We start from the raw sequence: 288,358 nt of genomic DNA, 5'->3' as shown, positions 1-288,358 counted from the left end.
GCCTTTACATTAGGCAATGAGTGCCCAGGAGCCTACTCACAAATTCCTGCAATTTTAATCATCTGCTACAATTTTATTACAGTGTCTCCTTCTTCTTGGTATACCCCGCACTCCCATCACACCAGAGATACGGCACAGGAGTCCACTGTTTGCATATGCAGTCACTAATGTTTACTAGCTTGTTTTCTCCTGCATTATCCTGAGCGGTAATGCACATTTGGAAAACTCCCTGCAACTACATGCATAGGTGGGTGTATGACATCCCACACTCGTAACGCCATTAGCAGACATCTTGGATTGGACTAGTCTAACCTGCCAGTTTATTCAGTTTACCACATTGTCCCAACAGACCATGTGACCATTTACACTAGTGGTACAAGGTTTTCTGTATTTCGATACCATTTTGAGTTGTTCGTCCAAATTTGCTCACAGATTCTATGCACAAAAAGGTAATATAAGGGATTTTGCAATACCTTGGGGTGATACTGAATCACCGAGTTTCTTCCTTCATTTCCAGCCAGGTGCAGCTCAAAGGTATTGGAATATTTTATACATATTGGTGCTTTTAATCATGGCATCCAGTCAGCTAGTTCAAATTACACCTTTCGTAAAACACGCTGGCAAACCGCCGATAAAATGGAAATCCTGGATATGCATTTTTTAAAATTATTGAGTTACCATTGATGCCAAAGATTTTGAGTAAAACGCATTGTTGTTCAGTCATCTTTTTTTGGGGGGGAGGGAAATTTAACAGCATCATCAAGTTAATCTCTAAATACATAATCCATATTGCCAATTCATACAAATTATTCCTAAAACAACATAATTAATAGATTGCAGTAAAAAAATCACACCACTAATAATTCATGATAATGTGACTTCATTCCTAAAATGTCCCAATATATCTCAATGGTCATGCTATAACAACTAAGCTAATGGATTGTTAACATAATATATACAGCAATATTTATCTCATAGCTTCTTTACTCTGATCATTGTGTCATCTGCCAACTTGACCAAATTTTGTTGAAACGCTTGATGGCACCTACTCTCTTTGTATATAGTAACTGATGATACACTTTATCCATTTTATTACACCATCGATTCATAGGGGCTCATTAGTATGTCGGGCGGATTGCCACTGCCCGCATGGCGGTGGCGATCTGCCCGACATAATCCCCCCGCCTCCCATTTCCCCCACCATATCAGTAAGGCGTGGGGTACTGCGGCGGACGGGAAGACCGTCCGTCGCTTTTTCGCCCGGTCAACGAGTCGACCGGGCGGAAAAGGGTTTAAAATGGTGGCGATGTCTGGTAGACACCACCATCCATATTAGTATGCAGGCGGGGAGCAGCCTTTCCATGGTTGCTACAAAGGCATGCAGGAATCACATTTGGGGGCCAGTTGCGGGCCCCCAGGAAGTTGGGGAGGTGCACATGGGGGTACCTATGATACCCCCCTGCATTTGCATGCACAATGCGGCAGGCACCACGCGGTGCCTGCCACATTGTGCATGCAAATGCACAACATGCATTTTTGGCATTGCGGCGGGTGATGCTGAAAGCACCGCCCACCACAATGTAAAAAATGCAGGATGCGCCCGCCAGTGTGGCGGGCGCATCCTAATCACCACCACGGGACCGCCGCACATATGGAGGGCGGTCCCTCTTTACGTCGGGATGGCGGGCGGACAAAGTCCGCTCGCCATCCTAATGATGCCCATAGTTGGTACTTTAGTAGACTTCCAATTTGCCAAAACTAATGATTTAGCTGCCAAAGATGCAATAAAACAAATCTGATTCAATTCGGTGGTCAGATTAAAGACAGCGGATGGGACACTAAACAGGGCTTCAATCAGATCCAGTGTAATCGCTCTTCCCACCCATCTACTTATTCTGAAAAAGATGCCTGTCCAAAACTCAGATAATTTAGAGCAAGTAAAAATTGTATGCCCCCAGTCGGCGGGCTGAGATCTACATCTAAAGCAAGAGGGATCGGCAGTATGGTAAATTTTTAAAACTTTTGCAGGGGTGTAGTAGAGCATCCATTTACAACAGAAGCTCATCCGCTTAAAATTGGCAGCTCAAATGCCTTTTTTAGTAAAACAATTGTAATAATATCAAAATACCTTTGTAATACTTAAACCAAAACTCTGACAGTGGAACCCTCAAACACTACAGGACCTGAGCTGCTATCCCTCTAATATTTTGACCCCTCTATTCTTCTTGGGGTTTGTGTGCACACTGAAAAGCACCCACCGTCACAATGCAAATCCTCATGGGATCATAATAATGTAAAACAAAAGCACAGGTGCACCACACATTAATTGCAAGGTGTGAAAGTACAGAAGTATAATCTGTATACAATACAAATCTTCTTCAAAATTTATTTTTATTCCAATTTTCTTTTTAAAACGTAGTCATATGCATTAAATTTTCACCCGGTTTTTCGCCCGGTTCAGTCACATAAGTATCATATCACAATCCTCAAAAAAAGTATGCTGCAAATCCAAGCCTTGTCAGTTCCACTGCAAAATATATGTGCGGGTTTCCAACACGCCAAAAGTCACGCCGTGATGTTTGGCGTGTCAGAAACCCGCTGATAGCCTGATACTGACTATCTACTACAGCTCCTGCACATATATTTTGCAGTGGAACTGACAAGGCTTGGATTTGCAGCATACGTTTTTTTTGTTTGAGGCTGGTGATATGATACTTATGTGATTGAACCAGGCGATCGGTAGCAGGTTCGAAGATCTTAACCGACATGTACGCCTTGCATTTGGGATCTTATCCATATTATTGACATCTCACCTGACCCTGTAGACTGACTTTTAACTAATCTCAGTATTGATCGAATTGGGTATAATTTCCCTCATATATCTCTGGCACAACTCTTGCGTAACCAATGCTGTACCTTCAATTATTATATTGGACAGCCTTGCCTTTTATATCTTCTTAACATCTATAATCTTGAGGAACGTTGCTTACACTTCTGATATGAACCCTGAAGAAGTCCTCTAGTAGTAGGACGAAACGCATCGGCTGTGGCTGTATCACTGTGAAAATGTAATGCATATGACTACGTTTTAAAAAGAAAATTGGAATAAAATGAAAGTTTGAATTAGATTTGTATTGTATACAGATTATACTTCTGTACTTTTACAACTTGCAATTAATGTGTGGTGCACCTGTGCTTTTGTTTTACCTTTGTAATACTGCAACCTGTAATATTGCTTACGCTTTTGATGTGCTTTAATATTACTTCGTATTCTAAATGTTGATGGAGAAGTCTGTACCAACTACCGACTCCCCTAAGCCGAGCAACAAAAAAGTCTTGCCCAATTTTCTCTACCATAGAGTTTGGTTCTACCATGTTACCTGAACAATTTAATTTGGGTATCTCTAAAGAAAAGTAATGGGCTTAGTGATCTGTGTTCACGAGTAAGTTCTTGCCAAGAGATAAAGCCCTTATTATGAAAAAAATCACCTAGTGTTCGAAAGCCAATATTTGCCCAGTGTGTTAGTATGGAATGCCCTAAATTCAGATCTAAAACAACGCAAGCCCCGAGTTTCATCTGAGGGTGATAATATGGGATCTGGTATGCTTGCCAAATACAGATGGTATGATCTACTACAATTTGAGGCGCCTCGGTAGTCTTGGAATTGTAAAAAAAAGCCAGAGCTATTTTTGCTGTTTTTATCATAATATTTAAATAATAATTATCTCCAACAGCTATGTTTTTTAAGACTGACATCAGCTAAATTATAAGCGTAACGTGATAGTAAGTTCATAGGGAGGGAAGGGCTAACCCTCCCTCCTCCTAAGGTAATGAAAGTGTTAGCAGCTTAACCCTGGGGCGTTTTAAGTTCCATATGAAAGACTAGATTTTGCCTTCTAGAGCTCCAAAAAAAGCCTTTGCTAACTTAATTGGGACATTTGAAAAGGCAAATAGATTCATTTTTATGAGTGATATGAGGGCAATAATTGTAAAAGTAAGTTTGTTCAAGCAATTAAGCAATGCTCGAGCTTTAATTAATAACTGAACATAATTTAGCACATATAAATCATTATAATTTATTGTAACCTTAATCCCGAGATAATTAATTGGTCGTGCAACTAAAATAGACGATTGCATAACAAGTGGCAGTATCTTTGGGGAGCTATTAAAAATTAGAGCTTCAGATTTTGTTTGATTAATTTTATAGCCCCCTTTGGCCGTGAACTCAGAAATCTTATTAAAGGCACATTGAACATTATCTTTATCTGCCTTTAAAGATAAAGCCATATCGTCTGCATATAGCTTAAGTTTGGATGCCTCGTTCATTGGTGGCTTGATAGATTGATCAGAACGAAGAGCACATGCCAAAGGTTCGAGAAATAGTGCAAACAATATGGGAGACATTGGGCAAACCTGTCGAGTAGGACTAATATTTATATCTCCTGCTAAAATATTATGAATCATTATAGTAGCCTTAGCCCCGGAGTATAATGTTCGTAACATTGATAGGAAGCTAGCCGGAAAAGCAAGTTTACGGAGTATTGCAAAAAGAACACCCCACCCCACTAAATCAAAGACTTTCTCAGCATCTAACATAATGGCAGTGGCTTTAATTTTGTTTTTGAAAAATAATCTATAACTTGTATTAAAAAGTTGGTGTTTGAGGCTATCTATCTCCCTGGAAGAAAGCCATTCTGATCATGATGAACAATAGTTAGTGCTGCAGCTGAGACCATTTTGGCCATGATTTTGGCATATAGTTTATAATCGGTGTTAAGGAGTCTAATGGGGCGGTACAAGTTCGGATCGAGTTCCGGATTACCCTTTTTTTTTAAACTGACTACGATTGATCCTAAAAAGGAACTGGGAACAGTACCTCCTTGCAAAATATGGCTAAATAGACAAACCAAAAAAGGTACTAATTGTGGAGAAAATGTTTTATAAAATTTGTCCAGCAAACCGTCTTTACCGCAAGTCTTGCCATTAGGAAGAGAATTCATAGTTTGTTGTCCTTCCAATAAAGTAATAGAGGCTTTGATTAAGTCCGCCTGGGCTTCTGTTAGAGTTGGGACCTCTATGTCATTCAATGACTCTTGTGAGCTTTCTATTCCCCCAGTATAGATTTTACTGTAACGTTGATAAAAAGTCTGAGCTACTTCTAAAGGGATAGTTTTAATATTCTGCATGGAATCTTGTTTTCTTTTAATAAAATTGGAATTATGTCTAGATTTTGCACAAATTCACTTTCTTCATATCTTTGCTGAAGGTATGCCGCATGATTCAAAGTTTCCCTCGCAAAAAAGAATTCCTGCAGGTTCTGCTTTACTTCTTTCATTATTTCATTGTTTTTTCAGACCGAAAGGAAGAGTATGTCATTAAGGACTTATCTACTGATGTACTCAAAGTTTCCTGTTACATTTTCTCCTTCTGTCTAATGGCGGCAGCAAATACATTCGCAAGTCCCCTAAAAAATGCTTTCATGGCTTCCCAAACCACAAAGTCTGATGTGGAATCAATATTATATTTTGTAAATTCCTCCAGATTATATTTCACCCGTTCAACCCAGCAATCTTCTAATAATAATGCCTTATTGAAGCTCCATCTGACACAAAGGGACCAGGATGGATCCAATGGAACAAATCAATCAACCAACGCATGATCTGAAAATACGTTATTCACATGGCTTGCCCCCTCACACACTAACCTAAATGATGTAAAAAAATAAGCTACGCGAGATGCGGAACCGTGGCATTTCGAATAACGTGTATATTCTCGTGAGGCATCATTCTGAGTCCGCCAGGGATCTATGAGAACGAAATCCTGAACTAACATTTTTAAAGCGCTTATAGATTTAAGTTTGTTTTGTAGCTTATTCTGACGATTTGTATTGACTGCAAAATTTTGGATTAAATTGAATTCACCACCTATTATAATATGGTCTGATTAATTTTATAAGAGTGAATGTCATTCCTGTAGTGCTGCCGGAGAATCTTCAATAGTGCCATAGTAACTTATCAAATTATAAATGTCTCTTTTAATTAGCAATTTAACAAAAATCCAACTGGCAAGTGGATCTCTAACTACTTTCAGAACATCTGCTTGAACTGACTGCATTATCCATATACACCACTGTTAGACCTGTCAGCCCTAGGGTTGTCTCCCCCTGTATTTTTGACCGTGCCTCATTTTTTCCACCCTCATTTTTGTGTTGGACTTAGGTCTCCGGGCGCCTTTTCATTGCCAATCAGTGTTAAGGTGCAGGTGCTTCCTTCCCCTAAGATGGCTGCCACAGGCCCCTGCTACTGCGGAGTGGCCTTTCTAGTAGCACCCTAGCTGCCAGGAGCTGGCTGGAACCCCACAACAATATTGCGACACCAGCCCGCCTTTTTTGTCCTATAGTTAGAATGGGGAAGCTCCTGGAATGTGCTGGAACCTTCTAGAAGGAAGGTGGGGTTTTACTTTTGCCGCCTTAGAGAGTGGTCACCTGACCTAGGGCTACTTAACAGAGGGAGGGAACTTTTTCTAGGCAGTTCGAGTAACACAGACCTGGGGAACCCACGCAGGAGTTTTAGGCGGTAGGGCCTAGTCAGGGACTTATGCCTCTGAAAGTGACAGGGCTTAGGTGCTGCCTTTTAAGTGAGTGAGGGATCCTGTACTAGCCCACTGATCTAGCCCAGCGGTAGGGGAACCCTGGGGCCATCTGCCAAACTTGACTAGGAGGGAACTAGTCACCAACTCAACCCCCCCAAGGAACAGAACCCCTAAGGGCGCCAGAGCCATCTGCGCCATTAAGACTGCTGCAACCTATTGCTGAAGCTTACAGCTGAAACCTATTGCTGAAGCTTACTGCTGAAACCTATTGCTGAAGCTTACTGCTGAAACCTATTGCTGAAGCTTACTGCTGAAAGCTACTGCTGAAACTGAATGCTGAAACTTAAAGCTGAGAATTACTGCTGGACTGCTGGGGGATCGACCAGGTACTAGCGATGAGACCCCTAGGCTCCCCGACCTTGCCTGGGATCCCCTGAGTCAGTCCTATACCGGGCGCTGGGTGCTGAGCCCACTGTCATCCCCCCTTAATTTCTACCCCCCCCCTGTTGCGGGGACCGGAGGTGCACTCACCGCTGCGGCCCAGGGCCAAGAAGCCTGCCTCCGTCATCACCGGGGCCCGCGGAGAAGCCCGGGGCCCCACCGCTGCCGTCGCAGTTTGCCGCCTGCAGCCGGAGTCCGGGAAAGGCCTTGGGAGGCCGTGAAGCCGCCCTCCACCCTCACGTGACGGGGGCGGACTGCGCGACGCCGCCCCCGCCGCTCAGCAACTCGTCCCCCTGGGCCGCGCCCCCGCAGGCCACACTGCCATTGGCGGCTGCGGGCGCAGGCCCCTGAATCAAGGATGGAATTCCCCGGAGCAGCGTCGTTCACGCGGAGCTCCCCGGCCACGTCTGGCCCGACCGGGAGCCCCGCGCCCTCGGCCATCGACCCGGACATCACCGGGAGCGCTGGAGGGCCTGCCATATCGAGGGACTAAGAAACCAGGTAACCCCCCTGGGGAGGTGGGCGGACGGCCGTGCAGAGGCCTTGGACGTGCCCTTCCCCCCGGGGGAGGCCCGCGTGAGAGTCGAGTGAGCCCCCATTGATGCCGATGAGGCGCGAAACGCTGGCTCGTGTCCCTTACCCCTGCAGGGCCCACTAACTTACCAATTGGCCGATGAGGCGTGAAACACTGGCCCAGAACCCTTGCCCCAGCACCTCTCGCCCTCTGAAGGGCTCCCGGAAAGTACTTTGGGCCCTCTGGAGTAGCTAGTCGCTAGGCTGAAGCGCCAGTCCTGAAGCGCTCGTGATATACGGAAACACCACTCTGCGGGAGGGCCTATTTGAGGCGCTACGCTCCCTGAAAGCCCCGTTGAATGTGCCAATGTCGCTAGGCCATGTTTTAACGCGCTAGAAATTGGCTATGTGCAGCGCTATGGTCCTAGGTCTGATTTAAAGCATTATTCAGTTGCTATGTGCAGCGTTATGTTCCTAGGCCTGAGTTAAAGCGCTATTCAATTGCTATGTGCAGCGCTATGTTCCTATGCCTGATTTTAAACGCTGTTTAGTTGCTACGCGCAGCGCTATGTTTAACCACTGTGTTTGACGCTCCCCAGGATCACCAGGTGTCGCGTCTTGGTCCCATACCAGGGTTAATGTATTCAGGTATTGCCAGTTGAAACATAATGAAATGCTTTTGAACCTGACGTTTAATGTATTCAGGTATTGCCAGTTGAAACATAATGAAATGCTTTTGAACCTGACGTTTAATGTATTCAGGTATTGCCAGTTGAAACATAATGAAATGCTTTTGAACCTGACGTTTAATGTATTCAGGTACTGCCCAATGAGTCATAATGAACTGCTTTTGAATCTAACGTGATTTAGATAAACCTGATTAATTTTCATTGAACCTACTGTGTGGTGTCAGTTATTGAGTGCGCTTCCTGCTTCAGGGGATGTGTGTGTTGTATTGTCGCTTTACACTTAAGCCTTCGGGTGCCTACCTGCTCGAGTCACGTTACCCCCTTAGGGCCTGGTGACCCCCGGTCCTACATTGTTGGTGAGCGGTGGGATAAGGACCTGTGACCATACAGCACCCTCCAGTGAAGCAGAGGGCGCCGCAATTAGATGCCTATTGTGTTTAAGCTCTGCAACTGTTTTTTACTGCATTGATTGAATTCCACTGTCCAGACTAGGGTGTAGAATCCTAGTTAGCCTGACACTGTCACCCGTATCCTAGTATTTTTTCTCCTTGATATCTAGGTCCCCACCTGTCACGATGGAGTTCCGGTTAGCCGACCTTGAGGGGTATACTGTAAGGCAGCTGAGAGAATTCGGGCAGGGGATGGGGGTGCCTGGGGTGCGGAGGGCCAAAGGACCGGAACTCCGTACCGCCTTAAGGGCATGGGTAGAGGCCCACCCAGAGGGGAGAGGGGATGAGGGACAGGAGGCGCAGGATGCACCTCAGGAGGAGAGCGCGCAGGAGGAGCTAGACCTGCTCAATGTGGATGTGTCTGAAAATGTGCCACCAGGGAGACGTTCTGGGGCCAGCAGTAGGACAGGGTCTAGGAGGAGCGCGTCTCCAGAGGAGTATGAGGACAGGAGGGAAGAGAGACAGTTGAAGTGGGAGCTAGCCAAATTAGAGCAAGAAAGAGAAAACAAGAGATGGGCAATGGAAGAAAAGAAGCTGGCGCACGAGCTTCAGCTGAAAGAGTTGGAGCTGCGCGCTCTCCAGTTGAATGCGTCCAATAAGGACAATGGTGGCAGCGTACCAAAAGATCCCCAAGAGTCAAAATTTTATTTGCCCAAAGAAGTAATTGCCAGTTACACGGTGGGGGATGATATTGCCAAGTGGCTGGAGGCATACGAGGTGGCCTTGACAGCCCATGGGGTACCTGAAAGTAACTGGGGGGGTGGCCTGTATCGCTACATACCTCCCAATGTCAGGGACACCCTTTTGTATTTAGCCAAGGTGGATCAGGTCAGGTATGCCCCCATGAAAGAGGCCTTACTAAAGAAATTTGGTCTCAACCCCGAGAGGTATCGGCAGAAGTTCCGTGGCAGCCATAAGCTGTCCACACAGAATTGGGTGGATTTTTTTGACTATGCCCGTAAGGCACTAGATGGTTGGGTGCGTGGCAGCGAGGTGCAGGACTACCAAGGGTTGTACAATCTTTTTTTAAGGGAGCACCTCTTGGATAAGTGCTTTCCGGAGCTGCGCCAACATCTGGTGGACCGCAAGTTAACGGATCCCCGTGAGCTTGCGGAAGAGGCGGATATTTGGGTGAGCACCCGCGTGTCTCACAAGGGCCCCGGGGGAGATGGCTCGAAAGGCGGACAGGGATTCCCCCAGAAGAAAGAGGGGGGAGATAAAAAGGTGGAGTTCTCGAGAGGCCCACAAAATAAGCAGTAGGGGAGAGGAGTAGGAACCCCACCTCCGTCCAATTCCCCAAAGCCCACTTACCCTGACAGGAGTCAGCAGCCAAGGATTGTGAGGTGCTACGAATGTGGGTAGATTGGACACTATAAAGGCGATCCTAAGTGTCGCAAGAGACCCCCAGCTCCATCGGGCGGGAAGAGCCCCGGGGTGACTAGTGTAGCGCTTGGGGTGGAGCTGCCCCTAGATAGGGAAGGGGAGTGGACAGGCCTGACCCTGGTTTCACTCGGGGATAGAGAGATGGTCCCCGTACTGTCCCTGCCACCGAACACTGCTAAATACCAGCAGAGGGTGAGAGTTAACGGGGAGGAGGTGGAGGCTCTGAGGGACACAGGTGCCAGCATGACCACCGTAGTGAGGCGGCTGGTGTCCCCAGACCATGTAGTCCCCGAGGAGATCCATCCGGCCGTATTGGCTGACGGCAGTGTGAGTCACTATCCAGTGGCTCGAGTTCCATTTGAGTGGGGAGGAGTCAAAGGCCTACTGAGAGTTGCGGTGAGCCCTGCCTTGCCTGTGGGGTGCTTGTTAGGGAACGACCTGGAGCACACCAAATGGAAGGATGTAGAATTTCGAGCTCATACCGAGATGCTGGGATTACCAGGGTGGACTTGCGTAGTCACGCGGTCCATGGCTGCCCGGCATGGACCTGGGATAATGGCCCAACCCAACGCTGAGTGTGGAGAGGAGAAGGTGGTAGAGGACATACCCCGTGAGATGGATGGGGAGGCCGCAGAGGTGCCCCCGGAGTCCACGGAGGCGGATGCCATTCCCGTGGGGGTGTGGAAATTTAGTTTGTAACTGAACATTATCTGCGCCATCTTGTCTCTCCCCAAGCGCCACACGGGGAAAACGCACGGCAGCCATTTTTGGCATCCTGGTCTCTCTCCCTGCTCATTGCCGATCTCCAACACGTCCCTCTGGCGCTGCGAACATCCCCCGCGCGCCGTCCACCCCCGCTCTCTCATACACGGGCCATAAACCCTCTCCTTCTGCGCGACCCTGCCATGGAACCACATCCCACGCCTGACCGACACCCCATACATGGTCATACATCTCTTTGGTAACCCCCTTCCTCTTCGCCCGATTGTCCGGGCCGATCCCAGGCCATCACCTAGCCCTGCGGATGCAGTTTATTGCCCCTACAGTAAGGGAAACACCCCACATCAAAGGGATTACAGTAGATCAAGGCCCCCCACCCCCTGAGACCCGACCAGTCGCACACACCCCCGGGAATTGGCGGAATGTCCAGCTGTGTGATAGCCATCTCCTACTGTGGGTGGGGTGGGGACTTCCACTGTAGATATGTGTGGGAACGAGCTTGAAGTGGGGATTCTGAGGATGTTCTTTCATATATCAAAGCGATCTCAAGAATGTGCCATGTATGATAAACCTGCAATAAAGTCATAAACCTGTGTATAAGAGGCCAGGCCTCAGAGATGCAATTAGAGCACCTCGTGACGATACCTTGCTGTCTGACCTTATGTGTTCTCCTCCGGAGATAATAAACCTTGGTTTCCTGCCTTCCAGTCTCCGGCGCCTGCCTCTTTTGTTGGTTAAAATCATCGAATGGTATAAGAGGCGATTACCGCCGGGCAATCCTTGATAGGTTATCGACTGCAACTGCCCCTACCTTTTATCAATTGGCGTCCCAAGCGTGGGGCCCATCAGCGACACGTGGATCCAGTGAGAGAGGTCCCAACGACAGAGTGAACGACTGCAGCGATCGGGAGAGCTCCTGCCTGATAGACCCTCGTCTGGCAGCCGATCACCCGAACTTCACTGGTTCCGAACAGACCTCTCTCGAGTGATCTACGGTCCTGACTGGGAACCATCAGGAGTGCCGCGGCAAATACGGAGAGTAGAGGACGATCGGGCGCTGGAGGCGGAAGACGAGAAACTGTCCATGCGGTCCGGGTAAGGTCGTGTAACACGACAAATTGCGAAACGATTGATTGATTGATTGAAAATACTAGTATTGCTTATTTGATTGTTCTTTTTGAGATATTCGCGGTCTACAAACGGGGAAGAGTAGAAACACTCTCTCCCCCTTTGCAGATAGTGAAGGGTAGGTAACGCAGACTTTTGTCCCCATTGTAACCCGTCGTGCCTATTTTTATCTCCCCACTGATTGATTGTCCGAACATTGATTGTTTTGAAGAATAGTGCTCTTTGAGATATTCTCTGTTTGCAAATAACGTAGAATAGAAATATTCTGTCTAGTCTTTGCAAATAGTGAAGGGTAGGTAACGCAGACTTTTGTCACCATTGTAACCCGTCGTGCCTATTTTTATCTCCCCATTGATTGATTGATTGTCCGAACACTAGTTGTTCGATATTGGTTCTTTGGAGGTATTCTCTGCTTGCAAATAACGTGGAATAGAGATATTCTGTCTAGTCTTTGCAAGCAGTGAAAAGATAGGTAGTGCAGACTTTTGTCCCCGTTGGTACCCGTAATGCCTATCTTCTCCCCACTGATTGGTAGTTGGTTCTGCCCGGACCGCTTGTTAGAGGTGAACCATCCGGCTCCACTGGAGGGCACCCCTAATAAGGACATGTTCACTAAATATGGATTAGTCGCTGTAGCTTACAGCAAGCTAGGGCATAAAAATCGCTATAAAGAAACAAAAATAATCTAGTGAGACCAGTAGACCGCTGACGGGATTCTTTTTGACCCTACAAACACAAGAAACGCTAGGAAATAGCCCTTTACGAGGAATATGAAACTAGGAGGAGGAGCCAAGCCCACGGTCGAGGTAGCCACGAGGTAGCTCGGCTCCGCCGCTCTCACTGCCTAAAACATGTCTGCCTTACTGCCCACCCCGCCTAGTAAACGCGACAAAATCCTGCACCAACGGAAGCCTGCTGGTACCCACCATCGACGTCACCGAACTGGGCTAGATCGCGCACAATTGGGCTATGTTATTTTCCGGTTGCGCAGTAACATCCTCGTGCTCGTTGCCAGATTGCAAACATATACAACATTCCAACAAAGTAGTATAATTATAACATTTTAATGACTTATAGGTATAACAACACGCCAACAGGGTAAACACATTAAAACACGTTTTTAAACAACTATTTGCATGACAGTCCTCGCCCCTCCTTCTTCGAAATAGCAACATTGGCCTGTTTTGGGGCGGTCCTTTTAGTTGGCTTTGGGCTATAAAAGACCTGCAAAAATCCATCGGCCTGTGAGGCGGCATCAGTGGCGGACGATTGTGCGAATAGGCCGGAGGCTACACGCAGCGCCGAGGCCCTGGCAGCGCCAAGGTGGAGTCCACCACGTTGTACTGGTCTTCCCATTCTCTGCTTCGACCGGCAGCGAAGGGTGCCCTGGCAGGGGGGAAGCGACGCGGACGGGCCTCCCCGCCTCCCCAGGTGGAGGCTCGCCAGCAGAGAAGGCACCCCTGCCGTTTCACTCGCCGGCCAGCTGAGTTGCACCCTGCTGTTTCACTCGCCGGCCAGCTGAGTTGCACCCAGCCGTTTCGCTCGCCGTCCAGATGAGTAGGCGCCCCTGCACTCACCGACCAGCTGCAGCAGGACAGCCATTCACGTCTTGCCTGCCGGGCAACCACTCAGGCGCGGGTCCACTAAGATTGCCATTAGCGTTTGACTGGAGAAGTGGGCCCCCCCCCCGCAGCCGAGTGATCGGGGGACCCACCCCGGTGGCTGTAACGAAGAGCTGCTGCTGCTTCTGGACTCTGGCGGTCGGTTCTCCAGATTCAGGCCTGGCCCACCGAAAGACGGCTTTGGACTCGGAAGCTTGTCTGCTCGGGCGTTGACCCCACCCTTGAAAAAACGCCCTCTCAGCTTTGCAGATTCTGCGGGAGTCATTGACATTCGACTCCCGTGGACTTCCGGTGGGGGCAACCGCCGCTATTTGCTTGATTATTCCACATTAACTTGTCTTTGCCCTGGGCGGCAGCCATCTTGCCTCCGTTTGGTGCCGTAAAAGAAAGACTGATTCAAGGCGTCGGTGGAAGAACCCGCCTGCTGTCCCGCCCCAAGGACGGACCACGGCATCGCTACAAGACCGCGGTGACGCCATGCTGACGCAAGCTGACGCTAACGAAAGTTCTCGAACCACCGAAAGGGATTCTGGTCCGGCAGCTAGTTAGTGGGAAGACTTAGACTGTGCACTGGACCCACCCGACCTCGCCCCAAAATGGCGCCAATGTAGGAGGGGCCTGCAACTCCTTATGGCGTCCCGGTTACTTGACATTTATGTTAAAAAAGATATGTATGCGATGTTTCCACACATGATGGTCGGAGGGACGGGGAGGGTACTGATTTTATGCTAAAGTAGTGTTGCTCATGATACTCGACGCCTCTCACACCGTGGCCGGCCTGTAGCGGTTGTAGGCCCGTATTTGTATATTGACATTGTTTTAAATAAAGGGCTTCTTAAAGGAATTACGGAATCAGCGTCATGACAAATCATCTAGGTTGGTAGAGGTTTTTTAATGACTGTTACTAACAGGCAGTAGAAGGCAGATAATGTAGACCCTTTTTCTTTTTACCTGAATCTTCGGATCAATGAAATTTGTACCCATCATGCCCTTTTTCAGAATTGTTAGAAAACGGTTGACTATAGCTTAAGGTATCTGCCGAATGCAAGTTACGGTACCTTGCCCTATAATATGCGACCGATTAAGAAACAAATGAACGACAAGGGAACCCAAATTTAGGAGACGAATAAAATGGAGCGTCTTGTATAGTCGAAGGGAAGGATATAGTAGGTCTGTGGTATTATCCGCCCCTGCAACCACCCTGGTACGTGGTAAGTAGAACTTTTTCGTGTCTACGCGCGCTAACGTACTTTGAATGCTGCATACACCCCCCCCCTCTTTTCTCCTCTGTAGGTCACATCGGAGTTCCGACTAAAAAAAAAGGAGTGAACATGGACCGCACCGTGCTCAATATAGGGAAAAACATAGGCAAACGTTGTGGGATGGTGCGCGAAGTGCAGACCACCACTGGGAACGTGAAAAACTGTATGGTATGACTGTGCGTATGTGCCATGATTATACGGTATGAATGTGTATGCTTGGGTCGCTGGAAGAGAACGTCATCGCATGCCTGAAGTGCTTGTCTATCGATCAAAGGGAGGGGAGTGAAAAGTCCGACACCCCCCCAAAATGAATTACGGAAAATACTGAAAAAACGCAGCGTGCATAGGAAAGAGGACAGGAAAGGAGAGGTCCCCATACTCAACGTAGCTCTGTGTCCTCGTCTTAAGTTTCTACGCTCGATGTATGTACTGTCACGCCCTATCCGGTATTTGTGTGTACGTGATCGCCGAATTTATGTCTTTTCACCGCTTGTGTTTTCTTACATAGAACTGACCCGTGCTACTCCATGTTGTGTGTGCACCAAGTGGCCTATTATCGTACACACGCCTCTCTCTCTCTCGTTTTATGTCGTACGTATACCAAATAGCCTACTTGATGCGCATGTCTCTCTCTCTCTCTCTCTCTCTCTCTCTCTCTCTCTCTCACGCTCTCTCTCTCCCTCTCTCTCTCTCTCTCTCTCTCTCTCTCTCTCTCTCTCTCTCTCTCTCTCTCTCTCTCCCTCCCCCGCTGAAGGCTCTCTTGCCCCCCCCCCTTTTTTTTTTTCTTCTTTTTGAATAAATTAACGACACTATACCTCCTCAGAATATGTATATTGGCCTTAAACACGACAGTGTTCGAAGAAATTGACAGAAGCAAAACGACCGCATTCTACCACGATACTACCTCTCCTTTCTGTAAAATGTTGACCTTAACTGGCTGAGAAAGAAAGGACAGGTAAGACGACTGATGTCCCCCAATCTGGCCCTCACCTCGGGGACTATATGTCAGTGGTTTATCGTTTTTAGAAGCTTTACCGACACCCCCTTCCCCGCTCAGAATCGCCCCGCCCACTTGCTCAGAACTAGAATATCTAAGCACCCCGTCCTCCCAGAATAGCTCCAGTTCTGTACTAGCCGTCCCAGGGTATTTAGAACAGTACAGCTGATGACTTTATTTTCTAAAGACACGTCGTCTAATCTAATGAGGGTTACCTATTGTCCTTAGCTTGTGTCCCTCCCCGAAATAGACATTGTGAACCCATGACAGTAGCACCTCGCACTTTTCATAAACTTAGCAGTCGTCGGAGAAAAATGTGAATTAACAGAGCTTGTGTTAGAAGAACTAGTTTCTACCGGAGAAGCCGGTTCGAACTTTGATAGACCAAAAAGTTGACAGATGTCAGGCCTCCTGCCACGATTATAAGGTACAGGAATCGACACCTAGCAGGCCAGACGAGGGAAATTTGCAGGAACACCCACAGAAACCTGTACCGCAGCAATGATTAATAAATTAGTAACGTACACTGACACAAGAGTGAATAGACATCAAATCATACAGCGACCGATAAAAGCATTTTCCCGACTACTCTGTGGTTGGGAGAGAGAATGAAGTGTGTAAATGTCTTCCCTACCAGCTCTCTAAGATTTTGTTTCTCTTGTGCTCATTCAAAGATAACATGCGGTCATCGGAAGAGAGGGGTTGGACGTGACGCACAACCTGGCTGCGGATCATGGAACATCTATGGTATTGACCAAGGGGGAGCCACGGAGCAAAGGGATGCGGGACGAGGCACCATTCTCAGCATGGAAAGCGATAGAAAGAAGGGCTATCCCGAAGCCCCCTGCTCGCTGATCAACTCGTGCCTGAAGTCCCAGCCCGCCGAGCCCGATTGATGGGCCCAGTGCTAAAAGGCTCTGCTCTCCTTGGTTCGCTTTTTGATCCGATCCCACTCCACCCCCTCTCCCCTCGGCCTCCCAAAGCACCCCTATTTTCTTTTTGACTTGACAAGAGAAGAATGAGAAGCGGGTACCCCGTCTCAAGGTACCTATGATAAGACCAGTCAAGGGACCAGACAGAACAGGACTGTGATCCAAGAGCAAAGAATGGTCACACCCTGCAACGCGAAAAATATGGATTTGAGCTGGACCTTAGCTCCACCGCCGGTGCTCAACAGTGCCAACAAAAGAAGAAGAACAATAAGAGCTTACCAGTGATGGCTCGTTATAATAAGACACTGGAAAGAAGAACTCCCTTCCCTGACTGTAACTCATGTTAAGTTGAATTCCTCTCCCAACCGCTTTCGTATTGACTATCTTCCAATCGAGTTTTCATGATATTGCATCAGTCGCTTCCAACTGTACACTGATAGTTAAGAAACTCTAACTTTGTATAATGACACTTGTATAACACCAGCCGTGCACATGACTATGCTGACTATTTTTGATCCACACGAAGTCTAGGCCTTAAGTAATGTGCAAAATATTCCTTGTTTTGCCAGAATTTTTTTTTTACTTTCCAGGTGTCATGTTTGTGCTCAAGCAAGCTTCCCTCCTCCTATCTCCGGGTCTGACATGTGACGCAGCTGATGTAATTTTGTATGCACTGCCTCCTCGCCTATCCCATCAACTACATGTAATTATGTACAAATGTGTCAGATTATTCCTGTCCGCCCTAAAACTCTGAACTTTGAAGCAGAACATCTGGAAGCTCTATACGAGATAAAAGTTTGTGGTATTATGGGGATAGATCCGAACTAAACAAGCTGGCGAGATATGTTAAAAGGGAGGACTGTGGAAATTTAGTTTGTAACTGAACATTATCTGCGCCATCTTGTCTCTCCCCAAGCGCCACACGGGGAAAACGCACTGCAGCCATTTTTGGCATCCTGGTCTCTCTCCCTGCTCATTGCCGATCTCCAACGCGTCCCTCTGACGCTGCGAACATCCCCCGCGCGCCGGCCACCCCCGCTCTCTCATACACGGGCCATAAACCCTCTCCTTCTGCGCGACCCTGCCATGGAACCACATCCCACGCCTGACCGACACCCCATACATGGTCATACATCTCTTTGGTAACCCCCTTCCTCTTCGCCCGATTGTCCGGGCCGATCCCAGGCCATCACCTAGCCCTGCGGATGCAGTTTATTGCCCCTACTGTAAGGGAAACACCCCACATCAAAGGGATTACAGTAGATCAAGGCCCTCCACCCCCTGAGACCCGACCAGTCGCACACACCCCCGGGAATTGGCGGAATGTCCAGCTGTGTGATAGCCATCTCCTACTGTGGGTGGGGTGGGGACTTCCACTGTAGATATGTGTGGGAACGAGCTTGAAGTGGGGATTCTGAGGATGTTCTTTCATATATCAAAGCGATCTCAAGAATGTGCCATGTATGATAAACCTGCAATAAATAAACCATCGCACTGGCTAACGTTTAAACAATATCACCATGAATCAATTAGAGATACATTTTTTTTGTAATTATATCACCATGCGATTAGAAGAATGGATTGTCAAAAACGTTTTTGTATTATACACAAAACATTTGTATTTTAGATGTTCCCTGAGGAAGGCGTTAAGCCGAAATGCATTGGAACACCAAACAAGATGATGCTTTGATATTGCATTTTGGGAAATGTAGTATGTTGAATAACTATTAAGACGATTGTGAAAATAAAGAACAATCTGGAAAAAAAAGCGAATGAGTGAACAACACACTTTGTTTACAACCAAGTAAAGCCAAGACGGCTACAAACCAGTGCCCAGGGAGACACCCCACAGAGGTGGGGCTGCTACGTTTTTTGATATTTTCGACACTCCTAGCAGGGAGTGATACCCAGGAGCACGGCACACACTAGGATCCAGCAAACAACAACGCAGTGCACAAGTGACTTTAATGTGCTTCTATTCAACTCTCCTGCTTCCACATTTGTAGCACGCACATAAAATTCAAGATGTCATTTGAAGAAATCACAAACTTGACAGAATCCAGGGCAGAGACTTTTGCCTTTGCGGATGAAGAAATTTCCAGAATATACGCATTAATACAAGAAGAAACCTCGGAACACACCACTAATCGCAGTAGAGAACAAAACATAAGGCAATTATTATACCTAACAAAAAAGGAAATCAATCAACGACTTCATGCTAGCACGATGATAAAATATCATAAGGCGCAAAGAATCCCAAGGGGTCTGAGGATATCTCTAAAACCCTCATTATACAAGAACGCGCAAAAATTCACAGAGAGGTGGTACGCCATCTTAAACAAGTGTTCTTTGGACTTAATCTTATTGATTATAGAAGAGCTTTCGAACATATTGGAAGAATTAAACCACGAAATAACATCAATAAAAACAGAGTTAAACAACTCCATGTCAGCGGAAGAACTCACAAAAACTCTTGAAGATATCAACAACCAACTTCGCAAACACACGCAAGAAGTCAATGACAGAAAGATCCGAAAATATCGACTACAAGATGGGGGAAGTCTACACATGGGCTGAAATTTATGCGAGAAGGCGGCAAAACAGACCGTACACCATACAGACTGACACGTCATCCTCAGAAAGTGAAACCACGGCAACACAAAGACGAAAACAGACACCTCTTACTGTACCAGAAGTGCCAGCTTCCACCTCCCAAGAAACGCCTTTTTTAGAATCAGGCCGCGAAGAACAGGACGACCCAGGCGGGGAAAAAGAAAAAAACAAATCAAAGGGGAAAGACTTACCCCAAACAAGAACTGTTACAGCCAAGAGGGACAAGAACAAGAAGGGGACTCAATAGAGAATTTAGTGATAAATATATCTGATTATCACTTTAATGATGTTGAACTTAAAACCCTACAAAAAGGCACATCTTTCGTACCAACAACACAATCAAACCTCTTGGAATTCCATGTCAGCCTTTACAAATTCATGAGGAAAATACGCTTACGACACTTCTTTGAGAACATAGTTATGGAACAAGCCACAACAACAGAAGACCCTCTAAGAGGACTGAGACCATCTAGTACATATGTAGCCCCCACAAGTCATAAAACTATAGATCTATTTGAACAATTGGTCAAGCAAGACCTAAGTAAAATTAATTTTCAGAAAAAAACGAAATACCGGAATCTTAACACCAAGGAATTTGCTATTTTAAAGTCAATATCCAACAACACTTCGATTACATGTCAGAAGGTGGACAAAGGAGGAGCCCTTGTGATCCTTAACACTACCTACTACCTGCAACAGGCAGAATTACATCTAAAGGATGAGAACACTTACATGGAATTGCCAACAAACCCCACAAAGGAATTCAAAGCGACACTAGAACACATTGTACAAAGAGCAGCAGATGGAGGCATTATCAACGAAAAAGTGAAAAAATATTTACTTCAAAAACATCCCAGGAGTCCCAAGTTTTATATGGTACCAAAAATCCACAAAGACCCTATTCATCCACCATGCCGACCCATAGTTTCGACACGAGGAAGCATACACGAACCGGTGGGTAAATTTTTGGACACCTACTTACAACCTTGCGTACTAAAAATGAGATCATTTCTCAAGGATACCACAGATTTTCTCAATAAACTCAACCACATAAACATCACAGAAGAAGAAACCATATTGCTTTGTACCATAGATGTAAAAGCCCTATATACATCAATCTCACATCAAGCAGGAATAGAGGCGGTCGAAAAAGCATTACTACACACTGAATATGAAGAAGGCATGAAGGTATTCCTTATGGAACTCCTAGAATTCACCCTCCTACACTCCTACTTCGAATGGCAAAACACATGGTATCTACAGAAGACTGGCACTTCGATGGGCAACTGTGCCGCGCCCACATATGCTAATATTTTCATGAATACCTTTGAGGAAGAATACATCTTAAACACCCACTCCTGGAGTGATCAAATCATGCTATATTTAAGATTCATTGATGACATTTTTCTAATTTGGAAAGGCACACGGAAACAACTAGAGGACCAAATCAATTCCCTCAACCTCATTGATGACAGATTACAGTTTACCCATGAGATCAATGAACATACCATCAACTTTTTAGACGTAAAAATAACCAAAACCCTGAGTGGTTTTGAAACAAACCTTTTCAGAAAAACCACGGACAGGAATAACACCTTGAGATACAACAGCTTCCATCCTCAACCGCTCACACTTCACTTACCATACTCTCAACTTTTGAGGGTCAAAAGAATCGTCTCAAACCCCGTCAAGCACACAGAACAACAAGAAGAAATGCTTCAAAGATTCAGAACAAGAGGATACCCAGAACATATACTCCAACAAGCTAAGAACCGAGCAAACAATTCCACCAGACCACAACTACTGTCGTCACAGTCTAAAACCAAGACAGAAAGAATCACATACGTCAGCAAATACTCCACCATGAGCCTACAACTCAAAAGATCTATAAGAAAACATTGGCCGCTACTACAACTTGAGCAAGATTTTAAGAACATCTTCATTCAGGAACCAATATTTGCCTATACCCGGGGCAAGAACATTGGTGAACTCATCAAACACCCCACAGAAAAAATTCAAACCGAATATAAAGGCACTATCCCGTGCCTGAACTGTAGTAACTGCAACAATATCATCAAGGGCACTTACATCACGCATCCAATGAAAGGCCACAAAATTAAACTTCAAGTAACGGCTACATGTGATACATCTAATGTAATCTATCTGCTGAAATGTCCATGTGGGAAAGCCTATGTTGGCCAAACAGAGAGAAAACTAAAGGTGCGGATGAATGAACATAAAAGCAACATCAGAACCAAACAAATGACATCCACAGTAGCCCAACACTTCATAGAGGCTCAACACCACAACAGTCAACTAAAAGCTTGCATCCTAGAGGTAGTGGAAAAACGAGAAGGAAAAGACAACCACAATGTGTTGCTACAAAGAGAAAACTTTTGGATATACCACTTAAGCACTCTACAGCCTCATGGGATGAACGACAGGGTGGAATTTTCTTGTTACCTTTAAACCACGTACAGCAGTACAGCAGTTAGCCACTATGTAACTATTTACCATATTGATACATATCCACGGCGATTGTGGATATTATATCGGACTGCTTGCAGAAAGTCGTTATATCACCTCCATTAATGTATTTGTGTCATATTTTATGTTACACTGGTATCACCTACATATGGTTATTACATACACCACCGCACACTCAATGTTCTCCTTTTTTGGTTAATCCTTTTTTGGTTAATCTGTTTCAATGAAATTTATTTAGCATAAGAAAGGGTTTCGATACTTCCAGCCCATTTCTATGTTTAGCTCATTTACGCATCCACGTCATCCACGTGATTACCCACATAATGGGGAACTTGGAAACACCATTACACAGAAGATAGATTCCCGCGTAGAGAAACGCGTCAGTCATCAGCAACGGTAAGATTACGGATAGGCCAGCAACCGCTTTTAAGGGGGCACCATGGATCTTTATTTAAGCACGATGCCTACGATAACATTCACTAATATCCCGTCACCGCGTTAGCGATCATGAACACATTGTTCACACTCCCCCTTTAGAACCATACCGCGTAGAGCATTCATGCACTTTGAATAACGATATATTGTGTCAGCATCACAGTCACACTTCATTAACCGATAAACCATCGCACTGGCCAACGTTTAAACAATATCACCATGAATCAATTAGAGATACATTTTTTTTGTAATTATATCACCATGCGATTAGAAGAATGGATTGTCAAAAACGTTTTTGTATTATACACAAAACATTTGTATTTTAGATGGTCCCTGAGGAAGGCGTTAAGCCGAAATGCATTGGAACACCGAACAAGATGATGCTTTGATATTGCATTTTGGGAAATGTAGTATGTTGAATAACTATTAAGACGATTGTGAAAATAAAGAACAATCTGGAAAAAAAAGCGAATGAGCGAACGACACACTTTGTTTACAACCAAGTAAAGCCAAGACGGCTACAAACCAGTGCCCAGGGAGACACCCCACAGAGGTGGGGCTGCTACGTTTTTTGATATTTTCGACACTCCTAGCAGGGAGTAATACCCAGGAGCACGGCACACACTAGGATCCAGTAAACAACAACGCAGTGCACAAGTGACTTTAATGTGAAACCTGCAATAAAGTCATAAACCTGTGTATAAGAGGCCAGGCCTCAGAGATGCAGTTAGAGCACCTCGTGACGATACCTTGCTGTCTGACCTGATGTGGTCTCCTCCGGAGATAATGAACCTTGGTTTCCTGCCTTCCAGTCTCCGGCGCCTGCCTCTTTTGTTGGTTAAAATCATCGAATGGTATAAGAGGCGATTACCGCCGGGCAATCCTTGATAGGTTATCGACTGCAACTGCCCCTACCTTTTAACAGGGGACTTGTCGACCCTTGCCGACTGGCATGTGGAAGGAGGGCCTACCCGGGAGGAATTTTGTCAGGCGCAAAGGGCGTGCCCCACGCTTGAAGGCATGCGGCGACAGGCCGAAGCCCAAGTGGCCAGTCAGGAGACGGGCGGATATCATGTGTATTGGGAGGATGGCCACCTGTACAGTGAGCCTAAGGTGCCGGTGCATGGATCTTCGAGGGCCTTAGTGGTCCCCCAATGCTACCGGGCCTTCCTGCTGGAGTTAGCGCACAAGATACCCTTAGCCGGACACTTGGGTCAGGACAAAACCTTTGCGCGGTTGGTCCCACATTTTTATTGGCCCAGGATGAGTGTTGCCTCAGACACGTTTTGTAAGACCTGTAAGTCTTGCCAGGCAAGTGGCAAGACTGGGACTAAATTGAAGGTCCCTTTGGAACCGCTCCCGGTGGTCGGGACCCCTTTTGAGCGGGTCAGAATAGACATTGTTGGGCCGTTGGACCCTCTGACCTCTGCGGGACACCGGTTCATTCTGGTATTGGTGGACGACGCCACTCGGTACCCAGAGGCTATTCCTCTGAGGACCATCACTGCACCGGTGGTGGCGCGGGCCCTGTTGGGGATTTTTACCCGAGTGGGATTCCCCAAGGTCGTGGTGTCAGACAGGGGCACTAATTTTATGTCGGCCTATATGCAGGCCATGTGGCAGGAGTGTGGAGTGACCTACCGGTTCTCCACTCCTTACCACCCCCAGACTAACGGGCTCGTAGAGCGCTTCAACAAAACCTTGAAAGGAATGATCCGGAGCCTGCCAGAGGGCTTGAGGCGTAAATGGGACGTCCTCCTCCCTTGCCTGCTGTTCTCCTACCGGGAGGTACCACAGAAGGGCGTCGGGTTCAGCCCGTTCGAGTTGCTCTATGGCCATCCCGTTAGGGGCCCCTCAGCCTAGTGAAAGAGGGGTGGGAGAAGACTTCGCAGAAGCTTCCCCGTGATATTGTCAGCTACATGCTGGCATTCCGCAGCCAGATGGCCAAGCTGTGGAAGGCGGCCTCAGAGAATCTAGAGGCTAGCCAGGCCGTCATGAAGGAGTGGTATGACCACAACGCTCGGACGGTAGAGTTGGACGCTGGACAGAAGGTGTGGGTCATGGAACCTGGGGAGCTTTGTGCCCTCCAGGACCTGTGGACTGGTCCGTAGGAAATTGTGGAGCGACGAGGCCAGACCACATACGTAGTTGACTTAAAGACCCCCCGACAGCCCCATAGGGTGCTCCAAGTCAACCGCCTGAAGCCGCACCATGAGCGATCGGAGCTTGCTCTCCTTATGGTGACGGATGGGAGCAAAGAGGGATAGAGTGAAGCTCTTCCTGAACTTCTAGCGGCCCAGGAGAAGGATGGTTCAGTGAGGGCGTAATCCTTTCCCCATCCTTGACCCCAGAGCAACAGAGGGACTGCCGCCAGGTGCTGGGGCAGTACGCCTCGTTGTTCTCCCTCACGCCTGGAATCACTCATCTGTGTACCCATGATGTGGACACAGTGGACAGCCCACCGGTGAAGAACAAGTCTTACCGGCTATCTGACCGAGTGAAAGACAGCATCCAGAGTGAGGTGGCGAAGATGCTGGAGCTGGGGGTGATCGAACCTTCCAGCAGCCCGTGGGCTAGTCCGGTGGTGTTGGTGCCGAATGCGGCCCCACCGGGCACCACACCAGAACTTCGGTTCTGTGTGGACTACGGGGGTTGAACTCTGTCACGAAGACAGATGCTCACCCCATCCCACGAGCGGACGAGCTGGTGGACCGGCTGGGAGCAGCCCGGTACCTCAGCACCATTGATTTAACATCCGGATATTGGCAAATTGCCATGGCCGATGGAGCCAGGGAGAAGACAGCGTTCTCCACCCCCGAGGGCCACTTCCAATTCCGAGTGACGCCTTTTGGGCTCAAAAATGCTCCGGCCACTTTCCAGCGGTTAGTGAATCAGGTACTATCTGGCCTGGAGTCCTTCTCAGCGGCATACCTGGACGACATATCTGTCTTCAGCAGCACCTGGGAGGACCATCTTCAGCACCTCCAGGAGGTATTGCAGGCTCTGCAACGCGCTGGTCTAACCATTAAGGCCAGCAAGTGCCAGATTGGACAGGGATCTGTCGTGTACCTGGGACACCTGGTGGGCGGGGGTAAGGTGCAACCCCTCCAGGCCAAAATAGAGACCATCTTGGCCTGGGAGCCCCCCAAGACCCAAACGGAGGTCCGAGCTTTCCTCGGCCTCACTGGGTATTACCGCCGGTTTGTCAAGGGATATGGTAGCATCGTAACCCCCTTGACAGAATTGACATCCAAGAAACAACCACGCAAGGTCATATGGACAGCTGCTTGCCAGGAGGCATTTGAAACGCTGAAACATGCGATGTGTACCGCTCCAGTACTCGCAACCCCAGATTTCAGTAAAGAGTTCATTGTACAGACGGACGCCTCAGAGCACGGCATAGGTGCGGTGCTCTCGCAACTCAACACCGAAGGCCAAGATCAACCTGTGGCCTTCATCTCCAGAAGACTCCTCCCTCGAGAACAGCGATGGAGCACCATCGAGCGGGAAGCCTTCGCGGTGGTCTGGGCTCTGAAGAAGTTGAGGCCATACCTCTTTGGATCTCACTTCCTGATTCAGACGGACCACCGCCCCCTTCGCTGGCTCATGCAGATGAGAGGCGAAAACCCCAAGATGTTGAGGTGGTCCATTTCCCTACAGGGGATGGACTTTCGGGTGGAACATCGGCCCGGAGTTGACCACGCCAATGCTGACGGTCTCTCCAGGTTTTTCCGCCTTAGCGATGAGAAGTCCCTAGAGGTTGGGTAGCTCTCCCCTCTTTCGGCTGGGGGGGACGCGTGTTAGACCTGTCAGCCCTAGGGTGGTCTCCCCTGTATTTTTGACCGTGCCTCATTTTTTCCACCCTCATTTTTGTGTTGGACTTAGGTCTCCGGGCGCCTTTTCATTGCCAATCAGTGTTAAGGTGCAGGTGCTCCCTTCCCCTAAGATGGCTGCCACAGGCCCCTGCTACTGCGGAGTGGCCTTTATAGTAGCACCCTAGCTGCCAGGAGCTGGCTGGAACCCCACAACAATTTTGCGACACCAGCCCGCCTTTTTTGTCCTATAGTTAGAATGGGGAAGCTCCTGGAATGTGCTGGAACCTTCTAGAAGGGAGGTGGGGTTTTACTTTTGCCGCCTTAGGGAGTGGTCACCTGACCTAGGGCTACTTAACAGAGGGAGGGAACTTTTTCTAGGCAGTTGGAGTAACGCAGATCTGGGGAACTCACGCAGGAGTTTTAGGCGGTAGGGCCTAGTCAGGGACTTATGCCTCTGAAAGTGACAGGGCTTAGGTGCTGCCTTTTAAGTGAGTGAGGGATCCTGTACTAGCCCACTGATCTAGCCCAGTGGTAGGGGAACCCCGGGGCCATTTGCCAAGCTTGACTAGGAGGAAACTAGTCACCAACTCAACCCCCCCAAGGAACAGAACCCCTAAGGGCGCCAGAGGCATCTGCGCCATTAAGACTGCTGAGACCTATTGCTGAAGCTTACTGCTGAAACCTATTGCTGAAGCTTACTGCTGAAACCTATTGCTGAAGCTTACTGCTGAAACCTATTGCTGAAGCTTACTGCTGAAAGCTACTGCTGAAACTGAATGCTGAAACTGAATGCTGAAACTTAAAGCTGAGAATTACTGCTGGACTGCTGGGGGATCGACCAGGTACTAGCGCTGAGACCCCTTCGCTCCCCGACCTTGCCTGGGATCCCCCGAGTCAGTCCTATACCGGGCGCTGGGCGCTGAGCCCACTGTCATCCCCCCTTAATTTCTACCCCCCCCCCTGTTGCGGGGACTGGAGGTGCACTCACCGCTGCGGCCCAGGGCCAAGAAGCCTGCCTCCGTCGTCACCGGGGCCCGCGGAGAAGCCCGGGGCCCGTCGCTGCCGTCGCAGTCTGCCGCCTGCAGCCGGAGTCCGGGAAAGGCCTTGGGAGGCCGTGAAGCCGCCCTCCACCCTCACGTGACGGGGGCGGACTGCGCGACGCCGCCCCCGCCGCTCAGCAACTCGTCCCCCTGGGCCGCGCCCCCGCAGGCCGCACTGCCATTGGCGGCTGCGGGCGCGGGCCCCTGAATCAAGGAAGGAATTCCCCGGAGCAGCGTCGTTCACGTGGAGCTCCCCGGCCACGTCGGGCCCGACCGGGAGCCCCACGCCCTCGGCCATCGACCCGGACATCGCCGGGAGCGCCGGAGGGCCTGCCACACCGAGGGACTAAGAAACCAGGTAACCCCCCTGGGGAGGCGGGGGGACGGCCGTGCAGAGGCCTTGGACGTGCCCTTCCCCCCGGGGAAGGCCCGCGTGAGAGTCGAGTGGGCCCCCACTGATGCCGATGAGGCGCGAAACGCTGGCTCGTGTCCCTTACCCCTGCAGGGCCCACTAACTTACCAATTGGCCGATGAGGCGTGAAACACTGGCCCAGAACGCTTGCCCCAGCACCTCTCGCCCTCTGAAGGGCTCCCGGAAAGTACTTTGGGCCCTCTGGAGTAGCTAGTCGCTAGGCTGAAGCGCCAGTCCTAAAGCGCTCGTGATATACGGAAACACCACTCTGCGGGAGGGCCTATTTGAGGCGCTACGCTCCCTGAAAGCCCCGTTGAATGTGCCAATGTCGCTAGGCCATGTTTTAACCCGCTAGAAATTGGCAATGTGCAGCGCTATGGTCCTAGGTCTGATTTAAAGCATTATTCAGTTGCTATGTGCAGCGTTATGTTCCTAGGCCTGAGTTAAAGCGCTATTCAATTGCTATGTGCAGCGCTATGTTCCTATGCCTGATTTTAAACGCTGTTTAGTTGCTACGCGCAGTGCTATGTTTAACCACTGTGTTTGACGCTCCCAGGATCACCAGGTGTCCCGTCTTGGTCCCATACCAGGGTTAATGTATTCAGGTATTGCCAGTTGAAACATAATGAAATGCTTTTGAACCTGACGTTTAATGTATTCAGGTATTGCCAGTTGAAACATAATGAAATGCTTTTGAACCTGACGTTTAATGTATTCAGGTATTGCCAGTTGAAACATAATGAAATGCTTTTGAACCTGACGTTTAATGTATTCAGGTACTGCCCAATGAGTCATAATGAACTGCTTTTGAATCTAACGTGATTTAGATAAACCTGATTAATTTTCATTGAACCTACTGTGTGGTGTCAGTTATTGCGTGCGCTTCCTGCTTCAGGGGATGTGTGTGTTGTATGGTCGCTTTACACTTAAGCCTTCGGGTGCCTACCTGCTCGAGTCACGTTACCCCCTTAGGGCCTGGTGACCCCCGGTCCTACAACCCCCCTGACTGCTGTCTGTGCTGAAGCTAAAAATGCATGTGGAATCAGTGAGGGAAGCTGAGGTTGTATACCTTGGTTTTTTTTACGTGTCTCCTGCAGCATTATGATATCTGAATGTAGCGATTTAAACCAGGCTAACATTCCCTGAATTTTGTATCTATTATTTAATACAGTCACATTACATGAAATAATTTTCAACCTACGGCGTAACATTACATTTCCTATATCTCATCGATTGTTGTTTTTTTTCATTTTTACCTTCCTGCCTAAGACCACACCCTTGTGCCCTCCAACCCTCCCTCCACACTCCTAAACTACAGTCCCTGGAGCCTAACCCGCCACAAGCTTCTTCCTATCCCACCCCTACCTCCCAATCCCGGTGTCCTCCTCCCATCCTTTACCCTAACGTGGCACCTTGACATGGTACCTATCAGCGATCGGAAACACAACAAAAGGTGTTCAGTTATCTTGGTCAGAAGGGCCATCAGATTTTCGATGACCTACTTGAAGTGAACGTCCTGCCTGGCCAGTCTGGTGACTAGGAAAAGTATTGTGAGGCTGTTGTGAGGCTTAAAAACAGATTTGCTGAGGAGGCTAGAGTACTTTTAAAATGCTTTAATTTCTTCAAGGGGATCCAGATGACAGTGCAGAGGAATTTATTTCAGCTCCAAGGGCCAGATGTGCAAAGCATTTTACGGGTCTTTAATGGGCCATTGGGCTGTTTGCGACCGGTAAAATGCATTTTGCCATGCACAAAAGGCAAAATGCAACCCAGTAAATGGTTGCCTAATCGCATTTTGCTTTTGCGATTCGGTGTTAGGAAGGGCCGTGTTTAGGGCTTTCCTTCCTAATACCGAATAGCACCGGTATGTGGGAATGTTTTGTGACCAAGAATGCGGTTGCAAAACATTCACGGTCACCACTCATTCGCAACTGAAATGGGGTCCCCAAGAGACCCCTTCCTCTTTGTAAATGTATGTGAAATTTTTTTTTAAGAGCATGCAGTGGGCCCACGGACCACTGCCTACTCTTAAAACATGAAAAGAAAACTTTTCATTTTTATTTTTGTAATGCATCCCGTTTTACTTTAAGGAAAACTGGCTGCATTACAAAAAATATATATTGCTTTATATAAAAAGCAATCACAGACATGGTGGTCTGCTGACCCCAGTAGACCACTATCACTGTGATAGTATCCATTCCCACTGGATTGCAAAATGCGACCTGCCGCATGAATATTGATGAGGCAGGTCCACTTGAGACCCATTCAGAATCGCAAACATTGTTGTACACAGCTGTTTGCGATTTCCTAATTGCAAATTGCTACAATTTGCAGTTAGGAAATCGCAAACAGATTCTACATACATCTAGCCCTAAGGCTCTTAGCTTCTACATGCAATTTTGGAGCGTCATTTGACACTTACATCTAAGCTGAAGAGACCCATTCTTGTCTGAGGTCATAAATATTGCCAAGGGCAGTGAACGTTCCATTGTCTCCAGTTGACTTATGTCCCAGGAACATAACATTGCTGATTGAGTTCCTATAACGAAACCCAACAGAGTTAGGAAAAGCGAGTCTAAACTTATGGATCCCGCGCAGGTTGTGAAAATACCCAAGGGCTTTTCTTTAGTCTCTGGGAAGGATTGTGTAGGAGAGTGGCATCGACTGCATAGCTGCTCCCAACTTTTTGCTGATGTTTTAACTGTTTTATGACTCTAGCCAGGCTGTGGCCCTGCTATCCAGGACCCCAGCCTATCTGCTTCCTCTCTTAAACGATGCGAGTGCCCTAGGTACAACTCAATTGGATACTGAGGATACCCTGGCAGTCCCTTATAGATGGTACCCTAGGTACCCAGGGCATGGGTCCCTCAGTAGGCCTACCAGGGCTGCAGCACTTATTGTGCCACCCTGAGACAGCCATACAAACTGACACCACCAGACCACTACTGTAGTCTGGGTAAGGTGGTGCTAGCACCCCTTACAGGGATATAGGTACCCTATATCCCACACCATTACAACACATATACTCTCATAGGTCACCCCTATAGCAGGCCTTGCTAATCCTACAATTAAGAGTAATGGGGTAACCCAGTGACCCTCAGAACCTGGGTGTGTACATAAAGCAAAAATATTGGTTCTGTTGGGAGTACGCTTAATTTGAATGACATTAAATGTTTTTAAATAGCTATTGAAATTTATGCTTAGTCTCTTCCATACACACACACATAGAAACAATTTTTCGAAAAAACTGAGAGATAAATTTCCTTTTTAAACTATATTTGAATCCACATGTAGATTATTGCTGTACAGGACTGACCAAAAAACATATAAATCACAACATATATAGTGACCAACAATGCATAATGACAGACATTACATCAAACTGAATACACACAAATTTAAACAAATACGTGTTTTAAATGAAGTTGATCCAAAGTAAATTGCATATAACACCACAACATATATCTTCTATTTTTCCAAATGATGAAATTGCATGGATCAATCTGATGAACAACGTCGACGTTTCGACCCTAGATTAATGTGTAAGTTTGTACGCATCACTGGCGGGTCTTCCTCAGGACAATAATCTAAATGTCAGCCTGTAATGACAAAACGTATAATCACAAGGTCTGTATGTGTGTGATTTATTATTAAAACTCGAGCACATGTGAAACTCAGGCTCACCTGAAGGCTCGGAAATTAATCAATCCTAATGTCACATATGGTATATTCAATGGACTTCGGTCTTCGTCTGTTCAATATTTATTCTAGAATGAATAATGAATAATGACCATTTTGTATGATTTGTATAGTATTCACAACCAGTATTGTGAATGTCTAGCATAGATCACATACCTTAGAGATAGAACAGTCACAAGTCGTGGGACGGTGCCGTCAAATCGATCACCGAAATCTAAACACGGGGAGAAAACGGACTGAAATAAGTCACTATTACCTTAATATATAGTGTCCTAATAGATAAAAAGTCTCGCCTAGTAGGGACCAATTAGTCACCAGACTTTAAACGGACATTGCTTTAAAGATCAGCCACTAGAGGTGTAAGCGTCAATATCATCCCCGATCAGTGACTGTACAGTCGTTAACAAAGTCACAGCCTTCCTGAAAGAAGCCGTTCTTACCGTTGTATTAAGGCAAGTCGGCTTGTAGACAATAATCACCTGTTTTTTAAGCAATGTAAGCTCAAGTCTACATTAAAGCATTAGATTGCGAGTACATATACAATACACTCAAAAACGGGCTATGTGTCACACCAGCCCTGTACTCCAAGACAACATACTAGATTACTCACTCGGAGCGCAATAAATCAGCTTCCAGTTCTCGACAAGCCGGACAAACAATGTTCGAACGCGAGAAACGGAACCAGCCCTTTTTATACGTGTACGTAGCCGCAGCGTCGGCTACTCATAAACAATGACATGGATTTTCCTGCCTTGATTTAAACTGATATGACATCCCGATAGCCTGGGTTATTTGTCACAGCGATCATAAAGAATCTCGATAACGGAATTATAATCTCTCCCAATGTCTGTGGAAATTTATTGAATAAATAAGGGAACCAACTATATACAACCTTTGCCATTGCAAAGCCATACATAGGCATATGTATGGCTTTAAATTAATCCTGCATACCGTTATACTTAAGCAGGTCGTCATATAAACGATTTATCATTGAAAAGTTCATAGTGAAATACAAAATAGGCATATTTATGGCTTAATATTAATCCTACATACCGTTATATTCAAGCAAGTCGGCATATAAACGATATGGACAGTGACCACCTGTTTTTAGGCAATAAAGACTCGAGTCTACATTTAAACGTTAGACTACGAGTACAACAATGGTAAACTCCCCCACGGGCTATGTATCATACCAGCCCTAAATTCAACACAGCATACTTGATTACTCACTCGAAGCGCAGTAGATTAGCTTCCAGTTCTCAACACGCCGGACAAAAAATGTTCGAATGCGGGAAAACGATTCGGCCGTTTATATTCGTGTGCGTCGACCAGGCGTCGGCTAATCCTAAAGCCTGTCATGGATTTTCGTTTCTCGATTTAAAGTGATTGTAAAAACATGTGGCATCCAGATCGCCTGGGTTATTGTCAGACCGCATCTGGAGCCATGGCTGTTTATAACGTTAACCCTTGCACGAGTTCATAGTGTAGTGAATTATGAACGAGGCATACGCATAGTTTTATGTTAATCCTGCATGATAAAGGCTCAGGCAACTGGAAGTTATAATTCACAGTGGCGCATAGTAATATTTATTACTGTATATGAAAAATTATATATGCAACAACTATCGCAGACCACTAAATGGAGGACCCTGTCAATCAAATTCATCCATGCTTACACAAATATATTAGTATGGTTTAACATATCTTGTAGAGAGGTAATCATCACGATACTCAATAATGTTGGTTACATCTTAAACAAATCAAATATTAGATCACAGATAAGGCCACAGTTGTATTTGGGTAGGTCTCAAATGTCAACATAAATTCTATTTGAAAGGTTAGTATCAGATGCACAGATTACATTTCATCCTACAAGGCAGGGTGCTGAGGTATGTGTGAGGGGGGACCCCTACCTGAGTAGGGCCTCTCTGCAACCTTCGTAAAATCATTGCTGGGTTGTTTGTAGTGTAGCCATACCATATACTCTTAACCGCATTGTAAGTCTATCGCGATAGCGTGATAACTTGAGAATGGCTACACAGAACCATATCGTGTTTGGTGTCAAACATGTAGGAATCCTACTCCCAGTCCAGCCATGGGCATGAGGGCACGATTCCCCCCTGCTAGAGGGGCGATATGGGAAAAGCGGCAGAATTTAGACACCAATTTAAAAGTGCACACGTAGTACAAAATGGCTACTACCCGCCACCCACACGACTCTGGCTGGCTGTTGCTGGGGAAAATCCCAGCCTCGCCAGCTGGACATTAGGGCTCCTGTGGCAGGGAGGTGCTAGCACCTTCCCAGACAGGGTATGTGGATTGGAACTGGGTGGGTGCACCATATGTTGCCTTTCAGAGTTGCACGTAGGCTGCTACAGCACCTACATTCTGCATACACCGCCTGGAACCGGTTCAGGGGCATCCTGCCCATCGCCCAGGTGGGAAACACACCAAGGGGAGTGGGTGTAGCCACCCTTTCCCGCCTCAACTCTCATTGGTAGGCTCTGATCTGGGCCCTCCCCTAATCTTGGGGATAAAGGTGAATACTGTGTCCCCAGAGCCTCAGATTAATCTTGGACTTCACAGACTTGACCTTCGACGAGCTGCTGCCCAGCTGACTGAAGAAATCTCCCTTGGGGTAAAGGAGTTACCCCCCTGCTTGGCTGGCACCTGAAACACTGCAAGTGACCCGGTTGGAACTTCGCTGGTCCTACGGACTTCGTCGCCTCCCAGCAACCTTGAGGTGGGTTTCCTAAGCATCGCGGAGGCCAGTGAGTGTGCACAGCAAGTCTGAGCACCGTGGACCGCGTGGGTGCTGAGAGTCCCAATACCCCAGGACACCGGCCACCTCTTGCACAGCACACGACCCTGACCAGTGGGGAAGTTGTGCTTTGGCCCGTTATTGAGCCAACCACCCAGCAGCAATTGTGCCAAAGATCAGCGCCCTAGCCCCCTCCGGTGGCCCGTGGGCTCCCTTTTACGCACTCTATTTTGCTACCTTCCGCGGTCCCTTGTCTCTCGACTTGTGGGCCCTAGCGGAGAACAATCTCGACTTCCAAGAGTTCCCCTGGTTGCTCCAGGCCTGCTCTACAGTCTCTCCAAAGGAGACCTCTCACAGACCTCGTGGGTCTGCACCAGTAGCTGATTTGTTCATCTTGCGTGGGTTGCGGTTGCCAAGGCTTAGTGGATCCAATCCGGACACTAAAACCGCAGCGACCCTCATCCGACGTGGGACAGTCGCCCTCCAGAAGCTGGCCTCCTTTAAAGCCTCCTGGAGCCCGTGGCTGCAGATCCAAGCTACACCTCTTTCCACTTGAAGCACCTGACATTGAAGGGCTCTTTCCTTTGAGCTCCCTGGTCACTGTGCCGTGACCCAGACTCTGTCCCCTCTGCTTTCAGGTTCTTCTACGAAGAAGGCAACTAAAAACCTGGAGGCAAGTCAGGAATTACAGAAAGCCTGGCATGACCAAAAGGCTGTACTAGTGGTGTACCAGCCAGGACAGAAGGTGTGGGTGTTGGAGCCAGTGGCCCCAGCAGCTCTCCAAGATAAGTGGAGTGGACCCTATACCATTTTGGAGAAAAATGGAGAGGTCACCTATTTGGTGGACCTTGGCACTCCCAGAAGTCCCCACAGGGTACTTCATGTTAATAGACTGAAAGAATATGTGGACAGGGCTGACATGGGCTTGCTCATGGCAACAGATGAGGGACAGGAGGAAGAGAGTGACCCTCTCCCAGACCTGCTCTCTCACAACCCTGACGATGGGTCAGTTGATGGAGTAGCCTTGGCAGGCAGCCTCACTGACCAGCAGCAAGCAGACTGTAGACAAGTTCTGCAGTCTTACAGACATATGTTTTCTCTGATTCCAAGTCAGACCCCTGGTGCACTCATGAAGTGGACACTGGGGACAGTCTGCCTGTCAAGAATAAAATCTACAGGCAACCTGACTATGTCAGGGACTGCATAAGGACAGGAGTCCAAAAGATGTTGGAATTAGGAGTGATTGAGCCCTCAGAGAGCCCTTGGGCTAGCCCAGTAGTCCTTGTACCAAAACCTCACACCCAGGATGGTAAGAGAGAGATGAGGTTCTGTGTTAACTACGGGGGACTCAATGCTGTCACTAAGACTGATGCTCACCAAATTCCCAGAGCAAATGAGCTCATAGATAGATTGGCCTCCGCCAAGTATCGGAGCACATTTGATCTGATAGCTGGCTACTGGCAGATGAGGTTAGCTGAGTCTGCAAAAGCCAAAACTGCATTTTCTACCTCTGGTGGGCATTATCAATTTATTGTGATGCCCTTTGGTTTGAAAAATGCACCTGCCACTTTTCAAAGGTTGGTGAACCAAGTCCTTTCAGGCCTGGAAGACTTTAGTGCAGCATATCTAGATGATATTGCTGTCTTCAGCTCCACCTGGGAGGATCACCTGATCCAGCTGAGGAAAGTTTTGTAAGCCCTGCAAAAGGCTGGGCTCACTATCAAGGCTACTAAGTGCCAGATAGGGCAGAGTCAGGTTGTGTACCTGGGTCACCTTGTAGGTGGAGGCCAGGTTCAACCACTTCAGAGCAAAATCCAGACCATCGTGGACTGGGTTGCTCCAACCACCCAGACTCAGGTCCGAGCTTTCTTGGGCCTGACTGGTTATTATAAGAGGTTTATAAAGGGATATGGATCCATTGTGACCCCCTTGAATGACCTCACCTCTAAGAGGATGCCCAAAAAGGTTCAGTGGACTGTCAGCTGTCAGAACGCTTTTGATGACCTAAAACAGGCAATGTGCTCTGCTCCAGTGCTCCAAAGCCCCAACTACTCCAAAGAATTCATAGTTCAAACTGATGCTTCAGAGGTGGGGTTAGGTGCTGTGTTATCACAACTGAATGAGGAGGGCCAGGATCAACCAGTAGCTTTTATTAGCAGAAGGTTGACCCCCAGAGAGAAACGTTGGTCAGCTATAGAGAAGGAGGCCTTTGCTGTGGTCTGGGCCTTGAAGAAGCTGAGGCCATACTTGTTTGGCACTCACTTCCTTGTTCAAACAGACCATAAGCCCCTCCTATGGCTAAAACAGATGAAGGGTGAAAACCCCAAACTACTCAGGTGGTCCATTTCCCTACAGGGGATGGACTATACAGTGGAACATAGACCTGGGAGCAACCATGCCAATGCAGATGGCCTCTCCAGATATTTCCACTTAGAACATGAAGACTCAACTGGTCAAGGTTAGTTTAATGTCCCTGCGTTTGGGGGAGGGGGTTTATGTAGGAGAGTGGCATCAACTGCATAGTTGCCCCCAACTTTTTGCTGATGTTTTGACTGTTTTATGACTCTAGCCAGGCTGTGGCCCTGCTATCCAGGATCCCAGCCTATCTGCTTCCTCTCTTAAACGATGTGAGTACCCTAGGTACAACTCAATTGGATACTGAGGATACCCTGGCAGTCCCTTGTAGATGGTACCCTAGGTACCCAGGGCATGGGTCCCTCAGTAGGCCTACCAGGGCTGCAGCACTTATTGTGCCACCCTGGGACAGCCATACAAACTGACACCACCAGACCACTACTGTAGTCTGGGTAAGGTGGTGCTAGCACCCCTTACAGGGATATAGGTACCCTATATCCCACCCCATTACAACACATATACTCTCATAGGTCACCCCTATAGCAGGCCTTGCTAATCCTACAAGGCAGGGTGCTGAGGTATGTGTGAGGGGGGGACCCCTATCTGAGTAGGGCCTCTCTGCAACCTTCGTAAAATCATTGCTGGGTTGTTTGTAGTGTAGCCATATCATATACTCTTAACCGCATTATAAGTCTATCGCGATAGCGTGATAACTTGAGAATGGCTACGCAGAACCATATCGTGTTTGGTGTCAAACATGTAGGAATCCTACCTCCTGTCCAGCCATGGGCATGAGGGCACGATTCCCCCCTGCTAGAGGGGCGATATGGGAAATCGGCAGAATTTAGACACCAATTCAAAAGTGCACACGTAGTACAAAATGGCTACTACCCGCCACCCACACGACTCTGGCTGGCTGTTGCTGGGGAAAATCCCAGCCTCGCCAGCTGGACAATAGGGCTCCTGTGGCAGGGAGGTGCTAGCACCTCCCCAGACAGGGTATGTGGATTGGAACTGGGTGGGGGCAACATATGTTCCCTTTCAGAGTTGCACGTAGGCTGCTACAGCACCTACATTCTGCATACACCGCTTGGAACCGGTTCAGGGTATCCCGCCCATCGCCCAGGCGGGAAACACACAAAGGGGAGTGGGTGTAGCCACCCTTTCCCGCCTCAACTCTCATTGGTAGGCTCTGATCTGGACCCTCCCCTAATCTTTGGGATAAAGGTGAATACTGTGTCCCCAGAGCCTCAGATTAATCTTGGACTTCACAGACTTGACCTTCGACGAGCTGCTGCCCAGCTGACTGAAGAGATCTCCCTTGGGGTAAAGGAGTTACCCCCCTGCTTGGCAGGCACCTGAAACACTGCAAGTGACCCGGCTGGAACTTCGCTGCTCCTACGGACTTCGTCGACTCCCAGCAACCTTGAGGTGGGTTTCCTAAGCATCCCAGAGGCCAGTGAGTGTGCACAGCAAGTCTGAGCACCGTGGACCGCGTGGGTGCCGAGATTCCCAATACCCCAGGACACCGTCCACCTCTTGCACAGCACACGACCCTGACCAGAGGGGAAGTTGTGCTTTGGCCCGTTATTGAGCCAACATCCAGCAGCAATTGTGCCAAAGATCAGCGCCCTAGCCCCCTCCGGTGGCCCGTGGGCTCCCTTTTACGCACTCCATTTTGCTACCTTCCGCGGTCCCTTGTCTCTCGACTTGTGGGCCCTAGCGGTGGACAATCTCGACTTCCAAAAGTTCCCCTGGTTGCTCCAGGCCTGCTCTACAGTCTCTCCAAAGGAGACCTCTCACAGACCTCGTGGGTCTGCACCAGTAGCTGATTTGTTCTTCTTGCGTGGGTTGCGTTTGCCAAGACTTAGTGGATCTAATCCGGACACTAACACCGCAGCGACCCTCATCCGACGTGGGACAGTCGCCCTCCAGAAGCTGGCCTTCCTTGAAGCCTCCCGGAGCCCGTGGCTGCAGATCCAAGCTACACCTCTTTCCACTTGAAGCACCCGACATTGAAGGGCTCTTTCCTTTGAGCTCCCTGGTCACTGTGCCGTGACCCAGACTCTGTCCCCTCTGCTTTCAGGTTCTTCTCTACAAGATCTACAACTTCAATCTTCACGGCATCATCGACGCTTTTGGCTAGCAGCAGTTTTGTACATTTTCCCATTGAAAATCAACCCGCGACCCGACATCGAAAACGACCTATGCACCCGGCTTCCCTGGGGCAGGTAACAGTGGTACCTCAGTACTCCCGTGGTAGTGGCCTCCTCAAAAGCTTAACTCTAAGTTTTTAACTTTGAACTCCTGCTAGAAGTGTCTTTAATCTGTTTAAATCAAACCGCGACATTCTCCATAGGCTTTAATAGAGATCCCGATAGCAGCTATATCCACTGCACGCGCCTCCCGTGGGTCCCCTTCCTCATAACCTGGGGTGGATTCTTAAGGGGCCAGCGATCCTAAATGCCCTAGGCATTGTCTGTAGAATTGTCGTGGTTCTTATACCACTTTTTTAATAGATGGTTTGGGCCCCCCCTGGGGCCCTATGATTTCAGTGCTATTTATTATATCTATCAATGCTTGTTTGAATTGTAACTTTGCCTCAGCCTCATAAAGAGACTTGTGGGATTCTGTCTAGAATAAATACATATATTTTATATATATACCTGTGTGGACTACTCTTTCATTTGGTCATTCAAGAGGTTATCTATGGTAAAACAATAAGCTTAACACTCCTTCAAGACTTAGCCTGAAGGCTGCTCTCCACAGCTACCACTAGGATAGCTTTCTTTAAAGGTTGTCTTAAACCTATCATCAATAAGAGTCGAATTGGACTGGTGCAAGGTGTCCCCTATAACTAGGAGACAGCATATGCCAGGCCAACTTCTCACAGATTGGTGAAGCAAGAGGTGCCTAGTTAGGCTTTCCTCAAAACAAGCAAGGAAACTATTGGCTGTCAAGACAGGTCACAGGTTAGCATTAGACTATAGTCATTACCTTGACAGTTCATGGTCGGTCAATATTCAATCTCCCTGTGAGGAGGTGGGGCCGGGGCCACGATGTCCAACCCCTGTCTCACCTGGTTTACGGGGAATACGAACACCAGAGGGACAGCGTAGGTCTCGAAACGCAGTTCCGAACCGTCCGTCTACCACACCCCCCTTTCCTCTCTTCCTGCAGACGGACCTGACGCAGCACGAAGGAGGGGCTAACCCCGGAAGCAGTCCGGCTCCACCACTCAAAGGAGACCTGACCCAGGACGTAGGCTGTCGAAGCGGAGCAGGAGGAAGACGAAGAACGACGCGAGCAGAGCAGGGAGAAGAGGAGACGAACGACCGCGAACCGGACCAGGACGAGATCGAGGCGGAGGATCCGGAGGAGTTCTGGAGTGAGGACTGGTGGTGTCCCCCGGAGGAGGCTGTGGAGCGGCCGCAGCTCTGGAGAGTTGCGGCGGGGCCGGGTGAGTAACGACACTCCAGGGGAAAGGCCGGTAGGGTAGAGGGCGGAGGGAGGACACTGAGGGTGGGTAGGGCGGAACCGGCACGGGCGGGATCCCGGGGCACTGGTAGTTTATTCCCCCTGCACTTTCTTTAGTTGTCCTGCGTGTCCCTTCGTGTTTTCCCTGAGCACCAAGCGTGTCTGGCGGGTCTTGTATATCAAGCAACCGGACACCAATCCTCCTCACCAAGACGTATCACTCCCCACCCGACCCTTTGGTCCATTTTTCCTTTCTTTCTTAGCGTGAGCCGAATTACCTGATTCTAAGCTGACGTAGAGGATCTACACTCCCCTTACTATTGGTCTTTTCTTAATACACAAAGTGGAGGCACGGTGGTCCCAGTAACAGGACCAACCCACACAGAACCACGGGTGAGGTGACGGTTTAAGTAACCCTTACTCTAAGTGAATCCGACACTGACGGCCCCCTGTTTTCTTATTTTCATGAGCCTTCGGGAGGAACCAACCACGGCCGAAGAAGCGAAGCAGACACCTTTGAGGTCCAACTTTGAGGAAGAAGACGACGACCAGCGTGGCCCCAGTACCGCTTCAGGAGCGAGAAACGATATCTTTCCAACCCCCATAGCAAAGAGTGGCCTGTCTGACAATAAATCATTCTCACTTGGAAAATATATTCAGCCTCCGCGTCTGTATATCCGACCCGCCCTCCCACAAGTGGTGTCAGAAGTGGGATCCATAGGAGACATGGAGGCGGCTCTGGCAAAAATGGCCGAGAACCAGGAACATCTCGGGAAAGTCATGGAAAGGTTCCTTACTGTGGTGGAGGAAGATCGAGGGAAGATTCAACAGGCACTTACCGGACAAAGCCAGTCCCATGGAGCCGCTATGGACAAACTCACCGAAGTGTTGGGACATCAGCGAGGACCTACCACTCTTCCGTCTATGGTTCTCCAGCGCTATGTGCCCGGGGAAGACCCTGATTTCTTTTTCAACAATTTCGAGCGCCTGGCCACGGCAGCGGCCTGGCCGGCGGACAAGTGGGGTCAGTATCTGGGTCCTCTCCTTTCCGGAGATCTCCAGGCGGCATACCAAGCTGCCACCGTCCAAGGAACCGTGTCTTATGCAGATATCAAACAATGTATCATGGAGCGTTTAGGAATAGATGACGAGTCGTATCGCATCAAATTGCGACATATCAAAGAAGGTCCTCAGGAAACACCAAGGGCACTGTATTTTCGGGTGAAGGACATGGCCGATCGCTGGATAAAACCCGCCACCACCGACAAAGACGGGATTATGGCAAAGATCTATTTGGAACAGTACCTATCCTCTCTACATCCGCCCATCCAAAAGTGGGTACGACAGCAGGCCCATCTCACCTTAGAGACTGCCGTGGAAATAGCCAGTGCCTACAGCCGGGCACAAGAAGTGCAAAAGGGAAGAGAAGACCAACCGTGGAGACCGGGAGGACACACCACCCATAGACCCCCTCGACCTCCTGTAAAAAAACCCGAGCATATTACCCTTGTACCCGGTACCCCAATCCTACGACCTCCCACCCCTGGACCCCAGTGTTTCCACTGTGGTGGAATGGGACACATTGCGAGGTTCTGCCCCCAAAAGGAAGAGCCGATGGAAATTGGAATGGCACGTAACTATTACTGTACGTACGCCACAAAAGAAGCGCCACCCTATCACTGCCCGGTGAAAGTAAATGGACAAGCCGCAATGGCCTTGGCGGATACGGGCTGTCGCCAAAGTGTGGGTAGACCACAGGATTGGGAACCCAACATACAACCCAGTGGGGACATCGTGGCTATTCGCTGTGTACATGGAGATACGAAACAGTATCCCACTGCTAACGTTCAGATACAACACCAAAACGACGTAGGGACTTCCCTGAAGGTGGGTCTCATTCCCACTTTGCCGGAACGAATTATTCTGGGAAGTGATTATCCGAACCTACCCCAAATGTTGCATAACTCCACGAAGTCGGAAGAGGATTGGTGGAGCACTGCCCCGTTCTCAATGGAGGAGGAACCGGAGTGGCCACCCTCTAAGCCAAGAAAAACTAAGAAACAGAAGAGAGCAGAAAAAAAGAAACCCATCACGGCTTTACCCACCGTCCCAGTAGAAAACCCGTGGGAAGCAGATCGGAACTTCCATGCAGCACAAAGGGAAGACCCAGCACTGCAAGAAGCCTGGAACTCTGCTGTAGACAGCGAAGAACCCCAACGAGTAGGTCCCTACTTTTTCATCAAAAAGGGATTACTGTATAGAAAAGGAACTCCTACCCAACAACCACAGTTGTTAATCCCAGGACCCTTCCGAGAGAAAGTACTGTTCCTGGCACACAGTCATTTGTTGGGCGGACACTTTGGGGCCGACAAAACAGAAAAACAGATCATGGAACGCTTCTATTGGCCTGGCGTTTACCAACAAATTAGAAAATATTGTAAGGAATGTCCGATATGCCAAAAAACCAGCAGATACAGGCCCCCCCCTGTTCCCCTTCGTCCTTTGCCCATCATAGACGAACCCTTCCATAGAGTAGGGATGGATATCATTGGTCCCTTATTGCCCTCCAAGAGCGGGTGTCGATACGTGCTGGTCATTGTCGACTATGCCACCCGTTTCCCGGAAGCAATTGCCCTACGCCGCCCTAACGCTACCAATATCGCTAGTGCCATGATTAAGGTGTTCTCCCAAGTAGGGTTCCCGAAAGAGATCCTTACGGATCAAGGGACTCCTTTTGTGTCTAAGGTCCTGAAACAAGTATGTGTCCAACTAGGGATTAACCAAATTCGAACCGCAGCCTACCACCCGCAAACAGATGGGTTGGTGGAGCGGTACAATGCCACCCTCAAGTCCACCCTAAAGAAATTATTTGATTTGGAATCACGAAAATGGGAGGAGATGCTGCCCCTAGCCTTATTCGCAATTCGATGTAAAGTGCAGAAAAGCACAGGTTATTCCCCGTTTGAGCTTCTCTATGGACGACAGCCAAGAACCTTGCTGGAGATGGCCCAAGAAAAATGGGAGAACGAAGCAGAGAATAGCAGGCCGTTAGTGGACTATGTGTCCGCTCTTAAAACCCGCCTTGGCCAAATCCGAACTATAGTCCACAATAATTTAGAGATATCTCAGGTGAATCAAAAGAAACAGTACGATAAAAAGACAAAAGAGAGATCCTTTAAAGTGGGAGATTCAGTCCTGCTCTTAATGCCTTCCTCAGATCACAAACTGCTAGGCCAATGGCAAGGCCCGTACACGGTGATTGCACAAGTAACCCCAGTAACCTATCGGATAGACCTCGATCCCACTAGGGGCGTGTCCCAAATCTTCCACATTAATGTACTGAAGAAATGGGAAGGCCCGGTACCTGTAGACATAGCCCGGGTAGAAGACCCGTCCCTGTTATTCGTCCAGTGCATAGAAGCCACCTTAAACCCAGAATTGAGAGAAGAATTGATCTCCACCCTCACTCCTCTTCATCATAACTTCTCCACCTCCCCCGGAAGAACAACCCTCGTAGAACATGCTATTAAGACTGCTCCGGGGAAAAGGGTACGACTCCGACCATATCGGATACCCGAGGCCAGACGGCAGACGATTAAGGAGGAAATTCATAAAATGATACAGATGGATATAATTGAACCGTCCATAAGTGAATGGAATTCCCCAATCGTCTTAGTGCCGAAACCCGATGGTTCGGTGCGATTTTGTATTGACTTCCGGGAAGTAAACAAAATATCGGAATTCGACACGTATCCACTTCCCCGCGTGGACGAAATGATAGAGAGGATCGGTCGCGCTCAGTATATCAGCACCCTTGATCTCTGCAAAGGGTACTGGCAAATACCCCTGCGTCCCCAAGACAGGGAGAAGACCGCCTTTTCTACACCTGATGGCCTGTTCCAATTTAAAGTGTTACCCTTTGGGTTACATGGCGCTCCGGCTACTTTCCAAAGAGCCATGGACGTAATCCTACGGCCTCATGAAGAGTATGCCGGAGCATACATCGATGATATAGTCATCTATAGTGATTCCTGGACCCAACACATGTCTCACCTACACCGAGTGATAGAAGCGTTGGAAACATATGGCCTTAAAATAAATCCGGCGAAAAGTCATTTGGCAGCTCAGACGGTGAAATATCTGGGGTATTTATTGGGGGAGGGCGTCATCAGGCCCCAGGGTTCCAAATTGTCGGCCATCTCACAAATACCGTTGCCCCGAAACAAAAGGACCCTCCGGGCATTTTTAGGGTTACTCGGTTACTATCGCCGCTTTATCCCCAACTTTTCCCACATAGCGGCCCCCCTCACTGACCTGCTGCAAAAAGACCGAAACACAGAACACATCCTGAAAAACCCCGGCCCTGACATCATACACGCATTCGAAACCTTAAAAACCTCCCTTACTTCTGACACAGTCCTAGTCAGTCCGGATTATTCCCTCCCATTTGTCCTACAAACAGATGCGTCAGACCAGGGTTTAGGAGCTGTGTTATCCCAGGTCACCAAAGAGGGAGAGGAAAGACCCATAACCTACATTAGCCGCAAACTATTCCCACGAGAGAGCAGATACGCCGTGATAGAAAAAGAAGCACTGGCGATTAAATGGGCAATCGAGACTTTACGGTATTATCTCGAAGGGAGAGACTTCACCCTCTATACAGATCACGCCCCCTTAGAGTGGTTATCCCGAAATAAAGGCAACAACGAAAGGGTCATGAGATGGTTCCTTGCCTTACAGCCCTATAGGTTCCAAACGAAACATCGTAAGGGAACGGAACAAGGGAACGCGGACTTTTTGTCACGATATCCCCAAGACTCAGGACCTAGTAGTAAGACAGCAAGGGGAAGGGGATGTGAGGAGGTGGGGCCGGGGCCACGATGTCCAACCCCTGTCTCACCTGGTTTACGGGGAATACGAACACCAGAGGGACAGCGTAGGTCTCGAAACGCAGTTCCGAACCGTCCGTCTACCACACCCCCCTTTCCTCTCTTCCTGCAGACGGACCTGACGCAGCACGAAGGAGGGGCTAACCCCGGAAGCAGTCCGGCTCCACCACTCAAAGGAGACCTGACCCAGGACGTAGGCTGTCGAAGCGGAGCAGGAGGAAGACGAAGGACGACGCGAGCAGAGCAGGGAGAAGAGGAGACGAACGACCGCGAACCGGACCAGGACGAGATCGAGGCGGAGGATCCGGAGGAGTTCTGGAGTGAGGACTGGTGGTGTCCCCCGGAGGAGGCTGTGGAGCGGCCGCAGCTCTGGAGAGTTGCGGCGGGGCCGGGTGAGTAACGACACTCCAGGGGAAAGGCCGGTAGGGTAGAGGGCGGAGGGAGGACACTGAGGGTGGGTAGGGCGGAACCGGCACGGGCGGGATCCCGGGGCACTGGTAGTTTATTCCCCCTGCACTTTCTTTAGTTGTCCTGCGTGTCCCTTCGTGTTTTCCCTGAGCACCGAGCGTGTCTGGCGGGTCTTGTATATCAAGCAACCGGACACCAATCCTCCTCACCAAGACGTATCACTCCCCACCCGACCCTTTGGTCCATTTTTCCTTTCTTTCTTAGCGTGAGCCGAATTACCTGATTCTAAGCTGACGTAGAGGATCTACACTCCCCTTACTATTGGTCTTTTCTTAATACACAAAGTGGAGGCACGGTGGTCCCAGTAACAGGACCAACCCACACAGAACCACGGGTGAGGTGACGGTTTAAGTAACCCTTACTCTAAGTGAATCCGACACTGACGGCCCCCTGTTTTCTTATTTTCATGAGCCTTCGGGAGGAACCAACCACGGCCGAAGAAGCGAAGCAGACACCTTTGAGGTCCAACTTTGAGGAAGAAGACGACGACCAGCGTGGCCCCAGTACCGCTTCAGGAGCGAGAAACGATATCTTTCCAACCCCCATAGCAAAGAGTGGCCTGTCTGACAATAAATCATTCTCACTTGGAAAATATATTCAGCCTCCGCGTCTGTATATCCGACCCGCCCTCCCACACTCCCTTACTCCTAATGCATCCCTCCAGTGTGTCGTGTCACCCGATACGTCAGTCAAACAGTAATTTGACTGATCATTCCATTGCTAGTCCAAGAGTTGTCAGGACGGTCTTGGAGAATTATCTTCAGGTGGGTACCTAACCATCTCATGTTCAACCTGCTCTTGCTCTCCAACCTTCTATTAGCAGCAAACATGTCAACCCTCCTGATTCAGATGGGAGACTACTGATTTCAAGGCAAGTCTCCCGCCTCCAGATTCCTGCATGCAGGAACCTTACTCAGATTGATGAATCATAGTCTGCTGAAAACAGGGCAAAAGTGAAATGTTGATGCCTGTCACGCACACTCCTATCTCCCCCTCCAAGAATTACCTCTGACATCAAAGGTTAACACTTTGTCCTTAATTCTTGGTGGAAGAGAGTACATTGTGTGCCAGGGCTCAACATATTTTTGGGGTAGTTTTACACAGCGCATACAAAAACAGAGTTTAGAACTTTGTATTTGTTTGCACTATGTAATTAAAGTGCCAAAAATTAAATGCTGATTGTCTGTCAGCATAGACCCGATTCAGGCACATTGCCTCTGCTTCTATATAATTCAATGGGTAAAATATATTCTCCCAACTGTTTTTTTTTTATTACCCACTTGCCTGCTCTAAAATGTTGCCATGCATGTAGCAAGTCTACTCGCAATATGTCCATGCCTTCTCGCTTCAAGGATTTGTATATACATTTTTTGCAATATTAAACGTAGCTTCACTTTGTTTCTGAAGGGGAAGATGATTTGTCGGTTGGATTTACATTTGATATTGGTGTTTGTGTGAGCCACGTGGCTGCTACCAACTATGCAGAGTTCGTGCAATGTTTACAGATGTTAACTCAGTGTGTATTCCACTTCCAGCACCCGTCTCTAGATGAGGTTTATCTCAGGAGAGTTGGTGTGATGTTTACGGAGAGAGCAGGATGGCTGGTCGTGGGCTCCTTGGTTGTAGATTTAAACTACTCGTTTACAACTTACCCTGCTTGGCCTCCTTTACACGGTCTAAAATAGCAGACAACATGATTGATGAACTGTCGGGCGCCAGCGCAATGGAAGCGGCAACGCACACAAAAGGCCACACATATAATGCAAGTCATTGCCCGATACTGCTGCACTCAACATAAGCTTACGCTTATCTAATTTAAAAAGACTGTCACGACACGTGAGGACGCGCTGTTGCCACTAAAGCCCTAAGAAGGCTTCCTGAATAACAAAAGTCATAGTCATCGGGTGGAAGTCCGAGCGTCCTATTATTCTGCATGAAAGTCTGCGCAAGCATGCGCATTAACACATCGAGCACGTCACTGGAAAGGAGCTGACAGGAAGAAAGTAAATAGGAGGGACGGCCTTGTGAACCGGAAGTGAGTCGGGCGCTTTGAGAGAGGCGTTCTGGGGCGTTGCGCGAGTCTGGAGCATCCGAGGGTCTGAGAGGGTAATTGCCGCCCGGTACCATGGCAACCAGCGTCAGCACCCAACGAGGCCCGGTGAGAGGAAGTTATTATTGTGAACCCCCAAACCTTAGGACGCAAGAATGATCCTTTGGCCAATTTCTCACCCTGAGGAAATCTCCGTTGATAGTGCCAGAGGATTCTCCCCCTCGTCTCCTACGCTGAGCTATCCTTTTCGAGATGCCTTCTGTCTAGCGTAGCGCACCTCTGTCAATAGGTCTATCACAATGAACGTCCGAGAGTCTTCATTGTTGGTTGATGATGTGTGTCCTCTTTCGTGCTTTGCCCCATCCACTTCGCATGCTGTTAGGGTGTTACTCGTGTCAGTCTGTAGCTACTTGTGCCTCTTACCGTAACATATTTTGCTTGTTTAAACCTGTCGGGATTTTTTGAGCATTTAGTCATTCTTTGCAGACCTGCACCCTGTCCGTTATTACCCACAGCATTTATTTATAAGCAGAGCATGCTTCATTCAACAGAGAACACCCTCTTACGCACGTCTTAAAATAAAATGCATGCTTCAGCTATTCTGCGCTTCCAGTTATGTTCTAAAACGTATTTAGTATACCAGACTTACGTCCGAACATTAAAAACAGCCTCCAGAACAGTATAATGGATTTGTATTTATTATGGGTGTCTCAACAGGAGACACAACCAGATTAAAATCATTTTGGGGTTCTTCTAAACTGCGTGTGGCATCTTGAAATAACTACTACTTTGAGAATAGTCTGTGATAATTTTAATTTGTGTGAATAGTGAAACACTTTTTTTTCACGGCTCATAAGTATTCCCACTCAGTTTGAATTTCCTTTACGCATGCAAGGTTTTTGCTTTATATTGCTAGCGCTCTTCTCCAGACATCAGTTGAGCCTGTTACCAAAGATTGGCAGTGGCACTAGTGTCACCTCTAAAATTGGCCGCTGAAAAGTGGCGAGGTAACATGTACACAGTGATATTGGCACTTTACTTAATGGTATTGATGTGCTGTATGGAAAAAACGATAAATGCACGGTGCAAAGAATAACCAGTTTCCAGTAACTCTGGTACTAGTGTAAAGCTGTTACTAGGCAAGTTACTGTTTGTATGACTGTGGTGTACCCTGAAAAGGTGTTAACTGAAACTGTGCAGTTTTCACTACATCTTCTAAGTGATGTAAAACATATAAATGATCAAATACACCTGCAGAAAGCTGGTAACCATATTTTGTATCTTGTCAATGAACTGAGAAATTATGTACATCTCATTAACTTGCAACAAGTGTGAATTTACTTTGACTCCATTGTGCATCTTCCATAATTCTACATTTTTGATCTTTTGTGAGATAGAGAATATCTTTTATTATGCATCATGTGTAATAACTCCCTATCTGTCGGATGCTGGTTAACGAATAATGCCTCAACTGACAGTTGGCATGTAGATCATCATTGTTGTTGACACAAGTGTTTCATTTAGATTGTTTAGTAATGCATAATTGTAAAAGGTATTTATTCAAGTTAAAAATACTTTATTCGGGTACCAAAAGCCATAAAAGCACACAGTTAAAACATGTAAAGACTTTAAAATGGCAATCAATACATTAAAAAAGAGAAGAGTGGTACACATGTCCGTTACAAGGGTACCCATCATGCAAATATTACATACTCAACAATTAATCACTTTAATCAAATTGAAGTAAAACACGTAAACAGTCATCCAGATATCAGTACATTTAAATACTCGGCAAGTAGAATACCATGCGAATAGATATTTGTTAAAAGTCTCCATAATTGAATGTAAAAAAAAAATGCTAAAAGGAGTATAAGATGTTATAAACGAATTTCAGAAAGTTAGTGTGCAGCTACTGCAGGGACATCTTTTTTTTAAAGTCTCATTGCCACAAGCAGAAAGCTTGCAACCCCAAAGCACACCACCGAGTAGGGTAGCATTTGTAGAGCAGACCTTACTTGAACAAAGTTTGCCTCTCTCAGTAGCAGCAATATAAATTTCTTATGAAGGGGGGACATAAAATTCACAAAAGAAGGTAAAATGCAAAGTGTCCTGTTCAAAGAAATTATCGCAGGTTCATGGCTTTAGGGTGCCTGGCTGTGAAAACCCCTTTGGAAAGGCTAAAAACCAGGGTACATGATTCAGCCGGAATCTAGTTAAAACAAAACGATGTTGCAGTTTGTTACTAGTGACAGATAGGATTGTAACTGTGGGATCAGGCTTAGGATGACATACCTTCTCACCATAGGCTTGGCTAATTCGAGGCCTTCCCTAATTGCCTGCTGCCTACCCAAAAACGTTATTTTGAGATCCTTGATTGCTGCTGGTCCTAAAGATCTTGGATTACTATACATGTCCGGACAGCCCAGCAGCGTCAATTGCTCCCTGACGTATTTTAGCCACGGAATTTTAGGAGCCCCGTCAAGGGCAATACAATCTACAATGACCATCTGATTCAAGGTGGGAGAATTACTTGACCAGATGCTCAACAAACACATCAGTGATGCAACAGTAATATGATCCAAAATGTACCCCAAGCCAAGCTCCTTGTGTAAAATACAGGCAGGGGTACTAGAGGGGAGAGCTAGGAAGCCACGCATAAATTTGTTCTCGACCCCTTGAATATCACTCACATCCTTGTAACCCCATGCATCACGCCCATATTTTGCCATAGGGATACGTTTCTCTTTATAAACCTTGAGTAGGGCAGGTATTGGTTTCGACCCCAATCTTTTGGGAAAATCCCATACCACCCGACTGCTCTGGCCAAAGTATTCTTTTTTTTAATTGCCTTTGTGCCACCCAGGACCCATTATCATCAAATAACACCCCCAAATACGGAAAAGTGGACACGTTCGACAATTACACTGTTGTAGATAGAACGAGGTCCGCAACAGCTTTCTTCTTTAAGTTGCTTTATTGAGATACAGAGGAAATACAAGAGCGGACTCTCCACAGCAGAAGCCAACCGCAACTGCCCATGTACTACATACACCCCCCTGCAGAAAAACTTTGTCTTGGCGGCATTTTTACTACCCATTGTCATTGTGTGTGATTTGGTAAAATTGGTTGCTAGGTCTAGTGACTCCATAAAATCAATAAAAGTATTTAAAATATTTTGGAGATCTATGGCGGTCCTTGCGAACAACACTTCATCATCTGAGTACAGTAATGCTGGGACCAATTTGGACCCAGCTCTTGGGATATCTGGAGTACTGCCTGTGAGGTGGTCCCCGAGATTGTTAATGTAGAGTGTAAACAGTAAAGGTGCCATAATGCACCCCTGTCGTACCCCTCACATAACCTCCCAGGAATCCGTTAAACTACTGTCATCCTAAAATCTTACTGCCGCTGTTGTTATTGTGGGCATAGTGTAAAAAGGATACCAAACTCGGTTCCATGCCCAATTCCCCCAGAATCTGTTACAGTTTTGATCGATTTACTCGAACAAAGGCCGACGTCAGGTCAATGAATCTCATGTGCAGGGTGCCCCTCTTTGCTATGGTGTACTTCCCAATCACCAGGCTCAAATTTATTCATTGATCCAATGTACCTCTCCCTTGCCTGAACTCGTACTGCAAATCGCTAATGACATTAAAATGTTCTGGCCATAGTGATAGCCGTTTCAGAATCACCTTTCCCATAATTTTGGCAGCGGAGTCCAAAAGTGAGATAGGTCTGTAACAGGCAGGATCATCCCTAGCACATGGATCGTGTGATCCTAACCCCTGCAGCTCGTCCGTGAGTGATGATTGTCAATCTACAGCATCTAATCCCTGTAAGCTTCGCAAGGGTTCATACCTATTTGACAGGAATAGAGGCAGTCTAGAGCTATCAGTTTGATTTGGACACAATAGTTACCTGCAGACATGGGCTTTTTCATGGGAGAAAATTAGCGGGCGGGTAGAAGTACTGGAGGGGAGCTATCCTAATCAGTGTTTTAATGCTGCCCTTGAGCTTGCAGTCTATTAATGCATCAACTTTTGTAGGTTGTCTCATGTTGACTATCACACAGTCTCTGCCCACCCCCCCATATTTTTTCCCACCCTATGACCCACCCAGCGCACTCTTCTAGCCATGATAATGTCCGGAGATATTCGATGGCCATTCACAATGTTTATGTTACAACAGTGTGTAACCTTATGTACCAAGTCCAATTTAGTTTCTTTACTCCCCTGTGTAGTTGAAGGGACCCCCGCCAAAACTACTGCCAAAGGTGCAGCCTCTGGGAGCAGATCTATGATCTCATAATTGTTAGCCAAGGATTTATCAAGGTGATTTGTAGCAGATGCATTGGATACATGCCCCCTTAACGTTGGTGCCCCTCGCGATGGAACTGTTTGGGCTGTCTTCCCTAACTGCATCACAGCGGAGGGATCACAAGATGACTTGTCAGTCGTGCTTGAGAACCTGGCTTTTTTGATTGCCCCTTGTTTCTGGAGCCCTTTATTTTGAAAATATTGTAGATGAGAAGGCATCTGAGCTGAACAGCCGGTGAGCAGTGGTTCCTCCACTATGTCTGTTCATTCTGCCCCCCATCATGCACCTGTAGCTTAGTGTTCCCAACAGAGCCAGTGTGACCACCTCTCACTGACTCCCCGCAGTGGATTGAGAGGGTATTAATAGGAGGGCAGCATTGAGTATTGCATCCAACCCCTCCAACTTTTCCTGTATAGGCCTTAAAATATTTTCAAATAAGGATTCCAGTTTAGGTAAAAGTAAGTCCATTATGTGTTTTGGATCAAACTCAGTTGGTGTTAAGAGTCTTCCGGGCAGGGGATTACGAGCGGGTCTTTTACAGCCTGTCTTTTTGCCTCTTAGTACGGGGGGGGGCTGGGCAGGGGATCCTCCGCCAGTCTCATAGCCGTCTCTAACGTAGTATCGCTTATGTCTGTATTGACCTCGGGTGCTGACATTGATTCAGGATTATTAGCTTCTTCTGCACCAGAACCATCCAATAATAGTTGTGCGGGGGTAGATTTACCTATCTCCAGGGATAGCCTTCTTTCAGTAAGAGCTATCTCCGTGGAGATAGCACTAGCCGCCCTAGTTAAGAAAGAATCAATTGTCGTATTGTTAGCCCCCGCTCCCCCAACTGTTATTTTTCTTTTAACCATGATTGAATGATTAGAGGATTATCTGTTCTTACTAACAGGGGAAGGAGTATAACAATTACTAAATAGACAGTACCTTGAGTTTATTTATTTATTTTTGCAACCAGGAACATAGGACCAAGATACCTGGCCCAGCCTGGCCTCCTCCGGTCTCTGACGGGTGCAGACGGGCCCGCCCTTGCCCGGTCTTTGCCCGGACGCGGCCCGGGCACGCCCACGCACGTCTAGCGCCGCAGGAGCCCCGAGCAGCTTATATGCGCCTCCTGGTGCGAACAAGGAACATGGGTGGCTCCTGTTGTGTTGCCTGGTGGGGGCTTTAGTCCCTCCACTGGAAAGTGCTAAGTGCAGTGACGGGCTCCCCCCGTATTCATATATCATCTTTATATTTGTTTCTCCTACATGGTTAACTGGAATAGATTATAGTTTGGTTTTTTTTTTGCTCCAATTTACATTTTATTAGGTATAATATCAATGCACTTACTTGTATACTAGTCACCTTCCCACGTCTCTCGGGTTTCATGCTGCCGTCAGGCTTGAGATATCCTTGTCTTCTGCAGACTCGCAGCCACCTTGATTGATCATTGCACTTAGTCACAGTAAGTTGTTGCAGATCTTAGTGTCTCTCTGCCTAGAGTTTGAGCACTCCTGTGCCAGAAGAAACTAGGCTTCAACAGAGTTCATAATCTGCAGTTAGTACACTGGCTCCTGATATTCAGTGGCCCTCGGGGAGGCGGTCAGAAGAAGACTTGGTTATTTCAAATACTTTCACAGCACTCTGGGAGTGATGTGATGTGTACTTTGGGCTGGAGAGGAAAGGGGATCTTCTAAGAGTGGACGACAGGTCTCTTAGTGCAGGTGAGTATGCTTACTAGACTGAAACACTACTCTATGGTGTTCGCTAGCACTTAGGGCCTCATTACGACGCCGGTCTGAAAGCATAATGACTGACTCGTTGTCGGAATCGTTTCCGATCGACTTGTACTTGTCCAGTGGACAAAATTGTGTTGAAAACTACTTGTCCTGCAAAGAAATATACTTGTCTTACCTATTCCCTAAATCAGTTAAACTGAACACCAAAAGTGTAAGTTTGGTCTTAGACAGTGCATTTTAGACATCCTAGTGCTTGAGGCACTGAAGCTGCCTCTTGGGAGAACAATGTAAGCAAAGAGAAAGCATACAGGAATCAGAAATTAAACTTTACCCGGTGTACAAATGAGCTAGAAACAAACCAGTATCTACAAAATATCTGAGACCCAGGCAGGAGTCAGAGGTGGATATGAATGTGATCTGTGACCATGTCTATATATGAGTACCATGCACAGTGAACCACGATTTCCCTAGCTCTCCTGGGAAAGGCAGAAGACAACTTCCTTTTTTAGGGGATGGTTCTGCAGATTTCAGCCCACATAGATCAAAGAATCATCTATCAAAATGTGTGAGCTTTTCACTTGTACAAATTGGACACTATGACATTATGTTATGAAAACTCCTGCAGCCAATTTGGGGCAGAGGTACATTTAGGCCTGTGCTGTAGAAATTATATAAACTTTCCCAAAGGGAACACAGACAGTTCTAGAAGTATTATTGAGGTGTGCATGAGAGTCAATTGCGATACTGGTTGTCTGGTCAGTAATAACTTCAACAAGCCCAAGACCCAATTCATGTTAAAGCGTATTATTAAAGTATCGGGCACTCTTGAAAGAGATTGCAGACTGACAATCTAAGAGGTCTTAAGTAGAGGCTAGGGGCTAACTGCCCTGATCCTGCTAGCTATATGGAACTGGCACAAGGATCGTTCATGTTCTGAATTGCCTTTCTAAAATAACTTATGTCAGTGGATGATATTGAGACCAAGGAAGTACCATTGCTTCTCTTATGGATATGGTTAGTTTCAGCATCCTAAGGTAAAAGCTGCAGAAATTTGTGCCAGTGAAAGTAAGCTGGTATGTATATACTGTGACCGTGATTGACCGCAGCGATAGTAACCTTAATATTTCCTTTGGATGGTAGCATGTTCTTGCAGCAGACGTGGGACAGAAATGTCACCATGAGAAAAGCTGTGGTGTCAGAGCTGCTTTCAGTAGGCCAGGAACAGAAGTGGTTAGCACTTGCTGAAACAGTAATTTTCCAGTCAGGACAGTCTGTCCTCAAATAATGATAGTATAACAGAGTATTGTTAACAAACATATTGTGTTCTAAATAAATTTCACAAAAATATTGCTCCATTGGGCCCAAGATATGCAGATCACTCTCTGTGGGGTCAGAGAATGGAAGGTTGCTTATGTTTTGCTTCCATGTGGCAACGTCTTGGAATTCCCTTTTCCCTTTTCAGGCTGATTGAAGGGGGGAGAGAGACTGTTTTAATATTGATGCTCAGACCACCTTTTTAATCTTAAAGAATTATTGACTGTTTCTTGCCGAATTTGCACTGTGTTTTTAACGTGGTAATCTGTTTGTCACCGCTGCTTAGCGCGGAGCCCATTTCGGAGCAAGTTCATTCCGAATTGAGTCAGCGCTCTAGCTCTCAGGTCGCACACTATAAAACACGCAATGACGCGACCGCGCGCCTGATTGAAGGGGGGAGAGAGACTGTTTTAATATTGATGCTCAGACCACCTTTTTAATCTTAAAGAATTATTGACTGTTTCTTGCCGAATTTGCACTGTGTTTTTAACGTGGTAATCTGTTTGTCACCGCTGCTTAGCGCGGAGCCCATTTCGGAGCAAGTTCATTCTGAATTGAGTCAGCGCTCTAGCTCTCAGGTCGCACACTATAAAACACGCAATGACGCGACCGCGCAGCGGACGCGCGCAGCGGGTGCGACGGCGGCGCGCCGAAGGCGCGCCAAAGGCAAGCCCGTCTGCGCCCGTCCGCGCCAAGATCGCGACCAGCGCCATGGGCCGTACGGTCGGTGACAGACTTGGGTATCAGCCGGATGAACTACTGGCCTTAAACACTGGTAAGTGTCAGCGGCCGACTCTTCTGCTCGACCATGATGCAGTAGGTCCTAATTGCTGCTCAATGTGCGGCCTGAAGACGGTTTCTACTACGCCTCATGGTATCTCCGCCCCTTTGTACCACTCTGGCCTCAGACCTCTTACCCAATGTTCTGATCAGATGGCTCCCTTTGAAAGGAACCTCAGTTCTGCTAATATCGCAAAATCGTCTAACGAGTTGCACTGTATTCTCCTTAACACAAGGTCAATGGCAAAGCATAAGTACGAACTGGAGGATCTCATCTCAGCCACCAGTTCTGACTTGGTCTTTCTCACAGAAACCTGGTCATCGGTCACCTCTGCCCCAGATTGGAACAGCGCTGTCCCTCTGGGATACTCACTGGCGCAAGTAGACCGGACAGGATCGGTCGGAGGGGGTATTGCGCTTATCTATCGCTCCCACCTCAAAGTCTCTTTTAAACCAGAATCCTCATTACAGGCCGAAGCCATGTCATTCATTATAAAATTTAACAATGTGGAACTTCTATCCGGTCTACTGGTCTATCGACCCCCTGGAGCAAGAGCTCCTTTTACAAAATCTTTACAGACCTTTCTTGAATCGTGCTATGATACCACAACACTTACAGTCCTAGGTGACTACAATTTTCACCTAGATGACCTTACCAATTCAGACTCATCCAACCTTATTGACATCATGGCAGGATATGGACTTTGTCAAATTATAACACAACCCACCCATTTGGCATGCCACATACTAGATGGAATTTTCACCAATAATGATAGGCTTGCAGTAAAAGATATTCAACGGGTCGCCTGGACGGACCACGCAGTAATCCGTTTTAAGGTGAACCTCCATCTATCCATAATGGGACGGAAATCTCGCCCTCGGCTGGTTAACACCCGCCCTTGGAAGGACATCCAAGGCATCGAACTAGCTGAAGCCTTGCTAGAGGGTACTCCCCACCCTAAGGATAGCAATGGCGGGGCTACTAAATTTGATTCCTGGATCAGTAAGGCAATAGACAAACTAGCCCCAGTGAAACTCACCCAGCCAAAAAAACGAATAGTGACTTCACCCTGGTACACACCAGAGCTGAAACTTGCTAAAATCAAATGTAGACGGCAGGAACGTCTTTGGAGATCAGATTACAGTCCTGCATTAAAGAAGGAATATAATCACACTCTGAATCTGTATAAGTCCCTAATAAAACAAGCCAAAGTCACCTACTTTACTAACAAAATTCAAGAGGCTAATAGTTCCTCGAAGGAACTCTTCAAAATAGTGACATTACTATCTAAGAGTCCCAATGATCCCATTTTCTGTCCTGATCAAAAATTCGTTGATAATCTCGCCCTTTTCTTTCAACGCAAGATCCAAGATGTCTATAAGGAACTCCAGGAGCTACAATCTGATCCTGGGAATAACATAGGCCATCCCTTGGAGGTCCCAATACCGCCCAACAGCCTGTCCCAATTCTCTCCTCTTAGTGAGGAACAGGTCAGTGACATACTACTCCAAATAAAATCTGGCTCTCCCCTAGATCCCTGCCCTCCTCGCATTTACCACTTAGCCCCTACGGAAATAAGTGCATCTCTGACTCCCTTGCTAAACGAGATCATTAGCTCAGGTGTCTTCCCTTCAACTTGGAAAAAGGCTTGTATAAGGCCTATTCTTAAGAAGCCTTCACTTGACCCTCAGGTCACTAAACATTATCGCCCTATATCCTGTCTTCCATTGCCCGCCAAAGTGTTAGAAAAAGTGATCAATCAGGAGCTAATGCAATTCATCGATACTAACAGCTCCTTGGACACCACACAACACGGTTTCAGACCACGCCACTCCACTGAATCTGCCTTAATAATGGCTACAGAGGAAATCCGTAGAGCCATGGACAGTGGGGGCAGGGCCACTCTTGTCCTACTCGACCTAACGGCGGCGTTTGACACCGTTAATCATGCAGTTTTACATGATAGATTGATCCAGCTAGGCATAAAGGACTCTGCTCTGGCGATCCTGCACTCTTTCCTCGAGTCTAGATCTCAGCAGATCCACTGGGATGGTCTACAGTCTGAAGAACTTTCTCTTCCCTGTGGTGTTCCTCAGGGATCAGCATTATCCCCCACATTGTTTAATCTATATGTAACCCCACTAGCTAACTTAATAAAGGATCATGGGCTAAATCTGGTTTCTTACGCTGACGACACACAATTAGTGGTGTCCCTGTCGCAAAGTGTTGAAGTTACTGCAGAGAAATTTAGAACCTGCCTCTCCAGAGTGATGAGCTGGATGAGTATGAACTTCCTCAAACTAAACACTGAGAAGACGGAGGTGATAGAATTTGGTCACAAGCCGTCCATCTGGAACCATCTTTGGTGGCCGTCTGAAGCGGGCACCTGTCCAGTCCCTGCACCCAAAGTAAAGAACCTAGGTTTCCTGATGGACAAAGACCTCTCACTGACGCTCCAAGTCAATCAGGTGACCTCGGCCTGTTTCCTGATGATTAAAATACTCCGGAAGATCCTACCTTTATCCCGTTTACCTTGCGGAAAACAGTAGTGGGGGCCTTAGTCCTCTCCCGCATAGACTACTGTAATGCATTATATGCTGGGATAGGGGAGCGACAGCTTTCAAAGCTTCAATCCCTGCAAAATGCGGCTGTTAGAGTTCTGCTCGATCTCCCGAAGCATCATCCCACATCTTCTTACATGAGGAGACTCCATTGGCTTCCTGTGCGTAACAGGATCCAGTTTAAGACCTTGTGCCTAGTGCACAAAGCTGTACATGGAGGAGGGGCTGATGACATGAAGTCCCTTTTTCCTACCTATGCCCCCTCTCGCACACTCAGATCCTCTACCATGGGCCTAGTTTGCCCATCAAAAGTTAAGAGGTCCCGATGGGGAGGCAGGGCCTTCTCGTTCCAGGCAGCAAAACTGTGGAACACCCTACCAACAGCACTTCGACTGGGAACAAACATGATCCCGTTCAGAAAGGCCTTGAAAACCTGGCTGTTCACCAATTCTTAATCTAGCTCCACCTCCCACCTTCTATCACAGCGCCAAGACGCCTCGGCATAAGTGCGCTTAATAAATAACTCAGTCAGTCAGAGAAATGCCAATTACATTTGTCCATTGATAAAGTGGGCTCTGGCTTGATCTACAAGTAAAGATCATGTATGCAGTGTTATCGGGCCCCAAACGTGTTGTTAATCTGGAAAGGTCCGCTTTCAAGATCTGAAACCCGAAAGACTTGCATTTTTAAATAAATTACACTGTGGTATAAGCCGACACCCAGGAAGAAACATGAATAAGGTGACTGGCAGGACAAATCTAGCAAAAAAGAACTCGGGGGCCTTATGAAAAAAGCCAGAAGAATTAACTTGTTTGTTTTCAAAACTTTACCCATCTTTTCCAATGGAGGCTTGAGAGTACTCTAGCAAATTGTGGGGGCATTTTGAAAGGGTCTCGGGTGCAGACACAGAAGATTTTGACCAGAAACATTAACTTATGAATAGTGCAATCCAGAAGTGCTCAACCATCATTTTGTCCCAGAAAGCCATCTCACAAGTCTGCAGATAAACAGAAAGGTAGGCGAGGTTATGGAATAAGATAAAAAAAATCAATGGCAACTTAAAGAAAGAGTGACATAGGTGGGTGTTAAAAAGACAACATAAAAAGTCCTAGAGAGATGGGAAAAGTGGAGATTTAAGGACATTTGCAAAAGAAGAAAGAGGAATGGAAAAATAGGATGAAAATAATGAATTTACAGTGGACGTGACAGTCGTCTTGGTCATGAGGTTAATATGGAGGTGGCTGCACCAGTATTCAGCCTCTGAAAAATGGATAATGTCCCCAGTATTTGATTAATACTTCACAAATCTGTAGGTGTCTCCCTCAGGACAGCAGCCAGAGAACAAGTCAACACAGACTACAGAGGCAAGTGTTGCACCGGTGCACTGCACACAAGAAGTTTTAAAAGGAAGCACCTGTCGGTGTCCTTCAGGTGTAACATGTTCTAGGGATGCCCTGACACCAGAACATAGGAAACCCCTGCCATCACATGTATGACAGAGGTGACAACACTTTCAAACATTCACATCAACATTACTTGGGCTCTACAGATGGAAAAGGTGTTACAATGGGAGTCAGTGATGACCAAGAGGTTACATGGAGAGCCAGTGATGAATCGGGTGTATGCAGGGTGAGTTACAGAGGGAAGCAGTGATGTCCTGAGGGAGGAGTTAGACAGGGTGGCAGTGATGTAATAGGATGCGCAGGAGGAGTTGCAGAGGAAGGCAGTGATGCCCTTAAGCAGGGGTTACAGTGGGAACCACTGATGGCCCATTAGTTTACAGCTAAAAATGGGAGCGGTGTTAAAGAAGGAACCACTTATGGCTTCAGGGGATGGAATACAACAAAGCTGGGGTTATGCTGATTTTTAAGGAAGAGAGATGGTTTGGGGTTTAACAGAAAAGGGAGATGAGAAACACAGCGAACTAGATGGATGGTAGAGGGCAAAAAGAGAAAGGAGAGCAGTAGGGCAGGGAAATGGAGGGATAGTGGTTTTACCCTGGTAGGTTGAGAGCAAAGGAAGGGAGCAAAAGTTGGCTAGAGATGTATAAGGATTTAGATAAAAAGCAAGAAAAGAAAGGGGACTTTGATGGGGTAAGAAATAGAGCATGGGGGCAAGACTGGGTCACAATGGGAAACTGGACCAATGGCAGAGACTTTAGACACAGCAAGGGAAAAGAGATGAGTTGAACAGGGAATTAGAAAAGTGACAGAGTTTTGAGACTGCTAACAGGAGAAGGAAATGGTGGTAGACAGAGCTTGTGGTGGTTGGGGTGTTACGTAGCAAGTAGAGGAGGTTCTATTGTTGCTACTTTTGTCATTTATGCTGGCTGACACACAGCATAAGTACACATTCAATTGCTTCTACTGCCTCTCCCGAGAGGTTTGGAAAGTTAACTGTTTCTACTTATAAGCAGCTTCTCACTGGAACTTTTCATGTAGTGTATTTGTTTTGCATGTGATTACTTTCCAGCAGAAAAAAACGTCCTTCCTGACTACCTTGGATCTGTGGTGGCATTTCATTTTCAGCTCCATTGCAAGATGTAGCTGAGAAAGAGAATCTGGGGCACTAGTGGCATATTTCTTTGGACACACTTACCTTCTCAACCGAGTTTACTTTTCTATCTATTTTTAAGAAGCACTTTTCTGTGCGCTGCATAAACACACTGTTCTGCCATACATGCTGCTTTAACTATTTACCACTTCCAGTAGGGCTTTAAGTGGGATGAAAAAACTGGGGGTCTCTCTAGGCAGCGTGGCCAATGTAATTGGGGGCGTGGCTTGAAAACCCGTAAGCTAAAACTCTGTGCTTAGCACAGTGTGCTGCCCGACTTGTATTTTGCTGTTTCTGTCATTACATCCAGATATATGACAACAAGTAATATCATACCTACAACAAGTCAGGACTTTTGGCTTTGTCAATGGCGGTTAGTTGCGTAAGATAAATAAGCAGCAACTATTGTGTGTATATAATAGCTTCCACTTAAAGCCCTGGTGACACCACGACAATGTTGCTGCTCCTAGGTTTCAAAAAGAGAAGGGAAATCCAGAGAGAAAATGACTCTTTAAAGGATTTCCCTTACCACACAACGCTCACCTGGCATGACATCATTCCGTAACTTCTCCACTAGTGAGAAGTGAGCAGTGTGAGCACGCGCACATCAATGTGCCTGCTGTCACTGCAGTCCGGAAAAACCACGGACCACCTGTGTCTGGGAACAAAACGGAGCCCGATAGAGACCTGTTTCGAGCCCCCCCTTTAAAAAACTGCTGGTGCTCAGACCCAGTGAGACCCGGCCCACTTAAAGCTCTGCCTCCCAGTATATTTGAAGTACATTTCTGCCTCATGTAGGCACACAATGTACCAGGCTCTTATTGAAATTTGGCTTAATTGTCAGCTGCCCTACAAGGGTGCGGAGCCTCTAACCCCTAATCACAACCACTTAACCACATTGTGTGATCCTGGGCAAGTAGTAAGTTTTCACGGTCCTCTTGTCCACATCTTCCAGGATTGGTTGTGCTTAGATAAAGGTTAACCCCTTGTACTAAGCACTACCTAAAATAGCTATATCTTTCTAAACCGCATAGGAGCAAGTGGTTTGACTAGAACTTTAATAGTGTTTGCAGGGGCAGCGAGGTCAAAAAGAGCTTTCAGAGACTTCCTTGCCATAAATTAGATAAAATATGCATTATTGGGACACCTGCGGGCATGCCTGTCTTCAGTGAGACTAGAGCTTTAGTCCATGTGAGGGCCTGAGGTCACCTATCCCGCAGCAGACATCGTAAATGAATGCCTTTCGTCCTGGCTATCGAAGAGATCACCCTTAGTCTAGCGCCCGAGTGCTTTCCTAAAGTCATGCTTACTGCTGCATAGAAAAGCATGTAAAGTCCCTGACAATTTTAAGTGCAAGATTTTGGTACCATTATTTAATTGAAATTAAGGCTCAGGGCTTTTAGTTTGTGGTATTACTTGCAAACCTGCCTGCAAAGGCAAACTGTTTTGCACCTTCTAATTTCTTCTTTCGGCCTCTCATTCCCGGATGCTGAAGGGACAAGTGGAGAACACCTAGTTTTCTAGGTAGAAGGCACTGGCAAGAGGCAGGACCAGATCAGAGTGCCGGCACCGGGTAAGACGTGAACGGTTCATGGAAAGAGAAGTAACGGCCGGTGGGCCAGGAGGCTGCATGAGAGCCGTAGGGAAAGTAAGGAGCTTTAATGTAGACCCTGGTTGAAACATGAGATGCCCAGGGTGGGGAGAACGGGCTGCAGGCGAGGCCAGTGAGGAGCACAAGCACTAGATAAGTGCAGAGGGAAAACAATGTGGGAAGGGAGTGAGCCGTAAATTACTTCACTGCAGGCCTCAAATGCGAGTGAGTGTGGAGCGACCTGGGGGCTGTATCTGAGAGGCCCAAGGGCAGCACATCCGAAGGGTGAACAAAGAGCCCAGGAGAGAGCAGCGTCCGCCAGGTTTTTACCCGCCGATGCTGTGGCTGTTCTCGGCCTGCAGCTGCGTCATGTTTCCCTCTTGCTCTAAGGAATGAAAGGGCCAGAAGAGGAGCCCGAAGCCACAAGAAAGCTTTGTGGAGAAAGACAAAAACCTCTTAGCTGACAGCGCTGTGCAATTTCTGCAATTTTAACTTAATCATGCTCATATTCACTGTAGATGATGTGGCCTAACAGCCACAGCGGCCAATTTTAGAGCTTGGGAACCTAGTTCGCTTCTCAGTGTCTTTCCCCGTGCTTCTAGCAATAAAATATGAATGCGTCCTTGTGTAATGTGACTCGCTCTTCTATAAAGCACTTTATTTCTGTCAGGTGTCTCAATTTACTATAGTGCTTGGTCTACTTGTCCTTAGGACAAAACAGACATTTAAACTTCTTGCCCTTGCAAGAAATCTAGATGTCTCGGGCGTCGGGCGATACAAATTCTACTTCCCTGCGACTTGGGTTCGGGGAGTCCGACTTACCGATTACGATCGTTCCGACGACAGTTCAGTCGGTCTCCCATTGACTTCAGTGGGAGCCTGTGTCCCGACTGACAACACAGGCTCTCAGTGAAGAAAGGGGTGGTTGCAGAAAACCTTGCACCCTGTGGCGGACTCCCCATGTTGCCTGTCAAACTGTGCATGGCTGGATAGAGGGGACCCATGGGTACCCCCACAGGCCCCAACTGGAGGCATCCGGGTGAAGAAGGGCCTGCTACGGGCCCCCAAATTCAGTTTCTTGACAGCCGCTCCGTGTCGGACAAACCGATTCGGAAAGGCTGTCCGAATCAGACATCGTAATATGTCAGTTGGAAACGCGGTCCATAGAGCTGTACGATTCGACTCTGACCAACTAGGAGTCGCAGAATGCCGGTCGGAACCCAGTTTGACCGACTGAACGGTTAACTTCCATTGCAGTCAGTCGGTCGGAAATGTTTCCGAGTTGGTTGGAAACTTGGGTTCCGACTAGGCCTGGGCGGTGAACTTTGCTCCGTTTGCAGAGTTTTCTGCACTCCGCGGAGTGCAGAAAACTCTGCTTTGCGATGTGAAGCAGAGTTTTTTTACCCGCTCGCGAACAGTAAGTTGGCAAGCGTGAGCTGCCGCTCGGGTAGAATTTCTACCCGAGCGGCAGGAATACCAGCACAAACTGCAGTTCGCACTGCACTCTTCGTAGCAAAACTCTGCGAACTATGCCCAGGCCTGGTTCCGACTCAGGTTAGTAAAATCCGAATGCCGTTCGGAGCCTTTCTAACCGACATTGTAATGAGCTCCTTAGTTGTAATTCTTGTCATTTTGGTTCAGTGTGTCTGTTTACTCCATGATCCGTCCACTGTGCCTCACTTAGACTCATGTTGCTGTCTCTAGATTGTAACATGCAGTTGGATCCTGGGGTTGGTAGCTGAAGTCCTCCTCATGCTCCTGGTTCACAGAACAACCTTTCAGCAACTGGACAGACCAATCCGGACAATACCCAGACAGACCTTCTCCCAGCTTGTTCCAAACTGGAATGAAATGAGCAGCACAGTTCTCCATATTTAAATAGCACTGAATGGGTGCTCTTCATGCAGACAAGGTGTTGCTCTGCAAAATACCATGCTTAGGGGCTCAGTGCTTGTACAGTCAAAAGGATTAATAGTGGGTGGGTTACGTTTAAAAAAATTGACAACCTACCACTCTTCAAGGTGGAGAGGGAATCCATATTCACTCGCTCTTTTGTTGGCAAACTGACACCTTCCTCACAATTTTGTTGAGGACACCTCCTGTCAACCATGTCTAAAGGCATGCAAGTATGGTTGCATACACAGGATGGGCCTCCAATATGGACACGCAATATCAGTCATCCCCGCTCCTGAAGGATACAAACAATCTCACTTCTAAATTAACGGTCCTCTAATCGGGGACTACAAAGATATCAATACCATGGGCCAGTAGAGTTGACCTCTATGTCTGCAGCAGTCCTTGCCTCTGACGAAGTAAGCTACAATACAGCCCAGTCAATGAAGTTACTCCTGCAGAATGAAAGAAGGAGCACTTTTGATACTCCTCAGCCAGGCACAATCTAGAGCTCTGCCTAGTAGCCCTGTGTAACTGGATTTAGATAGTCTCTGGCTTGTGAGACCATCGGATGCAAATAGACAGAGGGTACAAAGTGAAAAAGTATGCTGCGCAACAGCAGCAAAAAACAGCTTCTTTCCTTTGTGCTTATGATAAATAATTCCTAAGCGCACCATGTGATTGTTAAATGCAAGGGTCCCTCTTCTGCTCATGACAGACTGTGTTTGGATTAATCCCTTGCAAACCATTGGCTTGCTTGAGTGAGCGTCCTTCGCACATTGGCCTGGAACATTGTCAATTACATTTTGGATCAGCGTACAGGAATGTTTTAGTCTTGCTGTGTCACTGGCTGTTTGTGTACATCCAACCCCCTCCTGTGAAGTCCTTTCATTAGAATGCATGCTGGGCTATTTTACATTAGAAAAGTAACTCAGTCACCAAACTTTTTGCACATCTATTTTTTTTTATATACAAACAGCAACCACAAACACATTAGTGAGAATGCCAAGAGTCTGTTTCTCTATATTGTCAGTTGAAGACAACATTTTCGGCATCCCTATAAACTCCATACATTCGTTGGGCCACTGGTGAATTTCAGTGTACTTTGCAGCTTCCCTGCTCCATTTGCGTGGCCACTGTTGGAACACAAATCAAGTGAACCAGCAGTTTTGGAAGTCAGTAGTTCTGGTGTATAAACGAACATCATAGCCATACCTATTGGCTTTGCTATTGCTTGCTTAAACCTTGTTCCAAGAGTCTTTGTGTTAGCTCTTAGCCTCTAAATCATATGCTATGTGTCATATCACTTTGGCATCGGCTAATCAGTGCTCCATTTTAATCTAATGGTTCCTGCTCACTTAGGCCGTATTTAAGTCTCAAGATCCATGGGCTGTTGAGGTCATTCACATTTTTCTCCTCTTCAGCATGGGGCACTGGGCCATCTCACTTCAGCCATTTGTTAACTTCCTTGTGAGTGATGGCATTTTTTTCTTACACATAGAGCACATCCACAAAGTAGTTCCCTTCCGTTCCAGCAATCACCCGGATCTGCTGAGTAAGTGAAGTATACAGCCACTCCACTCCTGATTACAGTTTTGAATCCTGATGTATTCACTCAGCCTTTCATCCTTCTGAGGTCGTTAAAATGAGTACTATTGGGATATATAACAATAGACCCTGTTATTTCAGCACCAAGAGACCCAGGGGTGCACATGTGTTTTACAGATGTTTGCTATGACAGTGTGTGCTTTTATTAGACAAAATATTGTTTTGCTTTTAGCCAATGTGTTTATATAATATGTTTATACTAAGAAATGGGGTTATTAGTTGAGAGGGCGAAAAGCTCCAGTCGTGCAACAACCACAATCCTTGTCAGGGTAAGCCATAAAAGTCACTAAATTAACCTGTGCTTAATCCTCAGGTAGCTTGGCACAAAAGCAGTCAGGCTTAACTTAGAGGCAATGTGTAAATTATTTATGCAGCACACAAATAGGTATGAAGTGAAAACTCAACACAAGAAAATTCCCAAACTAATTTAGAAAAATAGTACCTATTTTTATAAATAAAATGATGCCCAAAGCGACAAAAATTCAATCTTTAGAATCAGAGATGATAATTTTAAAAGGTTTTAGTGAAAACTCTGTGAAGAACCATAAAGCTTTACTGATTACCGGGTTGCACTAGACTGAGGTAAAGTCACAACTTCAGGCCAACCACGATGGAGCGAGGGCGAGTACAGGTATCACCAGGTAAGTCCGGCTGAAGAGTTACCCTCTGAGGTCTGGCTCTGGCTCAAGAGTACCATTCACGTTGGAGGAGGGTGTGAGGAGGAGGCTTTTGGTGCGAAGGGTAGGTCAAGCATTGTGAAAGGTCGTTGCTGTAGTGCGGAGAGACGGTCGTTGCTCGAGAATTGCATTGGTTGACTGTCGCTGTTAAGGCGAAGTGCAGATCTTGCTTTGCAGGTCGTTGTGAACGGTCGCTGTTGGCACGAAGAGCTGGTCCCGCTGGAGGTTCGCATTGGTATTCATCATGGGCGGCAGAGTTCTGGCTTGAATGGGCCTGTCTGCTGTTATGAAGAGCCCACACTTCAGGATTTCCACCTTTTACTTCAGGAGGATCTCTCACTAATGCCAGCCAAGGATCTGGGACCTGGGCTGGTGCACCACTTGTGGATCAGGACTCTCCCAGCAAAGGCCCACAGCCGGCCTCAGACAGGTGAAGTTGGTGCTGTTCAGTTGCATTGAGACCTCTGGAAGCTTGCTGTGTTCATGTGGCTCACACAGGAGGTCAGCTAACTGACAATTGGAGTCACTTTGGCTAGGCAGGGATCTAGGCAAGCAGGTCCAGTATTCCTTCTTCAGACAGCAAGTGTTACTTCTGGCAGCAGGACAGTTCTTTTTTTTCTAAATCTTTGACAGGTGCAGGAGTGTCCTGATATTCCAATTTTTATGCCCTGGAGCCAGCCTTTTTGTAAGGAATTCCCTGACACACCCCGCCAAAACTGGTTCTGTTCAGTTCTACCCTTCCCCTGGTTACAGCTGCAAACTGTCAAGGGTGACAAAGGCAAGGGCAGGTCTGGTGTTTGGTTCCTTTGTGTTGCCTGCAGGTGAGGTTCTTTAAAATGTCACCAAGGCAGTGTACAGCTCCTCCCCCGCTGTCCTGACAGGAAGAACCTCTCCTACCTACACCCATGTCCCATTCTCCACTGTCTGGCTCCAACACACATTCTTGATGGGTTAACTATTAATGTGCCCAGGTGCCTGGAAACTTTGGGTAGGAAAATGCCACACAAATGATGGACTGAATGCAGAGCAAATCAAACATTCACTCCCAGTCAATAGATCTGAGTTAAATCCATCGTTCTTTTGCTCAACATGCCACCCCAGTTTAGACCCAGCCATATGCAAATCAGTCTTGACCCTGTGCCTCATGGGAACATTCCAGCCTGAACTGCCAATCCAGGTCCTCTCTGGACCAAAGCAAGCATCCTGGGACGTGTTTCGTGGCATCACCCCTCATCAGCCAAGATAGCTTGAATCCAGTGGAACAGGAAGCCCGGGACCCACGCCTAGGCATACCCAGCGCACTTAGGGTGAGAAAGCAAAAGACACACAGATGATGGACGTGAGGAAATATGAATTTTATGATCAGTTATGTCCCCTATCTTAGACCCCAACGACTCCATGTACATGCTACAAGTACATGTATGTTCCCTCCAGTTCCAGCTATGAAGACGCAAATACATGTGCGTCCAACGCCAACATGTCCTCTTTCAGATCCGCCATGAATGGGTCAAATAGTCCATTCCTAAGTATGATTGGCCACCGACTTTATATGGTTCACTTTTCACGTTTTACAGTTCAGGCGAGTAGGCCCTGAATTCTGTCATCAAGCCTTTTCCTGCTTCTGCCTCTGAAATGCTCCAGCCTGGACCTGCATCCGTGTCCATGAACTTTGTCCTACTCCCTGCGCGGCTAACGGTGCCTGACGCGGCCTGTTGCCTGCCAAAAACTGTATTCAGCCTTCAAGTTATCTGCTCCGCTCCTCATCCAATGCATTCCTGTCTAATAGTTTAGGTAAACATCCTTCCAGCTACCGAGCAAAGGGCTCGGCCTCGCTGTCTTTATGCAAGTAATTCATAGCCCCTGTTACCATGGAAGATTCCTGCCCCCTCGCATCCCATGTAGACACATAGACGCTTGCACATGCACTAACAGTCAGTATAGAATAGATTCCGTCCGAGAGACCTTTCCTTTTGGATAAAACAGTTCCTTAAACAAAGATATTAGATACGATTTGGGATTAGGTTGACCTGACCCCCCCAGACTTCTGTCTCCATATGTAGAGCTAAATGTCAATTCCCCTTCACCCTCTAATCACACGTCAATCACACGTCATGCGGCTGCGCGCGCATCTCTGCCAAATATTTCTGCTGACACTGCAGGATTCTCTTATGGATCCACCCACTTGTGACATCATTTTAAATGACGTTTCTAGTATACGCCTGTATTTACGCCTATTTTCATTACGTATGTGTATTCTTATCTGTATTATCAGCTGTTACGCCTCCTGCATCTGTCTTAATGCAATGCTTTTCATATATATATTGTTACTTGTCAATAATGTATTGCCTATCCCTTCCTGAACCTTCGTGGTGATGGAATAAGATTGCCTGGTTCGAACTATAATTCCTTTGTAAGGAATAAAGCCCTTTTCAGAACCTCTAATGCCACGGATTCTGCCTCTTATTTTGACTGAGTTATTCTTACTAGACTTTACCGCATAAAAAATAGTACAGGTAATTTAAATATTTACCACAGACGAAATGCAGAGCAAATCAAACATTCATCCCCAGTCAATAGATCTGGGTTAAATCCATAGTTCTTTTGCTCACCATGCCTACCCAGTTTAGACCCAACCGTTACAAATCAGTCCTGTGCCTCATGGTAACAGTCCAGCCCGAATTGCCAAGCCAGGTCCTCCCTGGACCGGAAACAAGCATCTTGGGACCAGTTTTGGAGAATCACCCTCATCAGCCAAGCTAGCTTGAATCCAGTAGCACAGTGAGCCCGGGACCTACTCTGGGCATCCCCGACGCACTTGGGGCTAGAAAGCAAAAGACACACAGATGATGATGGACAGAATGCAGAGCAAATCAAACATTCACTCCCGGTCAATAGATCTGGGTTAAATCCATCATTCTTTTGCTCCCCGTGCTTCTGCATTCTGTCCATCAATTGTTCTTTTTGCAACTTTCTAAAAATGGCATTTTCAAACTTCTTATCTAAAATCCAACGTTTCCATTACTGATAATTTTAAATTACAATTAATTTGAGTGTATACATCATTTCTCTATCGGCTTCCAATCGGAGGTTAGCACTTAATCCAAATAAGGTAACCCAGTGTTAGCAGTCAGTCAAATAATCTTTATTTCGGTCATAAACCCTAAAAGATACATACAGACAGTAACCTTGCTGGTATTACCAGCACTTAAGATTAAGAACACAATACAATTGTCATAGTATATAAAAATTATTTGAAGTTAAAAAAATATAAAAAGATAAAAAAGGGCACAGGTTTTCAATCTTGGTTAATTAATGACAGGAGGTAGATATAGATTAAAATGATTATAAAAAAGATCTTCTCCTACGCCACATAGCATTGATAAAGCGCGAAACAGAGAAAAAAAAAGGAGTGGAAGTGTTGGTTTTAAGTATTCTGAGGGCCTCTTTGTAATGACTAAACCCCAAATTTCTACAAAGTTGAACAAGCCACCGTTGTCGTATGGATTTGTACCCTGTGCAGACAGGACGGACATTCCACAGTCTTATCTGTCGACCATTTATAAGAGAAGACCCTAAGCGGTAGTGTGCCATATCTAAACTGCAGATAAAGTTTTCTCGCTATACTAGGCAAGATCTCATCTAAAAAGGCTCCACTTTATATTCGGCTTTTATATTAAAAAAGTGGAGGGTGAGCGAGCCCAACCCGGGGTTGCCAAGGATGTCCGTGATTCTGTTCATACGGTGCAAGTGGACCAAGTCGGCACGTGACAGCTCAGCACAGGCTACAGCAGGATTATACCAAAGACCTGGTACACCCAGTCTCGTACTTTCTTTTTTTATAAAAACAAACCAGGGCAGTTTCTCAGACCCAGAGAGGCCCATTACCTCTGCGGTTTCAGCTCTAAAGTGCGTCCGCTCCGGGGTAACCCAAAGTCTACGCCAATAGGTTAGAGGCCGTAGAGCCACTTCTTCTTGTATAGGTCTAATACCCATGTCCATTCTGATGGGAATACGAGGGGTGCTAGATGGGAGAGCCAGCAAAGATCTTAAAAATAAATTTTCAGTCTTGCAAATGTCTGGTATCGAGGAATGGCCCCACAATTCCGCCCCGTATAAAATTGCTCCTGTGCTTGTGCTTTATATATTTATATAATGGAAGCAACTGGCTTGGAGGTGGATTCTCAGTGGAGTTTTAAAATGCCACCTGTAGTTTGCACAAGTCTTAGTTTAACCTTAGAATGGATTGGGGCCCACAATTGGCTATCTGTAAGAGTGATACCCAGATATTCGAAGACAGTTACCCTGTCCAACACTATGCCATTCAGGGAGGGATTAGGACATCTGGTCTTTGGTGGATTGCAGACCATAAACTTGGTCTTTTGAGTGTTAATCTCCAACCCCCTTTTGTGACAGAAATCAACAAAGTTGTCCAGGGCACGTTGGATTCCCATTGGCGATTTTGACAATAGGAGAGTATCGTCAGCGAACATTAATGCCACCACCTGATCATTTTGTAACTTTGGGGCATCAATGTCTTTGACCCCCTTGTGGTGGGCAATCAGTGCGTTTACAAAGAGAAACAATAGGGTGGGTGCCAGAACACAGCCCTGTCTGACTCCTCTTTTGACTGGGAATTTAGATGTTAAGCCTCCGCGTTTACCACTCCTCACTTGTGCAAAATTATCCAGATGGAGCCTCCTGATGATATTGAGGAGGTTTGCAGGGATCCTCATATCCTCCATTACTGGCCATAATGTTTGACGGGGTACCAAATCAAAGGCAGATCTAAGGTCAACAAAAATTCAATAGAGGCTGCCACCCTCTACTCTCACAGTTTTCCGGTATACGAGTTGGAGCCTTAATAACTGGTCGACCGTGGATGTCTTTTCCCTAAAACTGGCCTGATAGGGGCTAGGAATCGACTGTTCCTCCATCCAGATCTGGAGCCGATCGAGTATAATACGTGAAAATAGTTTTTGACTTACATCGATCAGGCTGATCGGACGGTAATTAGCCGGGAGTAGTGGGGATCCTTTTTTAAACACTGGTATGATCTCGGCTCCCACCCAGGTATCAGGTAATTTAGCTCCCTGAATTATGGCGTTGAACAGAAAACAGAGATATGGAACCCAAATCTCTGTTTGGTCCTTGTAGAGATCGCCAGGAATGTTGTCGAGGCCCGGCGCCTTGCCTACTGGGAGCCTTTTTATGGCAAGTTCAACCTCCTTCAGTGTTACTTTAAAATGGGATTTTTCGTAAGGAGTGTGAGGTGAGGGAGGGTTGTCATGGGAGCAATTTAGTGCCTCGTCGATGTTCTGAGACAGTGAGTGAGGAGAGGGATCATAAGAGGGATTTGGTTCTACCAGAGGGGCATACAGCAGCTGAAAGTGCTCAACCCATTTCTCTGGTGCAATGTTTTGGTCATCTGCCTTTTGTCCAACCCTACTACTGGTTCTTATAATTGACCAAAATTCCCTCATGCCCCTATTCCCAAGGGCAAATTTTATGGCATCCCATTTACTGTTATCCCAATTCTGTTTGGCCTCGATTAGCGCTTTCTTATAATCTAGCCTCTTGTGTTTTATTAGTGGCCTGTTCAGGGATTTAATTGCTTCCAGGAGTGCCCCCTTTGCTTTCTTACAGTTGTGATCAAACCATGTGGAGGCCTTCTTATTCTTCCTTGATTTAGCCATTGGTGGATTTAGTAATTCGGCAAGAGCAGTCACTAGGCCTGTGTGAATGTTGTATATTTGATTGCAAAACAATTCCTGGCCCTGGTCTAAATGGCCACTTAATTCAAGGAACGCCTGATGGACAACTTGATAGAGGGTAGTCATTTTGTCTGGGGACCTTTTCACCATTGGCCATTTAAGCCTTCTTCTATCATTTGAGAGAAGGGGAGTACCTCGGTTATCTACTCTTTCCTCTACATTTAAACCCATCTCAGGGAGACTTATGTCAAGTACAAGGGCGTTGTGGTCACTATCCTAACGTGGGAGGATCACAAAGTCAATTACCCTAGGCCAGGTCCTTGCCTCTACCATAACATAATCTATACGGGAAGACTGGCCAGGGCGATTGAAAGTGGGATTACACACCAAGTCGGATTGAGCACGGCCATTACAGGCTCTCAGAGAGTGGGCCATAGTAAGAGAATTCATCTGAAGAGCGAGTGGTGACCATGCCTTAATCGGGGGTACTTGAAGATCTGGAATGGACCAAAGTGAATCCTCCTCGGAAGTAATATACTCCATAATGCCCGGCATAGGTTCATACTGGCAATTAAAGTCCCCTGCAACAATCAGAGTGCTTTCCTCCTTTACTGCAGTTATAAATTTGTCTAAAATATCCAATGTTAGTGATTCTTTTCCCATCCGAGTAGGACGGGAATAAACATTAATGATAATCAGACTAAATTTAGACAGGAAGGAGAGTCTGATACATTGAAGATCTGGGGTTGGTGTATCTAGTTGCGACACTGAACATCCCAAGTGTGAACCAATCAGGATGGACAAACCCTCAAAGAGTCTACCCCTTTACCCAATTGAAGCCAAATTATTAACTGACAAAAAGCCCGACCTGAGGAAGTGTTCCCTGATCCAAGTCTCCTGGAATAGGCAGACATCGAACTGATCAATAAAAAGTCCCCAATCAGGGGAGGCCATCTTGTTGGAAAGCCCCGCCACATTCCAGGACAAAATGGTAAGTTTATTATCAGATACCAACGATCCTCCACCATTGTCATTTAGGACCCTTGTCACCGTGACTTGAGCAAAGGGAGGGGTGGTGTTATTATCACTTGCAGAATTAATAGTTTCATTCACCTAATGAGGCCATAGGGACAAAGTAGGCGGAGACTGAAGAAAACCTACAGTTGCACCATGCCTTGTTGTATCAAATTTTATTGGAGTAACATTATAGTCTAAATTAATTCTAGTCCCCAAAGTACTAGTAATCTGACGAGAGTGGGTAACCATATCAAGGAGGCCTGAAAGGTGTCTACCAGCGTTTAGGGCATCCGGCCTACCCAGTCAATCTACTTCTTCCAATTGGGTATAACGATTAGATACAGGGATATTGAAAAGAGAAAAATGTTGTTGAGAGCTAGCTGAAGTAATATGAGGATTCAAACCTCGTCTTTCGAAGATGGTTAAAGACTGAGGGGCGCCAGTCCTCCAGGGACATGGATAGAAAAAATCAAGGGTAAGAGCTTGGATATTCGTGGGAGATTCCCTGTTAATCGGGGATTGGAATGATGATCTTTGGATAGTTTCTGGGTATCTAAAATTAATAATCACACAATCCCCACCGATGGACTTATATGTAGGGCCCACCCAAGCAACCCTCCTTACCATCAAAATGTCACCTGCCTTATTATATGGGAATTGCTTGTTTTTAGCCAGCCAAAACAGGATCTTATTACGTAATTCTAGGTGGGATTCTTTATGACCTTTCTTAAGTTCTGGTATTCCTGCCAATATGGTTACATAGGGAGCAGCCTCCGGGGGTAGATTGATTATGGGGAGACAAGATTGTTGCAACGGACAACCACCCCCCTACATTCCCTATAGCAGATGGCGGGGCACTTGTGTCAGTAGCAGATGCATTTCTAGCTGTTGGTAAAGTGTGGGTTGGCAACGCCCGCACAATGTTAGGAGTGTTCTCATACAAACTTTGGAATGGTGACCGGGCAAGCCCTTGACCACCGGTTAGAGTCACTCCAAAGTCATTTATGCTGCTATCTTCAGGATTTTGAGGGGCTCGATCTTGAGTCGGTTTGCTAACTTTAGATGACTGCAGTATCCGGCAGGAAGGTAGTTACTGTGTAGTCGAGAGCCCGTTCTTATGTATGGAAGCTGTAGAAATTACTATAGGTTCCTGGTTTGAGTGGGCTTGAGGTAGATTCTTGGTAGATTCAAGATTTTGTAGATGTTGGAGGATGGGGGCGATCTCTTCCCTCATGATCACTCAACACTGGGCTAGGAAGTCCGCCATTAGGGCTTGAGCCCAGGGAGGATAAGTCTGATGTGGCGGGGATTTGGGAGAATTGGACAGAGAAGTTCCACTATCGATTAGCCTCACAGTGCCTCGAGCGGACCCTCCCCTTGCTTTTTTCCCTTTAGAGCCCCCATTTTTGTCTTGTTTTTCTCTTCCTAGATCTAGAGTCTTTGGCAGTAGTACCCTCAGTTCGAGACTCTAGGCTTGGTGTGGAAAAATATTCGAGGTTGGATGGAGACACACTTTGGCAGTCATTCTGTTCTAGGAAATTCGTTGGATCGTTTAGGGGAAGTTGAGTCGAGTGGAAACATTCTGGCGTAATTGAGAGGCGTCTTTCGGTCTGTTCAATTTCAGATGTGACAACTCCAATCGCCTTCTGGAGCATTAAATCAATAGCTGTGGTCACTGATGGTGAGGGTGGATTTTGGTTTAACCCGGGCCGCTTGGCTGCACAAGCACGTCTCCCCTGTCTGCGATTGGGGGGGGGGATCTTGGGGAGCCATCATAACACAGGAGAAAGTAGTTGATAACTGCACAAACAGGTAACCTGATTAAAGAAACGGTACCTTATATCTGATGGAAAAGTATGGGCCCCGAGGATCCAAGGGTTGGGGGGCTGGCCCAGCCCAGCCTCCTCCAGGCGATGACGGGCAAGGACGGGCCCGCCCTTGGCCCGGGCGGCGCGCGCCAGCGCGCGTCCCGCGAAGCGGGAGTCGCGCTCCGCTTTATGCGCCTCCTGGCGCGGGAGAGTGGCGGCAGCGCCTCCTGGCGCTCGAATGGCAGCAGGGCAGTATGGGGCTTGGAGTCCTCCCCACTCGTGGCGGCTTTTGGAGCGGTTAGCACATGGGAGAGGTAAGAACTTTAAACATCTTTAGGAGTTTTTCACTGTCCAGACATGTAAAACTGAGCACTTGTCCTATCCTGTCAGATGAGCATTCAGGGCCTACCTTCGTGGTGGCTTATAAGTATTAAAAAGGAAGGTTTAGGCCCGGCAAAAGCAGCCCTTTAGTAACATTTAATTTACTGGCTATGGGTACATGAAGTATCATTTAGTACGGACTTGCAAGTAAATTAAATGCTCCAGTTAAGTGTAGTCCAATATTACAATTTTTAAAGAGGAGAGCATCAGCATGTTAGCTCTGGTCAGTAAGGGTTAAATGCACAGAGTCCCTATTCAAACCAAAAGGAGTTCAGCAAAGTAAGAAAGTGAAGGAAAAAGGTTTGGGAGAATACCACACCAAGAATGTCCGCTCTAACATATGTATATTGGGGAGTGACCGGCAACTCCCCCCAACAATAACGTTTTAAAAAACCATGACAAAACAAGCATTGACAAAGTCTAAAGGGTGGCAGATCACTCTAGATCAATATGCTTTGCCAATGATTGTCACTTGTAATTATGTGTACCATTGTGGCTTTTACATAATGCTTCAATGATAAATTCAGTATGTTCCACTTATGTCACCTGCTTCTGTTTGGATTATTTTTAAATTCACTCTGAAGTCAAAGAATCAAAGAGATGTTGTTCATCTAGTATACTTGCATAAAACAGTTTATTTTCATTATTATCTGGGAGTGATTGCTCCTTGTGAGCATAAGTAATGAGAAAGGGCCTCGAAAGGACAGGATCTTATGGCATAGTGTCAGAAAAGCCAACTTTTAACGTGACAGTATATCCTCAGTTGTATTGCTCCAGTCTGTAGTTCTGTCAGCTGGCATTGGGCACACAATACAAATAGTCCCTGTTAGATTTGGGGGTCTCTAGTTGGCACAGGTAGGTACTTGTGACAAATAGGGACCCTTGCCTCTAGTCAGGGTAAGGGGGTACACTCCTGAAATAACCCCTGCTCACCCCCTTGGTAGCTTGGCACGAGCAGACAGGCTTATCTCAGAGGCAGTGTGTAAAGCATTTGTGACCGCATACAGTAATCCAGAGACAACACTACAAATGGACACCACACAGGTTTTATATCAAAAATACGTATACTTTATATAGATTTACCACAAGACCATAAACAACAAAAATACACAATACTATTACTTTAAGATGGTAGTTTTTTTAGCTTAGTAAAAAAGCTGATCAGCAGTGGTAAAGTGCCCAGAGTCATAAAACAGCCAACAACAGGTCAGAAAAAATACAGGAGGAAGGCAAAAAGTTCAGGGATGACCCTGCAAAAAGGGCCAAGTCCAACACAACCCCCTTCCAGCCAAAATGCAGGGTAGACCAATCACTACCTTGATGGGCTTCCCTGCTTTGGGCGATAGAACCTGGACCTGCCCGCAACAGCAGGGGCATATTCCAGTTCTACGCCAATCTGAACCCATTTCAATTCCTTTGTCCATACTCTCAGGGCCCACCAAGCTAATCCATGGGGAACCCTTCTCTTCACCTGTGGGCACCACCTGTGCAGCATCTAACCTTAACTTGCTCACGGGTGTGTCCCAACAGACAGACAGCAAGTCACCGTGGCCACTGACAGTAGTCAGGGAGGAGACCCAGGCCTTATGCCTCTCAGGGGTTCCAAACCTCGGTGGCATCCGAGAGCAGGGGGCAGTAGCCCCAGGTGCTTGACACCCTTTGTCCACTCTCCCTCCTGTCAGGTCAGGTGTGACCTCCTGACACTGACCCACCAGCCCCAGGCCTGTACCCGGCGACTGGACCAGAGACTGGGGTAGTCTCTCCCACACCCGGTCCTCCTACTTGGGGCTCTGTACCCTCCCACTTGGAGTGGTACCCCCTTCTAGAATTGCCAGGGCACCTGTGGCAGGTGTCCTGCGCAATTCGCCCACCAGTTCAGGGGTTCTATCCTGCAACTGGGCGTCCAGGTCAGGGGGGACACCCTGAACCTGGCCCTCCAACCTAGGGTCTAAACTCTTCAGTTGAGCCGGTGTCGGAGGCGAGGACTCCCTCCCTCTGCACCCCCTTCCAGAGTACTGCATCCTCCCATCAGGAGCGGTACCCCAGAAGACAGCCCGGTCAGGACACTGTTTACAGTTGTCCCTCCCTCCAGGTCAGACAACAGCTGAACCTGGCTCTCCAACCCAGGGACCAACCCATGCGGTTGAACACTTGCCTGGTGCACCAGGACTTCCTTGGGAGCATGCATGCCTCCCCCAGGACAGAAGTGGTGTTGTCATTCACTGGGGACGCAGCCCTGCTGGCTGGCCCCTGACCCACTGGTTCTTCCACTGGGGACTCTTTCCCCCTCTGAACCCCCAGTCTGGACCTCTATACCCTCCCAACTGGTGCAGCACTGCCAGACACCAGAACTGATGGAGGTCTGATTACAGACACTCCCCGCTCACCAGACACTAGGGGAGCCCCCTCAACGGGCAGCCCATCAGGACAGACTAGGCTCCCCCGCCCTGGTGTTCCCTTAATGAACCATCTAGGCTCTGAGACGGAGGTTGGGCACTACCGGGACATAACCCATTCTCACTCCTTCCCCTTAAAGACAGGACGTGAGGCCCTACACCCCTCTCACTACTACAGGACCTAGCTGGGCTACTCTGAGCCACTTCCACCACACTGGGTTTGAAGATACCTGAACCACTCATCTTGGGATGACTCCCCAATGCCTCTTCAGATCCTCTGGAATCCACCAAAAGGTCTGCCTCCAATGTGAGCTCCCTGGGGTCAGAGAACTCACTCTCCAGCAGGTGTTGGCATAGCTCTGGAAAACAGGGACTTACAATATGCTCTCCCACAATTGGATCACACAGCCCCCTAGCAGGGTTAACCAAACTATCCTTCACTTCTCCATCCAGTGCCTCACACACGTACTCCACACCACTCTCCTGAGACTGGCAAGACAGTATCTGACTGTCTCTGTCACTCAACCCACACTCTTCTGGGTGGTCTTCACACTCACATACCAGGACTTCAACTTTGGGGGAACCCCTCTCCGTGCACCTCTCATCTAGAGTCAGTAGAGTGTCCTTCCCACCACTAGGACCAGGAACCCCTGCGCCAGTTACCCTATTCCCCTCAGGGACACTGCGCACTACTGGAGCTACCTCATGTCCTTGAACCTCCTGGTGTATGTTAACCCCCTCCTTCAAGTCAGGTGCCATGTCTCTGGGTGTGTGTACTACTCTCCCAGCACTAGATAACTGAATATTGCTGCCATCATCTGAGCTGGATTCCACCTCCAACTCAGCAAAGCTCACTCTGAGCTACACACATTTCTTGTTGCTGGGCTGAGACACTCAGGGCCTCAAGCCTCTCGAGCTCCATAACAAACTTTCTCATTATAAAGTCATGCTCCATTTGCATTTTCTTTTCTTCTAGGGCCAATTTCCTATTCTCCAACTCCAGTTCTCCACTCCACTTGAGCTTGGCCAGCTCCATTTCATGCATCCTACTTCTCTCTCTGTCCTCCCATTACAAATCAACAGATGCTATGGATGCTGCTTTACTCATGGTGGTTACTTGGCAGTTCTTGACAAAAATAGAAAATCCCAAAAAGAAATCTACCAAAAAGTATGTGGTTGCGTTATGGTCTGCACTCACTAAGTAGTGTTCACCAATCACTGTACATAAGTCACAAACGCAAGTCCAGAATCCTCGCCGCTGACCACCAATGTTAGATTTGGGAGTTTCTAGTTGGCACAGGTAGGTACTTGTGACAAATAGGGACCCTTGCCTCTAGTCAGGGTAAGGGGGTACACTCCTAAAATAACCCCTGCTCACCCCCTTGGTAGCTTGGCACGAGCAGACAGGCTTATCTCGGAGGCAGTGTGTAAAGCATTTGTGACCGCATACAGTAATCCAGAGACACTACAAATGGACACCACACCGGTTTTATATCAAAAATACGTATACTTTATATAGATTTAACACAAGACCATAAACGACAAATACACAATACTATTACTTTAAGATGGTAGTTTTTTAGCTTAGTTCAGTTCAGCTTTTAGGATGCGACACTTTGAGTCAATGTACCTTACGATGCGTTGCGCTTCCACGACAAGTAATGTCGCAGCGATGGAAATGCGGCAAAGTTCTGGTGCAAAGAAATAAAGACGTGAAGATCTTCCAGATGCGGCACGCTTCTCCGGGGATGCTAGAAGTTCTCGGTTCGATGCGTGGGCTGCAGCGGTGACACCCTTGTTCAGAAGTGCGACGGCAACAGCTCCAACTGTGACACTCTTCTCCCACGATGCGTGAAGCTTCCGCACGATGCGACAACTACAGCGGTGACATCCTTGTTCAGAAATGTGACGGCAGGAGCTCCGACGGCGGCGCGCTTCTCCGGGGATGTGAGGTGCTTTCTCCGATGCGGTGCAATGCGACAGTTCCAGCGGCGACACCCTTGTTCAGAAGTGCGACGGCAGCGACGGTGACACGTTTCTTCCTGGTTGCGAGACTCTTCTCTCGGTGTGCAGTGCAACAACTCCAGCGGCGAAACCCTTGTTCAGAAGTGCGAAGGCAGGCAGCAACGACGGCAACACGCTCCCTCTTCGTTGCGAGACGCCTCTCTCGATGCGGCGCAGTGTGACAACTCCAGCAGCGACACCCTTGTTCAGAAGTGCGGCAGCAGCGACAGCGACACGCTTCGGCGAGTCGCGCTTCCAGCTCCTTGTGACACGCAGTCCCTCAGAAGGCCCAAAACACCAGCAGGCACTTCCAAAGAACTCTGGGGAGCTGGGGGTTGAAGTCTGTTGTCCCTGAGACTTCAGCAGGAAGCAAGCTCTGTTCCAAGCCCTTGGAGATCCTTACAAGTTGAAATAAGCACACAAAGTCTCTTCTCCTTCCTTTGGCAGTCAGGCAAACCACTGCAGGCCAATCCCCCAAGCAGCACTTCAGCTTAGGGATAGTCTCTCCTCACTTTCTTCAGGTTCCGCTCCTCAGTAAAGGTTTCTTCTTGTTCCAAAAGTGATCTAAATTCTTGGGATCAGGGTCCCACTACTTATACCCAAAAATCCTTTGTTCTCTGAGGGGAGAGGGGCATTTGCCCAGTCCAAACCAGTCCTGGAGCACTCTGTTTACATGACTCCTTCTTTCCTTTCACAGTGCAGGGCAGAAACATCAGACGCCCCACATGAGGTGGAGCCAGCATTGTGGAGGGACAGCCCAACCCTGGAGCACTTTCTTGACATGATTCCTTCTCTCCTTTCACAGTGCAGGGCACAAATATCAGATGCACCACAGGGGGTGGAGCCAGCACTGTGGGGGGCAGGCACTGTCCTATTCAGGTCCCAGGTGCAACTCCTCCCTCCCATCTAGATGCAGATCTCTCTATTCACCACTGGGCGGAATTCTCCAGCCCTGTCACTCAAACTCCAGACAAAGGAATACACAGCCTAGCAGAGGCAGGTTTGAAAGGTTAGGCAAGAAAATACCTACTTTCAAAAAGTGGTATTTTCAAACACAGAATGTTAAAACCACCTTCACTAAAAGATTATTTTTATCATTTCGAGTTCAGGCATACTAAACTCGAATTTCTACCATGTTCTCTGAGTTAGTTAAGATTATAAACATGTAATAATCTAACAGCCCAGTCTGGCCTATGGAGAACAGGTAGCCTTGCAATAGTGAAAAACGAAAATGGCTGTAATTCACTATTAGGACATGCCACACACATCAGGGCATGTCCTACCTTATACTTACAATGCACCCTGCCTTTGGGCCTACCATAGGGGTGTCTGATATGAAGAAAAGGGAAGGTTTAGGGACTGGCAAGTGGGTGCACTTGCCCAGTCAGCATGACAGTACCAGACTGCACGCAGGCTCTGCAATGGCAGAACTTAGACACATTTTACAGGGCTGCTTCTGTGGGTGGCACAATAGACTTCAACAGAGGGACCCTGAATATGTCGATGTGTGAGGAAGAAATCAGGGAAAAAGCTATACATAAAACAAGGCTTCCTACACTTATCTAGTTCAAATATAAGGCAATATGTCCATATGATAAAGTAGAACCCACAGTCAACGGTGTACAAAACTACATTAATTCATTTATTAGCTCATTTTTTCATTTTTTCAGAAAACATATACATTCAGAAAACATATACATATATATTTGAAACTGTATATTAATACATAGAATGCATGTTGCATCACAATAATATAACACAATTATAACTTGTCTTCAACAATGTACAACACTGACATAATTGAGAAACATATATATAACATACATTACAAAAAATTAGGACAATAGACCTAAAAATGAACAAAGAAAAAAAATTATAGTATTGATTAAAACTATAGGTTATGAAGTTTGAACATAAGACCAGCGCCAACGTGCGTTTCGGAGCTCCTATATAGCTTTTACAGGCTCCTTCTTCAGGGCGTATTTGAGTGGTCTTTCAGAGAACCAAAACTTCAAGGCCTAACTTGATGTCCAGCATCATAAGGTAAGGGTACAAAATTCAATATTGACAGCCGTTGGTCTGTGGGTATAAAGAACTACAATAAGTACATATAATCATAATTTAAATTTTCAGTGTTAAGAGGGCGGGAGCTATTAAAAAAGTGGAGGGCTCGTGTAGACCCGTGATCAAAAGATCACCCAGGAAAAGGAAATGTGTATGGAGATAAAGAACAAAGTACCAATCACCTAAGTAGAAAAGCAAAACTTTATAACACATACTTGTCAAGAAAAAAATCTTTGAAAGAGGACTGCAGCTTCGATCGTAGTTTTAGTAGTTTGATAAGAACTAAGATAGAAAAAAGAAACAATGACCCTTGCGAGATCTGAGAACATAATGAACTACAGAATCTGTAGTTTAGCAAATTTATGGAAAAAAGAATTACCAACCTAATCTACAACCGTTACTATAATGGTGAAAAAAACCTTACGTTTAACGGTATGGTAAAAAGAATAATCAACGGACGAATTTCACTATAAGGATAAGCCCAATGCACGAAGCATGAATAACGATAGGGAATAATTATCAATCGAGATCCTTCCTGCCAGTCGAGAGTGTGGAAACTAATACATTATACTAGGGGGACTTAAGATTATGGAATTAAGGCCCAAATACTTACCCAACTAAGGTATCACAAAGCGTAGTAGCGGTTTCCGAGCCGGTAATTTTAAAGCCGGTCAGGGAGATATCTGAGTTAAAATGTGCGGACCCGTTGTTGTATTAATGGAGATCGATATCAGTGGTCACACAGTTAGAAATAGCCTGAAAATATACAGAGAAAAGGCTGTATCATAATGTTAAAAGATACAGGTACAAGTACAGATCATGACCTGGTGTTACTAGCAGGTGGCACATTGTGTACCTGGATAAATTAACGTTCACTCGTTACACAGGCTGGAGTCTTTGCAAGTAGGTCGGGTATTCAGGATAGAAATTATGAACCATTCAAACTGTCTACAGGAGACACAAAAAAAATGTAGAATGATAGACACGAGAAATGACAGCGTGGGCTTAGTTTAAAAGATTGACAAACAACTACTAACAGCGCCGGCATCACCCTTACCAGGAAATCCAAACGATAATATCCAGGGTCCACAACATACCGCTCTCAGCGTAGAACGATATGGAGTCTGGCATCTTCCTTATATGGAAAAACCCGGAAGTGGTGTAAACGGATCATGGTCATAGAAGAAGGACCAAAATAGTCTGGTGAGATACATGTTCGAAGTAAAAAACAGACTAAGATTCAAGGTTCCACTATGTTTGGAAACTGTCATCCAGTACTTGGAATAACCACTGGGGAGAAACGATAAAAGCTACCGGCAAGGGAGCTCAAAGAGTGGTCACAAACAATAACGGAAACACCAGACCACAGCGTAAAGATTGTAATAAATCGCAAGATCAATAATGTAGATTATACCGTTCGGAATGCAAATATAAGTGCATCCCAGTGGGCAGATATTTTGAGAAAAAATTAATAGAACGCGGCATATAGCCCAGATGTTTACTTAAGACCCATACAGAAATGACAGAGATCTCATGTATTATTCAGCAACTGAGATGAGAAGTAAATTTGCATACTCTCCGTGAGGTAACCATAGTGTTGAAAACGTAGTGTCTATATAATCGCATTTTCCCAAGGAAGATGTTCATTCAGGCCTTTTTCTTGTGTCCGAAGGACATATATCCAGAAAACCTCCCTTTTGCATCTAAGCGCATCCACATTGGAATTGTTGGGAGGATGTACATGTTCCAAAGTTAGCCACCGAAGGTCAGAAACAGCGTGTTGTTTCTCGATCCAATGAGACACCAATGGGGCCCCTTCACGTTTATTTAGAATGGCTGACTTGTGTCCGCTGAAGCGAACACGAAATTCTCTGCTGGTTTCACCTACGTATCCTTTGTCACAAGGACAAAGGATAAGATAGACCACATGCCGGGTTCGGCAATTGGTCATGTCTTTGAATGTAAAGGTACGTTTATCCCAAATTAGTTCGTTGGTCACAATGGCAAACTGGCATGCATGGCAACAACCACATTTGTGTGTACCACTAATGGGTCTAGTACCTATGATGGATTTCTGGACAAAAGAATTAACAGTAGATACTTTGGACTTAACCAACGAGTTTCTTAAATTTTTGTTGCGTCGAAACGCAAAGATCGGTTTTGGAAGAGTCTTTTTAGAGTGATCTGAATTCAAGATATGCCAATCATTACTAATGATTTGTCTAATCTTGTGGTCAATATTAGAATGGGTGGTAACACAAACCAATTTGTCCTCAGTTTTAGTTTCTTTATTCTGCAACAATACTGTTCTGTCATAGTACTTTGCTCTTTTATAGGCATCCATGAGGTGGAGCCAGCATTGTGGAGGGACAGCCCAGCCCTGGAGCACTTTCTTGACATGATTCCTTCTCTCCTTTCACAGTGCAGGGCACAAATATCAGACGCACCACAGGGGGTGGAGCCAGCACTGTGGGGGGCAGGCACTGTCCTATTCAGGTCCCAGGTGCAACTCCTCCCTCCCATCTAGATGCAGATCTCTCTATTCACCACTGGGCGGAATTCCCCAGCCCTGTCACTCAAACTCCAGACAAAGGAATACACAGCCTAGCAGAGGCAGGTTTGAAAGGTTAGGCAAGAAAATACCTACTTTCAAAAAGTGGTATTTTCAAACACAGAATGTTAAAACCACCTTCACTAAAAGATGCTTTTTATCATTTCGAGTTCAGGCATACTAAACTCGAATTTCTACCATGTTCTCTGAGTCAGTTAAGATTATAAACATGTAATAATCTAACAGCCCTGTCTGGCCTATGGAGAACAGGTAGCCTTGCAATAGTGAAAAACGAAAATGGCTGTAATTCACTATTTGGACATGCCACACACATCAGGGCATGTCCTACCTTATACTTACAATGTACCCTGCCTTTGGGCCTACCATAGAGGTGTCTGATATGAAGAAAAGGGAAGGTTTAGGGACTGGCAAGTGGGTGCACTTGCCCAGTCAGCATGACAGTACCAGACTGCATGCAGGCTCTGCAATGGCAGAACTTAGACACATTTTACAGGGCTGCTTCTGTGGGTGGCACAACCAGTGCTGCAAGCCCACCAGCAGCTTCTGGATTTACAAGCCCTGGGCACACTCAGTGCACTGTACTAGGGTCTGACAAGTAAACCAAATCAGTCAATTATGGAATCACCAATTCATACATCAATTTACAATAGGGAGAGCATATGCACTTTAGCACTGATCAGCAGTGGTAAAGTGCCCAGAGTCCTAAAACAGCCAACAACAGGTCAGAAAAAATACAGGAGGAAGGCAAAAAGTTCAGGGATAACCCTGCAAAAAGGGCCAAGTCCAACAGTCCAGCATTTAGAGATTATCCATTAAAGCAAAGGGTTTAAAACAAATTATGCTCCCATTATGTATAAAATAAATTCAAGGCTGTTGACCTGCTCATTATGTACATTTATAATGCTATATACAGCTGACTATTTCTCAAGTGTGTGGCTGTCTGTACTGAGTATTATCCACAACAGTCTTTGACTGTTTGTTGCAGGGAAAGCATTGTTCCTTTAGTTGACCCACTTCCGGTATCTTGCACAACCCCCCTAGGCAGTGCTCTAGCTCTCCCGGCCATAAAAGCCGAAGCCAGCCCGTACGCACGACACAGCGCAGGTAGCCCTGAGCTTTTAATATACGAATTGTGAGGCAACCAATTCATGTTATTTGATCTCCCCTTGCACTTTTAGCCAAACATACTTTTATTTGCGCCATTGCTTTCCAGTCCGTCGCAGTCTTGGATTGTTTGTCGCGGGAATTAAATAGTTTCTTTGGTTGACCCACTTCCGGTATCTTACACTAGCTCTCCCGGCTATAAAAGCAGATGCCGATCCGGACGCGAAGTGGACGCCTGTGGTGGGGGTGCCGAAGGCAAATCTGTCTGTGCCTGGACATCGCCGGGACCCCTGGTTCACCAGAGAAAAAAAATTGTATTTTACCTAACCAAATCTCCTACTCTTTTGCTTCCCTCTATCAGATAAAAGCTTCTTGCAGACCTAGAAACCCATACAAGCAGCTCTGTACAAATAGCTTTCCAAAAACCCTTCAGGGCCTGTTGGCATGCTGCCGCTGTCACTTATACCCAAATCTAATTTAACGTGTAATGGAATTCACTCTACCTCCCACAGTGGCTCCCAACATTCCACACCGTGTTTCCCACTTGAACCATACTAAAACTAACATTGAAAGCTTTCCATGTAATGTGACACCGCCTAGCTAAGCACACTACCGAAGTACGGGACATTACACCTCTCTCTCGCCAGACTTCTGCTTTCTTACAGAAACAAATTGGCTGAATGCCTCTAACCTCCCGGCCATCACTCTAGAGTTTCCTGACAACTTCCAATTAATAAGGCTTGATAGAGACCGGAAAATAGGAGGAGGCATCGTCATAGTTTTAAAAAACGAGCTCAAAGTCTCATGGATCAATACTTCTCTCACTGCCTCAATGGAATGAGGTATTTTTTAAATAATTCTATCTGCAACGGATAGCTGGAAAGGTGCTTTGATATACAGCCCGCCTAGGTCTCAGAAAGGCTTTAGCCAAACGTTTGATGGAAGAAATAGCCACCCAAGTCTTAGCCACAAATACTTTTCTCCTCCTGGGTGACTTTAATTACCATGGAGAAGATCTAGCCAAACCAGAGGTAGCGCAGCTTACGGCTGATATCGAAACTGTAGACCTACACCAATGAATTATTGGCCCTACTCACTAAGCAGGCCATTCACTGGATTTGCTATTCACTAACAATGTGGCAGTTAGTTGCACAGCACCTCTGCCTATAACTTGGACTGACCATTGTATAATCCCCTTTCAAGATCAACTTCCCTTACTAACCAAATTGTCGGCTAGCAGAAGAATGGATAAGACCATAAGAAGGGCCTGGCACCCACTCTCCCCGGACTGTTTCAGTGAGCTGATTCATCCGGGCTTACCATCAGGGGTCTCGGACGTCAATGCTTTGTTAGAAAATGTCAGCGTAGCTAAAGAAGAGGTTTTTGATAAAATTGTGCCTCTTGGAAAGATGAGTATCACTGAAGTATGACCCTCTGCACCTTGGTATACGACCAAGCTAAAAATGGAAAAATCTGCTTGTAAAAACTTATAATGAAGATGGAGCAGAACAAAAACTTTGCAGGACAAAGATGCTTATAAATTAGCTCTGCCTAAATATCATCGCAATATTTATAGCTACGCATAAGATTTTTATCTCTAACCAAATTGAACCGGTAGGAAATGCACAAAGTGCTCTTTAAAATCATTCGCGTTTTCACAAGCCCTCAGGTGTGTGCTCAGCCCTCCTTAGTGTCACAGGAACTGTGTGACACTCACAACACTTTTTTCCAGGAGAAAACTTCACAGATTTACTTACATTTCAACACCTCGTTAATCATAGACCCTTGCGTAACCAGTAGTGTGCCCAACATATGATCAGTTGGGACTCCCACACTAATCAAGTTTGAACCATTCTTTCTGGAGGAGGTCCTGAGGTGTCTAGATTCAACGAAGTCAGGCTCCCCCTTAAATAACTGCCCTCCCAGAATTATAGCGTCACTAGCTAGCCATCTTGCTCCGGCAATTTCATCTTACAGTGGAAACCGGCACTATCACCTCTGAATGTAAAGCCGTACATGTTCTTCTGATCCTAAAGAAAGGCAACCTGGATCCAAACACCCTATCTAACTACCTTCCCATATCCCTGCTACCCCTTCTGGGTAAATAGCTAGAAGGCTTAGTCCACAACCGATTAAAAGCCCATTTAGAAAATAATCCAACTCTGGACCCTTCGCAGTACGGATTCAGACCAGGCCATAGCACTGAAACGGTCCTGCTGGCAGTCACCGATTCTTTGAGACTCACTTTGGACGCAGGTACCCTTTCCATGCTATTGCTGTTGGATCTCTCATATCTTTTGATATGGTTTTTCATTCTAGACTGTTAGAGGCTGTGTGAGATTGGTATTCGAGGGGCTGCGCATAAATGGCTACATAATTTCTTGGACGATAGATCTCAAATGATCACTCTGGGCCCGTACACCTTTTGTAAGATGCGTTTGGATAAGGGTGTTTCACAAGGCTCATGCTTGAGCGCCACTTTGTTCAACGTATATATGGCACCCCTTGCTAAGATCAATGAGCCTTTTGGCTTTGGAATTATAACCTTTGTTGCCGACACACAGCTAACTTTCACTTTTGATTATGATTTAGATTTAACTAAAGATTGCTTTGCAAAAGGAATATTAGCCATTTCGTGTTAGATGACTGACCATTATCTACAATTGAACATTGACAAGACCAAGTTCATGCTGTTCAGCAAAACCATCACTCTGTGGTCTGAGTGGTGGCCCTCCCAACTAGGATCAGTCCCATCTCCCAAACAATCTGTGAAGAATCATGCCCTCTCTATGAAAGATCATATCCTGGGTACCACTGGCAGGGGCTACCATAAAATGTGTCTCCTATGCAGAATATTCCCCTTTCTACCTCTCCCTGCAAGAAGAACATGATTTCAAGCCCTAGTAGTGAGTCAGATAGATTACAGAAATGCTTGATTGGCTACAGCTAATGAGCTGCTTGTGGCTAAACTACAGGTGTTGCAAAATTCGTCCCCCAGACTTATTCTCAACTTCCCCCGTGTACCCCATTGGATCCTTTATTGAAGTCTCTACACTGGCTGCTGGTAAGAACAAGCATTTGCAATGCAATCAGTCTCACATTTACGTGAGTTTGAGCTATTGATATTGTAAATGACACTGCCTTTTATTTTTGTTTAGGTTTTTAAAACCTAAATAAACGGCATTGTTATTTACAATGCCAATAGCTTAAACTCATGTAAATGCGAGACCTATTGCATTGCAATTGATTGTTAATATGTGTTGTAGAGCATTGTGAATGTTCTGCAGCATGTTGAAAATGTATAATTAATAATAAAAAAAGTGATACGTTTACACCTTAGTAAGGCCTGCTCGACCAGAAGTGTATCTTTGGCGATCATGTATTTGACTGCATTTTTAAAACGGTAACAGAACTTCACTGCAACGTGTAAAATGAGTCTATACATATTTAAACATTGGCAATTTAATCAAATAATTGTGAACAATTCTGAGGGGGGCCTAATGATTTTTCTTCCACTGAGGGGGCGCGGCATTAACACGTTTGGAGACCACTGCCCTATGGACTCGCTTGTTTATGGACCCCACAACCTCCAATGGAAAACACGTGCCAGGAACTTTGGGAATGTTCTAAGTGAGGCTTGGGGGCCGCCAGGAACATACCGATCGCCCCACAGTCCGAGGAGGGTTTGGCTGTAGCACAAGAGGTCACTAGCGGGGCTGGTTAAGGGTTTCCCGTTTCTTAGCCCGTCAAGTTGCCAATTTCTTGATTTCTAAGCTTCGTGACAGTTCCACCTTTTGCTATTTTCATCTGTCTTCGCGTGTGCATTTGTTCCTCTGCCTAGAGAGACGTTTTTAGGTCTCGGCTGCGCTTGCGCAGTCTCGCTCCGAGATTTATTGTTTTCAGAAGAGGGGCTTGAACCCGCCCCTCTTCTCCATTGGCTGGCCTCTTAAATGCTGGTCAGCCATTGGAGAAGAGCTTTGTCTCTCCAAACAAGCCCCGTCTTTTTCCGATTCGGGGGCGTGTTTTTTCACTTCTTTCGGTTTTTTGAAGCCCCGCCCCTTTCCGCCCCTTTTTCACGTGGTGGGCGTGTTTTTTTATTTCTTCGCGTCGGAAGATTCGTCCATTCATTTTGTGCGCGGTCGGAGCGGACGTGGGGTCACTTCTTCCTTGCTGCTGGATCGGCGTTTCAAGTCCGGTGAGTACAAGCGTTAAGGTAAGAATGTTGTTCCTGCTTGCTTCAAAAGAAGAAAATACAGTGTCCGCTTCTGCTCTGACGCGATGCCTTCTGTGCTGCAGGGTTTTTGCGGGTTGTTAGGGGTTCAGCTCTTCTGTTTTCTGTTTTAATGCGGTTTTTCCATCCGCCTTGTGTGTCTTTTCTCTGGTGCCCTATTTGTCGTCACCGGAGCGCTGCGCGGAAGCGAACCCAGGCACCATCCAGGCAGTGTTAACTAGAGTGGTACAGAGGTTACTTTAGCAGCCATGAAAACCACACTAATGATTAGAGCCACTGGTAACATGCATTCTAAACATCTTCCATCATTCGAATTTGTGACAATGACTCGTAAACCGATCTCTGCACCACATGGTGGAGAAGTGTGGCTCAATGATTAGAGCTAGCAAAACAAGCTTGGGTTTTGACTCGATGGCAGCAAGGCCAAGTCATATAAACTAAACGAAACAAAGAGAGTGCCAGTGCTGCACTAGACTTTCGAAAAGATTTTTACAAATGAACTGAATTAAACATGTCCATTTTTTGGTTGATTTTAATCAAAAATATTTTTATGCAAATTTTTCTTATTAATTTGCACGGTTATAATGAGGTGATTAAAGCATTTCACAAATAATCAGAAAATACAAAGAATTGCAAAAGATACATTCCAAATATTTACACTACATAGACACATATAAATGACAACACCACTAGCGTACCTCAAACATTCAGACGACAACAACACTCAAAATGCACTAAATACTGACTAAACACCGTAAAACAAACAATTTACACTTGTATGTACAAAATACATCAGGCCATCAGCGAATAACACTTGCAGTACTTCTAAACGCTTATTTTTTAGTTGTTTTAGCAGATGATTGGCCAAAGGCGAAGATAGGTCAAGATAGGTCTACGCGTTTCGAATCCCTTCACCGGGGATTCTCATCAGGACCAACACTCTCTGGGAAACAAAAACGGACACAACACTGAATTAGACCAGTTGGCCCCTCAATCCTCCAAAATTAGATTAACCGTTCACCTGTATTCGGGAACCTTACCTACAACTTGAAAGTACGCAACCCAGGCTTTCATAAAGAATAAATGAACGTCCAACGGAAAATCTGTGGACAGCAGAGAAAAAGAAAGACCAGATCAAAGAAAAGATCAAACGTCTAAACTAATGTCTAATAGCTTCAAGGTGGAGTGGTCTGATGATCGAAATCTTACTTGCTAGGACAGAAGATGTCTCGTAAGTACATATATATCCTTACTCCTCCTGGTCGGAGTTGGCTGTGCTTCCGTTTGTTTTGGAAACGGCGTGTAAATTATAACACCAGCTGAGATCTGAGGACAGATGATAAACGTAGTCGTGAGACCGCGACTATTTCCACTATTTAAACTCTTTAAACACACACGATAGTTTCGTCTTGTGAAGTCTCTTAGTCGTGTTTACCTCTTTGTCCCGTTAGTCGAACGTCATCGGAGCCATCGCGAACCGTGCACGAAGTCGAATGTTTGGGCAGGGAAGTGGTAGCCATTTTGTTAATCCATGACGGCAACCAATTGCAGGGCGGAGCCCTAGGGAACTCTGGGAGATGTAGTTTGGCCACGATTTTTGTCCTTTAAAAGGACAAGACTCCACGAAAAACAAGGTAAGAAGTTCGCTGGTACATCAACCTTTTAGGTGTAATTTTGAGGTGAGATTTTTGAAAGCCCGTGACTATTAAAATGCCTGTCCCGGTTCCGAGCTTCATTTAACGACCAGTTTTTTGTTGAAAACTTTATTGTGCAATATGAGTGAACACTGCATAGTGAACACACTGTGCGGCAGTCTATAGCTATACGTCCGACTTTGTAATAAATGCGGATCGGTTGATGGACCAATCCTGTTTACGTGCATAGTTAGACTCCTTTCACGGGGCTCATAAATAATTGTACTAATCAATTCACCAAGTCACCTACACTAGGGAAGGTATCACCCCAGTCAACTAGTTCAGGGGCTCAGTTTCCAAGAATGGTAAGAGGTGTGCTGGAAGGTGAATCATCAGTATAAGAACGGACGGCCTTGTGTATTTCATAAAGCACCATATTTGATGCCAGAGGACGGAGCCTTAGTTGGTTAATGAAAACTTTAGGGGTTTTACAGATTATAGATCTCGGATAACTCGTTCAGTCCATCCACTGATGTATTGAACTTGATGATAAGCATAGCCTCTCTTTTAACCAATTTGGCATCCAGGTCACCACCTCGGTTATCTTGTGTGACTTTTGAGATCACAGTCCATCTCACATCTTTTTCTGTGTGGTTATTGAGATGCCAGTGATTGACCAGCGGGGCATTAGGCACATTCTTACGTACCCTCGATTTATGTTGTTGAATTCTTATCCTTATTTCCTGATTTGTTTTCCCAATATACAGCTTGTCGCATGGGCAAAAAATTCCGTATACTACATATTTCGTTTTGCAATTTGAGAAAGTGTTATGTTTCCAATGAATACCCTTGTGGGTGAAATGGTTCCCTTCAATGGTGGAATCGCAACAAACACATGTCCCACATTTATGATGACCTTGTATTGGAGACAAATTAAGGAGACTTCTTATGTCCGGACTTTTAGTTTTTGGTAGTGCAGCTCGAACTAGCTGGTTGGCAATGCTCTTATCTTTTTTAAAAGCAAATAGCGGAGTTTCTTTGAGTGAGACATCAAGATTTTTAATCAGATGCCAATTTTGAGAAATGGTCTTTTTGAGCCAATTCGATGTGGGGCTGTAGGTCGATACACACACAATCCTGTTGGTTTTAGATTTGTCCTTTCTCTCCAAAAGTGCTTCGCGTGGGGTCCACCAGGCTCGTTTGATGGCTTTCTTCAATAATTTTTTTTGGGGTAGCCCCTGGATAGAAAGTTGTTTTTCAAATTTTCAGCATGGCACAAATATTCATCCTTGAATGTACAATTTCGACGAATTCGCAAAAATTGGCCATACGGCAGATTGTCTCTTAAACTGCGTGGATGATTACTTGAGTAATGTAGTGCTTTATTTCTATCCGTTTTTTTCTTGTATAGTGTGGTGACTAGACTGCCATTGCTAGGGTAGATCTCAACGTCTAGAAATGGAATCTTGCATTTGGAATAGTTCAGACTGAATTTTATGTCTGGTGTTCTGTTGTTTAGCCAGTGCACAAAGTCTTGTAGTTGGTTTTCATCTCCAGTCCAAGTTAAGAAGACATCATCGATTTATCGAACCCAATTCGTGATGTAAACTGCGAAGGGGTTGTTGTTGTGTACAAATCGGTCCTCGTATTTAGACATAAAAAGGGCTGCCAGCTCTGGGGCGAAGGGACACCCCATTGCGACGCCTTTAGTTTGCAAGAAGAAGTCATCTTTAAAACAAAAATAGTTATTCTTTAAGGCAAATGTGGCTAGTTCCAAAATGAAATTCGTCGGAACCTTTTCAGGTTTAGGTCTGCTATTCAGAAATGACTCCAACACAGCCAAACCTTCATCTTGTGGGATCTCCGTATAGAGTGAAGTCACATCCAGCGTAGCAAGGAAATGTGCATTTTCTTCAAATTCCATTGTGTTAAGTTTGGTTAAAAAGTCCGTAGTATCTTGTATGTACGATTTAACATCTTGCATAAATGGTTTGAGGAAAAAATCCACGAATTTAGATATTGATTCGTTCAGTGACTCACAGCCCGAGACTATCGGGCGTCCCGGGGGACTACTCTGATCTTTATGGACTTTTGGAAGGACGTAAAAGATTGGTATACGAGGATTTTTGTTCTTTAAAAAATCATATTCCTTTTTGCCCAGGAACCCTTGTTCAAAGCCTTTTTGTAGAATGTCAAAGAGTTTCCCTTGAAGTTCAGCAGTAGGATCTTTATTCAATTTCCGATAGCATTGTTCATTTGAAAGTTGCCTCATCACTTCCGTTGTGTAACGTTCAGTAGCCCAGATGACAATTGAACCGCCTTTGTCGGCTTGTTTAATTATTATAGACGGATCATTTTTTAGGGCAAACAGTGCTTCTTTTTGAGCTCTAGTTATGTTAGGTTTAACAAACCTCTTCCTTTGATGTTCAACTTCGGTGATAGCTGATAGAACTACTTTCTCAAAAAGTATCACTTCTTTAGGAGTTTTTGCCGTTGGAGGACAAAACGTAGATTTTTTCTTTAGTCCCGTTGTTTCTCTGTTCTCTTCAAATGGACTATCCAAAAAGAAAGTAATTAAACGTATCTTGCGGCAGAATTCAATAAATTCCGTCTTAAGTTGTACGAAATTTGTTGCTTTGGATGGTACAAACGATAAACCCTTTTCCAACACACTCAATTCATCCTGTGTCAGCGTTTTATCTGAAAGGTTGAAAATAGGTGAACTGTTCTGTACCAAGGGTTCCTGCAAGGGAATGCCCGCTTGAGTCCTCAATTTTTGTAATTTTGGCGTCTCGTGGACATTTCCCATGGCTGGTTGGTGAATCTCGCCCTGCCGCGTTGTTTCTGTCGGCCCCGTCCTAAAAAAGACGGTTGTTGGAAATTTGATTGGTAGTTTTGTTGGAAATTACCGCGCCTATTGGATTCGCCTCTTATGTTGGTATTGTCTGTGTCACTCCCACTTGATGATGACGTAGTGTCGGAAAAGGTTATGAACTTTTGTCTTGATCTTCCTTGGTAATCCGATAAGAATCTGCGGGATTCTGGTCTGGTGTAAAAGTCCAATTGAAGATACGGATAAACTTTTTCCAATGAGAAGGTCTTCCTATCTTTCTCAAACTGGGTGCCTTTTTGGTTGATTGTATAGTCCTTAAATTCTAGAATTTCCTTGTCAACCTTTTCAAGAAGTGCCTTAGCGTCCGTGATGAGTTGGTTAGATTTAATTTCAGTCTCAAGGACAGCAATTTCCTCCAACTGATGTTTTGAGACCCTGATGCAGAGCTCCAGCCCGGGACCAGGGTTCATTTCCCCGCCTCGGTGGGTCTTGGGCTCAAAAATTCCACGGACCTGATAATTCTCGCCTCGGTGCCTATTCCAATCATGGAGTCCCACTCTGCAACTCTGGGCAATAGCTTGCTTAATCTCCACAACGGCCCCCACAACGCTAAGGATGCCTGGCCTCCACCTTGGGGGTGCCCAGGAGTGGACGCCTCAAAGGGAAAGCCAGGATGGGTTCCACAGCGGTATTCGTACAAGCGCCTTGAGACCCTTGCGGGTGAGTAGTGCGCTATAGAAGTATCAATTTACATTTACATGCTCGGCTCACTGAGCTATTTAACTCACACAGCCAGCTTCTATAAGTCTGTAAAGTTTCGTAACGACTTCACCCAATAAAAACAAAATTTCAGGTTTTCAAAAAGCAATCCATTACCGATTGGCTCAGTATTGCACAAATTAGCTCCTATAAGGCTGTCTCAGTCTCGTCAAGGAAATGGTTAGCTGAGAGATCAGTGATCAGAGGACGTGGCCCTAACAGTGGCAGCCTCTCTTTGGTTCCCACACTGTGGCTCGGCCGCAGATGCGAGGCTCATGTGTGCTTTGCGGTTGTATCTGGCTGGTCTCCGTAGGCTGGGCACAGGCTAGCTGCTGTGAACACTGGTGACGCTAACACTAGCAGTACAGTAGGCCACGGGTGGGTGCAACCGATCAAGTTCTGCTGCCGCTTGCCTTGTTCACTGGTTAACCCGGTCAGTAGCCGACAAACATGGAGCAGGCGGTGTGAGTAACTAACTTAGATGTGCGCTCTGTATAGACTAGAACTGGCCTGGGCAGAGTGCTGTGCACCAGAGGAAGAGAGAAGGGGACACTCCTGTGAAAGACAGAATTATATCCAACACCGCTGGTCAGTGTTTACAGAAAAAATGAGAACATGCAAACAACAATGTAGGCTCGTGAGAAAAAGGTTTCTCACGAGCTACACTTATCAGAACATTGCTGTATTTGATTATTTGATTTGTAAAGCGCAACATATACACGCAGGCGTCTTGCCGCTACCAGTGACAGGAGAGTTGCTGACCAGATTCAGCTAATCATGACTAAACAGCCTGGTCTTCATCGCTTTCCTAAAACCTAAGAGAGGTGGCAGCTTTTAGCTCTGGAGGTAAACCATTCCAATTTTGGACGGTGCAGATGACAAAACTCCTGCCTACCCACAAGGACAGTTTACTTGAGGGAACTACCAGGTTTCTGGTGGAGCTAGATCGAAGCAATCTGAATCAATCCCTCAAATAGGCAGGACATAGGCCGTCAAGTGCCTTAAAGGCAGTAAGTATAAAGGCCCTTGAAAAGTATGCGATTCCTTACGGGTACCCAATGAAGTCTACTAATAGCAGCTTGTAAGGCCGAACCAAATCTTGGGACCTTCCACAGCACCCGGGCTGCTGAGTTTTGCAAGATTTCCAATTTGTTCAAAGATTTTTTTAGGCAGATGTTGATACAAACCATTACAGTAGTCTACTCTGGAGAAGATTAATGCAATAACGATAGTCTTTAGCAGGTCTGATGGTAAAAATTTAGCAATTTACTTACCAATGCACAGAGAAAAGAAAGATCCAGAGAAACCTTTATTAACTTGCTCTTTAAATGCAAGTATGTCATCGACCAGGACGCAGAGGTTTTTTACCTTCTTGACTGGCATCAGTAGGGTGCCTAGCTAGTCTGGTCACCAAGCGGGGGACCAGAAAGAGGCATTGTTGTCAAACAGGATGACTTCTGTCTTAGCAGAATTCAATTTAAGACAGTTTATCCATCCATTGGCTCACTGCATTCATGCAGTTCCGAAAGGTGTTGCTCACGTTAGAACCATTGTCAGATAGCGAAACCACAATATAGGTGTCGCTGTAATCAGCACTCAACCCTAAATTGTATTACACTAAATTGGGTCAAATTGTGTTAGAGGACAAACCGCACAAAGGAACAATTCCGGTCTGGGCTTCTAAAATAACTCGACTACCATATTATGTTTCATTACAGTTTGCTGCCTCCTTCCTGGCCTCCAGCAATTTTCGGCAACAATAAAAATGTCATGATGACTCTGGTGTTTAATGTTCTTCCTAGAGAGAGATCGGAGTTTTGTCTAGTGGAAGTTTAGCCTCCTGGAAAGGTAGCACATAGGGTTAATGTGCCTGCAGCAAAGAACATGTACCATACAGATCACAAAGTGCACATAATGTAAATAGGTCAGTGGGCTACTGCGTGTGTGTGTGTGTGTGTAGGTGGCTCTGTAAGTGGCTCTATTTGTGTGTGGGTTGCTCTCTGAGTGGCTCTGTGGGTGGCTCTGTGTGTGTGGGTGGCTTTGTGTGTGTGGCTTTGTGTGTGGGTGCAAATGCAATAGGTCTCGCATTTGAGAGTGATTAAGCCATTGACATTGTAAATAACAATGCCGTTTCTTTAAATGTTTTAACAACATAAACAAAAATAATGTCATGAGCAATGCCAATAGCTCTAACTTGAACAATGCCGAGACCATTGCATTGTAAATGCTTGTTAAACTTAGCAGATCCCAGTCAAGCCAAAAACAAACACTGTGGTTCTATTCTTGCAACTTGAATATTGAGACAGAATTCCACGCTGTAAAATGTATTCCCATTTTTCTCCTCGGGGCTTCCTTTGCGTGAATTCTCTGTGAATAGCGTCTCTGCAGAGCCATTATTGCGTTAGACAAGCATATATAGAAGCAATAGTTTGCTCAGTTATCCAGAGATGCCTCGAGGCGCACACAGCACATGGAGGCGCTAATTTAAAATCAATACTATTCTCCGGCAGTCGGGAGGGGAGTATTGCTATAAGTTCAGCCGCGAGCAGGATCTGGTGCGGGGTGGTGGGGTGGACGTGAATGGTTGGGGGGGGGAGAGCCCGTAGCAAGGGGGCGCACTGCTCCAGTTTAGGGTGCAGAGGACTGGTGCCAGGGAGTACAGGGTGGCGGTGACAGTACTGTAGCCTGGTGCCAGGAGGTGCAGAGGACCGGTACTGTGATAGTACTGATGTATCGTGCCAAGAGGTGCAGCGGTGGTGACAGTACTGAAGTTTGGTGCCAGGAGGTATAGGGCCTGCTACTGTGATAGTACTGAAGTCTGGGGGCAGGGGGTCCAGGGGCGGTGACAGCATTGAAGCCTGGTGCCAGGGGAACACAAAACCGGTACTGTGATAGTACTGAACGCTGATGCCAAGGGTGCAAAGGATTGGTTACTGTGATAGTACTGAAGTCTTGTGCCAGGAAGTGCTGGGGTGGTAACAGTACTGAAAGCTGGTGCCAGGGGTGCAGAGGACCGGTACTGTCAAAGAATTGAAGGCTGGTGCCAGGTGTGCAGAGGATTGGCACTGTCATAGTACTGAAGTCTGGTGCTAGGAGGTGCAAGAGTGGTGACAGTCCTGAACTCCGGTGACCGGGGGCGCCTCCGATGGTCACAAGCCCCGAGCGCCGGTGCCAGGGTACTTCATTCTGGCTCTGAACCAGAGCTGCCTGCTCTCCATCAGCACTGAGGTTATATGAGGTCGCAGACCGCACTGAGCTCCCGCCGATGAATATCAATGTCCGGCTGTAGACCCTGTCCTTTGGCACAGCGTGCCATGGGGGAGGGGGGGCATGGAGTCCAGACCAGCTCCTTTAAAATAATGTTCACGCACAGCACTTCTGCTACCAAAGTGTACTCCGGCGCTAACGCTGCCAGAGCACGACTGGCGCTAACAGTGTGTACATCACACTGCCAGGAAATACAGCAAGGAGGGGGGCGGTAAATGCATTATTTATCGACCAGCGCCGGAAAGCGTGCCCCTCGGGCCCCCAGGAACACACACTAAAGCTTTACTTCAAGCATCTCTCGGCCACTTCATGGCTGCTGAGGCGCTAGAAGTGTAAAGACACAAGTACGCAAGCTTGTGCTTCACACACCCGCAGCCATGATTGTGTCCCCTTTAAAACAAGTGTGGCCGGAGCAGACCGCGCTTGTGCAATTACGTAAAACACTTACAGAGTGCCTAAACAAAACAAGGGGTAAAAAAGAAACCTTTCGTGCTAGTATACCTTTTGCTTAGCTGCGGTAAAGATGAACAACACACCACCCTTTTTTAAAAAAATGTTTGTAAAGAAACGGAACAAATCAAAGCTAGGCACAGTTCTGGCCAACTCCGTTCGTGCCCAGAAGGGATTGATTCGGTGAGAGCTTCTCTGATACATGCCTCATTTCACTGGGTGTCAACATACCGTGACGCGGCCATTCCTCTCCGCACATCACCCGTGACAGGAGGGCCGAGCAGGAAGAATGGCGCAGTGTCAACGAAGGCCTCGGCTGCCGCTCCTTCCGTCGGCCACAGTGTTCAGACAGGTTCAGTCACACACTGCGACATTCTCAAAAGGCTTTCCTACAGGCCAACAAGAAGCTACTCAGACGATAGGCCAGCAGTGTTCCACTTCAAATATGAAAGGCAGCAAATAAAGGATGCGTTTTTGCACAGGATCACACACTTTATTTTTTTTATTTCAGCAACGCCATGCGATAGAAAATAAGGCAGGAAATGGGTACAAAAACACTATTCAATTACATTCAAAGTGGCAAAAAAAGTTTGAAATTAATTTGGGAACAGAATTCAGAGACTGGCAGCGAAGGCTTGCAGCGCTACAATTTACTTTTAAGATAATTGCACCCTCCTTTTGATGTGTAGAAAAGCACTGGTCTGTTGCAAAAAAAAAACAAGCATCGATCTCTTGTGTTTATGGGGTCATGTGTTTCTAATTAGAAACACATGGCACCATAAAGATAAGAAAGTGGTTTGCGACAGCAGCAAAGCATGCGACCCAGTCCGGCTCGGAGGCCAAAGTATGTCTTCAGAAAACCCTAATTTCCAATGGCAGGCCACCGTTTAGCATAAACGGTGACGCCAGCCAATGGAAATGAGGGGCGGGGCTTAAAGCTCTTTTCTAAAACTCCATGTTCACAATAAATCTCGCCGAGGTGAGCAGCGCTTTGGGCTACAACGCCACGCGAGACCTAAAAAGGAGCATTTTTAAGATCTGCTGCCTTGCATATAAGGCTGTATGGGGCAATGGCCCCAGCTATCTCCAACAGAAAATTAAATTGTATGCACCCACCAGAAGTATAAGATCCAAGGACAAAGCCCTGTTTATATGTCTCCCACATTCATCTGACTAGATGTGGAGGGAGAACCTTTTCTTACCTGGCACCTGTCTATTGGAACAGACTCCCAGTGCATATTCATACCTGTTCGAATTATTGCCAATTTAGGAAACTGTTGAAAGCCTCCCTTTTCCAATGAGCTCTTTTGTAGATGCATGCCTGCTACTGTATGTAGCGCTGAGATGCCCATGGGTGATTCGAGCGCTATATTAAATTTAATTTACATAACATTATGACCCAGTATTATTGTTGGATTGACAGGCCTGAATAAGGCACACCTCATACCTCTTTGCATTGCCTAGTTGTCAGTGTTGTTAGGATATCAAAGGAGGTAGCATGGGAACTACCAACCTGCTCCGTGGGACACTTGACACCACTTCCTGGTGAGACTTTGGACAACTGACGGAGACCCATAGGGAATCTGGAGAGTTCTTGCCAGGACTCTATCCCCATTATTGCTATCCTCCATCCCCCGTAGACTGGGACCAAGGCTAAGGAACCTGAGTAACTTCTAGAAGGTGATAGGGCCCAATGTCTTTCATAAATACTGTCCCCAGTCCTTAGTAAACTCTGAACTTTTCATAGATATTCAGAGTACTGCTGGTGGACATTAGTTGTTACAATCGGAACCAAATTATTACTGCTGCTAACAAGGCTCGACCAAGCCAGAAGCACCTAAGGATTCACCACAATCCCATGTGCTCTGCAGGCAGAATTGCAACAGGTTTGATGCTTTTGGAGCTGCCTCTACTCTGCGCCAAGGCCCAGCTATTACTTCAAGCCCTTTAGGAAGACAGACTCAAGTTGGCTCAAGGAGGAAAAAGCCCCAGGGCCATGATGCTCAAAAGGGCTGCAAAACAAAGATTGAAGACATGCATGTGAGCCTGAGGAGTGACTCTATCTTGTGAACTTGGTTACCTGTGTTTCACATTGTCAGTTCCTGTGCGCACACCCTTTTCTACCTGGGCCAGCCTCTGCCCCCCTCCATTCCCCTTAAGTATACCCCAATTGACTTTCTAAGCTGCTTCTTTTTAGGTCTGGTGTTAGCCAAGACCTTTTGATTTTACTGAAATATGTATGATGTACTTAAAGGAGCTTTCAGTCACCTCTCTTCATCCATTGGTCGGTTTTTGTCATTCTTATTTGCCTCCACACACCACTACATACAGCATGGGGCAGTCTTCCTAAGAAGCCACTGTTTAACCCCACTTTAAGTGACTACGTTTTGCTTTTTCTTAAACACTTCTGCACACAAGGTAGTTCTCTCAGTGCCAGTGTTTTTGGTTTTAATTTAAAATTACTTTATTGTTGCTTTGTGTTTAGGGACTCATGTGATAGCAGGACACTTCTGATGAAGGTACACAGCACATTCCATCTTTATCAGATCCCATCCTTTGCTGTTGTAAATTCCCTTTGGATTGTCCAGATTATATCCATTTAACACTATTCTGTATTGGGTTTTTTTCTGCATTTTTCTCTATCCTTTCTTTCCTACGTTCTTTTCTTAAGTTTTTTTTATTCTTTCCTTACTCTTTCTTTCTGTTTCTCACCTTTCAGCTTGTCTTCATTCCTTTCTTTCTTCTTTTTTCTTTCTTTCCTTCTTTATTCCCTTTCGTTTGTTATTTTTTTTCCTACAAGCTTCCTTTTCTTGCTTTCTTTCCTTCTTTTTGCCTTCTTTCTTTTTTTCTTGACTTCCTTGTTTCTTTTGTTCTTGCCTGCTTTATTTTGTTCTTTAGTCCCTTCTTTTTGTTCACTGTTGTGCCTACTTTATTTTTTGCTTGCCATCTTTATTTCTTTCATTGTTTGTTTCAAGAGACTTGCAGCCAATGATAGACATGGTGCCATTTGTCTGTGCATGGTGTCATTCACATTTTTGTTCCACCCACTCCGGCATTCATTAAGAGCAATCTGTCAGCTCACTTCAGCCAGTGGCGTAATCGTAATTCACCACAAGTTATAGAATGCCTCCCTTTCACAAGGAGCACATCCACACACAAAGTAGTTCCTTCAGTGCCAGGGAGTACTATGGTATGTGTTTTTTTTTTTTTGTTTTTTTTGTTTTTAGTCCAATACAGTAAAGTTTTACAAAACCGGAATTTCCAGAAGGCTGGCGGCCAATGCCAGTATTATTGGTTTTGCCAATACCGGTTTATTTTGCACCCGTTGACAAAATTCAGCTTTCCATGAACATCAGATATATCATTCAGTATTGGTGGAGCTGAACTCTGGGCTTTTGAATCATCATGTTGCAAAGTATGATTCCTGATTTATCTTTGGGGAAAGCATTGGTGTTCCCCCTAGCCCTAAACTATTTTGGCCTGCATTTCCAGTGGGTGCACCTTGTGCTGTCCGTTTAACTACTAACTTGAATTCTGGAGAACATTGACTGTGCCCAGTGAAGGTCCCTCACTCTCTGCACTGACGTTGATCAACTGCCTGGGGTGCCAGTTGTGATTGCTGACTTTTCTCCATAAACTGTAGCTTTTGATACCCTGAACAAATTTGTTAGACTGAAGTAAGATTATCAATAGCTGCTTTAACCTACTTCAAGTAATCTGAATATCCGTCCGTCTTGATTGACTATTCAGTATTTAAAGCAGCATATTATGAGCAACCTTCATCTAATCTTGCTTCGGATGTCATTTAGCAGGAAGTATGGCGAGGCGTTGCTTACTCAGAATAGTACATTTTAATAGAAAAGAGATCCGACCAGACCAAAGAAGAAATAAATGTGCCAGAGAGATGGATGCTAAAACAAGGGGGGCAAAAGTTGGGCCCTGACTGTGCACCCTTTTTTTTTTTTTTAATCCTAGACTGCAGTTTTATTTAATTAAAACGGTCCTGCCAATGATAGAAATGAAGGATCATGTGTCTCAGGTTTAAAAGCACCTAAAGTAATGACGTTCTAATTCAAAGAAGAACCAAACGCAGCCATTAAAAGATTCCAGGAAGGACTTATAAGGGGAAAGAGAGAGGTACCGAAGAATCCTTGTGATGGTTAGTGTAGGGGAGAGACGTATTTGAATGCTAAGAGAGTTAAAGCATTCATTGTGAAGATTTAGTTTTGATTAAACCAGACCAAATTGGGATGCTAATTTGCTAATATTTAAGGAATCTAAAGGATAAGACCTCATTGTTTATGAGAGTTTGGGTGTGGATTGATTAGTTTAATTATTCGATTCATTAATAGTTTTCCCTGGATACTGTGTGTATATGAAGTACCCTTGTGCATAAAGCTCTTCCCTTTACCCCATTTTGGTCCGCAAGTTAATGTAAATGTTGCAGCTTCGAGCTTTTTAGGTCGAACCTGTAGCAGCGCGCATGCGCCGCTCAGCGAGACTTTATGGAAGGGCTTCTGAAATCTCACCACACGCTCTTGCGTGTGTTTTTTTTTTTGTGTCATAGGCTATTGGGCTTTGCGTGCGTCTTTATAAGAAAGACAGCACGGAATTGGGCAAAGGCAGGCGCATGTCCCGCCTTTGCTCCCCCCATGGCCTATTGCTTACGGTTACCCACACAGGCATCATCTGTTTTGAATTATCGTGCCCAGACGCGTGCGCGATAATTCAAAACAGATGTTTCGCTGTGGCGCACGTGCACCACTCGCGTGCTTGTTATCAGTACCTAGTGAGCGCTGCCTACAAAATCTGACCGATCTCCATAGAAAGTCCTACTTACAGCATGTGACAGCTATCAACAAAGTGCGCTCTTTAGCAATCCGACAGCTGCCCATGGAGATTGCTACTTATTGAAAGTGAAAGCTGCTAATAAAGACTGCTTCTGACGGAATGGGACTACTGTAGGCAGTGTTGCTTACAGAATGTGACAGCTGCTTACAGAGAGAGTTACAGAGCATGGCAGCTACCAAAAGAGAGTGCTCCTTACAGAATGTGACAGCTGTCAAGGAAGCGCGAGTTTACACAATACCCCATAGTGGATGCTAGTGAGACAATGTGACCGCTTCGCATACAGAGTCGTACTTTCAAAATGTGGCAGCTCCCAGGAGTGCTACTTGCAGTAGGTGACATCTGCCCATGGAGATAGTTACTTAGAGATCGTGACAGCTGCAAACAGAGTGTGCTACTTGGAGAACGAGAGAGCTGCCATAGAAAGTGCCACTGTAAGAATGTGACCACCCACTTTTACAGTTACTCTGTGACAGCTCGGCTATTAACAGACCATACCTGCGTGGTGTCCAATGACAACTCAGCGTCTACAGACAGCACCAATGGTGTCTGCGCTTGAGACAGCTCTTCTAAACAGTCCTCCTGTGACAGCTCAGATGCCTGTACCCCCTCAAATGATGGCAAAGCTCTCTGGAGCGTTCCGGCAGTCACCATCTGTGACAGCCCACCAGTCTATATAGAACGCAGAGACATTTCCGTGTCTCCCTGTCTAGAGAACGCACCCCTGCAGTCTCCTCCAGGAGCAATGCAGATGTCTGCATACAGCATCCCTGCAGTCTAGCCCGACAGCCCAGATTCTAAAGGCAGCCTCTCTGCATTGTTTCCAGTGACAGCTCAGCTGTCTACATATGTCACCTCTGCAGTCTCCCCATGACAGCTCTGCTGTCTACAGAGAGTAACAATGCACAGCTCTGTAAAGGCCCAGCTGTTCGTGGCTCGTTCAGGCACCAGTTGTCTCTGGAGACGATGGCGGCACCTTGGCCCCCCAGTAAGGCTGGCAACCTCTTTGCCACATTTGGGATAGTTGGCGGCATTCATCTGGGGTCTGCGCTCCCCTCTCCATACCCAGCAGAGTTTGGTCGCGCGGCGCTGCCTTGCAGCTTGGCCAGCTCTTCCTTTCTTTAACCCTAATGTGGAACCAGCAGGCTGACTACTCATGTTAACCCCTCCCTGGCTGCAGAGCCCAGTCCCGCTCTGATTGGATAAACACCTGGCCCGTGGGTACCGTTAGGAAATCACTTTTAAGTCCTTGCATTGCTATGTACTGTAAAACTTGTACTGCGCTTCATAACCCCAAGGAGGCTGTGAAGCACTCCATGGCTGTGCTATTCGACGTAATCGGATTTAAGGACTGCCCACCCACCAAAAGCCCATCTCGCAGGATAGCTGCGCGGGAGACGCCGGAAACCCCTTACCCAGAAATATGAATGGGCCCGCTAGGAGGGCACTGGCAGCAGCTTTGAACCAGGACTTACTATCGCTACGTCACTGCGCGTCGTGTAAACCTAACCGGGGAATTAATGTCCTCCAATGTTTCCTTGTCGTTTTGTCTACTTCTCCAGTCCCATGTACTTTCCCTCCATTTTCGCATTCCTCATGTCCAGCGGGAGTGTCATCTCTATTCTTTCTCTGGCGGCACGCCGCCCAATGGCTCCTTCAGTGCCCCTGCCATGAGGCATCCCAAGGACACTGTGCGAGCCTTTCATCTATCTTCTAGTAATTTCGTTCTCTACTAGCTTCCTCGTGTTAGCTCCGCTACCCTTTCCCCCCTACGGCTGCGACGCCCGTATCCTTATGTGTGGGTGGGTGGGCTTCTCTTATTTCTTCGCAAGGAGGAGAATTGCAATGTGCTTTTCTGGGCCGTTGGCCCCTCTTTTAACCTCCTCCTTGCCTTCCTTGCTCGCCCCCTGATTGGGGAAGGGGGGAGCTTACTTTGTTTGCGGGCCAATCCTGGCCTTCCCCGGCCTAGCCGGGACTTTAACTGCAGGGGCGCGGGGAGTCCCGCCGCCAGCCGGCGTTCTGCCTGGGCCTCTAATGGGGCTGGCTTTGCCTTCCCCGGCCCGGGTCCACACACGCGTGCACGTGCGATTTCCCAACAAAGACGTTTACTTCTGTGTTGTTTCTCAGTGTACCAATGGCGCGCATGCGGAGGCCTGGGTGTGTCACACCTGGCCTGAAGTTAGTAAATTAGGTCCTTGGGGCGCTATGCGCCTGCTTGGGGTCCCTTTCAAAGCAGGCCAGATGTGGGGTGTCGGGTGGGGTTTCGTTCAGTGTCTTGTCATGGAGGGGTTATTGGTTTAGGAAGGCTGGACCCTGCTATTACCATGAGCTCAGTGAAGTCCAGGTATCGAGTGTCTGTGAGCTGAGCTGGCTGCAGAGACACTCCGCAATCGTGGCAGTTGTGATAATTCACAATTATAGCTGGTGCTGTTGTGAGGTCGGTAATTCCCAATATAAGGAGCACTGGAGCTGTGTCAGGGAGAAGTTGACAAAACCACAAGGACTTCAAAGGAAGGAGGCGGCGGTTACAGTTAATATTTTTCAGTTTATACAATGTGAATCAGTTGTATAAAGTAATTGAAGCTCATATCAAAATACAAAGAGATGACTTGACATTGACAATATATTATTAGCCCATGGTGGATGCTCCAGCGTGCATCATTTCAGTGGAATATTTGAATGTTACTCAATCTAAGCCAAATTACTCTGTCGCCCAGTAGTAAACTAATTTCTTAAAGAAAGGATTAAGAAACAGACACAGGAATTGATATGAGTTTATAACTAAATTGAGATATGATGGGATAAACATCCCCGATTAAGACAGTACACCTCTAGAAATGCCAGATTTACTACAGAAGCCCACCTAGATTTCTTCCTTGCCACATCTGGCAAGAAAGTATGGTGGGTCGATATTAATCTAACTATTTTCTCTATCAATGTAGTGCAGTCAGGAAAATGGGATTATGAGGCCCTACTATAAATACTATCTGATCTTGAAAAAGATTTTTTGGTGCTTTTTGGCAAAAGGTGGTATTTTGAGAATAGCCATTCGGTCTCGCCTTTGGGACCTTATAAGTGTTTAGCCATGCAACACTTGATGTTGTTGCACCAAGTATATTGTACTGGTTAACTAAACACTTATAAGGTCCCAAAGGCGAGACCTATTGGCTATGCCAATGCTTGTTAAACCTTGCTGCCCCTTGGCAGACCAACATGTTCCATGTAACCATTATTTGTTTTGGAAAAACAAATTCTAAGTCAAAAATGTACCAGTCACTTTTGCAACACATCACACATTTTTAAACCATGAAATGAATGGTAAACAAATAAAAATAAAATGTTATTATGACAATTCCCCACATTTGTTGTTGGCGCTGAAAGCTCACTGAGCTCCCTGATTGTCATTGATTAAACACATCATTTACCTTAAACCTGTTTCTAGTTAGACAAAGTTTAACACTTCAAATTGTACACTTGTTTTGCTTTACTGAATGTCCAGGAGAAAATATCATAAACCTGAGAAAACATTTGCATTATTTTTCAGTATTAATTACTTTTCCTCTTTATGGAACAACGGTGTTATGGAAAAAGCATTAATAATCTGCAGAAAATGGCAGCTTTTTAGCTTTGTATACACTACATTTTGATACCACCAAATCTGTCCCAAAGAGGTCACTTTATATTCAATTTGGTTTTGCCCAAATCGGCTTGAACGCAGAACCCACCACACCATTTCTGCTGTATAAGCCAATTTAGAGCTTTCTGGTGTGTGGCTCTTAAGGAAACCTTTCAACTCAAAACAATAACTTGTCCTCTATAAAATATATAATATATTTGCAAATACCTCGCAACGCAACGAATGACGACGCCGTGTACTGGCCAGAATGAATTTATTCAGTCAACTGGTAGGACGCGTTTCGCCTGTCCAGCAGGCTTGCTCACCAATATAAATATATATTTTGTTGGCCCACTTGGTCATTAAGAGCCATGTTTAATGAATTCGCTTTTTAAAATAAAGCAGTTGTTTAATAAAATGCAGGGGAAATTGTAGTGTAGCATTGATGAAGCCCCCTGCAGTGGTGCAGCAGTCAAACTTTGGCTATATATCCTTACCGGATGAGTAATTAACTTGCAGTATCTAAGTGACATATACATTTGAGAGCTGGCCGGTACTTTATGTTGGTAGATTCCTTCTTTTCCATTGGAACTTCAAATAAAAGTGGGTGGTAGCGTATGAGATAGACCGGATTGTGCAGTTTTGTAGCATAGTCATGTTTTAACCATTTTGGTGAGGTCTTTGAAGTAACTTGTTATGTATGTTTTTACTAGCATGGAAGCTGTTTGGGATGACTATTGCTTTGTTTTTCATAGAAAAATGGTGTTGCGTTGATTGATTAATATGCAAGTTAGCAATTGCTGGGTGAAAGTATTAATTCAGGTAAGCAGTTATCCCTAGAAAAAGACGTCATTTCTAAAACATTGCAGTGGCTAACAGTATGGCATCCCATACTTGATTACTTTTCTTTTTACATTCAAAGATGTATGGATTAGCACAAATGTCTTATTGTCTTCTTTTGTGTTTAGTTCTCTTTTTCACATGTTCACTACTGATCATCACCAGATTTCCTTCCTCTTTTGTGGTGACAATGAGTCATTTCACGCCATGGGCTGGAAAAGGCTATGTGGCCTTGTATTTCAACACTCATTTGTCCTAGTGGGGGTTCGTGGCCAATAATGGAAGAGAGCGAGATCAGAGTGTTTTTCCTGAGATCTTCCATATCTAAATATATTCATTATTGCATTTGTTGAACTGCAGTGTGGCCTGGTTCATCCACCAATTTGTTTTGGTATCGGCGCTATGTGACTGGTCTACAAGATACTCTTGTAATGTGGTAACAGATCAATCAGCTGGGTTGTATACACTATAGCCAGGAATAAAATGTGAGCAGTTAAAAAAAAAAAAAAAAGAGGATGGAAATATTTTTGAAAGGCCACCTCAAGCAACTAATGGGCAAATCAAGAGTTGGACTGAGAAATACGTCAAAATTATATTTTTATGCACTTTGAATTCAATTTCTCACCTACTACTTCTAATAGTTTTTTCATATGCGCAGAGGGCTGCAATATTATTGGATAACGTTTTCAGTTGAGATTAGACTGTTGTTTTTACTTGAGGCCCAAGTCTTTGGAGCCCTTCAAATGGTAAACTATGGTTCAACTAAAATCCTTGGTAATATGAGCTGTGAACGTTTGCAGTTCTTAGAAAGGGCAACATTTAAAAAAAACAAAAAACTTGAAATTTATGTTCATGTGCGATAGCAGTTTTATGAATTTTTGAAACATGAATCCTAGTCAGCTCTATCACGTTCATGCCCTGGTTTGTAAACTATTTCTCCTAGCTGTTCTTTGTTTAGTGTGTTGAACATTTTTGACAAGCAAAGGATTAATTTCAGACATTTTGCCTGTTATGCACTTTGGAGTACGTAAAGTACTGAGAAAGATTATGCTTTTCCTTCAGCATAATAGTGAAGCTATGTAAACTTTCGGTTACTACAAATTTCTGAACAGGAACACAACATCCTTTCAACAGTTTCTAAGATAAGGTTATGAATGGTATCTTACAGCTTTTCTGTATGTAGCATTGTTACCACACCCTCACTTCGCTTCAAGGACTAGTGAATAACTTCCAGTGTTTATAGTGGTCTATTCAAGGGTTACCCTCGGTTTGGGTATGGAATGGAGGTATGGGTTATAAATAGTACATTGTGTGAATATCCTGCTGTAGCCCCTAACTGCATCATGTGAATTGATTGTGGGTACTTGTGCTACCGGAAGCTCATAGCAATGGTTGAGGAGCTCAGATAATAGGTGTTTTGAGTGAGATCCGCCAGCGAATCCTAATGCTGTTCAGGATCAGTCACCAGAGTGTAGTAGGAGCACAGGTTATTGTTTTCCTTCTCGGATAATTTTAATTTTTCTGAGAAGAATAACCCTCAACTAGATTAGTGGGCTTTCTTTTGTGTTGGCAGGACAGTGTCGACCAGCCCCTCTTCTTCTTTTTTTTTTTTTTTTTTTTTTATTTATTTATTCAAATTCGTTAAATTTAACATAGATTGTGTTTTGGCTCTGCCTAGAGGAGGACCCTTACCTCAAGTATTCCCTGTTTGGCACATCATTACACCTCCTGTGCAATGTGTCCACTGCAAGTCTCCTGGGCACGTTGTATGCAGAGAACAATTCTTTTTGTTTTGCTTTCACATTGCAGTAAGTTTTTTTTTTTTTTTTTTTTTTTTTTTTTTTTTTTTTTTTTTCCCAATGTTTAACTTTCAGCTCAAAATGCAAGCCAGACCTGTTGACCTTTGCACTGTTTGCATTTGTCTGCAGTGGTTTTTGGTAAGTCAGAGAGGCGTGTACTGCATGTAGTATTTAATTGGGAGTCAGCAGTGTTAATGCAGTGCTGGAGGAGATGCTATCCAGATATGTGATACTGCAGAGAGAAGACTTTCTGCACTATACCAGTATGGTTGTGTGAGTCTCAAAGGCTACCATTAATATCATGCCACATTAGTTGAGCTCTGAGAGTGGAAGTGCTAGAATCAGCTGGCAAAAAATGAAGAGATTTTCTGATATTATAAGATGACTGTCTCCCAAGCAGCAGGGCAGGCGGTATGTATTGACTCGGGCATTTTTTACTCTGTTTAAATGATATGGCCATTCATTCTATTTTAAATCCTAACCAGAGTGTGCTGTCCTGATGGAGAGCAGAATTCTCCTTGCTGATAGATCCCATACAATAAGAAACTGCCAAAACATCCCATACAAACAATCCGTGAAAGGTTACCACACATTAAAGCTGTTGTGAAGGGTTTTTGTATTGGTAAAGCAAATAAAAAAGAATCGTGAGAAGGCCAAACTCCAATATTTGGGGAGGAAATTGATTTATGTCCAACAAACAGTTGCAGATCACCCAACGGAGAGAGGATTGTGGAATTAAGTTATTTTAGGGAAAATTCAATTGTTTTGTTTTGACTATAGGAATTGAACCTAAAGTTTCAGAGCATATTTGGAAAATACAACAAGATTTGTGTGCTAAATCACAGAAGTCAGAAAACCAGGTTCATAAGTTATTCAATGAAGCTGCTGGGACTGTAGTGGAGCATCAATAGCAATTGGAAAGTGTTTCTCAAATAGTATCAAAAATAATATGCTGAGACCCTCTTCAGTGTTCCAGAAAAGATATGGCAGCCATAAATCTTCATAAAATAACAATTGACTAACAAATTGCTCTAATTTATATAGTTTATCAAGAAGATGTGGGGAATGCTATCATGTGTTTTGATGGAATGGGTTGTTGTCCTTTATAAAACTAGAACAAAATACTGAGTACTTATGGGTCTTACCTGCCAATCACACTTTTAGATACTGATTACAAAATCTTCATGAAGATATGGGTGCACCTGGACGGTGTTACTCCTCTGCCCCCCCACAATATGTGTAGTGTAACCTGGATTTGGCACGCTACCTAATTGTGGCGTTGGGTTATTGTACTTGTACAGAGATGCCTTTTATAACTTTTGATTCTTGATGCTGAAAAGGCTTGTAACCTGGTAAATTGGGTGTATTTGGACCCTAATGTGAATGAAATCATCTTTTGCACAGTTTCCTCTAAAGCGACCGAGGAACACCATCATTGCTGTATGATTTGACTTTTGAGTAGTGTACTGTTAAAGAGCATATTGTTCAGATCTATGAGCAGTTGTGGACTTGAAAAAGTTCGGGAACGATGGACAGATGATTTTGGGTTGGAATTTACTGATGTAGATTAGGAGCACATTGTCAAAATTCATTTGCTGCTATACAACTATTATCTTAAAAGGATCAATTATTTTCGGTATATCTGCACTACTTAGTAAAGTAATTGTTTGAATAAGTACTTGGAAAGGTGTGTATAATGCCAAACTGCCTCTTGCAGATCGACACCTACTTCATGATCTTACCGAGAACTGGAGAAATATCGGCAATTTATTTATTTATTTTATTTTTTTGTATTCCCCCCCCCCCCCCCCCCCTGGCTGTAGGATAGATAATCTGACAGATCTTTTGCTTTGCTGGATCGGTTCCTGCTATAATATTATTGCTCTTGTTCCTTCGTTCATGTGATTTTCTTAAGCACCCACATGGCAAAATTATTACCTGCACAAAATGGTGGTATATTACAAATGGAGTGGCTGGGTTGATTAATTTTAGGCAAAATGGGGCTCACTATTGGAGAGTGCTTTGAGGGTGTTCGCTGATGGAAAGGAAGCTCTAAGTATTTAAGAAATGTTTGATTATGGACTGCATATATAGGGAGAAGATGTGCCATTTCAGCCTGAGCTGCTGATTTAGGACCTGTGGAACCAGGTTTGAGTGTCTGCGTTGGCTTAAAATCCTGAGATTCTTGGCAAATCCCTTAATCTTCCTTTGCCTGAAAAAATGAATGTGACATTGTGTAGCGTAACTGGTGTCCATGTATAGCACTCCTATTTTTGTGTATTTTTGTTTTCTATTTGTTTACTTTTAAAGCAATTGCGGCAGCTTAAGATGTTTAAAGGTAAAACGTGTGTGCCGCCATTGTATGAAAAAAGTAAATAAACTGTAAAAGAAGGGCATTCAGCCAGCAAATAACAAAAGAAAAGCGAGGCCATGCCATGCTGGATAAATGAAGAAAAAAAAAAAGCTTTGAGGGAGAGCGTGAATAAGCAACTTAAGAAAATATTGCTTGTAAACAGTAATTAAAGCCTACCGAGTAACATCACATGTAACAGGGGGTGTCCTTGTGGGAGGTTGCAAGATGAGTCAAGGCGGTACGAAGAAGGGACTACTAAACCTATTGACTAATGAAAAGCCACAGTTTACAAAGGACAGTGACAGGAGCCAATTAAAAAGATGGACGGAAAGTGGGCAGAGCTTCATGTCCTTTCCTGAATACAAAAGACACACCATTGATGGACGGAATGCAGAACAAATCAAAACATTCACCCCCTAGTCAAGAGATCTGGGTTAAATCCATCATTCTTTTGCTCACCATGCCACCCCAGATTAGGCCTGGCCATATGCAAATCAGTCTTGACCCTGTGCCTCATGGGAACAGTCCAGCCCGAACTGCCAAGCCAGATCCTCCCTTGACCGGAAACAAGCATCCTAGGACCAGTTTCGGGGTTTCACCCCTCTTCAGCCAGGATAGCTTGATTCCTTTGGCACAGTGAGCCCAGGACCCACGTCTGGGCATACCTGGCACACTTAGGGCGAGAAAGCAAAAGACACACAATTGATGTACGGAATGCAGAACAAATCAAATCATTCAACCCCAGTCAAGAGATCTGGGTTAAATCCATCATTCTTTTGCTCACCATGCCCCCCCCCCCCCCCCAGTTTAGACCTGGCCATATGCAAATCAGTCTTGACCCTGTGCCTCATGGGAACAGTCCAGCCCGGACTCTGTACTGTGGTGAATGTATGACAATGTTCTGCATTCTGTCCAACTGTTGTTTTTGCACTTTCCTGAATACAGCATGTCTCGAAGAGACGCACAAGGGCTGCCTAGGCGAGACCTAAAAAAGTGCCAGGGCCCACTTTGTGGTTGTTTATATGATAGCATTTTTTGGGCTGAAAAATGTTGAGGGACTCGTACATGCTTGTTTTATTTTTCTTTAAAAAAAAGCTGTCTGAGTATTTACTTTCACATTTTTCACCCACAAAATGTAATAATAAAACCTATTAAAAAACAAAGTCACAGACATGCTTTTAAATCACATTATATTAAACCTCTTTTAGTAATCAATATTTATAAACATTGCATTGTGTGGCACTGCAGGGGTTGGCTGCCCACAGGGGGAGTGGTTGGGGGATTGGCCACAGGGCCCGGGCAAAAGGCAAAGGCTGTGCCCGGAAGTGTGTTGGCTTTACTTACGGTAATATAATATTACTTTACATTGAAAAACCCTAGATAGAACAAAAGGTTAAAGTGACGTTCTATTTAGGTGAAGATATCAGTAAAAACATGCCTTTTTAAGACTACAAAACACCAGTTCTAGTTATCTCAAGTAACTTTTACTACTGCCCTTCGGTAACTATAACTCGCTTCCTCACCATGCACTGCTAATTTCTCCACATATATTGCATCACTCATGATATCTTCTAGGACATCATTGATAATTACTGCCACATTTGCAATGAAATAATTGATGAGAAAATTGCATGGCGGGGCCTAAGTTATGGTTACCACAGGGCACAAGTTTCCGAAAAGTATGCGTGTTAATATTGCTAAAATTCAAATGAAAAATGATCCGAGGTCAGTTCACCTGACTCATCCAGAAATGAGAGAGTGGATGGAGAATTGCAGAATATGTCCAGAAGATCTGAAAACCAGATTTTTCACCAGACTTGCAGAACCTACATCTCCCACAGTAGCCTTTTTTCTGATTTTTCAATCCTAAGGATGTTGACTACAAATATTCTGTTTGAAATGATTTCCAACCCATCTGATTTTTCATCCATCCTGATTTCTCCACAAACAGCAGCTCCAACCTAAACTACAGGCTTCTGATACTGTAGCAGTTTCAGAAACTTTGACAAAATTGTTCCTACCTTCCCAGGTCTCCTACAGCTACCGTCATAGCTTTGTATTCAAGAGATATTAAACTGGAGAAGATGTATTCAAGGCAGAGAGGATTACTTTTTAATTGCTACATCAGTTGCTAACTTATTTTAGTATCTCATTGGATAAGCATTTTCATGATTCATGTTTATTCATTGGTCTTAAGATCAACATTAGAAAAAGCAGAACAGTTGGGAATCGACAGACGTTTATTTGGGGAATTTAAGTTCAAGGCACAAGTAGGAAGGTGAAGGTATTTGAACTCTGGTATGTGAGATGAATTACAAAGGCAGAAAGCGTAATGAAGTGAGTACATTACAAAGGTATACTGATTGTATGAATAACTGACCGTTCGATAAGTAAAAAACAAGCAATAAGTGTGTTTCTTTAGTACAGTCATAACCATATTTACCTGTGTACTTGAAAAAAATACGGTAGATGTTTTCTGCCATAATGGCAAATAATTGTGAAGTCTGTAAAGACTATGGATTGCTTAGGAAGTGCATTTGTATTGACCTAGTTTATAATGAAACTCCGGCTGTCCAAGGGAGTACATGACTTGTCTGGCCTGCATTCCCAGTTATATTTCTTTCTTTCTCTGTCCTGGTACAAAACCATCCATAGTCCCTGGTTTATCAGGTCTGCTGCAACCGCAACCATCAGCTGTAAAATGGGGAGACAAATTCCTAGAACTGTCCCAGTCAATTAAACTAAGGGGCCCACTGTTGGGTTGCAAAATTGGATACACTAGATGTGTTCTTGAGGTCTATCCTTTCTAGCTAATCCCTTTGCTGCAGGGCATTCCTGAAGAGATCGGTTCCTTCCATATTGAAATGCTTTTACACCACCTATGTATGTATCAAACATTGTCCGTTCTGCATCATGTCTTACCACGCTGTTTTTTGTTCAGGAAATAAGATGTTCAGATGAAGCCTTTTTGGTGCTAGTCCCCTCTGGGAAATGGTCTCACTAGAAAATAGATTGGGTTTGAGGAGCAAAAAGGCTAGACCATTTTTCGCAAAACTCCATCCTTAACCCCTGAATAGTCTGAGCCAGGCCCGGTGGCCCAGTAGATTAATGCTTCCACTGCAGGATTCTGTGTTTGACCTCATGGTCACAAGTTCGACTGTCGAAGGGTCCACTCAGCCTCTCACCCTACTGGAGTTGATCAAGTGAGCACCATTGAGTTGGATTACAATCGAAATCTGTTATTTAGCACCAGAATACTCTTCAGGGTGAATGTGCGTTGTACAAATAACACGCTATCTATTTATTTAGAAATCTGTTTATTGAGTTTTAGACGGTATACATCACATCATGAAGCAGAATAAAGCACAGTTACGTTTAACTTATAGTGAAACATTCATACTAGCGTACAATTAACTGTAAGAATGGATGCATCTCTCGATTCCCTATCCCAGTGAAGGCCCCTGTGGCAGTGACTTCAACTGTTGAACCGCTATATATCCTGAAGCCTTACCCTATAAGGGGGACCCTAAGGTAAAAGTATTACTACTGCATCCACTTCCTCTAGCATTTCTCCATAAACAGATAACCAATTCCTTTATCAGTAACAAGACTACGCAGTTGGGAAACTATTGCCCCTGCAGAACAACAACCATAATAACAGCAGCAGTGCCCGGTGTTTGTCTAAGTATCCTCTTCCCATCACCCCTTGGGTCACCTCCTCTCAAGCCCCGCACGCCCTGTTCAAGGCACTGTACAGACTGTGTTGCGTGTGTTCCTATGCCTCGCCACTCTGACTAATGCTACGGTACCTTGCGCCGCGGCACTCTGCCAGGCAGGTCAGCTCCCCGCCATCCAAAGCGGCTCCCTCAGCTTGTCCCCCACCGTCCTCCGTGACAGCCGCCCCCAATCGCAGCATGGACTGCAACAACGCCTCCCACTGGGTCGCTATGGGTGTCATCCTAAGCCCCAATGTTTCGGCCACGCCCTCCGCTTTTGCCCAGACCAGGAAGGAACCGCGCCATGCCCTTACATGTGGCGGGGCGTCCGCCTTCCAGCGCTTGGTAAGAAGCCGTATCACCACCACAATCCCCAGGTCTATGAATCTAGAGGTGACATTTGTGGTGGGTGTTCTGTGGAAAAGGTGCAGTAAGTAGGTTGACCACTCGAATGGGATATCGCGACCTGTGCACTCGCAGAGTGCCTCCCGTATTGTCTGCCAGTAGGCACTCAACACGGGGCAGCTCCACAACATATGGATCAGGCCAGCATCCGGTTCCGCGCAGCGGGGGCAGCATGCATCCGTACGGTGGAAGTATCTGTTAATAGAGGCGGGCGTGAGATATGCCCTGTCTAAGATGAAGAACTGTATTTGGTGGAAGCGCATGTTTCTAGGAACTCTCTTCGGTCCCTGCAGTACCCCATCCCACTTTTTGTCAGTCATGGAACGACCCAAATCCGCCTCCCACTTTCCACGTAGCGGCGCCAAACTCATCGCCGTGTGCGTTCACAGAGACGCCGCAAACCATTTAACCAGGTGCCTCCCCCGCCCCATAACATGAAGGTATTGTACCATTAAATGTTGTTCTGGCTCCTCCCTTAGGTCTCCCCAGCAGCCCGCTAGCGTCTCCACCAGAGCCCGGTGGCGAAGAAAATGGCCCGGGACTAGTCCCGTCTCCTCCGCTAGGGTGGTGAATGAAAGAAGGGTCCCATCTCGGTAGAGGTCCCCTAAGGTGTGAACGTCAGCTGCGCTCCAGTCCTCCAGCTCCGAAGCCCCAAGCACACCCTGCCCACCAGGGGAGGCTTCTAGTGGTATAGACTGGGCATAAGGGATCCTAGATCGGGTGAGACGGAGACATCCGCAATAGCATTTGTAGGCCACCGCTAGCAGCAGCGGCGCAGGCCTCGCCATCCCTGCAGCCGGATGAAAGAGCCCAAGGAGGTCAGCCAGTGAAAGAGGGGGGGGGGTCACCGCAGTCGCAGTGTCTTCACGGCCTCTGTCTGCCAGCCAGCGAGCTATCCACTGAAGCTGTGCTGCCAGGTAGTTGTGTTCGAAACATGGCATTGCAAGTCCCCCCTGGCCAGTGGGGAGGCATAATTTGGGCAACGCGACCCTGTGTTGCGTGGCACCCCACAAGAAGTCCCGGAGGGATCGCGCCAGTCCCGTGAAGATAGACGCCGGGACATAAACGGGCAGGTTGGCGAAATAATACAGAAGACAGGGCAAAATCATCATCTTAACCAATGCTATTCGGCCAGTGACCGAAAGAGGAAGCGTACTCCAGAACTTCATCTGAACCCGGACTGCAGATGCGCGTAGAGGGACACCTGCTGTGTCGCATCACCTAGCGGGATGCCGTCAGCCAGCTCCCTGCGAAGTGTAGCCGCCAGCGGCTCCATCGCGAGTGCGAACAGGAGGGTTGATAGCGGACACCCCTGCCTGGTGCCGCAGCCAACAGGGATGGCGTCAGATATGTACGGCCCAGTTCTCACTCTCACTGTGGGGTCCTTGTATAGAAGGGCTGTGAGTTAAAGAAAGCCGAGGCCCAACCCGAAGTGTGACAATGTCGCCACCAAATATCCCCACTCCAGACAATCAAAGGCCTTTTCAAGGTCTAAAACCAGGCAGCCCGCACTGGGCCACTGCTGGACACTGTCTGTCGCCACACGAAACAACCGCCGCAGGTTAAGAGAGGTGCTGCGCTTAGGCACAAACCCATTTTGGTCTACATGCACCAGCGTCGGTACCTCCGGCACCAAGCGCTCCGCTAACACCTTCGCCAGGATTTTGTAATCCGTATTAAGTAGGGCGAGGGGGCGGTAAGACCCCAATTGGGTGGGATACCGTCCGGGCTTGAGCAGGGAAACCAGATAGGCCTCTCGCATTGACCCGGGTAAGGCACATTCCTCAAGGGCGGCCAGATAAAGAGTGTGAAGTTTGGGTATCAGTGCTTCCCTGTAAGTTTTATAATACTCTGCCGGGAGCCCATCGGGACCCGGCGCCTTCCCGGTGGCCAGAGAGGTAACCGCGTCCCTGATCTCGTCTGCAGTGAGGGGGCTCTCAAGCTACTCCTGGTGCTCATCCGGAACCGTGGGCAGGCCAGCAGCCTCCAAAAACTGGTCTAGGTCATGTGCCTGCCGGCCTCCCGTCGACCGATACAGGGATGTGTAATGCGCCGTCAACGCCTGGTGAATCTCCCACTGCGTGTACACCAACGACCCGTCAGGTCCGCGTATAGCGCCGATCGGGGTATGAGCAGTCTCCTGCCGAAGCAGCCAGGCCAGTAGCCTCCCCGCCCTATGCGATGCAGCATGAACTCGAGCCGAATGGGCCGCATAGTTGTGGCAACGCAGGCGTTCCAGCAGTTCAGCATGGCGTGCCCGAAGTCCCAGCAGTTGGTCTGAATCCCGACCGCTGCCCTCCCCATGCAGTTCGCACAAGAGCAGGCGAGATTCCAAAGCTGCAAGTGACATCGCAAGTTGCTTGCAGATGTTCCACGTCGCGCCCAAACAATGCCCCCTGATGCAGGCCTTGTGGGCGTCCCACTCCATCAGTTCACTGCTCGTGGTGCCCTCGTTGAGGTCGAAAAACTGTTCTATCGCAGTGCCTAAAGAGGCCCGAAATTCCATGTCCTCCAGAGCCACTGACTGGAGGCGCCACGTAGGAACCGGGGGGCGGTCAGGTCTCCACCGAAGACACACCCTGAGGGGGTTGTGGTCAGAGTGCGTCCGACCTAGATATTCAGCCTGATCTAACAGGGGAAGCAATGAGTAGGAGCTCACCACCCTGTCAAGACGTACATGGAGGTCGTGTACTGCCGAATAGAATGAATAAACACGGTCTTCGGGGTGTAGATTGTGCCACACATCGAGCAAAGCCCAGTGCGACATCCAGTTGGTCAAAGCCTGCGCGTTCGAGCCTACCTGTGTACCATGGAAGGGCGGGAAGGACCGGTCAAGGTGCACGTCGAGGACCGAGTTGAAATCCCCGCCCAACAGCCAAGGGAGACCTACATACGGCACCAACACTGTGGACAAGCAATCAAGGAATGATGGCTGCTCAACATTTGGGGCGTACAGTGAGCCTAGCAACACACGCTGCCCATTAAGTCGCCCGTGCACTAATGTGTATCTCCCGGCCGAGTCAACCAGTACCTCCATACATGTGAACGGGGTGCCCGCCCGCACCCAGACCAATGTACCCCTGGCGCGCGCTGAATAAGTGGTGCCGAATACCTGACCCCTCCAGTGAGCGCGCAGCCGGTCTATTTTTACCTGTGTCATGTGTGGCTCCTGAAGGAGGGCTATGGCTGCCTTGTGTCTCTGCAGGTAAGCGAAAATGGAATATCTACGCGCTGGCGTGTGCATACCCCGGACATTCCATGTGATTGTTTGTGGTGGCCATTTGGAACAATCGTATTCTGTATATGCGGCGGGGCCGGGGTACACCCAACCTGCATGGGACATAGGATCCCTATAAGTCAATCCGGAGCGCTGCATTAAAGAACAACAAAACAAAGAAACACTCACGTGAGGCCATGCACGTGAACTGAACAACAAGGCCAATATAACTGTCAGGGCAAACCCCCTTGTGGGCACTCGTCCAAACTGTAAGCTAACGCTTATGGAGTATAACTAAGCCTAGTGATGGCTAGCAGTGGTTTTTACGTGGCTGTGGCTGCCGCAAACTGCTCCTTTACCGTGGTGCCTTCGCGTGCGCGGTGCAGATGTCCCCCGTGGCATGGGCTCGGGCCGGTATGGGTGGGTGACTTAACCTTTACTGCCTGTGCCTCCAGTTGCAGATTCTGCTTGGCATTCCATCCCTCCCTTCCTGGGGGCCTCCCCCGGACCTTCCCTTCCCATCTCATCTGCCAGCCAGACACCTCCCCACCATCACATCGCACTTCTCACTCTATACTTTAGGGTCTCAAGCGGCAATCTCCAGATCTCATCATCTGTCTCTTGAAGACGTGCACGGCAGTGGATACTGTCTTGACATCACTTCCGGCTCACATGATCTGCTCCGAAGTCTGGGGGGGTCACCAGCGGCATCAACTGGTCTTCGGAGAGCGTGGTGGACGGGGAGGACGAGCCGCTGGTCTCAGGATCGCTATGTCTGTGAGCGTCCGCTTCTCCCCGGCCATCAGGAGATCCGAGTGTTGCCAGTGCTCCCTGACGCTCCAGGCGCATCCGCTCCGGGCTGGGAGCCACCCCCAGACCCATTTCCCCCATCTCTACGGGACCCTCTCCAGGGGTGGGGAAATCATATCGCCCGACGCCCGAGCCATGTTGTTTTTTGTGACGGGCAAGAAGATTTAATGTCTATTTTGTACGATGGACAAGTAGACATTAAATCACGTTAGTAATACAAGCGCAGAGTACCCACAGCCAATCAGAAAGGCTGGAAGAGAGCAAGAGACTCTGATTGGCTAGCAGCCCAAGACTGGGCTCGAGCCTAGCCAGTGATTGGCTTGTGGAGTGAAACGTCAGTCTCACTCAGCTAGTGGTAGTTTGTAGCCGGCCGCTGCGAGGCTTACATTTATATTAAAAATAAGCACTGCCATAATGACCGCTTAGAAGGTGTATCTTCTTGCACCCAACTCGCTCTAAACATTAATAGAAACTCACTGCCTGAAAGCGTCTAGTGAGGCGTCCTTGTGGCTGTAAGAAGGGCGGGCTCATATTGACCTAATCGCTGCTATTGGAGCAGTGCCGTAGCCGTGCTGACTGCACCTTTTAATTGGTCGGCGCGGAGCAGATTCAAACACCCCTTTTGCGCCAGGTGTGCTGCAACAATCATAACGGAACGAAGGCTGAGAGGCGGTCTTTGAGCAGGTCGGTGTGCAGTGCTTCTCCCGGTATCATGGCGAGTGACGGCAGCAAATAGGAGCAGTAGAGGAGACCGGCAGTGTGTGTGCGCTGCATCACTGCCTGTGAGTGCTGGTGTGCAGACTACGAGCATCGCTAGCCCATGTCCAGCACCTTAGAGTGGCATCTCCTCAACCGCGGGATGGCCTGCCTGTGCGTCATTTCATCAGTGCTTTGCAGAGCCGAACTTGAGGTACACGATTACGAGTCTTTTATGTTGAATATATGGCGGGGGGGGGGGGGGGATTTTTCCCTCGAAGTATCTGCACTTGCCACTCCTCTGCCCCCACCCTTTAGTAAGAGAACTCTGCCTCGCCACCCTCCTTCTCCACCCTTCTCCTCTGTAATGGAAGATACTAGAAGCAGTCAGTAGTGACCTGTCACTCCGTGACCTGAAGAGCAGTTAAACTGACATCACGCACAGCAGTGTTAATTAGCAACACAGCGGCATCCCCGGGGGCTAATTACTGCATAGCCCCCAAAGCCAGTGGTGGCAAATGGGAAGCCCCCAAATGGACACCAAAGCCTCGCTGATCGACTCCTGCCCACACTTTAGAGGTTAAGACCAGCATAGGATCGAGTGGGGCAGTACTCTCTGATACCGGAATGTAGACATATACAAATCATAAAAATAAAAACACAGTGCCATACTCTATTGCTGTTTTGCAGCTGAAGCGATATGGTATGTATATTGTTTCCTAGAGCTGCGTCATATGCTTCAAAGCACAACACCAAAAACAAAGAATTCTGAAATACTATTATATTGTTCTCAAGGGGTGAACATTACCCAGTGAGTCCGACTCCACCACGGTGTTATCTCTACTATTTCCCGCCAAGGCCGTGCTGCCTAGAGGGCGCATGAAGGCCTTAGTCATTGCTCACTGTGTGACTGTGTTGATATGTGTGCATGCATCGGTGATTCATTTGGATGTGTGTCGCAGATAAGGTCATGGTTTCACGGGAGCATCAACTTGCCATTGTGAGCATTCGCATTGCAACTCCCTTGCTTACCTTGTAAAGTTTTAAGGGAGTGTAATGTACTGCCTCAAAGATCGTATTGCTCCCTGGTGTGCTAAACTCCGATGCAGAAATATGTATGTGGCCCGCAAGTCATTAGAATGTTTGTAGATGTTCCGGCTTATCTATTCATCCTTCCTCTCACAAAAAGGACAGACTTCAGCAGCCAGTTTGTTCAAAGGGTCTCCCACTTCAAATGTGAAAATATGGGGATTTGTGGCAATATAATTCTTCTACTTTCTTGTGCCTTTTTAAGGATTCCACGTCCCTAGTAGTCGAGGCCCTCAAGTAAAAAGGTCAGTTTGGTGTGCGTGGCCTGTTCATCAGGTACGAGTGCTGAAGGCTCAATAAATGGAAATGTTGTGCCGCCGTGGAGGTGCAGGGGTGTTGCTATTCTTGTTCTGAGCCACATCCTCTGACTTTTTCTATGACGAAATTCCTAGTAAGTAAGAGGGTTTCCAGCCTGATGGATTAATTTGAAGAAAGGGCAGGTAAAAGCACTCCCATATCCAAAAAAAGCCAGAGCCCTCAGATAATAGAGCTCACAGCCAGCCTGGTTTTAAATGACCCGCAGAATCCAGGGAGGGGAAGGCCTAGATGAGTTATGGTAGCCTAGATGAGTTATGGTAGCGTGGGGAACAATAACGACTACCGAAAAAAGTGATCTTGTGTCAGGTTATCTCCCTGAGCAGAAGTCGTTATTATGGATACTGAGACTTTAACATTTGCACAAACTGTGTTCACTTCTTGCCTGTCTAGATCCTTAGAATTATCTACCAGCATTCCTGCGTCTCCCATCTCTAGATGGATTTATAGTCACTCAGAAGGCTGGCCACAGACTTCAGTGTAGTGTGCCCTGCCCAACAAACATCAGTAGAAGTGACACCTTTCACACTTCTGCTGTGCTAGCAGCAACACGTGCTTCCATGCCACGGGAATGTGATAAAACTGGAGGATAAGTGCAGAAACTGGCAGAGGCTTTTAAAACTTGCATTTAATTTTCATTAAAGCTGTCCATTATAGTACTACTTGAAGGTGACAGACCAAAAAAAGCTAAACAATATTTGCTACTGCTTTGACCACACCCACAGACTCATTCACCCTGCATCCTTTTTGTGCAGCATAACTAAGTTTCCATTCTTTTATAATGTACTTCAACGACCACTGAGCCTACAGCACCTTCTCCAGCCTCACATACTGTGCCTGCTACCAATACTGCACTCACACTGCCCTTGCTTCCACCACTGCGCTCACACTGCCCCCTACATGCAGTATTCAGAACTGGGCATGAGAAGGAGTAGGGCCAGGCCTCCTGTCACAGTCTCAAGACTGGGCAAAGGGAGCAAATAGTCACTTACTGCAAAGAGAGAGTGGGGCTGCTTCATCACCATATTACCAACCACCATCCCTATGCCAATCACACACACGCATACCAATCCTGCTCCCTCCCTCCTCCCCTTCCCCAGTTACAGGCAGAGCTGCCGATTTCAAACCTTGGGGACCACGTTTGAGTCTCAGCGTTGCTAAACATCCAGCGATTCTGGGCAGTTCCCTTAATCTGCCCATGCCTAAATAACATGAAGATGACCTTGTGTAAATGTAACTGGTGTTCATTAGAAGCGCTCGCCTTCGGGTCATGTTTGCGCTATGACAAAAACCTGAAAAAAAATAAACGCCCACACCAGGCTCACATTACAAGCTTGGTGCTTTCCTTTCACAGATGAAGCTGGCTCCCGGTTTAACGGTGAAAGGCAAGAATTGATGTAGGGACAGGAGTAGGTGGGACAAGAAGATTTTACAGGACATGTAGATCTCAGTGGCATTTTGTCCCTTGGCCAAGTAGATTATTTTAAAAATTCCACACCCCTGCCTCTCCCCCTCCTTCGCCGAGGCCTTCTCCCTCGATGAGTGTCAGGCTCCGAATCCGGTGGTCTCTGCCCACCTCTTTGCCCAGTCTCCTCCAGCCAATCCCAGACCTCCGACGGGGCATCGAAGAAGCGGTCCCCTCCTTTGTGACCACTCTGAGGCGTGACGGAAACAGCAGTGAGTATGAGATCTCCAGGTCGCGCAGACGGCGCTTCACCGCCAGGTAGTTGCGCCGGCGCTTTTGTACCACCGCCGTGTAGTCCGGGAAGAACAGCACCTGTCCACTTCCCACTTTGATTGCGCCCATCTTCCTGGTTTCGCGGAGCACCACATCCCTGTCCCGGTAGTTGAGAAGATTAAACAAGAAGGGCCGGGCTCCCGGCCTGGGCCGCTGTGTTGGGACCCTGTGGGCCCGCTCCACCACAAGCTGCGGAGAAAGCACCCCCGGACCGAGTAAATCTCGCAGCCATCCCTCGACGTATTGTTCCGGCTGCCGTCCCTCTTCTCCCTCCCGCAGACCCACCACCCTGATATTACTGCGTCGGGAGCGCCCTTCGGCATCCTCGACCCGATCCTCCAAAATGTGGATGCGATCTATTAAGTCCTGTAGGGTGGCAGTGTGGTTGTTCACTACTGGCTGGACTTCTTGAAGGGTCTGGCGCTGTTGAGCCACCACGTCCACCAGCTTGCGGTGGTCTGCATGAAGGAGGGTGAAGTCCACTGTGACCTTGTCGATGCGGGACTCTAGGGAGGCTTTCGTCTGTTCCAGCGTGGAGCCGATCTGCTCCACCGCGGCGAGTACCGTGTCCAACTTCGCCGCCAGTACCGCCGTCTGAGGCTCCATGCCCTCCCCATTGTTTTCCGCCATGTGGCCCGAGCTCGCAGTCCGCGTCCGGCCTTCCCTTGACGCGTTCCGTAGCCGGCCCATGACCAGCTGCTGAGCTGTAGGCATCTGCTGGGGGCGGTGTCATCAGGCGGGTGGTCCAGGCCCAAAAGCCGCGGCTCACCACCACAGCAGGGGGCCGACACTACAGGCTTCCTGCACCACTGTGAGAATGGGGAACCGAGAGGGAAAGCCAAAGTCCTCTCCGCGAAGGTCGCCGTCACACACCAAGAGACGCCAGCTCCCTGCTACTCGCCGGTGCCACGGTACCACGTCGGCTGTCGCTTGCCACTCCTCCACTATGCCCGGATCTCTCTTCGGCCTCCCCTCCTCCGTCCAAGCACTGGTGTCTCCTGGTAACTGGGGCTGGCTTGTACCTGTCGCCGCACTCCTTGGCAGTTGTACCTGCGCTCTCGCCTGCTTCTGGGCACCGCTACGGCGCCGCCACCGCAGCGTCGGTGTCGACACACCTCAAACGGCTTCCCGGCGCCAGCTGTGTCAGGGCCTCACGCGAAATGGCCGCCGTCTCCTAATCCCTTTGCGCCTTACTGTGTGCAGGGGTCTTGACGTCGCCGCCACGCTCCAATATCAGTCGTGTGCACTTGGGATCCAGACGCTCCCCCGTGCCAGTGCTAGCCGGACACCCCCTCCTCCGCCACTGCTCCTTGCCTGATCCAGTGCCAGTGCAGCTGCCAATCACCCCTCATTCCTCAGGGCCCCACGCCCCGGCATCAGTACAGCATGTCACTGCGCAGTCCGCTCCATCGAGAGCCATCCCCATCTCCAGCGCCAGGTCTCCCACTCCGCAACTGCACATGGGGGATCCCCACTTTAGCTCTTGGGCCACCTCACCGCCTCCTACTGCTCTGCTGGGTCCCCCAGAGGGATTCGCCGCTCGGCGCTCTGCCCGGTCACTCACCGAGACACTCCTGGTACCTGGGTCGGATCTCCCCAATGCCTCAAGGGTCCGCAGGAGGGTCCACCCCACGAGGCAGTCCGCCCCACAGCGCCACCAGCAGGCCACAGCCAATTCCACTCCTCCGCCGTAGGTCGAGCTGTTCTTCGGTTAACTCACGACGTCTTAGCAGCCCTGGCCGCGCATCCCATGCACAGCCTCACTTCCGCTGCTGTCTCCGGTCCAGGGCACCGCATATAGGTGCGTCAGCGGCGCCCCGTCTCCTCCTCCCCCGGCGTTGCAGTCACTGCGGCCCGGGGCCCTCTTGGTGAGCTGCGGGTTAAAGTTGCTGGCTCGGCCGGCCGCGAGTTTCATGCAGCGGCGCCGGAGCTCCCAGAAGCCACGCCCGCCAGTTCTTGTACCGCGACGTCGGGAGTGTCCCAGACTTCACCCCCGCCAGCATCCAGAGCCGGAACGGAGCCCAGCCAGGAGAAAGTGCCAGGATAACGGCACCGGTCGGCTGGAGCTTCACTCGCTCGCGGCCATCCTGTCAGCGCGCCTAGCCACGCCCCAATAACACGCTATCTAATGTAATGTAGAACCCATGCATCTGTGGTTGGCTCCTGCATTTTTCTAAGAACTCCTGTGTCCCCCACCCTTACAAGAGAAGAAAAGGGATGGCACAATACATTGTAGTGTGGGATCCTTTAAGTCCACTCTTATGCTGTGTCCCCTGCTCGTTCTCCCTGTTGCATGGAACAGGTTGAAACCATATTTGTCCTTCAATTGTATGCTACGCTTTTGATTTTTCTGTCTTCACTAGAAGGTCTTAATTTTGTGCTTAGCCTTTTTGCTGCCCACCCCCTTTCTGAACCAGTCCCAAATCTGTGACTGTGGACGTTTTCTTATCTCTTATACAAACCGTGCCGAACTGCCATCCCTGCAACACTGGACCTACTTCTGAAGAGATTCTTCCAATGTATTGTCGATTCTCAGCACATTCAACCTGCACTTCTCAGGGGATTTCAAATTGGCCTTCCCTAGGAGCCATGTGAGTCATTGAGCCCAACTCATTAGCATCCCTTCACACCCATGAGCCTAGCCCTCTTGTTTGGCCAATTCTGCTATATCCAGCCTCTTGGAGTTTCAAACTGCAATTTCCAAGAGTTTGACTTGGCAGGTCTTGCAAGACTTTTTGTTACTCTTCATGGGGTCTTTGACAATTTTTTTCATCAGTCTTAATTTTTTGGGGTTAATACCTGTTTAGAAGATCTATGCCAGTTTGCCTCACTTTTCTGTCCTAGCGTTTCTGAAGGCATGCTTCAGCGTATGTTCTTTCGTGGTTTTTGGTGTATCTCTTATCCTCTGGGCCTATCCTTCTGCAGCATCTTCTCCTGGCTAGTGAGTAGTGCACCCTAACTAATCGGATCTGTTCCTCCTCCTGGCATTTTGTTGGATATTTCCCAGTTGTGAGAAATTGGGTTGTTGGTTGACTGGGCTGTGAGCCCTGGTCAAGCAACAGGTGCAATCCCTTGTAGGGTGAACCTCAAAAAGTCACTTAATTAACCTGTGGTTAACCCTGGATAGATAAAAAGCAGTTTGGCTTAACTTAAAGGCAATGTGTAAAGTATTAATGCAGCACACAAACAGTAATAAAGTGAAAACGCAACACAGGAAAAATCCCAAACCAATTTAGAAAAATAGAGTTATGAATTTTTAAAGTGTTTAGTAAAAACTAGCGCTTAAAAGACTAAAGCACCAACCACGGGCACCTAGTTGCAAGAGACCGTGTCAAAGTTGTAAAATATGGCCAAGTGCGGTTTTGATACAAGAAGTGGATTGGGACTGGTCAGCAGTTACCTTCGGAAATAGAACATTTTTCTCAGAAGTTTTTCTAAGAAGGTAAAATTCAGCGAGGCAAGGCTGCAAGAGGTGCCTGAGGAGGAGGCATCATCATCAGATAGCCTTGGGTCAAAGTCATGGTGAACATTTCTATGTTCGGACTTAGTCTCTGAAATGGAAGTCGAAAATCTCCAATGGGACTTGGCAGAGGGCTGTAGCCGAAGACAGTTCCACGAGGTCAGATACACCTCTGGCTAAAAACCACTGAAATGGGTTTGCTGCTGCAGAGAAGTACGTAGAGTTAGAAGCTGCAAATTAAATCCGACCGGCGATGCACCTCGGGCAGATAGGCGTGCAGGTTGGTTCCTCTCTCCTCCTGGTTCACAGAGCAGTACCCACTTTTGGAATGTGGCTATCTGGTTGCCTTTAGCACCACTTCCAAGGGTCCTGGACTGGAGGGGCATCCCTTGGAGGGTCAGCTTTCACTCGACTGGGTCCAGACATGGGCTCAAGATGAGGACGCCTTTTGTGTCCCTGTGAATCTGAACAGGAGGATAGCAAACTAGCCTTCGTGAGTCACTCTGGAGGTCCCGGGACAGTTGAAGATCCAGTCCTTGTACCCAGCCAGAAGGTAGCTGGGCAGCAGTCCAGCAGAGTGGCAGACTTTCCAGCAGCACATCAGACCTTCCTGGCAGAGTATCCACACGTCCATAGTGTACTGAAGAGTTGGTGTCTGAGGTCCCCTTTTATACCCTTGTACCCTCCTTCTGGAAGATGGGAGAAGCTTCTAAACAATGGCTTTAAAATGCATGGAATTTCCTGACTTCCCTGCTCTGGCTCCAAACTGGCTGCAGTAACAAAGTGAGGGTATTAGCCCCATTGTGTGAAGGAAGAGCACAGGCTATTCAGTTGCAAGTGGTGCTAAACTCTTCTCCGCCCCCCCATCTTGCCAACAGGTGGCCCATTAAGACACACCTAATCCCTCTATTGTATGACTGTCTAGGAGGAAGTCATAAAGTCTGTCAGTTATACCCAGTCATATGACCGAGCCAGGCTATCGGCACAAAAGGGCTAAGTTCAGAAAAATTCCAACTTTCTAAAAGTGGCTATGTTTAAATTGTGATCAAAAACTGGACTTTACCATTAAATATGATATTTCACTGCATTTTAAAGACAACCAGCATAACATATGTACAGCCTTCATTTGGAAAGTACAGCTTATTAAATGTAATGCGCAATCCCCAATGTTCTCTTATAGGAAGGGTAGGCCGAACAGTAGTGAAAAACGAATTTAGGAGCTTTTCACTTCCAGGACATGTAAAACTTAAAAGTACATGTCCAACCTTTTAGTTACACAGCACCCTGCCCTCTGGGCTACCTAGGGCCTACCTTAGGTGTGACGTATATGTAATAAAAGGGGCGTTTAAGGCGCAACAAGGGGGTTTAGTGGCAAATCGACATGGCAGTTTAAAACTGCATTCAGGCTGGGACACGTTTTAATAGTGCTACTTAAGCGGGTGGCACAATAAGTGCTGCAGGCCCACTGGTAGCATTTAATTTAATGGCTCTGGGTATAGGACATACCACTCTACAAGAGACTTATAAGTAAATTAAATATGCCAATTGGGTATAAGCCAATGCAACCATGTTTGAAGGGAGTGAGCACAAGCACTTGAGCTCTGGTTTAGCAGTGGTAAAATGCACAAGTCCTAAGGCCAACAAAAATAAGTTCAGCAAAAATGGAGGAGGTGAGGCAAAACGTGGGGGGGGGGCACCCTAAGCCTGACAGGTCTAACATGGAACCAGTTGCGTTACTCTCCTGATTTATGAGAATTTTCCTGATGAGTGTCATCTGATGGAATATGAGGCATGAGCATCTCCAGAGTATAATCAGGGGCTTTGTGTTTCCTGCATGCTTGGACGCACTCTTGGTCCTATTGTTCGATCCTCTGCAGCTGTTCAAAAGTTCCGCTGGTATTCTTTGTTTTAGTTTGGGCCTGTCTAACGCAGAATTATTATTATTATTTTTTTTTGTCGCTTCCTCGACCTGGGAGGAACTATGACGAGGCTTTGCCCCAGCTATCTTCTTGAGCTAAATTATACTTCCAGCTGTCTTCTAGCAGATCTCATGGTTTCTGACAACACTATGTGCATTTCATTGCATGTGGGGAATTAGCAGTGGGCCTACCAGTATCCCTTCTTCCACGTATTATTCCCCTCTGTCTTCACTGTAGTTGAATGTAATTACTTTCAATATTTTAGTAGTGACTTTGTTCTCTTTTTGAATACTAGATTCTCATATGTAGAGTCTCGTCCACAGTGAACGGCTATATCCATTTGTGGCTGGTGTATGGTAGTCAGAAGTCTTGTTTGAAGGCTTCTGGTTGGAAATGATTTAGAGGTGTGGTGATCTCTTTGACTTTCAATATGTCAACTAAATGCATACGAACAAGAGAACGTATTGAGTCTAAAAATATCAGAGACACAACATGGTTTCAAATGTGTATATGATGCAATGTGCCCTGAAGGGAGACCTCTAGAATTTGTCTTAAATTGTTCACTCACATTAACTACAGCTGGATTTAAGTTAAGATTCAGGAACCGTGCAAGAATGTTTGTTGCTCTCCATCCGCTGACAGAAATGTGTTTTCGGCCTATTTATTGTTATAGGATGTCATTGTTGTGTAATTCTCTGAAGCTGTTGCTTTATCCTGCCTTTTGAAGACTCTGGCACTGTAGAAAACTGCACAGTTGCTATATATCAGCTGATCCTGCACCGTGGTGTGAGTGGGGGGGACTCATTTACTGCTGGAGTTTACCTAGACCTCTCTCCTCCTACTGTTATTGCTCGATCTCTTCCCAGGCTGCTCTTCTCTTTCTTTGTTAAGGGGTCGGAATACCTTGCTGATGAGAACTGGATACGCCCTCTCCCTTATTTGCTCACCAGTTAATAGATTTCTCCTCAAACCATCCTTCCCATACAAGTCCTTGGTTTGCCATAGGAGCCTTCTGTTTTTATCCCGGAGTGCAATCCCTGGTGAAATTAACCAGTCTAAAAGCAAAATTCTACCCTTCTCCTTGAAAGCCGTCCCAGGAACATACACTCCTTAATGTATGTGTGTATTTGTTCTTGTAAGGTTGAAACATGCCTGCTGCCCTGCACTTCTGGTTGATGCATCACACTGTTCTTTGAAAGTGTACCGAATTCTGGTAAACTTATGAGCAAGGCACTGCAAAATTGACGTCCTATACATACTGCCTATTTATTCACATGATCCCCAAAGAATTCGATTCGAAACTAAGAGTCTTTGATTTGGGCCTGATGTAGCGACCTCATTTTAGACCTATGCTTACACCAAACTTTTTAAAGTTTTTACTTTTCCTCAAACAACACTTCGAAGGCGAAAATGTGTTTTTGCAAAAGTAAAAACTAATGGCCCCAACACCAGGAGTTTGCTCCTATGGTGTGGAGGTAATTTTTAGGTTTCGCCTGCACAGTGCATGCGCTGTGCTTGTGAAATCTTTTGTATTTAACATATCTGAAAAGGGGGCTCTTATCAGTCCCCATCGCTGAATTACTGTGTTCGTTCGCATTTGTGTGGGAACTTTTTTTAACTTAATGTATTTGGTCATTATGATTGAATTGTAAACGTAATAAAAATTGTGTGTTAAAAATATAGTTAATATACAAGAGCTGTGCTATATTTTATTACTAAAGCAAACACAAGAAGATGACGGATGGAGCGCTGAAACTTTTTTAGACACTCTCCCCCAGTCACAGATCTGGGTTGAGTCCATCATCGTTCTTTAGCTCACTTCGCCACCCCAGTTCAGACACAGCTAAATGCAAATCAGTCTTGACCCTGTGCCTCATGGGAACAGTCCAGTCCGAACTGCCAAGCCATGTCTTCCCTGGACTGGAAACGAGCATTCTGGGACCGGTTTTGGGCTAAAAGCCCTCATCAGCCAGGCTAGCTTGAATCCAGTGGCAAAGTGAGCCATGTCTGGGCATACCCTGCCAACTTAGGGTGAACAAAGCAAACACGAGGAGATGATGGACAGAGCGCTGAAACTTTTCAGATACTCACCCCCAGTCACAGATTTGGGTTGAATCGATCATCGTTCTTTAGTTCACTTCGCCACCCCAGTTCATACACCGCTATATGCAAATCATTTTATTACTTAACATGCAGCCACAAGTGCAGTTACCTTGCAGACAGCAGGGTAATGATTTGACTGGTGTAGCAGGTGCAGTAGCACCAGGTCCAAACGTTGTCAGAACTCCTCTAAACACATGGGGCAGATTAGGATATGGCCCGTAAAGGCTCTGAGGTGCTTCAGGGCCGCATCGTAATGGATCGGTCGGTTTCCGTTCCGACCTCCTCATCTTGATGGAGGCAGTCAAAACGGAAACCGGCTGGTCATTCCTGTTGGCTACTGACTGGCTCGGGGAGCCCGTCCACCAGCCAGAAAGCAGCCTGTAATCTCAAGGGCAGCTCTTTCCGCCCTTGAGATTACAATGCACGATTTCTGACATGGTTTCCATGCCTGTCTGTCTGACATGGAAACCATGTGGGAAAGCATGTTAGGGGGCCCCCAGCAGGGTCCCCTTCAGTGCTTGGCCCCCGGTTTGAGGCAGAGGGGGCACCTATGATGCCCCCTGTTGATCCCTGCACCTTGTGACAGGCACTTAGAGGTGCCTGCCAGGGGTGCAGGGATGAACTGCAGCTCCAATTTCCTTATGGTAGCATGCATTGCGTCCGGTTTATGGCCATAATTCATGCTTCCAAAGTGAATTATAAGAATGCGACTGAATGGTATTCGGTCGTATCCTAATGGGGCGGTCGGGACCGCCGACCGGTGGCGGTCGGTCCCATGACCGAGTCTGTACGGCAGAAGTGATTCCGCCTGACATCGTAATGAGCCCCATAATATTTGTTTATTTCACTACCAAACAGGCAGTCACAATTGCAGTTACCTTGCAACTGCAAGGGACTTGATTTATATGGTGCCGCAGGTGCAATGGCACCAGGGCCAATAGCTCTAGTGAGCCCACTAATTGCAGAATATTGCTAAATGTTACTACTAAACAGGCAGTCACAAGTGCAATTATCTGGCAGGCACTAGGGCTATGATTTCAATTGTGTTGCAGGTGCAGCGGCCCCCTGGCCAAAAGTTGTCAGAACTCCTCTAAACAACAAATATTGCTATATTTAACTACTAAATAAGCAGTTACCTTGCAGGTACTAGGGTCAAGATTTCATTGGTACAGCAGGTGCAGTGACACGAGGGCCCAAAGCTCTAGGAACACCTCTAAACACCAAATACTGAAATATTTTGCTACTAAACAGGCAGCCAGAAGTGCAGTTACCGTTCAGATAATAGGGTCATGATTCGAGTGGTCCAGCAGGTGCAGTGGCACAGAGTATTCTGGACAGTAAAAAAAAAAAAAAAATATTTACAAAAAAAGTCATTCAGCCGCCCACTCTAAGTAAGTCTGACAGTCGGATGGCTTGCCTCTGATAACCAGTACTCCTTCGTTCCATTGGAAGGAAGATTTACTCTGAGTAATTTTAACCCTGTGCCTTAAACCTAATGGTCTGCCCGACTCTATATTAAGCGGGGTGGATATGGCACTCCATTACGACGGAGTGCCCGCTTCCTGTGCTTAATTTGTGCCGATGGTTCCAGTGCTTGGCACCAACACTTATTTCTAAAAACATGCACTTATCCCTGACAATTCACCACATGGTGGTGCTGTCACGCTACTCCTAAGGCGAGCACATACCATAGATTCTTTAAAATGTCATCATAAATGTAAATTAAAATACCTAGGCCATTAATGGACATGATGATAGACAATGTTTGGAAAATTGTCTGTGACCACTGGACGTTAGGAGGACCTCAGCTGTGTAAAATATCTACAATGGCAACATTATTTCAAACAAATCTAGCTGAAACTTCATATCCTTGGAGTATGCTAAGGGACTGTTTTCTTGAGCATATCGTAAGGAGCAGGAGCTTTTAACCCTTTTATGAATGATTTGGTGCACCATATGCCAGTCAAATGAGCATTTAAATGCTGTTAAAAAAATTAAAAAGCCAAAGTTGTCAAACAGAAGATGTGAAGACTGTGTTAACAAACTAACATGTAGATAGGGAATGTACAGGGATGATTCTGGATTAGGAAACAATATTTCCTGTGACTACGATCATGTTCTTTTTAAATTACCGAATTCATGTACCAGAGCAGGAGGCAAGAGCTGGATGCTTCTTCTTACAGGGTCTTTCATCCCTAAAAGTGACCCTTTGCACTTTTTTTTTTATTTGCTAATAATGTTATATGAGCAAGAAATGACCTGAAATGAACACATTTGAAGTGGTTGCTGTTGTTTAACAAGCATTGGCAAAGCCAATAGGTCTCGCATTTGAGATTCAAAATTGAAACCTTGAAATTCAGTGTACAGTTTTAGGTATCATAAAATGTGTTTTCCTTTCCTCTAGTATTTTAAACTGTTTCCTTTTAAAAAAAAAAAAAAAAAAAAAAAAAAAAAAAAAAAAAACAATGCTTTCCAGACAGACGGTGTAAAACCCAGCATCTTTGAAATTTCCTGGCTCTGTGTTGCAGCTCATGCCTGCCTTTCCTTTCATTTGTAACGTGCATCAAATGCCGGGTAAAGCACCTTTTAGTATCATAGAAACATCGGAGTCTTCACAGCTGAATAAAGTACTCGAGATTGACAAATTTAAATCGTTCCGCAGTGTTGAACGTCAATTATGCCAGGTATTCTGCCACTGTGTCTCCTCTTACTCACATATCAAGGTGCGGCAGGCCTAGGTGCGGCATGGTGACTAAGAAGAGTAGATCGCTACCTAAAGAAGTGCCTCATTTCAACAAATAACAGAGAAAACAAACTGGAAAATCTGCCCCCTTCCACCCAACCGGCATCGAATGACTCCCACACCCCTCCCCATCTAGCACACCCTGCGTTCCACTAATGTGGCGCAGAGTTGTCTCTCTTTGGCACTAACTGATTTGCACTGCTGAAAGAGGAGGATTTTCTTCAGTTTCGCGACAGCTGGTTGCTCCTACCATTTCCTAGAGCGCCTCGACTCCGGCAAACTCAAGGCACTTTGGAACACTATTTCTTCATTCTTCCATCGGCGTAACAGTAAGGTTTATTGACAGATTGTCAAACGTACCTATTGAATGATTTGTTAAGGCACGATTTGTCCCAAAGTCTTTACATGGGGCTGCAACCTTAATTGAATAGCGCACAAATGCCGGATGGCAAGTCCTGGAGCATTTATATGTGTAGCTAGAACGAGGAAGGTGGTTTTACGTGGGATAATGTAGGGAGAGGAGAACTTTCCATCATCTGGTAGCTATCTGGAAACAGTCCAGGATCATGACGCATGCAAAATTACAGTATCCTAACTGTGAATTAAGAGTGCTCTCAGTCTGTTATTCAAGTGCCAGTTATTACCAACATAGCCAGTATAATTATTTAAAACGAGGACGATGAGGGAATGTAATATACAATCGCTTTTCTCGAACATGTTGAACATTTGTATTTTCTAGAGATGATCCTGTATGAGTCTGGACTCGATCTCATACGGTTGACTGACCTCAGAAGAGGATACATATATTGGCATAGAGTCTGAGCGTTACTCTTTCTTATAAAGTGTGACATTGAACCGCTTAATTCATTTTGAAGTAGGTTCATTCTGAATGGGTCTATAGTGTGTATGAGCTCATAAATGTAATTTAAGTGCAGCTCTCACTCGGGAAGGTTGGTGGAGTGCAATTTTTCATGACCGCACCAAGTGACCATTGATGGGAAACCACATTCTACACAGTACTAAGTTGAGAGTCTAATTACTATACAGTTTTATGATCACTCTATAATATAGAGTGAATACTTCCCTAGACAGGGAAAACCTTCCAAAGTCTCAGGGTGATTACTTTGCAGGGAAGTTTGATGACTTCTTACAGGACAGTGATTACTTCATAATGTCAGCCATTAGCACACAATAGTCGCACAACTGTAACCGCCACATGTTCTACACTTGTCTTGGTGCATGAAGAATATCCATGTTAACTCGTTAGACAGGCATTTCTCAGCCTTTAGGTTTCTTCGGGAGCATGAAGGGGCTTGCTGAGCAAACTGCTGGTGTAAGTTCCCTCTCCCTGGCTAGGGGAAAGAAGAAACAATCGGTGACTTTAAATCGTTGAGTAGCCTATACTCCGTTCATCATCTGCCAGCATTGTAACAATTGCCTTCTTGGATCTTTCCTCCTAGTCCATTTTTATCTCTGTGTAAAAACATATTGTTTATCGTACCAAACACTTATAGTGGGCTTAGAACCTGCCTGATGCTTACCATTGGTTGGCTTTGTCACTTATTTGCTTATTTGTTGACTTGGCTTCCTCTTCTTGTGTCCCTCCCCTGGCACTTAGACTGATTACCATCCATTTGATTGCCTGACTTGTATAATTCCAGTGCTTTCATTGTAGTTAAAAAAAATCTTGTTTATTGAGCACTCCACGAGGAGTGCAAGTGTTTTTGTGGGAGCATCTGCCAGATACAATTATGTGCCCGACTGCTCATTCATCCAAGATGTGCCTTCAATGTCCCTCCATTGCTTCTACGCCTGCTCCTCCCTTGCTTCTCGCCCTACACCTACATGTTCCTCTATTGATTCTCCCCAATGCTCCTACCCGCTCCTCTGTTGCATCTTGTCACCTGCTCCTCTGTTTCTCCCCCACTTGTGGTACATTCAATAAATGTATTTGTTTTTGGGAGGGCGTGCCAACTGCTTTTTGCTGCTTGGCTGCTCGGCATTAAAATATGTGCGTTCAAGCCATAAATTAGATTTTTTTAAATTTTAAGAAATGTTTTTATTTATTGAATCAAACTGACAGTTGATCAGATTGTAGGCTAATATCAAGCATTAAAAAGTAGTAGGAATGGGATTAAAAATTGGTAGGTTATTTAAGTTGTTAACTAATACATTAGACTACCACCTACATTGGTAGAGTTGGCAAGTATGGTGTCTGTGCAGTCCCCACCCTCCTTCCAGCAGAGATGGAGCTTGCTTGTGGCAGCACTTAGACTCATAAAAGCTGAAGGAGTATCTGGGTGTTGTCCACAGGCAGAAAAAAAGGTATAGGATTGTGCAAAAAGTGCCAGAAGTTTGTAGTTTGTTAAACATGCCGATGCAGCTGTAGATAACTCCATAGGAATTTGGCTGAAACTCCAAGGTAACTGGTGACAGAGAGACGACTTGGTAGCAGTCAAAGAGAAAGGACTCTGCCAAATATGGTCCTGCCATTCCAGTGTGACGGAGGTATGTGAATGAAAAGATTTGATTGGCGGTGTCAACATCTGCTTACATGGAAAGGAGGTGATTAATGTCTTGGATCATCCAGTGCAGACAGGATGGTTCCTTTTCCATTAAGAGGGCAAAAGCTGACCTGAAATTCCAAGACAACTTGTTGAAGCTTAAGTGTTACAAAATAAGTAATTAGTGGCATACACACGGCCCAATGCTATTAATCGGTACTGCCTGGTGCCATAACCCCTTGTGTGCCCTTGACGGAACCACGCCGTCATGAGCCACGGGCGGCGTGTGCTCATGACGGCGTGGTTCCGTCATGGAGCGGCCGCTCCTCCCACGCGGCTCGAATTCCCCGCCTGTGCGGGCGAATTAGAGAGTGGGCGGAGTCGTGACGGAACCACGCCGTCATGAGCACAGCTCGCCCGTGACTCATGACGGCGCGGTTCCGTCATGAGCACCGCTCCACCGTGCTGCCCCCAAACCTCCCCAGCGCTGCGGCGGAATTCGCGCCGCAGCGAAGGGGTTAAACCATTTGTAATGTTGGCCTCAATTGTAGTGTGCAGTGGGATGCCTTTCATTCACAGAGGTTTGACTCCAACTCTGAAAGGCTTTGATCCTCTATTGGCAATGAAAATCAGAATAACTGTTGTTTTGTGCTTACTTATGCGTCTCAGTATGTGCTGTAGCATCATATAGTGCAGGGGTAGAAATGAGATGCTTGAGGCACTGCTGTTAAGACTCTACTGCCCATACCTTTTGCTCTGTAACTACATCACTCTATCCACACCATGACACGCCGTGTTCAACACTATCCAGACTTTTCACTTACTGTAACTCCGAAATACTGCAGCTGTGCAACACTGCACCTACTATAACACTTTAAGACCAAATATAACATTCACTCTACCAGACTACATTATCTTAAGCAGCGTCATCTGAAGCCTTATATCCACTCTGAGCAAACTCCTTGTGTCTGGTGATTTTAACCTAGGCTAGACACATACACACCACAAACATGCAAAACACCTTAACAAAGCTAAGCCTATTGTATTTATCAATGCTTTCAGCAATAATATGAATCTACCAATGGTTAATAGTTTAAAGGAAAAGTATATTTCTCAATCATAGGATTCTTTGTATTCGGAAACATTAAATATGTTGCTCCTATCTTTGCATATGGAATGGTGGTTTGTTTTTCCACATTAAAGTGCATTAGGAATCTGGTTGAAGGACCACTTTGAATGACTTCTTTGTGACTCTGGAAGGATACCCTTTTATTTTATTTAATTGCTCTCTTTTGAGCATTAGTTTCTGTGCTTAATCCATTTCAAGTTCTAAATTTTCATTTGAAACATGTTTCTCCCATTTGAGGGTAGAAGAAAATGTGGGCAGTGACAAAATTGTTGCTGTGTGGAAAGTGATTTCGGTTTTGTGAGATGTACTTTAACAGTAGAGTGGGCTAATTGTTCATACAAAATATTTATTTCCAAATGAGCATGGAGACCTTGTTCAAAGTGTTGACCTATATGCTTCTGTTAGACCCAGCGGTTTCCGGCTGCCTGGGACTTATCGAAGCCAGTCTGAATCCACCATTCTAGACAGGATGAGTATGATACACATGTCCAATAACCCGGGCTCCCCATGGGGTAGCTGGCATTGAGAGGTCAGGCTTATCTCGGGCCCCAAGTGTAATGTATTGGCACAATACCACCCTTGCAACACACTGTGCACACCGCAAAAAGACTCCACTGGTCTTTGTATTACACACACATTGAACTCAAAATGAGATACACATTGTATATACATTTTACAGTTCTCTGCAATTGTCAAACTTCCCTATTGAAATCAAAATGAGATACACATTGTATATATACTTTACAATTATATGCAATTGTTGAACGTTCCCGTTAGTAGCAGAACGGAATGAACAAATATGCCCTAATAAGAGGTATTCATCCAACACGACATTCCACCAATATCTCATACCCCCTACAGTTGCAATTGTCAAGCAATCGCAGGTCTTTGACTACTCCTCGTGAATCCGCCACTCAACTACACCAGCCAATGATGCACGTTGCCCCTGCTGGCACCATGTTGATTAGATTGACAGAACCACCTAAGCAGAAAGAAACAGTTGCTCAGTTTTGTCCATTCGGATTAGACCTCCAGGCACCCAGCAGTACCTGCATGAGTATGGGTTCGCTTCCCCCCGCTCTCTCTCCTTTGACCCTTCCCCCCACGAAGACAAAAGGTTGTGACCCAGAAAGCGAAAGAGCTTCCAAATCTGGAGAAATGTTCTCCCTCGGGCAGAGGCGCAAGCTGCTGTAGCTCCTTACAGCCAGCCGTGGGTGCCCACATGACACCATGAAACCCCTTTGGCCTCATCACGATGTTCTCCACAACAAAGTACCTTGTCGCAGGAGTCCAGGGAGAGGGAGCCAGTCACCTCTGACGGAGGCCACAATGTCAGGCACTGTCGTCCTCCCAATCTGGAGGTCGAAGGCTGTCTCAGCTCGGGTCCTCAAACACCTCTCGGACACCACACGCTCCGCAGCGCAAGCTAGTACAGGTCTCCTGGTTGCAAGCACCAGTCCCTCAGACTCTGCAAGCTTCCCCTGCTCTCCTCATGTTCCGGCACCTCAGGTGGGTTGCTGATCTTTACGAGCACACTCCTCTGCACAATGTGATGACTGTGTATGTCAGCATGGTCCTTGTCCCAACCAACGATCACTTCCACCCGTTTTCGCTACACCCTGCGCGATCCTTATGATCTTCTGGAAACCGAGAGATCCTTTGTGTCCCTGGGATCCCGTGGACAGGAGGCCAGCCAACCGGCCCCTGGAGAGTACTTAGGGACCCAGGCCACGACAGTTGACTCTTAGCGGCAGGCCAGCAACGTCCAGTAAAAATCCACCAAGTGATAGCCCCCTTCCTGGCGCATGACAAACTCCAGGCCTTCGCAAATCTGTGGATAATCTAGTTGCAGTCATTCCTGTCCTCTTATCGATATCCCAGCATCGAACCACTTTAGTATGCTACCAAATCCAAAAGCGTCTCTACTTTCGGAGGCCAGAGGCTCAGTAGGTATATCCACAATGACCTCTGAAGATATTATCAGTTCAAAAGGCTGCCTTTGAAATGCACAGGCCCTCTCTGAATTTGTCCCGTCTGCCATCCTACCCCGAGAGGGTTTGATCACTATCTTTAGTGGGGCCAAGATCCTGCCACTTGGTATGCAGATGGCAATGCCACCCCCACGTAACTGTCCCAGAAGGGCCTCTCAGGGTCCGAGATCAGCAGTTTCCCATGAGCCCCTAGTTTATGGCCTTCTATCAGGAATGCACAGATGTAGCTGTCCGTCCGGCACCGAGATGTGAATTGGAGACAGGCTGACAGGCACACACAGCCACAAGCATCGAAATGCCCATGTTGCCAAAGTGACATTTCCACATTGGAAACGTTGGATCCACTTGTACTACCAGAGAGGATTCACCATTACAAACTCCTCGATATCAAACACTATACGGCTACTATTCTGCATGTAGGAAATGCTGCTCAATAGACTTTCTCCACAACCCCTCCATCCAATGCTAATCAAATGCAAGAAACAGGCCCGTTGTACTGAACACACCATCCAGTGCCATTCACGACCCTGGCATGCAACACATCTGCGCACATACCCTACCTCTTCCCAACACCCCACCCCGTCACCAAGGAGAACTCTGATATAGCAGGAGAAATGCCAACCCTTGGCATGTAGCTTTTAAAATGCCAAACCGAGGAACAGTAACCTACGCTCACAACCCCGTGGCACGATCAATGAGCTACATCCGTGGATGGTACAACCAGTGCTGCTGGCCGACGGATGAGCATTCGAGGTACATGCCCTGGATATATGGCTTACCCCTAGAATAGGGACTTACAACTAACTCTAATCTGCCAATCATGTATACCCAATCACCCGTATGTATATGACAAGCACAGCGCTTTGAACATGTTCAGTGCCAAAGTCCTAAGGCTAGTACCTAGATCAGCGGAAAACTAGGAAATCGAAATGAAAAAAGTCATTGGAAAGCACCCTACAAAGGGCCATTTCCAACAGCTGCTAAATTTCAGTTGTATGAAGCAATTCACATTTGCACCTATGGCTATCTTTATTTGAGTCTACCCCTTAAGCCTGATGAGATGAGGGAGAATACATTTCTGATGGGTCTCCTTCAATTGACTATAGAATTAGCAGGGTCAAGAAACTGCTGACTATTTAGTGCTGAATATGTATTGGTCTTGATGTAAATTTGTGAATGACTGATTTGAAATGTTTTAAAGTATGTATTAGTAAGGAACTGTTGATGAGAATGATGTGATGTATTGACATTTATACTATATTTCGTAGTATATTGTGTTCATAAGATTTGATTGTAAGTATAATTTAAACCCTGTTTCTCCCGCAAAGAATCCTTTACAGATTCAGAAGCCTCAAACAATTTTTCTCTGACCGCTGAATCTTGGAATGAGCTAGATGATTTTGTTTGGTTCCTCTAGCAAATATGTGAGGAAAATTTGATAGTGTTTGACTAAAGTTCCATTCTGACTTTGGTTCGTGTTTCTGCCTACTCTTACATCTTAGGTGTTTATCGGTGAGCTTCCTCAGGACTTCCTACGTATCACTCCCACTCAACAACAGCAGCAGATCCAGCTGGATGCCCAGGCAGCTCAACAGTTGCAGTACGGAGGCGCCATGGGAACAGTTGGCCGGCTGAGCATTACTGTAGTGCAGGTACAAAGTTTTATCTCATTGCTTCTGTAGATGATTTGCCTTTTTCTTATGACGTATAGTGTCAGATGAATACTTGGTATGGTTTAGAATGCTTGCAATTATACAAGTAAGCCCAAAATGTGGCACTAGACCTCTCTCATTCTATAAACCTTACTGCCTTCACTTCTGAAAAGGTGGACTTATTGTTTCAGGACCCCTTACATGTGTTTTAAGTTGTAGTCTCATCTCCTGCCACAAATCAGGACAGTTATATGGAGCTGATGTGTTTTGTGAAATGTCACTTGTTTTGGCAATTTCATTATAAAATATAAGTAGCTAAGATATGTATGGAATGATTATGTATACATTTAGCCTGTACTCCTGAGCTATTGATGAATAAATTGTGTTGCACAAGAGCAAGTGCCATGAAAATAAAGTAGCCTGCAATGTATGTTTTTCGACTAACCTGAGTGCATTTTCTCTAACTCTACACTGCTCCACCATTGCATTTGCGGTTCAAGCATTTATAAACATTTTCCTTCATGCTGCTGCCCCTAGACTGACTTGGGATTCAAGTGACCACAATACTCTAGGTTACTTAGTTTAAAATGTTTTTTTATTTAAAGTAAACATTATTATTCTTTTTTTTTTTTTATTGTGGCCAAATGCTTAGTCATCTACTTCACGGTCACTGGTATTTTGGTCAGGTTATGCAAATATGAATACAAAGATGAAAGAAAATACATACCTGATTTTGACACATGAAAACCTATGAAGTTTTGCATTGCTTGAAAGCCGTATGATCAGAGTTTCAGCAAAAGCACTTTCTGACTGATACTTCTACCTGCAGATTCCTCACCTGTGGAGCATACCCAAGCACTAAACTGGACCCGGAAACTTCAAAGCGGACACATTGCTGGTAGGGAGCACTGGCTTTGCATCCACGTTGAAAGTGGCATTGGATGACGTCACCAAAGATAAATAGCACCAGCTCTGGTGCAACAATAACCGTTCCCATTTTTCGATGCGGTTCTTGCACTCTCTGAGACATTTTCCGGCAAAAAACATACAACTTTCTAATGCCATACAGTACCATGTCTCCTCCCAATAAATCAATATTTAAACCATGTTTGGACTGCAAGGGACTGTTGTCCATCGTGGACCCTCACGCGGTGTGCCTCTGGTGCTTAAAGTCGGACCACGACTCTCGGGCGTTTTTGAACACATGCACGCAATTTGTTTCCTAAGGTGTCCATGCCTATGGGCTCTATGATGCTGTATAGACAAACTGTGTTTATGCACATAACACAGATGGTGACTGGCCCTGCACCATCCGCTATGGTGCCAGCCAAGCATATTTGAGCCGGTCTTATGCTACACGATTCCTTGGATGGTGCCATTGCTAACGCCGTCGCCACCTCCACCTCTGACTTTGAAACTGATGCTGAGAACAATAAAGGGAGAGGTTGCATGAGGTCTTAGACACTAATTCAGACACAGTGGACATGGACTTAGATTAAGATCCAGAAGGGGAATTTCATGGCCTGTTGTCTGCAAGCAGCTTGGAGACCTCCTGTGAACTGGCTATGGACTTCCCCACTGGACCACCGATGCCTGAGATGATCCCTTTTCAAAAGATCATAGTAAAAGCTACGGAACCGCTAGATGTGCAGAGACCAAGACTAATGCCATCAAGGAGGTGCTTCGACCAACTGAGTCCTTTCTCCCCATGTAATGAGGTCGCCTTTGAGCCAGTCATGGCAGCATGGGAGAAAACTTCCTCAGCCACATCGATTAACAGACTGGTTGTCCGTCTGTATTTCCCTGCCCCGGGTGATCCATGTTTCCTCTCTACACATACTATGCCTAACAGCTCTGTAATACAGGCTTCCTTCTCTGTGCAATTGGGAGGAACATTCCCATCTGCAGCTGCAAACAGTGTCAAAGCATGGAAAAGGAAGGCCTTTTCTGCAGTCAGTGTGATGCCAAAATATATTAATGCCAGCTGTCTCCTAGATAAACACACCCAAGCCCATTTTGACCGAAATGGTGGTTGCCCGTGTGCCAGAAGACCTGCGTGATCACTTTCAAGAAGGGAGTAAGGATGAACAACTCACCTCTAGGCACATTAGTGAGTGAGAACTGACCCAGCCAACTCTATTTGTTCCTCAATATCAGTCAGGAGGCACTGCTGGCTGGGGAAACTCCAATTTCTCCACCGATGTCCAGAATAGCTTGATGGACCTACCCTTTGAAGGAGCGCGCCATTTGGTGACAAAGCTGATTCCGTTTTAGAGCGTTTCAAGACCCATAAGGCCACCGCTCCTACCCTGGGTTTACAACCACCTTTTGCCTCAAGGGATTACCATCAATTTCAGCGTTTTTTGTGGCTTGGCCAGAGGTTTCTCCTTTCAAAACCACAGCAATATCTGCCGCAAAATCAACAGATTGCCCGGGCAGTACAGAGATTAAACCAGGGGAAGGGGTTTAGCCTCCATCCAGTAACCCTCCACCTCACCCCCCTCCCATGCACCTTCAAGAAAGCAAACCTAGTTTACATCCCAGCATCCACCAGGAGCTGTGGGAGGGAAAGTGTCCTCTTTTCTCCTCCTGGAATGCCATCACTTCGGACCAGTGGGTCCTTCATATTGTGGAAAGTGGTTACATCCTCCCTTTCCTTCAGGTTCCACCACAATTCCTTCCCCCACACCCTCATCCTTCCACTCCCTGCCCAGATAATCAGGCCATACTTCAAGAGGTGGCAGTACTTCTGTAGATAGAGGCTGTCGCGCTAGTGCCAGAACAGAAATCAGGGAAGGGATGTTAGACAAGTTACTTTATGGTGCCCAAGAAGGATGGCTGTTTGATTCCAATCCTGAGACTTGAACAACTTCTTCAAAAAGAGATGTTCAAGATGCTGATCCTAGCTCAAGTTCTGCTGGCATTGAAGTTTGAAGACTGGATGGTTTCTCTTGACCTGCAGGATGCGTACTTCCACATACCTATTCTGTGGCCGCATTGGACAGATTTTTTCAGTTTATGATGGGTTCTGCTAACTACCAGTTTGCTGTACCACCCTTTGGCTTGACACCAGCACCTCAAGTCTTAACAAAGTTGATGGCAGTGGTAGCGGCACATCTGCAACGATCCGGCATCCCTATTTTCCCGTTACTGGATGACTGGCTAATCAAGGCGAGTTCACCAGAGATGATGTTGCACCATTTGCAGTCCACAATATCCCTACCATTTGACCTGGGGTTGTTGATTGAAAAGCCCAGATCTCACCTTCAGCCACTGCCCCATGACTCCAGTTTATTGAGCCAGTGCTGGACATTAGTCTTCTCTATGCCTTTCCTCCTCAAAGAATCAGTGACCTTCAGGAGATTATTCTATCCTTTCATCCCGGCATGAGAATTTCAGTTCTACAGGTTCTCAGATTCCTAGGTCTGCTAGCTTCCTAAGTTCTCATATTGGCACATGAGGGCCCTGCTGTGGTGCCTTGACAGGCAGTGGGCACTCTAAGGGTGGAATTGTTGGGGGGGGGGGGGGGGGGGTCACGTTGCAGTTGAATTGGAACTGTTCTCCCCCCCCCCCCCCTCACCACCCCCACACACCCTCCACCCTTAATTCCTCGAGTTTTGATGAAGGTTCTCCAAGAACCGACCCAAGTCATTCCCATTGCCCCGGATTGGCTGAGAAGGGTGTATGCAGACCTCTTGCACTTCTCCACCCACCCTCTGCTACACCATCTAATTAGTCCGGACCTTCTCTCCCAGTTGGAGGGAATGGTTTTTCATCTCAATCTCCCAGGCAACAACCTACATGCTTGGAGATTGCGCGAATGCATCTGATTTCCTTTCTGCGGTGGTTATGGATGTCATTTTGTCATTGCTTTGCCCCTCCACCAAATTTGCTTACTGAGGCAGATGGAGCAACTTTGTTGCTTGGTGTGCAGACAATAGTGTGGAGCCCTTAAAGGCAAAGCGGGGTTGTGCAATAGGAACTGTTCAGGGATATTTAGCCTCATTGTCTGCATTCCTCTGTATGCTGGACCAGCGGTCCCTTTTCAAGTCCCTCATAATTATACATTTTCTAAAGGGAATTGGCAAATATGCATCATTCAACCCTGTTTGCTGTTCCTCGGAGGGACCTTAATTTAGTTTTGACCTCTTATTGAGACTCAATTTGAGCCCCTGCCCAGTTGTTCCTTGAGAATATTAACTGAAGGCTGTGTTTCTGGTGTCTATTACTTCAACCAGATGGGTGAACGAGCTGCACATCCTTAGTTTCTGTCTTCTTTTACCTCTTTTTACCCTAACAAGTGGATGTTAGAAACCAGAGCTCCTTTCTTGCAAAGATGGTGAAGTGACTCCATTCAATCTTAGTAACTCCATTACGCTCCCAACTTTCTACTCCCTTCCCCACCCTTCTAAGGAGGAGGAGCGGTTGTGCCAGTTAGATTCCAAGTGGGCAGTTAACTACTATCTAAATCACTTAAGGCTAGTAGACCAACTTTTTGTTGGCTACTGTGGTGCCCAAAAAAAAAAAGGGGAATGCAGTGCAGAAAAGAACCCCATCAGGATGGATCATCCTCTGCACCAGGACCTGCTATGGTTTGGCCAAGAAAGACCCTCCAGAAGGAATCCGGCCAAATTGCGGTTCCATAACAGATCTATAAGACTGATGCGTGGGTTTCCTTGCACGCTTTTGCCAAGCACTACTGCTTTGATTTTGAATTGCATGTAGATGGTCACTTCGTCCGTTCAATTATGCTGGATTTCCTTGGCTAAACATCCTCCTTAGGTAGGGTATTGCTCTGTAATCTGTTCTACAGGTGAGGAATCTGCAGGTAGAAGTATCTGTCAGAAGGAAAAGGTACTTGCCTGTGATAACTATCTTTCTTGTGGATACTGTATCTACCTAGAGACTCCTCAATGACCTGCTCACCTCCATGTTTGATAGATGTGTTATAGAGAAAGTTAATACGATCCCACTTTAACTTTTTTGGTACTGCACTACTCTGTCTGTGTCAATCCACCTATCGCCTGGAAGGCTGGGGAAACAATTGTTCGAAACTGATGCTGTTGCCCCGGGATGGGCACGATATGGCTTCGGCAATGTCATCTGATGCCTCTTCTGGGGTCTATGCGAAGCCAGCACCCTCTACCAGTGATGTGAGAGCTTTGAAGTTTCTAGATCCAGTCTGACACTTGAGTAGGTCCTACAGGTGGGCCATCTGCAGGTAGATACATTATCTACAAAACAATATCATTACTGCGGGTAAATAACTTTTTCTTACTGTATACAAAAAAAATGCAGTGTTTTCCTTTTAGGTTACTTCAGGAGTAAAGTAAGGCTGTGACTAATGCATCAATTGGAAATTCGCCTTTCATTCTAGTTCCTCAGGCAGAGCATACGTTTTGCTCCAGTGAAACCTACCAAATATGATGCAAGTCTTCCATACGGTTCTGACCGCTAGAGTTGGCATCTTTCCCCTTCTTTGGTTGTTTGGTACCATGAGAGAAAATTGCTTTGGTAGAATGCCAAAACACCACAATGCAAGTTAGCAGGTGCATCTCTTGTTGAGGCTGCACGTCCTTGATCCTTCCCAAAATGGCTTCAGGCCTGGACATAGCACCGAGTCGGCTCTGCTGACCACCACGGAACACATTCGGGACGCCCTGGACGCTGGTCAAAGTGCCGCGCTGATCCTGTTGGATCTCAGCGCGGCCTTTGACACGGTCTCACACAGCATATTGCTGACTCGACTTGAGGCCATAGGGATCAACGAACTCGCCCTTGAGTGGTTCCGGTCCTTCCTCAAAGACAGGTCCTTTCAAGTTTCAGCCCCACCTTACATCTCCCAACCCCATTCCATCGAACAGGGAGTCCCCCAAGGATCGGCGCTCAGCCCATCTCTTTTCAACCTATACGTTCAGCCTCTTGCAGCAGTGGCAAAAGAGTGGGACCTTACGCTTGTATCGTATGCCGACGACACACAGCTGGTCATCACACTCTCTGAAGGCCCTTCCACCTCGGCCACTAAATTCAAGGATGGGCTAGCGGCAGTTGCACAGTGGATGACAAACAACTGTTTGCAGCTGAACGCCGGGAAAACGGAGGTGCTTCTCCTTGGCAAAAACCCTAGCCATTGGAGTGACCATTGGTGGCCCTCTTTGCTTGGTCCCACCCCCGTGCCGAAAGACGCGGTGAAGAACCTAGGTGTTTGGCTCGACTCCTCTCTTAACTTCCAGTCCCACACAAAGAAAGTGGCAGCTACGTGTGTGGGCCTAATGAGAAGTCTTAGTCCGATACTCGGTTTCTTCGACTCTAGAACCCGCCAACTCATCATCCAGTCCATGATTCTCGCCCGGCTGGACTATGCCAATGTGCTATTCTTAGGGGCAAATAAAGCCGAATTAGCACGGATGCAGCGTATTCAGAACTCGGCCGCCAGAGCAGTGGTTGGCCTCCCACGCAGGTGCTCGGCCAGAGCTACCATCCGCAATCTGCACTGGCTGCCAATTGAATCCCGCATCCATTTTAAAACCCTCACCACGGCATTCAAAATTCTTAACTCGGACTGCCCTGAACTCCTACGCCCGCTCCTTGTTCCCTACTCCCCTCAGCGTACTCTACGCTCTTTAGGACAACACCTTGTGATAGTCCCCCGCTCCAAGCTGTGTAGAATGGGTGGACGTTCCTTCAAGGTCTTGGGGGCAAGAGTGTGGAACTCCCTGCCTCTACACATCCGTACCCTAACCAACTTAACTGCCTTTCGGAAAGAATTAAAAACACATCTCTTTTCCCTTATCTAGTCCTCTGTTGGTTATCTTCCTTCTCCCCTCAGGTATTGGTTGGGTTAGCGCCGGGACGCCCCGTTGCTGGGGCAGCTGTTTGCGCTTTAAAAAAACTGGATAACATAACATAACATTTCACGCGTTGCAAGATACTGACCAGAGTGTATGAAACAACCCACCCCAGACGTGAGTGAAAGTTTAAAAGTGCAGGACTAGTCAGTGGAAGAATAACCACCCAACTTTGTTGCTTCTGATGGACACACCTTCCTGCAGATCCCTCATCCTATGGATATCTTTCCAGGTGTTCAGTCCCCCCTCCCCTACACTACTCTTGACCCACACCCTGCACCCAGCAATAGCTCCAACTGTTCCTGGTGTTGGCATGCCACTACAGTCATGTGAGTTCCTGCTTTTGCGGGCATCAAAAATGCGGCTCCAGAGTGTTATTGCTTCATTGATAAAATACCTCCGCGTTTGACAGCAACTAGGTTGTTGTAAACACTGTTATAGTTCCCATTTAAGTCTGCAGTAATTTGATGCTGTGCTTGCTCTCAGAGTCTTATCTTTTTTTAGAATGTGTAAAGTAAGGCAGGTTCAGAAATGTTGGCCTCGTGTCTGCTTACTAGTCGGGCAAACATGTTTTTTTGTTTTCAGTTAATGGATGCTGCCATAACATCATGGACGCGCACTGGATAATCTGATATGTTTTTAGTTATAGGAGCGTATAATTAATCTGTATATCGAGATGGCTCATTGTTGTCACATTTGTACAGTCTTGTTGATACTTTAATGTCTGCAAGTGCAGTTTTGTTTTATAAAGATAAGATCGACAATAGGATACTATAAATACCAAGGGATCTGACTATAAGTTAGAGGTACTTTTTTCTAGGGCTATCAAGCTAGAGGTTGCGCTGATTTGAAACGCCAACCAGCCCCAATCTGGGTCACACCAGGAGCAGTGCTGAGAAGTGGTCATCCGCTCAGCACTGATTGTCATTTCCTGGAAAAAGCTGTGATAGAGAATAGGTAAGTTGCTATTTTTGTAATGAAAACACGTATGCTGTGCAATCCATCTTACGAAACTCAAACCATAGGCTTGCTATTTACTGCTTCTGAAAAATTCAGCATAGTGCCTAAAATATCTTTAGGGTGTTAGGATGTTAAATACTCGCTAACCATATTAGAAATGTTCTTGCTGTTTTCGCTGGACCATTGCATACATCTATGCACTCCTTTTTGCGTTCGGTGTGGTTACCATTCGTATTTTATGCACTAGACTAGGACTTTTAGATACACATATCTAATAGAGACTTCTAGCTGCAGATTCCTTACCTTTGAATTTCCCAGGCCTAGCACAGGGGCTCCTGTGAATAGGATAATTGCACGCAGACATCGCCCAGCTCCGGGCGACCCAAAGTTCCTCCGCCAACACCCCATCCCCCGAAAGTTTGGTGGTGCTGGCCTCTATATCCCAGAGCGCGTTCCCTTCCGCCCCAACGGATAGGAAATCTACGAGGCTGGATTAAGTTGGTAAGAAGATGTTTCCTTCCTCCAGCCTGCCATTGCAATCGGTGAATACCGCATGCTTATTGGGCCGTTTCTCCCCCTCTCTTTGGGGGACGGTTGCAGAAGTGCTGCCACAAGTCCTGGAGGAGGCCCAGAATGTGCTCTTTCAGGCAGTTAAAGACAGGAGAGATGCAGCAAAATTTGCCATAAGGTGTGACCTTGATACAATGGATTCGCTGGGCAGAATGATTTCCACAAGAGTGGTCTTGAGGCGCCACGCCTGGCTTAGGACAACTGGCTTCTCAGGCGATGTCCAGGTAAATTTGATGGACATAACTTTTGGATTGTAGCGTTGGACCTACTGGATGCGTATTTTCACATCCCCATCCTGCCGGGGCACAGGCTTACCTGCGGTTCAAGGTATGCCCGAGCACTTTCAGTTCACCGTGCTCCCCTTTGGCCTTACCAGTGCCCCTCGGGTGTTCACCAAGGTGATGGTGGTGGTCGCAGCTAATCTGCGCAGGTTAGGTCAATCAGTCTTCCCCTACCTCGACGACTGACTGCCATTTCCCACCTTCAGTCTACAGCAGACCTCTTGCATTTGCTGAGGTTCTCCTAGGACGATCCTTTCATTGGAGCTGTTCTGGACACAGTGCAGTTTCTGGCCTATCCTCCCGAGCAGCAAGTCCATTATATTCAGGTTATGATTCTGATGTATCAGCCTCTCTCCTGGATTTCGGTGAGACTGATTCCGAGGCTGTTGGGCCTCAAGGCCTCCTGCATCCTGTTTGTAAAGCATGCCAGGTGGCAAAAGTGGCTCTGCAGTAGTAACTGAAGTTCCAGTGGGCACAGCATCGAGGAAATCTCACCAATGTGGTCCAGATCTCAGAAGGAGCTGCAAGAGATCTGCAGTGGTGGTTGACGAACCGCGATTGGGTCAACAGCAGACCCCTCTCCCTTTCCCAACCAGAGCTTACAGTTGTGACAGGTGCGTCACTTCTGGGATGGGGCGGCCATCTGGAAGAGGTGGAGATCAGGGGACACTGGTCTCCGGTAGAGTCGAGGCGCCATATCAATTTGTTGGAGCTTCAAGCGATTCGACTGGCATTGAAGGCATTCCTTCCCTCTGTCAAGGGGAAGGTAGCGCAGGAATTCATGGACAACACCACCGCCATGTGGTACTGCAACAGGCAGGGCGGGTAGGGTTGTGGACCCTTTGTTGAAAGGCCCTGCATCTCTGGACATGACTGGAACAGCAAGGCATAACCCTGGTGGTTCAACACCTACCAGGTTCTCTGAACGCCAGGGCAGGCAAACTCAGCTGTCCATGCCTAGTGGAGCACAAATTGCGTCTCCAGTCAGAGGTGGCACAAGGTCTCTTTTAGCAGTGGGGGGAACTTTTGGCTACATTTGTTCACCTCCGTAGCGAACGCACAGTTTCAGCAATACTGTGTGCTCTGCGACGCCTTTCGTCACGAGTAGAGCTCAGGCCTGCTGTACGGCTTTCCACCTATACCACTCCTGCCCAGGGTTCTGAAGATCAGGAGTGACCGGGCCCAAGTCATCCTTGTGGCTCCGGACCGAGCGAGGAGAATTTGGTATCCAGAGCTTCTGAAAATGAGCATCGATCCTCCAATCAGGCTGTTCCTTTGGGAGGATCTTCTGTCGCAGCAGCAGTGGAGGGTTTTCCACCCAAACCGGTCAACTCTGCCCCTCCTCGTGTGGAGATTGAGAGGCGGCAGTTGATGGCTTTTGACCTTCCTCCCGAAGTATGTAATGTTATTTTTGTAGCCAGGCGGCCCTCCACTTAGACTGTGTATATACCTGATGTTGGCAGAAATTTGTATTCTACTGTACAGAAAGATCTATTCTCCTTCTCTTTTCACTTTTCTTCTATTCATTTTAACCCTTGCCCAACCGGGCTCTGCTTTTGGAACTCTCAAAGGTTATCTTTCTGATATGTTTTCTTTTTTTGTGGCTGCCAGACCAACCGTCTCTCTCTGGGTCTCATATTACAAATGGGTTTCTGAAGGGGCTGGCTCACTTGTGTCCGCATGCGCCCTTTGAGAGGTGTGGCACTGCTGCCAGGGCAGCTGACTGCGGAACCCGGGGGCTCAAGGTTCGATCCCCGGTGCTGGCGGCTGATCAGCCCAGCACCATGTGACTCTGGGCAGTAGCTCGCTTCCCCACGGCCCCCAGCGCCTTGACACCCGAGGGTAATTGTTCGCACTTTACAAATACTGGACATTTACATTTTACATTTTGTTATGCCGCAGTTGGGCATTAATTCGGTCCTCGCTTATCTTATTTGTGCTCCCTTCGAGCCTTTACACAACTCTCCCCTCTGGCTGCTTACCATCAAGACAGCATTTTTAGGGGTGATTTCATCTTTGCCAAAGGTAGTGACCCCTTTCCACCTGGGTCAATCCATCACGCTGCCCACCTTCTTTGCTCCCCGCATCCCTATAAAGAAGAGTGGCTGTTCACCCCCTGGACACAAAAAGAGCATTATCTTTCTACCTTGACTGCACAAAAGAGTTCTGGGTGGACGCCCAAATCTCTGTGGGGTATGTGGGAGCTAAGAAAACGTGGGCAGTGCAAAAAGGGACCATCTCTGGGTCATTTTCTGCATTAAGATCTGCTATGCCCTGGCGAAAAAGCAGCCCCCTGAGGGATTAAGGGCCCATTCCACCAGGAAAAAGGCTGCGACTGTGGCCTTGGCTCGTAGTGTCCCAGTCCTGGATCTCTGGCAGGCAGCAACATGGGCCTTTGCGTACGTTTGTCAAGCACTACTGCCGGACAGTCTCGTCTGCAGGGATGAGCATTTTGCCCATCCTATCCTGCAGGACCTTCTAGTATAAGGCATTGGTCTGCAACCCACTGCCTGGAAGGTATAGTTGCGTATCTAATTCAAAGGTAGGAATCTGCAGCTAGAAGTCTCTATCAGATGAACAAGTTACTTACCTTCGGTATTGCATTATTTGGTAGAGACTCTATCTAGCTGCAGATTCCTTACAGCCCCACCCATGGCTCCCTTCTTTGCAGACTGATTTTTAATTAAAATTTTTAATAGAGCTAGGGTTACGCCCCTTTTCAGGGCCCCAGTTTTGCACACGAATACGTCCGTTTCTTTGTGCACCTGCGCTACTGGCATTGAAAAAAACAAAGTACTGACATCCGCGCACCTGGGTGGTGCCTAAATAGGTGACCGTGACATCCTAACCCCTGCTGCTGATGTCACGCAGAACCGAATGGAGCCACCCGACAGCACGTGCAAGGGGTATTGCTCTGCAAAAGTTTCTGGATCCAGCCTGACGACTGGAAAATTCATAGGTAAGGAATCTGCCAGAATATGCATTACCAAAGGTATGTAAATTGTTCTTTAAAGGACCTACCTTTTTTGAGTTTGTTGTTCAATAACAAAATGGTGTTGCACTGTGTTCCTTAACTAATCTTATGGGACCGATCATTACCAGAAACACTTAATGCGCAGTATTGCTCAATGGGTTGTGTATGGGTTGCAGCCCAATGGATTTCTAATTCGTATTGGTGCTCTGACGGAGTCCTTGTGCAAGTGGGTTAGATATCCTACTCCTGCGGCTGCAGGGAGTGGTGGGACAGATATTGAGTGTCTTTTCCTAGGATCTCACGATTTAAACTTTTGAGGATGCTGCAAAAATGCCCTAGTTGAACTAGCTTGACATTTGAATGAGGTCTTTATGCTCAGAATGCTCCCACAGCTTGCAACGCCTTTGAATCAATGCTTGCGAAAATCATCAAGGAGCAAGGGACCACGCTGTTTTTGGCCAAGGCCCCCAGGCATATGCCAAAGAGTTACCCTTCACCTCCAGCAAACCTCCTTATAATGAACAAACTCCAAAATGGTTTTGCCATTAAAAACACAAAGTCAGAAAGTGCAATTGGAGAGAGAAATCCTCTTTTCTAGAGTTGCATCCTGGGACTGTTTAGAGTCTCAATGCTATTCACTGAAGTGTGATGGTTTCTCTGAGTCGGATAATCCTACCTTCAGAAAAGGTGAGGCTGGGGTTCCTGGTGCAAGTCAAGGCCTCGTGGTTGGTAGTAATGGAAGTGAATGTGACTGCATGCATTAATTTGGAACCCTTGGTTGAACATAATAAGATTTCTGCCTGCAAAGAAGATTACTGGAGGCTGTTCACTTTCTTCCCCACTACAAAACTGATGCTGCCCATATCTTGATTTCCAAACTGCAGGAGGCCTAAATACTTCATCTGACAAGGACCTCCCTTACCCTTCCTTCACAAGAAGTCAGTTAATTCACCCGTGTGGTTGGAGAAGGCCTTGGACACGGCCTTGGACACCTTAGAGTTAATATTGCCCTTTTGCCAAGTGTAACATTTGGACAGAGCTATTGCAATCCTGTTTTATTTTTTTAGCGATGGAACCCTTACGCCTATTTTGTGAGGCTTTGGTATAACCTGTAATGGTTGCAAGGGAGGCCCCTTTTCAGGCACAGCAGTTAAGAGACAAATACCCAGATGACAGACCTGCCCCCGGTCACCCCTAGTTTTTCAAAGCCCCTTTCCTGGGAAAGTCTGGTACGCCAAGCTTCTTCCTGAAAACGTAGCTTCCATGCCTTTTACATGGCACTTCAAGATACGGGTGGAATGCAGTTATACCAAGAGTGCACAATCATGACAAATCATCCAGCTAATCTGTATGTGCAGCACAATGCCATTCCTGTACCTCCCTCCAGGTCGCCCTCCTTTCACAAGGATGTGCTCTCCAGCACACACCTTGATTTAAGATGCAGCAGTCTTTTTGGTCCTGGTGCTGGTTGTGGAATACATTCAGCATATCATGACACTTCTCCACAACTTGGATTTTCAGATAAACTCCCACGTGACTTGCCTCACTCCAGTTCAGAGGTCAACCTTCATAGCATTAGTCTTAGACTGCACCTTCAGCAAGGCCTTTCATCCTCTTTAGAAGATTGCGGATTTTTGGGAGATGATTCTGTTATTTCTGTCTCGGTCACGCTTCCCGTTTTTGCATGTCTTACGTCTGCTTGGCCTTATGCACCTTGTTTGGGCCATAAGCCAGATGGCAGATGAGGGTGCCACAGTCCTACCTATGGAAGCCGAGACTCTAGCATCAAGAGCCTTATTACTAGGCTGGATATCTTCCAATCAGTTCACCTGGATCTGCACTAGAGGATGAACTCCTTCAGGCTGGTTGTGGGGTGTCCCTTCTGCAATCTGTAAGGCAGGCTACCTTGGTCGGGTATGCCTCTGCACTGTGTTGCAGTGCCTGTCTGGGCTTCATGATGGCGCAAGTCCCTAGGTTGGCATAGGAGCAGTGTGTGCTCCTAAATGTGCAGGAGCTGCAGGCCATCTCTTTTCATGTAAACATTTCTGACTCCTCTCAAGGAGCACAATTCCATTTCTAACCGACACCATCACCACCTGTTACAGCAATAGACGTTGTCATTGTGGACCCTGAGTTGGGAAGTGATTAGCCTCTGGCAGTGGGAATAGTGGGTGGGGAATTTTCACGTTAGTGGCTCCCCTTTCATGCTCCCTCCGTTTGAGAGCAGACGCTGAGTCGCTTGTCGTTGAGGATCACTACGGGGTACTGTACTCCACAAAATTGAAGATATTCTTCCCCAAGTTGCGGTGTACATATGTTGATCTCTTCACTGTTAGGCAGACCAGGAAATGCCATAAGTTTTGTGCCATACACTTTCCTCTGAATTGTTCCTTGGAAGATGCTTAAAGGTTCAGCAGATCTTGAGGCTTGCAGCACCCATTTCCACTGATTGAGGTTCTGTCATATATCCTCCAGAAGGTGTAAGAGCATTTTCATGGCAGATTCTAAATGCCCCAAATCTGGCAAGTCAGGTACTCTCATCTATTAGCACTTGGCATTCATGCAACCACTTTCTCTCTAGCACAGGCTGGATGTGTCTCAATTCAGGATGATCATGTCCTCCACCCCAGTTCCCTAATGTTGTGGTTGCATGTGTTGAGCTTGATCATCAGAATAGTTTTTCCTTACTGATTAAATAAAGGATGTCCTCTTAGCTGCCAGGAAATCTGCTAAGAGCTCCATGTGTGCAGGTTCGTAAACACAGGTGATCAGTGGTGCGAGTTGGAGGCCATGATCTGTTTTTCTTTGTCTTTCTGACCTACGGTGATGTCTTTCTACTTAGGAACAGAAGACAAAGTACCACTCAGCCACAGTCACTTCTCAGATCTTTCCTGCACCTTAACTGTTTTACTTCAACTGTTTTAGCTACCATTTTGACCCACAAACCACTTGCTTTATCTATGGTTGCTATCATCACTCCATTCCCAGTGACCTGTTGTGGTGAGAGACGTGAATAGTTGGCTCGTGAAAAACAAACTTTTTCCATATGTTCTCTAGCCAGCGAATCAAAACTAGGGTAGGTTAACACTCACCAGTAGATTCCTTTGAGTATAGAAAATGCATATCATTTGCCCTGCCGTAGAAGATTGCAAATGTAAAATGTGTTTGCGATTCATGATAGAAAACTCTTCAGACTGTGTTTACCAGTGTGACCAATGATCTTTCAATGGCCAGTTTTAAATAAATATTGTTTACAATTGCCAATAATTAAGACCAATGGCTCTTGGATATAGCTTGTGATGTCCTAGAGGAATCCGAGGAATTGTAATTTAAATTTCCCTACTCCCATTATTGAAGAGAATTTATAAAACTCATCTACAGTAAGACATTGCCCTGATTATGACAGTTGGAATGACATTTGCAACATGATTAATTACCAGATATTTATTGTCAGAGTGATAAGTCTTTTGTCTCTTGTGAAATGGTGTTCCGGCATGCTGATGCAATCTAATTCTGTTAAATTTCCCTAGGCACAACCTTTGGAGCAAAAGACTTAAAGTTTAAAGAAGTATTAATGTGGTATGGAAGTAAAGAACTGTTTGATTTTAACCTCCTTTTGCCCATTCATTTAAATATTCTCTAGGCAAAGTTGGCAAAGAACTATGGCATGACCCGCATGGATCCTTACTGCCGGGTACGTCTGGGCTATGCTGTGTATGAAACGCCTACTGCTCACAATGGAGCGAAGAACCCTCGCTGGAACAAAGTTATTCAGTGCACCGTCCCACCAGGCGTGGATTCATTCTACTTGGAAATATTTGATGAGGTTTGAAACCTAATGATAAATATTTATATGGATATGTTTGTTATTTTAAGTGATTTCAAACCTTAAACCGCATACTTTATTAAGTACCTTGAAAACTTTAAAAAGGATTGCTAAAGTTAAAATTGACTTGGATTACTGCAGTTTTTAAATGACCGCTGTGCGATGGCGACGGACTATTGAGACTATTCAGCAGCTGAAGAAAATTTCTGATGTGGAATCTCCATATCCATGTGCTCTGTTTAGTTGCACCTAATGCACAAGTCTTTGCAAGTTTGGTGCACAATACTTTCTTTGGAAAACCGATTTTATTATGTTGGAACAGCAATTTGTGTGTTACTAATCTCTGGTTCGTTTTTAAAACTTTTTTTCAGTACCCAAGTTCTATTTAATTGCACAAAAATGATCTGCAGACTTGATTTGCTAGTTTCTGATTCCTGCATGAGGATCTTTGGAAATTCACGACTAGATAAACTGCAGACAGCCTATTTTCCCTAGAATGATGTTTAGGGTTGTGGGTGATGCTTACCTAAGTTCACCCTTGAAATGACTGTACATCTCCTTTTGAAAAGGTGTTTTCTTTTTTTGTTTTTTTTCGCCCGGGAAAGGAATTCCTTTTATAACTCTTAAAGATATACAGAAATGGGCATTTCCACCTAGAAAATTGTTTCTGGCTTGGTAGGAAAAATGTCTAATGTGCACATCACAAAACTGCTATGCACATTCCTGCGGTTCATCAACTTTGTGATTTATCCTCACAAGTAAGCAGAGGAAAACAGGACTATGCAGTGTAATCTGTAATTTGCATTGCATTCCACATATTTTCTGTAGGTATTTATGGAATCTGCAAAAGGACAGCAAAACAAATCATAAGCCTTTGTCTAAGAGGAGTAGATTTTAAATTTTCTTTTATTCGTTTGTGTAAGCCTCTTATAATACTGTTACAAATCCAACACACACTGATCTAGGGGTTTCTCCTCCTATCCTTCGCCAAACTGTGGCTTTCAAGAGAACATAGGCTGACTCTTTGCAGTTTTTTTGTCTTTTTATCCGAGAGACCAGCTCTCTCATCCCAGATGCATATTAAGGGTGCTAATTTTGATATCCATGATGCACAACTATGAGCCCTTTTTGCCTTTTTAGGTCTCGCCGAGGCAGCACATGCGCTCTTCTCTTCAAGACATGCAGAAGCTACAATATAGACGTTAAACTCCGCCCATCTTTTTCAACGGTTCCTTTTACTGTGCCTTGTAAATGCTGGCTTTTGTTTGGTGAATACACTTAGTTGTACTTTCTTTTGGAATTTTGTATCCTCCCATGAGCTCTTACTCTTTAGTTTATTTCGGATACTTTAATAGCACTTGTTTTTTTTCGGGGGCTTCCTCTGCTCGTGTTAAGTGTTCATGGTTTTGTTTACTTCGTGCGCCAGCTTGTTCCTTTTGTGTTCATGCACTCTTTTTGTTTTGATGCAGAGTGCACAGGTTTTCCTGGCTCAGCGCGACGCTCACTTCATGGACTTAGCGCATTATCTTTTACAGATGCTCCCCTTTCCGTTATTTATTACAGGACAGCAGCAGTGAGAAGTGCCCCCGGTATAGCTGTGGGTAAGAGTGGTAATAAACATAATTGTTCTTTTGTTTTTTATGTCCCGATCCCCTTTAAAGTCTCACAAAGGCACTAATGGCAACATTGTTGCCAATCGCCATTGTCTGAGCATTTTTTTTTGGGAAGGCACGGGGAGATACAACACCGGACTTGAACCCTATTCCCCATGTTCCAAAGTCAGCAGCTCTGAATGTTATGCCACATCCTCTCTCCAAAACAATCAGCATTTTCGGATGGGATTTGTCTCAGTTTCTCTCACTTATTTATCCTCCCACAATGCAACTGCCCTTAACCCCTTCCTCCCTTTTTGTTTCCCTGAGCGCCTTTCATAAGCGCATGAGAAGGGCGTTCCCTTGATTACACGTAAGTGCGCTCTTAGGAGGTGGGCACTGGCAATGTGGATATCGCTTTACTCTATTTTTGGGCCCCAAAGCAAGGAGAGCGCTGACAACCTGTATTCCTCCATTATGCAGCAAGGTCAGACTTGAAGCATTTAAAGGAATCACCAATTTGACTTTCTTAGCTGCATGGCGGGACGTGGGCTACAGCAGTAGGGTGTTTTCAAAGCGTGTACTGAATATCAATACCAAGTTCGTGTTATCAGTTAGACTTGTTTGTGAGGCAGCAAAGGGGTGAGACGGTACTGCTGTGTTGGCGTAATACTATGTATACTGGGTCACTTAGGAGTTTGCGTACTGTACGATCGTATGCTTCCTTTTGTAACGCCAACTTTTCTGAATGTGGGCATTTACTCAATATTAATTATTCAGACTTTTAACACTCTTCTCCCGTGGCTCTGTGAGTCAAGTAATCCTACTACTTATTCCCACAGTTGTTAGTTCGATTATGTGTGGTATTTCCCTATTTGTTAGACTCATAAGCAACAGCCACTTTGGATAGCGAGGAAGACGTGCTCGAATTTCCTCATGGTAAGTGTAAGTGGAAATCTTACTGTACACTTCGTGTGGCCCGATTTCTTGATCTGCGATCTCCTAAACACTTTTAGCGCATTTTGACAAGTGAGCCATGCACAGCCTCAGTGGCTGACTCGCTGTGCATATTATTCTTCTTTAGTAAGACTTAAACACCAGGGCACCCTTTGTTAGCTGTGCGATGTGAGGGTTTCTTTATGCTGTCTAGCCTTGGCTTTCAATTGTGTCTGGCACAAGAAATCTGGGGCAATTGTGCAGTCACACGGTTTGGGTTAATTATGCAGTGGTGTAGCGAGGGGGGGTGGCATGAGTTCTGAGGGCGGTGGCCTTACACCACCCCCGATCTTATATGCGGCTGTCATGAGGCGGCAAAGGCAAGAATCACCAGCACCCCCCCTGCTCTTACATTCGGCCGCTGCAGGGGCCACCATGGGCGGCTAAGGCCTAGCTGTGCCACAGTAGTTCTGTTCAGAAAACCATTCTAGTTTTTGTTTTGCATTTTTATATAGCCGAATGCTACCTGCAGTAATCTGAGCGCTTTACATGATCTCCAGTCACATTACAGAAGGTAGCATTTTTTGGCACCGGAAGATTAAGTGATTTGCCCAAAGTCTCAGGCTCCCTAGTTAGAAAGTTGGCAGCTCCTACCGTAGCGCCACATCCCCTCCCAGTAGTAGTTGTGGGTTGGCCTAGGGTTTTATCTTGTGTCGCAAGGATTAAAGTATTAATCCTGTTGTCAGCAATTGACCATAAATCGTTTAACACTGTCTGACACAAATTGTGTATATATATGGGATGTAAAATATATCAAAGCTGTCTAGTGCTGTTCCTACCCGATCATCGTCCTATCCTCGTCTCTGCAATACTTTCCCGTATAATTAGAATTGGCAAGGTCTCTCAGGAACAAGTCGGTAGTTATATACTACCAAACTCACGTAGAGGCGAGCTGACTGCCTGGGGATGTCAGCTGGTCCTGTGAGACTACCAGCACATGCAGTGTTGCTTCAGACAAGCAGGGGGATGGTGGTGGGGGAGGGTGCAGGGTGGCATGGCCAGGCTTATATCTCAGACGGCCCTCCCTTCTCAATGGGACAAGAGCAAAAGTAAACGAGCCTCTGCTGTTTTTTTTCCTTTCTTTTTTTACTGAAGCGTATTCCTTAGGGCACAGAACCGTATTATTACCCATTTCCTAAAAGTGCAGACTTAAACTTGCAGCTGGTAAAGCTGCTCAGTAGGGTAATGCACATACTGCACAGACTTGTGTATAACATTGATATGCAGTTTGAAGGAAGCTGAACCATTAAATATTAAATACCAGCAATCAAGCATCTAGAGAAATGTAAAGATGCTGTATTCGCATCGTGTGTATTAAAAAGCAATTGAATTATCTTTTTTATCACCTGTTCAGAGATGTAGTTTATCTTGGTGCTGCATCCTTGTTTCTGCCAAGAGCAGGTTTACCATAAGACCTTATGTCACTGTGTTTTCTCCTGGTATAATCTATACATTCAGGTCACAAATCGGTGCATTCTGGGAGTAGTAGTCTTCATTCAGCTATTATTAAATTAATTGGACCAGCACACCTGAAAAATGATCTGTAAAGGGAAAAGTCCAGGACTGGAAAGTGGTGTCATTGTGAAATCAAGTCCTCTGCTCACCCTTAATACCATTTTTAATTACTATCCACCTAATGCTGCAGCACACCATGCTGCATATTTGCACTAAACAACTCCACACCACACAATCTCACACCACACAATTTCACAACAAACAATTCTAGTACAACTCATCTCTACATCACAGTTCCATCAACCTTCTCACCTCTCCCTCACACTCCCACTGCCCCTCATTGTTCCATCACACTCCCACTACCCCCTCTCATCACACAATTCCACTGCCCCCTCTCATCCATCCCACTCCCCATCTCCTTTGTATACTGCCTGCTCTCACATGTTGCCTTCCTGTACCTTCCACCTCTCGCTTCCTCCGCCTTAGGGTGCCTCTCCCACTCGTCCCTCTCTTTCATACTCTCTCACACCTTTTTCGCTCTCACACATACTTCCTGCCTATTGGTTCACTTCAGGTCTTCGAGAACAGTTTCATTCCCATGCCTTTTCAAGATTTCCGTCCCTCAAACCCATGCTCCCCTCTTCTTCTTGGTGCGTCTTCTCTGTACACAGGCGCACCCTCTTTATGCATCTGTGGCTTGCTCTACCCTTCTTTCTCTCCTTCTCGCACACTTTCTGCTTCTCTGCCTTTGCACAAACTACCTATCCCTCTCTATCTTCTTTTCTATCTATCTTTGCAGCTCTCACCCCTTATCTATTCAGCATGCCACATATTTCCACTACACAGATACACTACACACCACTCAATTCCACCCTATGCAATTCAACAGCTAACAATCTTCAATTCTACCCCCTTAATTCCACTCCAAACCTCATACATCCACTCCACTGCAGACAAAAACATATGGGTAAAATACATTGTCAGTTATCATGCCAATAGCTCTAACTCTCGCAAATGTGAGACCGATTGCATTGCAAATAGTTGTTTAACATGCAGGTGCCATATGATCTTCCACTTTCCATTTTAGGCCTTTTATGAACCACTCCCTGGTAAGGTCCTTGAGTTTTGACCTGCACCAAAACTGCATTTTCTGCTTTGGGAATCTCCTTCTGGCTGTGCATAATGTTTCTGCCCACAACCACCATAAGACACATGGTGGGCTAGGTTAACCCCTTGCTTGCGCCATCGTGCGTCACAGTGCTCATTTGCACAGGACGGCTCCTGGCCGTCTTGGCACATGGCACCGGTAATCCCTATGGTGCAGGCACCAGAGGGATTTCTTTTTTTTTTCCCAAAAGCCTCAGGAGCTGGGGAGGAGCTTCCCAAGCTCCTGAGGCCCCCCGTCCCCTCTCCCCCGCGCCCACTTTGTGTGCTCCCCCAGGTATCCCAATAAAAATGGTACCTCACTCTTGTGGGTGGGTCAGTCAAGTACCCGCAGCAGGGAAGGGACCAAAACGTATTGTGGAGACTTCAAAATGACCTATCACAAAACAACCTGGTTTTGCAAGGGCGGTCACCTTTTATCTCTCCTATATCATCCGCTAATGACAAGTATCTTTATGTTAGGCACTCTGAGATTAAGCAGAGACATAGCCCTAGCCCATCTAGGACTTCCCTGTGCCCTGTCCTACGAACAGTTCGAAACTATTTAGGATTGAGGAAGAGACCAGAGGAAGGCCCTCTTCAAGTAAAACTCGTGAAAATACAATCCACACACGTTTGAAATAGTAAAAACAAAGTGCTTGGTGAGAATTCAGTTGTATTTCAGACAAACTATAACATTTTGAAAATGTTGCAGAGTCGCAAATATATCATCCAGCCAGCAATTACATTTTTTATCTACGGATTGAATCGTGATAAGTTGATTTGTAGTAAACCTGGTCTTCATCAAGGCAATACTTGGTGGATACACCCTGTGTAAAAGAGAAATTTGTATGAGGCATGCGTACTAAAGCGAGTACAAAGAGTATCTTATGAGAACAGCGTGTATATTGACTTGCCTCCAGTTATGCAACAGAAGGCCAACCAAGCAAATTGCCAAAGGGACCGAAGGCTGCCCTGTAGAGGAACAGTGGAAAATAGAAATGTGCATGTTTAATGGACAACGCTAAACTTTTTCCTATATAAAAAGACAGAGTAACCACCTTCCTTGACACTCTTGGATTAGCCGACGCATGGTGGATCCGCCATCCCACTTACATCTAGTTCACCTTTCACTCCAGTCTACATAATAGCCTCTCTCATATTGATTATATCCTTACGCCGGCGGACCAGGTTGGACGCATTATGGAAATCGGACACATGACACATGGCATATCTGACCACTCTGCCATATGGGTGCAGTTGGGTAGGAGTGAGGGTCAAGTAGGTAGAATAGCGCCCATAAACCCATGGCAGTTGCGCAACCCCACTATCAGACATAACATTACACTGAGGATTGAACACTACTTCCATGACAATGAGGGATCGGTGGGCTCAGCGCAGACGCTCTGGGAGGCATTTAAGACTGTGGTTCTGGGGCAGGCAATTTCTCAAATAAATGGGGCAAAAAAAGAAAGAGAAGAATGCTGAACTAATCAAGTTGGAAGGGGACATTTTACAACTAGAAGGGGACCTGTTGGTGTCGGAGGAATCTGACATAACGCACAAGCTCAATCTCAAGAAGGAAGAGTATAAAAACATAGCTACGGATAGGGCTAAAACACTGCAAAGGGACAAACTCGGGAGGATATACGCGCACAGTGACGGAGCAGGCAAATTACATGCATGGCTGGACTGACGCGATCAGGCAAATCGCCTGTTCACAGAACTCACTGTTGGGCCAGGGGAGACAATCACAGACACGCAGTAGATTGCAGACGAATTTGCCAAGCACTACACTCAGATGTATTAATCTTGTTCTACTTTCCCAGCGGAAGAATCGAAGGCCCTGTTAACTGATATACGGCTTCCGACATTGTCGAAGGCTGACAGTGATTCACTTGATAGTGAGCTCACGACTGAGGAGGGGGCGAGTGCTATTAGGAACCTACAGTCGGGGAAGGCAACGGGACCCAATGGCCTCCCGATAGAACTTTGCAAACTAAAGCCAGATAAAATAGCCCCTTACCTTATAGCGATGTATGAGGAAAGCCGAGAGATCGGTGGACTACCCTAAGTCAACGACTCACTACAGTAGTAGTAATACTTAAAGAGGGCAAACCTAGCGATCAGTACTCTTCCTACAGGCCTATCTCACTACTGAATGCGGAAGCGAAGATATTGGCTAAACTGCTAGCTACACGCCTGGTCGGAGTAATTTCTGGGCTGGTCCATCGGGACCAATTGGGCTTCATGCTTTTTAGAAATACCTCTCTGAATCTCCGCCGGCTCCACTGTGTAATGGGGAGTGGACACACTGAGAGAAGACGCGGTTGTGATGTCCCTGGATGCCACCATGACATTTGATACCATCAAGTGGCCCTATCTCTTCACTGTACTGGAAAAAAATGGGGTTTGGCCCTGGAATTATTGGGTGGGTGAAACTCCTCTATTCGGAACCGCTGGCACAGGTGGGAATGAACAATAAGTCTGAGATCTTCACCCTTGGAAGGGGGACGAGGCAAGGATGTCCTCTGTCCCAGTTGCTCTTTGCCTTGGCACTGGAGCCCCTGGTAAGCTGGATCCGCAAGGACCCCACGTCAGAGGGCTGAGATGGTCAGAGGAATGGAAAGCTCGCATCTCCCTATATGCCGATGACATCCTGCTTTGATAAATAGAGCCCTTGACATATTCAGCACCTTCGGCTGATACTCTGGATATGCCATTAATTGGACCAAGTAGTTGCTCTACGTGCTAAGGGGAGAGTTTCCGCTCCTGCCTAAGGGGTGTAACGTGACAGAGGCAGTGGACGGCTTTAAATACCTAGGCATATTTATTACTAGCGATCCGAAGGTATATTACGACCATAATCTCTTGCCACCACTGAGGCGACTCAAGAGTGACGTAGAGCATTGGAAGTCTCTCCCGCTGTCCCTGCTAGGCAGGGTGGCGCTATTAAAAGATGATGTCCCTACCTTGCTTTCTGTATATCTTACACAACTCTCCTACTCCGATCCCAGTGACCTATTTTGCAGCGATAGAGAGCAAACAAAGAGTTCTCCTGTGGGTAAAAGGGACTCCACGAATATCATTTCCCAAACTGGTTTGGGGATGGTACGACCAAGGGATTGGACTCCCAGATACCAAAAGATACTATTGGGCTGCACAGTTGGCAGCAATAAACCAGGGCATATATAGACCACTTGATGACCCGGGATACCAAATGGATAGATGGCTCCTGCGGGAGGTTGTTACATCAGGGCACTTTACTCCAGACCTGCTCATTTGCGACTGACAGGACCCACGTCGCACTCGGTCCAGATTTGGCACATGACCCACAAAAGTTTGGGCTGGGACAAGAAAATCACGCAGGCAACCCCCTCTGGCACTCCCACCTGTTGGGATCACTTCGCAATACCAAGGGCTTTGAAAAATGGGATCTGATTGGGCTGTCTAAGGTGGGTGACTTGTGGAAAGCGGGTAAAGTGGTAGACTTCTCAGTGCTGCAATGTGAATATGATCTAGCAGACTCGGAACTATTTAGATACTATCAAATGCGACATGCATTGTATGCAAATATCCTGCTAGGGGAGACACTGCCCGAAGCAACGCCACTGGAGGACAGGCTCGTCGACGGATATATGCACAGGGAATCAATATGCCTCACCTACCGGAAGCTTATTAATCACGTATCCGACCCCCTTGCGCAGCTTCTAGAAAAATGGGCGGACGACCTACCAGAGATGGATGACGAAGACTGGATGGAGGCACTCGCTTTCCCCAGGGAAGTCGGAATCTCGTCCGGGTTTAAACTGGTGCAATTAAAAATTCTCTAAAGAATATACTATTCTGGGCGTATATATGTGCCAAAATCCGTAAGTTCTGGACAGATGTGCACAGATGTATAGGGGAGCTGCCGAGTCAAGGTCTGAACCTAGAGGCTGGGACGATTTTGCTTAATATGTGGGGACCGACGGATCTGAGTAGTAAGGAGAAAATCTGGGCAACCCTGGGTTTTGTGGTAGCTAAGCATAACCTTGCCAGAAGGTGGGGAGCGAGGGCGGCCCCTGGTCTAAAATCATGGAAACAAGATATGGACTGGTGTATGTTTCGCTAAAATAATAGTGTGTATCTCTAGGGGGTGTCCGATAAAGTGGTCTCAGATATGGACTAATCAGAATACCTATCGTGGAAATATTTGTGTTCCCCCTGTCTCCCCCCCTCCCTCCCCCACCCGATGAGACAGAAATTGCTAATCATGTTGAAATCTAATAGTTACATCACCTGTAACTATCTCCATATTCTGAAAACTCAATGACTATAAATGTCTAACTACTTGGTTACAAATAAAAATAACTATTAAAAAAAAACAGAGAAAAAAAATACTCCCCAACCAATATTAATGATGTAGCCTGAATTTCATGGATAATCAAATAAGAATCGTGAATTATTCTGTGGAGTGATCAGCAATTTCATGAGAGAGCCATTTACACAGGAATTGCCTACATTTCTGTTAACGTCAGAAAAACGTTGGTTTTGCTCACTGAATTATAGCTACTTTAGATATATGAAACTCACCGATAGTCTGAACATTTTAATAGTTGACATGAGAACAAGCTCAAATCTAACTTCAGTTTAACGTTTAAGTGAAGAATGCGAAAGGAAACCCACTCTTACCCTTTTCTCACTTGGTCAGGAATGAAGAGCTGCAACCACTGGGCACCTCTGACAGATTGTTAATAAACATGGAAAAGGATCAAAATTAACAAAAATACATCCCATATTTAAATCGACACAAATTGATTGAGAGAGAAAGAAAATTATTCCACTACAGAAAGAAATATGAAATCAATTTTGTTTATATATTTTTTACATCAATGATGCATACATTCAATAAATATTACTGTAGTCGCTCCATTGGGTGCATTAAAAAGTGGTCGTAGACGTGCTCAAGATAAAAGTGCTGTGACAGAAGAAATAATAATAAAAATAGGTTACAGAAGAAACGGTAAACACCGCAGCAAAACCAAGCTACTGCAGTAAGCCTCTTATGGCGCACCTACAGTGATATTTTTTTAAATATATTCATCATTGATAGAAAAAATATATACATTGAATTAATTTCATATTTTTTTTGTGTAGTCGATTCATTTTCATTCTCTTTAATCAATTTGTGTTTATTTAAATACCGGAAGTGACATCGTATTTTTTTTTCATTTGTATCCTTTTCTACAGGACAAATTTTTGCTTGTATTGAATTGTGACAAGGTCCTTCGGGCTGTTTGGGTTAATCCATTAGTTAGTAATGTTCTAGCTGCTTGTCATCTTGCTCACTACAAGAGACACGAAGGATACATTGGCAAATTCAATCTTTGGCACCCTGCCCTACGGGCTGTTTTAGGGGAAACAGCCTTAACAACGAGGTTTTTACGTTGTTGTGCCTTTACCATGCTTTTTTTTCGTTTGTGTATTTTTACCACGTGCATGCCTTTACAACGCATTCCTTTACCACAAATTTAAGGTAAGTTGGGTGGTGTGGGCTGGTCTACCCCCCCCCCCCCCCACAAATACATTGTTTTTATATATATAAATACAATGAGTGGTAATGGAATGCGTTGTAAAAGCATGTTCGTGGTAAAAGCATGCGTGGTAAAAAAATGCATGGTAGAGGCATACAATGTCATTACCTGCGTTGTACCGTCGTACAACCCTGTTTTAGGACCTTTGTTAGGGGTGATTTGACCCTAGAAACCTCATACTACCACTTTCTGACATTTACGTTTCCTAAACCATAACCACCCCATACCCTAAAATGCCACATTGTAAAGTGCCAGAAAACGTCATGTGTGGTACTTACCTGCATGGTAACTGCTGCTTTGTATAAGTAAGTTGTGGAAATACCTGCGTTGTACAGCCTGCATTCCTGAGATGGAACTTCCCACACATACACCTTTTCTCCACGGAGAGTAAGGCTATGTCCAGAGTTTTCTTCCTGTTAGGAGTGGGGAAAGTAATTTAGGCAGTGCTCTCCTTAACTGGGAAGTTCTCTTTTTTTTGTTCCCAGTCTCTCAGTGAACCCTTCAAAAGTTCAGAAAGGTTGAACACTCGAACAGCAAACTGATTGCATCTTTTTGGGCACATTAATTTGGATTCTATGAACTCATTCTCCTACAACCAACTTTTCCTCCTGCTTCTGGTCGAGCAACATTGGAACTTCTTCAATAAAGAAGGGCCTATTAAGGAACATCAGGTCTAGTTCCTAATAAACTAATTTCAGCGCACTACTGGGCACTTTTAAGAAAACATTGGAAATGTGGAGTTTGGATTCTTCTTGGGGCATTAAAGAAGTACTTGAATCCTTTATAAGCTTTGCTGTTGCTGCTTGAGTAGGGTTTCACTTAATTAACCAGTAACCCAATTTCCTGTAATCTCAGTCCGGGCGAAACACAAGCAACCCCCAAATTAACCTCTGCTTAACCCTCTGGTAACTTGGCAGAAAAGCAGTCTGGCTTAACTTGGAGGCAGTATGTAAGCTATTTAGGCAGCAATTCAAACAGTAATAAAATGAAAACCCAACAAAAGAAAAACCCCCACCAATTCCGAAAAGTTAATAAATCATTGACAGCAAAACAATAAAATAAAATTAGTAAGACAGACTAGAGATATGCAATTTTAAAGATTTAAGTAGAAATAGTGCTTAAGGAGCACAAAGCACCAACTGTGATTATCTGGTCATGCCAGACCAGCACAGTGTCACAAGTTCAGGCTGACTGCAGTAGAGTGCTGGACTTGCACAGGGGCCAAGATAGGCCTGCTGAACAAAATACCTTAAATCTTGGTTGCAAAGCTTTGCGAGGACCCACATTGAGGATGCATCACGCAGTGGTGACTTGGGGCTACGATGCAAGGTCTTGGTTCGAGGATGCGTCGCACAGTAATGGTTCTGGGGAGCGGTGGTTGCAAGGCGATATATTGTGCTGCGTCAGTTCTGCTTGCACCACAGGTAGACTTGCAAAGCATCTTCAGGCCCCCTTCCAAGGGTTCAGGACTGCAGTGGCACCATTTGGGGATATACGTCTCACAGCAGACAGAGTCCAGGTGCTGGGTTCAAGGTGGTTGGAACTTTTTCACCCCTGGCCAACTAGCCCTTTGAGTCACTCTGGTGGTCCTGGGTTCAAGATGAAGTCATTTTCACTTGTACAACAGAGTAGTAACTCTTCTTGCAGTAGAGCAGCACAGCAGTTCTTCTGCGTCTTCCGCTAGTCCAGAGGTTTACTGAAGAGTTGTTTCTGAGGGTCCACTATTTATACATGAGGCCAGCTTTTAAGTAGGGAAAGGTTTTGGAGTGTCCCATCTCCAGAGGTATTTGGGATTTTCTGCCTCCCTGCCCTAGCTCCCGCATGTCTATGGGCACAAAAGACTAATGTCAAATCCATTGTGAGTGTGCTGTGTGGTAGGTGACCGATCCGCCCCCTATCAATTCATAGATGGCCCATACTGCCAACACCTACACCTATTCCCCCTTTGTCTCACTGTCTGGGAGCAATACACAAAGTTTAACTTCCAGCTACACCTAGTTATGTGACCCAGGATACAGGGACCAAATGCTGGGCAAGAAATTGCCAACTTTCTAAAAGTGGCATTTTCAGAATTGTGACTTAAAATCCAACTTCACCATTAAAGAGGGTTATACATTTAGTACTTGAGACACCAAACTCAATATTTCTACTTGCTTCCAATTGAAAGCTATCACTTACTAAATGTAATAGAGTAACTCAATGTTATCCTATGGGAGAGGCAGGCCTTTCAGCACTAAAAAAGAATTTAGGAGTTTTTCTCTGGCAGGATATGTAAATGTTAAAAGTACATCTATAATTTTTTTAATACACTACACCTTGCCCTATGGGCTGTTTTAGGACCTAATTTAGGGGTGATTTATACATATTAAAATGGAAGGTTTAGACCTGGCAAAAGGTGTATTTTTCCAGGTCGAAATGACAGTTTAAAACTGCACCCATAAGCTCCATCATCTTTTTGTGTTGCTATAGTCACCCTAAGTGGGATGTGTATGCCCAGATGTAGGCCCGTGCATGCTATGCCACTGGATTCAAGCTAGCCTGGCTGATGAGTGGTGATACCTCAAAACCTGTACAAGGATGCTTGTTTTCCGTTCCAGGGGGTTCCAGCCTGGCAGTTCAGACTGGACTGATTTACATATGGCTGGGTCCAAATGGGGGTAGCAAAAATAAAATGGATTTAACCCAGAGCTGTGACTGAGGGGGTGGGGGGGGTGGGGGGGGGGGGAAATGTTTGTCAATGTTCAGCCTTCCGTCCGTTCTCATTTTGTGTTTCCACAAGCGTCAATGGCAGGCCTGAGACATGTTTAAAAGGGCTACTTAAGTGGGTGGCACAATGGGTAGTGCAGGCCCACTAGTAGCATTTAATTTACATGCCCGGAATACACGAAGTACCACTTTACTAGGTACTCACAAGTAAATTAAATGTGCCAATTGGTTGTAAGCCAATGTTACCATGTTTTAGAAAGATAGCACATGTATTTTAGCAGTGGTAAAGTGTGCAAATTCCTAAGGCCAGCAAAATAGTCTGCAAAAACTGGAGAACTGAAGGCACAAAGTTGGGCGGGAAAGGTGGGTAGGTCCAGCAAGCTTCTTTAAATTATGTATTTTGTGCTTTGCCTGGTTGTCGGTCTTAAACAGGAATCTTAATATATTGATTCTAACAATAACTGTCAGCTAGTATGAGACGTGAACAATAAGAGTTCTACAGTCCATTTAGAAAATGAGGCAATAAAACCTGAATAAAACAGATTGCTTCATATTGGAGATATTTAGAGAGTGTTCTTGAAGGTAGGGACAGATCTACTGTGATGGTTATGAGAGCAAATGTCCTGGAATTAGGTTGAGGAAGTTGCAGATGTGGAGTTCTGAAAGAATGGAGACAAACTATGTGTATTCATTTCTTTTTTTTTTTTGTTCAAATCTGTTTTATTGAATTTTAAACATTTTTGTTTGGCATAATAAAAATACACTGCGTATGCTCATTTATACAGGTATGCTTAAGATCATCCGCCAACAGTGGGATATATATTTTCTTTTGTATTAGCCTGCAAGCTTGACAGCCCTTTAGCGTTCATTGCATCGCTCACGCAGGAGCTAATTTGACTTTTGTAGGCGATTCATGCTACAGTTTGCAGAGGTTACAGTTCAATACCAATATATTAACATCTTAACATTATGCAAAGTCACGTCCATGTCATTCATCTTGAGCTTGAGGACAGATGATATAGTTAAGAACAGAAGAAAACCATAACAGCAGCCTTGACCGGTGTATATACATTTAACTCTCTAACCCTCACCCACTCCTCGCCCCCCACACCCAATATACTCTGTGCTGCTAGTGATTGTTTATGCGCACCAACAACAACAGCGTCAGTACTGAATATCAACCAATTGGTAGAACCATTCTGGAATATCACGGCATTGTGTTGATGGGTGCCTCGTCCCCCCTTGTGTGTTCGCTATCCATTCTCTCAGGGCGCCCCCCTGATCCCTCCTCCTCCTCCGTCCGCTGCAACGCCCAGAGTGTTTCCCCACCAAGTTGCTTTGGGTTCTTTCCGCAGCCCCAGTGTTTCTTCCCTCAGGATGGCGTTTCCCTCCGCCGTAGCCCATGCCGAGAGCGAGCAGTGCCATCCCCGCGTGTGTGGTGGGTCCTGCGCTTTGTTAGGAGACGCTTCGCAACCACTATTCAAAGATCAAGGAACCGGGACGTTACCTTTTCGGCGGGAGTCCTCCTGAATTGGTGCAACAAATATACAGGCCATTCGAGGGTGTAGTGCGGCCCGTGCAGGCCTGTAACTGCCTGTGAATTGTGTGCCAATACGGACCCATCCTGGGACAGCTCCACAGCATGTGTAGCAACTCCGCCCCTTGTTCATTGCACCGAGGGCACGCCGTATCATTTCGATGGAAGTATCTACTGATCAGTTCAGGTGTAAGAAATGTCCTTTGGACAATGAACAACTGTATTTGGCGGAACCTCCTGTTCCTGGGAATGCGCACTGGACTTTTACGTATCCTCTCCAATTCCTAATACGCTAGTTGCCGCCCCCAGTCCAGTTCCCATTTGCGGCGGAGTGGGTCTAGGCTTATTGCTCCGTGGGTACGGAGCGACGCCGCAAACAAGGTGTCTGCCTCGCCCCATAACGTGCAGGCATGTGTGTTCATTTCTTTATGGAGTATCACTCTGACCTGTTTTCAAGGGAATAGTTGAACGGTCTTCTACTATTTAGAAACCACCAGCAGTTAAACACTGGCCAAAAGAGTCCATATTTAGCCTTCAGCCATGTTTTGAATTCGACTAGACACTGTTCTATACGTTTTTTTAACATAAAGAACTATTCTAATCTCTCTTATTACCCTTCATCCAGAATGCTAAAATGATCAGTAATTTCCACCAGAGATTCATCTGAATTTGCATCCCTTGCAGCTTTCATCCGATGCTTTTGACCTTACTATGGCTACCTAATTCCACTTATGCAAGATTTTAAAATGGCAGGCAGCATACAGGATGACAGTAGAGCAGTGTACCGCTTACGTCGTATGGTGCCTAATGCAGCAATGTCCAAGTCAGTCTCCAAAAATCCATGTGAATATTCGTCTCCTGCCTCCTCTATATTCTAACCATACTTGGTGGAACTTCTAACTTTCTTTGGTCAAACTTTTTCTTCATTTTCTGCAGATACGTGGAGATTGATGTTGAGTTGTGTCATTTTCGTGAACACTAGAGGAGTGTTTAAGAATTGGCCCTTTCTTCATCCTCTCACTTCTGAATTAAAACATTTCTCTCCCGAGCTCACTGAGGCGGAGTTGGTGGGAAGGGGATCTATGGGGAAGCCAGCTTTGTGTCTCCTCATTCCTCTAAATGCGCGTGGCTTGCAAAAATAGAGGGAAATAGGTTTTGAGGGATACACTTTCCCTGAAGTAAAAACCTGTCCAGGCATCTGATGTCCCATGGAAACCACAGTGACAGGACTGATTTTAGGCTGCCAGTAAGCTGCAACCTGAAACGTCAGTAAGCCAATCCATATGGGGCCTATAACTGTATTGAAAGTACTTGGTGGCAAGTTTTGTTATAACAGATTTCTGCCTAGTGAGCTCTAGGACTTTTGAGGTAACAAATAGCAACTAAAACAAACTACGAATCTTGAAATAAATGGACGCCTGCTGTGTTTAAAGCAAAACCAAATGGGATTGCCATTTTTGAAAACCCTTTCTCAGGACCCCTAAAGTTGCTACTTCCAACTGTCAGATTTGTGATTGAAGCTTTTTAGGGGTTAAAGCCCTTTCCGGGTCCTTTTACCCTAGTGAATTTTGGAAACACATGGAATTTATCCCTATCAATTTTTTTGAGTTTGAGCCCAATATCCCCTTTCAGACAGATGTTCACTGAATGAACATGAATACATAATAGTGTTTCCGATGTGAAGACTGTCTTTGGAGGCTCATGCTCTTTGATGAAATTGTCTTGCTCATGCTGAACCTTAATTGATCCTCCTTTCTAAAGAATGGAGTTGGGTAGACCGTTGTTTCCCTTATTCTTAAAGATGTATAACTTCTACATATAACTGAACACATTTAAAAAACGAAAACTTTTTTTGTTGTTTACATACTTAAAGCGACATCATAAACCTTTAAAATAAAATATTGGAAGCTAAGGCTGCTTAACCTTTTACGTTTTATCTTAAGTTTAAATTGTTTGTATTAAATTGCGAAAAAAGCAGAATACTGTCAGTAACGGTCACTGTCTATTATAAAATGCATATGAAAGAACAGTAGCTTGTCAGTAAGTCCATTGTCACAAAAATACTCTAGATTTTGCATTGAGGTGCCCCTTAAAATAAGGTAAACAGGGAAGTGAAGTCACAGAAAATGAAAGGCATGAGGGAATGACAGGGAAACAGGTCAAAGCAAAAGACAACTGGGAAACTCGCGAATTCTGTCAATCAACAATGTTTAAATTCTCTACTCTTCGTCAATGGTTATGATCGCCTCTAGAGTTCTTGTGCCTGGGTCCCACACATACCACCACAGCCTAGTCATGGTGCTTCATTCCTCCGCATACCTATGACGGTGTTTATACTGAGTCCAGGAGTCATTGCACTGAATCAACTTGACCGCGACTTCCGTGACATTTTTTCCAACCAGTTGATAAACCAAGGGAAACATATCGTAAATACGTGTTCGGTCACCCGTACCGCACCATGAGATATATTTTGCCTTGGCCTTTTTCCTCACACAGTATATTAGAGATTTGCCATTATATAAGTTGCTTGATAGTATCAACAAAAATTGCCATTTTTATTTGTTCGCTGATTTAACTCACTTACTTTCTAAAAGCCCACCGCCACCCTAAAATTGGGGCTTTTCTCATTGATTGTCTCTTAGATTTTACTTTCATTTCTTTCTCCACAGGCAACAATATTTCTGAGACGTAGCTATCTATCACATTGTTTGAAGACAGCATTTTTTCCAATTCCTTGAACTGTACAACAACAGCTCACACCACTAATAGGTCCTGAAGAATGCCCCACGACCCCCTCCTGGGGCACTGAATGGGCAGAAACATGTCGACCTTTTGATATGGACACCTACAGTGCTCTGGTTACATAACCTAACCCTTAGCACCACCTCTTTTTAAAAAAGTCTCCCCACACGCCCACCAGAATAAATTATCATTTCTTGAAGGTAGTGTGGGTGCGACACTTTTAACCTCACCACCATCACTTTTGCACTACTATTACTGATCACTACTAAGAAGCAGTGGTTCCCTCCAGGTGGAGGCAGCATGACAAACAAGAGACCCAATGATAATGCTGACGCGTATTCTAAAGGCGGAGAATCAAGATAAACCGCCCAAACCACCCATACCACTCGAAAAATACGCTATTGAGGGTTCTCATTAACACCTATCTAGGTGTTAAAAGTTTCAAATCTAGATTTACGAACCTCTACTTCTGGTTACAAGTGATCCATTCCCCCTTGATTTACGTCAACTTGAACAAAAACATAGGAATTGGATTGGATTGGATATGGTTTTTGTAGAGCGCTATAGCTACCCGCAGGCATCCTAGCGCTTAGCCAAGTACAGGTGTGTGGGCGGGTCAATTTTATCTGCTGAAGAGAAAGGTTTTTAGTTTTTTCTGGAAGTGACGAAGGTTGGGTTCTGAACGAATAGAGATTGGGAGGGAGTTCCAGAGCCTCGCCGCGTTTGTTGAGAACATTCTTCCTCCACTCCTTTCTCTTTTGAACCTGGGTCTGATGACTTGAAAGGTATGAGTCGACCTAAGCTGTCTGTTGGGATGGTAGGGGGTAATCAGGGTATGGTTCAGGATTGCTCCTTTCCTCCAGTAGGCACGGTGGGCAATGCACATGCTTTTAAAATTGATCCTGTCTTTTACTGGCAGCCAGTGGAGGGCTTTTAGTTCAGATTTCACTGATTGGCGGCGGGGAATGCGCAGAAGCGTGCGGGCAGCGCAGTTTTAAATCACCTGGAGTCTTTTCAAGGTTGATTCAGGGGCGCCTAGATAAAGGGCGTTTCCGAAATCCAGCCGGTAGAGGATTAGGCCCTTGACCATGATCTGTCTGGCCTTGTAGGGGAGAAGCGGTAGGATTTTTTGAATGAGTCTTATAATGCCCATGCAGGTGGGCCGTTTCCGTTCCAATCTTTTGCATTCTCTTTTAAGAGTGCGCAGGTCCTGTGAGTACCAAGGAGCGTTTTTTGGTCTCTGTTTGGGTTTGATATCCTTAAATGGGATAGTAAGATCTAAGGAGGTGGTGATCCAGTTGTTGAAGTTGTCATTATTAATAATCGGATCGGGGTTGTTTACTGGGACAGAGGCTTCCAAAGTGGTTGTCCACAGGTTGGTGTTAAGTTGGGACCATTTGCGGTCCCTGCAAGAGGCGGTGGAAGGTTGTGGTCGACATGTTTCAGCCGGAAGGGTCACTCGAGTCTGGGAGGTGCTGTTCGCAGCCTGGTCTGAGGTACCGACGGATAGAGCGGTGCCTCCTCCTCCGAGCAGTCAGCCGGGTGAGGTGAGGCGGTTCTCCCACATAAAGCTGGGAAAGAAGAGGTGATATTCACCTTCCTTCTACTGGGTCCAGCCATCCGGTAGGGTGGCAATTGCCACAAGTCTTGTTGGACCAGTATATGCACTAAACCTTTGTCTAAAGAGTTGATTTTTGTATGCACCTGCACCTTCTGCGCTTATTTTGCAGTAGCTATTTTTTGTTTATTCCTTACATTTGTCTAGGTCCTGAAGAAAGCCGGGTCGAGTGACCCTTCCGGCTGAAACATGTCGACCACAATAGCATCTAGTCAGGAATTAGTCTATATATTTTAAGACTATTAGGTGATTTTAAACATGACACTTGGACATACTCACAATAAACCTAGTTTTTTGCCCCAGTAGTCATTTTTAACTAACACATACACTAGAGCACTGCACACATATTCACATAAACTTCTTTGGAGTCCACATAGTTCGGATATACATCTGGTGAAGAGTTCCAACTGGAGTATCAGGGCCAGGTTTTCAGTAGGGCCTGTTGGCCTAAATACTATGGCCGGTATCCTGTTCTCCCATAGGTCCAGATGACGAGGCTCCGCCACTCAGGGTGGGCTGATGGACTCTATAATCTTACCAATGTATGAACAAACTATCTGATCCTCCAGATCTCTAATTTGAGTTTCTCTCTCACTAGTCTCAGTAGGTACCTGCTCCGTTCCTTTAGACTGAATATCTCTGGTTAGTTGTTAGGTTCTTGAGTGGGGATTTGAGATCTTTCAGTCTTTAATTATTTTCCCTATGACCCTTCTGTATATTTTGTTGTTAGAGTTCTAGTGCCTCCAGATTGTTGCGTAGTTCGGTGGCAGCCGAATTTGGTTTGCCTGGTGTCCGAAGGATAATGTGCTGTCAAGCCAAATTCCTAAGTTCTTGATGGTGTTCCTGGCTGGGGGTGCTGGGCCTAGATCTGGTGGCCACAGAGACTCAATGGATTTTTGAGGGGAGTTACCCAGTACCATTAGCTCTGTTTTGTCGCCGTTTAGTTTCAGGTAAGACTGACTCATCCAGGTACTTACTGCTTCCATGCAGCCTCTGAGATCATTAAGACATGAAGGATGATTTAGGGTAACCACCAGTTGCGTGTCATCCGCGTAGGACACGACTTGGACGCCGAAAGGGCGAATTATTTCTGCGAGGGGGTGCATGTATATGTTAAACAGTGTGGGGCTCAGGGACGAACCCTGGGGAACCCCACAACTGAGTGGTTTACTGGGCGAGATGGTATCTCCTTCGCAGACTCTGAAGGAGCGTTCTGACGGAAATGATCGTAGCCAGGCCGCCGCTGTAGATGTTATCCCTAGTTCTGAGATTCTGTGAAGAAGGATGTCGTGATTCACAGTATCGAAGGCGGCACTGAGGTCCAATAAGATAATGGCCGCAGTGCCGCCTTGATCCACGATCATTCTTGCTCCTTCTGTTACAGCTAGTAAAGCGGTTTCTGTTCCGTGCATGGGGCGGAACCCAATTTGAGATGAGTCCAGTAGTTTATTTGTTTCCAGGAATTCTGTGAGAGATTGGTTGACGTGCTTTTACGCGATTTTGGATATCCAAGGTAGCAGGGAGATTGGGCGGTAATTTCCCGGGTTCATCTGATCTAGATTGGGTTTTTTAAGGAGGGCTTTGACTGTTGCCTGCTTCCATTTTGGGGGAACGAGTCCTGAGGAGAGTGAATTGTTGATTAAGTTCAGAATGGTGGGCAGGATGGTAGGGGTGATTGTTCTGAGAAACTGAGCTGGGGCTGGGTCGCTGGGAGATCCGGACTTTACCTGGAGTAATATGGTTTCCAGGCTGGTGGACTCTAGTGGTGGAAAGTTTTCTAGGGTGGTAAGTGGAGGTGGACTGATATCCTTCTGTTCTATTTTGGGATGAGTGGGTGGGGGAAAGATGAGTAGATTGTGGCTATTTTATTGAAGAAGTAGTCTGCCTGTTCATTGCAGCGAGTTTGAGCAGTGAGTGGATCTGGTGGTTTATCGGGAAGTTTGAGCAGGCTCTAAGCAATTTGATATATTTCCTTGGGTTTGGATGCTGCTTCGTTAATTTTGTTTTCGTAGAAGGTAGCTTGAGCTTTTTTTATGTCATTTTTATAGATTTTTATGGCGGCCCGATATTAATTTTTGCTGATTTGTGAGTAATCAATGCGCCATTTCCGTTCCAATCTTTTGCATTCTCTTTTAAGAGTGCGCAGGTCCTGTGAGTACCAAGGAGCGTTTTTTGGTCTCTGTTTGGGTTGGATATCCTTAAATGGGATAGTAAGATCTAAGGAGGTGGTGATCCAGTTGTTGAAGTTGTCATTATTAATAATCGGATCGGGGTTGTTTACTGGGACAGAGGCTTCCAAAGTGGTTGTCCACAGGTTGGTGTTAAGTTGGGACCATTTGCGGTCCCTGCAAGAGGCGGTGGAAGGTTTAGGACGTGGTCCGGACGGCGCCCAGATAAATGGGATCAGAAAATGGTCCGTCCATGGGAGGGGAATGGATGGACTAACTGTGAGATGGGTACAGTTAGTAAAGATGGGGTCCAGGAGGTGACCTTTATCGTGGGTGGGTTGCAGCACTCGCTGGGAGAGTTCTAGTGCCTCCAGATTGTTGCGTAGTTCGGTGGCAGCCGAATCTAGGGGGTCATCTAGGTGCACATTCAGGTCGCCTAATAAGGTGTAGTTAGGCGAGGAGCAGACACAATTGGCTACCTCCGATGCGAGTTGGTTTATAAAGTTAGTCGGAGTGCCTGGTGGCCGATAGATAAGAGTCCCTGAGAATGTGCATGTGGGGGAGAAGTCCAGCGAGAAAGTAAGATGTTCGCAGCTGGATAGGGTAGTTGGAGAGGCACGGCAGGTATAGTAATTCTTGTAAATAATGGCTATGCTGCCGCCTTTCCCAGATGGACGGTCGACCCGGAGTATTTGGTATCCTGCGGGAAGAGATTGAATGACATCGGGGTCAGATTCAGGTTGTAGCCATGTTTCCGTGAGGAAAATGGCATCGGGTTCTTTGTCTTGTCGGAGATTAACAGAGATATTTCTGCAGCATGTTTAGGGAGAGACCTGCAGTTCAGCAGGAACATAAGGGGGTGTTTTTGGGCCACTTTGATACGTGCACTGTGGGCAGCAGAAAAGCTTTGAGGTGGGATTCCAAGACGCAAGGCATTGGTCGTGGATGGGGCCTCGTAGTTGATGTAGAGTGCTGGACGAGTATTGGATGGATTTATTTTGGCCAGCGGTCGTGACCCCTGGTCCCGGCCGGTCGCAGACGGGCTTGCCTTTGGTGCGCCTTTGGCGCCCCGCCGGCGCCGCTGCTGCGCCCGTCCGCTGCGCCTCCTGGGTAGAGTGATCATTTTATAGTGGCGAGGGCGTGAGGGTGGGAGGGGCCTAGCCCTGGTCAATTATCTGGTATTCCTCACCCAAGATGGCGGGCCCGGAAATACTAGTTCGGCAGGTGAGCCGAGACTCAATCAAGTTCTCGAGGGGGGGGCAGGATCCGCTCTCACTTCAGCGGTAACTGATAGTAAGTGGCGATTTGATTTTAGTAAAAAATGCAGTTTTCTCCAAATAAGCAATCTTTTGGAGCAAGTTTAAAACGATAGTAGGCTTTTTGATTCAAGCGGCAAAGTTCAAAAACAATGTCCCGGCTTCCGCCTCAGGACCAAAACAACACACCACACTCACTCGTAGTCTTTGACCACTTTCAAATGGCTAGGAAACCACAATGAGGCTCCATATCCTTATGAATCCGCCTCATTTCCTTCCTCCTTTTATGCACTGCAATGCTCTGGTGCTGGAACAGGACAGCCTTTCCACCCCACTGCAAGTCTTGCTTCAGAAATGCTGCCCAACTCAGGATAAAATGGAACAAAGTAAATTTATAAAAGCTCACGATTACCCGAAGCTGTCTAGGGGCTAAAGACTGTGCTAGACTGGATGACATGGACAGACTATTACCCTAATGCCTCCAGTAAGGACATGAACGTTTATAGAGTAAAGAACCGGGTTTTGAGGGCTTTCCTAAAAGCCATCTGACTTTTCAGGCTTGTAAAGTGACGAGGAACGGAGTTCCATAGCATAGCAGGGCACCCGAGAAGGATAAGCCTCCCAATCTCACTTTCTGAAGTTTAGGAACCACCACTAGTTTGAGTAGCCAAGCGAAAAGATCTAAGGGTGACACAGTGCTCTGATGGCGTTAGGCCCTGAGTTATTAAGGGCCTTGTGTGCAGTGCACAAAGCCTTCAACATGATGTGTTTCTTAACTGGGATCCAGTGAAGCTTTATCGAGTCTGCTGAGTGACTGAAATTTGGGGAAAAGTGCAAAAAGAACAATTGATGGACAGAATGCCGAACAATGTCATGCATTCACACCAGTACAGAGATTTGGTCCTAAAGCCATAGTTTTTTTATCCGCCTTGCTATTCCAGTTTGGACCCAGCCATATGCAAATCAGTCTTGAACCTTTGCACAATGGGAACGGTCCAGCCCGAACTGCCAGGCCAGGTCCTCCCTGGACTGGAAAAAAGCATCCTAGGACCGGTTTCGGGGTTTCATCCCTCCTCAGCCAAGATAGCTTGACAGTGGCATGGAGAGCACGGGACCCACGTCTGGGCATACCCATCCCACTCAGGGTGACGAGTGAAAAAAGAACAATTGATGGACAGAATGCAGAACAATGTCATACATTCACCCCAGTACAGAGATCTGGACCTAAATCCAAAGTCCAGCATTCCGTCCATTAATTGTTTCTCTTGCATATGTCACCCTAAGTGGGAAGGGTATGCCCAAACGTGGGTCTCATGCTCACTACAATTGGAGAGGTAAAGGCCTGGTTCCCAGAGTATCTGGCCACCAGTTGGTATTCCACAAAGAGGGGTGACCTCCAAAAATATTGACTTCTGTTTTGTCTGCATTTGATTTCAGACCGTTTACTCTTATCCAATTGGCAACCGCCTCCATGCAGTTGATTCACTCTGGCTAAAGGGTTTTCAGTGACTCAGGAAGTATGGCGCTCTGCTATGTAAATGTTTCGGTCTTACATGTGATTAATTGGGTACGGTGCAACCAGGCGAGGGGATATTCCCTTAAACTCCTAAATGTGTGTAGGGAAAGCCCTGCACTGCGTTATGTAAAGTCAAATCCTGGGCACATGTAAAGTGGTATTTACAATAAAGGTATAGTTCAATTAAAGTGGATAACATAAGGACTGTCAATGTTCATCTTAGGTTCATTAGTTATTTGTCTTTATTTATTCATAAAGTGAGCAAAAGAAAACCAGCCAACACGTGTTTCATACTTAGGTCAAATAATCCTGCGACTTCCTCAGGGCTGGGAAGGATACAAAAGGAGTAATATGAACACAATGTAGATTAAACTAATTATATTGGGGAATAACATGTCATTCGTTTTAATGGTGACTTAACACCTTAATAGTGGAAACCCTTGATGTATCAACATTGTATTGAGAAATGAAACACTTTATCTGCCATAATGGTGACTTGACACCTTTAATAGTGGAAACCCTAAATGTCCAAAAACCTTATGCATCAACAAGATAATGCAAGTGGCATAGTGAACATAGTGTCTGCTGCATATTCAAAAGTAGTGACTGGTGTAGTGATCAAATGTCAGAGTAAAAACAACCTGACTTCTGTTCAGAATTAAATAAAGTTGTATACAAAAATTAATTAATACAAAAAAAGGCCCTTCCTGGTGTAGAGACCTGGTTCTTGGAGTATCCACAGGTGGGGTGGCTCTCCAACCTTCCATCCTCCTAGGGAATTCTTCGGGTGATTTGGGATGGGTCTTTCTTCAAAACTGCAACTGCGACTTTCAATTGACTTCCATTGGTCACACGGCTGTGCTCCCACACTGCACACAGCCTCTGTGGGGTTCCAGTGTACTTACTTTTGGTGGTTCCTTGTGTCCCTGGCTCCTCTGGGTCTTCTGGTCCGAGTTCAGTTCTCCTTTCCAGTTCGCATTCCACTTTCTTAGTATATGGTTTGTCTCCCCCTGGAGACCAGTGTATTTTTTGCTACTTACCTTATTTTATTTAAAGTATTTTTGTGTATTGTGTTGATCTCTCTGGGTAGGAGATGTACCAATGTGTTAGTGAGTGTTGTGTGATAAATAGAAGTATTTTCATATAAACACTTTGTGGTTCTTTTTAATTTAGCTTACACTACTGATTAAACTTGTAAAACAAGCTACTCAACACTCCTTCAAGATAAGCCTGAAGGCTTCTCTCCAGAGCAACCTCTTCGAAGAGCTTTAAGTGTGCACCATATCCTAAACCAGTCCCCTGCAGTGTGCGTTATTTGCGTCATCCGCGCCGGAAGTGTCGTCCACTGCAGTCACTTTTTGACTGGATTATTTTCTTTTTGTCTTTTGCTCCTGGTGTGGCAGGGATGTCCTCCAACAAAGCTTGCATCAAGCCCTGCAGAGCCTTTCATCGGCCGGTGGCTGATCCGCATCTTGTATGCCTGTGGTATCTCCAGCGTAGTCATGTTCAGATTGCCACTTCATGATTCCGAAGGCCTTGCAGGAGCGGTCCCTCAAGCTCACTGTGTGGCACCGGGACACTTGAGGTCCTGGTCGAGGGGAGGGTCCCGGGAGTGGTCGTGGAGTCCATGATCCTAGTCCTACTTCAAAACCTTGTGACGTTCGGGTAAGTCTCAACACAAGAAGTCGTTGCAGAAGAGGTCTTCGATTTCTCATCTGTTCGTAGATAAGACGAGAGAGCGTCAACATTCAAGACCTGACTCCACTGTAGAACCTGTGCCTGGGTCGACTCCGTGACTACCAGGCTATTCAGGAGCCAAAGCGACCCCCACCTAGCTAAAGGTGGTTTTTATGAAGCCATGTGCCTCCTATATGGGTGGCCCGACCCCCACTGGCATTCCTTTGTGCCCCATGGGGTCACAAGGGGCGCCATCTGGTTCTGCTCCTACGGCTCAGGCTCCAGTCAGGCTCCAGGGATTCATTCTTGGATCTGGACCGGCGCCAGTTATACCATCTCGACCTTCATTGACACCTGTCCCGATGCCGCTGCACACCGTGCCTCCATCCCCATTCTAATCCCCAACACAGATACGGAGCCAGAGGGGCGTTGCATGATACTGTATCTAGCACCAACAGGAGCTTTGCCTCCTAGATCAAAGCCTCAGCCCTATTCCCTTCGGTTAGGACTCAGTGAGGAATGTGAGTGGTAACTGGACCCTGAGGAATACCAGCCATATGAAGAAAGCCCTAACATGGACAGGTGTGGGTAACTGGGTGAAACCAGCGGACAGGATACTTCTCCAGATACTATTATTCTTTCTCCCCCCTACCATGGCGACAGAGGAGGAAACCTCTTATGCATTGGTGGCGTGGAGGGTGGCTGAGTGCTACCTTCAGTTGCCCTCAATGATAGTCAAGACTAACGTCTTAACAAAGGTGCTGCAACTGGGAGTCCTTCCCTCAGAAACGCTACTCCCATTCAATGACGCAGTCACTGACGTCCTTTTGGGGGACTTCGCCCAAACCCAACACGGGCTCCCTAGGGTGTTCACCAAGGGGATGGCGGTGGTTGCAGCTCATCTGCGGAGATCGTAGTGCCAGTGTTCCCCTATCTTGAAGACTCGCTGTTAAAGGCGGGCGCACCTCAGGCAGATGTCACAAACATCCAGAATACGGTGAACCTCCTGCACTCCCTGGGGTTCACTATATAAACATGCCGAAGTCACACCTTGGTATTGCTATACTAAGCCCCTGATGAGAATTTGATGAGCACTTGCTCCCAGTTGCCCAGTGGACCATTTTAAACCTAGCTGTAATATTTTGATATCCCTCTCCGGGAAAAGCCCAACTTTTGTGTCCTCCACCTTTGTGTCCTCCAGAGTTCAAAGTTGAATTCTAAAATCCAGCCTCCGATCAGCCCATCGCAACCTGTTTGCTGTCCCTAAGTTCAAAAAGAAGAGATTGGGTGGCGACAGACTTTCGGTGATCAACCAGCATCTTTGGAATTGTCTTCCCTCTGACACAAGAATTACCACTATTTATCCCTGATTTAGGAGACTTCTAAAAACTTGACTGAAAAAGATCTACAGTGGTGGCTCACTAACAGCAATTTGGTCAGAGGCAAACCCCTTTCTCATCCCCAACCAAATCTCACAGTAGTGACAGATGCGTCACTCCTGGGATAGGGTGGCCATCTGAGAGAGGTGGAGATCAGAGGACTCTGGTCTCCACCTGAATCCGGGCTCCACATCAACCTGCTGGAGCTAGGTGTGATCCCACTGGCTGTGTAAGCCTTTCTACGCTCTATCATGTGAAGGCTAGTTCAGGTGTTCGCGGACAACACCACAGCCATGTGATACTGCAACAACCAGGGTGACCAAACTCAGCCATCAAAGCCTAGTAGATCACGAATGACATCTCCAACTAGAGATGGTGCAAGTTCTCTTTCAACAGTGGGGAGAGCCTTTGTTAGATCTGTTTGCCTTCTGCCCAGATAGTCTTTTTGTGGCTGCCTGTTCAAATCCCCTATTGTACACAGGTTTCTTAAAAGCATTGTTCATCTCTTCCTTCCTTCATCATTTATCATGCCTCAGTGGTACCTTAATCTGGTGTCAATTTTCTTGAAGTGTGCTCCCTTTGAGCCTCTCCATAATTGTCCCCTCAGGCTTCGAACGGTTAAAACAGCTATCTTGTGGCTATTACATCTGCCAGTAGAGTAAGTGAGCTGCAGGCCTTGTCATCTATGCCGCTTTACTGATCAGTCCATCCTGACAAACTGGTGCTTCACACAAGGGCCTCCTTTATACCAAATGTGGTTACACCATTTCACGTAGGCCAATCCATTGCACTGTATCTTTTACACTCCTCCACATCTCTCTAAATAAGAGGAGCGAAGAAAGATGAAGAAGAAAAGAACAATGTAGCCCTCTATGCTGCCATTAAATGAATATACAACAGTGTCTGCTCCTTTAAGGGTCCAGAGACCAACAATATCCCGTCATGTCCAGCACCTTGCAGTTGCTTCAGTTCTTCTTTCTGGCTTCTGGTGACAGAGTCTTGGAGCACTATGCTTGCCCTTATTGACTTTTTCTCTTCAAAAATCCCATATAGAATTTTGTGATAACTGATTCACTCAACAGATTTCATCTATCCACTTGATTTTCTGACAGAAATGTTTTGTTTTTAGTCAAATCAAATAAAATGCCATCTTTATTTGATAAGTGTCCTCCCTGTTGAAGATAGAAGGCCAAGTCAGGCCCTCCTAATGTCTGGATCATCTGCCTTCCAGAGAGCCATTATTTATTTATATGTTTTGTATAGCGCAAACAAGACCCAGATGGGTATCAGAGCCATGTTCCTGACAAACGTCTGCACTGCAGGAAGTTTGTTTCCCATTGTTGCTACATCATAAAGTAATTCCAGACCTCTGAGGGGTATCTCTGAGAGCCTATCGGTGTGCTGTTGGCTGTCCGGTCTGATGGACAGCTGAGAGCACAGTCTTGGGTGATAGTGGGTGTGGTGTGAGGGAGGAGGGGGTCATATTTATGTGTGGCTCCCCATTTCTCCTCTGCTCATACATAGCAGTTAGAAACAGGGGGCAGGTGATTTGGAGGCCATACGTAACCTAAAATTATAAACGTTATAAAAAGTGAATTAAATAGATGTTTTGCCCCCCAGAGGCCTGAGTGACATAATAGAAAATTCCAGCTTTACTCTGGTTGTCTGTTAGATGTCACTCAGAACTCTGTGAAAATCATCCCTGTGATATATTGTTACTCATCTATAAATCGATATAACCATTGTAGTAACAAGCTGCCAACCACAGTTGCATCCTTCTGTCATTGAATCCTAATACAGTAGTCACTTGTGTTGCCTGCAGCTGACCAATATAATAATGTTACTTTGATTGAAATGGATTGAGTGTACTTTCAGATAAGGACGTCATCAGAAGTGAGACAGTCTTTTTCAGGACCTTTGCAATTGTTTTTAGACCTAATATGGATCTAAATGAACCTCACTTTTGCAAAGGCTAGAGTGCTCTAATAATGCTGTCACCTTACCATGGCTTCCTAAAACGGTTTAGGCACAATCTCTGTCCCCAGAGTTTAGTTTCTAACCTTATGTGTAGGTTCAAAGAGTATTACTTGGATGAAGAAGTTACTTGGCTCTCCTGATATGTGACAGAGCTCTTAGCATTGCTTGCTTGCACAGAGCAACCCATCACACTCCTCTATACCTTAATGGATGTTCTAGTTTCAGTTGTTGGAAATACATTTGTAAATCAACTGGAAGCATTTCTGTTACCATGAGTGTGTAACATGTTATGTGGCCCACAGTAAATGCACTTTACAATGCCATTTAAAAAAAAGATTATTTTAATCTGATTGAAAGTCTGATAACCTGGTAGGCCTTTAGAGTGGTAGAAGTTGCAAAGTTGCAGATCTCAATACATTCCTTACCATATTATTGCCCCTCAAGAACCAATTTTTCACAAGTCATGGTTCATAGTATATTTGTACAGTTACTTTAGTATCCCATACATAACTGGCTATATCTCTTGAGCTTATCCAAGAATGATGCACCATTTGAATGGATGACTCATTGTAGTGTGTAAGCCATAGTATCTAGATGTTAGTTTGAAAATAGATGTTCAATTTTGCTATTGTTCCCTTTATTTTTTATCTGTTTATTACTTTTAATAATATACATCTTCATAAGCATGACCTCATTAATTCTGGTAGTGCAGATTCTAATACAGGATATCAATTGTCTCAATTATTGCACTTGTCATATCTATTGTTAACATTGCATATTTCAGCGCATCACAGTTGCCTCAAATCGTAGTATGCTTTGTAGCAATACCAATTTAACTGTTCACCAAACACATTACCCACGAACATAATCATATTGAGAATTGGCATTGTATTCTCAATGCGCAAGCCACTGTGAATGGGGGTATCACACTATCAGCGCTTTATAGTATCTCACTCTGAGAGTAAGTAATGGTGGAGTGAACATATGGAGGATTATTTTATAAAACCGGGATATCAACCTGCCCATAATATTCGAGGAACATTGTTGATTTCATATTGTGAATGTCTGATGTGTCCCTGTAAGTTTTTAATCTGCATAATTAGTCCCCCTCTTATGTTCGACATTACAATCTACAATAGAAGTCACCCAGACTTGTCGCTTTCTGCATGTTGATGTGCCAGATGTTCCCTGTAGCTAAAGTTCTTGAGCCGCTTCACTTGGATGACAGTTGTCCCTCTCAGCAATGTATTGTGTGATCTGAGTTAATGACCACCTCTCTTTCCAGCTGTTTAAGGGCATGCTCCAGAGCTGTATGTTTCGTCTCTAGTGTTTTTCGGACCGCCACTACTGCTCCAGTGCAGTGGCCTCTGACCACTACATTAAATGCCTCCCATTCCACTGCCAAGGAAGAGGCTTTACCCTTGTTCTCCTCAATATAATCGATAATAACTTGCCTCCGCTCTTCCCGAAAAGTGTTTTCCAGGAGCAATGTGCTCTGGAGTCTCCACATGGTGATCGGGGAGGATGGGGCATGCCCTTTTTCATGTGTGTAGATAAGGGGTAAAGGCTAATGGTCTGATATTGTCAGTCCCAGATATTCAGCATGTGTGATCCTTAAGGATAACAGTCTGGAAGCCAAAAACCTATTTAATCGAACCTATAACTCATGTGTTTGCAAAGTAAGAGTATTCACAGTGATGAGCGTGACACGTCAGCCAAACGTCTTCCAGGTTCCACTCCTAGAGCCATTTTGCAAATGTCCCTGCCATTTGGATTACCGGGGCAGAGAATATGGGAGGGAAACGTCCAGTACACAGTTGGTATCCCCCACTCCAATCAGTCTTGGCACTGCTGTTTTGGGGCCAGTTTCACTATCAATTGATCAAAGAAGACTTGTTGGCCCACATTAAGGGCATAAATACAACCAAATGTAAAGTCCTGGCCATTAAGCCTACTGAAATTAGTACATATCTGCCCTCCAGGTACTTATCGATCTTAGTAGCCTAGTTGGTAACCCCCTGGCTTTACCCCATTAGTGCTCCCCTGGCATATGAGGAGTAACTAGTTGCATATAGCTGACCAGACCAGTGTCTTTGTAGCCTTGCCACTTTGTGCTCTGCCAAATGGGATTCCTGGAGGAATACTATTTTATATCTCCTCCTGTCTAAATAGATCTGGACCTTGAACCTTTTGATCGCGGTTCCCAGGCCCTTAACATTCCATGTCAAGAGTGTGTATTTAAATTTATAATTTCCGCATCTAGGTGTTAGTGTCCCCTTCACTTAAGAAAGAGTTCCCAGCCTTCATCCCTGCAGTATTTGTGAATGCCCCCTAGTTGCCTGTGAGATGCTCCTATTCGATCCCATATGGTGAGTGATAATTTAACAACATGGAAACCTTCCCCACAACTGCCAATCCCCAGGACTGTCAACAACGAGCACCTGTCCATAACTATTCCTTCTTAAAGGTTAAAGACTTCGAGTAAGAAGATATTGAGGCGTAGTATTGAATATAGTGCATACTCTCCCTCCCCCCCCCCCCCAAACCAAGCCACCAGCACTCACTGCATGGCCCACACATTTTATTGTGCCAAGCACACATCTAGCAATCTTAATCAACAATCCATGGACTCCATTCGTGTTCCACATCCTGCCTCACTTCACAGATCACCCTCCAAAGTCACCTGCAGTTATAAAGGCAGTGTACGTATATCATCCTCTTGCTGTGTTTGCTTTCAATGTCACAAGTTTTCTGGCAAGCGCGGTGTGAGGATAGCCAGTGAAGAGTTCTCCATTGTCTCTAGTTCGTGCGCCAAGCGTCTCCGGAGGCCTTTGGGGCTGTAGAGTCTTCCCCTGTGCTTACGATTATCCATCGCCAACATTTCCGTCAGAGCCGCCTTTTTTCCTTCTTCCCTCTGTTCCCTCAGAGGGAGTTTGGCAGTTTTCCGCCTTCGCCGTGGGGCCCGTTGTGCTTTAGGTGCAGGATTTGGTTTAAAGTGCTTGCCGCTGGCCTCTGCCCTGTAAGCCTTCAGCTCATCCCTTGCCATTGCTGCATCCGTGAAAAATAATGTTTTCCCATCAAGCATGGTCTTCAGTGTGGCTAGGCACAGCAACATGAAAGGGCCAGCAAGTCTTACCGGTTTTATTATTAAGTCCCTATTTTTATAGTGTAGTAGATTGGCCACCACCGGTGTCGGCGGGGCACCCACAAGTGAGGGAACTTGATGTTTTGTGTCCTGGGCAGAGAACTTGGTGAGCACCTGCGGGGGACACCTTCTCTGCCAACCATGTCTCTAGGTACAATTCCATGTCTTGTCCCTCACTCATTCGGGCATCCCCATGATCTGTATCTTTATTATTCCTGCCATTGTGTCCTTTCGCATCATCCACTCTTTGCTCCAAGGTATTTAGTGTTGTGACAGACTTGTTACTGCGGTGTCCACATTGACCACACTTGGTTGTAAGTCCACTAAGTCTGCACTTTGTTGTTACACTTTCTCTGCCAAATTCCTCTGGTCTACATCTGCATCTATTTCCTCTCCTGGGTCTTTCTGGAGCTCTCAGTGGCAACCAGTATTTTATCTAGCATGTCTGGCTAGCTATGGGACTCAGTTGCCATCAAGTCCTGTGATTGGGGTGTGGGGGATTCTCGTTCTGCGATGGGCTGCTGGAGCTATGCTCCCATTGGGCTGGATTGGCCCCACACAGCCTGCCCCTCTGCCTACTGTTAACCGCCAGGCTTCCTGCACCTTGTCTCTGTTTCATGATAGAAAACTACCACTCCCATAATGCATTGAGAGAGGTAGCTGGTTGTATGCTTTCCCATGCAGCACTGGGCTAATGTCAGGTGACCAAGATGGCTTATAAGCTGCCAGCCCCCGTTCTCAGGTGCTTGGCTTTCTTTCCTGCTAGGACCACGCCCTTTCCTGTGTTTGGATACGCCCTGAGTTCACTCTCTTGTTCAGATCAGTGTTACTGATTTCCTCCTGTCATCTGTTATCTGCTTAGAAGCTATCTGTAATCCTGGAACTGCTTGGAAGCTCATTAAGGATTTCTCTGTGGCTACCGGTAATCTCGCCATTGAGCGCGAGTACGCGTTGTGTTCCCTTCGATTCTCCCGCCAGTGCGCGCACCGATGCGCTGCATTCCTTTCCCTACTCCCGTCATTAAGCGCGAGGACGCGCTGTGTTCGTCTCCCGGGGACTGATCTGCTAATATCGGGTTGGTTTGCTTCAAAAGCGCAAGGTTGCGCTACTGCATTTTTAGGTCTCGACCTTGCTATCGCGTAAGCGATCGCAAAGCGAGACTATAGAAAGCGGGTTTGAAAAGTGCTCCCAAAAAGCGGATTGCATGGCTAGCACGCGCACAATCACGCGCATCGTGCCGCCATGCAATCCGCCTTTTGGGAGCACTTCAAAGGGTCCGCTTCCCCGCCCCCAAGCGCGCGCGTGCCACGCTCCGCCGGGCTTGTTTTCCTTTCACTACACGGCGGTTACTCTCAAATTAGAACTCACCTCCAGGTCACAACACTCTTCCTGCGGTTCTCTCCCCCTCCTCCTTACCGCGTTCATATGTGGGGGCTTCTCGGCTTCGCCTTGTAAACGTAGGGTGACTTTCTCAGTTTTACAAGGATTTACGGGGCTGGCAGAGCACACACAGAACTCCCACGCTGCCTCCTCGCGGGAAGCCGATTCTTGTTGCAGCGCGGCGGCTCCAGCTGAGCCGAGCCGCCGTCTCAGCCCAGACTCCTCCCAGTGCTCTGCTGTGACCTCAGGCCGCCAGGAAAAAGAAAACGTGATTTCTAAAACAGTCATGTCATAATCTCCTATTTGTGTTGAACCTTGTTGACTGTATGCAACCGAAAGACACGGTGCTTACAGACCTGTTAAGGCACTATTATGGGTGTTCAGGCAGAAAATATATACATTTTAATCATACGGAACCCATAAGACACACACAACATGAGCTGGTTTGTAAACAAATTCACCAAGGCACGACGGCTTTATTTGTTTGCGCCCAGAGAAGAAGGGAAAGTTGTCGCATAACAAACATTTGCCTCCTGGCCTCTGCCCCGTATGTTTTCGCTTTGGTGGAGAAGCCGGTCCCTAAAAACAATTCAGGCAATGGTACAGAAAATATTGTTGCGGGAAATATTTACCCCCCTCCCCCCCCCCCCCCCTCCTCCCCCCGCCCAAATCATCCGGGGCTAGGAGTTGCGTACACAGTCACTGACAACAAATAAGTTGTTTGCTGGTGATAAAACTGCTCGAGGTATCGGCAATCAATATAATAGCCGAAGTGAGAAGGCTGTAATTGTGCAGAAATACTCGGGGCGTAATGAATGGCCCCGGCCCTGCCTTTGATCCATGGGCAGTCATTTGTTCATCCTGTCAGTATTGGCATTCGAGCACCGCTCCGTGTTGTCAATCTTCATCTGTTTTTAAACAGTCCTCCCGCGCCAACGCTGACTGACGGCCGTGAGATGAAGGAGAAACAACGCACACGCGCGCACAAGAGTCCAAAGAGAGCGTTTCATCAAGACCGTGAGAAATATTGTAAACACCTAACAAATATGGACTTTTAATCCTCCTAAATAAAAGGAGTGCCCCCTCTTAATTAAAATTGGGCACCGGGAGGGAGTGCAGCACGGGGTTGTCCGGGTCGCCGGAGCTAAATGAAGTAGGTCCGCCTTTTGTGTGCATACAAATTGATGTTTACTCTGAGAACAATTTATTTCCTTAAATTGAAAGGCTCTTTTGAAAGGAGACTTCTCGGCACTCTCCCCTCCACCGCTCTCTCTTCCTTCGAGTCACACCAGGCTTGTAATCAGCAACAAAAGCTGACATGAATCAAGGGCGGATTGACAGGGGCTGACAAATAACTGATTGATTGCGGTCGGGCAGCACTGACAAGTGACGGAGAGGTGGAGATGAAAAAAAAAAAAGATGAAGGGGATATTGAAAACATATGACCCTTGCATTCCCCAATCTCTGCACTGGGCTGCTCTTGTCATCACATGCCTGATTGGAGAGCTCGGGCTGCCTCTCTCGAGGCGAATTGATCCTGTGTTTGCTGCATTGAAGGGCCAGGCTGGGCTCCGTCCGGTCGCGCTTTATTTTACCCCTGAGCACACAGGACGCGCTTTCTTACAGTGGCAGCACTGCTGCCGCAGCAGTAACTTGTATGGCGGTATTTAGGGCCACGCAGCAATATAAAATGGACATCATCAGCCATTCTTTTAAAAAAAAAAAAAATTGTTTTAGCCGGCAGTACTAACATGCTATGATTTTTCAGTCACCATTTCGAACTAAGTGGAACTACACGTCCCAGAAAGCAATGTGTTGATGAATGACTTACTAATGATGTCAAACATGATAGGAGAAAGACGCTTGGCAGCTGTGCACTGGTTTGATTCTAATGGAATGGGTAAAGCCAGCTTCTGGCCTAGAGGTGCAATATTTACTTACTTTGATAGCTTTATTTCGGTCGATGACCATAAAAGCACAGATAAAATATGTACATACAAGATAAAACATAAATAATTATACATACAAGGTAAAAAGTTATTAAACAGCAGTTATCAAAGATGAAATTTACGCATCATTATTAAAAACTAGCAATTTTATGTTTAATTAGTGAGGGCGGACCTCCTTCGCCACATACTATGTAAAAAGCGGGAAACAGTGAACACAATAGGAGGTGAGGTATCATAACGTAATATCCTGCATGCTTGCGCACAATGTTTTAAGCCTAAATTTCTACATAGTGGCACAAGCCAAGATCTACGTATTTCCTTGTAGGCGGGACAAAAAAATAAAATGTGGGCTAGATCTTCTTTAGATTCGTTGCAACCCGGGCAAACTCCCTCACCTCTCCCTGCCCATTTGCAGGTCAGTTCCCCAATTGGAAGGCAACCATACCTTAACTGAATATATAACTTTTTTGCAATAGGGGGCTGAATCAGGTCTAAAAACTCCTCCCTGCTGGGTACCAGCTTAACTTGCAAGAAGTCTGTGGTCAACCTACCCACAGACTGTGAGCGGTATAGCAAAGCTAGTTTATGCTGTCTAAGTAAGGCTAGCAACTCCTTTTTCTGTACCGCTATACAGCTTACCCCTGGAGTCTCCCAGAGTTGCGGCAGGCCTATATGATATATTAAGGCTTTGATATGAGATAGCCAGGGTATGTTTTTAGCCTTCAATATGTCCTAATGCAGGAAATTAACAAAGTCCAACATCCCCCGGTTTAAAACATATATAATTTGGGTGAAGCGGGCCCTTCACACCACTGGATCTTTGTGATTCTAACACGGCTATGCCAGTCGGTAGCCACTGTGTCATGTGCCCTAACGTAAGGAAGGAAAGGGCCCCATAGTCACTCTGTGAACCGTGAAATACAGCATTTATCAGGCCTCAGTGGAGTACTTAGACCGCTGGGCCTGGTGCATTTGCACCAATAGAAAATACATCCCTGCGCTGTACTATTGATAGTTCGACCCTGAGTATAACTGTACCTTATTTGCCCCTGAAGTGAATTACTTTGTCCCCAATGAATGGTTCTGCCCTGCTCCAAAATCCAGCAAACAAAGGACATATGTGCCAGGGAGGGGATGTGATCCGTCGGCTGCGCTGCCGACTTTGGTGCAGGAAACCAGGGTTCGAACCTCGAGGTCGCGTCCACATCCTGTGATTCGGGGCAAATCACTTAATCTCCCCGTGCCTGAATATGTATGTGAATACGGTGCTCATGTACAGCGCTCGAATACCTTCAGGTCGAGTTCGCGCTATATAAAAGATGCAAAAAAAACCAAGCATTTGCAATGCAACAGGTCTCGCATTTACGTGAGTTTGAGCTATTGACGTAAATGACAATGCCTTTTATTTATGTTTTGGTTTTTGAATCCTAAATAAAACGCATTGTCATTTACAATGCCAATAGCTCCAACTCGCGTAAATGCGAGACCTATTGCATTGCGAATGCTTGTTGTTTTGTAGTTTCAGCGCGTCTTTCACCTTTCATTCTTTTTAAAACATTTTTCATTATTATCGCGAAGACGGAACAAAGCGGATACATTATTGCCGCTTGCTTCTGCTCGCTCCAACTTCAACTCCTGTGTGCTCTATGCTTGAAATAGAGCGTGTGTGTACTCTGGCCTCCTGTGGATGAATTTTTGTATAGAAGTGCTTCCAGTTCTGTATCTTGAGATTTTGACTCTTGGCAGACGTATGCCTTTGAACTGTTCTGTTGAACTTAAACGCTCACAGCCTGGAGCATTACGTTTTGCCCTTCTCCCATCGTTTTGCAGAAGAGACCTGATTTATGTGGAATACAAGCAATTAAGTGAGTATGTGAAAGTATACAACCTGTGTTCTTTGATTTATAGTACGTCTATACCCTCGCCTTAGGAGACTAGTCTCCTTTAAACCTTCTCATTTTGTCTCTTGTTGTCTATTTCTGAGGGGTTACACTACCTACAGGTCCACCCCATCTTCCTGCTGGACTTGATTGAAGATTCTCTTGGTGGTCCTACTTCGTCTCTTCGCTCCCTATGGGTACTAGTCTATCCTTCGGTGTGCCTTACTTGGCAAGAGGTGACTGTACCTCAGGGGAGAGGAAAGGCTCACTCTTCGCTCCTGAGGACATTGGTTCTTCTGCCTAGGGATCTGTCCCCCGACAGCTAGCATATATTTTGACAGCGCATCTGGGCCCAAAAACACTCTGTCGGCTATCTTTTTATAGCTGGCGGGACATGTGCCTCTGTTATAATAGTGCAAGTGATTGTAGCTGTCTTCCCCCAGTGCGGTGCAGGCGAGCTCTAACTTTACCCAGGAGGGAGATGTTTACTCACTGTGGAGTTCATTTTCAAACTCCACTACCCAGCTCTGGCGTTGCTGCTCTTGGCCTAGTTTCCTCCTGCAATGAGTACTTGTACACAGTGAATCCTGACCTCCATGTCTCTGGGGGGTTAGTGTGCCAGTGAGAGCTCCCATGCCTCTGTACTATTTAGGGAGCCAGCAATCAAGGGCTCCCCTGTGCTCCACTGTGTCTTGCTGCCCATTCTCCATAATGCTGTTCTATCCACCTTGTGAGCCGGCACCTCCCTGTGACTTACCCCACCACCTCCCACCCCACCTGCCATAGGCCTGCAGGTGCGTGTGTGTCCTCCTCTCCCCCCAGGGCATCTCTCAGGTGCAACCCATGTTTTGAGTACAGGCACGGGTGGGGCTACTCCTGCCAATCCGTACACTTGGTCCTCAGGAGTCCGAATGGTGAGGCAGGACCATCAGGGGTGTCTGATCTTCACCCTGGCTGCCACACACTGCGGCAGTCACTAGGGCGCTAGCATCGTGCGGCCGCCATTTTTGGAGGCTGCCCACATGAGTTTCTTTTCACCCGCTCTGGCTGTTTGCAGCAACCCACTCCGCTATAGGCCAGCCAGCCTCCTCACCACCGGCTTTCCGGGGTGCTGTTTCACAATAGCCTGTGGCACCGGGTAACAAGTTTAATGGCAGTTCTCGGCGGCCAGGCACGTCCGTTCCATGTGAGCGCCAAGCCCCTGTGCTAAGATTCCTTTATAATTAGAGCTCCCGGTTTTATGCTTATTTCATTTTTTGACATTTCCATCTGTATTTATCCATTTTTTATATCTTGCTAATTTTATCTAAGTTTTTCCATATCTATTTTGCGTTTTGTGAAAAAAACATTTATCTAACTGATAAATATGCGCTTTTTATTGAATTCCTGCGAGGTTTCAATGATATGAACACCCTCAGATGATAAATCAATGCACTTCTATGAAAACATCCACATTTTAGTATCAACCTTTGGGAGATCTACTGCTTTTTAACCCTTCTGACTAAACTTTCTTTTTTCCTCGTACTTATCTGCAAAACTATTGGCCAGGAAATCATGACTGGCAGCGTTTAAAATCGCTCAAAAAACATCCGAATTTCTGTTTTTATTCACATTTAAAAATAAATACAGATATCACAAAAAAAATTCTGTCTGTATTAAACTGTAAAAACATAAAACGTGGAACCTTACTTGTTATCAAGTCACCTGATGCTTTGTTTGGCCTAAGTTATCACTCCTCCTAGCTTTCTATGTTTTGTGATGTTTTCCCAGCATATTACAATGCAATGGGTATAAAGGTCCTGGTACTTTATTTATTTACCATTTATTTGACTACCATTAACCTATAGGTCTTTTGTCGACAACCATGTCCACATTCTAGTCTTTCTCTATAAAACCACATTATATGCTGCAGTTGTGTGTTCGTTGGTATTAACTGAGAAAGGCGGTTGTGGACTGCACCCGAGTATGCACACGAGATCTGTGCTTTTAGTATCCTTGCTCAGAGCTGTGGCTTTTATTATTTCAGCCCCAAGATTTTTTAAGATGCAAAGCACTCTAGTTCATGTCATTCCTCTGCTTTTGATGACTAGAAGCTTGTTCTTGTATTTAAAGATGAAAATCCTGTTTTAAGGTGAGGGGAATTGTTTCCTTTTGTTAAGTGTGAGCATGGAGTTTTAATTTCTTGAGCATAGAATATTTATCTCAATTTGAGAGGACTTTACTAAGTAGAACTGCATCACTAATTGTGCTTTTTCTCCCCTCACTCAGCGAGCCTTTTCAATGGATGATCGTATTGCGTGGACGCATATTACTGTACCAGAATCGCTCAAGGAAGGCAAGGTGGAAGATGAGTGGTACAGCTTGAGCGGAAGGCAGGGTGATGACAAAGAAGGGATGATAAACCTTGTCATGTCCTACACGGTAAGTGTATGGAAAAGGTCTGGGCTTCGCATACAGGATATGTTTCTCATTTTGACTTGGTGTGACTGCTCTATCCATCTGTTTTCCCCAATTTTATAAGAGTGTTGAACAGTTGGAGGGCCTATTCGGAACTTCTGGGACTAGGATAAGGATATCTAAATAACTGCAGCCAGGTACGGATCGTTCGCATCTGTTTTGTATCAAAACATTCCATTGTCTTAGTACAAGATCCAGATTACTAGCATATTGAAAGATGTACCTAAAGTACCTTGGGTTGTTACCCACAAAATCCATACACCCCTAAAGTTAGTAACTACTAATATAAGTCAAAACATATTAGTCATCAGCAGCTGAATGAAAACATGGAGTCTAGTTATGCTTTTCAAAGATGTAAATGTTTGAGTACTCCTCCGTGTGTGGACTGATGAATCCATTGCAGGGGCTCATAGTTTTATCCTATTGGTCAAAGATTTGATTCCCAGGAATCCAATCAGCCTTCCATCCTTCCTGTTCAATAAAACGAAAGCATATCAGTTAGGTAATACTAAACATCTGTTATCGATTTTATAGTGCCACGAAAACTTTAGGGGGTCAACTTGTGCTCTCTGAATACAACTGCTTTGTTATGCTACTTTGATGTCCAGTGCAAAGTTGCATGTATTGCTTTTCAGGGTTCATCTTGGAGCATTCCTTCTCTGTGCTTAACTAACAGACACATCACTGTTTGCATTGCCAATTTAACTGAAATGTAGAGGACCGAGACCACTCTACTCATACACATTCTGTGTTTGAGAATGGTGGCATTTCCTTAAAGTTCTATTCGTCCTAATCTCTTAAAAGAAACTCTGTCTGCTCCAGCATAATCCTATATCAGATCAGATGAGTTGTAGAACTTGATAAAGGCTCAGTATTTTCATGGCAGTTGCAGTCATTCAGCCTCTGAATAGTTTAGGGCCGACTGATCTCACCAGCTCTAGCCTAAACTAAATACAGACCAGAAATCTAAAAATTTTGAAATGTGGATTGCAGTCATGAAATGTGGAATGAAAGGGGATGATGGGGACTAGGTGCGGAGGTGGAGGCCATATCGTGTAGAAAAGAAGGAAGGAATTTGTTCCTTGTAAACGTGAAAGGGAGAACCAAATTTCGCTTTTGCTCGTGGGTTGTGAATTTTTGGATGGCCAAAGAAAGGGGTGCAGAGGATAAATGGCCCCACATTTCTAAATTATATGTACTGAATTTGTGAACTCACTGCTGAATTAAAATTTATCTAATTGGAGTCCCCTTAGATTTCAGAAACTAACCATTTCCCATCTCCATTTGTTTCACAGTACAGCCAACTTGGACAAGCATCTCTGTGATAGTGCAGGCAGTCATTAAGAGATACTAGACCCCATATTCTTTGAAGCTCAGACAATGTTCTTTAGGGTAGGCAGAACAGTGTTCAACTGTCAGAACACCTGCCCAGCCTTTCTCAGTCAGCAATTTGGTAAGCTCAGCTGGTATGGTTAAGAAGATCATGTAAGAGTGCTGCACAAAGACCTAGAATGTCTTTTAAGCTGAAGAGATAATGACCTGTGTTCAGACTTGACTTGTTTACCAAAACAGATGCTTCCAGGTGAGAAATATGGCGGTCCTTGGGCTTTGGCCTAAGTAGAATTTCTCGCTCCTGTGTACCAACATACCCATTTTACCGCCAGGTTGTGATAGAGATATTCAGGCGAGGTCCCCCTCTGAATCACTAGGCCCCATTAGACCTTTTAGTGTTCCATATGGGTTCCCACCGCTGGGTTCTTCCCTGTTGCCATGCAACCCTACTGTTACTCCTCCGAGAGCCCCCCTGGCGCTGAGTGTAGCCATTCTGACCCCGAGACTCTGGTAGCGCCTCCAGCACCATCCTCCATGCCATTGACACCGTGCCACCATCCAAGCCAGTGGCCACACATCCACATTCTAAGTCACAGACTATCCTAATGAGGGCTAGTCGGTGAGCTCAGAGGATATTTGGAGTCTATATGTAAGCTTGGGTCTCAGCCTGACATCTCTTCACGCTAGCGCTACTGGCAAGCTATGGTTGACCTCTTTTGCTCCAACATGGACCATTTTCACATACTTGAAACAGTGTCCCATGATACAGTCAGCAGCAGTGAAGTAGCCATTTTGCTACTGCCTACCTTTTTGGACACTGTTGGCAACCTGGCCTCACAAAATGCTAGTGTACCGAACACTTGCCACAAGACTGAAATGGAGTGTCCACCAGGACCAGCCTCTCTGCAAGTAACTGCCTTCCATGCAGCAGATTTGTTGCAGTTGCCCCTACCAACAGTGGCATCTAGGGCTAACATTTTGGCAAGGGTCTGCAGCCTGCTGCACTTTCATTTGAGACTTTGCTACCAATTAACACTGCTTTGCTCAAGCCTGTGAAGTTGTCATTGTGCAAACCTACCTCAGCCCCAACTTGAACCTCCTGAGATCTAGACTGTACATATCAGCACCTGGAGATCAACTGTACTCTCTATTCATCTGTCAGCTGGAAGTCTAAAGGTGCAAGCCTCATCCTGTGCTAAACAGAATTCTGGTACTTTCTGCTCAGCGGCTGATAGGTTACAAACGTTTTCCCTTTGGATGAATCAAATGTTGAACATTTACCATTCACACAATACCACCTGTAGAACACAACATTTACACAGAAACTTGATAATTGAGGCACTTGTAGATCAACCACAGTCTCATAAAAATATCAATGTTTTTTAATCATTATTACAAATACATAAATATGAACTACCCATATGAGTTCAATTACATTAAAATTCATCAAAGTTCATATGTAATCAGCAAAAAACATTTAACCAAATTAAAACATGTACATATCAAAAATCATTGACCAACATAAAAAAGGAAGAATACAGAAAAAAGACAATACACTGTCATTTAAACCGTTAATTTGGACATTTGCATAGACAGCATCAAGCATGGGTCTAAATTCCCTGTCTAAAACTGTTTGCTGACTTCACCAAATTTAACCACCTATATAGGCGTCGACACGTTTCGATGGTATAATGTCAATAGATACCACCTTCTTCAGGACAATACTTTTTATCTTCCTCAACTTAAAAAGGCCAAATCACATATTTGCCTAGACAAAAGATACAAGAATTAAAAAGCCATGAAGCAAATTATCAACATTCAACAATTCCCATATAGCATTGTTTTTTTTTTTAAATTGTGTTTTTTATCAAAAACATATGTTTTCACTACAGAGGCTTGTTTAGGAAATATAAGTGCAACAATCATCTATTCATGCCATGTTTATAAATACCATACATTCATATCAATCAAAGTTCCATTCTCCTAATGTTCATCTGATGGACTTATCAAGTCTCAATGCTCACCGGTGCAACTGCACTCAGTTGGAGTATATTCTTGTCACTCTCAATGCCGTGATACGATGATCACTAAAATGTGGGTTGTCTCTACAACATCAAAAGAGGAGATGTTTTTTGCTGATTACATATGAACTTTGATGAATTTTAATGTAATTGAACACATATGGGTAGTTCATATTTATGTATTTGTAATAATGATTAAAAAACATTGATATTTTTATGAGACTGTGGTTGATCTATAAGTGCCTCAATTATCAAGTTTCTGTGTACATTTTGTGTTCTACAGGTGGTATTGTGTTAATGGTAAATGTTCAACATTTGATTCATCCAAAGGGAAAACTTTTTTAACCTATCAGTTACTGGGTGCTCCATCCCTTTGGTGTGAGAGCCCCCTCTCCTTGGTTTCAAGGACTTTCTGCTCAGCCACAGTAGATGGGAAATGCAAAAATGTTGACTGTACACATTGGACTTCGTGGCCAGGGCCTGGGCACTTCTGTGACACTTTGAAGGCATACCTGGATCAGGTCAACTGCGTTCTGTGGTAATACGCAGCCAACATTAATGGACATGCCCTATGGGGCACCTCTCTTCTGCGACCAGTCTGACGCTGCCCTGGAGAATTTCAATGTTTGAAGAGCGGCAGCCTTTACTTTGGGCCTTCGGTCCCCAGCCTGGGACCGCAGGCAGTTTTAAAAGTTTCGAAGCTTTTCAGATACTTCAGCTTCCACCAGTCTTCCAAGCTAGTATAGCAACAGAGCCAGCTGCTTTGACAATAAAAAGACAGAGGCAAGGATAAGGGTAATCAATCCCATCCTCAGCTAGCTGATTTGGCTGCTCCTTGAAGGAGCAAATATGGCTCGTTGGAAAGAGTATCCTCCCTATCACAGCCCTGGAAGGCTATAACAGCAAACTAATGGGTCTTGCAAATTGTAGAAAAGGTGTATGCCTGACCCCTCTAACAGGCTACTACCCCTTCCCCCCCCCACTCCTCTTTTCAAAGGATCCCATGGTCTGCAGCAGGTACTGTCAGCCCTGCTGTACGAAGAAGTGGTGGAGTTGGTCCCTAAGCAGGAAATTGACAAAGATGCTACTCTCTGTATCTTCTGTTTCCAAAGAAGGACAGCGGTCTTTTCTCTTTGTCTAAATCTTAGCATCTTAAACTTGTTCCTTTCTTATGATACTATCACTTGCTCAGGTTCTTCAGTCACTGAAAGCAGAATACTGAATGGTGTCCCTCGACTTTGCAGGACACTTTTCCACATACTCATCAGCAGTTGCACAGGAGGTATCTGTTTCCTAGAAGGATCCACAAGACTACTAATTGCCCAGTTGCAGTCTTCTTATTCAAAACTGACACCACAAATGTTTACAAAGGTGCTGTTGGTGACTGCAACTAATCTGAAGGTCGGGGAACCTTGTGTTCTTGTACTTAGACAACTTGCTGATCAAGGCCAGAACAGTTCAGATATCGGACTACCTGCATGCAACATCACCACTGCTGCTTGATTAGGGCCAGTACTGGACAGCCAATCCTTAACAGCCTTCCCTCCGCCTCAGAGGATCTGGGATATTCTGGTTAAGATTCTGATATTTCGGGTGGGGATTTGAGTTGCACTCCTGGTGGTTCTCAGCCTGATCGGTCTGCTGGGGTTTATGAGGTAGGTTTATCAGGATCTGGTCCAAGCCATTCTTGTCCTTCAGACTGGCTGAGAAGGGTGTGCTACACTGACCCCATGCAACTCTCCCTATGCCCCGGAGGTACCTCTAATGTTGGACATCCTCTCTCAGTAGGAGGGACATATTCTGCACCCCAAGCTCCAGAATCTTCCAGTTCATGCCTGGACATTAAGCGAACCCCTGATCTGCTTCCATCTGTCACTGAAGGTGGTTAGCCTGTTGTCAGCTCATTGCCTCTACACAAACTCTTCCATCTTCCAGACTAAACACCGATTTGCCACATTGTGTGTGAGGCAGAATTTATACCCTTTGAAACCATGCCCATCAGAAGTCTTTTGTTTTGCTCTGTTATTAGTCACACTTGGTTAAGCAGTCGGCACTGTCAAATGATAAACAACTGCCTTTAGTATTTCTCTGCCTTTCAGATCAGCCCCCGATGATTATCCGGTTTTTAAAAGGACTGACACATGTTTCTTCCTACATCGTTTGTAATGCCCCCGTGGAATATGAATCTTGTTTTTACTTTTTTATGGGTGCTCTCTTTGGCAGTCACATTTACTGACTTTTAAGACTCAAGGAACACATAACCAAAACAACAACGATGGCGGGTACCAGCTCTCTCCTTTACACAAAGTAAAACAGTTTTTTGTAGAAACCAACTTCAGAACTGTTGTTCAAATCCTTGTACTCTAGGATCTGATGTTAATAATGCCCTACTTCATGGCTACCCAGACTCCACACGGGCACCCCTTAGGGTACCCTACAGCACCGCAGCGTGTCTCGTTGAGGGCATGAAGAAACATGGTCACATCACCCCCTGATTCACGGCCATCTTTAGGGTGGAGAGACCGGTGCGGCTGCACTGGGTGCTGACCTGTAATGGGGATGGGCAAGGCACTGTGTTTAGCAATTACTTACAATTTAAAAGCACCTGCTGCAGAGTTCCCTGTGCATCTAGCTTGCAGGCAGCAATTAAAATGCCAAAATAACTCTTGTGATTAATGTTCCTGTTAGAGAGAAAGATCTAGGTTTTGTCTATTGGCAGTTTTGACTCTCCATAAAGTAGTGCAGAGGGTTAATATGCCTACTGAAAAGAACAGATCTGTATTTTATGTGGATATCCGAGTGTATTAGTAAAGCCAGCTTTTACCAGCGCTTCAAAACAAATGAAATGTATGTGAGAAAGGGGCTATGGAGAGACGAGCGGCACTGTTGCCGGGTGGAAGTCAGGGACTCTGAGGAGGTCATGGGGGGACAGGATGAAGGGGGGGGGGGGGGGGGCGCCAAAGAAGATTGTCACCCCCGGATGCCATCAGAGTAAAAGCCGGCCCTGTTCTCATGGAACTCCATTGGCTCCTCTTGTGAGACCACGCCATCTTCAAAACCAGCTGCATCATTTCCAAAGCCATCACAACCATCAGCCCCACTTACCTTTCAGACAAGCACGCCATCTTTGGTGGTTGGCACACCTGAAGCCAGGACCATCATTACATTGCAGACTAAGAAGTTTAAAAAAGAATAAACAAGAGAACAGGCCTTTTCCATCTATGCACCAAGGATCTGTAACAATATCGCTATATCCATCAGGATCACCCTAACTCTGCTCCAATTTAGTTGAAGATTCACCTCTTTAACAAATACTGCAACACAATGCATGAAAAGTCCACAACTCGGCTTTCTCTCTTATTATTCGCCAAACATACCATGTGCAGCACTCCAATGCAGTTTGTCTAGGTTTTTGCTATGGAAATACCATATTCTTACTCGCATACATACTTTTCTTGTGACCATTTCCTTAGCGCGGTGCACCCGCCACATCATTACGCCAAGGAGGACAGATTACCGGAACATCATAGAGAAGTCTGATATAAAAATGACCAGGTCTTTGTGCAGCTTGCAGGCTGTAAAAAGGTCACGGCAGTCCAGAAGAGGACATTGTCTCACTGGATCATACTGTGTTTAGAAATGTTGGATCCCTTCAAAAAACGAATCGCCTAGGAAAATCCAAGCTCCCTCCACTCATGTCAAGTCTTCCACTTCAGCACTTTCAAGGATTATTCTTGTGGCTGAGATTTTGTTGTGAGATCACATGGGATTCCTTTCACACCTTCGCTAAACATTATTGCTTGGAATCCGAGGTGAGCTAGGTTGACCATTTTACATGTTTGGTGCTCCTTGATTTCCTTGTGTACCCACTCCTTCAGACCCACAACTTGGGAGGTGGTACTGCTTTTCAACAAGAGAGGACTGCAGGTAAATGTATCCATCAGAAGAAAAAGTTACTTAACTTAAATCATGATCGTTCTGGTGGATGCTCTATCTGCCTCCATATTCATCACTAATTCCGCCCACTTCCCTTTTCTGAAGGATGGTTGAAGACCGGCACTAACAAACTGTTCCAGTTCAGTTGGTGCATGCTGTGCCACACAGTTGATGTGTTCTTACTTGTCTCTCCTTTCAGTGCATGGAAATATTTAATGGGGAACTGGCACAAGTGGCTTCACTCTGGCATCAATTACAGGGCCAAGATGGAGCCAGTACCTCCATAGGGAAACTTTGAAAGGTTTCCTTATCCAGTCTGGTGCCTGGGGATAATCACATGTGAGGAGTAGGCAGGAATACTAAATATCCACCAGAAAGATTGTTACCAAAGGTAAGTAACTGTTTGTGGCTGTGGATGCACCTGCAGTGCATACTTTTGCCGTCTAATGTTTGGCTTGGATGTGTACAACTTGCTTTTCTTCAAAGGAAGGCTTTTCCAGTCACAGGACCTACTGACTCCACCTATTAGTGGTATTGCGCATGGGCTTCCTGCTCCATTGTTAGATTGATTTTGCTCTGCCATCAGGTTCAGATGTGATGTCATGAGCTCCTGTTCAATGCCATGTGGTGTTCTCGCCTTGCCCTTGAATCTGTCCCCTAGTCGGTTTCTACAAAATGATCCTGGATCTTATCTGTTTTCAACCGTCGCGTTCTATGCTACTCCATGTTGGTTACTACAACTCTACTCCCACCATCCGGGTTGAGAATGTCCCAGTGATGGACAGGACTCCATTTTGATTTTGTCCTACTTACCAGGTCAAGTACCCAAGGTCTGACCTCCACAAAGTCTGCAATCTGTTTTTCTCTGACCACCGAGAGGACTCCTGGTCGGCCTATGTTGCGTTAAGTAACAAAAGGACTCTTGTGAACCGATGCGCTCATGTCCTTGCCTCTGTCACCATGACACTTTGACGAGAGGCAGAAGACACTCTGGACATCTTTTAAGAGCTTGAAGTCTGATATTCAAGAGGTAGATGCTCGAAATGGAGACAGCCTTCTCTCCGGAAAGCATTAACTCCAGTGCAGATGTCAAGTCCGAAGAGCCTTCGTCGGCCCAGCAGCAACAAAAGACTGCAGTGAGTACTGATTTTTCCCTTACTACCACCTAGAGGCACCAGCCCCAAGCTTACATGCCACCCATGAGGTCTCTGGTGTACCACTGCCTTCTAGCCATGGCTGACCTCGCTATTCCAAGATGGACCTGACGCCCGTTCCACACTCTACACTGAAGTCCACGTCCAAGCACAGAGCCTCGTCCGCTGCTTCGGCGCTGAATTTGAAGGCACACCTTCACCCACCCTCTGATTCCAAAGGGGTGCAGCTGAAGATTTCGGAGCTGAGGCTGATTGCATCAAAACACTGAGTCGAGGGCAAGTTCAGCACTGAGCCCAACCCACCCAGAGCATGTGGTGCAGAGATCGAGCTTGACGCCCTCCGCTGGGTGACATTCTTTTATTCCATCTAGACCCTCTTCCACCAGAATCTCCTCTGCAGCTTCCGAAGACTTCGTACAGCGAATCATCGAATGGCTGCAGTAACCTCTTTATGCTCGGTAGCAGCAGATCCATATCCAGCCAGGCACTTGCTGGATCCTGACGAAGCCTCCACAGCTGCCAAAAGACTCTGTTCTCATAAGAGGAAGTTTACTTTTGAGGAGGCCATCAAACTACTGGAATTACCACTTCCAAAAGGCCTAAGAGACATGACAGAGCTACCTCTCCTGTGCCACCTGCTGATCGTCATCCTTCCTTCCCTCCCTCCCTCCTCCTCCTTCTCCTCTCACCGAACCTTCTGTGTTGTCTTTAAAGTCGCCACTGCACTCACCTCTAGGCTCTACACAGGCTGCCACGTTCCACAATGTCTAACTCCCATGTTCAGCAGGAAGAGTATGATTTCCTTGTAGAATCCCTCTTGTTGCAGAGACTCTGTTCAAACAGAACTATGCCTGGGAACACGGGACGTCAGCATGTAGGGACTCAGTCACCCTACCACATCAGTACCTCTGGCCTCAAATCTAGATTACCTCTTAGTGCATTACCTATTACCTGCTCTTCTAGCCTTCCTGGGAGGCAGGTAACTCATCACCCCAGAACACAACACTCTGAACTCTCTCATGAGTCGCGGTAACAGGTCATCACCTTTGGTTTTCTCACTCACAAGGAAAGAGACATGTGAAAAGCTTAAAATATTTATTGAAACTAACGTGCTCTATCATGCAAAAACTGTGCTGTAATTAGGAGACCTATGCAAGTCAATAATGTGATTAGCACAATTAATAAACTACACAATGAAAAGCCCTGTCTTAGTGAATGACAAATCAGACTAAGCCTACCCTTGCTTTGTGATTACTATATTATACTAAAGATCTCTGGGATTTGTGCCCAACCCCACACAAGAGTATTATAATCAGTTGCTCTACATCTCAGGCTCGTAGCTAGTTCATCTCGGGACCTTTTCTCTGCAAGCCTGGTCTTGTTCTGTTTTTAGAACTGCAGATGTTGGATTATGCGATAAAACTTGCTCTGGTCGAAAAAATGCACTGGATTTCTCTATTGTGTCTAGGTGTTAGTGTCTGACCGCAGAGAAAAACAGGGCAGAATGTTGTTTGGCCGTGCATGATGTACAGATTGAATCTCAGCAGAAGAACAGAAAAATAAAGCATGTGCATCTTATTTTGAAAATAACAGCAGGGCACAGAACAAGTGTGTTACTGTGTAACGTGTGCAAAGCAGCCTATTATGTATGTACTTGGGACAACATAAGGCAACACTAGAGGGGGGCCTTACATGGGATTCACAACACTCTCCTCCACCTAGCGCTCCTTCCAATACCACCCCGATACTCCAAGGGGTCATCTAAGCTGCCATGGAGATTTTCAAAGAGCCTGTCAAAGTGAGAATTATCCTGTCTAAGGTAGCTAAGAAGTAAAAAACCTCTCCTATGACCCTCCATATATTTGTGGCCAGTTACCCCCTGACTCGTTGGTGGTCCTCACCGCCAGAAAGCATGCTAACACCTAGGGCACCAGTGATGCATCCCCTCCTGATCGGGAGAGCAAGAAGATAGACGCTGGGGGCAAGAGAGTGGCAGCACAGTCCGCTATCCTTGGTGTATCGCCAATTTAATTGGTTTGCTCTAACGATACTACTACGTGCACTGGGATCAAACGGAGAACTTGATTCAGCATCTTACAGAAAAGTACTGCAAGAATGGGCAGCAGGTAGTGGCAGAGGGAAAGCTCAACTCCAACGCGAACATTCAATGTGCTTTGGATGCCACAGATACAGCCGCTCATGGCGTTAATTCACGTATATTCTTGCGTCCTGGCTGCCGGTTTCCGGTTTTAAGCCAGAGGTCTTGCGACATCTATTAATTGTGCCTTTTGATGGTTAAAATCTCTTTGGTCGAAGAGATGCTGTAGAAAATAAAGAGACAAAGATATGGCTAAAGTTATGGCGGCGCTCCAAACATAGCCCACTCGTGGTTCCTTTCAACGCTCAGTTTTGTGGTGCACCTAAGACTCCTGCTCCAGAACCACCTTCCACCTTCCCTAGGCCACTGCAGCAGTCCCCCTCGCGGGGTTACTGCAAAGGTGGATTCCTTTGCAACAATGACAAAGATAGAGGCAGTGGTGCAGCTTAAAAGGCACTGCCTCTTCAAAGCAGTGATGCTCTTAGACTTGCCCCCCCCCCCCAAAACCCCCCTCCTTCCCCGATCACACAACACCTATTGGGGGATTACTGCAGGGGTTTCTGCCCCGCTGGTCAGAAATCACCTCAGACCGTTGGGTTTGAGATATCATATGGGAGGGGTATTGTCTGGAACTCAAAAGTCCCGCCCCCCCTCCCCTAACCAACACAGAATGCCTGAAGAATATCTGTGCCCAATTCATGAGGAGCTACAGGCCCTTCTGGTGGGGCCATAGAGCCCATTGTTGTAGCGAAGGTATGCAGCATCAGTCAAGATACTGCCAAACCCCAAATGTTTATTCTAGAACATTCCAAGCTTGATTGCTTGGCACAACAGAAAATGGTAGAGGGTAAAAGAAGGAACGGACAGAAAGATAAGCAATGTAGAGAAGGTTAGAGCTTAAGCAGAAAAAGGAGAATAAATAACATGTATAAAATGCTTATTCGATAGAACACATCTTTCCCTTTTACAAAATCAAAGAAAGCAATTAGGAACAGACTAATCATCCAGCTGAATTTTTCTTGAAGGCATTTTAAATCTTGGAGCAGATTTTACTCTGTTGGCTATTGATTAATTTTTAGCATGTTATGATGCATCAGTGTCTACAGAATGTCAATTCCTGGCTTGCATCTAGTCTACATCTGAACTGATACTAGGGAAATTACTGTTCGTCTTTTCACAGGAATCAATATGCAGTCCACCATTAACATTATGTAATTTACTCAAGGTGTGAGATGTGTCCCTGTTATAAGGTCGATCAAATTTATTTGCACACTTACTCATGCATTTTGACAGTCTTTTGAAGCTCCAACATTTGCCATCCTGTATTAAGGCACTTCTTTTATTTATTTTCACCACTCTGACAGGCTTAGAGAATTTGCTTTTAAACCCTTGGCTGCTTGCCGTTCCAACCTTTTTCTGTCCTAGTCACCCACAGATCTATTCTAGGGTGTAACCTTGTGCGACAGGTCATATCTTTCTTTAGAAGCTCCTTGCTTATTATGGATCTTCATCTTAATTATATATATATATCTATATCTATATCTATATCGATATCTATATCCATATCATAAGCAGCAGTTGGGAGCCGACGCGTTTCGAGCATAGCGCTCTTCATCAAAGGCTTTCATACTGTCACGAAGCGGCCGCTACAAACACCATCCCCTCTTTTATGTCCATCACACACAAGTGAATGGGAGGCAAGTGCCATGGGATTATGGGAAATGCAGTCCTTGTGGTATCCGTGTGGATCGCCGCCACCATGCAGTCAATTTAAAATCCCACAAATGAAACCAAACAAAGTCACCTTCGTTTTACACAGGATCCCGCTGCTCCGCTGGAAACCTGCCCCAGTGTGCAAGTTGCGGACCCATTTCACTTCTTTCGGTTGTGCACTCCTGTTTCCAAAACTCCCTTTGTGAAATCGGGAGGTCAGGACTTTGTCTGCATACAAATCCTTCCAGAAGTCGCTGAACTCTGGATTTTTCGGACCCTCTCCCAGCGAAGTGGCGCGGCTTTGTTTAGCCAGATATCATTTTGGTGATTGTACTTGACTCGGAAGGAGTAAATTAGCCACGCCCCCCGTTTCTCCGAGCAGCGTTGGAACACTTCTCCGCATACCGGACGAGAAAGCTTTGGATTTCTGGAGTCGGCCGACTCCGCTGTCTACCTTCATTCGCCGGTAAGGAGTCACACGTTGCTTTACGGAGGTTACTTAACGGGTTGGGAGATCTTTGTCTTTGTTTGAACCCTCGTCCATTACCACCAGTGTAGCGGTTTCACTAACCTACCTTAATTAGCTTAATTGCTTACAATGTCAGCCCAGGACGCGCTGCGTGACCGGGAGGCTACAGCAGAAGCATTATTTGATGATTTACCGGCTGCCAGTGTCGGAGTTGAACTGCAAACTAATGAAGGGAACACTAATGATGCCAGGGGAATATTAAAAAAATTGGAGAAATTACAAAAAACTGAGCTTTCTAAGTCGCGGGAGAGCAAATCGCTAGAGAAATATCGAGATGCTGGTAGGGTGCCTCGTGGATTGAGAGTCATGATTGCACCTTCTTACGAAAACCCGCACCCTGAAATGCTCTCTGAATGGGCTACTAATAACCTTCAGCGTCCATGAACATGGTTCATATTTTAATCAAGTATGCCGTGATTGACAGAGAAAGAATCTTGAAGGAAATTGATGAATTAAATAGAATTCTTGATGCCCACGAACAAAAAGATATCATAGCCAAGGGGAGAGTTGCGATAGCAAACAAACTGAAGCAATATGAAGACACCATCAAAACTCGCAAAGCTTTCAAGTTTGTCAGGGATCGGGACGATTATTTGGCGGGAAGGGTATTCACTTTTTCCCGCAAATTCGACAATATGAAAAGAAAAGCTCTCACCGATCAAGTCCCACTTACCCGTGATAATGATGGCACTGATAATACCATTACTCAAGTGGATTCTGATACCAACTCTCTTACTAGCGGTGATTCGGATGAAGGCCCAAGCACTTTAGCAACACTTAGCTCATTGGCAATTAAACATACTTTAGGGAAGGAACTTAATTTTTTAACCATGGACAGGCGAGCTACCCTCCGCCCCAGAAACCCCCAAAGTCAAACAAATGCAGCATCAGCCAGCGTCGGAGAGAGAGGCGCAGGCAACGCCTCAAGACCATCAAACAGGGGCAGAGGGGGACAAAGATGGAAACGTTAGACTCCCATGATAATACCATCATTAACCTAACGGACACTGTATTGACTGAAGCGGAAAAACAACTGTTAACTTTGGGTCTATCTTTCTGTCCTGAGTCAAATTTTTCCTACAAACAGTCTCGCATTGATATCTATAAGTTCATCCGTAAAATCAAACTAACATTTTTTTTCCAATTGAACAAATCGACTAATTTGGCCACTGCCTCTGACACTATGTTGGATACTTTACAAGTCCGTGATTTAAACATGCTTCAAACCATGCAATCTTTGGCCAAAGAAAACTCGGACTGCCCAATATCATTCAATGACTCTGAACATCTTCAAGGAATCAACACGGGAATGGCGGCTGCCAGTCCGTTTCGTCGTCCTCCTTGTTTCTATCCAGTTATGCCTAAAGACTCTGTAGATGTTTTTAGTGACATGGTAATTGATGATCTGAAAAAACTTAATTTGTCTACTTACTCTCAATGTGGCAAAATAAATTTGAAATTGAGAAACTACTGGGCTTTGATCAAAAAAATCCGTGAGAACGGCCAAATTGTGGTCATGGGTGCCGATAAGGGTGGTAATATAGTTCTATGGCCTAAAAGTGATTATCTTCAGGAGGCTCAACGCCACCTATCTGACACCAACTGTTACTGTATAGTAGGCCGTGACCATTTAACACAAATCAAAAAATCTGTATCCTCCCTTTTGGCACAATGGAAAAGAATGGGACTACTTTCCAAAAATGAGTATTTGTTTCTTAAAAATGATTTTCCTACAACTGCCACCCTTTACTTTATCCCTAAAGTTCATAAGGGTATCCACCCTATACCTGGCAGACCTATCATCTCTGCCAGGAATAATCTTTTGGAAGCTATGTCTAAATATGTTGATTATTTACTTCAACCTCATATGACTGCCTTGCCATCCTTTATTAAAGACACAGGCGACTTCTTAAAGAAGATAGAAGCAATTCATTGGCAACCTGATTTTGCTCTCATAACGCTTGACATAGCTTCCTTATATACCAGTATATTACATGCTCAAGGGTTGACAGCTGTAAAACATTTTTTGGACTCTCGCTCGATTAACTTCAATGACCATAATGCCATGCTTCTTCAAATGATTGATCTTTGCCTTAACAACAATGTGTTTCTCTTCGATAAAATTTTGTACAAACAATTGAGGGGGGTGGCTATGGGGGCATGTTTTTCTCCAACCTATGCCTGCCTTTTGGTTGGTTGGTGGGAGGAGCATGTCCTCAGGGTCACCCACAAGACTATGTGGGAGTCACACATCCGCTTTTATGGCAGATATATTGACGATATTTTTATCGTTTGGGAAGGATCCAAAGAGGAAGCTTCTTTGTTTGTAACATCTATTAACACCAACACCATGAATTTGCAATTCACGGCTATCATCAGTACTGAGAGGGTTGAATTTCTAGATGTGGAGGTTTTTATCTCTGATAATCACATAGAAACCAAATTACACAGAAAAATCACTGCTGGGAACTCCATCTTACATGCCAGCAGTGCCCATCCACCCCATCTCATACACAGCATACCCTACGGGGAATTTCTCCGCTTACGGCGGATATGCAGCCGTCAATCTGACCTAGAACAATGTCCAAAAGAAGCATCAGACCGGTTCCTTGCTCGAGGCTACAAACCATCTAACCTCAAAGCCCTTGACAAAGCCAATCTTTGTCCTCGGGAAATCTGCCTTTCAACTAAACAACATCAGGTTATACCTAATAGTTGTGAAGTGACTAATGAGGCCATGCAACCTATCCGATTAATCACTACATTCTGCAAACAAAATAAGACTTTCCGCAGAATAATTTACAAACACTGGCCAATTGTTCTGACTGATATGACTCTGAAATTTTTGCTGCCCAGTTTACCTAACATTACTTTCAGGAGATCTCCCTCTATGAGGGATGCTTTGGTTAAATCCAATCCTGAATCCATGGCCAAAACCACCTGGCTGTCACGCTCTGGCTTTTTCAAATGTTCATCTTGTCGTGCCTGCAAATTTGGAACCAATGTTTCTGAGTACTACACAGCATTCAGCAACATTCCGGTCCAAATAAAAAATCACTTTACTTGTCGTACTGATTTTGCAGTATATGTGCTTAAATGCACATGTCACCTCAAGTATGTTGGTAGCACCAAATTACCGGTTTTCAATCGCATTTTGCAACATCTACGTGCGATTGTCAACTCGGATTCCACGTACCCTGTTGCTCGACATTTTAAAGCCATTCACTCTAACAAAATCTGTGACCTCAAATATTTTGTTATTGGGGCAGTACCCCCCTCAATTCGTGGGGGCAACAGAGAGAAACAACTACGGCAGTTAGAATCCTCTTTCATTCTATTACTTGATACTAAAATGCCTAATGGAATGAATACGAGTGAAGATCTCCATAATTTTTTGTAAATATCTGTATTTGTAAGTTCTGTCGATTATGCAGTTTGTTAACAAATCACTTAACATCCATTGTCTTTACTTTTCACTGGCAGTCTTAAGACATAGCATCAGCAATGCATTTAACCTTGTTCATTCTTTGAACAAATATTTATTTCTTTGTCTTCTGTTTCGTCCTGTCTCCTTCCCTTATTATATTTCTTTTCCCCTTTTGTTTAAATATTTCTGTCTCTCTTTGATCCTCTAACGATATTTTATCGTTTTTCATTTAATTAACTTATTTTGGGAGTATCAGTTTGTATATTCATCAGAATTAATTAATGGATTTCAAACCTATCCGTTACATCTAATCATGTTTGTGATCAAATGTTAGTGCTACAGCATTATGGGGCACTTGCCATGAATTTTATTTGCTGTTTTTCACTCAAACGTTTGATTTGTATAATTTACAGGTATATCTTTATCTTCAATTAATTATCTTGAACTGTATCTCAGTGATTTATTTATAATAGTGATCATGATGATATACTCCCACAACTTAAGTATTTTGTTTATGTTCATTTTTGAGTTAACTCTGAGTGGGTGAAACTGTCTTTTTATTGGGAGGTCCGGCATCAGCGCGTCAGGTGATCAAGATTGCGGAGGCGATCGAAACGTGTCTGAGGCGGACACTTGTCTGACGAATTGAAATAAAATGTCAGGATTTGAACTTTGAAACCGCTTGGTGCATTTCTTGGATGACCGTATTGAGCATTGACTGTGACGCAGATGTGTCTTCTTTTCATCAATACAAAAGGGGCCACCCGAGTGATAGTGTGTGGTGTGATTCTATGTGCCCATTAAATCACGTGCACTGTTAGGACAAATGTAATACTTCCAACCATTGCTAGATGAATACTTTTCTTCCAGTATCGGTTGAAGCGTTCAACCAAGCCATTGCTATAGGGTTCAAATAGGGCTGTTCTTATGTGTTTGATATTATGTGCACAGAGGAATCGCATCATTTCACATAAGGTGAACTGCACTCCATTATCGGCAATACATTTTTTGAGGAAGCCTTCCCTACTAAACACCTCCATGAAAAATTCTATTACCATTCTGGTGGTCACACATTCCACAAACTTCACCTCATTCCATTTTGATTGCTAATCCATGTAAACCATTGCAAACTTTAAATTGCCTGGCACATTCCTAAAGGGACCCACAATATCTATACCCACCTGTTTGCCAGACAAAATTAGGCCACGGTCTTATTTGCATTGGTGGTACTTAGGTTTTGCATTTATTATCAGGAGAACTGCAAACTTCACATTGACAAACCACATGATCTGCTACAGTATCCATTATGGGCCACCAGTAAAAGATTGTATTTGATTTTTCAACGTGGACATTCCCACATGCCCGCTGTGACAAAACTTGAGAAGGCTGATCCGTAAACCTTTTAAGGTAACACATTTGTCATTCCGGAATAAAAAATCCCCATTACTAGATAACTCAGATGCTACATGTATGAAAGAATGAAGTGAGCCAACAAGACTTGACTTTGGGCCATCCATCCACAAAATATTTCTTAACCTCGTTCAATTTTTCGTACTTATCATACTCAATGACCCATAAAGTCTCATCACCCACACCCATGCCACAGATTTTGTTAACATCTGCAACAGCACAATCATCAGCGCCTTTTACGCCTTGACTAGGCAGTCTAGATAAACAATCTACCATTTGATTTCACTGACCAGGAACAAAACTCACATCAAATTTATATTCCTGCAGCTTTGAGTATAAACATGCAATATGTCCTGTAGAATGTCTTTCCTCACGTGGTGATAAAATGGGAATTAGAGGCTTGTAGTCGGTTTGAATTGTAAACCTACTGCCCCCAATGAAGTTTCTAAAATGGTTTGTGGGCCTTACACAAGCCAATAGATCGCATTCAATTACAGAATACTTATGCTCTGCTTCCTGTTGTGTTTTTGAAGCATAGCCCACCTCACATTATGATCATCAGACCTCTGAGAGCACACCACCCAACCGCTATGCACTTGCATCAACAGAGAGAATATGTTTCTTTCCATTAGCAAAAGGTTGAAGGTCAGTTACATTTACAATTTGTGACTTTACTACTTCAGAAGCATTCGGTTGTTCAGCTTCTCATACGAATTTACAGCTTTTGGGTAACAATTTCCCTAAAAGTTCCATAACGGTGGCAAACTCTTTTATAAATCTTCCATAATATTCACACAACCCCGGAATGACATAAATTGCTTTTTATCGTCTAGTGTGGGTGCCTTTATGACATCAACTAAATGCTCCTTGGGAACTACACCATTAGCAGAAATAGTGTATCCCAGGAATCAGTTTGCACTTCTCCGTTTACAAGACCAGTCCCTTTTCAGATAATGTCTTGCTCACATCCTTCAAGATCCTGTAATGCTCATCTTGCGATTGAGAAAACACCAGGATATTGTCTTGAAAGCATCTAATATAATTGTCAATGTCCTTGAGCATGCGGAACATGGCTCTTTCTAAATCCTATGATGTTTTTGAATTGGTACACTCCACAGGAGGTAATGAAGGCTGTTTGAGGTCTTGACTTTTTTGAAAGCTCTTTCTGGTGGTACGCACTACGGAGATCCAGAGTGTAAAAAACTGTGGAATCATTAAACTTGGATAGAAGGTAGTTTATCTTCGTCAAAGGATGTCTGCCCACAATGATATTTACATTGAGAGCACTTAAGTCAATACAAAGTCTGAGCTAAACATTGCTTTTTTCCGTTAGAACCACAGGAGAGATCCATTCTGATATTTCCATCTCCTCAATGATATCATCTTTCATAATCTAATCCAAAAGCTCTTATAAATCCTTCCTGACACTAAATCGTACCATATACGCCTTTTGTCTTGCAAGTTTCGCACCATGCTTTAGTTTTACTTCATGCTTGTATCCTCGTAATTTACCCAATTGTTGGCTGAAGCCATCTGGGATTCATGTTATTGTTTTTTCTTTTGTATCCATCACAACTAATACAGGATCTGCTACTTTGGGATAGAGTTTAATGTGCAGCCTTCTTTGATCCCTCTAACCTAATACATCCCAAGGTGCTCTTCAAGGGGGTAGTGTGGTGGAGCAGCCTTAGGCTTATCAGAGAGGAGTGTTAGACATCTTTTGCATGCACATTGCCAATTAATGATACATACGATTCAGTAACGAGATCCACACCAATGTATAAAAATAACACTTATCTTTATATCATTTTAGGGACCAAGATCATCAATATCAGGAAAGTACATTTTAAAATGGCAGGTTTAAAGAAAGCAGGTTTTTGATCATTTAATTCGTAATTGAAGAATTTTGAGGCAATGTTAACTTAGGAAGAACACATACGCTGCATACTGTAACTTAACAATGACTTTCAGGACTCTTCCCCGGGTCAGAAGGTGATTGTGAGGCAAGGTCCAAGGCAGCAGTAACAAGTCACCTTTGAAGACGCACTGGGGTGTCCAGGTGCAGAGGTATGTTTTTCAGCATCGGGTGTTTTTGATACTTTAAATCGTAATTGAAGCACTTCGTGGTAATGTTACCTCTGGAGGGAAAACATATATTGCATTCGGGTACTCAACAGCAACTTTCAGGACAAATTTTCTGGACTTCTAGGGCAAGGTCCAAGGCAGCAACAGCAGTTCACTTTGAGCAGCACTGAGGCAGCCAAGAGTAGACCGATTCAAGTCTATGGAGATCAGTCCGTTTTAAAAGAGGCTGCTGGCTTGGACTGGGGAACCAGTCATGCTGAACAAACGGGAGGGCTCAACTCTTGTGATGCTCAGGGACGTGGGGAAGCTTTTGGTCCTCTCCTCCTGCGGCCAGGACGGGTGATGAGGTGTCTTTAGGCAACAAATTTTCGGAACCAGGAGCACTCGCGGTAGAGGGGGCTTGAATGAATGAAGGAAAGAAGGAAGGAATTTGTAAAGCGCTGCAATCACCCCATAAGGGGTATCTCCGCACTGGAGGAGGCTGCAGGCGGTGGCAGGAAGGCCACATTGGGCATGTCCACGGTATACTTTGTCTCTGGAAGGACCATGCTGGCACGGTTTGCCCACTTCAGCTCGGGCTAGGAAGCAGAGGTGCAGTGGTTTTTGTAGTTCCGGAGTTTGTCTTCTTTTGGGTGTCTGCAGGATGCAGGGAAGCAGCTCTGCTGCTCCACAGGAGTCCCAGACTCTTTATTGAAGGCAGCTAGTTCTCCAAGGCCTTGGAGGCAGAATAGCTGCAGGAAGAGACATCTTTGGTACTGTTTCGAGGGGGAACAGCAGACAGGCTGGCCGGGCTGGGGACAAGTCAGTTGCTCTTTTTCAGTCTTCTGCTTTCGCGGCTCTTCAGTGTCCTTCTTTTTAGGTTGTCAGGATATGATTTCCTGCTGCCAGGGCTCTGTTAAATCCTGAATTAATAGCAATTAGGGGAGATTAGGTTAGTAGCCAATGGGCTACTTACCCCTGGGGTCACTACACCCCCTATATGACCACTTTCTGGGGAAAGTGGGCATAACCCTGTATTAGAGATCCTAAATTTGCCATCATCAAGATGGTTACTTCTGAAAAGTTGCATCCACTTCAGTGAGCCCAGTTCAGGGGCGGTACTCACCGGAGGGTGGGCATGCCAAAGGCTCTGGACAAAGGGGGTTGGTTTCCTCTCTTGTGAGAAGCCAGATTTGCATACCAAAGGCGGTTTGCATCTTTGAAGCTCCCCGGTCCTGGAATGCTAATTCACAGGTCATCCTGTGGGCGAGGGGGTTTAAAGCACCTTCTTCCTGAGCAGGCTTGGTTTAATGCTTGCAGAGAGCAAAAGCCCTCACCCTTAGGGTTCAGAAACCCATCTCTGTTGACAGGCTGGCGAAAACCAGTCAGTCAGCACACCAGAAACTGGTGAGTTGTCAGGGGGCACCTTTAAGGTGCATATATTGCTAAATTTAACACTACCTACAGTGTGGGTTTATTAATACAAGATGCTTGATAGCAAACATGTCTGTTTAGTGAAGTCATCGTGCATCTGGGGAACTCGATTTCACCAATGTCCAGCACATGCTTTTAAAATGGATTTCCTGATCATTTGTTCTAGCAGTAATGGAGTAGACCAGTACGAGGGCATATCTGCTCATGCATTTATGCCCTCACATATAGTTTAGAGCATCCTACCGAAGGGTTGTAAGGCTTTCTGTAGGGGTGACGTACTTATACTGCATGGAGAGTCGACAGTAAGGGCACACAGGGTATATGCCATGTTCTGTTTTCACTTTTGTCTGCACCAAGACACGTAGTCTGCAGTGGCAGTTTACATGAACTTGGTGAGGGGTCCCTTTGGGGAGGGGGTGGGGCACAATTTGTGCTGTAGACCTTGGGGACCCTCTTTAATACCTCCGGTCCTAGGTACCGGTGCATAATTTACTAGGGATTTGCAGGGGGCACTAAATGTATCGCCATTGGGGGGGAAACAATTTCACAGTTTTAGGAAAGGGATCTGTCACTAGGAACCTGGTTAGCCGGAACTCAGTGCACGTCTAGTCAATATCACATCAAATACTGGGCACAAAATGGTGGGTGACCATGTCAAAAAGGGCACTTTCCTACACCGTGTTGGTCTTTCCTTACTTAAGATGAGTGGCTGATCAAGAACCCAACCCAACAACAGTGCCTAGAGCGCACACACAAGCAACCATGGACCTCTTACTGGGTCTCAGATGAACCATGAATACCACAAAGTTTCACCTTTAGCCCCTTCAGTTTCAGCCCTTCTTGGGAGTGGTACTCAACTCTGACAGTGAAAGCATACCCCAGCCCAGCAGGGGTCCAAGCTTTCCAGTCGCTGTCCACCCTTACCCCCCTCTTTCAGCCAGATTGTCAGGAAAAGGTCTGTAAGGTCATGTGCCTCCATGGTATGATGGCCTCTTGTATTGCTTTAGTTCCACAGGCCAGGTTACACATTTGCCTCTCACAGGAGTGCCGAGCGTCACAGTGGTCTTAAGCACAGGGTCATTGGAAGGGATCTAGTGTTGATCTGGGCTGCACCCATTGCTGTTTGCAGTGGCGGAAAGCCAACAACCCTTTGCAAGATTGTTCCTTTTTAATCCCTGTGCCCTAGGTGGCCATAAGAAGAGACTCCTCCTTCACCAAGTGGAGGGGGCGAATCATAGGACTTAACCATTCAAGAGATGTGGCCACTCCATCAGGAGCTCCAAATCAACTATCTAGAGTTGCTGGCCATCGAGTTGGCCCTCAAGGCATTCCTCCCTCACATTCCAGACAAGGTAGTCCTTCTTTACATAGACAGCACAACTGCCACATTCTACCTATCGAAACAGGGCAGCACTCCCTCTCTACAGTTGTCCACACTAGCCCAGAGCATTTGGTGTGGGTCAAAACATCACAGGCTACTGCTAATAGAGTATGATTTTACAGAGCTGCTCAGCAGGATGAAGCAAGAAACCCATGAGTGGGAACTCCACCCGCAAGTCCTGCCATACTTCCGTCCTTGGGGGTTTCCCCACCTAGACCTCTTTGCCACTGCCAAAAACACAAAATGCCCAAACATCCCCTCCTGTTGTCCACACCCACAGTCAATAGGCAATGCGCTATGGATAAACTGTTCAGGGATATTTCCCTACTCTTTTTCGCCTCTCCCACGTCTTCCATTCGTGGTTCGGAGGCTTCGCCAAACATCCTTTTCCCTCATCCTGGTGGCTCCCACCTGGGCCAGGCATCCCTAGTTCACCACCCTCCTCGACCTATCCCTACTACCACATGAGAAGCTTCCCAACCTGACGGATCTTCTCACACGCAATTGGGGCATACTAAGGCACCCAAACCCCAAGCCGCCCAGTCCTGCCATTTCACTCCTGGGGTCCTGGAGCTTGGCTACGCCACTCTTGCCCTTTGCAGTTTATTCTCTTGTTGGTAGCCTTCATAGTAGCTATAAGCTCACTCAGGCATGGTAGTGAGCTTCAGGCTCTTACCCTGGAGTAACCTTTCTTACAAGTCCACAACAATAGGTTAGTCCTCAGGATAAACCTCAATGTTCTCCCGAGGTAGTCTCTAGTTTTTCACCTTAACCAAACTGTTGAACCCCAAGTCTTCTTCCCACATCCAGAGTCCGTTGCAGGAATAGCTTTTCACACGTTAGATGTCAAAAGAGCCCTCGTGCATTACATCGATGGAACAGAATCCTTCCGTAAGACACAACAGCTCTTTCTTTCCTTTTCCAGATAACCCAAGGGACATGCTCTTTCTAGAGCAGGAATAGCACAGTGGTTGGTCAAATGTATTCAAACCTTTTATGCCAAAGCTAAAAGATCTTTACCTATTCCACCCCGCACCAAGCCCCACTCAACCCCTAAAAAAGGAGCCTCTGTGACCTTCTTGGGTAACATTTCTCTCGCTGACATCTGCAAGGTAGCTACCTTTACCAAGCAGTACTGTGTGAATATATTTGCTCACCAACAAGCCAGTGTTGGCCAAGCTGTCCTACTTACCCTTTATCAATCTTCTAGAACATACTCTAGCTAGCCACTGCTTTAGGGAGCACTGCTTTACAGTCCATGCACACAGCATGTGCATCTAAAGCAAATCTACCACGAACTGCTCATGTTACCTTGGAACATGTCACTCAGCGCAACACCACATCTGAGCCGTTCAAACAAAGGATGTGCATACCATTATATTTATTTTGATCCTTCCTCTGAGCATTTTGCTGGCTTTGTCAGAGTGAAAAACAACAATAATCACCCCAGGTTTCATCTGTCTCATAGGTACTCAGCAGTGACGGGCATAATAATCGATGCCATGTTCTGCAGATTACCAAGCAGAGATAACCAGGAAGTGATTGGAGAATCAATCTTGCCAGGCACTCATGGGCTGCTGTTAAAGAGAGCTGAAAAGTAACTTTAACAACTACTCCATCACCGATGCATGACTACAGCTTGGCAATCCAATGCCATATAAATAAATGCCAGCAGCAAATAAATAATTTAGCTCTAATCAACTTTTGGCAGTGAAATTAAAGACTGTTACTGCAAGAGAATTGGAAAACTTTTTTAAAAAAACTACATGCAAATAACTTAAGCAGGCACAAGGATGGGTTGCAATCACCAGAACCAAAAGGTACAATTGATATCGTTTCCTAATTAACGTAACGTAGGGCTTTTGTACTGATCTTCTTTTCTGATCAAAGAATGATGGCAGGAAATGCGCCGTCAATATCGCACCTGGCAGAAAGGTGGATTTTTTTAAATTCTTGTCACTAAATAGGATCATCAGTACAAGCAAACAGAGAAAAGCACATTCTTCCCAGTTCACGCTCCTTAGGTAGGACAAAAGTTTGTGTGAACCAGATAGGAGTGTTTTTTATGCTTAAAGAAAAGATGTTTTAATTTTGCCACAGAAGGGTCTATTCCCTGTTGTACATATCTCCAAATTGTCACAGGTGATATAAATCAAACAAATACAATATTTTAGATGCAAGCCAGATTATACATACGCTGTGTCTCATTCAGCTGCTGCGAGGCACCCTAACTTAACTTTATACTGTGGGCAAACTGCAATTACATCATGGTTTGGTCTGCGTCACCAATAGGTCATCCTCTAACTGCTAAAGGACATGAATAACTCCAATTAGGGGAAGCTGCATGACAGTACACGCATGTCAATTACACTTCATCCTTCGTCATTGAGTTGGTAAGCTTGTTTTCTGGCACATGCCCATGCCAGTAGAATAAAGCCTTTTTTTCTGCCTATGCTGCACAACGTTTGGGAAAACACCCAATGCTTTACAGTATATCACAAAAAGGCATTGACAAAGACAATGGGTCCCACAAGTGAGATCTATTGCCTTTGCAATGTTTGTTTTTATGCTTTTTGCAATTCAAAAAGGAACGAGCACCAAGTTAAAAGAGAAATTACTTAGAGATTTGTAGTGATTCCTGTTGCGCAGAGTCTCAATCCTGCCCTCCTCGAATAAGAGATTACACTTCCTACTCATCCAGTGCGGACAGGCCTTGTACTTATTCTCCTGAATTCATGATCAGTCCCTGTTCCTACCTGGTTCCACAGACCACTGGGACAACCTGGCTGATCTGGCTTCAAAGCCACTTCCGTGCCGGCACTTGTGAGCAAAAGAAGATCTTTCCAGAGGTGAGCGAGTGTAAGAAAATGGATGTTCGAGGCATATGAGCTGCAGATTGTACACTTAGCATAGATCGCCATCTGGTGTTGGGCCCGGATGTTTGCAGTTTGTTTTTCTTCTTGGACAGTCTTTGGAAGTCACGAGTTTGGTGACTCCTCCTTTGGTCCGTACTGCGCATGGGCTTCGGCTCCATCCTCAGATTGTTTTTTTCCGCCATCGGGCTCGGATGTGATACTTCGTGCTCCGGCTTCGAACTTCTACGGTTCCAGCCTCGACGGAAAATCCTCGTTTCTTCGAGTTTCTTCATCATCATCTTCATCTCTCGAAGCGGCACTTTTCTCCATCCCGTACATCGGCACCGGCCTTCGGGCCCTCCTCGACTCCGGTCCCGGCCGATGGAAAGGACTCCGTTCAAAAAGTGCCCAAAATGTGGGTCTAAATTTCCCCACACCGACCTCCATCAGGTGTGTAATCTTTGCCTCTCTCCAGAACACGAGGCCAGAGACTGCCCCGCCTGTAAGTCTTTTCGATCGAAGAAAACCATCCGGGATCGAAAAGCTCGACGCACCATGGCGCACTCATCGTCTGCAGCTCCACCGGACATCTTCGGAGATGGCGCCGAAGCTTCGGGGCAAACACACACCGAGCAGGAAGAAGACGTCGTCCGCGCTTCCGAGGCCGACGACTCCGACGTGGAGGACATCACACCGGCGCAGCGGGCCGTGAGTACTGTGCCCCCTCCCACCCCCGCGCCTAAAACCAAAGAGACTCAGGTTACTCCCTCGCCTGCCGGCCTGGGCAAAACCAAGACCAAAGCTTCGATCACCCCACCTTCGGGCCCGGTGTCGAAGCCTCCAAAGTCTCACGGCAGCTCGGGATCGAGCCAGCCGACGCCCGGTGCCGAAAAACAGCATCCGGCACCGAAGAAAGCAATATCCAGCTCGACTCCGAAGCCACCGGTGCCGAAGCCTGGACTCTCGGTGCCGACCAAACACAAACACAAATCTGTCGGCACCGACGCTCCGGCGCCGAAAACTCCTTCGACGCCGAAAAAACCGGAGGCCCCAAAAAAGCATGGCGCACACAAACCATCGAAGTCCTCGGTTCCGAAATCACCGGTGCCGACGGACGATTCGACGCCATTGGCTCTGTTTACACCAGACCCTTTACAAAAGACTCTGTCCAAAGATCCAAAGACTGGACTATTGACTTTAATTATCAAGAAAAGACGCCTTGATACTCCAGCTCCTCCTCCACCACCCAAACGGAAGGACTCTGCTACTTCTCCCCTCAGAGTGCCCTCCCCACTACCACCTCCCCTACCTCCTCCACCTCCTCCACCCCCTCCCCCTCCCAGGTCTCCGCCACCTTTACCTCACTACTCTCCGGCCCCGTCCCCAGATCCGGACGACGGGGACCCGGACAATTATCCGGCGGACGCCCCAATGGATCCCACTCCACCAGGGACCCCAGACCCGTGGGAGGATTACAATAACCCTGATGTACCCGATATTCCTCAGGACGACCTATACCCATCCAGGCCGTCTCCTCCAGAGGACTCCTTAGGGTTCCATCATTTAGTGCAGAGAGCAGCACACTACCATGGGGTGGACATGCACACTGAACCAGTGGAAGACGACTTCTTACTGGATACATTCGACATACAGGACAAATCCACCTCTATCTTACCCATGCTTAAGGGTGTCACCAAGCATGCCGCAGAGGTGTTCAAAGACGCTGTCAGGGCCAGGGTACTAAACCCTAGAATAGAGAAAAAGTATAAGGCGGCACCCACAGACCCTGCATACATTAAGGGCCCTGCTCCCTTAGATTCCCTAGTTGTCTCTACAGCTAGAAAGCGGGCTAACTCCCAGTCCTCAGGAGAAGCCCCACCGCCAGACAAGGAATCCAAACTCCTAGACGCGTCTGGCAAGCGCACCGCCTCTCAAGCTGCAAACATGTGGCGCATTGCAAACACACAAGCGCTACTTGCGCGCTATGACAGAGCACACTACGACGAACTTGAGGCTCTTATGCAGCACCTCCCCGAGAAACACAAGTATAGGGCTCATGAGCTAATACAGGAGGGTAAACTCATTACAAACACCTCCATTAAGTGTGCCCTCGATGCAGCCGACACTGCTTCTAGAGCCATAAATACCAGTGTCCTGCTTCGTCGCCATGCCTGGCTCAGGATCTCGGGGTTTAAGCCTGAAGTCCAGGCGTCCATACTCAATCACACCTTTGACCAACAAACTCTCTTTGGGCCCAAGGTAGACGAAGCGTTGGAAAAGATGAAAAAGGACACAGACACAGCAAAGTCTATGGGGGCACTCCAAACACAAGCGTCTAAACGTTCCTTTCGACGCTCCTCCTTTCGTGGCACAGGCAGAGGCTTCTCCACCGATAGCACCTCTACCTCCTACAAATCCCCTCCTCAAAATACCTTTTCAAAGGGCAACCAAAGGGGTGGTTACAGAGGCAACAACAATAAGGGCAGGGGCAAAACTAACAACACCCGTTCTGCCACCCCGCCCACACAATGACTTCCCTCCGCTCCCCCCAGACTATTCCACTCCGGTCGGGGGCAGACTACAAAACTTTATCCACGCATGGGAGTCCATAACATCGGACAAATGGGTGACCCAAATCATTCGGTCAGGGTACTGTCTCGAGCTAACATCTACCCCACCCAATATCCCACCAAGGCACCGCCCAATGTCTCAAGAACATTCCACACTGCTCAAACAGGAGGTACTCTCCCTCCTCCAAAAACACGCTATAGAGCAGGTCCCCATCAATCAGCAAAATCTAGGGGTTTACTCCCTATATTTCCTAATACCAAAGAAAGACGGGACCCTCAGGCCCATTCTGGACCTCAGGCCTCTAAATGCCTACATACATTCAGACCATTTCCATATGGTCACCCTACAACAAGTCCTCCCGCTCCTCTGTCAGGGAGATTTTCTCACAACCTTGGATCTGAAAGACGCATACTTTCACATTCCAATACACCCCTCTCACAGGAAATACCTCAGGTTCGTGGTGGACGGGCAACATTACCAATTCACGGTTCTCCCCTTCGGGGTCACCACCGCACCACGGGTGTTTACCAAATGCCTAGCGGTAGTAGCAGCACACCTCAGACGTCAACACATTCACGTCTTCCCTTACTTAGACGACTGGCTGATAAAAGCCGCGTCTTACCACCAATGCGTGCAGCATACAAACAGCACCATCCAACTGCTCCACCAGCTAGGCTTCACGGTGTACTACTAAAAGTCCCACCTCATACCATCTCACACAAAGCAATATCTCGGGGCCACTATAGACACCTCCAAAGGTATTGCCTATCCAAACACAGCCAGAATCACAAGCATTCAAGCCTTACGCAAAACATTCCTTCCCCAACACTCTCTTCCAGCAAGAGTGTTCATGAAGCTCATAGGAATGATGGCGTCTTGCATCTTTATAGTGCCCCATGCAAGACTACACATGCGTCCACTTCAAGAGTGCCTAGCACAACAGTGGAACCAGGCCCAGGGTCAGCTGACGGATCTGGTGTTGGTGGACGGCCGCACACATCACTCTCTGCAGTGGTGGAACACCACAAACCTTTCCAAAGGGCGGCCGTTCCTGGACCCGGTTCCTCAGGTGATTCTAACAGCGGACGCATCGCTCTCCGGCTGGGGAGCGCACCTCCTACACCTCACAATGCAAGGTCTATGGACGCCACAGCAAAAATTGCTCCACATCAACCATCTGGAGCTCTTGGCGATCTTTCTAGCCCTAAAATTTTTCCAAAAACAGATTTCGGGCAAAGCAGTCCTCATTCGCACAGACAACATGACTGCAATGTATTATATCCAAAAACAGGGGGGGGACACTCTCCCCAGCTCTCCCGCTTAGCCCAGAGCATCTTTCTCCTGGCACAACACGTTCCAGGCGTACAAAACACCATGGCAGATCTGCTCAGCAGACAAACGCAACAACTACACGAATGGGAACTGCATCCGCAAGTTCTTCAGCCATTCTTCCAACAGTGGGGGCATCCTCAGATAGACCTCTTCGCCACCCACGAAAACAAAAAATGCCCAAGCTTCGCCGCCAGATACCCACACCCATTGTCCAAGGGCAATGCGATATGGATGAACTGGTCAGGCAGATTTGCATACGCCTTTCCACCTCTCCCACTAATTCCATTAGTGGTCAGGAAGCTACAACAGCACTCCCTCACACTCATTCTGGTAGCTCCGACGTGGGCCAGGCAGCCGTGGTACACCACGCTACTACAACTATCAGTGGTACCACATCAAAAACTGCACCTATCCCCATGCCTCCTAACCCAGAACCATGGAGAAATCAGGCACCCGGACCCAGCTCAGCTCAACCTGGCGATCTGGCTCCTGAAATCCTAGAATTCGGATACCTTAACCTTCCCCCTGATTGCATGAACATCATCATGGAAGCCAGACGTCCTACCACTAGAGCATGTTATGCCGCAAAGTGGAAAAGATTTGTTATTTACTGCCGTAACAATACAATCAACCCTTTAGATGCATCCATACAGCACATCATATGCTATCTGCTCCATCTTCACAGGTGTAACCTGGCATATTCATCCATACGCCTACACCTAGCAGCGATCGCTGCTTATCTACAAAACAGACAGCATTTATCTCTCTTCAGAGTGCCCGCTATTAAAGCCTTCATGGAAGGCCTTAAACGAGTAATTCCTCCCAGGGCACCACCTTCCCCTGTATGGAATCTAAATTTAGTTCTTACACGACTAATGGGTCCGCCCTTTGAACCAATGCATAAATGCGAGCTACAGTTTCTCACCTGGAAAACAGCTTTTCTCGTAGCTATCACTTCCCTTAGAAGGGTTGGTGAAATACAAGCGTTCACTATACAGGAACCCTTCATACAAATACATCACAGCAAGGTCATACTTCGCACAAATCCGAAGTTCCTGCCCAAGGTCATTTCCCCCTTCCATTTCAATCAATCGGTGGAATTACCTGTCTTCTTCTCGCAACCTCAATCTGTTGCAGAAAGAGCCTTACACACACTCGATGTAAAAAGGGCCTTGCTATACTACATACAAAGAACGCAACCCTTCAGGAAGACTAAACAATTGTTCGTCTCCTTCTCTCCACCACATAAAGGCAACCCCATTTCTAAATCAGGGATAGCTAGGTGGATTGTAAAATGCATACAGATTTGCTACCAAAAGGCTAAAAGAACATTATCTGTTCCGCCTAAAGCCCATTCTACAAGAAAGTTAGGGGCTTCTATGGCCTTTCTAGGGAATATACCCTTAGATGACATCTGCAAAGCAGCCACATGGTCTACACCGCACACCTTCACAAAACATTACTGTGTAGATGTGCATTCCAAGCAGCAAGCTAGAGTGGGCCAGGCTGTACTAAAGACACTATTTCAAACCACTGCAACGGATACCGGTGGTCGCCGCTAGGGTTGGGTACTGCTATATAATCAATGCAAAGTGTACAATCTGCAGCTCATATGCCTCGAACGGAATATGCTACTTACCAGTATGCATCTGTTCTTGGCATGTAGAGCTGCAGAGTTGTACACGCCCACCCGCCTCCCCGGCTACCTGTATCCGTTCCAGTACATCTTATTTAGATACTACACACATGGGTTTCTCACTGTGATTACCAAGCTCCATCATTTCCCTGTTGGCGAAAAACAATCTGAGGATGGAGCCGAAGCCCATGCGCAGTACGGACCAAAGGAGGAGTCACCAAACTCGTGACTTCCAAAGACTGTCCAAGAAGAAAAACAAACTGCAAACATCCGGGCCCAACACCAGATGGCGATCTATGCTAAGTGTACAACTCTGCAGCTCTACATGCCAAGAACAGATGCATACTGGTAAGTAGCATATTCCTTTTGCAGATTCTCCCCCAATTTTTTTTTATATTCGGTACTAATGCACTGGGACCTGCTAAGCAGCCCAGTGTGGATGAGCTCTAGCTCTTAAAAATGTATGTTTAATTGGCTTCTACCCAATCAGCATAAGTTAACGGAGTTATAAATTCCTAGTACATGGTACCCAAGGCCTGTAATTTCAGGTGTCTCTCGTGGACTGCAGCACTTATTGTGCCCCCACTCGGGCGCCACTAGGTAGTTATAGTTAGGTCAATTGTCCCATAGGAAAAGCATTTTTTTGTGTTGCTAATCTTTGTCGCCGTTTGAAACTTTCCAAAAGGTGCTCGTTTTTGACTCGTTTGTGCATGAAAAGTTTGGGGTTATCCATCAAGCGGGTTGAGAAAATGGGCGGGGTCCCAAAACACAAAATCCCCATGCATTTTCTATAGACCTTGGTCTTCAGATTGTGCTTTTTTGTAATTTATTGTAAATCTGTTCAGTAGTCTTTGAGAATTTAAGGTTAGAAAAAATATAGATATCTGGGCGGCTGGGCACGAGGGACTCTTGAAAGAGTCCCTCAAACCCAGTTATCAAAAATACAGCGTTCTGATTGGCCCAGGGAGTTTCTTTTCCCTTGGGCCATCTTGCTCCCACAGGAGCCAGACTGTCGGCGGGAGGGGGCGCGGCGGGGGGAGATGATCGGGGTGGTGAGGCGAGCGCTTTTATTCGCTGCCAGCAACTTAAATTTGGCGGGCAGCCATTACAGGACTCGGGGACCTAGTCATCTGTCCTTAAGTACATTAAAAACAAATAATATAAGAGGGTAGGAATACACGGCACAGGGCCAAAATTTGAAAAAAACAAATCTGCAATTTTTGCTGCAAGTTAGCAAATAGCTTTGCTAAGTATAACTGGTGATTTTCTGTGTTTTTTCGGAGTTCACAGCGTTCATGTTGTTACGAACCTATTCTCCTAACTAGAACGTTACTTTAAACTTTGTTTTTTTGCATTGCACTTCTAAGGTTTTTTTTTTTTTTAAACAAAAACATATTTTTATCACACCTAACTATAACATTACTTTAACCTTTTGATTTTATTTTTTTTACTGTGAATAGACTTAAATCTTTCAAGCACAGAATACCGCATAAATAATGCAAAAAAGAAGAGAAGTCTGGGTAGTTCCCAAGTTTAAGTGGAGAGATCTTCACCTAGAATTGGGAGTTACCCAGAGTTTTCTGCTTCTTTTTGACAACTTAGCAATACTACCTTCTGAATTGGACTACTAAATATTATACTTCAAGGTATCTAAAGAATTGTTACATTAAACCCGACTTGTTGCTCAAGGCAAATGTAATGTAACTTTTGAATAAATGGCACCTTTAGAAAGTTGCCACTTTATTGCCCAAGTTTTCTATTGACTGTTTACAGTTGCACACAAGTTCCTGTCTGTGAGACAAACTTCTGCCCTCCTGGGGATAGGTGTGAACAACTCTCAGGAAGGAACACAAAGGGTCTCCCCCTGGCAGTGAACCCAAACGGGGTGGGGGCTCAAAAGGCAAGCTCCAGAGGGTAACCTACCCTTGAGGGACAGATGGTGATCAAACAGAGGAGTAGCTGCTCTTTAATGTTTGCAGACAGCTGGCATCTCGGGCACTGAGGGAAAAACCAATGCCAAACTGTTTTTTCAAGATGAGTGAAACCCCAGGTAGCCATCCTCTGTGATGAGCTACAGAACTCCACTCACCAAGAAAAAGGTGACATGTTAAGAGTGGGTAGAATAGTGCACCCTGGGATAGGGAGAGATGCAACTCTTTACAGCAAGTTGTCATTAGGCGGGACCTAGTAGACCGATTGTCTAGTTATACTAGAGTCGATGACAAACCCCAGGAAGGTCACCTGTTAGGAAGATTTCAGTAGCGACTTCTTGGCATTGATCACAAACCCCAAGCTCTGCAGAAGGTCTACCATCTCCTTCAACAGCTGTAAGAGGCGGAGCGGGCACTGCTCGGAGAGCAGAATGTTGTCTGGGTAAATGATGAGATGAGCACCCTTCGCTCTTAGTGTCACCACCACCAGCTTGAGAACCTTGGTGAAACACCACGGGCCGAAGAACGACCAAAAGGGAGGGATGCAAACTCGTACACCTGGTCCTTCCATTGAAACTGTAGAAATCGACGATGCGGTGGAAAAATAGGGACTGCCAAGTACATGTCCTTCAAATCCAAACGGGCCATCCAATCGTCGGGTTGAGGGAGGTCCTGCAGAAGATGGATGCTCTCCATCTTGAAGTGGCGGTAAACAAACAATTGGTTGAATTCTCTTAAGTTTATCACCGGTCGCTGACCCCCGTCTGTTTTGTCTACAAGAAAAACACTGCTGAGAAAACCCCTTGGATGGAGCTGTGTTGGTGCAATCGCTCCTTTTTTGCAGCAGCTCCGCCACTTCCTGCTCTGAGGGTGACCTGTTCTTGTGCAAAAGCCAGCGGATGGGGCGAAAGTCTTGAACGGGCGAGCCGTAGGATTCTATTTGAAAACCTTGAATGATCTAACACCCATGCATTGGAGGTGGTAGAGGTGGTAGACCTCCAGTTGTGTTCAAAAACCGCCAACCTGCTGCCCACCTTTAAATGGGGAAGGAGGGGAAAGGCTCACCTGATGTGGCCAGGGGTTGGCCTCAAGCTGATCGTCTGCCACTGCGGCCAAAGCGAGGTTGTCGGATTTATACATCTGCTAAGGGGCGACTTGCCCTTAATTTCACTGGGTGTCCTAGATGCCTAGGCCCGCCCCCAACAGCCTCCTCAAAGTAAAGGGCACTTGTGTCTTTGGCGCATTGAAAATGACAGACCCGCCAAGCGGGAGTCAAGCTGAGACAATACTACTGACCCACGAGCTGCAGGCGTAGGGGTTTCCAGGCAACTCAGGCAGCAAGTGGGGTCGCGGGCGCTGTGTCAAGCACTCGTTGATCCCAACGGACAGCTTGACTCTGATCAATGAGATGCGCGGATACACTCTCCCTGGAATTCCGTTGTGCGCACCGCACCGCACCGCTGCCTGTCAAGTGAGGGGGGATGAGATCAGAGCGCATGAAAGCACCTATGCAGCCCCAATTAGACTGAAACAACAAGACACAATGTTCTGAAACCAGTCCACAGCGTATAGCTACTCAAGCAAAGACATTTCCATTAAAACAAACACTTAATTCCCTGGCCTTCAACAAGTGAGAGGGAAAGGGTACTTATCTGCTGGATTCTAAGCAACATAAACAGTGTCCCCCCTCTCGCTTTTTATATAACTAGGTAATAAATCCAACCAGATATATAGACACCCCACAGCACTTAGAATTTTCAATCATTTATTATCAAAAATATACATCTTTTTATTTATTTATTTTGTCCAAGATAAAAACCATACATATAATACACAATCCACAATATTATATCTAGTTCGAAGGGAAAAAGGAAGGGAAGAAGAGCCCTGCAATCTATACTAGGTAGACATTCAATAATTGTACATGTTTCCAAGGTGAAAAAACATAGCAATCATATGAACAGACCAAACAATAAAACACACAACTACATTGAACATATAAACAATATTACATTACATACAAAAGATCACAAAATAGATACTAAACAGTTACAAAACAAAGGGAAGGTTGCGCCGACGTGCGTTTCGGAAGTACCATGTACTTAGAGTCCATCATCAGGGCACAGGATTCAACATTATTCAATAGAGGTCAATATGGCCATTTGTAATTATGGTACGATATCCAATATTAACATTCAGCGGGGCCCTGAGCAATGCAAATCAAGTTTTATAAAAGCAATTCCTATTCACAAGGAAAGTCCAGATTCTGGGTACAGTAGTAGGGCGTCTCATAAAGGGACCATACCACTGGTGGTATTATATATTGTCTAGAATTCATGATGGGGGTACTCCTGGGTTTTAGAGCAGGGTGAACCGAACTACTCTCAGTCCTGAGTGCAGTGCAACCAATGTATCGGGCGTAAATGGTGAATCATAGCGTGGCAATCAATGCTATAGTCTTAATGGTCTGAAACGCCGGGATAAATTCCCCAGGAGTACGGAATGGTTCACACTTCGAGAAGATAAAAGTTGTGAAGGTTATCAGTATCCCAGAATACTGGTGGGGCGGGTATACGATAAAAAATATAATGATTGATTCACGTCGCACAGTGCGTGTCCCTGCTCCTCCGGAAACCGTGCCTCATCCGGTTGGATTTATTACCTCGTTATATAAAAACCGAGTGGGGGACACTGTTCATGTTGCTTAGTATGTTTTTTTCCCCTGGCTAGTCCTCCCTCCTAATTGCTTAGTTCCCAGGGACCCTCTGTTGTTGCTCCACTACTTATCTGCTGGAAGCAGAAAAAGAAAGACGAAGTCATGCAGGAAGCATACACCCGTGTAGACCATGTGGACTGCCTATTGGTGGACTGTGGACGACCTTTACTGCATGCATGCATTATGGGTATGTTGGCTTTTTATTGTTTAAAGTGTAAGCTGCTGGAAAAGGAATAAAGAAAGTAAAGCATAATCCTTGCCTCCGGTCCTGACATAGAATCTAGACCACATGTAGGGCACACCAAACCACTGGCTTGCCTCTTAGTTCACTATTAGCATGTCGTCAGGGTGGGGGCGTGTGAGTGTTTCTAAGTTCATGTTTAAAAGACTGATGCTTTGACACATGCAATGCTTTCTTAAAGCATGCTACTTCTGGTTGATGTCTTCAGACTCTTCAGAAGACCAACTTAGTACATCCCTCAAACAAGGAGGTGCAGCATCGACAGGAGATCAGTACGCTTCTGGTGAAATTTTAGCATCTATATAATTTGTAATGACCCGACACCAGCCCGCCTTCTATGTGGACAAGCTGCTTCTGTCTTGTAAGGCAACAACATTTTGAGCCATAGTCCCCTGCAAGTGCATCCTTGTCTTATGCTCAGGGTTTTAGGAGGGCCGGTCCCGCTGGTGCTCAGCGCCGACAGTTCTTAAAATCAGGTGCTGAGACAGGTCCCTACTGGGCTCTCCATTTTTGGCCTCACCCTCAGGGTGAAAAAACAAATATTTACCCTTCACTACTTTTGGGGTAATTTCGAAGAGACTCGTTGTAGGTCTCTCACAGTCTCATCATTTCAGAACTGAAGCATTTTCAATATTATATACAACGAAACCATAGTTATTGCTTATTTAGCGTATGCAACTACCAGCCATTGACAAAACCAACAGTCCTGGCTTGTAGGTATAAAATAATGTTACTTGTTGTATTCTATATCTGGATGCAATGGCAACAACAGCACACCACCAGTCCGGCGGCACTGCACACTATGCTAAGCACAGGTTTTTAGCATGGTTGTTTTACCCACGCCCTTTTTTACATAGGCCCCGCCCTTTTGACAGGTACATCCTCTTCCTTATTTTCATCCTACTTAAAGCCCCCCTGTTCAAATTTTCTGATTCCATCCAGAAAAATACATTAGAGAAGTGGGGCATTCTGAGCACTGGTCTGTCGCTCTGTATCTCAGAGACTGGGGCCTCTTCCTGGGGTTTCAGAGGTTTCTGGATTTGTAGTTAATGAAATGTGCGCTGTTTTCCCTGGAGGGCACTGCGATTAGCTGCTGGAAAGTCAATTCAGTCCTGTCCGGGTCCATTGCCTCTGAATACCAGCCGACTCGAAATTTAAAGAGGCCAGCCACGTAGCTTCTTTACTTACTTACCTTTTTTATTTACTTAACAAAATTAATTGTCTTTGATCAAATATCTCTGCATTAACACCCAGAACAGCATATCCCAGGCACATATAGGAACAAAGACCTTTCTCAAAATGTTGCAGCTACATCATGGTTAGGTACACACAGTGGAAACTCAATTTTATAGTATTGAAAACATAAAAAAATGATTGCTAATTGTACTTTCATTGTTCAGTTTGAGCATGGTTAATGGCATTAGGTTTTCAACCTCGGATTATTTCACCGAATTTGTCTAATTTGAAAAATGAACTCCTTCGTTCATGTAAACTATAGTATTTTTGATTCAAGAGTGTATATTTTACGCCTGACAAAGAACTCTGCGACAGCGGTCAAATGTATAAACTTTAAACTAACCATTACAAAATTAATAATGAAAAAAATAGTAAAACATGCACTAAATTTTCTTAAACCTCGTCAACGGTGACTGATAACGATCGTATATGCCGTGGTTTAATTTAAGTCATCCTAGAGCGCCATCTTTCGACGTTATGCTGAATTTCCTGAATGTTAAACTTCACATTTTCAGGTCTATCTAGCCTTATGCTCTGCACGCGCGGTTTCTTCGAGAGCTATTGTATCCTTAACAAACCTAACAGGCTTTAGCAAAGCCAATAGGTCTCTCCTTTTGGAAGTACGCGCTTTCCCAATCGTTTTCACTGATGCTGTGCTGCATGGGTAAAGAGGAGGCAAAATAAATGTGCTGTGACGCATCAGCCGTCATTTTGTAGGGACATGCACCACACATGCACAGTCCTACAGAATACACTAGAAAAAATATATTTTAAGGTTTCGCCTGCACAGCGCTTGTGCTGTGCTTGTAAAATCCCTTACATTTAATATATCTTAAAAGGGGGCTCTTATCAGTTCCCATGGCCGAATTACTGTGTTTATTTGCTTTGGTGTGGAACTTTTATTTTTTTTATTGTTAACTTCCCCTGGATGCACGCATTTATGATACTTCTACTAAAGCTTTTCACACTGATTAAGCCCCATTCACTGTCAAGGTAAGATCTCTTCCCTCTTCCCACGGAAAAGGCAGACAGCTTCTGACAGTATGGTGGAATGCTTGCTTTTTATTACTTAGTTGAGTAAAGCAGATGCTTTATCCTTACAACATTTGTGGCATTTCCCATTCATGCCTCAGAACATTTCTTTGCACTTTGTAGGCATTATTGGATTGATTTTAATCAATCTAATCTATTTGGTCGTTATGATCAAATTCTAAATGTTGTAATAAACATTGCACGATAAAAATAAATTAATGTACAAGAACTATGCTATATTTTACTACTAAACAGGCAGTCGCAAGTGCAGTTATCTTGCAGGCAACATGGTCATTATTTGAACGGTGCAGTTGGTGCAGTGGCACCGGGCCTAAACGTTGTCAGAACTTCTCTAAACACTTAATATTATTGAAGGGGGCGGTAGTTACGTTGTGGGTAGGGTGAGGTTGTGGTGAAGGCAGTGGTTATGATGTGTGATGTTGATGGTTAGGGTGGTAGAGGTTACTGTGGTGCTGATTATGGAGGGGTGATAGTGGTAAGGGTCAGGTGGCGGTTAAGGTAGGGGTTGGAATGAGACGTAGTAGTGGCGGTGAGAGATAGGGTGGTGAGGTTAATGGTGGTTAGGGTAGGGTGTTGGTTATGGTACAGTGGTAGTGATTAGGGTGGTGGCTAGGGTGGGGTGGTGGTGGTGGTGGTTATAGCGGTGATAGGGCAGTGGTGTTAAGGATTGGGTGGTGGGGTTAGTGGTTAGGGTGGTGGTGATGCTTGGTATTGTAGTTAGAGTGGTGGTGGTCATTGGGGTGGTAGTGGTTTTAGTGGAGGTGGTTAGTGTTGTAGCGTTTATCGTTGTGGTGGTAGTTAGGATGGCTGTGCTTAGGGTTGGGTGGTTAAGGTAAGGTGGTTGTGGGAGGTGGTGGGGGTGCTGGGAGTGGGGTGATTAGGGTATTGGTTATGGTAAATTGGTGTTTAGGGCAGTGGTGGGGGTAGAGTGGTGTTGGTTAGGATGGTGGTGGTGGGGTGTTTGTAGGCTGGTGAAGGAAGTAAGGGTTAGGGTGGTGTTGGTAGGGTGAGGATGATGAAGATGGTGCTTATGGTAAGGTGGTGGTGGTTAGGTTGGTGGTGGTTGCTAGAGTGGGGAGGAGAGTGGTGGTGTTAGGGGTATGGTGGTGTTTTATATAGAAGATGGAAACTGAAAAAGAAAGGTATAAAGTACCATGAGGGAGCCAGAGCAAGCAGTGAAGTGTCTACTTTATCACCAGTGGACGGCTGCCTCCACCTCCTACACAGACCCTTGTAGGGCTTCCATCGCTTGGAAACTAAAATCACACGTGTCTTGTTTATTTTAGAGTTTTACTACATGGCCAGCCGAGCTATTTGAGGAGCCAGGCCCTTTGCATAGTGGTGCTCTTATTGACTGTATTCCAAGGATATCATGTTACTGTTTGAGGTAGAGCTCTGAGAGCTGCTGTACTCGAAAAACTGACCATAATCAACATAATGATTTAAAGACAATCACTGCATGCATTAAATTGTGCATTGTTGCTTTCTGTTGCCATACATGTTTCTCACATGAATAGGTGGTAAAAAAACACACTGCAGCCCACATATTACATTTAATGTCCAAGTCACTGGTGCAATTTATCCACCAACTTACACTGGTCTTACTGGAAATTTAAATACACCAATTTGGTGATAACTATTTTACAGTTTTAGGGACTGTAGATGGCATTGTCACAGGGCTCAGTGTCTTGATATTTGAAAAATAGCCTCCGTTAAAAAGCCGAAAAATCCACGCTGACCTCTTGGAAAGGCTTATTTGCTAGGAGTACAGTCTTACACAGGTAGTTATCAACCACAAAGATTTCAGCAACTGGAACTGCAGGCAGTCCTATTTTCCAACCATGCAACCATTAACATTTGACACCAAACAGCAGTTCCACAAGAGAGGAGGCAGCCAAACAAAACCTTGCACAGGAATGGACAAGCTGCCGGCCCAGCTCATTATCTTGCTTTCTCTGCCTCACCTAGCTCAGTGGGTAGGAGAATTCCTAATTTCGGTCATCAATGAGCAGCAATTACCTTGTATTTACGGGTATTGGATCTGGTCTGCTATTGCTATATATTTAGATTTGTCCTGAATACGTGCAGTTTTCCTGTTTATACATACCTTTGAATCACCAAGCCATTTTATATCCAGTTCGAAGCACCTCTGATAATTATAACTGGATATGTGGAAGAGGCTCTGTATGTGGTCTCATTCCAAACATTTGGTTCATGTAATCTTAGAAGTTAGGTGCTAGCATACCTTTTTGAATTGGCCAACTTCAGTCTCAAGTAGGGCCGCTGTGTAGGAAGCTGAGTACTTGCTGCAGTAACCCCCCACTTTTTTCCTGGTATTGAAGCACATTTGACTGAAGTTTACTCTGTTCCTGCTGACCAGGTCTCCAGTAGCAGTGTCTTTCCCAAAAAGCTGTTCCACAATTGGCACGTCTTAATCTCCTCTGTTAGTACCTAATAAATGGTACCCCTGGTACCTAGGGCATTGGGACGGGAGAGGATCCATTAGGGCGGCAGCATGCACTATGCCACCCAAGGGACCCCACATCAAGATCATGCAAACTGCTATTGCAGGCTGCGTGTCTTAGATAAAACCGAAGAGTCGACATGACACTGCCCTTTGTGTCATGCCTACAGACACTGCATGAGATATAGGTAAACCACCCTTGCAGCCCGAAGGCAGGTTGCACCATATCCCATGTGTGGACATAAGTGTCTGAGCAGATATACCCCTGCAATGTCTAACTCCATTCTTAGACATTGTAGGTGAATAGTGAAACCATAATGAGTACATGGGCTGGACACTAATCATTATAAGTTCTCCAACACCATAATGGCTTCACTGTATGCCAAGATGTTTGGTACCAAACATATCGTCCTAAACCTGCACTTATGCCAGTGTCAGATTCATTAATAAATGCACCCTGAGGGCACCTTAGAGGTGCCCCCTGAAAACCTACCGACTACTACTGTGGTTACTGACTGGTCTCAGCCAGTCTGTCATTACTAAACCTAGATCTGGCCTCCAGAGGTGACAGACTTCTCTCTCGGAGGCCAGGAACGAATCCTGCTCTGGGCGAAGGTGCTCATTCCTCATCCAAATAGGAATTGCCTTCCAGGGCAGGGAGCTTCTAAGGCTATGCTGCCTTTGAAATGCGATCCAGGTCTGCCCAGTTAGTGGAAGATGCCAAACCACCTGTCCTGACCCAACTTTTTGGAGGGAGTACAGGCGGGAAAATTAGATTAGTATGTGTGCCCACACCTGGCCAGCACCACCCCTAAGGTGGGACAGCTGATGTGGACCCCACTTTTCCGAATCCTCCATCTTGTGCTGTAGAGAATTAGCCTATTGGGTTCAGAGTTCTGCCCACAATCCACAGGAAGTGGTCATATAGAGGGTGCAATCACCCTAAAGGTAGGTAGCCCATTGGCTATTACCTGGTTCTCACCTTGATGCCCCTAAATTGAGTATTCAGGTGACACCCCTCGATCCAGAACTTCAGATTTGATGGACTTAAAGATGAAGAGCACAAAAAGGAGCAGCAGAACCCGAGAACTGAGCGCCTGCTCCAGAGTTTTGGCGCAAACATCTGTCTGCAACTTCAAGACTTGATAATCGAGGTGAATTGTCTCGTCCTGCTGCTGTGTGGCCTTGAAGAACCCCAGAGGACTACCAGCCTTCGCAAACTGCCCAAGAACTTCCTCGGAGTAGAGGAGCGACTTCCCTACAGACCACAGGCACAGAAACCTGAGTCTGTTCCACCAACTTGAAGCTCCTCGGCACGACCAGTATAGCACCTCACCAGCCTTGCTGGTAATGTAACGGACACCTTTCCGTTATTGCCCTCAATGCTACGCGAAGAATCCACGGACAGATCTACATTAAGTCTGAAACCTGTTTGTCACCAGAACAGAGAGCAGTGTACTACAAGGCCTGGTGCCCCTTCTGATCTAAGAAAGCTCATGGAAACCGCAGAGCTCAGTGGCTCGATATGTACCAAAGGAGCATCGGGGACTCCCGACATCTTCGGTCATGAAGACGTCGAAGAACAAAAACACCTGCAGCCATTGGCTGTGGAAGAGGAGGTGCCCTCCATTGAGGGTAGTTCTGACTCTGACCTAGAAGTTGACCTCTAAATCCTTCTCGGCAAACCATGAGCATAGTACCCGCTGTCCCTCAACAGTGCACCAATCATCAAAAAAAAAACTTTCGCTCTAGAGCACATCTGTCCATCACTGCCTTTTGGCCATGGTCGGCACAGAGCAACTGGTTTGGACTCCCCGCAGCCGAAACACTCACCAGAGCCGAAGCCTCCTGTGTGGAGTACTTCCTACTCTGCATTGCCGAGCCGACCGTCATCAACTGCGTCCACCGATTTGACGCTAAGCAACTCTTTGGTGCCGAAACTGGATCGGACACGAAACCTTCAAAGCTGACCTCCGGCAAGCAAGTGGGCCAATTTCTAAAGTCTCCAGGAACAGCTGAATGCCAAACAAAATACAATTCACATCCATCCTCACACCTGTCAGATCCTTGCCACAGCCTTGGTCCTGATTCCCAAAAGATAGCTGTCTTTCCAGGAGGCTCAAAACTCACTGGCACCAATAAAAGATCGGAAGAAATAGGATAAGGCCACCAGCCCTTTACCTCCACCACCACTCTTCCCACCACCTCCTCCTCCTCCTCCTCCTCTACCTCTGCCATTCTTGCCTTCTCCACTGCATTTTCAAGAAGACCCATTAAGAATTTCACCTCAAGGGTCTCCACATTATGACCCAGTTGGGTAGTAATTGGGGACAAGACACTTTTGGAACACCACCACATAATGACCCCTTGGATAATTATGACATTGAACCTCCATGGGACACCGACCCAGATCTGTATCCCTCTTCTCCTGATTCAACATCATATCAGGAACTCGTAGGAAAAGCGGCATCAATTCATGGCGGAAATTTCCATAAGGAGCCTTTAGAAAAGTATTTTCTATTTGAAACTCTTTTCACCACCCGTAGGGCTTCACAACAGCTCCCTATGCTAAAGGGCATGCTCAGACACATTGAGGATATTTTTAAAGACCTTGTTAGGGCTCGCGTTATCAAGTATAAGCTATCACCATCTGATCCCATAGACATCAGAGGCCAGTTACCAATGAATTCGCTTGTGTAGGAAGATCACTTTCTTTATGGCACGCTAAAAAGAAGTACATTGTGCAGAGTGTCCAGAGTGCCCCCAATTGGCTGATGGAGGCAAAAGTAGATAATGCCAATGGTCTATTTGTGGTGGTGTGGACGAGCAGTTAGGCTAATCAGAGGGTACTGCTAAGCATTTTTTGTACTCACAAAGGTAATAAAGGAGATACACAGAAGAAAAAATCTGTGACCAATTTGGAAAAATTGCAAATCTTTTTATATATATTTTTGAATTACAACTGTACTAACAGGTAAGTACTGTATGTCTTATGAATTTACAAAGATAAGCGAATAGTTCAAAGTTGTGTTCAATTACACACCATACAATCCTATGGGAGGAAAAAGCAGGTAGGTAAAGCACACAACACGGGTTCACCTTCCGGTTTTGGAGTTGCAGGAATCGAAGGTTCAATGTTCTACTAACAGTTTGGTGGGTGCGTCCCGAATTCTGCAGGGAGTTGGTAGCTGACACGCTACCGGAAAGTGGAACCCTCTAAAAACACGAGGGGTGTTGCATTCAAGTCTGAGATCTCCCAAATGAGGGCTAGGGTAGCAAGGGCTTTTGGAGGAAGAGAGAACAGCCGGTTCGTCGTTACCTAGACCAGGCTGGCTGTGTTCAGAGAAGGTAGGTTGGCCGGGCAGGTACTCCTTGTAGTCAGGGGCCAAGAGCTAGTAGGGACAAATTGAGGATTGCTGGGGCACTCTCAAAGTGGGTTTCTGGGGTCTTGATGTCCCTCAGAGGCTCTGGCACAGTGAGTCCCAATTTTCTCTTCGATGCCGGTCTTGGTTGTGGGGCGTCTGATACCCCGGGGATTGGTACTGCGCGGCTCCGGTCGGTCCTGGTGCCTCCACACTTGGCAGAGACAGATCTGACCTTCCAGAGCACGAGTACCTTTTCATGGTCTGTTGCTGCGCCGGCAGGCCAGGGAGCTGTAAGTTGGTGGACTAGACTCTGCAGTTTCAGTGCCTGCATTTTATAAGGGAGTAGCTCCTCTACTCTGAGGGAGTTTTTGGGCAGTTTGTGAAGGCTGGTAGTCCTTTGGGGTTCTTAGAGGCCACACAGCAGCAGGACGAAACAGTTCACCTTGATTGTCAAATCTTGAAGCAGCAGGCAGGTGTTTGTGCCAAAACTCTATGGCAGATACTCCGTTTTAGCGTTCAGCAGCTCTTCTTTGTCCTCTTCGTCTTTAGATTTATCGAATCTGAAGTTCTGGGTCAAGTGGTTCCACCTAAATCATCAATTTAGAGGCGTTAAGAGGAGTACCAGGTAGTAGCCTATGGGCTACCTACCTTTAGGATGACTACACACTCTATATGACTACTTCCTGTGAAAAGTGGGCATATCCCTGACCCTAATTGGCTAATTCGCTCTATCACAAAGCTGGAGGATTTGAAAAAGTGGGGTCCCCGTCAGCTGGCTCACCTTAAGAGTGGTGCTGGCTAGCTGTGGGCTCACCTCCCAATCAAACTAATTTTCCTGCCTGTCCTCTGACCAAAATGTGGGGTCTGGACAGGAGCTTTGGCATTTTCCAGTAACTAAAGAGGCCTGGGTCGCATTTTAAAGGCGGCATGGCCTTTGAAGCTTCCCGCCTTGGAAGGCAGTTTCTGCTTGAACAAGGTGTATACACCTCTGCCCAGAGCAGACTTGGTCCCGGACTCTTAGAGCGATATTTCTTACCCCAGGAGGCCAGAAATATGTATAGTGGTGACGGGTTGGCTGAGAGTAACTAGTTGTCGGTATGTTTTCAGGGGGTACCTCTGGGTGCATTTATTAATTAAGCCGACACTGGCATCAGTGCTGGTTTATTAAGATGACATGACATGTTTGGTTTGCTTGAGCTTGGTGAGGGGTCCCTAGGGTGGCATGATTTGTGCTAGGTACCAGAGAGACCATTTACTAGGGACTTACAGGGGGGCTAGAGTTGTCCCAGTTGTGTAACAGTTTTTAAGGAAAGAACACTGGTACTGGGGACCTGTTTAGCAGGAACCAGGAACACTTCAGTCAGAGGTGCTGGCAAAAAGTGGGGGTGGGGGGGGAACTGAAACAAGTACCCAGCTTTCTACAGCTGGTCATTACCACTGCATGCAAATTTGCCAATTCCCAATCTAGCGGAGATGACTCGTTGCCTGACAAAGATACCAAGTGTATCAATATGGCAGGTAAAAGATTGCCAATTAATTGGGCCTGCTTGCCCATTGCGATCGTGTTCACTGGAATGAAATGGAAGATCTGCTCTAATATCCCCCAGAGAGCACAACAAACATCAACAATAACTTGTCTCTGAAGGCGAGCTTATTTGTAACACCTCAGTACGCTGTGCCTTAGACTCTGCTGACACTGCAGCCTAAGGTTTCAATACCAGTCTCTCCATATTTCTGGTTCCAAACCATAGGTGCAACAGTGTGTCCTTAATATGCCTTTTGATGAAGAGCATCTGTTCCCAAGTAGACCAAACACTTGAAAAAATAAAAAAAAGGATACCGACACAGCTAAGAAAGTAGGGCCCCCCTCGCACCAACTCTCTATGGCTCCTCTCCTCGCCCCAACTATCGTGGAGGTTTGAAAGCAGTCTCTTTTGAAACCTCCACTTTCTACCAATGCAATCAAAGTCAAAATACCTCCTACAAAGGTTATTTCCGTGGCTGGTTCAGTGGCAATAATGCCAAGGGTAAGGGTGCTTCTCCTCATGGCAAACAGCCTTTTCCACGATGTTCTTACTACGAGCTACAATTACCACACCATCTTTACATCGTAATTACTTTTCAGGCAAGTGTCACTACAACGCAAGTTTTTACCCCAGAAATCCTGTACTTACTGTCAGAACGCATTTCACCAGCGACTGCCAAGGAAAATTAATTAAAAGTACTTTCCTTTTGTTGTTATTTCCCACTGCGCATTTTGTTTTATTTCCTTGAAAGATGTGACACGCAACAGTGGAAAAACACGGAAATTATTTAACACAGCTGTCTCTCGAGATGCTGGTTATACACTGAGATCCGCACTGTGGTCGGTGCTAATGGTGGTGCATTGTAAATATTCATATTGCAGGACGTTTCTGGTGGACTGTTTTTCCGACATTCAAAAAGCTGTTGACACGTTATAATTTTGAAATACCTGAATATTAATTTAATTAGTATTATTGTGTGTGTGTGTGAATGTGTCTGTCTGTCTCTGTCCCCCACACCTCAGGAGTTTAGGGGTGGGTAGAGGTGTAGTATGGCAAGAGGGGGGATGTATTTTAGCGGTGGATAAGGGCAATTGTTGGAAAGGGAGCTTTTAGGTTTTAGACTTGATTAAGTGTATATGGGTGGCAAGGGAGTTTTTAGGGCTTAGGGGTGGCAAGGGTGTTTGGGTGGTAAAGAACATTTTAGGGCTTAGGGGTGGATAAAGATATTCGGGTGGCAAGGGCGAGATTAATGTGTGACACGGTAACTTCAAGAGCACTGTTCCAGGGAATTAAGATCTCTATCTCTCTTCTGTGCTTCAATGCCTTATTGCCCCCCTTCACTTATAAAGCATTAGGGTCATGTTAGAAAAAGTAAAACAGATAACATAAAAATAAAAAAAAGAGCAGCACACAACTCGGTGAGAGAGTAGTACATATGTTTTTTTGATAAATTAAGTCATTAGCCTGCCATTAACACGAAACAAGGTGCCCCTTCTTTAGATGAAAGAATGTTCACAAAAAAAGATATTTCCAGACATTTACTGTTAATAATTAATGGTAGTTACAGTATTATTGTTGCTGATATTTTTGGAACTCTGCAGTTTCGAGACTTCGAAGTCCAGTAGGTGGTAGTGGTACTCTGTCAGTAAAACTCCGGTACTGGTAAGCACGTCAGATCACAAAAGTTACATTATTACATAGCCACAGTAATGAAATGCATGGTGATAGTGCGTGTGCTAGTTGTTTGCATGGTATATGTTTTTTAAATGTATGCAAATGTTAAAGCGTGCTAATGGTATGCGTGATAAATCTAGTAAAGACACGCGTAGTAAAATAGTAAAACCGCACGTAATGACATGCATCCCTCCACACAGAGCAACACCCACCACCAAACCATGACTTCTCTCTCCTGCCCCAGACCACAACACAACTGTCTGGGGTTGATTACTGGATTTCCTACCCTCATGGCAAACAGTTAAATCAGACCAGTGGGTGTTGGACATTGCCCAACATGGTTATTGTCTGGAGCGCATCGCCACATCTCCCAGCATTCCACCTCACACTCACAGGCTCTCATTGGAACATCAAACTTTGCTCAGACAGGAAGTCCAAGCTTTTTTTCTCAGAGGAGCCCATTTCTTTGCATCATCAGGGTCCAGGAGTATACTCTCTATATTTTTTTACAGAAAATCTTGGACCTCAGGCCCCTAAACCACTACATCCTATTAGAGCATGTTCACATGACGACCTTACAAGGCATAATCTCACTTCTCCAACAAGGCGACTTTATGGCTGCATTAGACCTAAAAGACGCCTATTTTCAGATACCAATAAACCCAGCACATCGCAAAAATCGCAGGTTTATGGTGGGCGGCAAACATTACCAGTTCAAAGTGTTCCCTTTTGGGGTCCCTACTGCACCTCGGGTATTCACCAAGTGCCTAGAGGTGGTAGCAGCCCATCTACGGAGACAAAGTCCATGTTTTTCCATATTTGAAAGATTAGCATATCACAACCAACACTCATCAGCAGTGTCAACAACACATTCAGATTACGATAGATCTGCTCCATTGCTAAGGGTTCTCCATCAATGTCGCCAAGTCTCACCTTCAACCTCTGCAAGGCCAAACCTATCTAGGGATTATTCTAAACATACATGTGGGAGTAGCCAATCCCAATACTGCAATAATCCAGAATTGTCTTGCATTCATACCTCAATTTCAGGCAAATCAACAACTCCCAGTAAGATCACTCGTGCGTCGCTTAGGCATGATGGCCTCCTGCATTGCCATAGTCTCTCATGCACGACTACACATGCACCCACTGCAAGAATGCCTAGAGCGACAATGGTCTCAGTCACAGGGTCAGTTAGAAGATCTTGTGTTGTTAGACCGCCACACTCATCACTGTGCAGTGGTGGAACACCAGCAACTTATTGGTAGGGTGGTCTTTTCTCCACCCTGTTCCCAAGCTCATTCTCACAACGGACACATCACTCAGGTTGGGGTGCACACTTTCAGGACCTCGCAGTACAGGTTCACTGGGACACCAAACACTGGGGTCTCTACATCAACTACCTAGAGCTTCAAGCTGTTCACCTAGCATTGAAAGTGTTCCATACCTCAACTGATTGGCAAGGTTGTTCTAGTCCAGACGGAGAATATGACAACCATGTATTGCCTACAGAAATAGGAATGGACACATCCTCCACAATTGCTTCATCTGTCCCAGTCCATTTGGATGTGGGCTCTACATCACAAAATTAATCTGTTAGCGAAATACCTTCCAGGAACAGACAACAACTTTGCAGATCTCCTCATCAGGAGGCAGCAACAAGTCCACGAGTTGGAACTCCACCCCCAAGCCCTGCTTCCATACTTCCACAGATGGAGGCAGTTCCCTGAAATAGATTTGTTCTCAATTGCACAAAAAGCCAAATGCCCAGACTTTTCATCCAGGCTCCCAACCCCGAAATCCAAGGGCACCACACTATGGCTGAGTTGGACAGGGATATTTGCCTACATCCTCTCATTCCATTTCTGGTTCGGAAGCTCAGGCAAACTTATTTCATGTTAATACTAGTGTTCCACATATAGGCTCGTCAGCCCTGGTTCACAACATTACTTGACCTCTCTGTAGTGCCCCACGAGCAGCTCCCCAACAGGCCGGATCTTCTTACTCAACCATGGAGAAATCAGGCCTCCAGATCCCAAGGCTCTCAACCTTTCGATTTGGCTCCTGAGTTCATAGAATTTGGTTTCTTAAATCTACCACATGAATATATGACAATTTTTAAGGAAGCTCTTAAACCTACAACTCAAGTATGCTACGCTGCTAAGTGGAAAAGTTTTGTTTGCCATTCATAAGAAATTGATCCTCTCAGTACCACAGTTCAGAACATTCTGTTACCTGCTTCATCTACAAGTCTCTGGGCTAGCAATTACAGCTATTAGGTTATATCTCGCTGTCTACCTACAAAATAGGCAACACATGTCTTTATTCAAAATACTTGTCATTAAAACCTTCATGGAGGCAATAAGAGTAATTCCGCCACGGGTTCGACCCACACACTCATGTAATCCTAACATAACATGCATTATGGGCCCTCCATTAGAGCCCATGCATTGCTAGTATTTTTGATTGCCAGTACTTTACTTAGATGTTTGTGAGCTCCAGGCATTAACCTTAGAGGAGCCTTTCATCCAGCTTTTGAGAAACCGGTTGGTCCTCTGCACCAACCCTAAATTTCTCCCAGAAATTATCTCTCACTTTCATCTTAATCAATCCATTGAATTGCCGGTTTTCTTCCCTCAACCAGACTCAGTCTCCACATATTAGATGTCAAAAGAGCCCTTATGTTCTACATTGATACAACTAAAAGTTTAAGAAAAACTCAACAGATATTTGTTGCTTTCTCACCACTTCAATAAAGTAATCCTATTTTCAAATACGGTATTGCCAGATGGATAGTTGAGTGCATTCAAAGATGTTATGTTAAAGCCAAAACAACCTCCTAGAGCAGTGGTTCCCAAACTTTTGACTCCAGAGGACCCCCATTGAGTCACCACTGGAAGCCGGGGACCCCCAAGCAATTTGTAGGATTTACATTTCAAACACTAAAACAGTAATTTGAAAAAAATAAACACGTTTGCAACTATATTCAACTCAAGGACTGAAAGAAATTCATGAGGACTCGTCCCTCTATAACCTACGTTACGATTCTAGTGGTAGGTTAGGTTTCTCTCACTTTGTTCCTTCTTTTGGTTTCTGTCTATTGGTATCCTCGTTACTTACTTCTGTTTGTCTTATCTGTTTTGAGTTTGTTAGTTCAAAAACAAAGGCATATTTCTCTGGTCTTAATCAATCCATTGAATTGCCGGTTTTCTTCCCTCAACCAGACTCAGTCTCCACATATTAGATGTCAAAAGAGCCCTTATGTTCTACATTGATACAACTAAAAGTTTAAGAAAAACTCCACAGATATTTGTTGCTTTCTCACCACTTCAATAAAGTAATCCTATTTTCAAATACGGTATTGCCAGATGGATAGTTGAGTGCATTCAAAGATGTTATGTTAAAGCCAAAACAACCTCCTAGAGCCCACTCTACCCGTAATTTTCTTTTTTTTTGTAAAAGATTTTTATTGTTTTTTCGCAAAACGGTACAGTACAGTAATTGAAGATAGCAAAATCGTTGCCCAGCATTCACCAGCACCACCCTCAACTCTACAACCACCCCACCCGCAGTGCGTCCGCCCAAGGCCTCAATTCTAACATCCATGCCCCAGCCATTTGCTCCCGAGTCCCTCTCCTCAGTCAGTGTCTGATGCCTCATCATCCTGTACTGGCGGTGGTTCACATATTCCCCCTCTGTACTTGTTCCACGCCCCCCACACTTTATTCCATTTTTGCGGACACGCCCGCCCAATGAACACCGATCTCTCGGCCAACATAGCCCTGTCCATGTCCCGTCCCCACACTGACAGCAGCGGTGCCTCTCCCGTTCCCCATTTCTGAGCTATGTTCCGCTTAGCTATCACAATCCCCAGCGTGGCCCAGCTCTGAGCCTGGCGGTAAAGGTCATTGGGTTCCCATATGTTTAGTAGACATCGCCTGGGCTCCGGCACCAGCGACACTCCCCCCGCCTGGGACAGCGTCCGCATCACCCGCTTCCAGTATTCTTGGATGACAGGGCATTCCCATATGGTGTGATAGAAGGTACCCTCCTCCCCGCAGCTGCGCAAGCAGAATGGGTGGGGCGCCCTACCTATTTTGTGCAGGGTGTATCTGGTGTAGTAGGAGCGATGCAGAATCCGGAGCTGTACCAACCGGAGCCTAGAGGGTATCCCTGCCTCCCGGGGGGACGCCAGTGCCTCCCTCCACTCCGGGTCATCAAAGTCTCCCACATCGCTGGACCATTTCTCCCGCAGGGGTCCCATAGGGTCAGGCAGGTTACTTATGAGCTTACGGTACGTGAAAGATGTGGCCCTCTTAGGCATATGATCGGTAAGCAATCTGTCCTCCATTGGCGATGCCTCTGGGACCTCGTCGCCGGGCTCTAGCTGCGACAGCAATGCATGTTTGATTTGGGTATAACGGAACCATTCCGATGGCGCCAGCTCATATTGTTGTTGCAGGCGCGAGAAGGAGACCACTGCACCCCCATGCCACATGTCGCCCACTGTGGAAATTCCAATGTCGTCCCAATTATCGAAGCCCTTACTGTGCCGAAGCCACCTGAGCCGCTTCGTATCCCACAAAGGCGTAAGCTGGGTCAGGACTCCTCTCCACCCCAGCTTGGCCTGGGCCGCATGCCATATGGCCACAGTCTGCCTCAGGGGACCAATTAGGTCTGGGGTGAACCTACCAGCGTACAAGGGCGATAACATACCCCGCGCGTAATTTTTTTTTTAAGAAAAGCTGGAATATGCATAGAAGCTACATGGTCTACACCACACACTTTCAATAAACATTGTGTGGATGTGATCGCATGCTCGGCACCAAGCAAATATAGGACAGGCAGTGATACATATTTATTTTAAATACTCCTGGAACACCCACAAATTAGCCACAGCTTCTTAGGAGGACTGCTTTACAGTCTATGCAAAAAAATTGTATCTACAGTCACACATACTTGAACAGAATATATTACTTACCCTGTAGATATCTATTCATGGTATGTAAGTGCTGTAGATTCACATGCACCCACCATCCTCCCCAGACACCTGTGGCCTTTGCACTTTATTTATTATATACATGGGCATCTCTTTACAATCTAACGATTGAGTCTGACCATGCCCATTATCACCAAGAGTCACACTATCTCATGACTCAGAAGACTTCTTCTAACAAAAACAACTTGCACACATTCGGGCCCAACACTAGATGACAGAAGTATGCAAAGCATGTAAATCTACAACACTTCATGCAACAAACCGATGCTTACAGAGTAACCTATTCCGTTACAGTAACATACATTTTTACTTATGACTTCTAAAGTCTCTGTTTGAGTCCTTCTGTTCCATAGAAAGTGAGGTTATTTGATGAAGGACAAGCAGAAGGTTTGAATGAGGCTTCGGACCCTGATTTTCTGCCTTCTTTCCCCCACCACAGACTCTGCCAGCAGCCATGATGATGCAGCCCCAACCAGTGGTTCTGATGCCCACAGTCTATCAACAGGGAGTAGGCTATGTGCCTATTGCAGGTGTGTATCAAGTGACCTTATCTCACTATCTCAATGTGGGTTATGTAAGGGTGGTTGTTTGTTTCGTCCTGCGTACTTGTTACACTGATTTGTACACTATTACCATGATGGCAATGTACAACCATGCTGAAGGGTCAGATTTATGGGTTTTCCATTGTGCATCCTTGTAACAAGCTATATTTTATTCTGTGTTATTCTCTATGAGCATGTACTGAAGTAGTATTACACTATCTTCTTTGAAGTATATTTAACATAGCAGCAGTATTTGTTTAAACCGATTGCAAAGCAGGCGCCATCTCATCACTTTTTTTTCCCCTTTCCTTTCTGCCATGTTGTACATTGCTTTCCCTTATTACATATTTCAGAAGAGTTTACAGTGACCTTTCCTGTTTGTAGAGGTTGGTTCAAATCCTGACTGATTAGTGTCAGGCCTCTGCTGGATCTTCTCTATGGTTTTCTGTCAGGTATTCATAAAAGGTAGAGTATTTCAGTATGTGTGTGAGATTCTGAAACACATTTCAACAACAATACGGCACTATAAAAGAGAAACCGGAAACGTGTCCCCTATACTTAACTGTCTATAGTTCTTTAAACATAAGGTAGCCACTTGAAGATTTCCAGAAGATCATACTATTGCATCATGCCCAACAAAGATACAGGAAACCCACCCCCACCCCGGGCAAACTTGCGTAAACACCCTGACTGGAAGTGTGACAATTTTCAGCAAGAAACACCAATTTTGGGGATTCGTTTTTTTCTTTTTGCTTTTGCTCAACTTTGTTTGGCATTCTTCTTTTTAAAGCAATTTGTTCTGATGATTCCTGAGGGCTGTTTATCTTCATGTTTTTGTGGCCGCCAGGTCTGCACTCTTGGACAAGTGTCCAGCCTGTGTGCCAAATGTCTTGGAACGCCAACCCTGATGTGTGTTCCTTCCCTGACACTCATTCAAGGATGTGTAACAGAGAAAAATGTCTTACTGTGGGCTAAGTGACAGTAAAGAGCTGTGGCTCTGGGTCAAAAGAAGTAAGATTTACAAAGGTATTTATACAGCTGCATCGTTGTCTGCCTCTGAGACGAGAGGAGCAGTTTCCCACCCCATCTCTACATCTTGTGACAATGCTCTTCTCACTTCAAGAGGTGAGTGGGCAGCATCCCACGTTCACCCGGAACTCTCTCTCCTAGTAAACAGTGAGAAGCTGCTCAATGTGACGTTTGACGTTTGTAGGAGGGCTAAACGTCTGTCTCTTTGACGAGAGCTGGGTCGTCCTCTTCAGACCTGGAGAAGAATCCTGCCATCTCCAAATTCACTACATTGTGTGGAAGATGATATGGTCGCTATTGAAGCCAACACAGATCACACTGCTATGCCGTAATCTAATCCACTACAAACTACCGTTTTTTTTCCTGGGGAATTCTCATCAGTCATAAGCATTGAATAGTCCTGCCCACGTGCGGGGACCCCGGAGCACATATTAAATTAACTCTGAAGGACAGAGTTCAGATCAACCTGCATAGCCTACAAGAGAGGAAAGACAGGATCTTCAAGAGGCATTGGGGAGTCTCAAACCTCCTCCAAAGAGCCCTTCTCTCATGAGAAGTAAGCTCATGGAGGAAGATCGCATGTGCCTCCCCATCAACGTCGACAGGTAGGGGGTAGAAATAGAAATAGTTGGCGTCGGCATCAAGTGTGGCCTCGGAGACACACCGTTCGCCATCGAGGCAGTCTTCAACTTCCAAGCCTCATCACTCTACATCGAAGACTTCATTGTTGTTGAATCAGACATCATCTAGATCACTGTCGAGTCATTCGCCTGCAGCTCAGTCGATGCCGAAGCAACACCGGCCGTCTATGTCGAAACACCCGGCACTGTCACAAGGTACGCGGTCAAAGGAAATACAGCGATCTTCGACATTGAGGCATCCTTCGATGACAAAGGATACTCCAAAAGATGTACGGTGTTCGTCAATGTTGAGGTCACTCCTGTCGATGTCAAAGCAACCAGAAAGGCCACAGTCAACATCAAAGACTCTATCTAAAAGACTGTCGACATCAACAAGCCATTCCCACTCATCGGTGGTGCAGATTTTACCAACTGTGTCAGGGTCTCCGGCACCATTTAAACCTGCTTCTGACCCATAAGTAAATATCTCCCCATGTTGGCTGGAAACTTCTCTCCATCCAGGGTCACTCTACGTACGCCATCACCAAAGCACACTCCTCCCCCTGGCATTCTCTCTGGATTCTCCATCCGCACTGTCAAAGAAATGTGCAGCTTTCCCGTGGTCTCCATGAAGGTCCAAGACCCTGCAGAGGTGTGGATCAAAGTCCAGAACTCCACAGAGGCATAGATCAAAGTCAAGGACTTCACAGAAGCATGGACTATAGTCACCAAGAACAAGGTTGACTTCCAGATGCTGCTGATCTCATCAGTCTAGATCGCTTCATGGCAGGCATAGAACACCTTTCTGGACCACTACTTCCCGTTCCTCTGTCAGGTCATTCGCTAAGCCTGCAGCGGTTTCTCCTGTGGATGACTTAACCACTTTCAATGATGTTTTAATTAAAGTTGCATCGACATTGAACATCCCAGCACCGACATCGTCCTCCGTCATCTTCGAGACCCTGAATCACAGAGCAGCATCAAGACCACTCCTACCTTTGTTCCCAGATCTTCTAGAACTGGCGATGCAACTCTTCCTGACTCTGGCTTTTCTCCGAGTTGCGCCATCAAGGATCCTTAAATATTATGCTCCAGACCAGTACTGGTTTTTTCTAAGAGCTGAGAGCTGATCCCCCACCAGACTCCATCATCATAGCTGCTGCTTGCAAAACTCACTCTATTGGCTCCCCATCAACAGTTCCTATGGCTAAGGACAGCAAGCAGATAGACTCCATTGGGAGGAAAATATGTAGAACCTCTGCCTCCTTTACAAAAGTTGCTAGCGCTTCTGCCTTGCTAGGCAGTTATGATAGATCATTGTTGGACTCTCTGAGAAGGTACACGGAGAAGTTACCAAAAGAAGGAAGACAGGACTCAAGAAATCCTGCATGAAGAGGGACTTGTATCCAATCGGGTCATCAGTGCACCTGCAGATGCCTCAAATCTGGCTGCACATGTATACTCCCCCAGCATTTGTGCCAGAAGGTCTTCCTGGCTTTGCTTTTCAGGCCTAAAACCAAAGGCCCAGCACAGAATTATAAATCTGCCTTTCTCAAGAAATTCATTATTTGGCACTAATGAAGAGGATAAAATGGCCAAAATGAAGGCTGAGCTGGGTGTACTGAATGCTGTAGGTCTGGAGCAGAGGAAGGAGTTCTGAAAAGTTTCTGATCCTGTGATGGATGCTATTACCAACAGAGGGTTCAAACCCCTGACTGGGCCTCACAACAGCAACAAAGCAGGCCCCACTGTCATTCCCACAGACCAGCTCGTGGTAGAAGAGCTCAGCGACAACCTGCATCCTATACCAAACCACCGGCCAAACAATGAATCATCACTTCCCCCTTCTCTGTTACCTGTTCCGGTGAGGGCAAGTATCATAAAACACCTGGACGAGCTGCACACAAAAGGCAAATGGGTCTTGAATATTGTTCAACATGGGTACTCAATACTTTCCAAATCGCCTCCTCCCACAATCCCACTGACCAAAACATCACATCATCAGCCACCTCCTTTAAACAGAAGTTGCTAGTCTGCTCCAAAAGGAGGCCATAGAGGAAGTCCCTTTTTCTCAAAGAGAATTTGGAGTCTGCACTTGCAACTTCCTAGTGTGTAACAGGGGTCCCAAACAAGAAATCCGACCCATTCTGGATTTCAGGGTTCGAACAAATACATTTGAAAGGAAACGTTCAGGATGCTTGCCCTTCACCAGATATACCCCTAATTATATCAGGGGATTGGATGTGTTTGATCGATCTTTAGGATGCATACTTCCACATCCTGATTGCTACAAAACACTTCCAAGTGGCATCCAAATATTATCAGTATAAAGTGCTACAGTTGGCCTAAAATCTGCACCATGCACAGCCTCAGAATGCATGGCCACGGTCTCAGCAGCCTTAAGGAGGAGGAGAGTCTTTGTCTACCCATACCTAGATGACTGGCTAATAAAAAGTTCCTCTCTGTCTCAAACGGAAGAATACTACCAAATCTGCACCGTGACTCTGCAAAGTCTACGTCTCCAGATCAACTTCAAAAAGTCTGTACAAAAGACAGTTCAGATTCTGCATTACCTGGGGGGAAACTCCAAATACAAGAGCCTCAAGAGTGTATCCTTTGGAGGAGAGACTACCCTCAATCAGTCTGAAGTGCTGCACTCTCCTTCACACTTCAAATCTATCAACCAGACCGGTGTCTTCTCTTCTAGGTGCGATGGCCTCTTGCATTTTCATTGTACCCCTCGCAAGATTGCATATGTGACCTCTGCAGCAATCTCTGGAGGATCAATGGAATCAGTTTTCAAACATTTGGAATGACAAACTGACTCTCACAAGCATCTCTCCAATTGCTGCCATGGTGGTCCCAATGGCAAAACCTACTGGTGGAAGTCCCTTTTCGCCAGGACCCTCTCACAGACTCCCTTCTCCAATGAGGTGCTCACATGTGCCTCTACAAACTCGGAGTGTGGTCGGACAGGTACAAATGTAATAACAAATTGCTGAAGCTAAGGGTGGTCCATCCAGCCCTCAAGTCATTTTATCCATCAATAACCAAAAGCTCTCTTTTGGTTCAAACCGACAATATGACCACGATGTAGTATTTAAACGAGCAAGGAGGGACTTGCTCTTGTTCCCTCTCTCTAGAAGTGTAGGTCATCTGGAAGTGGCTAATAGTCAGGAAGTTATCAATCTTAGCCATTCACCTGCCAGGAGTTCAAAACACTCAAGCGAACTCCCGCAGTTGCAACTTCACAGAAATTCACAACTGTATTTTACACAAAGCTGTCGTGCATGACCTCTTTCAAGAATGGGAGTGTCTGCAAAATCTACTTGTTTCCAGAAGAAAACAACAAAACATGCCTAGACTACGCATCCAGGTTTTCCTGACCAGGGTCAAATGGGAGTGTCCTGTTTCGTTATTCTTCTCACTCGTTTAACGGCACTTTGAAGTTGCTTAATATTCACCTTCTCTTTTTGATGAACAATGTGTTTCTAATTTCAAGTTGGTTTGTTTGCCTCTCAATCTTATTTCTGTGTTGTGAGCCCGTGCTATTTTGCATCTGAAAAAGAAAGTGTGTCCTTTTCAGACATTTTAGTTACCAGGGAGGATTGTGGGCCTGCCTGGTTAGGTATTGAGTCTAATTTACTTAAAACTCTCCTTTTTGACGGAAAACCCTTGCGGGATTAACCAGCTATAAAATGTTTGTGAACAGGAGGGGGTTACGTCCAATATTGATGGCCAGACAGGACCTGATAAATTCTAAGTAAATGAGTCTGACCACCTTGTGATAAGTTGGTAAGGGAAATTTCTTTATGCATTTTCCCCAACTATTCTTATTCCTACAGTGATCAACTGTACAAGTCCAGGACCAGACTGATCCTCATAGCACCAGAAAGGACCTGCTATACTTATCATCAAGACCACACATGCAGACAGGATCTCCTAATCCCTCCTCCCCAGTGTAGAGGTCTTTATCTTCCTTGGATATCAAACGAGTGATGAAGTTTTTACTTAGATAAAGCAAAAGATATCTGGCAATCTGACCATATATTTATTAATTAGGCATAGCTTCCTACAAGCAGACACTCGCTAGGTGGATAGTATCCTGTATAGTTCTTAACTACCAGTTAGCTAACAAGCACTTTCCCCTAGTGGAATGGGCCTTAGGCCTAGCAGGTAATGCACCCATTTTTGAGATATATATAAAGCTGCATCATGGAAATCGGTACTTACATTCACCAGGCATTACTGTCTAGACTCATATACTCAAGTAGGGCAAGCCTTTTAAAGAATCTTTTTCGATAATTGTAACAGCTGCTATTAAAGGTTTTGGATTCATCCGCAGATGTGTGGGATGGGCTAGCTACTCTATTCAATGCTTATGACTATTGAGGAGGATCTCCTGGGAGAGAAGGATAACATGCTTACCTATACTCCTCGTTCTCTTCCAAGGGACTCCTCAGCAAAGTCATAAGATACCATTAGTACTACACCATTTCAAGTGTTTTGTTCTGCCAGAGCAGATTGGCGATCTAGTGGTTCTTGCAAGAGAAGTCAGGATGTTGATCCTGATGAACCATCTTCTCATGGGTGTTCCCTCCACATATAGAATGACTGTCCAGTGAGAGGTAGGAGGCAGAGATATGCCACATAGCTTTCTGTTTCAGACTCCATCTCTTCTAGCGATTGGCTTGCTACATCTTTAGTATAAGTGGCACCTCTCGCTATTGAAGTCCTCATATTGTTTCATGGAATCTCTAATACAGCTGAAAGGAGGTTTCATATCCCAACCATTCTATCTGAAGAACACATGTTTGTCTATTCTAACAAAACCAGAACATACCAAATTCTTGCTTTGGTTCCTGGACTTTCGGAGACGGTGACATAACCTTTTATCAAAACTTTTTTAGTTTGTCCAGTTAAGACAGTTGGAGAAGAAACTACAAACTGCGGTGTCTTTCCTGGATTTATTAAAAGATAATGCTACATCATATTAGATGTTGGTAGTGACTGCAGAAATGCAATGCTGTTGCCTCCCTTTTATTTGTCCTCCAATCAATCAGTCAGGATTTATACAGCGCATCTAATCAACCATTAGGGTATCCAAGCGCTTGCAGGTCCTGGAGACTTTTTCGAACAGTCCGGTCTTGATGGCCTTTTAGAATTCCAAAAGTGAGGTCATGGTCTGAAGGTTCATGGGGATGCTGTTCCAGGTCTTTGCTGCAATGTCGGAGAAGGAGCATCCTCCACTTCTGCTTCGGTGGATGCGGGGAGTATGGGTAGGTAAAAGGGAGGCAGAACTTGGTCTTAACAGTTCGTGGAAGCTCAGGCTGTGATTAATGTAGGCAGGTCCTTGGTTGCATATAGCCTTGTGTGCGTGGGTCAGCAGCTTGAATTGGCAGATCAGTAGGTCTGGAAAAGAAAAAATGAATTCCAAGAATTCTGTTGAACGGGTTTGGCAAGAGCAAGCAACATCCTGACATTCATGTCTGGAAAAGACAACTGCAGAAATAAAGAATTAAAAAAATAAAGGATTAAAAAAATCTTACTATGGGAAATGAAAAAACGAGCCTTCTGCTACTGCAGAAAAGCCTCCTACAAAACATTGACAACATCCACCTTCCATTTTGCACCCTGGTAGGCGGAAGTATTTTCAGCGTTTCCAAGTATGGCAAAAAATTGGAGTATATGTGGGTGCAAAATACTGCGTAAAAAGAGCACAAATTTGGGGTATATTATCCCCCTGAGATTTAACGTAAGAGGAAGAATCCAGGTATTTAAGGTGAGCTTATTCAAGAAACCATGTTATTGAAGAAGAGTGCTATTGTGCCAGTACCAAGACATCAGTGGGACAAGGGGGGTTTTCTTGCCTTATTCTCTGCCTGTGCTTTACTTTGAGTGTTTTCGAAAACGTTTTCTGAGGCCTTCTTCAATGTAATGTCTTTCCCTCATCTTTCTCTCGGTGTTCCACTCATCGTTTTGAGTACTGCTATCCCTTCCTATGTCAACCCTGCACTTGTTACCGTGTCTTTGGTTATTTTCTGTTAGGAGTCTTTTACAGAGTGCAAAAAACACCTGTACCTTTTCTAGGAATTAGGAAAGATTGAAATCTGTGCAAGGGTTCCCGCTGTGAATTTTGCAGTCTACAGTATGAACAGACACATTTCTGTGATTCGTGAAACAAAATAGATTGGTCAATGTCCTTAGTACTAAGAAAAGATGGTTTCAAAGGGCAGAGTAGAGTATTGAAAACAATCTGCATGTCTTTCTAAAATGTGAAATGCGGTAAAGAAAGTTAAAGGAGCATAGGTGTCTGGAAGTGGAGTACCAAAGTAGACCGTTTTGTAAACAAAAATAAAATGTACAAGGATCCAGAAAGGAGTTTTCTGCACCAAGCAGAGTACCTTAAGAAGTTCATAGCTGTTGTATGAAGCATGTGCATTTCATGCCAGATTAGCATTGCATGACTTAATGTGGGGGTGTTCCCAGCTAGTTTTATGCCATGGTTTTGTTTGCTTTTTAATTATACTCTGGAGAGAAATGGCCATTCCTAAGTAAACTGGCTTTACTGTAATCCAATCTAAAATAGTCTAGCATTGCCACTATGGAGGGACGTTCCTCATTTTAAGTATACATGAAGAATCTGCTTTCCAATGACAATGTAAAATAGACACCGGAGAAGAAATTATCATCTTAAAGATCATTGTAGTGTATTCATCAGCTTTCTCTTGTCATTATTCAAGTTCCTTCTTTTCTTGGAAACCTCACTCATTCATAATGTTCCTGCAGTGCTTAAATGCTTTTCTTGATGATTACACAAACTCCCGCAAGGTCAGTTTTGAACAACTGGTACTGATCTCGGGAATCACCTTCTTCAGAAACCTGCAATGTCTCTGGCACAAAGAAACTGCCATGTTAAAGGCACGTCTTAGTGAAGGAACTTACTTAATCCATGGCCCACTCTGTTGCATGTGCATCCCCCCCGCCCCATGCACCCCCACCGCCTTCTAAACAGTTGACGGAAAATCCTATTGGTTGTATTGTTTGGCTGTCTTGTGGTGAGTTAATGTTAACAGAATTCTAAGTTAAGATAAGACCTTTGAACATCTCCCTACATAGATGTTCATGCTTTGTGCCTTTGTAGTTTTGAGACAGACATCACTTAATGCTTTTATAATACTTCACTGAGAGCTACCTGGCATTGATTACCTTCATCGTATGATCTAGTCCTCAGTGAACACGAAACACACATACGGACGTTCTTTCAGGTTTTCATTTTTTACATTTGTAATGGTTTTTCACTAAATTGGCTGAAGTAACACATTACATAGGAATCACAGCACGCCTCCTGAAGAGACCACAAACTATACAAAACTCCGCCACAAGACTTATCCTCTACCTTCCCAGACGGACCCACCTCCCCTCATAAGCTACACTGGCTCCCAATCCAGAAGAGATGCCAGTGCAAGATGTTGGCCCACGCATACAAGGCCTTGCACAGTGAGGGACCAACATACATCAACAACTGCATGACCTTCCACCAACCAACCACACTCCTAGGATCCTCCTCCCTCCATCTTGCAGACACCCCCCGAATCCGCCGATCCAACAGCTGATGATGCTTCTTCTCACACTTGGCTGCCAAAGCCTTGAAAAACCTTCCCCTGCACCTCAGGACCAACCCAACACTCCAGAAATCCAGGAAAGGACTCAAGACCTGGCACCTAGAGATCCTCCAAGGTGATTTGCCGTGCTTTACAAACAAATTCCGACTACAAACAACAAATCCTGTTTACAAGTTAATCTTGCATTTTCTGGTTGCCTTTTTGCTAGTATTGACCTTTTTAGTACCGTATCTATCAAAGAACTGCATTTCACTGCTTTATTGTGATAGTTGGAAAGTAGACACAGCACATAAGAAAGTGCTTGGTGATGGTGTCTGCATTACGTCACTATTCTGTATTTAGTTCCTTGTTCACAGATGGTAACTTAATAAGTAAAAATTGCTTGTATATTCATCAATTGATGCTGTTTCTTCTTTCCCCTTTTTTGCTTACCCATTCCTTATCCTCAGGGCTTGAGTACTTTGCTCTGGGTAAGTGGTTGCAGTTGCTTCCCTTTCTGCCTTTACATCTTCTCTGTCCTTGTAGTGCCCAGCCTTTGCATGAGCACGCACAGGCCTCGTACCATTTCTCCTCCAATAGAGTGGTGAGATGTGTGCTGGGCAGTGCCAGCTTTCTACTACTTTACTGTGCTGGATTTGTATCACAAGCAAAGGGTCCTGGGAACATAAAAGTGGAGACAGGTTAGTTGTTTTAGCCATTGAGCTCTTTCCTTTGCACAGGTGGAGCAGCCCCAGCATACTTTAATTTTGAAGCTGGTGCCTCGTTTTTAAAGGTCCAAGCTCAAGTTCGTTCCTAAATGCACACTGCTTGCATGATTCTACTTTCCATTGTTTGGTGTGTATACAGGACCTTTGTATCTTTTGAAGATGTCCAATTTAGTTCTGAAGACTATTCAATTTTCTTTCATCAGTTGCAGCATGGTCCTGCTGGCACTTCATTCAAAACACTTATTGTTTTTAGGTAGTCTATTTAAATCTCTCTCAAGGATTCCTAATTGGAGGAGTTGGGTTAGAATACTTCTCATATAAGAAATTTGGCATTCAGGAAGCTTTGATGAACAGAACAGATTTCTTTAAAAGCAGACTGAAGAGAACCTTTACACAAGAGGGGTTTGAGGTGGAGCAAAAGAAATGAGGATGATGCCTTTAGAATAAGATTGACAAGAAATATTGCATAACTTGCAGTGGATTGGGATCTATGTGGACATAATAAGCAGACTGGCCCTTTAAAAGGGCAGCTTGAATGTGGCAAGTAATTCAGCAGGTAAAGTGCCAGATTTTAAAAATGAGGGGGAGAGGATGAAAGGCTCAACAAAAGTACCTTCTGTAACAATGTGTAACTTGTAACCTATGTAACTCTCGTCATGAAAAGCACTCTGATACCTCCGGGTCTAGCCAGCGCTATATAAAACTCAAGTAAATAAGTAAAATACATTTTTAAAAAAGGGCTTCCTTGAGATGGCATGAGAGTAGAGCAAGTGAGCGAAAAGGTCTTGCAGATGGTAATGCTTGCAAAAAGAGGAACCTTTCCATGGGAAAAAGCAAAGCGAATGAACGATTATTCAACCTCTCTTCCTACTATTGCAGAACTTGAGGGTCTGTTCTTAAAAAATAGCTTGCCAGGCCTAAAGAAATCCACTCGCAACTGCAGTGAAATTTTAGCAGGTCGAACTATTTTTAGCACTCACTCGACCCTGCTGGCAAATAAACTTAAGCTGGAAGAAACCAGTGTTCTGTTCAGAAACTGAATGAGCTATTAAAATACCTTTAAATCTTGTTATATCTTGACACATTTGCCAACTGCTCAAGGACAGAGGTCAAATGTCAGTTTGTCTTTTTACTAATTGTTACTCATGTGTTCCTGTGAAACAAAATGCAGTAAAATGTCCCTTTTGTTTTTCTAAAACATTTGAACAGCTTTTAAATGAATAGTACAAGTAGATCAGAAATTGTGAAATAACTTTTTTTTTGTAATTCAGAAGTGTGATGCAAACAAAGATTTAAATTGGAGGAAAACAAATCAGAACACTTTACTTGGTGATGTGCATATGACAAGTATTTGCAGAAACCTTATTTCCAAACATTGTACACTATATAATGTTAAAACCACATGTCGGTGACAATTCTGTGGCCATTTCAATGTAAAATCTGCTGTTTGCAATTAACGGTGGGCTGCTACTTTATGCTTTAGTTATGTATTTAATAAAAGTGATTGTTTTTAAACATGAAGGAGACATTTCTGGCAAAGCCTTGATGACAATGCATTTAATGAACGAAGAGGCAAGTCTGCAGTCAAGTGTATCTTGTATGTGGCTAGATTTGCATTCTATATGGAGCTAATGTTTAGCCTATTAAATCAAACAAAAGTGTTTACTGTACAGCAGACGTGCTGAACTTGTGTATTTGAAGGTGCTCTCATATGTGATAAAGAAGAAAATGGCATCTCAATGAATTAAAATACCAGCCCAGGATCACTTTATTTAAAACACATTTATGGGTCAAGAGCATTATAATTAGGTCGAATAGATTATTTAAGTCACTAGACCTGCAGGTCTAGTAAAAAACTTTGGATTTTTTGAGTCTTGCTTGCACACATTTGAGCATCTCAGAATTAAAAATACCCACCATGTGTGAGGCCATAAATCTTAAAATTTAGAAGCACTGGTAATTCTTTTTCTTTCATCCACTCATACTGAGAGCTTCCCTCCCCTGGGATTATCCATTTATCCATGAAGAGCCAAACTAATCATGTCAATGGCACCTTCTTCGGTGTAATGCGCAGTTTGCGGAAGGTTTTCAAATGGATTCCTACTGAGGCTAGGAAACTATTAGTCCAGGGATTAATTATAAATCGAATGGACTATGGCACCGCCCTATTGCTCTCAATAAATAAAAACCTTCTAAACCGACTCCAAATTTTGCAGAATACTGCTGCTAGGTTAGTCTTAGACCTTCCGCACAGAACTTCCTCTGCTCCCTGTTTAAGAGCTCTTCACTGGCTCCCAGTGAGAAAACGAATTCTCTTTAAAACCCTTTGTTTGACACATAAGCAGATGTATGGAAACGGCCCGAGATGCTGGTCAAACTGTTGGTATCAGCCACGTAGGGTGCTCAGGTCCAGTAATGAATCATTGCTTACTCCCCTCAGAATCTGTACTGCTAGAAAAGGAGGTAGGTCTTTCTCCTTTCTCGCATTGGCATCCTGGAACAAAATGCCTTTATACTTGCGCACCATCCCTGATCATAGCTGCTTGCGCAAGAAGCTGAAGTCATGGCTATTTGATAACTAAGCTAGCATTTCTATCAGAGCCGTCTGCAAGCGCCAGGAGACTTTGAGTGATGTGTGCGCTATACAAATGTCCCTGATTTGATTTGATTGCATACATTTTAGAAGTGTCTACAACAAGTACATCAATCTGGCAGATAGTTACGGGTGGCAGGCCCACACAAAGCCTTCATGCTTTATCTGGGGCACTGCCGTATGATGAGAAATTCATCAAAAGACTGTAAAAAAGACTTGTCTTTTAAAGAAAGGCAAGGCAAAAACATGAAAACCAAACAGTAAAACAACTAAAAATTCCTGGGTAGTCTTCGCCTAAAAAACCTGAAGCAGAAGGAGAGCAGAACCAGCCAACAGTTCACTGTTGTTTGTTTTCTAGGATTACTCTTCTGGGTAAATCTAAACTGTTTTGGATTTGGAATCATTCATATCTGTGGGATATGACTCCATTCATAGCCAATAGTTTCTAGAGCTTTGGGCTCAAATTATAATGCCCCAATCCATGGCCCTTTCAGTTCTGTCACTGCAGCATTTGCTAAGTGTAAAGACTAAGGCATGGTATAATCCAGGAATGAGATGGGACCATAATTCCTGTTATCGAGAGACTGCAACTCTACAGCAGGGACACAACGGAAAACACAAATTGTGAAGTGTGACTTGATTGAATGAGGCAACCCTGTGATTGTTCCCTGAGGCCTTGCTGCGTGAGCTTGTCATGCTGCATCTCACTAGGGTACGTTTTGTTGCAATTCACAGAGTTGGTGGCACAACAGCAAGACAACAGAGGCAGTGAAGGGAAGCACTGGAAACCGAATAATGCAGAGCAGTGAGCCGTTGAGGTCTTTCGATGTAGTCAATAAGAAAACAATACTTGGCTTCCCAAGTTGGTTGACCTGTGCTGCTCATGCAGCATTGGAGAGGTTGTAGAAGTGAAATTGGAATGTATTCATTTGAAGTGCACTGACGGTCAAAAACCAAATACACAAAAGGTGACAAACTCTCTGAATATCCCTTACTTGGTGTGATTGGAGGTTCTTTGATAGACCATGCTGTGGAGAGCACTATAGAATTACGTGTTATCCCTGTCTTAATACCTTCTAAGTTTTGGTTTTAGCAATGCATATGTAAACATCATCTCTATTTTACATATTCATTTACACCCAGTGTAACCTGCTGTTGGTACCTCTTTACACTTGACTTTTGCTGCGGCCTTTCCCACTTTGCTGTTTGACTGTGCGATAATGCGAATGCAGAGGGCATTGTAGGTCACAATATATATGACACAATTGCTGTAAATAGACATAAATTCTACAAGAGTGTATGTAGGAAGTTTTTTCTCTTGCATAAGGAGGAAAATGGTTAAAACTGCCCTGCTTAAGTGGATTTGTGAGAGCCAGATGTGGGTGGCCAAGAGGTGATTCCCAAGACAAGATGCCTTGCATCTCACCTGACCTTTCCATGATGAAGGCTTTGGGGTGAGCCACGTTAGGCCGAGTCACTCAAGCATACCGTTTACCAGATCTGGGCTCTGAAGAATGGCGTAGAAAGCTAAGGAGCTTCTGTTCCTATGCCACAGAATGAAATTTGTCCCCAGTCTCCTCAACTGTCAGTCATCAAAATAGGGCTTTTCCTCATTGTCTATATTAACTGCCTCTCAGGGAGCTAGATCCAGGTTTTCCCAGATAGAAATAGCAGGAGAACAAGAGGAATGGATGCAGAGGAAAAGAAAATGCAAACTAGCGCTGAGCTATCCCTGGGCTCAAGTTGCCTGAATTTCAAGGGAACGCGAGAATCTATTCTCACACCATGCTCCTGGGATCTGATTCTTTTGGGATCTCAGAAGAGACTAGTTTCCCTTAGATAATATTGGTGGTGGACTCCACCATAATGGGAAAAGGCCAGCAACTAGACTCACAAGCATGTGGGCACCAAAGAATAATAGTCTCTGCCGAGCTAAAAGTTAATCCCTGTCTAAAACTCCAAAAACATACACCTACTCCTAACCTCCAGGTGACCCCATTGAGACTGGCTGTAATCCGAACGAAAATAAAACCACAAGTCCTCAGAAGTCTGCAAAGCTACACACAGAATAGGCATCCCAGGCGAAGCTTGCTCAATCTTCATCATAAGTGGCAATTTAAAGCTACTCAATTACACAGCCCATGGGACCCTTGTAAATTAAAGTAAAGGCAAGCCTTAAAGAGAAAAGTTAAATAAATTCTCTGCCCCTATGAACCACTCAGTGGATCCCAGATTCCATCTTTATTGGAAGAATCAAGGTGCCCAGGCACTAAAATAGAGAAACTATATTGAACGTTGATGGTCACACAGGAAATAAATTACAGCATAAAGGTATCACCTGACAAGAACTGCCCCTGGTTTTGCTTTCACAGTTAGGACTATAGTCCAGAGGTCTGAAGGCCACCTTTAAGCCTAAAATCATCTGTGCTGCAGATTGTAAACAGGAACACTTGGTCCCTGGTGAACATAAAAAGAAATGTCTACTCTCCATACCTTATCACGATACAGGTTGGTTTTCCCAATCTGGTACACTTAACCCAGTTGTGCATTGCCCACCAAATTTTGAAGCCAGGAAATTGTTTTATTCCCAAGAATATCTAGAGAATCCCTTATCACTGGTCTGAGTGCATTTGTGATCACTACAAGTGTTGTCTTGCATGGTTCTTGGTGCATTGGTGATCACTATATTTCTTGTCTTGCATGATCTGATGATAGTGGAGAAGGTTATGTAGGAGGAGCTAACAATAACGTTGTGGTAGTGATTTCTGCCCTATTATATGCATGATTGAACCACTATGACTTGCTTCCTCGATCACACAGGACAAAACAGGTCAAAGGTAGCCCGGATGAAACCGTGCAGGGGAAGTAAGAAGTAGTTAGGAAAAAAAGAAATAGGGAGGCATTGTTGAGGGGGTTAAGTATTTGAGAGGAGGAAGAATGGAAAGAGACCCTGAAGTTGTGGGTGAGAAGAAGTGAGGAACAAAAGATAGTAACAGCCTAACAAGGAAGCATGAAACTTAAGCACAATTTCTTGGGTACGGGGCTTTTAAGTGGAGGGTTAGAGAACGAGGGGGAGGAAGTATTGAATGAGACATTTGAGACAATCAGAGAAAATGTTAACCTTCATCTTAGTGATGTCCAGTATCTGCATAGATTGGTTAAATGACTGTAAATGTTGTGTTGCTTGCATTAGCATGTCTTTTCCCATATTGCTTGTCAAGCTTCCGTCACACTGCTCTGCAACTCATTTCTTCAATGGTGCCTGCATGAATTCTGCACTGATCCCTTATGCATGCACATGGCACTACACAAGTCAACTTTCATGGCTAGTTTCTAGGAGCGTAAAGTTATCTCCTGTACTTAAGAGGAAACTTTAATAAAGGTGATGCCAGGGATAAGGTTAAAAGCAGAGCAGTGTAGTGCAGATGGGTTAATGGTCCTCGACACCTAGTGATCTGGTCGACATGTTTCGGCCATGTGGTTGCCCCTATGGGTCTGAGACCTTTGAGTGCTCAGTTTGCAGGGTGAGATCACACACTGTTTTCGTGGTGCCAATGATGTGCAAAAAGTGATGTGACTCCTTCATTATCTTTGATTTAATAGGAGAGCTAAGGAGGTTGGGAGGGGTAGTGCACAAAAATGCAGGGATTAAAAATATATGGCAGATTTATTCTGGTGTCTCTCATATATCTTTTGATGAAGATGGTTGGGTGGTACGCCGACACCAGGATGCTGGGTGCAGCACTCATAGATGTGTAGTCTATGCAAGCTGTGAAAAGCTAAGAATACTGTATACTTGATTTGTATGGTTAAGAAGAGTTACCCTTTCTCGTTATGTCCCAGTTTAGGCTAAAGACGATGCCTATAACAAAAGACCCATCCCAGGCAGAGTATTGACCCTGGATGAAGACCTGTAAGTTAGTTGCCTTACACAGATAAACCCCAGGGATATCCTAAATTCTAGGTTTTCCATACACACGGTCCTGTCAAAGACCTCAGGCCCATAGGGCCGACCGCATGGCTGAAACATATCGTCCAGGCCACTAAGTGTTGTGGACCAACAACCCATTCTGGAATACACCACTCTGTTTTTAACCTTATCCCTGTCCTCACCTTTATTAAAGTTTCCTCTTGAGGACAGGAGATAAATATATGATCCACTTGACACTATTACCACCCAGACAGTCTAACTCCGGGTGGAGGGGAGAACAGGACACTCTAGTGATTAGACCCGATGATTCTGTCCATCATATCACATCTAGGTTGATGACATGCACCATTGGTTGTGAAGACGTGGTTGAGGGTCTCGAGACAGTCCTTTTGAGAATCCGTCAAATGAATGTGTTTCACTCTCCTTTTATTCAGGGATGTTACTATTGGGAAGCTGAGCAAACTTCTGCTTCTCTCTCCCCCCTTCTGATTTAGATATGTTTTTATAAACACCAGCTAATTTTTAGAGAATAAAGTTTTGGTCATGATAGCCACTATAACCAGATGAAGTATTTATCAGAACGTTTATCAGGAATGTCAGTGAGGTTAGATTGAGACAGTTATGCAGACTGGGACTAGTGAAACTAAATGTAAGGTCGTGCCTAGAGACCACAAATCAAATGCTTTAATTTTGAGTTGTTTAATGCAACATGTCACCATGTGGTAACACCAATCACTTGTTTGCAGAGCAGACAAAAAATTTGAGATTTGGCTTTGAAATTGTGTAGTACTCTGTGTGTCTCTATTCCATTTGTATGTCTGAGCTGGTGTCTCGACAGCTGAGAGTCAATGATGTAATACATTTGTTGGTGTTGTGGTGTGGAGTGAAAGCTAGTAGGGAAGGAAATTGAAGCCCCGACACGACCTACTCGCTGTTGTTGTAAGCTAAGGCATAACTTGAAACAAAGAATGTTCCTCTTACCTGAGTGGCTCTAGACTCTTGTCTGAAGACACTGCTCCCGAACCTCAACAGCTTGATTAGCCATTGATAGTAATTAGAGAGAGTGAAAGCAGCACAGTTGATGAGAGCAGTCCGATACGCTGGATGTCAATATTACCTGTTATGTTAAAATGTCAGCAGACTCTTTGCTCCATCTGGTTCTGAATCTGCTTCTTTTCATCTCTTGCAAGCTTTTTGTCTCCTCTCTTTTTCTCTCCGGTACAGTCACCCTTATTTGTTGTGACTTCAGTGCTTCTGTGAATACAAGAGCTACTTAAAATGGAATTACTGCCCCCACATCTACCTCCCAGTGCTAATAGTTCTAATTACTGGAATGATAGTGTCATAAATGGTTGGCGAACTTGGCTTTAAAAGTTTTTTTCACCAGTCTACAGCATCTACCCGTCAACGACCTAAGGAGCTTGTAATAATGTTATTCTTGCGTCCCAGTTCTCGATTACTATGATTGTGATGCACTAAATGTGTGCCTAGGAAGGTTTTTTAGTACTTAAAGAGCTTAGTATCTTAGCCTCTTTCCTCACCCAGACTGCTCTTGGATTAGGCCTATCTCACTCATTGGAATAAAGGCCAAAATTCTCCACACTGAATGGACTCATCACCCTTTTTTCTCTAAAACAGAGCTGTTCTTTCGCATGGTGGAGGTGCTTTGATTTCTCCCTATATCTTGCTGGGTCTCCTTTTCATGGCCTCATTCCTTTAAAATAATTTTTAATACTGTTGTTTTGCAGTGGACATTGTCCTCATACCCACCTCCAGGCGCCTGTTTGATTGTTAACAGCATCGCTATGAGTAATAGTAAATACTGGTATTATGATGATGCCCTCTGCTAGAATAACAACTTAGCAATGCTGGCTGTGATTTGGAAGAATTTGCGAGTTCTCCTGCACTAACATCATTTCAACCTTGAACACTACCTCATTACCCATGATAAACCCATCACCACATCCACATCGGCTTTTCTAGAGCTTCTTGTGTTTTTCAAGTGGTGCTATTTAGTTTTGTCCCACTGTTTTCATTTCCTAAAAGGGTCATGCTCCTCAAACTTTTTTCAATTCAGATGACAGGTCATGCATGCCAGGGCTACACAAAATGTAGAAAAACCCTCAGCGGATCACTTTATAGTTGGTATATCATGAGAAGCTACGTACTACAAGGTTTCCTCCACTAAAGGTATTAATAGATGTGCAATCTTCTCTAAAAGGGCATCTATAACTTTTCAAGGGTACATCACCATTAATGTTATCTGTAGAATATTTATTTGGGAAAGTGCTCCCAGTTGTTAATGTAGAATTTTGGCTCTAATGCAAGCGTTGACTTTGATCAGGCTAGGTAAAGTGACCATTTTGGCTAGGTAATATTGAACATCACTCTTTTTCATTATCCAGTCAATTTATACCATTAAAGATGCTGGTGTGTAAGAATGGGCATACATTTCTTTTTGTAGTAACTGTTGGATGTTTGGCCTTTTTTCATATGGCCCTCTCTCGCTGAAGCAACAACTCTGTTCTAAGTCCAAAATTCATATAGTATCCTTTTATGGCCATAAAATGTTCATGAAGATGGTGAAAGATAACTTGTCGAGCGAATACATGGTCCATGCGAGAGTATGGATCTTTAAAGTGACAAAACTCAAGTACTTTCAAGGATTTAAGCTTCTTTCCAGACCTGAAGTGCTAAGGTACCCTTAATTAATATCTGATAAACTTCTTGCTGCAGATTCCTTACCTTAGAATATTCCCCTGATGTCAGACTGGATCTGGAAATGTTCGAGCACTAAACCTGCATGCCGGTCTGTGCCTTTGTTCGGCTTGGCGTTGTTTGCACGAGAAATGACTTGCGTAGTGTCTATATAGGCACCGCCCCAGCATCCTGACATAAGTTCTTTACTTTCCGTGCCAGTTAGCACAATTTCAGAGAATTCTACTCCGAGCCATTTTGAACTGACTTTTTCCTTGACTTTTTGTCAAAACTTTTTGAGATTTTCATCCTCTATTGTGTCAAGAATGTCCCCTAAGAAGCCTACAGGCTTTAAACCATGTGGTGCCTGTCACAGACACATGTCTGCGACAGACGTCTGCGACAGACCCCCATTTGGTTTGCCTACAGTGCTTGGACTGGGACCATGACTCCTAGACCATACAGGACTGCTGCGCCATGAATCAAAAGGTGCTGAGAGAATTGTCCCTGAAGCTCCTTACTGCCCGATGTCGGAAGACACCGCGATATTCTTGATCCCGGTCATGCGGAAGGTTCCAGGACTGCTCGTGGAGCTGCTGCCGACGAGTGTCATCACAATCCAAGTTGTTGGGGGAAGTCCTACAAACAGAAGAAGTCTAAGAAGATAAAGCGGTCTTTGCCTTCCTTCCTCCAGTCCAAGTCATCGGACCTGGTGTGTGAGCACTGGCGCGCTAGGCCTCGCTCCGTAAGGGAGCTTGTGCCTAGGACTGCTCCGCGCCTCATGGTTTCCTGAAGCCAAACTTACCCTTTCCCAACTCAAGGAGTTTTATGAGGCTTTGAATCTCATAAATGGAAATCCAACCCCTCTAGAGCGCCATTGGGCCCCACGGAATTAATAGGGACCCATACTTATTCTCCGCTTGCATGTCCGCTTATTGGATCCGGTACTGGATCTGGAGGCACAGCCTTCCTTGGCGCCTACTCCAGTGCCGTAGTTTCTGGCGCTGCCGACAGCCCACAGTCAAGCAGGCCCCCATTATCATACTAGACTCCGACATGGAGCTGGATGGGTGTAGTCTGACGCCGACTCGGGTGCCTGCCAGTACCATTCCTTCCTAGCTGGAACTTGTGCCTTTTTCCGTTAACTACAGAGGAGGGTGCCTCATTCGCAGTGGTGGTTTGGAGGGCAGCTGAGGTCTTGGACCTTCAGTTGCCCACAGTGGCAGTCAAGACGAACGTCTTGACAGTGGTGCATCAGCCGGGAGTTGCTCCTTCTGAACCTTTATTACCATTCAGTGATGCCCTTACAAGTGTCCTATTTGGGCCCTGGTCCAAGCGCAGCACAGGAGCTCCTGTGCACAAGACAGTTGCCCACTCCTATCTCCTCTCTTGGCGACCCCAGTTTCCTCACCCAGCACCCCACCGTGGAGCGCTTGGTCGCCCAAGCCTCCACTTCCAGATTCAATTGCAGCACTTTCCTTACCACTCCACCGGATAAGAAATCCAAAAGACTGGATACCTTCAGTAGGAGGATTTTTCTCTTCTGCCAGCCTATCATTGCGGTCGGTGAACACTGCATTCGTTTTGGGCCTCATGGTGCCCAGCTTCCGTCAAGTGCACATACCCATTGCCCTATGAAGGCTTTGCAATGGGTCCTGAAGTTTTAGTGGACCCAGCATCTGGGGAATCTCTCTGACCTGGTGCAGATCTTGGAGGGAACTGCAAAACATCTGCAGTGGTCGCTGACGGAACACAGTTGGGTCAGATTCCTCTCCCTTCTCCACACAGAGCAGACTGTAGTAAAAGATGTGCCACTCCTAGGTTGGGGCAGCCATCTACGAGAGGTAGAGATCAGAGGAATCTGGTCTCCGGCATAGTCATGGTTTCAAATGAACCTGCTGGAGCTGCAGGCAACCTAGTTTGCATTGAAAGCCATTCTTTAATCACGGGAAGGCTTGTGCAAGTGTTCACGAACATTACCACTGCCATATGGTACTGCAGCAAACTGAGTGGAGTGGGTTTGTGGACTCTTTGTCAAGAGCCATTGCTCCACTTGGCATGGATGTAATGTCATGGCATTTTCCTGGTTGCTCAACCCCTGATGACCCCCCTGGATGCCAGGGCATACAAACTCAGCTGTCAATGTTTAGTTTAGCAAAAATTGCATCTCTATGTGGAGGTGGTGCAAGGTCTCTTTCAAGAGTGGGAGAGACTTGGTTAGATCGGTTGGCCCAGCTGAGAAAGCACAATGTAAGCAGTTTTGTACGCTGGAGTGCCCAAGGTGATTCTTTCTTGGACACGCTTTTCGTTTGGAACTCTGGCCTCTTATTCGCCTTTGTGCCGATAACACTCCTGCCCAGAGTTCTCAAGAAGATCGGGGAACGACCGGGCCCAAGTCATTCTTGTGTGTCCGGATTGGGCACGGAAAGTCTGGTATCCTGAGCTCCTGAGCATGCTTATCGGTCCTCCATTCAGGCTGCCCTTGGGAGGATCTTGTGTCTCAGCAGCAGGGTCTTGCACCCGAATCCGCACAATCTCCGCCTTAATGCTTGAAGATTGAGTGGTGAAAGTTTGACAGCTTTCAACCTTCCTCGCAAAGTCTGTGATGTTATTTTGGCAGCTAGGCATCACTCCACCAAGACGGTATACACCTGCCGTTGGGATAAGTTTGTGGCATGGTGTACATCCAAGGATATTAATCCTCTTTCTGCACCCTTAGCCCACGTTTTATTGTTTGTTGTTTCTCTGGCCCAGTAGGGCACTGCTCTGGGTACTGTTAAAGGTTACATGTCTACCATTTCAGCGTTCTTGCGGTTGCCGGACCAGCCTTCTTTATTCAAGTTATCTGTTTTTCCTCAAATGTCTCCAGTATGTTTCCTCCTTTGCCGCTAATCATGCCCCAAAGGATTCTTAACGTGGTCTTGAATTTTCCTATTTGAGCACCTTTCAAGCTGTTGCTCAATGGCCCACTTTGCCTGCTTACCATCAAGACAGCTTTTCTAGTGGCCATAACACTGGCCAGGAGGGTCTGTGAATTTCAGGTACTTTCTGTGCACACTTCACATACCACCTTTTACTCAGACAAGCTGGTTCTGTCCTTTCTCCCACAGATTGTGACACCTTTTCATGTGGGTCAGAACAACACCTTGCCTACCTTCTTTGCTCTGCCTCACCCATCCAAAGAATAGAGACTCCACCATCTGGACCCAGAAAGAGCGTTTTTATTCTACCTTGATCGTATCAAGTGTTCCGGGTGGACGATCAAGTGTTTGTTTTTATGTCGGGGCAAAGAGGGGAAAGTTGTGCAGAAACAAACCATCTCACCATAAATAGTGCTCTGCATAGAAATCTAATGCGCATTGGCCAAAAAGCAACCCCTTGAGAACTTGCACACTCATTCCACCAGAGCCAAGGCTGCGACTACTGCGTTAGCTCACGGAGTCGCTGCCCTGGACATTTTTCAGGCAGCAACGTGGGCGACTTTGCACATATTAACCAAATATTACTTTCTGGATATGAAGGTCCGTCCTGATGGGCACTTTACTTGTTCAGTCCTGCAGGACTTTTAGTATAATCTGTATCGCATTCCCACCGGTGGCGGGTGGCAGGGGGCTGTAATGCTTGAGTATCGATTTTAAAATAAGTAATCTGCGGCTAGAAGTATCAGATGAACAAGTTACTTACCTTCGGTGCAGCCTTATCTGGAAGAGAGTGCCTAGCTGCATATTCCTTACCAACATACATCCTCCCCACTCTGCGAACTGTTTTCACAAAGGTCACCCTTCTAAGGGCCTTAGCACTAGACACCAGTGTTTCGGTGTTCTTCATTACTATTCTTCTGGCGTGGAAAGTCGCAAAAAGATATGTGCGTCCATGCGGTGGGATGGTGCCTATATAGCAACCGCGCATGCCACTTACGGCACAGATGGCACGGAGCCTGACGGCACCATCTATGGGCATGCAGGGGTACTCTTCAAAAATTCCTAGATTCAGTCTGACGCCTGGGGAATTTTCTAAGTTAAGGAATCTGTGGCTAGAGAGAATCTCTACCATATAAGGCATTACCGAAAGTTAGTAACTTGTTCTTTATAACTGACCTGTGTCAAGTGTGTGCGCAATTCAAGCATTTATGCAAAGGGAAACCACACCATTTGTTTGACTGTTTCACTACTAAGGTCACATACTAAGCTATCTTAAAGAATTTAAACATTCCCTGAAAACCCTCAGTTGATTAGAAATTATGGTTTCAGTTTGAAACCTCAGACGTCTCAAACTTTTGCTGGTTATAATTGGATCCACAGCCATAACCCCCTTTCAAGCCTACATACTCACAGCTTAGGATCTCACACATGACTTCACCGAAAAACATCTCCATTCCATTTAAAGTCTTCACTGATTATGACCTGAATAATGGCCCTCTCTGAAGGGTCACCCCAAACATTTTGCCTTCATCCTCCTAATCTTCTGACCTTTTTGTAGGACTCGGGATTTTGAGCACCTTACCACTGCTGACCAGTGCTAAAGTGCATGTGCTACTCCCCTAAACATGGTAACATGGGTGTATACACAATCTACCTATTTAGTTTGCTTGAAAGTCCCTTGCAAAGTGATATAGCTTATCACCAGGGTCTGTAACCTAAATGCTACTGGTGGGCCTGCAGCACTGATTGTGCAACCCACACAAGAAGCCTTTCAAACCTGTCTCAGGCCTGCTGTTGCAGTGCCTGAGTAGGCAGTTTACTGCCACTTCGACTTGCCATTTAAAACTACTTGCCAAGCCTTAAACACCCTTTTATTGCACATAGGTCACCCCTTAGATAGGCTGCTCTAAGGGCAGGGTGCTGTGTAAGTAAAAGGTAGTAGGACATGTACTTTTACGCTTTGCATGTCCTGGTAGTGGCAAACAGCTAAATTCATTTTTCACTACTGTGAGGCCTACTCTTCGCATAGGTTAGCATTTGCAATTCCTTAATACACTTTTAATCTGTAATTCCTGATTAGAGAGGAGTAGCTGCATTATGTTTTATATGTTTGTAAATGTAGTAAAAATCCAATTACTAGTAAAGTTGAATTTAACTATTTTAGAATTGCCACTTTTAGAAAGTGGGTATTTCTTTGCTCTTACTGCTCTGTGTGCTTGCAGCTGGTCACCCACCTCATACACGTTTGGGGTGGGTGAATGCTACACACTTTCCCTCTAGACAGCCATGAACACAGGAAGTGTAGGTGTGACAGAGGACTCATGAGGCATTTATCTTCATTCGGATTGCTCCCCCCCCCCCCCTCTTTTACTGTTCAGGAAGAGCTGACACACCTGAAAAGGCAGTGTCCTGTTTCCCACACAAAGGGCTCATTACCCCCTACTGATAGTCTGGAGCCTGGGCTGAAAAGAAAGGGGGAACTGTGCACTTTAATGGCCTGCTTTGATGTCACCCCCACTTCACAGGCACAGCTGAGTATCAGTACTGGGCCTCTGACCCTATCAAGGCAGTATACAACTGGACCTGTGAATTACTCTGCCAGAAGTAAAGACTTCTGTGCCAAAAGCATTTCTACATTTCTTGACTGCTGTTCGGGAAGAACTTATTTTCTGCTTTGCTGTGCTGCCCTGCTGCCTGCTGATCTCTGCCTTGTTGAGGACAAGCACTGGACCCATCTCACTTGAACCCAGAGTAACTCCAAGGGCTTGCTGGCTTGCCTCATTTTCTGAAGTCTCAGGGCCATCAAAGACTTACTTGAACAGCACCTGGACTCTTCCATCTGTGAGTCCTGCCCTGCCAAGTGGTGCCAATCCAGACCCGGACCCTTGAAAGGCGATTTTATGTGCTGGTCCATCAAACGTGACGCATCGACGTCTTGGCACCAATCGGAACCGACACATTGCCGTTCGACACCAATGCAGTTGCTCCTCGATGACCTTGCTTCAACGGACTGCGCGGCTCGATGAAGACTGACTGCCCGAGATCGGCCATCGCCGGCATTGTAAAGCCTTCATCGATTGCGCAGATCGAAACAGACACATTGGCTCCATTCACGGGATCGATGGCGCAGCGACTCTGCGCATTGAGTCTTCGATGTTTATGCTTCTTCCATCCATGGTACTTTTTCAGTGGGACATGCGTGAGTGCTGTAGCTGGCCTGCCCTCAATCGCAGTCGAGTTGATCTTTGGATTTACCCCTGTCCAGCACGACCAGATGTCCTCGGTACCCCGTTATGACTCTAAGCAATATAATTTGATTTAATCTTTAAAAATCCAAACTCCGGTTCTACTTATTGGATTTTTGGTCTTGTATTACCCATAAGACTATAATCTATTGTTCTAAGTCTGTGTAGAGTATTTGTGTGTGTTTGCTGGTGTGTGTTTGCTTGTGTGTATTTGCTTGTGTGGGTGTGTGTGTTTGCTTGTGTGTGTGTTTGCTTGTGTGTGTGTGTATGTTTGCTTGTGTGTGTGTGTGTGTTTGCTTGTGTGTGTGTGTGTGTGTGTGTTTGCTTGTGTGTTTGTGTGTTTGCTTGTGTGTGTGTGTTTGATTGTGTGTGTTGGTGTGTTTGGTGCACAAATACTTTACATATTGCCTCTATAGAGAAGCCCGACTGCTCTGTGCCAATCTACCAGATGGCGAGCATAGGTTATAATTTAATGTGTATCTAGCTTACCCTGCCTGGAGTGCTGGTTCCTGCTCGGACAAGGTGCATACCTCTGCCAACCAGAAACCCCAGGTCTAACACCAACCACTTGCTAAAAAAACCGAGCCAGATAGGAATCTTCTTGCCCATGACCTTAGTCCATACACAACTGTAGAAAGTTCAAAAGTGCTCTTGTAGTCCCTGTTCTCCATTCAGGTGAGGGTAGATTTTAGTAGATTCAAAAGTGGGGGTTACACCCAAAAGATATGTTTTTTTAAATGTGGTGTTTGGTGGATACCCTTCAAAAATAAAGCAAAAAAGTAACAAATTATATTTATTTATGTATTCATTTATCTACTGGGCAACGATGCTGTGGTTGTTGTCCGGCTCACTACCTCTTCCCAAAAAGTGTCTGCGTCAAATTACTTCACAGCTTTAAGTTGAAAAGCCAATTGCAGGACATGTTGCCGATTTTTAATGAAGAAGTTGTAGCGGATTAAAAACGTTGCCGTGTTTCTACTAAGTGGTCTTTGTCACAGCTCGCTAGGTTCTTTTCATTGTTCACTTTTATCATATCCTCCCCCACACCCCAAGGAGACATTGTAGGAATTGTAGTCATACATTTGACAAGTCACATAAATGTACACATACTTTAAATGTTGTCTTCTATTTTACCTCATCACTTTTTTTTGATACAGCACTACTAGAGTGACTATCTACAGTTAATTTCCTGTGATTGTTTACATAAGTACTGCTGTGTAAAGCCATGTGTTATAAAACCCTATGTGGTAATACAACACGTTGTAATTCTCGTGGGTTAAAGGCATATGGGCTAAAGAACCGATATGTGAAGTCTGATATTCATTTAGCAGATGAAAAGTTGTTTTTTCAGTCACTTTGCCTTACATTTCACTTTCCTTCAACAGATATCTTGCACCCCTTAGTGAGTTTGAAGCCTTCCTCCTAAAGTTCAAGGACCCCTAGTTGTGCAGTTCCTAAACTCAGCAGTAGCTTTGTGTCGATGTGTGATCATATTCATTTCAGGAACATTGCTCTCACTACTGGACAGACTAATGATGAGTAGCTGTCTGAAGCAACAAAAAAGATTGTGGAGTACCATTTTTTTCAATGAGAATTGATTCTATCGCCAGTATTTTTGCATTGTCCTATCCAGAAGGGAATTTAAAGACCTGGATGTAGAAAACTGCACCGCCGGAATGTCTCATGCTAAAATATTATTTATACGGTATCTAATGTACTTGCCTCTTGCGTCTGTGCCAGTAGTTTGACCTTCATTTTGGATAATGCTTAAGCTTTTAGATATGTTGTCAGCATTGCTATAGTATATTACATTGATTATTCTTTTTCAGGTTACAAGAGTTGAAGATTGATCTTTACCTCTCTCCAGAAGGCCAGACCTTCAGGGATATTTTTCAAACTATTCTAACCATGAGTCCGTGGGCCTACATAAGCTTGAGAAATTGATTTTGGGAAAACAAATGCACTGCAGGTGTAATCTCTGGTGTTATAACCGTAGAGCTTCGTAGTGGACTGCCAGGCGTATGTTACAGCTTGGTGGGCTGGCTGTCACAAAGATGTGCAGGTCATGCGTTTGTCCCACTAGAGCAGTTCAGACTACCACCCTTCTAGGATAGGTAATGACTTTCACTGATTTGAGTATTAACACCTATTTCCAGTCATTTAGAGACAAACCCGTTTTTGGTGTGACCCGTGTTATAGTCATTATTATTGCTGTTGTTTTTATTATTGTATTCTTTTGTGTTAGCACTATTATCAGATTGTGTTACAATTTTACTGGGTTCCAGTTACGAGGTCTTCAGAATTGTAAATCTGGTGGTGTAAGTGCTGCCAGTGTAGTTTATCTTTTCTCTTAATGAATAGCAGTTGAATAGTAAAAACTGTATAGTTTGCTGTGAAACTAAAATGATCCAGAACTTCTCCGTCAGAAAATCTTTTTTGACCTTCATAGACGTTGGTTGCCTACGTGCTTGAACCTGGCACACATGTTTATTGATAAAATATTCACGCTTTAAAATAATCTCTTAATGAAAACAATCCCACAGGAAGCAACATTTATTTTTTTCTTGGATAGGTGCTCTCGTGCAGTGTTAAGAAGGACGCACGCACAATACGTGTAAATTGTATTTCAGACTCACACCATTGAAGAGTGTTAATTGTGAGAAAATACCATATCAAATGTTTAAATATTACCAGAGGTTGCGTATGCCTTCTCAAATAAGGAAAGCACTAGATTTCGCCATGATGTAACTCTTCCTTCTCTTATGTTACCTCTCGTGATGCGCTGTTCCTCCTCTCTTTCTTCAGGAATGCCGACAGTCTATAATCCTGGAATGGTGCCAGTGGCTGTGCCGCCCCCTGCTGTCAATCCTCAGCACAGAATGACCGATGAGGACTTGAAGGCTATTCAGGATATGTTCCCAACCATGGACAAGGAAGTTGTTCGCTCTGTGCTGGAAGCCCAAAATGGCAACAAAGACGCAGCCATCAACTCTTTGCTTCAGATGGTGGAAGAGTCCTAGGCAATATTTCCTCACTTGTCCGGACCTTGTTGCCTTTTCCTAGTTGCCACTTGGATTTTTGACTTGCCAAGCTTCGGATTTAGGATCTGCCTTCCAAAAATGCGTCATTCCCTAAAACAGTTATTCATCATCCTTGGCACCTTTTTGGTTGGATGCTTATGTTCTGTGCACAATGTGTTTGATCTTTCCCTGTCCCCGCAAACTACAGCAGGTTGTCGGTGAGGAAGTGTTGGTTCTATAGAAGTTATACCTGAAAAAAGCCCCCCCAATAACTCTTGCTGCTCTTTTATGTCCGCTTGTATCCTTTTCCGTTAAGCAGATCCAGTTGCATCATAGAGGTGCAAAAGGATTCATACATCTATTTTGTCCAGAAGAAACACGATCTCCTGGTTTGGAACATCTCTTGTCACTTCCATGTTACTGGTTGTTGTTCCTGTATGTTTAATGTGGAGCACAGCAAATAAAATGGAGACTACCTGCCTTCAAAGATCATATGCCTGATAGCTTTACAGCCATGCAATGCTTGGTACAGACTAGCAGGTCGTGCTTATTTCACAGATACCCTGGTACTCCTGTCCAATCCCTTTCATCCCCCTCCCAACCATTTCTTCCACCTAATTCTGCTCAGAAAATGTTTGGCCTTATTATAGCATTAATGTTTCCATTCTGCTTCTTAACGGGGATAGCTTGCTCTGGCAGCCATGTTTTATTACAGAGTACCAGTGACGTTCCTGTAAGTCGTATAATGACGCCACCATATGCAAGCTCTCCTCCGAATTTCCTGGGTTTAGATATGCATGGCCCATGAGTACTCTGTTGCCTCTCTGACTGACTCGTTAATGAGTTTTAAAGCAAACCTGTATATCACCCCATCAGTAATTCTGAAATGTCTTTCCAACTAGAGGGGATCATATGGTGTCGTTTGATTTTAATCTGGATCAGTTATTATTTTTTATTAGAGTAACTGCTAATTTATATTTTGATTTCTATATTCAAGTTAAAAATTCAATGTAGGATCAGAAGGAGGAAGGAAGACTGTAGCTGCAGGACCAAAGAACCGCTTGGCACAGGTGGTGAAGAGAAGCAAACTTACTGCAGGAACTCCAGAATATGATCAGAGAAAGGAGCTGCAAATTGGATATCATGCCGCACAGAACAGAAGGCCTATAACTGACATGCATACAGGGACTGATGGCATACCCTGTTTTTTCGTTATTTCGAGATCAGAGCCGAATACAAAGGTGCACATGGTTACAGGCATGACATGTGACTTCCAGAACTCTGTGTTAGAAACGAGATAATCAGGCTGAGTATGTTGAAAGGAGTAAAGTCCGATGGTTTGGTAGGCAACACTAAGAAACTGATGTCACAAAACTGATGCATGCACATCATGTGTTTTCCATGTGGCAAAGTAAAATAATATTGTGAATAATCTGAAATGTATAGATGAGTATTATGCTCCACATATGTTCACAAATATTATGTACCGAAAGCATGTCTTGTTTCCTACCTTTCACTCAAGCAGACTTGCTCACAGATTTACAGTAGATGGCCACATCAATACTGTTGTCATTAAAAAGTAAGATCAGTTGTAGATTGAAGACACTCAAACCAAGACTATAACCTTGTTTTACAGAATTCATGTACTTTTTTCTGCAGAATCTAAAACGTGTCCTGCTATATAGAGGGGCATGTGGCTTCTTCATTCAACTTTCCTGTGGTCCTGAGTTTATGCCAAAAACTGTAAATTGTGACAATAAAAACTTTGTCCACGTTTATCAGAGCCTCATTCCAGCTAGGCCCATCTATCTTTTTTTATTGTGTATAAAATAAGAAAAAAGGCATAAGAATGACAATTCGTATTAAGCAGCAGCAGTCCGTGAAAAATAAAATGAGCTGCTAGTAAAATGCACATGACTTCATTCAAACCCATTGATATAGGCTATTTATCGCCTTGTTTGTGACCGATCAGTGCTGCTGATGCCTAGCTAATGTGAAGATCGGCTCATCGCTACGATGGCGACTTCCAGGTTCAGGAATGCTAAGGAACACGCTAGTGTAAAGAACAGAATTATAAGCAGTCTTTTGTTTCTGCACTGAGTGATAAGGAACTAAGAAGTCTATGCTGTTACGGAGTGCTACTGTCAACCGCCAACAAAGACTGATGAGTCTTTATATTTGCTACATCAGTTGAGATGTTTCAATGAGCACAACTTTGGTTGCTTGCTTTAAAGTGTACTTTTTGCGGTTTGCTCCTCTTTGCACTTTTTTCACTCTAAAAACGGTGTCAAGGTAGGTAGAGCACACAATACCTGAGATTTATCTTTCCCTCCCAACTGTCAAAAGAGCATACATTTTCAGTGATTTTAATGAAGCCTTCCCATTCCTTAGTCGCTAGGGCATACTGAAGAGATATGTCACTGTGCCCACCAGCCTATCCTGAAGCCCTACAGGCTGGCATATTGGTGATAAAGCATTAACAGCCGTTCTATAACTTGTAATGGTGCCTACCATTGAGATATTTGAAAACGCAAGCAGAATCTTTTACATTGAAATCAAATCTTGTCAGTGGAAGGATGTGAACTGACTAGTGACATTACAGAGCTGTTAAATACCTGAATCTGACTGCATGAGTGGATATATGTCACAACAACAACTATTGCATCTTTGAGAATTGCATGCCGTGACCATACAGACTGATAAGAGATATTAGGACTTCTTGCATGAAAGTCATTGATGTCTTATGCAAAGCTTGAGGTAAACCCTATTTTGGACCTGCAAGAAGAGTGCTGGCTTCAGGTTTTTTAATGTCTTCTCCTTTCTTTCCATTTGATTATTCACCCTGTTGTAGATTGATGCAATTTATTGTGCAGCTGGTCAAAGATTTAGGTATTTTTGCAGACCCGCTGAGGAAGCAAAGAACTTGTGAGAGGTTTTGAGCAGTCGGTATTTCTTGCAATTTGTCGAATGTCTTAAAAGTGACGTTTTCCAGCCTTTTTATGAATGAAAAGTAAAAACATTTATATTTTTGGGGGGTATTGGATCGAAAGGGCTGACACACCATCATTCGCATCACTGCTAACAGATTCCACCTTGTTTCAGGAAGCATGAAAGGACTTGCTGAGAAGAAACCTTAAAAGAGGATTAAATATGCAGGAGCCCTCACTCAATGTAGAATTAGAGCAATCCCATTACAGATGCCATGTTGGTCTTTGAATAGATGAAGTTGTGAGAGTGGCCATTGAGAGTAGGAGGAATTAATTGTATTGTGGACATTTAATTTCCTATAGACCGTGGCATGGTTAAAGTTATTGTGTGTGACGAATGTGGGAATTTCTACTCCCTTTAAAGGCTTTTTATGTGATGAAAATAAGGAAGAACAATACCAGAACAGCACAGTCATTAAAAAGCATGATTTATCTTAAAAAATTTTTTTTAAAAAATAGACGTGAATTGCATCAGCACTCATTGACCTCATTTAGTAGACAGAGAACAGTATAGTAGTTGCTAGATAAAAACATAACATATAACTTGTACACTGGACTAGAATAAGGGAATATGACATGAGACAGATTTAGTCTTAGTAAAATTCCTAGAACAACTTTGATATCTCTGTGCTGGGAGAATAGATTGTCTTGCACACTAATGGTCAAAGGAAACTAGATCACGTACGCAACTCTATAATGGTGAATAGGATTTAGAATTCCTTGCTGTCTTTCAATGTTCTGGGATCATGCGGGTAGTGGAAGAGAGGTATTCTTCCACTGACAGCTTCTGCTCTTTACTTGGTAAAGGACCTAACTGAAGAGAAGCTCACCAGAATGAGATCAATGATACCTGCTGGTCAGGCAGAACTGAAGGCTCATGTTTTTGATGAAAGGATTTTTAAATCTTTAATGGGTCTTTCCTCCCTAGCAGAATGTTCTTTCTACGAGTCAGTGAGGACTGTTTTGTGAACAGCATGAGGTTTAGGTAGTTATGTGAGTCAGCCTCACACCATTCACCTGCTAGTTACTGACAAGCAGAAAACACTGACACCCTCCCCTTCTTTAAGTAGATTCTGGAAAGGTACCTCCTGGAGACAAGAAGACACCTCATTTGTTTAGCATTGTGCAACAAAGGTAAATGCGCAAGCAACAAAGCCAGATGCCTTAAGCCAGTAAATGGAAAATGGATCCGCAAACAGAAACATGCTACACAGTCAATGTCGCCTAGAGTTTGATTATATAGACCACTTATGTAGAAAGTGCAACTGACCTCTTTGATTTGGAATGACTTCTTCCCTTGAGGTGCTATTTGCAATCTCTTCACATCTTTCAAATGTTTCTTTGCACATTTAACTCTTATTTACAAGTGGCTTTATATTGTCGTTGAAATTGTTTAGAAAAAGCCTATGTGGTTGTTGTCCACTGTGCCATCTGCTAGAATGCTACAGACCAGTAAATTGTGGTGACATTCTGCTCTCTGCCAGTGTTAGAATTACTGGTCGTTTGCTTGAGTGCCCTAGACCAGTGAATTCTGGGGAGATGCAGCTCTGTGACAGTGTTTGATATTTCCAACAAGTTGACTGGCTGAGGAGAGGCATACTGATTAAGCACTGTTAGTTAATCCCCTAAGCAGAAACCCTATGTTATTAATAGACTTCAGTATTCCTCTAGGTTTCTGATAGGAGCCCCAGTGTTTATTTGCATTTGTTTTTGACTGGTGTGTTATTTTATTGAATTTTAGGCACACACTGTAACCAAAGTTGTGATGGTATGCTTTTATCTGGGGTGATGTCCCAACTGCGAAGCACTTCCAAGAAATGAGATTGCCACTTTAGAGTGAAGTTACTGCTATCCCAAAACTCCTGCTTAATTTAGAGGCATGGCAAGTAAGGTTGCTTTTCTCCGGGGCTCAACTTCTTTCACCCACTAGTGCTGTTTGCAGTAGTATCCTTTGTCCACCTGAAGCCAAAGTCCGAAGAGGGAGTGATTCCCCTTGGAGGCAAAAACATTTGGAGCTGCCTTTTGTCTTCAGCGTTAACCACAAAATGAAAATATTTTCTTTACCTCCCTCTGTAAACAAATTGAGAGGAAATTGTCATGTTATTATGAGCGCTAATAGGAATGGGCATGTATAGTAAAGAAATTCATATACCACAAGTTTCATTCTTAATGGGGGTTTACACTTGTGCAACTTGTATAAAATAAGCAAACGCTACTTGTGTTGTTAGTGAAACTCACCACAAACGGACTTTTGTTGCAAATACGTTCTCCTGTTTATGAAATGATTTCCAAAGCGCTGTTTGAAAATGCGTCACTATCCACTGTATAATATGTTTTATTTTGATTTCTGCCGTCTAATTTAATAAATGTATCATCTAAATTGTAAAAAGACTTGCAATTATTGTTTTTTATATTTGCCCTTATAATTAAACATGATCAGCCCCTCATTGCACTTACTTGAGACAGCTCAGGCTTCATTGGCTTTGTTATAGAAAGTATGCTTTCTTTTAGGCAAACTAACTATAGGTCATTCTCACTTAATAACAAAGCTGAAGACCAGCTAATGTGATAAATGCGCTTGTATTTAGAGTCTGGCTTTGTTTACCTCGGAAATGGAGTTCCTTGTGAAAGCTGTATTTTCATTTCAATGAGGTCTAAGGTAGTGTTCCACATGTTGTCGTTTGATGAACCACATCCGGGTCTGTGCTGGCAGCTACAGTTGCCACTATCTGCCAGCTCCATAGATATCACATGGCTGTCTCTTCGAGACATGCTGCATTCAGAATATAGGCTTGGAGGGCTGGCCGTCTTTTTTAATTGGTTCCTTGTTCTGTCCTTTAGAAATGCTGCCTTTTGTGTGGTGAATATCCTTAGGAGTCTCTCTTTTTGGACTTTTGCATCCTCCCATGAGGATTGCCCCTTTTACATGTGCTCTTACTCGTCAGTTTACTTAGAGAGCTACGTGAGCACTTTTCTTTTGTGTTTTTTTGGTTTTTTTTTAGCTGCTTCTGCTCAAGTGTTCTGTTTACTGAACTTAAGGAGCTTAATTTACCTGCCCACTTAATATCCCTGTGCCTCGCCCCTTCCACAACACTGCTTGCCCGCCCCCAACCCTCCGACACTGCTGTTTTTATTTTTTATTTTAACTTTTAAATTAGTACATTTTAGCATTGAAGATTAAGTAATTCGCCTTCTCCCCATCTGTTGGCCAACGCAACGCGGGATGCGGAAGGTCGTCGTCCTTTGGCCCCTCCCACGGAGCCTGTTTGGACGGCTCCGAGATTCCCTCCCTTCCTGGAGCCGAAGCGACCCCTGCCCAACTTCGTACCTTTTACGAAGCCCTCCACTCCATATTTGGGCATCCCGACTTCGCCGGCGTGCCTTCGGGTCCCACGGACTCGGCTGGGGGTTCTAGGCCTTTGATGCCGGCGGCTCCGGCGCCACAGGGATCCAGGCCTGGATCCGGATCGGCACCGGTCGACCTTACGACACCTCCGGCGCTGATTCCATTGACGACACCTACGTCCCCTCTGACGCTGGTTCTGTTTCCAGCCGCCGTCGACCCCGGCCTCCCCTTGACTTGGACACAGAGCTGGACCGGCATCCACCGACGCCGGTATCGGCGCCGACCAGTACTTTAGTACCACTGTTCTATCCTGCAATTTCTTATCGCCCTGAGTGGCAGCCCGAAGAGGGTGAGGAGGACTGGGAGGGGTCTATTGACCCTCTGGCAGACCATCTTGAAGAGCCGGACTGGAGATAGAAACTGGGTGAGGCCAGTGGTCTGGATACATCCCCAGACCTTGGTATGACCTCTCCCCTACCGTGGCTATGGAGGAGGGCACCTCCTACGCTGTGGTTGTGCGCAGGGCGGCTGAGGCCTTGGGCCTTGAGCTACCTAAGGTGGTAGTCAGGACCAACCTCCTGACTGAGGTGCATCAACCAACAGCAGCCTCTTCAGAGCCCCTGCTGCATTCAATGATGCCCTCACAGACCTCCTTCTGGGCACATGATCCAAGCCCAGCACAGGGGCTCCTGTGGATAGGATGATTGCCCACCTACCGGCCCGGGCGACCCCATTTTCCTCTCCCAACACCCTACCCCTGAGAGCTTGGTGGTCCAAGCCTCAACATCCAAAGGCGCGTTCCCTGATAGGGAATCTAAGAAGCTTCATCATCTTGGGAAGGAGATGTTTTCTACCACCAGCTTAGGACTGCTGTCAGTGAACACCGCATGTCTCTTGGGCCGGTACACCCACTCTGTGTAGGACACGGTTGCGCAGGTGCTGCCACAGTGCCTGGAGGAGGCCCAGGCCATACACTCCCGTGCGGTCGCAGGGGGGTAGAGATGCAGCAAAGTTCACCATTCATGGTGGGCTGGCCACTGCCGACTCTCTAGGCAGGACTATTTCAACATCGGTAGTCCTGAGAAGCTACGCCTGGCTGAGGTCTATCGACCCTTTTGGACATGCCCTTTGCTGGCCATCGCGTGTTTGACGACAAGGCGAACAACGCGCTTGAGCGCTTCAAGGATTCTCGAGCTACGGCCAGATCATTGGGCCTCGCTACCACCTCTCGCCCCGCACAGTCTGCTTTTCGCCCATTTTGTAGCTGCGGAAGGGGCGCCCCACCACGTTCCGCCCAGAGCCACAGGCCTGCGCAAGCTGCCCAGCCTCTGCGCGGGCGGGAACGTGGGACCCAGTGCCGTGGGTCTGGGGGCCAGCGGGTGGCCAGCCAAGTAGTGCCTCCTCCGCAGCAGCCTCCAAACCTTCCTAGTCTGACCTTTCAGGGCCACCAGTTGCCAGTGGGCTGCAGGATCCGCCATCACCTCCCCCACTGGCAAAACATCACATCGGACAGGTGGGTTTTGCAGATAGTCCGAAGGGGCTACTCCATCCCCTTCGAGACTACTACTCTTCCATCCATGCCACCAGCATTCTATCGCATGTCAGAGGATCACTTGGCCCTTCTCCGCCCGGAAGTTACAGCCCTTTTGGCCAAGGGGGCTATCGAACAAGTCCCTCTGCCAGAAGTAGGTTGTGGTTGCTACTTCCTGGTACCCAAGAAGGACAAAGACCTATGGCTCAGGTTCTGTCTGCTCTCAACCTTGGAGACTGGATGGTAGCATTGGACTTGCAGGACGCCTATCTCCACATCCCTGTCCTGCCGGCCGACAGACGTTACCTACGGTTCACGGTAGGCCACGAGCATTTTCAGTTTACCAAGCTCCCCTTTGGCCTTACCAGCGCCCCTCGGGTGTTCACGATGGTGATGGCGGTGGTCTCAGCTCATCTGCACAGAGCAGGGGTTCCAATCGTCCTCTATCTTGACGACTGGCTGTTGAAGGTGAGTTTGCCCCAGGTTGTCGTCTCCCACCTTCAGACTACGGCGTACCTCCTGCAATTCACTGGGGTTTACTGTCAACGTGCCGAAATCGCACCAGATTCCCTCTCAGAAGCTCCTTTTCATCGGAGCGGTTCTGGATACAGCGCAGTTTCGGGCTTATCCTCCCGAGAAGCGAGTCCGGGATATTCGGACTATTTATTTATTTATTAGAAAGATTAATAAAGCGCGAACATGACCCTTGAGGGTTTCAGAGCGCTGTACTCCCGGCGCAAGCATGAATAAACTCCATACAATAGAGGTCAGCATAGTGACCCCACAAGGAGTATACAATCAAGATCAGGGACCTGGTAGTGGACCACCCTAGATCCATTTCTCCTCGGGTGTAAAATATTTCCTGTAACATTCAGCAAAACAAGCAAGAGTGCTCTTGACACAACATAATAAAATAATTGACAACACTGTAGGGTGAGGACCCTCGGGTAAAATAACAATTAACCATCAAACATGAAATAAATGGAGAACGCTAAGTTGGGAAAAGTGTCAGGACTGTAAACAAGGTTACATGCAAAAGAGAAACGATGATGCAGTTAATGATCATTCAGAAAAATGTTTTCTTGAAATATGTTTTGTGAGAAGTTGGCCTGGTATATGCTGACCACTAATTAAAGTGGGCACCCTGTACCAGTCCAAACAACCCTTATTGATGATTAGGTTAAGACCACCTTTATTGAAAGCTATCCTAGTGGTAGCTATGGAGAGCAGCCTTCAGGCTAAGTCTCGGAAGGAATGTAAAGCATCTTGCTTTACCAGATTAGAACCTCCTGAATTACCAAATTAAAGGAGAACCACACAAGGAATATATAAAATATATGTATTTATTACCGAACACTCGCTTCTAATCTCTTTATGACATTAGAGAACAAAGCACACAATATTAAATCACTAGAACGACAGTAAATAACACAATACACAGCGGGTCCCAGGGTGAGACCGAACCATATACTAAGAAAGTGGTATAACAAGCATGACTTGACTAGACACAGTGCCTAGAGCGCGTAGAATCGCTGGGACCCCAAGGAACCACCCAAAGTAGTGACACAGGAGACCCACGGAGGACGGGTGCAGTGTGTGAACACAGGCGCGAGCTCCATACAATCCTATGAGAAAGTCGCGGTTGGAATTTTAAAGATTAAGGACACTTCGGAGAGGACTTTAAGCAAACCCAGTTAAACATAGAAGATTCTAAGGCCAGCACACTTGAGAATACTGAGATACCAATGTTGCATAGGGGTCAAGTGATGTCGGAAACTTTCGTCGTTTTCAATAGCGTGATGCGGAAATTTGCTGCTGCCGGGAAGATGAAAAGTGTCCAGTGGAATCCAAGCCTGGATCCGAGGTGAGAAGAACCTGAAAGCAGAGGGGACAGAGTCTGGGTCACTTCACAGTGACCAGGGGCATGATAGACGAATGCCCACCGATGTCGGGTGTTTCAGGTGAGAAGAGGTGAAGCTTGACTCTGCAGCCACGGGGACCAGGAGATGACGACGACCGATGTCCGGAGGTTAGCTGTCCCATGAAGGATGTTGAGTGCTGGGGTGGGGTCAGTGTCCAGATTGAGCACCAACAAGCCTTGGCAACTGCAACCCACACGGGCAGAGGAAAGATGCTTCGGTGAGGAACAGCAAGGTCCTGGCGACTATCCAAGCTATGGAGAGGCTTGGCGCGTCTGGTGCAACCAGGAAAGCCCACGGAAAGTCAAATTTACCTTCACAGGGACCCACAGGCCAACGGACCAGGGATCGTGAAGGGACCTCGAGCTGAATCACAAAATACCAGCCCACAGAACACTCGTGAAGTGTAGGCCGGAAATCTTCGGTGCAATTACTGCTCGGGGTGAGGACTACAAGTAGCCCAAAGAACAGTCTCTGGGATTGCTGTAAAGCATATGCTGCTGCAAAAGTACACGGT

The 288,358-nt window shown here is 45.7% G+C and overlaps 2 protein-coding genes across 3 annotated transcripts; both read left to right on the top strand.

Annotated features, from left to right (window-relative positions):
- The first annotated feature begins 20,619 nt into the window (after positions 1 to 20,619).
- On the top strand, positions 20,620 to 21,810 carry LOC146860931 (uncharacterized). The gene has a single exon (XM_085646193.1). It carries the CDS (start codon positions 20,620 to 20,622, stop codon positions 21,808 to 21,810), a length of 1,191 nt encoding a protein of 396 aa, XP_085502319.1.
- Positions 21,811 to 47,142: 25,332 nt separating this feature from the next.
- TOLLIP (toll interacting protein) lies at positions 47,143 to 281,487 on the top strand. Of its 2 annotated transcripts, none has more exons than XM_085644910.1 (6): positions 47,143 to 47,337; positions 141,273 to 141,422; positions 156,699 to 156,881; positions 196,842 to 196,994; positions 249,568 to 249,658; positions 277,844 to 281,487. In XM_085644910.1, exons 1-6 carry the CDS (start codon positions 47,305 to 47,307, stop codon positions 278,056 to 278,058), a joined length of 825 nt encoding a protein of 274 aa, XP_085501036.1. In that variant the 5' UTR covers positions 47,143 to 47,304; the 3' UTR covers positions 278,059 to 281,487. The 2 variants fall into 2 exon arrangements, with proteins under 2 accessions (XP_085501036.1, XP_085501037.1); XM_085644911.1 differs by lacking the exon at positions 47,143 to 47,337 and adding an exon at positions 134,339 to 134,475.
- The last annotated feature ends 6,871 nt before the right edge of the window (positions 281,488 to 288,358 follow it).

The sequence above is a fragment of the Triturus cristatus genome, chromosome 3_1 (genome assembly GCF_964204655.1).
Source record: "Triturus cristatus chromosome 3_1, aTriCri1.1, whole genome shotgun sequence".
In the NCBI taxonomy this organism is placed as follows: Eukaryota; Metazoa; Chordata; class Amphibia; order Caudata; family Salamandridae; genus Triturus; species Triturus cristatus.
Note: the sequence above shows the minus strand (reverse complement) of the source record. Positions and strands in the feature narration are given on the sequence as shown.

Bases quoted from the DNA above. Each gene is read 5' to 3' on its own strand.
- TOLLIP (XM_085644910.1), top strand. From the start codon at position 47,305: ATGGCAACCAGCGTCAGCACCCAACGAGGCCCG. The intron at 196,995-249,567 runs GTAAGTGTATGG...CCCCCACCACAG, and splicing joins ACCTTGTCATGTCCTACACG to ACTCTGCCAGCAGCCATGAT. The intron at 249,659-277,843 runs GTGTGTATCAAG...CTCTTTCTTCAG, and splicing joins AGGCTATGTGCCTATTGCAG to GAATGCCGACAGTCTATAAT.
- LOC146860931 (XM_085646193.1), top strand. From the start codon at position 20,620: ATGGGCAACTGTGCCGCGCCCACATATGCTAATATTTTCATGAATACC.